At 47.4% G+C, this 212,236-nt stretch overlaps 1 protein-coding gene and 1 long non-coding RNA gene across 2 annotated transcripts; both read right to left on the bottom strand.

Annotated features, from left to right (window-relative positions):
- Positions 1–17,426: 17,426 nt before the first annotated feature.
- On the bottom strand, positions 17,427–153,757 carry DIP2C (disco interacting protein 2 homolog C). Its single transcript, XM_031652570.1, has 33 exons — positions 150,545–153,757; positions 146,713–146,847; positions 144,220–144,339; positions 142,554–142,751; positions 137,783–137,874; positions 131,640–131,750; positions 123,854–123,977; positions 123,377–123,486; positions 123,102–123,204; positions 121,168–121,232; positions 117,792–117,885; positions 117,285–117,404; positions 115,951–116,065; positions 103,357–103,496; positions 100,790–100,926; positions 99,080–99,288; positions 97,819–97,933; positions 97,205–97,427; positions 91,774–91,883; positions 90,320–90,400; positions 84,630–84,753; positions 83,943–84,064; positions 82,689–82,800; positions 82,498–82,607; positions 79,336–79,466; positions 68,783–68,951; positions 66,381–66,551; positions 51,062–51,123; positions 30,847–30,904; positions 28,758–28,832; positions 25,834–26,008; positions 23,892–24,015; positions 17,427–20,537 (listed from the first exon to the last, which is right to left on the bottom strand). Exons 1-33 carry the CDS (start codon positions 150,732–150,734, stop codon positions 20,285–20,287), a joined length of 4,278 nt encoding a protein of 1,425 aa, XP_031508430.1. The 5' UTR covers positions 150,735–153,757; the 3' UTR covers positions 17,427–20,284.
- A 13,425-nt stretch (positions 153,758–167,182) lies between these two features.
- LOC116269519 lies at positions 167,183–202,884 on the bottom strand. Its single transcript, XR_004177134.1, has 4 exons — positions 191,946–202,884; positions 190,309–190,476; positions 181,171–181,281; positions 167,183–167,255 (listed from the first exon to the last, which is right to left on the bottom strand). It is a non-coding gene; the product is annotated as an uncharacterized LOC116269519 (long non-coding RNA).
- Between the last annotated feature and the right edge of the window lie 9,352 nt (positions 202,885–212,236).

Below are 212,236 nucleotides of genomic sequence, written 5' to 3'. Positions count from 1 at the left end.
TGCCCTGTAGACGCATCACAACTGAGATCAGATGGTTTAGGTCTGAATATTAAAGTGCCAGTTACTGTAGGATTGTAAAGTTTCCAACAGTAGTAGTAGTAGCCTATTCATCCTCATTTTGTCTTTCTTCTTCTAGATACATTTTCCTAAGCAACAGGCTTACTGGTCCTCACTTAAAAATAAGGTGTCGGCCAGGCACAGTGGCTCATGCCTGTAATCCCAGCACTTTGGGAGGCCAAGGTGGGCAGATCACCTGAGGTCAGGAGTTTGAGACCAGCCTGGCCAACATGGTGAAACCCTCTCTACAAAAATACAAAAAAAAAAATTAGCCAGGCATGATGACAGGTGTCTGCAATCCCAGCTACTCGGGAGGCTGAGGTGGGAGAATCGCTTGAACCCGGGAGGCAGAGGTTGCAGTGAGCCGAGATCGCCCCACTGCACTCCAGCCTGGCGACACAGCGAGACTCCGTCTCAAAAAAAAAAAAAGGTATCACTTGTCACTTTATGAAATGCCAACTCTGATTCTAGACCTTAATTATTAGAATTGTGTTCTAAAATAGTCTTTTCAATTAAAAAAATGTCAGTCGACAAATATGAAACCCCGTATCTATAATACATGAGTATCACTAAAAATTTTAGTCATTGATGACAGCAAAATGAAAGAAGGCCTCTAGGAGGGCGTATGGAGTGAATGAAGTGACAAGGTTGCTTCTGTAATCGGGGGCAGATGAAATTGAAGTAGTGAAGCAAGTGACTGAGAGAATAAAAAGCAGTTTGCCACTTTCCAATATTAAAAGAAAATAAAACTAGAAATAGGATACTTGTGTGAAAGTGGTCTTTTCATAAACAAGAAGGAAAAATGTGCAATTGTAGCAAAGCAATAGCTTTGGTCGGGCTACTGAAGACAAGATAGGTGTAAACAGGTAAGTTTAAAAAGATTTAATAACTTGCTCAGACTTAACTAGTAGGTGAGCGGCAGAGCTAGGTCTCAAGCTCGGTTCGGTTTGATTGTAAAACCCATTTTCTTAACTCTTACGCTAGGCTGAATATACAGATAGAAAATTACTTGACCAACATTTGAAATTAAAGTCATCAAGTTCAATACATCTAGAATCAAACCCATCACCTTCCCCTGCTCCACTTCTCCAGTCTCACAGTCCTGGTCACCCAGACTAGACTGATGTAACAAGTGGCCTCGCCCTGTTCTTTGCCTTCAGTCTTTAATTCAGTAGTTCTCAAACTTGTGACATCAGGATCTCTGCAGGGCTTACCAAAGCACCACTAGGCTCCACCTCCAGCGTGTGCATTGCTTCCAAATTCCTAAGTGTTGCTGATGGGAACATCCTTTGAGAACACTGCTTTACTGACATGTGGAGGGGGAAAAAAAAAAAAAAAGAAATGGACCCTTTCCTGAAAAGTGCACATTTACATACATGCACAGATAATGCTGCGTAAAATTCTGTGGATTCCTAAGGCCCAGAATTATGTTGACCCTCACGTTAAGAATCCTTAATCCAGTAGGACTGGAGCAGCAAAATGGGAGGGATACAAGTGGAGGCCCGTTACTGTAATTTAAGTAAGTCAGGGCCTCGCAAACGTTCGTGAGCACACATATCACCTGAGGACCTGGTAAAGGGTCTGGGGTGGGGGAGCCGGTAATTTTGCCCCTTCTAATGAGCCTCCAGGCGTGGACAGGGACAGTACGTGAGAGGCCGGGTGCTCAGGAGTGTGTAAATTCATGAGATGAAGTACTACTGCACTAAATTATAAACTCCATAAAGCAGTACTGTTAAATAAAAATATATGAGGCATGCATGTCACTTCAAATTTTCTAATAGCCATATTTGAAAAGTCAGAAATAGGTAACATTAATAATACCTCTTAATATATCCAGAATACCACTTCAACATGTAATTAACATAAAAATGATTGAGATCGCTTACATTCATGTTTAGCACTAAGTCTTTAAAAGCTGGTGTCTCTTTTATAGCTTCCGCGTATCTCCATTCAGACTGGCCATGCTCATTTACACGTAGCCAGTGGCAACCTGTATTCAATTCAGTGTATTGGACAGAGCAACCTAAAAATAAGAGCTTTGTCTTAGACCAGTGCATGCCCTATCAGCGCCTTGCCTATAGTAGATATACATACAGCAAAAATGTATTAAAGCTTACTCGGAACAAAGGAGCTGAAAAAAAATCAGTTCTTGCCAGAATTTAAGCCTCCCTGAGGGTAGGCTCTTGATATGTTTCAAAGTCTCAGGTCTGAAAACTTACAAATATCTAGTCAAGCTCCAAAATGACATTTCAATTAGGCAGCCCTGGCGAGGGATCCTAAGTATCCTTCTGCTCTAAAGGGCAGTCGAAGAACCCTTGAGTCTAACTCCTGAACTCCAGACTGGAGAGAAAGCAGACCCAGAGCTTCCTGGTGTCACAGTGTTAGTAACACCACGCCGCCTCTTCGGTAGTGCTTTACAGACTGTAGGTGGCTTCATAAAGTCTTGCAAGGACAGGAAGTAGTCCCTACCCTCCTGGAACGAACTTTTTTTTTTTTGAGACAGTTTCACTCTTGTTGCCCAGGCTGGAGTGCAGTGGCACGATCTCGGCTCACTGCAACCTCCGCCTCCCAGGTTCAAGCGATTCTCCTGCCTCAGCCTCCCAAGTAGCTGGGACTACAGGCGGCCGCCACGACGCCCAGCTAATTTTTGCATTTTTAGTAGAGACAGGGTCTCGCCATTTTGACCAGTCTGGTCTTGAACTCCTGACCTCGGGTGATCTACCCGCCTCGGCCTCCCAAAGTGCTGGGGATTACAGGCGTGAGCCACTGCGCCCGGCCGAACGAGGAAGGATAGGAGAGCAGACGCTGAAGAATGCTGAGGAAATTCAGAAAACACTGTGGAAGCATCATCCACCGATTCATCAATGTGAGAACTGCTTGAGCTCCTACAGCATCTGTGTGGGATGTGGGGTAAACAGCAATGAGCACAGCAGAGCAGACCTCTCTGGTCTCCTGAAAGCTGATACTCTAGTGAGCAAGGTGCCATGAAGACAGATGCAGGACCGTAGGATACAGAGGAGGCATAAAATCTCAGGAGGGGAAAGAACTAGTGAGCTGAACCTTTTAGGGTGAGCAGGGGTTAGCTGGAGATGAAACAGGACAGAGGAACCATATCGATTTTGGATGATTTGTTTTCCACCTTCATATTTTTACAATGAACATTAATACTTTTGAAAGTGGGGGGAAGTTAGAAAAAGGCTTGCTAGAGAGGTGTGTAGTAAGAGTTATAGGAGAGTAATGGGAGATTTGGCGTGGTTACAGTCAGCGACAGGGGCAGAAGGAAGGAGGGTACTGGCTTTAGAGGAGGGCAACGGCATAGTGAGGGCAGCAGGCCAAGACGTGAAGATGAGAGAAGACGATCCAAGAAACATGGCAAAAGGGGGAACGAAACAGACGGAGGGAAATGATGTTTGGGACAACACGAGGAACCTACTTTTTTTTTTTGAGACGGAGTCTCGCTCTGTCTCCCAGGCTGATGTGCAGTGGCGCGATCTCGGCTCACTGCAAGCTCCGCCTCCCAGAAGAGAAACCTATTTTTATCTAACCAGGAGCCCCTAGAGAGAGAAGGTGCAAGTATTCTCCAACTTTGGAATTGTAAAAAATTATCTTAGTTTTAAAATTGATACAAAAGTCAAAGGTTGAAAAAGTTACAAAGTGAAAATGTCTCAGCCGATTTAGTTCTCTTGTTCAGAGGCAATCAGGGACTCCGCCAGTTTCCTATGCATCCTTCCAAAGACAGACACACACAAGCTAGTGCTATCCTAGCATTGAGAACAGTCAAATTCGGTTATCTGTAAACGTGAATTTAGACACATATGCATATACATACACATGTGTATATGTGTCTGTATGTATGTCAAAGTGCACTCAAAGTTTCATTAAAGTATAACCAGAAAGTAGAATACATTGTAAAGTATGAGCGTGGTGGCTCACACTTCTACTCACAGCACTTTGAGAGGCCAGGGCAGGAGGATCACTTGAGGTCAGGAGTTTGAGACCAGCTTTGGCAACACAGTGAGACCCCACCTCTACCAAAAAAAATTTTTTTTAAACATTATAAAAAGTGCCAATCCACTGTCTTCTATCTCACTTTAAAGAGGATCATAAACATTAGAAAAGACTAAGCTCTGAATTTTTAGAATCTTTTAATAATTCTAGCAACTGAACACCTGCGAATGGGAGGGTGAAGAGATGAGGCACTGAGGGCCACACATTTTTAGGTTTGTCTCCAGTGAAGATGTTATTTGTATTCAGTTTCTTACTGCTCTTGATCCTTAGGCCAAAGAGAGCTCAGAACAAAGGAGCTGAAAACAATCAGTTCTCGCCAGAATGTAAGCCTCCCCAAGGGTAGGCTCTTATCTGTAAATGCGAGTTTATACACAAAGGTACACATTTATACACATAGGTACTCTTTTCATAAATCATTTCCAAGCATTTTTACTCAGATTTCACTAGTGTTTCTGGGAAGCCTTCAGAGTCCCAGCAACGCACTTCCACATCCCCTCCCAAAGATGCCGGTGGGAAGGAGCCCAGCTCAGACTGCAGCCCCCGAGTCCCAGGCTCTGGCCTAGAGACACAGTTCCAGTTCCCAAGCCCAACCCTGTGGGCCGTGAGGGAGGGGCATCCTCCTTCACACCTGTCTTGTTGGGAGGTGTCCTCACCCCCAGCCTCTAGCAGAGACGGCATAAACCTGCCTGACCAGCATTCCCAGGCACAATGTCTAAATTAAATCCTGAAAATGTTTGTTTCACCAACAATTTAAAAACTCTCAAAGATGACTAAAATCACATGAACCTGGAAAGCACTGGGGCTTATTTGCTTAATTTACAAGTACTCATTTATTTATAAGCCAGTTTGGTACCATGAACAATATACAGACAGACATGTACACATGCATATACAAAAGCACAGACAGACATAAAGAAAGATCTTACAGCTTTAGTTTTAAAATGTGAGCCATGAGTCAGGTGAAAATCACTAGTATCAAAGAACAGTTGGTTTTAAACTGTGTCTCTGTGAATGGAACAGGCTGAGATGTATCTGTCCCACAGGGCCCTCATGGAGTTTGAGAGAAAACGGGGTAGCAAATTTAGTTCCCAAAGCACACACAGAGAATTTAAGCCTTGCTAAGGAGGAGCTGAAGTGTGGTAGTCAGAGGAAAATTAAAAAGGGATGCCAAGGTAACTTACCATAGGATTTTATGGGGAGGCCAATTTCATTTAGATAGGTAGCTTTCAGTTTAGTCTGTTTTCCAACTGGACCAATGGACTCAGGGCAGAGCCCATTAAGAAACAGGGCCAAGGCCAGCCACGGTGTCTCACACCTGTAATCCCAGCACTTTGGGAGGCCAGGGTGGGTGGATCACGAGGTCAGGAGTTTGAGACCATCCTGGCTAACGTGGCGAAACCCCATCTCTACTAAAAATACAGAAACAAAATTAGCCGGGCATGGTGGCAGGCGCTTGTAGTCCCAGCTACTTGGGAGGCTGAGGCGGGAGAATGGCGTGAACCCGGGAAGCGGAGCTTGCAGTGAGCCGAGATCTTGCCACTGCACTCCAGTCTGGGCAACAGAGTGAGACTCCGTCGCAAAAAAAAAAAAAAAGAAAAAAGAAAAGAAAGAAACTGCTAAAAAACTGTGAAAACCAGGCAGTTAGAAGGCAGAGCATTTAGGTGTTTAAAAATCAAGGATTTTACTTTTTTTTTTTTTTTGAGACAGAGTCTTGCTCTGTCACCCAGGCTGGAGTGCAGTGGTACCATCTCAGCTCACTGCAGCCTCCACCTCCTGGGTTCAAGCAGCTTCTCTGCCTCAGCCTCCCGAGTAGCTGGGACTACAGGCGCCTGCAACCATGCCTGGCTAGTTTTTGTATTTTTTGTAGAGACAGGGTTTCACCATGTTGGTCAGGCTGGTCTCAAACTCCTGACCTTGTGATCTGCCCACCTCGGCCTCCCAAAGTGCTGGAATGACAGGTGGGAGCCATCGCGCCCAGCCAGGATTTTACTTTTCTACTGAATCCCAGATCCCCTCAAAAAGGGGACTGTCATGGGACGGGGCCATACAACACCTCCACAGTACACTTCATTACAAAGACATTTCTCTACGTGTTTAAACTGCACCTTTTTAACCTAAACATGGAAAGAAATGAGTAGCTCCCTGTAGTAATAACCATTTACTATAAAGAACTGCCTTCAGACACCCCCAAAACTGCAGCTCTCACCAGTGACGCCAGGCATCACACACACCAAGGTTAAGTCCTGTCCCACAGTACAGCGTAATCTCCAGTGCCCCAAAGCCAAGAGATCAATCAGGTCATGCAGCACACAATGTGGTCTCAGACCTGAGAGGACCCTGCCCATGACTCTCGAGACTGCACAGGAAGACAGAAGACCCCGAAAAGCAGTGAGTGGTGCCTTTTCCTGCGTTCATTAAGGTGTCTGAGGCATGAGATGTCCCCTCCAGATCCTTTCACGTGGAACCAAAGACAGCAAAGAGTAAGGAGGAGCAGGAAGCACAGGGAGAGCCGTTCTTGAGAAACGAAGTGAACACAGAGGAACCAAAAACACATAACTTTTTTTAAAAAGGGTTTCAATTTACTGAAAAAAAATTTCCAAAACAAGACCCAAAGAGCAATAGCAGAAAGGCCTTAAACACACACACACATACACATATAGCTTGAATATCAGTTTTAATTAAGCTGACCATAGAGCTTAAAAAAAAAATTGCCCGGGCGCAGTGGATCACGCCTGTAATCCCAGCACTTTGGGAGGCTGAGGTGGGTGGATCATGAGGTCACGAGATCAAGACCATCCTAGTCAACATGGTGAAACCCCGTCTCTACTAAAAGTACAAAAATTAGCTGGGCGTGGTGGCACGCACCTGTAATCCCAGCTACTCGGGAGGCTGAAGCAGGAGATTCACTTGAACCCAGGAGGTGGAGGTTGCAGTGAGCTGAGATCGCACCATTGCACTGCACTCTAGCACTGGCAACAGAATGGGACTCTGTGTCGGGAAAAAAAAAAAAAGAAAACTCAAATCTCTTTATCAGATTTTAGCCAGGACAAACATGATATTTCTGTGTTTTGAATCATTTTTACCAAAGGTGCCTTCCTGAGTGGCAAAGCAGCATCCCACAAAGTCGGAAGTTACCGCAAATACCGAACCAAAAGGGACAAGGGAGGGAGCCGGCTGCAGCAGAGAAACACGAACCCTAGGCTTAGGCCACAGGGTGGACATGCGTTTGTTTTTTCCCTTTTTTCCTTTTTGTGTGTAAATCTTGCAGGGGATCCAAAGCAGGGAGTTTGAACATTTAAGGATTTAAAATTGTTTTTTGTCTGATTTCAGCTGGAATGCTGCTTAGCTAATTCCCTGGATGTCAGCATTTCATCAGAGTCAGTCACTAGAGTCCTAGTGTAGAAAACATTGGTTGGATCTGCATTTTAAAGATCTCAGTAATTTTATTTTTGTCCACTCTCCTCTTTTAGACTATTAGTCTTTTAGTTATTTGTTTTATTGCCCTAAGCAATTGTCAGCTAGGCAACAAAGGTGTGTTTTGGAGACCCATCTTGCCCGCTGGGTGGTCTGTTTAATTGAGCAAAGAATAGGTGAAGAATACTGAGCAGCCCCCGAACCAGAGGGTTCATACTGACCCTGGGGCTGCCACAATAGGAGTCTCAGGGAGGAGGTCAGAGACCTGGGAGTTTCCTCAGGTGGTCGTGACAGAGATCTCTTCGTTCACCTCCTGAATGGAGGTGATTTTCTCAGAATTTATTTTAGAAGTTTTTTAGGTGCCACTGGAAGTCTTCCATTTAATTTGTTTCTAAAACTGGCTTTTTCCAATTGTGTATACAAATAAATGATTTTAGGTATTTCAGAAGACCTCCATTTTTGGTCATTGCTGTCTATGATCACCCTGGGTTAGGCGGGTTCCCTTTCCCAGATATCTATAACGTATGTAAAACCTACTGGCATTTAATAGGAGTTTGCCACAGATGAACCATCAGGTCCAAATTTCAAAAATAGAAAAACAGCTGCAATTTTTAAAAGCATACTATGTACAAAGAGATCACAAATGCCTAACTGCAAATCTGTTGACCCGAACCTCTGCTGTGAGACAGGAGCAGAACAACTTGGACCCAAATCCCTTGTCCTGAGACAGAAGTGGAAATATTTCTCTACAGAGCTCTTTACCTGAATCTCCTACACAAAGACAGAGAGCAAAGCCCTTACTCTTAAAAGAAAAAAGAGTTTGAAAAACAGCCTAAATAAGTCAGGACTTTCAACCAAAGAGTGGTGTTACCAGAATGCTAGGGGTTTGATCTGGTCCTGCTGCCTTCTGCACAGAAAGCCAATCACTGAGACAAGTACGGCCAGGGAAGAAGGCTTTAATCGGGTGCTGCAGCTGAGGAGATGGGAGATCACTCTCAAATCCATCTCCCTGACCCACTACAATCAGGAGTCTATAGAGCAGGGAAGAAATGTAACTACGTGCAGGAAAACGGGAACTAGGGAGGGATAAGGAAGAGGAGTCAGTCGACAGGCAGCAGGTGAGCGGTTTGGCCTCTCACTGTCCAGATGTGGTGACTGGTGAGTTTGAGCTCCTCGATACCGTCTGGTAGGCCTGATAGTTGGTGTCCTGAGAAAGAAAATCAGGTAAGACAAATGTAAGGTTCTCAAGTTTTAAGACTGGGAAGGTCAATTTCTATGTTTATCCTAAAGCAACCACGAATGTCAATTTTATAGGACAACTGGGCTAGTTTGAGTGGCAGGCCCAGTTTCAGGAGAACTCACCCAAAACACCTGGTGGGACTTCTGAAGACAGAGTTTGTGCTGGCACCAAGTGCTGCTTTCAGAGAGAAACACCATGTGGTCAGGGGGTGACACTCTAAATCCTGCAGACTATACCAGATAGTCAAACTAAAAGGAAGAATCTGAGGCAAAGTTAATATAAGCAGGGAGTTGATTTGGGCCAAGCTTGAGGATTGCAGCTGGGAGCATAGATTCAAGTTGCCCTGAGTATATGCTCTGATAATATATGCTCTGAGAAGCACCAGTTACAGGTGGGTTTTTATTTTGTTGTTGTTGTTGTTGTTGTTTGAGATGGAGTCTCGCTCTGTCACCTGGGCTAGAATGCAGTGGTGCAATCTCAGCTCACAGAACCTCCACTTCCTGGGTTCAAGCAATTCTCCTGCCTCATCCTCCCAAGTAACTGGGATTACAGGCGCACGCCAGTATGCCCGGCTAACTTTCCGGGGTTTCACCATGTTGGCCAAGCTGGTCTTGAACTCCTGACCTCAGGTGATCTGCCCAATTCGGCCTCCCGAAATGCTGGGATTACAGGTGTGAGCCACTGCGCCCAGCCACAAGTGGGTTTTTAAAGGCAAAAGAGGAGGACAGGGAGTTGGCTGACAGCAAGTTGGCTGTCAGGAATTCTTGTCGGTTTATAGAAACAATAGTGCTGAGTGATTGGCTGTACATTGTTAAGCTATAGGATGCCAGTTACAGCATCTGGTGTGGCGTCACTAGGTTGAGTCATGACTGTAGGGTACAGGGCATGGGGTATGGCATCTGGTGCATGTCACTAGGTTGATTCATAACAGTAGGGTACAGGGCATGGGGTACAGTGTCTGATGTGGCGTCACTAGGTTGATTCACAGTTACTTGCAGCAGCAGCAAGTAGTTTCAAGAGATGCAGGCATAAGGTCAAGGGGTGTGTGTGATGTGACTGCTGCCTCGTTTTACTGTCTCTCTGGACTTGATAATTTAAAAGGACTCATACTCCTGAGATAAAAGTTCTTTTCTCACATTTCTATGGACAGGAATAATTTGTATTATCATAAGTTCTCTACAATGTATAGAGCTGTAAAGTAGCTCAAAGACAATAAAATGCAGAGATCACCTGGGTGGATAAGCTAGTCAGGATATCCAAAAAAATAAATATTTTGGCCCATGTAAAAATCTTTCACAGTATTTCCTGACAAGTTCAACAATTCAATAGTCCAAGGGATACAAACAAAACAGTCTATAGAAAGAGAAATAGAAACGGCTTTAAAGATATTTTTAAATACACTCACTTATGACAAGAGAAATGCAAATGAAAACTACCATTTCTGACATGGGACACTGGCAAACACATAAAGACACCACAATTTCTGTCAGTGAAGTGTTGCTGGTAAAAGTGAAAAATGAAAACGAAGCCACCATGGAACACTTTCTGGGAAAATCTGACCAGATTACAGGCGTGTTGACGCTTTGGTGCTGCAATCCCTCTTCGGGAAATCTGTCCATCAGACATGCTTGGCCAATCATGAAATAAACTGTTGTCATGACAAAAATCGATGACTCCTAATAGCAGAAGACGGGAAAAAGACTAAGTGCCCATGAATAGGGCCTGTGGTGCAACCACACAATGGAATATGAGGCTCCTTATAAAAAAAAGTAAGATGAACTGTACAGAAAGCAATGTACGGATTACATAGTACGTGTCCTTTCCGATTAGAAGGAGGGAGGTAGGAATATACACTCATGATTGGCCTGTATTCCCATAAACACTGAAAAGACAGCAGTAACTAGTAAAAACAGTTCTCTCTCAAGATGAGCTGCGGGGACCGGGACACAGGAACAAGATTGCAAGCACGACTTCACCATGAACACCTTCTCATGCAGTGTCCACATTTGGACCATGTGATCGGATTATCTACTTAAAACACTACATTTTGTGTATTAAAAAAAAAAAAAAGATTTTTCTTAACAGCCCAGGCAGTAAATGTTGAGATGTTGACACCAGGTAATAGTGACATTTTTCTTTTTCTTCCTAATTGTGCCATTACTAACCTCAGGGGCCATGGTCCCTCCACACGTGCTGTGGCGTCCACTTACAAAGGGATGCTTTGTTTCCATGTAGCTCCTCAAACCCTAGTCCCATCCCAAATTAAGTGCTTTAAACACAGTAGAAACTCCTTAAAATGCCAGTGGCCTGACTGCTGTCCTTATTCTCTGAACTTCAAGAAGCCTTCGAAGGCACGACTGAGTTGAGTGGGCTGCGTCCAGCACTGAACTTGGGTGGTGATGGGGAAGACGGGTCTTTCTGTAGAAACATAACCCCATAAGTCATCCTTTTACATAAGTTAACAAAATACTTCACATGGTAATACCTAAATACTCGATCTTTAAACCGATGGAGGGATTATTTACACCATAAAGGATCACAGGGTCTCTTAAAATTGCTCCTTCTCAAGTGTATCTTCACTTATCTCGAAACATGGTAGGTGTTAGAAACTTGTAGCAGACCTGTTCACTTCTGTTGATGGACTGTCAATCAGCATTAAGCTGGAGTAATTCTGAACTTCGGTGTTGAAAAGGAATTCTTATATTTTGGAGACCTCATTGTTGTTTCCAGGAAATTAAAGCCCTGGATACCCAGCACCCTTCCTCCTAAATTAAGGAAGGAGAGGTGTTGGCTGAGAAAGGGGGCAGACATGGGTGCTCCTGCCCCTGCCTCGACCTGCCACGATCCCATCAGGCTGGCAAGCGTGTTGCATCGCACCTGAGTCCAGAGGCTAATCAGGACCAGCGGATTGAAGGCAGGAAAAATATGTTTAGGCAGAGGAAGCATCAGTGTGGTCATATTTTGGTTAGATCCATTTAAAGAACGCCGTGTTAGGAAAAATAAGAACTTCACTGTCATCTACTCTTATCCCTCATCTTAGAGACAGAAAAGATAATACGTGATCTGCACTTTGTGGCTGAGCCAAGACACTGCTGTGACTGGAGAGCGTGGGCACCTCCCTCAGAGCTCACGCCTCAGAGCTGCCAGACTTGGGGAGCTGTGGGATCTTTAGCACCAGTGGTTGGAGTTCAAATATTTGCTGGCTGAAGAAATGAATGAGGCAGAAGTTGAAAAATTAAACTCCTTTGAGGGCTGCCTCCAGCTGTCATTTTTTTCTGTAGGACCCACGGGCTAAGAATAGCCTTTATACTTTTAAATGGCAGAAAAAAGATCAATAGGATACTTCATGATGGGAAAATCATTGGAAATTCAATTGGTGTCTCCCAAAAAAGCTCCATGGGACTAGAGCCACAGTACTTCTGCGAGGGCTATCTGTGGCTGCATTTGTGCTACAGCTCAGAATCGAGTAATTTAGGTAGAAACCATCTGCCCACAAAGCCTAAAATATTTTCTAGCTGGCCCTTTACAGAACAAGTTTGCTTTCCCCATCTTATAAGGTTAGCAGTGAGCTGGAGCCGACACCAAGCCTGGCCAGCATGCCTGTTACCTTCTGGGGCAACTGCCCACTAAAGGCTAATGGTCTAATCTTAACCCACAGAATCCCTAAAACCCATTAATATCACCCAAGCCCATCTTTGCAGCCCAATTCTGCCTCCGGGAAACAGCTGGTGGCTGATATAGGTGGCAGAGTGTCACCTGTCTTTGGTTTATGAGCCCCCAAAACGATCATCTAGCTGATGGCAACCTGATGCAGCCCAGGAAATGGCTGCGACACGCTCACTAGCAGCTGGGAACCCCTCCGTGAGGATGAGAACACTTTACATTAAGAATCCCCCATTTTGTTTTGCAGCAGAGACTGCTCAGGCCGCACATGTGAGGCCTCTCAATTCTCTGAGCCATTTGAAGTTCCCTATCCCTGCCGGGAGGCTGAGTTCTCCACAGAAACCGGGTCCGACAGTGCGAGGCCTGAGGAGCAGACCCTGTGGAAACACCTTTTTATACCTGACCAAAGCAGCCAGTCAAGGGCCAGTGATGCAAGAAGGTCAACCGGTGCATTCTGGCCCCTCAGAAAAGCAGTCGCCAGGAAGGTCAGGAGGAGGTTGCTGACTCCAGCTTCCCCTGCAGCTGCCCCAAGCACGCCCAGGAGCCCTGCAGGTTTGGGTTCACCAGGTCCCACAATGCTGCGTTTCTTACAAGCTCCTGGAGGATGCAGATGGTCCCGGTCAGAGGCCGAATTCTGAGTATCAGGAGCCGTGGGACAACGCTTCTGCGACTGAGGAAGGCATTTCTGGGGTGGGCGGAAGAAAGGTCTTTGGCTGAACTGGAGCATCTGCCTCCATCAGTGTTTTCCGGTAACTGTACTATCCACCGTCTTCCCTTCCCACAGCTGACCATGGCTTTGGAAAATGCTCTGAAACTTTCCTTTCAGAGGAGTTGACTCCCAACTGCACACTTAGGGGAAGTCAAGCCTTCTTCTCAGAATTCAGAGAAGGAATAAAAAGGAATTCGTTTCTAAAGGCCCTTTAGAAGTAACTCCAGGTCTGACAGCGGCCAGCTAATCTCTGGTCACCTTCCAGCAATCTTCCGGCTGCAATAAAAGCATTTACTACCTGACTATAAACCCAATTACAGATAGAAAAACAGTCATTTAAACTGAATATAAGCATCTGGCCTCTGCCCATCATAATGGAGTAACATAAAAATCTATTTTCAAAAGGAAACTAGATATTGACCAAAACATGAATGGGAGACCTCAGAGTAATACCAGCTCTTGCCTGGATGGAATCTGTAATCAGGAGGAGACAGGATTGTAACTCGTGCCGGTGTGAAAGGGTTTGCTCAGGCGTCACTGATTTTGCTTAAACGCAGGGGTAATTTCCAAAGCTCTTTGAAGCTGAATTTCACTATTTAATTTAGTGCAGGTCCTGGGGAGCCCACCTTGACTTATCTCACAGTACGATGCAGTGATGTGGCCACAACGCTGGGCAAGAGAAGCCAAGGTCAACAGCCCAGGAGTGGCTGGGTCCTTACTAGGCTCCCAGGCACACTTCATGGTGGCCCCTGGGCCAGGAGGAACCCCTTTGCCTGGTCCATGAGTGTCTGGGTCAAAGTGTCCTGTGGACACAGAAGGCCATGGCGACGGGCATTTGCGGGAAAAGGAAAGGGCAGCAGCTGAGATCGTCAGGTGGAGCAGGCACTCATACTGCACAGTCACCTCTAACCAGGCTCCCTGCCCCTCAGCTTCAGGGTGAAACTCTCCTAAGCTGTGTCTTTGGTATCTGGTGGGCATTGGGTGCCGGTGAAAAAGCTGGAGGGTCCTTTGGGATATTATAGAAGCCCAATCTAGCCTCATATTCAATATGTAGGCACTCTCACCCCTGAAATTCTGCGTTTCCAGATTTCTGAAAACATAGGAAAGCGTATGTGTGATGTCCGAGGTCCCCCTCAGCCTCTGGTGTAGGGTTAGGAGGGCTCTACAGGATGGCAGCTCCAGTGTCCCAGTGGGGCCTGAGGTTGGTCCCTTCCCTTCCCAGCTCCCACTGTGGTTTAGCCCAGTCCCTTCCGTCCCTAAGAGTACTGCACACGGACGTTTCATGCAGAGGCTCTGCTGCATTCCCAGGAAATGGGATCTGCAGTCGGGGCTGAATCGCTGTTAAAGACCAGACCGATGAAATGAGCATTCTGACATCATTTCCTGCAGAAGCACATTTTTAAATAGCTCAGATTCTTGTCCTGGTACTGGAGTCTCAGTGTTGCTGGGGTTCCTGGGATGAAAAGGTCCCTAAAGGCGGGGTTCTCCAACAGTTTAGCTCAGAGCAGAGAGACCAGGATGCACTGTCATGGGGGTTATCTGTCCTGTGAGGTCAGGCTTGTGGCTCAGGATATTCCACGCATTCTGGAAAAAATTAGGGCCCCTTTCCCTCCACTCTGTTCTATCCCAGACCTGCAGCAGCTGAAGAGTGGCCAGGCCCATCCGGATATCCACTTGCACCTGGCTACTTCTGCACCTCCTGGAAAAGGGATAGCTCCCTGGGGCCTCCTGGGAGAGGCACACACACCTCCAGGTGCTTCTCACACACTCTTCTCGAATAGGGCTGCAAAATATTTTCCACCCAACTATGCTGTGTCAACAAACTTCCTAAGGTTCTCAACCTTTTTGCCTCCTGCACCCTCCCTCCCCTGGCAGGGCTTCTAAGAAACACCTGGGATCCTCATGTGAGTGAGGCCAGCTGGTTTGCAGAAGTTATTTGCTAGAAGTCTTTGTAGTAGGTGTAGTTAAAAAACTCAGGCCGGGCGCAGTGGCTCACGCCTGTAATCCCAGCACTTTGGGAGGCTGAGGCAAGCGGATCACGAGGTTGAGAGATCGAGACCATCCTGGCCAACTTGGTGAAACTCCGTCTCGACTAAAAATACAACAATTAGCCACGCGTGGTGGCGGGCACCTGCAGTCCCAGCTACTCAGGAGGCTGAGGCAGAAAAATGGCTTGTATCTGGGAGGCGGAGGTTGCAGTGAGCCGAGATCGCGCCACTGCACTCCAGCCAGGCAACAGAGCAAGACTGTCTCAAAAAAAATAAAAAATAAACTCAAGTGTGAGAGACAGTCACAGAAGCCCTTTCTATTTCTATTTCTACCCTTTTGTGCCTTAAATGCAGTTTCTAAATGGGGCTGAACTGGCTACCGTGCCACAGAGCTCAGGCACAAACTCACTATGGCCACGAAAGCCCGAGTCCCATTTAGAGATGGGGTAAAGACAGGCGTGTGATCTGGGGAGTGCAGAGCAGAACCACCACTGGACCCCAAGAGCAAGCTGGGCCGGCCCGTGTTCCCAACACCCCACGATGCTCTCATCACAGAATGACAAGCCACGTTAGTACCGGGGCCAACCCAAATCCCTTGCTAAGGTATCAGCTTGGTCTTGCCCAGTTGTTTTGTTCATATAATTAACATTACAGATTAACCAAGAGCAAGAGCTACAACTGAGAGTATGCACTCGACTTGAGTCGCATGTGCCTGCAGTAAGTTTTGCCAGAGGGACATGACAACGACGCCGGCCGACGTTCTCGTTCTACAAAGAAAACCCAGGGATTACAGGAGAGGTCGTATGGGATCCCTGCACGACTTTCTGGAATCTCGTAGAAAGAAATGTTTAGTATGTCAGTAGGGATCATGAATGGCAAGTTCTACTGAGACAACACAGAGCTGAGCATCCCAGCAAACACAGCAGTTAGGAAATGACCCCTTTTGCTAAGCAATCTCTCCACAGAAGCAGTGTGACTGCTTCTGTCCAGGTGGACAGACCACTGTGAGTGCACCGAGATGTTTCGTGGAGGATTCACAAGACAAAACGGGGACTGACCAGCCAACAAAACTGCTCTTGGTTGCGTCCCAAGAACCCAGCCTTGCACGAGGGGCCATGGAGAACGCAGAGCACAGCTTCACAGTAGCAAATCCTACACTCACACACCAGTGCTGGAACGCATGCACAGTCCAAAGAAGGGCCCCACGGGAGCAGTTCTCCTGGTTACCTGGTTTGTACTTGACGGGCCATGGTGAGGGCTGCCATCTGAGAAGCGGGAGCCTGTGGAGAAGCATCTCTCCCTTGCTATCTTCTGCTTCTTCCAGTGCAGCCCTGCAGGTCTCACACCAGCTGTTCACTTTCACACACCCAAAGCCTCATTCTCAGTCAACGAGGGATTGTCCTGAATGAAAGTTAGGGGTCAGGGAAGGCAAGTGAAATTTGAACACAAAGGCACTCAGATTACACCTGGTGCTCTGTGTGAAAATTTTAGTTCCATTGATATTTTTTTTTCGAGACAGAGTCTCGCTCTGTCGCCCAGGCTGGAGTGCAGTGGTGCGATCTTGGCTCACTGCAACCTCCGCCTCCCGGGTTCACACCATTCTCCTGCCTCAACACCCCAAGTGGCCGAGACTACAGGCACCCACCACCATGCCCAGCTAATTTTTTGTATTTTTAGTAGAGAGGGGGTTTCACCGTGTTAGCCAGGATGGTCTCCATCTCCTGACCTCGTGATCCGCCTGCGTCGGCCTCCCAAAGTGTTGGGATTACAGATGTGAGCCACCGCGTCCAGCCCTAGTTCCACTGATTTTCTTGTGAACAAACATTTATCTTCATGGAACCACTAGTCTGAAGGGCAGTTGACCTGCTACTGCTTTCCCAAAGACAAAGCCATAAGAATTCTAAGATCTTGGGCAAAAGATGCAGTTTTTGGTTGTCAAATGGATAAAGACAATTTGGGGTGGAACAGTCAAGTACTCCTACTTCTTGACACACTTGTGACCCTGCGACACAGCTGACAGAAAGCATCTGCACACAGGACTCACGCTGTTTGTCCCCAAATTACCAATAATCTGTACACTTACAGCAAATATGAACAAATATATTTCGATATATTTGAAAGAATTAAAAAAAAACATTTCACAAAACATTTGTTGCCATAGGAATTATTTTTAGCAATAAATGCCCCCATCAAAATTTAAACATTGTTCAAAGTATGATTATCTGTACTAAGTAATGCAACAAATTTTGTAAACAGAGTCAGATACATGTCCCTGTAGGAGTCACTTCCTTCCTGGGATTAAAGCTGTCCCAGACATCTTTCCAGGGGACCAATTAAGAAACTGCTATTTTCAGAGCAACAAAAATAAAAGCTTTTATTTGTTCATTTGAATATAAAACAGGCGTTATCACAGATGTACAAAGCGTACTGGTGGTTTAACATACAAGAAGGTTGCTGTCCTTTGCACATAAAAATTTTGTTTGAAACTGTGATTGGTTGAGTACATGAATTTCTCTAACCAGTCACCACACTCTGGAATAACGCTGCTAACATTCAACTGATAGAAGGGACCATCTCCCTTGGGTAAAGTGTCAAGCAGGATTAAATATATATAATAAACAAGCACCATGAGGAATCTGCTCCTGTTTGATTAGGTCTGTGTTTATATGTTCATTGTGTACCCTCTTTTTGTGCAAGTTGATTACACGGTTTTGTCTGACTTCAAAAGCACAAGGTCACAAGACAAACAGTTTTTACATTCTCATGAATGATTTATCTACAGTACAATTTCGAATACAGAATGACCCTTCTTTATTGCTGAAACTGGTGGTACTGTCTCCTTTCCTTTTTCTTGCACAACCAAATTTTGATCTCAGTCCACCAACTCTTTTGAGCCTAAACTCTAACATCAGAGTTGACAGGATGCAGAAGAGACTGCTGCTAACTGCCCTCACAACTACACTGCAGCGTCCACACTCCTCGAACATAGAGTTGATTTGGTGACAGTTAAAATTATGTTTGAAGTGACATCTAAATTTGTTTTGCTTCCTGACTTCAGCTGGACCTCAAAGCTGTCCTGCACACTGCAGCTAATGTTTCATAATCAGTGTCTGACCTGAAGCCCCAAACCTACTTCCCTTTAAACAAGGTGGGTGGGTATAGGAAAATGTCTTTTTTTCCCCCTATGTGTGGTGGTTCCCCCCTTAGGAAGCAGAGACTAGGAATGTGTATCTAAAGCATGTGGAGAAATATTCACACACAGCAATGAGGCCAAATAATATCTCAAGAATCAAATGGTTTGTGGAGATGGAAGGATGCACCACATATGCAGACAAATTTTTTTAAATGTGCCTTTTTTTTTTTTTTTTTTTTTACAACAATCAGCCTTGGATCTCAGAAGTCAAACAAAACTCTTTTAGCAAAAGGCTTACTGCTGACTGCATATAGCAAAGGCAGACAAAGACACTGCCCACAACATAAAGAAAGTTAATCTAAATTTTGCCCAGCATCAATCTTAGTCATGCATATCTAGCACCGAGAGCCACTGCAGGGTCACATGGGGCAGGTACAGAACACATCTTTCTGGGAGTGCAGATGCTCCTTCTTGGTTGGACTCCGTGGGCCAATTCAATTTAGAAGTGCACAGGTGAGCTCTGAGAAGGTGTGGCCAGGAGCTGCCAGGGCAGAGACTGGGGCGCACTCATCCACAGGTGGCAAACGACGCAGCTGGAGGACTTCTTGCTTCAGCCAGAGCTCTGGCATGAACCCCCGGGGAACTGTGCTCACCGAGCGAGGGAGCCCCAGAGGCTCACACAGAGCTGGCTGGGTCTTAAGACGAGGGGACGATCACCGATGTGAGTTCCGGACACTTTGTCCACTCCACATTGGCCATCAGAGAGGGAATCAATGCAACCCAGTGCAAATGACCACAGAATCGCATTCCTTTCCGTAGCAAGGACCAACAAAAGATGACACTAACAAAAATGATGAAAAACATTGTGCAACGAATTCTTGCAGCTAAGAAAACAGTGCTATTTGCCAACCTAAAGCCCCTCAGTATCATCAGCACACGCTGGCATAAACACATTCACTGTTGTCCCACAGCAAAGAAAAAAGTAGTGCATATTGAGCTTTGAATTCTTTCACCATCCTTGAGATGGCAGTAATTTCACTTGCTGGTCTGTGGTTCTAGAAGAAACTTTTAGACAGGGCTCCTGTGGTCTGTGACTGCTGGCAACAGCAGAGTGGATGTGAGTACAGGGGGCACACCATGCAAGTGACAAGTTCTGCGTCTTAAACTTTAAAATCTCCTTTGTTCATTAGTGAATTTATATTTCATATATATATATTTGTTGTGATACTATCCACGCAAGATAATACAACACTTTTTTATATTAGCAAACATTACAAGACTTTAATATTCTTGAATGTTTTTCTCTTTTATAGTTCTAAAGAGATCAAAATAAATTAAACGTTTTGTACATAATTACATATTGAGGAAGTTAACTTATTTTATCTTTTTAGTTTAGTACAAAGATATTTGCAAGATAATTGCCGAAATACACCTTATTTATAATTTCTTCTCATTCTATACTAACTTCAAAGGCCATGTGTCAGCCTTTGTTTCTTCAGCACATTTCTGACAAAGAAAGCTGCTATAATCTAATTGGAAGGTGCTATTTGGAAGGTTTTCTCGTACCTCAAACTTCCCTAAAAGGATAAGATCTAGCAATGGCTTAAATTAGTAACAGATCCATGTCATTAAGATTTCATGACACATTAAAACAGAGAAAACAATTCTTTGTCACGCTACATAAATTGTTTAAAAGAACCCATCTGGAGGGCAGGATATTTTTTTAATTGCTATTTCGGCTTAACAAAATACCACATTTACGAAGAAAGCACTTATTATCCAATAATTAAAAAAGAAAGAAAAGAAAAGAAAGTTTTTGAAATGGGCTTTTCCAACGAACTGAAGGCAGTAACCCAAAGTCCTTCTGAGCGAAATTCAGTGGTAAATTCACACTTCACCCCCACACCGATCGTGGCTGCTGTGAGAAGTCCTCTTCCTCCTCCTCTTCCTCCTCCACTCTCACCACAAAAGGCTGCATTCTGGTGAGTGTTGCCCTGTGTCTGCACGCTTCAGTGGACACGGAGAACAATGTCTACATCTCTAGAAAAGTCCATGGAAGCCAAGAGACGAGACTACATGTTGTAGGCCACATAGATGGGGTCTAGCTGGTCTGCCAAAAACCCGTCTCGCAGGTGCATGCGCTGCTTCTCCCCGCGGGAGTTGATGGGGATGACGCCGATGTCCACCACGACCACCACTCCCACGATCAGGTAGTGTTCCTCCAGGACCACGTTGGTCACCAAGGGAACCAGGTCCAAGGCTTCTTGCTCTGACCCATCCAGCTCAACCACAACCACCAACAAGTTTGTCCAGGTAAACACAGCACTAAAAGACAGAAAAGAAAGCCAACATTACACGTTTATTAATGCTTTATTTAATAGCTGTGGTTTCTTTTTGAAGTTCCACTTGGCTGTCTCCAACCTGCCTGAGCACTCCCGACAGTCTCCTCTGGCCTCTCCACGTCCTCCGTCTGCCGCCCACTAATCGTTCCCCACACAGATTTCTGGCGACAGCACGGCTCGGTGTTTCCTGCCAGCCTTCTCCCTCGGTGGCTTCTGCGAGGGTTTCACCGTCCTCCCGAGTTCCCGTTTCTAGTACAGGCTCACTCCACCTGGCTAGCGGAGTCTGTGTTCCAGGGCTGCCTCTTTGCTGCTGCCTGGAGGACCAATGACCCACTGCCGAGTGCAGCGTGCCATCAGCCTCTGCCCTCAAGGCAGCCCTGTGCCTCCTGCTTCCAGACCCCAGCTCTGCGGCTGAGAGGCGCGCGTGCAGAGGCCTAGGGCATGGGTGCCTACTCCTCTCTGTCTGTGTGGTGCGCCTGAGTGGGAGGTGTGTTTCCCAGCCCTGGCGCTTGTGCTCAGCATGGAACCTAGTCAGCCTGTGTTAGGGAGGTGAATGACGGTGGAGGCTCCAGAAGGGCTGGATGTGGGGGCTTTTCCTGGCGTGCCCATGTCATTGCAAGGACGGGGACACACCTGGGCTGGCCCTTGGGTCCAGAGGATAAGAAACACATGGAGAAGAGCCACCAGTCCTGGGCCCAGCCGAGCTGCTCGCCCCAGCTGAGCCAGCCCCTGCAATGCAGATGTGGGGACATCGTAACAACTCTGTCTAAAGCACTGAGCATGGGCTGGCTGCCACACCGTGGCTAACCCATGCGCAGGGGTAAGTCTTCTGGAATGTGGAAGATTCACTCAGAAATGTTTTATCTGGAATCGAGTCATCTTTCGGCAGGACGGGTACCAGAGTACGTAGTCTATCCAACTGGCAGAAGCAAAAACCCGGTGCTTTACATTTTAAAGGATATAGGGCTGGCTTTTGGAACTAGCTGTTTAAGGGCCCCGATATTCACAGAGCCTGGTACTTGAGGTCTGCTTGGCTGAGGAGGCCAGAGGGTTCCCAGGCAGAGGGGGCTGGATGGAGACCAGGCTCCAGGGCTGCTGGTATCTGCTCTCATGCGCCTAACACGTTCTATCGCAGCTTGAGGCAGGAGGTATTTTGGGAAACTCACTATTGTTCTAAGTGTGAGAGTAAGTCAATTAGGAAAATAACACATATTTTATTCAGTATGGCCAATCTATGTTAAATTGACAGGGAAAATTGGAGAATTTTCCTGGAAATTCTCAATAGTTCTCCTGGATTTTGCTTTGTGACTGCCGCACGCCTATGGAGCATGCTAAGAACTGTTTCCCAGCAGACGTGCTGGTGCCGAATTCCTGTCATGCTGCTCCTGGTGATGTCAAAACGCTGCTCTACATGGCCCATGTGAGCCCACATTGTGAATCTGTGATATCACAGATACACACATCTCAGGAACATTGGGTATACTTTTATTATGGCATTTGGAATTTATGGAATAGTCCTGGAGTATCCGAATCAGCTTGGCTCTCCGGAGGTAACAGAGCTGGCCGAGGGTGTGCTTGATCTGCTATCCCCTCTGGGCTGCCAGGGACCTACGGAGCGGTGCCAGCGACTCTCAGAGCCTTTCCAGGAGCTGTGCACGCTACTCAATGCTGAGAACAATTGATGAGAAATGAGAAAGTTTGGCTTGAATTTGGCAACATGGAGAGTCAGTCCCATTCTGCAACGCTGGGGGACACAACCACGTTTCTCAGCATGGAGCAGCCGACGGTGGCCGGAAGGGCAGTGCAGGGAGGCTGGGAGAGGGAAGGTGGAGCAAAGCAGTTTGTATCTGGATCATCTCAAACATTCAAAAGTCCACTCAAAGGACACCGTGTGGGCAAGGGGCATGTGAGCCCCTGACCAGGTGAGGGACAGACCCAGTTCGGTGGCCACATGGCGGGTAACAGCAGCGACACTTTCAGAACAAGGCCCAGCACCACGGTCTAGAAGCCCAGAGGGCACCAGCGAGGCCCTCGATGCACACCTTTTAGCGGCAAACCAGATAGAAATGCTTGAGGTAGGTAATTTTTCTTAAAAATAAAAAAATGGAAAGGCTGTTAAGTGATATTCGTAGCTATTTAGACGGAAAATAAGGCAGGCCCTGGTCGAGTTTCAGTGCCAAAGTCTTCCTAGAGTTTCTGTCTTCTCTGTATCCTCAAGGAGAGAACTGTCAAGGAAATCAACAATTTAAGGAATTTTGTTTGAGAGTAGGGGCTTAGCCAATTTGAACCACAGGATCACTGACAGGTAAGCAAACTGGATCTTGCAAATTCTGCCAAGTCCTCCATGTTCAAATTCAGCGAATGGCAGTAAGTACTAGCTTTTACTGCACCTCAACTAGCTAAGAGGAGGAAGGAACAATCTCAGAACCCATCCTTTCAGCCCAGAAAAGCTGTTCATGAGAGAGGAGAATGCACCTCCCTCAGGGTCTCTGACCTGAGACGGAGACCAGTTTCACCAGGCACCCTCAGTTAGCACCCTGTCTGTTATCAAGGAAATGAACAAGTCTAAAGTCAATGGTGTTGAGTCACTTTTCGGCCTAAATGCAAATATAAGGGCACTGAACAAGCCTGTGACACTCCCCGGCCCTAGCTGACTTAACTCATGGCACTCCAGCATCCAATCCACTCCCACACATCAGAAGAAAATGCTGCTGTATCTCCGGCAGCACCATGGACACACTCAGCACGTCACGACAGATTAAACGGGCCAGAGAGACAAAGTCCCAGCCTCCAAGTCCTCACCTGGCCCAGAGCAGAGTCTGCCCCAGGCAGCAGGAGCGACGCACACACCTTCTCACTGTCAGCCTTGGTTTAACTCAAGCAATTCTTCCTTTGGAAGTCTCTTCTGGGGTCTGGACAAACACTGCCTCTCCTTCTCACCTAAAGTTTTCCCACGTCTCATGTTACTTACAGTTCCCAAGTCAACAGTCATAAAAGTATTTTCTGTGCCTATATATGTGTGAGGTTCGTTTTTTTCCTACATCATGCTTTGGTAAATTAAAAACCAAACAATTTGGCTTCCTGGAAAACGTTATCAAGTAGTTTTCATGACAATAGAAGTCTATCGTTTTCAGGTAATATATGGTACATTAACTCTATGTGTGGAGTGTTCTTTTGTTACTTTAACCCCAAAAGATAAAGGTTTATAGTCAAATGCTGAATTGCACTCCCTTCCCTACCTTAGCAAAACTCTCCTCTGGTGCCCTGCCCTCCACATCCTCAGTGCTTCACAAACTCGGCTCCTGATTTGGGTACAAGCTGCAAGCTCACGACTTACCATTCCGTAACGCTTTTATGGGCTCTGATGACCGAGGTCTCAATGTCGATCGGGTGGTACCGCATGCCCCGCAGCTCCATGGCTTCGTCCAGTGCCCCGACCACGTAGAGGGCATCATGGCGCTCTGTGGAGGAATGAAAGCCTGTGTGAGCTTCCCCATAATGTTGCTCAAGTCACTTTCCTTCTTTTCTGAAAAAAGATTAAAAACTACCCACAAGTGAGACAGGGACGCCAAGGAAGGGCCTCATGGATCCAGGGACAGTTTGCTTCTTCTGCCAGGGAGCTCCTTGGCAAGTGCCCGGCTTGTGTGTCGGTGCCCCACAGCTGGCTGCAAAGACGCCATGCTCCCTCTACACTTGTTCTTTGGGAGAAGACCTTTCTTGGCTCAGCTTCGATATCCAGTCAACTGCCTGATCACATGTTCACCGGGAGCAAATGAGGGGCGAAGTCAGCACCCAGTGGTCTGAGTCCCATGGACCCACCGGCTGAGGCGTCGTCTGCCCAAGGTCACACAGGATGCAGCAGTCACAGACTAGCTCCCTGACTCCAACCCACACATGCTTCTCTGCGCTATTAATTCTGTGTCTAAGTGGGAAAAGAATGCGTAGCTCCTGGTCATGTTCATGAAGATTTCCTTAGCTCACAGAGCCATGAAATTTATTTCTATCCTTCATGCAAAACTCGGAATAACGACAATGACAACCAGTGGTCAGGTCCTATCTTTCCTTAATAAGGAAATGTCCTATATTTTTATAAGGTAGTAAGCATATTAGGGAAAATCTGAAAGGCATGATTGACATACAAAATAATATCAGAGATAAGTATTTTCTAATTTAAATCAGACAAAGAAAGATGGGGACCCTGACTCGGCCTCTGCCCCCTACAGCAGCTTTGCCTCTTCTCCAGTGGCAGGGACACGTCCTTCAGGGTATCCCTGCTCCCAGGACACAGCGGGGAGTGGCTTTCCTGGCCTTTCTCTAGGATTATAAATTGCCACCAGCTTTTGCATCTTCCAGGAACCTCAGACAGCACCCTCAAACTAGTCTACAATTTCCCACAATGCAAATGTCATGCCAGGATATTTTTGTATGAGTCCTGAATGTAGCCCTTTGGGCCAGGCCATCGTAGGAATGTGAGAGGCATGTAAGGAAGCCTTGCTGATGTCTAGAAACTCATCTCCCCGGGGTTTTGGTCAGGCAAGATCTCACCAGGAACCTCAACTGCCATTGCTGTGAAACAGCCAAGTCCTGCCTCTACTTTTAGCAGAACTAAGGAGGTGAGAAAGGATTCTGGAACAAGCAAAGAATTAACTATGCGAGTGCACTTTTACTCCTCCGTGTCATGAAATACCCCTGGCCTCACCCCGCTCTCCTCTGATGGGGCAAAGGCAATGCTGTCCACACTAGGCACCAGCATCAGCAGCACCAGGCCCTGCACTCTGATGAACGCATGGGCAGAGACGGCCAGCCACCAGGGCCCGAGAGCTTCACGGCCTCCTCTTCCCAGACAGGGGCAGATCCAGTCCTAGAAGCAGCAGCGTGCACGTTCCTGCAGCCACTGGGCCAGCTTCTGTCTCGGATGGACCCCGTGGGAGCAGGCAGCCTTCAGGCTTGCTGAGGAGACTCTGGGCTGAGACGTCGGGCACTTTGCTGTGGGCGACACGGCAGCCCGTGCTCAGCAGCCGCGCCCCTCCCCGATTTTCAGTCAGCACTTGGTTCTCAGGACAGGACACGGTATGTGATGTGCAGCTCAGCTTGTTGGACACATTTGCATCTTGCCTTCCTCTCTTCTCTTAAACTCGGCTCTTTTTGCACTAGGTTGCAGCTAGCACATGTTTCCTCCTGGGTTTGGCTGCCATAAACCTTGGGAATAGCTTCTGTGTCTAGGGGAGCCTAACCTCTCTGCCCATCTGTGTGGGGGGCCAGCCAGCCTGGACTCTCACCTCCATTTGCATCTGTGAGCTCAGTTCTCCGCAGGAACCCCAAGTAGCCTGTGCGTGCCCAGATGGTCTGGGTGTCTCCAAAACTTAGTCTTGAGTTGAAGTGATCCGACTGGAGGGATTCATCTCCGTAAATAGTAAAATAACCGCTGGCATTGTGGGCACTGTGAACCCAAATCTGCAAATGGAGGGAAATTTCACTGTGGGTGACGTTATTTTATCTCCAGGGAAATGAGGCTACAACTACTTTGACAATTCAATAAATTATATTCAGTGATATTAAAAGTTTCCTTGGGCTGAATAACCAAGATGTTAATCTCATTCAGGTTTCTGGAGACACACACAGAGGTACTGAAACAAAGGCAGTCTACCAAGTTTGTGGCCAAGCAACCAATCAAGCCGTCCATCTACGGGGAACTTATTAAAGCAGATTAGATGAAGATTTAACAAATAGCTTTTAAAAATATACACATCAAATGAACAAAGTCACACTAGATCCCTTCGCTTTTCCAAACGATTGTTTCTAAAGAGCAAGAACACTGTTGAAAAGCTTTGAGATTCATTTTCTCACTTCTCCTGGTGAGCATTCTTCTGGACACACAATGCAAGAAAACCATACCCCAAAAAACCAAACCTAAGGGATGAAGGCACAAAACACCAAAAAACGGCAACAAAAATGCCTGATGTCTGACATTTGGGAAAATAGGTAAGCAAAGACTGATATGGTGAGTCAAAGCCATAGCCACGTGGATTACGTAGAACCATGGACAGGGCTGGATAAAAGCAAAACCAGGTAAGTTCCCCAGATGCCCACGCAGCTGCATGCAGCTGTGCCCACACAGCAAGGGTCAGGAGACGAGGCCTTTTAGGCTCTGGAGTGTTTGCTGTGGAGACATTCTGGGCTTGGCTGTTTCCATTATTTTACTGACAATGAAAAGCGGTCAAGTTCCGGGAAGTCAGAAACAGGTTCAGTATTGCACCCACGTCCCCAGAGCAGTGCCTCACCAATGAAAAAGTGAAACTGAGAAAAAGAGAGTGCACCATCGGATCAGGGAAATGACAGCTGTCCTCTGTTCCTTAACACAAAGAAAATTCTCATTAAGGCAACTGAGTATTACTCAGTCATAAAAAAGGAGGAAATCCTGCCATGTGCAACAGCATGGATGGACCTGGAAGACGTTATGCTGAGTGAGAAGCCAGAACAGAGGAGGACAAATACTGCACCACCTCACTCATGCGGAATCTAAAGAGCCGAGTTCACAGAAGCGGGGCGTAAACAGTGGTTACCAGGGGCTTCAGAGTGGCAAGGGGGAGATGACGGGCAAAGGTGCCAACCTTCAGCTAGAGGGCGAATAGGTTCTGGGGAGAAAATGTAGTGTGGTGGCTACAGTTAATAATACTGTATTATTTACTTGAAATTTGATAACAGAATAGATCCTAAACGTTCTCATCACACACACGCAAAATGTGAGGTGACGGATAATAGAACCAACTCGGTCGTGGTAACTGTTTCAAAATATGTATATACATCAAAGCATCACAGTGCATTCCTTAATTTATACAACTTTCTCAATTAATCTCATAAAGCGGAAAAAACACACATTCCCAATAAGAAAGTCTCCCTGGAAATTTCGCCAGTTCTGGCCACCCGCAGAGGGAAGAGAATTCTGACCTTGGCCTAGCACACGTCTCGGGCAGCACCTGTGAGGACCCCCCTCCAGGTGCTGGAGAAGCAGGCTCTGCTTCCAGCTTGTTTCTAGGAATGCATTTAAAGGAAACTCCTAAGTGAGAGCAGCACAGAATTTCATCTTCACAATTCTGATCTTTCATGTGACTGAGAGAGGTCAAGTGAGGGGCCAAAAAAAAAAAAAAAAAATGCCCAAGAAGCAAAGCAAGATGGGACCTGAGAACTGGTGAGGGCTTGCTCATTAGTCAGGCGTTCACCCACGTACGTGCAGAAACGTGTTCCTGCATGTGCCGGAGATGTGGCCGGGGATGTAGCCGGGGCTGGGGAGGAGGAGGGCAGGTGCTGTTTATAAGATGCCAGTTCTTAGCACGTCTCCCACATGTGATGCTGGGAGCCATTCAGGAATGGGGGCACTAATGAGACAGGACAGGTGACAAGGGGAGCGAGGGTGTCCTTGGCTGGACATGGGGCTTGGTCCAGGGCACGCGTGCTGCCACCGTGGGAGGAGGCTGGCTCCAGACACGCTCTTCTCCAGTGCCCTCTGCTTCCTTGTAGAAGCAGCAAGCTCATCGCCAGAGAGAAGAATGGGGCAGGAGGAGGACGCATGAGACACGTGGCCTCTCAGACTGGGGACGCCCAGCAGTGCCAGGCCCTGCTTGAGATGAGGTGTCAAGAATGGAGACCAAGGCCAGACAGCTACACGAGGCAGCCTTCTCCAGCTGCATCCTGCCAGCAGCGTGGAGGGGCGCGGAAGGGCACAGTGGCAGGGAGTTAAGAGCCAGCCAGGGTGGGTTTGTCCTGAACAAAATGAGGCAAAGGGGTCAAGTTCCACCGTTTGCCTTCTGATCTGAAATAAACACACGATTCTCTTGGCTACTGTGTCCTGATGGTGTCGTTTGCACATTACTCCCTGTGGAGGCCTCTGCCATTTTCCTGGTGAAGGACTTCTCAGTAATAAAAGCAGGAACATGGAAAGCAAACTCAAGAACTAAGAAATAAAGAAACTCCGTCCATACACATTATGTGTTTAAATCTTTTCTGAATTATTTGAGGAGAATCTATTATGGTTCCCTAAGGAAGTGCCATTTTGTAACTGTGAGCTCTCATGGACTCACTTGAGCCACAAAGCTCACCTCACGCTATTTCCCTGGCAATCATGTGAGCAGTTCTGACGGTGTCAAGGCAAACCGAGGATACATAACAGAAAAGTAACCTGGATCTCGGAGGACACTCAACTCACCTCTCCAAGGTGTGAGTCCCCCAGCGGTCCTTTAGTTTCTGGGTTGGCAATTATAATCCGAACCCCTGGAAGTATCTATTTGGGAGAGGAAAAGTCTCTTGTCAATGGAAGGAATACAGGGAGAGGCTACACACAAGCCAACCTCAATTTCGTCTTTATGTAATTTCCTTTCATATGCCATGTCTCTTGGTCTCCATTCTGTTTAGAAAGCAATTAAATCAAAATTATATGCCACAAAGTTATGACCCATTAGACAATCACAGCATGACAATCGCATTCTCACTGTAACTGTTACAATATTGTACGCTGTTATGGTGACCTTAAAATTAAACATTTTGATTGTCATACCTCAATAAAGCTAAAAGAAATCTATTGAAAATCATGAAAACAATTTTTGAAAAAAAAACATGGTAAATGATATAACGTTTAACAGAGCCTGACCCTTGCAAAATGGGAATTTTCAGTTGTTTCAATGAAGTTATTTAAGATATTTACATAGATTCAACATTACATCTCACATCATGGCACACGCATGGATGGAGGGTGATGCTTGCAGTAATCGCTGAAGGGAGTCACAGAGTGACATTTTCAGGGGTAAGCATGGACTCGAAGATAACCCAAAATGCTTTTGGCAAAACGACAGAGTAGGCAGCTGCTTTGGTGGTGCCAGAAGGGAAAGATTCTGTGTCAACTGCTAGTGAAGTCTGAGGGTTTTAATTAGGATGTCCATGTGGATCTCCAGCTCATCTCCACCGAATTTTCAACTCAAGATACTGGGGAACTTTTTCCTGCAGGTAAACATCTTTTACTGTGATGGATGTCAGTATTAAGCATTTTTCTTTTCTTTTTTTTTTTTTGAGACAGAGTCTAGCTCTGTCATCCAGGCTGGAGTGGCACGATCACAGCTTACTGTAGCCTTAAGCAACCCTCCAGTCTCAGCCCCACAAAGTGCTGAGATTACAGGCATGAGACACTGGGTCTGGCCAGAATTTCCTTCTTAAAGTTTAGCTTAGAAATATCTCACATTCCACTGATACCACTTATATAAGGAATCAAAAGTTTATTCTGGAAATCCTGAAGATAGCCTGTCTCAGATCAGCTCATCTAACATTTACGATTGAGATAAAGGCAAAACATTTTATGGTAAAAACACAGAACATCTTGGAATAGTCATACTGTTAAATCTCACTTAAGTTTGAAATGAGATTTCAGGGCTCTGGTCTCTGCTGCTGACTATGGTCTGCCAGACTGTTAAGATGGATGGTGAGCACATTCCTACTGTTGGAACCAACTCTGTAAACAATTCGAAGTTGCAGCCATGCAGGCAATTTTATAATAGGTCCAGAAGCAACGTGAGATGCTTTTAAGAATTATGTCAACGGAGAAGGAATCTGACAACTGGGGCCAAAAAGGAAAAAAAAAAAAGGTTTATATATGTTTTAGGTTTAAATATGTTTCTTGCCCTTTAGTGCTAGGAAAAACAAAACAAAACAAAAACAAAACAAAACAAACCAGCCACTGTGGCAGAAACTACTAGTTGTTCTTGATAACCATTCTTTTCTACTTCCATAGTAATAGATACCCTGATTTTTAGATAGGCCTATAGATATTCAGAATTGATATCTCAATAGTTCCCAACCTTTAGCTACGTGTGGCCATGTGATCACGTTCTGATCAACGGAATTTCAGTGTAGGACAGCTTGGGAACCTTCCCTATGGTCTGTATGCTTTGTTCTTTTCTTTTTCTCCTCCTGCTGGCTGGAACGTGGAAATGATGGCTGGAGCAGCAGCAGCCGCCTCAGCTCCTCAGGCGCCCCTGGGAATTGGGCTCCAACGTGCAGAAAGAGGCCAAAGGCACCAGGGCCTGTTCTGGCTTCACGGGGCAGGAGATGCCTATTTCCTAACTTTTACCTGAGGAAAAAAGTCTAACTTGTTTAAAACACTGTTATTTTGAGTTTCTATACTCATGGATATGTTACTTTCAAGTTAGGAAAAAACATTCTAAAAAATACATTTCTGAAAACTTCAAAGCTCCTACACTCAGAAGCAAACTGATACAGGAATGCAGGTTTCTTCCTATAATACTTACCTTTCCCGATTCCATCAGGGGCAGGCTATGAGGGGATCCTCTTTCCACTAAGCGAACTCTGCAAACAGAAAGAGAAAATGTTCCTAAAATATTCCTAGATGTGTTTTCTGTCCAGTTTTCCCCTTCACCAATTCACATGAGGTCACAAGCCCGGCAGCTGTCCGGGAAAGCTGATTCTGAGCATCATCCAATGGCAAAGACAGAAGTTGCAAAAAGAACAACCCAGCAGCAGAGGAAACCGTACCCAAAGTAAGGGCCACAGAGAACACAGATGAAGCCACATCTCTCAAACCTGCAAAATAACTGGAAAAATGACTCTGAACTTAAAGTTACCATGAGTCCACTTAGCATTTTCAGAAAAGGAAAAGAACACGGATTACAGAGCATCCTTGAAAGAGCTGTGGGTCACCCATGACCGTGTCGCCTGGTCCTGAAGCACCGACGGCTGTTCTGTGGGTGGAAGGCAGGGCTAGGTGTGCAGCAGGCGGGAGCCCTCCCAAGACAGCACGTGCATCACAGCCAAAGGAGCAGAGGGAACTGCCGGGCCCTGACGGCAAAGGTACTCAGAAATTAAACTCTTTTACTTCAAAGAATACGTAATGATAATTTAATCTTAAGAACTGCCAAGGAAATCGCAGCGGGTCACAACCAGAGCTTCGCTAACGGTCCTCCCAGGTGCATTATTTCTGTATTTTGAGGCCTTCACTATGGTTTTGCATTTTTACCAAGTGCCTAGTGGACCATGACACTCTTCGTTCACCTAAGGGGCAATTTTTATTTAAACAAAATAAAGCAAAGGAGAAAGTGCTTGAAGGCTTGAAGACGGCGTATCAGAGGACCTGCCTCCCACCTGGGGACAGGCTGCGCACAGGGGGCCTGTTGGCTCCTGAGACACCCTTCTTACCATCCCCCACTGATGTGTTTTTTGTTTTTTAAAGAGACAGGGTCTCACTCTGTCACATAAGCTGGAGCACAGTGGCACAATCGTGGCTCACCGCAGTCTTGACCTCCTGGCCTCAAGCAATACTTCTACCTCAGCCTCCTGAGTTGCTGGGGCTACAGGTGGGTACTACCACATCTGGCTAACTTTTACGTTTTTGTAGAGAGGAGATCTCACTATGTTGCTCAGGCTGGTCTCAAGCTCCTGGTCTCAGGTGATCCTCCTGTCTCAGCCTCCGAAAGTGCTGAGATTACAGGCGTGAGCCACCATGACCAGCCCTCACTGAGATTTGAAACACACCAGGGACCCACTCTCAGGCACTCGGCACCGCAGTCTTCCTCTGTAACTGACAGATGTGCCACAGAAGGAGGATGAAGGGTAGGGAAGGGGCAGGAGGTACCAAGAAAGAAGGCTGAGTGTCACGGGGCCCTGAGGGGCCAGTCCAGCGCAGCCCTCTACGTGGCATGAGGGTGGCTGCAGAGGGTACACACACCTCTGGGCATGGGGGTGTTCCTGCCCCCACAGGGATAGGCACCCAGCAGTGTGGAAGGTGGCACCGGCCTGACGTCCTGCATGTGCCAGACATGTGATGTCAATAAATCAGGGAGCAGCGCAAAGGGCTTGACAGGGCCTTGACCGGCTGCACTGCTCCTGCTGGACCTAGGGCTGTCTGCAGTCAGGGGCACCATCTCCTCTGGCTGTTCAGTGACTGAGGCCACATGACAATTTCCTCGCACCCAGCCGGGCGTGACTTCTCTGGTTGCTGCAGACAGGAGCAGCCTGTGCCAGGGAGGATCATCTGTGGCGGAACAGGGAAGGCTGGCAGCACTTTCTCTTCTGCAGGAGACAGGAGAAGAGACGCTGGGGAGGGCACCTGTGTGCGTCAGCAGAAGTCTGATGAGGGAGGAGGACTCACTAGAGCCATTTCAGATCAGATGAGAACCATTAACTCTGTGGTGTGTCTCAAAGGGAAACCTTGATGCCAGCAGCCGGTGAGGACGGCCAAAGAGCTCACACGATTCAAGCTCTTATGGACTATGCCGATAGGCTTGATGACGCTAACCTCCAAAAATGCCTTACTGGCTGTTTTCACACAGAACTGCAAGAAACTAAAGAACTTTTAGGAGCCAGGTAGCATTATGCTAATTCACGACTTGCCACGAGAGAATACCTAGAAATTCTGGTGCAACACAAACGTGCTGTCCTTTGGACACTGACCACGGAGCAGCTCACAGCCAGAGGCGGCGGCTCACACTTGGGATGTCGGCAGGACGTGGCCATGCCAGGACAATGCTGCTGACTCCTTCCTGCTGTGCCAGGAGGCCCGCACACGTGCCCTGATCTGAGCGGCCAAGTGGAGTCAAAGCCGGCAAACTGTGGGTTCCAGATAGGGGCTATCTGCTCCAGATGAAGCCAGCAGTAGAGAAGCCAGACCATTCAGGCTGGGGCAGCGGCGAGAAAGGGGCACCTGAAGATGGTGAGGAGAAAGAAAGAACGAGAGGGGGTCAGATGCCCCCACCTCAGCACTACAAAAGCCAGGTGACCAGCCAGGGAGTGAAACTCAGCCAAAACCAAGGGCTGTTTGGGACACACACCATCTCTGTTTCTGCGCCCAGTCCTCAGTCATCTCTACTTCAGGACGTTCGAGATCCTGTCGCTGGCCGGAGTCAGGTGCACAAGGCAGCTCTGGGAGCTGTTGCTATGGGGATGACTTCAGACAGGGTAAGGGGGTCACTCAGGAAACAAGGCTCTTGAGTTACAAAAGCGAAGGGCAAATGCCCCAGGGCTCCGCCAGACAGGGCCCAGGCTCTGCAGCATTCCCAGATCTTCCTTATCTCCATCCTGTGGGTTTTTACCTTGGCCTGTGCTCACCTACTTAGGGGGCGTGCAGGAAAACAAGACAGGTGAGGCTCCGGGCAGGTGTGTGCTGGCCAGCGCCTTGCCCTCCGGCCGCATGTCCTTCACTCTCTCCGGCCTCTGCCCCCATATTGACCCTCAGCCTCGCGAAAGGAAGCAAGACAGAATCTCAGCTGATAACCTTGTCTGAAGTGTTGAAAACACGGAAGATCATCAAGAATTCCCTCTCTGGTTCATGTGAAAAAGGTGTGCTTCATATGAAAACAGGCATAGGATGCTAAATCGCTCAGGACGGTCCTGGATGAAAAAGCTACATATCCTGCTAGCAAGTGCCACACAGGAATTCCTTCTTCTACACCAAGGGGAACAATATCCACGCAGCCAAGAGAGGAAAAAAGCTACCCCCTATCTAAGGGCAGAAGAGATGTCTTCCTAAAGAACCAGCAGATGTATTTGTAACAGACACATCCAAGGGCTGATTCCCTCCATGTGCAAAGAACTCATAGAAATAAAACCAGGTGATCTTGGTTGTTCTCAAAAGTAGTGTTCTCCACAGTTACAGAGTGGGCTGAGTTGAGACCCAGGTCAAGCTGTGCTGCTTGGTGTCGACTTTCTCAGACTGGGGATCACATGCAGGCATCACCGGGTTTGGGCAAATTCAATGAGCCTATGGATCTGAAGTGCTTGTTTTCTGTGAGTTATGAGTAGCGGTGATTATTAACACTTCTCGGTTAGAACCAGGTTGTAAGGTTAAAACCAAGGTGTTGCCTGGCACATGAGAGTGGGGCTGCTGGAGGGAGATACAGAGGTCTGTGGACTCCGGGAGCCACAGTGGAGCAGGAGGACTCCATGAGGGAGGGAGGAATACAGGCTCAGCCAGGCTGGCCCTCTCCCGCGGGAAGTGTGACTGAGCCACCAAAAGGACCAAGTGATGCTGTAAGAAGACTCTCATCTTCCAAGAGCCATCGTGCCGAGGCTGGCGTCCAGCAGAGCTCACCTTCTGTGAGGGCACCTTCCGCTCAGGTCACGCTGCAAAGTCAGCTTTAGACAACTCAGGGCTGAGGAAACCCGTCAGCTCCAGATCCGGAACTTTGTGCCACTTTTCTTGCTGCCTCCAACGTGCATTACTGCTGCCCAAATTGGCTCCACGAACCATTACTAGGTGAAAGTTGGTTTTAAACAGTGCACCTACTTTCACATCAAGGCTACAATTGAACCGAGTGTCTGAATAAACTTTTCCAGCCTGGCCTCTGTCTCACCCCTTATTTCTCTCAACTCCAGTATGAATCTTGGACTTGTGGGGAATAAACTGTCTTTTCATCCTATGCTGTCAAGTGGACTTGAAGTTAAACTTTTGCTAGAAAAGCAAAGAGAGAGTTGACATGAGGGGACTTGCTACTAGCCTCTAACTTGCTCTGTTCTTGAACTGCCCTCAAATGGACTCGAACTTAGCAACCTGTTTTGCTGGAAGCAACATCTCAGAAGGCCGAAGCCGCGATGGCGCCGTACAGCCCTGAGTGGGAAAGAACGCACGGCTATCACGAGAGGCCTGTGAGGTCTTCATTCTTCACTCGTGCCTCCCAGCATCACACGCCTGGCCTCCTGGGAACGGGCGGGAAGGTGCTGCTGAGATAATCAGGTTTTTCATCATTTGTCTAAGGAGAGCCATGGTTGAACTTCCCGCTAATCCTTCCCCACAAAGCTACTTTATCCAACTGAGATTCTCACCAAGGAGCAAGGAGCCTTGTCTGAACCATGCAAAGGGGGATGAGCACACCTGCCCTCTGCCCAGGACCACCACCCCCTGGCAGCACCCGCGGGCTGACAGAGCATCCGTCAGCACACCAGCTTCGGAGACGTGACGACAACCAAGAAACAAATAGCACTCTCTGCCCCAACAGAAGTGCGCCAGCAGACGGCAGCACTGTTCCCGCCAGAAAGACGACTGCTTCAGACCAGGGCAGCCGGAGCCCCTGACCAATGCCCCGAGGTGGGGCACCTGATGCAGATGCCAGCAGAGCACCCACCGGAAGCCCACCCTGCCCGCCCACGCCACTGCTCAGCACTGGCCTGATGGTCACTCATGACCCGAAGGGTCCAGCACCCTCTGCACCTTCAGTCTCAAAAACCGGCTTGACAGACCAGATGCAGACGGAGCTGGTGCTGTCCTCAGTGCCAACTCTGTGGCATTTCAAGGGGAGCAGACAGGACACAGGGTAACCCAGTCATGGAAAGCTGAGCTGTAGCACAGCCACACTTGCAGTTTGAGGATGGCATTTATGAATGTGCCACTGAAAAAACAACCAAAACTTTTACTTAAGATTTTAAACTACACCTTCTTCCAAAATTAATCTGAAGTATTTAAAATACCCAGTATTATAAGACCATCTGAACAATAAGCTTTTAAAAATCCCCAAAGATAGAGGGGAAATTAAATACTCAAAAACTTTAGATTAATTAACAGGCTGTGACTGAGTCTAGTATGCAGCTTCCTGGCAGCTAAGGCACACAGAGGATGAGGCAAGTGTTACTGTCAAAGTTGGGATTTTAATATCTTGCCATTTCCTTTGCAACCAGTGGAGCACGTAAGAGTATTAAAATCACAAGGAACAACAACAGTGCTTAAAAATAAATAGGCATGTTCACACATCCAAAACCACAAACAAAACCAAAAACAAATGCACTATTATTTCCACAGGAGGTCCTCCCAGGACTCAAGCCCTAACGAAACCTACAGATGACCGCAAGAGACGGCCCACGGTGGCCACCACAAAAGGCTAAGGGCAAGCAGATCTCGATCATGGAAGTCCAGAAACAGATACCAATCACCCTGAAAATGGGCAACGAAAGAAAACAGAGGAACGTTTTCATCTAATCTAACCGCATTGCACAAATGAAGTACCAAAGCATACTTTATGTACTTTTTTCATTTATAAAATTATAAACGTAACTCCCTCCAATCCAGACTCTTCTGTCCATCCTTTTCCCTTTTCTCTCCCTCGGGTGGGAGAGAGCCCTGTGTTTTCTTCCCTTAAAAGACACCATTTGGAGGCATGGACTGAGCTGATCTTGCAGCCCAAACTGCCCTCTTCCATCTTCTTCCAAGGCCAGATGGGTTTCAAGTTTCAGAAATGCTCAATTTCTGAATGCTAATCCCGAGCACAGACCCCTGCTACCTAAGATCCTAATCACATGCATCAATATGCTAGGTGCAGTGGCTCATGCATGTAATCTTAACACTTTGGGAGGCTGAGGCAGGAGGTTCACTTGAGCCCAAGAGTTTGAGACCAGCCTAGGCAATGTGGTGAGACCCTGTCTCTACAAAAAATGCAAATATCAGCAAGGTGTGGTGGTGTGCACCTGTAATCCCAACTACTGGGAAGGTTGAGGTGGGAGGATCGCTTGAGGCAGAGGTCACAGTCAACTGTGATCATGCCACTGCACTCTAGCCTGGATGACAGAGTGATACTCCGTCTAAAAAGAAAAAAAAAAGAAAAAGAAAAAAATGCATCAATATTTCTGTGGCAAAGAGTGGGATAAATTGTTTATCACTTTATGTCCATTCATAAGGTTTTCATGACATTCATTCGCATTGAATTAAAAAAAAAACTTTTCATTTTTGGGAACTCCTTGGTTTTTAAAAAAATACTTTCTGAATAAGACCTCAAAAGCACAGGCCACAAAAGCAAAAATAAGCAAATAGGGTTAATATAACTTAAAAGCTTCTGCACAGCAAAAGGAAACAAAGTGAAAAAACAACCTACAGAATAAAAGAATACATTTGCAAACTACTCACCAGACAGGGGATTAATATTCAGGATACATAAGGAACTCAAACATCTCAACAGCAAAAAAACAAACAAAAAACTCATTAAAAAATGGGCAAACGATCCAAACAGACATTTCTCAAAAGACATAAATGGCCAGAAAATACATGAAAATTGCTCAACATCACAAATCATCAGAGAAGTGGAAGTCTTTTTTTTTTTTTTTTTCCAAGTGAAAGCAAGTTTATTAGGAAAGTAAAGAAATAAAAAAATGGCTACTCCACAGGCAGAGCAGCAACAAAGACCGCTCAGCTGCTTTATACTTATTGTTACTTGGGAGGTGGAAGTCAAAACCACAGTGAGATATCACCTTACTCCACTTAAGATGACTATTATCAAAATGACAAAAAATATCAAATGCTGGTGAGGATACAGAGAAAGGGGGACTCTTACACACTGCTGGTAGGAATGTAAACTAATACAGCTACCATGGAGAGCAGTATGAAGGCTCCTTAAAACACACACACCCTTGGGAAGCCGAAGCGGGCTGATCACAAGGTGAGGAGATGGAGACCAGCCTGGCCTATATGGTGAAACCCCATCTCTACTAAAAAAACACAAAAAATAGCTGGGTGTAGTGACACACGCCTGTAGTCCCACCTACTCAGGAGGCTGAGGCAGGAGAATTGCTTGAACCGGGGAGGCGGAGGTTGCAGTGAGCTGAGATCGTGCCACTGTACTCCAGCCTGGGTGACAGAGTGAGACTGTCTCAAAAACAAAACAAAACAAAACAACCCTCCCCACTCCATACACACACACATACCAAACTACGAATAGAACTACCATATGATCCAACAATCCCACTACTGGGCGTTTATCCAAAGGAAAGTAAATCATCAGTGTACTGGAGAGACACCTGCACTCCTCTGTTTACTACGCCCGATTCACAATAGCCAAGATATGAATCCACCCAGGAGTACAACAGCAGATGAATGGATATGGAAGGTGTGGTATGTAACACTGAATAGGATTCAGCCACAACAGAGAATGAAATCCTATCATCTGCAACAATATGGATGGAAGCACAGGACATTAAGTAAAGTGAAATAAGCCAGGAATAGAAAATTAAATACTACACGTTCTCACTCATATGTGGAAGCTAAAGAAAGTTGATTTCATAGAAGTACAAAGTACAACAGGGCATAGTGGAGGCTGGGACGGGAGGGATGGGGAGAGATTTGTTAAAGGAAACAAAATCACAGCTGGATAGGAGGAAGAAGTTCCAATGTTCTGTACCACTGCAGGATGACTATAACAGTAATTTATTATTCAAATAGCTAGGAGGAAGACACCAAACATTTCCAAAGAAATGATGCACATTCCTGATCTAATATCCTGATCTGCTCACTACGTGTTATATGTATCGAAACATCACTGTGTACCCTATGAGTTGTACAATTATGTGTTAATTAAAATAAAGAAGTTAAAAATACACTTTTTAGGAGTTTCAGATTTAAGAAAAATTGAGCAGATGGTAGAGCTCCCACATTGCCCTACAATACAACCCAGTCTCAGAATGCGCGCACATCCAACATTAGTTAGAATTAGTGAGCCAACACTGAGATGATTTAAATCTATCCTTTACTCAGTCTTCCTTATTTCCCCCTAAAATCCCTTTCCTGTCCCAGGATCCTACCCAGGATTCCACATGACAATTGGCCATCACGTCTCTTTGGGCTCCTATGGGCTGTGACATTCTCTCAGAAATGTCCCTGTTTTGCTGACCTTGACGGTTTTGAGGGGACTGGTGAGGTGTTTTGTAGGCTACCCTTTGGTTGGGACTTGTCTAACATTGTTCATGGGTAGACATAGATCACAGGCATTTTGGAGAAAGGCCTCAGAGATGAGCGCCCTCCCCATGGCATAATATCAAAGCCCCTCTGCTCATCACCGCTGACGGTGACCTCACATTTAGCTGGGTCATGTGTGCAGGTTTTCCCCCATCCCTTCCACATGCCCTCTCTGGAGGCATTGCTCTGCACAGCCCATGCTGGAGAGGAGAGGGTGTGTGCTCTCTTCTTGGCTTTTGAGATGTGAGACTGCAGGCCTCATGGAGGGCACAGCCTCCCGCCTCTAGGTAACCAAGCCCATGCCCCAGGCCCAGTAGCTTGGGGATGGGCAGCCGTCTGACAGAGGAGGTCTAATGATCATGGGGCTGCAGCATTCTCCTAGGTGGAATGAGCACAGAGAGCTGATCCATTTGCACAGAAGTGTGCACAGAGCAGAGAAGCAAGGTGACAAGGGGACTCCTGAGGCTCTTCTGGGCTTTGCTTCCAGGCCCTCCCTGTCACTGGGCTGCACCTCCACTCCACCCTCCAGTTACTCAGGCACCTCTCTCCTACCTCAATCTTCACTTGCTGAAATGGTCCAACTTGGTTTCCGTCACTGAAGTCTTGACTAACGTAGAGCAACTTTCCCTTTTTGAATAAGACTAGAAAGACTTGAAAAATAATTCTAGATTTGATGTTTATGAGCATGTGTAAAAGTTTTTTCAAAATAATTTCAAAATTATAGTAAATTTGCAAGAATGAAAACAGTATAAAGAATACTTGTAACACACAGGTTCATTGCTTGTTAATATTATGTTCCATCTGCTTTATAATTTGCACTGCCCACCACCCCATCTTACCCAATATGCACACACAGTTTTTTCTGAACCATTTGAGGGTAAGTTAAATATATCAAGGCCCCTTTACTCCTAAGTATTTAAGGGTGGATTTCCTGAGAATAAGGATATTATCTTACTTATGCACAGAACAGTTATCAGTTTCAATTATTTTAATATTGATCCAATATTTAATCTATAGCCTCTTTCCAATTCTTCCCATTACTCCAGTAATATCCCTACAGTTCCCACCTTGAGTGCAGGGCTCACCCTAGCATCAGGTTTTGTATTTTGTTGTCATTTCTTTAGCTTGCCTTAAATGGGAAGATTTCCAAAGTCTTTTTTGTCTTTATGACATTGACATTTTTGCTAACGTCATGTCCCTGCCTTTAAAAAATATTAAAAATTCATTAACTCAAAGTGGATCAATGACATAAATGTAAGAGATAAAACTGTAGACTGTTAAGGGAAAAGCCTCATGACATTGGATGTGTCAATTATTTCTTGGCTACGACACCAAAAGTATATGCAGAAAACAGAGGATAAACTGGACATCAAAATTAAAAGTTTCTGTTCATCAAAGGACACAATCAACAGAATCAGCAGAGTGAAAACGCGACCCAGGAAATGGGAGCAAGATTTGCAAATCACATATCTATTAGGGGGCTAATACCGAGATTATGTAAGGGACTCTTACAACTCAATACCCAAAAAACCCAAAAAACAAACCAAACAAAAAAACCACTCCAGTTAAAAAGTGTGGAAAAACTTGAATAGTCATTTTTCTAAAGAAGGTATACAAATAGCAGTTGAGCATGAGATGCTTGACAAGACCATCACTAGGAAAACGCACACCAAAGCCACAACAAGATAGCATCTCACACCCATTAGGATGGCTACTCTCAAAAAAAAAAAAAAAGAAAGAAAACAGCTACTGTTGGTGAGCACATGGAGAAACCAGACCCATGTGCACTGCTGGCGGGAAAGTAAAACGATGCAGTGGCTGTGGAAAACAGTATGGCAGTTCCTCCAGAAATTAAAAATAGAACTATTGTATGGTTCAGCAATTCCACTTCTGGGTATATACCCAGAAGAACTGAGACCAGGTCTTCAGCAGTATCTGTAAACCATGTTCACAGCAGCATCAGTTACAACAGCCCAAAGGTGGAAGCAACCCAAGTGAACATCGGCAGACAACGGATGAGCCAAGTGTGGCGTATACCTACAAGGAAATACTATTCAATCTTAAAAAGGAAGGAGAATTTGACATATGCTACAACATCGATGAACCCTGAGGACATGCTAAGTAACATCAGCCAGTCACAAAAAGACAAATACCACAGGACTGGACTTATATGAGGTACCTACCTAGGTAGTCAAATTCATAGACAAAGTAGAATGGCGGGTGCCAGGGGCTGAGGGAAGAGGGATGGAGAGTAGAGGTTTAATCAAGACAATATTGAGTGTGTGGAGAAACCGGAACCAGGTGCGGCCCTGAGCGTGTGGAGAAACCGAAACCAGTCGCGGCCCTGAGCCTCTGGAGAAACCGGAACCAGGCGCGGCCCTGAGAGTGTGGAGAAACCAGAATCAGGGAGGCCCCTGAGCGTGCGGAGAAACTGGAATCAGGAGCGGCCCTGAGCGTGTAGAGAAAGCGGAATCAAAGGCGGCCCTGAGCGTGTGGAGAAACCGGAACCAATCGCGGACCTGAGCGTGTGGAGAAACAGGAATCAGAGGCAGTCCTGAGCGTGTGGAGAAACTGGAATTAGGAGCGGCCCTGCGCAGCCCTGAGCGTGTAGAGAAACTGGAATCAGAGGCAGCCCTGAGCGTGTGGAGAAACCGGAACCAGAGGCAGCCCTGAGCAGCCCTGAGCGTGTGGAGAAACCGGAACCCAGGCGCGGCCCTGAGCGTGTGGAGAAACCGGAACCAGGCGCGGCCCTGAGCGTGTGGAGAAACCGGAACCAGGAGCGGCCCTGAGCGTGTGGAGAAACCGGAACCCAGGCGCGGCCCTGAGCCTGTGGAGAAACCGGAATCAGAGGCGGCCCTGAGCGTGTGGAGAAACCGGAATCAGAGGCGGCCCTGAGCGTGTGGAGAAACAAATCAGAGGCGGCCCTTAGCATGTGGAGAAACCGGAACTCACCCTGAGCAGCCAGGCAACTCCTTCTCCACAGAAAGGACTTGAAAAGCATCTTTTTGTTTATTAAACAGAAAAATAAGCTTTTCTGTTTATGTCAACAAAAGAACTATCAGTGTGTAGTCCCTAAACCCAAAGAGCGAGTTTCCAGCAGGAGGGTAGGCTCAGCAGCATCCACTGGCATGGCACTCAGCGTGGAACATTAGGGTGGGGTCATAGGTGACCTTGCTGGGTGCCACCAGGGAACTGTGGGGACATAGGGCTTTGTCTCTCATGAGCCAGCAGATGAACCCAGACCCTCTGAGGTGTTCAGCTGTCTGGGGAGAGGGCCGTGTGGTGGCCACAGGTGAAAAGGGTCAAAGGAGGATTTTTGTTTTTGGACGGCATTTGTCATGTCATATTTACATTCAGATAGACGACTTCAAAGATAAGGAAACACTGGTGATGTCAGAGGGAGGGGATGCTGGTCAGCCCCAGGACCTTGAGCAGACAGTAGAGGGCTGGGGTCTGGGGAAGGTGGAGGGGGTCAGGAGAAAAGGCAGCTGCAGGGGGTCATAGTGGGTGGGAGCTGCTCGTTGCTGCTTAATTGCCTCATTTAGGAGATAAACTGAGGCCCTCAAAGGTTTAAAGTTACACTGATATGGCAAAGTGAAAGAATAGAGAATGGGATGTAAAGACTAAAAATATTAATGAGTTTAAACATGGACACAGCCTCTCTGGGATACGGATAGTAATTCTAAAACAGCAGAGACAAAAATATTTTGGCAATAAGCCTGCCTCTTCCATCTCCTGAAAACATGCCTTAGAGGGTCAGGACCTGGGATCCCGCCTCTGGGAATTGCGTCCTCACCCGCTTGTGGGGTGGCCACGGTGCTCCGTGACTGCTCTCCTTCCACACACACCTGGCCAGGGGATTTTTGGAGTGGGGAGCAAGAGAAGTGGGAGCTGCAAACCAGGCACCAGGAGAATGACAAAGCCTCGCAGGACATTGTGTCCAAATGCCACAAGTGACATAGTGTGAATGTGAATTCTTTATTTTTCATTCGGTTTTCCCCACTGGTTTGTCATCTGTTTTCAAGTAGACTGCAAGTTCTATTTAAGGAATCATGAAAGCCCTACTGTCCCTTACCCGATGATCATCTCAAGTTGGGCAAGACGATGGATTAGGAGGCTGTTTATGCCTGAAGACAGCCAGAGCAGAAAGAAAGGAAAAAAATATAAACTAATAAGAACAAGGCATTTGCATGAATACATACACACAATCGTATATCCATGTAAAGGTATAACTATATCAGATAATTGTACTGAGACAGCTGGCCAGCATTGTCCCAAGTACCTGACACATACCAAGAATCCTCCTAATGACTCTAGGAGTGACACTGCTTCTGCCATTTCACAGGCAGAGAAAGTAAAATACAGGAAGGCAACGTGTGCAGGATCACATGGCCAGAAAGTGATAGATCTGAGGCCAGACAATGGGTCCTGAGCCTAATCCAAGCACCTGTTAAATTCATTGCAGCCAGACAAACCACCCTGAGGCTCAGCTCTGGTACCCAAGGGACGGGGGAGTGAGGGTGAGGCTCCTGGGTACACTGCTGGGACAGTCACCTGAGGATCGTGTGACACGCTGAGAAGCCACAGGTAAAAAGTACAGTCATGTCACTCAACAACAGGGAAACATCCTGAAAAACGAGCTGTCCATTGTGTCATCATGCAAACACCACAGAGTGGACCTACATACGCAGGGACGGGGTAGCCTCCTACGCTCCTATGCTGTATGGTACGGCCAAGTGCTCCCAGGCTGCACACCTGGACAGCAGGTGACTATACACAATTACAATACAACAGTATTTGTATATCTAAACATAGAAAAGGCACAGTAAAACATGCTGTAAAAAGATAAAAAATGGTGCACCCATATAGGGAACTTACCCATAAACAGAGCTTTTAGAAGTGGAAGCTGCTCTGGGTGAGTGAGTGGTGAGTGCACACAAAGGGCTACGACATCACCATACATAGCTGTAGACTTCGTAAACACTGTACTTGTAAGCTAAGACATCACCTCACACATCTGTAGATTCGTAAACACCGTACCCGTGGGCTAAGACAACACCACACACAACTGTAGATTCTTAAAAACTGTACTCGTAAGCTAAGACATTACTGCATGTGGCTCTAGACTTCGTAAACACCGTACTTGTGAGCTAAGACAACACCACACGCAGCTGTAGATTTGTAAACACCGTACTTGTAAGCAGACATCACCGCACACAGCTGTAGACTTCGTAAACACTGTACTCGTGAGCTAAGACATCACTGCATGTGGCTGTAGATTCTTAAATACTGTACTCGTAAGCTAAGACATCACCCACATGCGGCTATAGACTTCGTAAAGACTACTTGCAAGCTCAGACATCACCGCACGCGGCTGTAGATTCATAAACACTGCACTTGTGAGCTAAGACATCACCGCACGTGGCTGTAGATTCATAAACACTGTACTCATAAGCTACACTAAATCTGTAAGAAAATTCCTTTGTTAAATAAATTAATCTCCATTTACTGTAACTCTATGTTGTAAATTCCTTAAAGCTTTTTGACTCACTTATAAAAACAGAGTAAAACATATTGTACAGCTGTACAAAAATAATTTATCCTTATATCAAGTTTTCTATTAAAAGTTTTTGACTTTTTAAACTGTTAAAAACGAATACACAGACACACATTAATCTGGGCCTTCACAGGGTCAGGATCACCAAAATCACTGCCTTCCACCTCCACATCTTGTCCCACTGGAAGGTCTTTAGGGCAGTGACATGCACAGAGCTGTCATCTGTGTGAACAATGCTTTCTGCTGGATTCCTCCTGAAGGACCGGCTGAGGCTATCTTACAGTTAACTTTTTTATTGTAAGCAGAGAGAATATACTCTAAGATAACGACATTAAAGGTAAGTACATAAAGCGGTTACACAGGTATCTTATCACAATCCAGTATTATGCATGTACTGTGTATGATCCTACATGTTATACATTTATACAACTGGCAGCACAGGTTTACGCTAGCATAGCCACAAACAGGTAATGTATTGCATTATGATGGCCACAACATCAATAGACTCCATTTTCACAGGAATTTTTCAGCTTCATTATAGTCTTATGGAACCACTATCATTTAGGGAACACCGTCTTGGAGACCACTGTGGTCTGTCATTGACAGAAATGGCACTATGCAGCACATGACTAATTCAGTAAAGGGGCAGGAGCTCCACTGAGAGCCCAGCTGTCAGTCTGCTAAGACCACAGGCCATGATGAGTGGACTAAAGACCACCTGGAGAACTGTGGCCCCCTCCCAGCGAATCCTTCTCATGTACACATGTATGCACACAAATGCACACACACTTCCACATGCATGCACATGTGTGCATACTTTTCACACAACTCCACATACAAAATACAAGGCAATACTAAGACTCAATGTGCATGTGCACATGCACACACATGCAACACACACAATACTCACATAGCCCACACATCAGCACAAACTCATCTGCATGCACACATGCAACGTATTTGCACACACATAAAACACTTGGTACACTACACTCACACATGCAAACTCACACTTGAACACACATGCACATGGGAGTGCACTTGTATTCTTGCAAACCCTCATACACTTGTACCACACACAGGCACCCACCCATGCAACACACACGTGCATACTCATACCTGCATGTACTCATGTTTGCACAAATATATGCTGCATATTTGTATGCACACACACAAGCAAAGTCATAAATGTGTACATATTTGAAACAGTCACACAATTGCAACATACTTGCAACACACTCATGACACACACATGCACGTCTACACTTGCAGCACACACTACACTTGTGCACATGCATGTGTTGAAACATGCAATATTGCACACACATGCACACTTGTAACACACAACAGCATATATACACAACACACTTGTACAAACTCATACTGTCATGCATATATGCACTTGTACTCACATCACTCACCCACACAACACATAACACAGGCAAGCTTGCATATGCACAAACTCATTCACATGTGCAGACACTATTCACATACTTGCAACACACACATGCATGTATTCACAGCACACTCACATGCACTGAAACACACACACACAAGGACCTGACTAGGTGAAAGGCTCTTGTTAAGCTATTTGTCTTTATCTCTGTCTTCACTCCCTCCATTCTGCTCCTAAGTCTGAAGTTGATTGATGCACTTTTATTCTGTGCCCCCTGCTCTCAGGATCTTGATACTTGGACTAACACTGAGCAGGAATTAATTTAATATCTATGCTTTTCTGGTAATACCCTTTAATTATGACTTCAGGTTACAAGCCCTGAGGAAGCTAGGAACGTTTTCATCCTAGGACTTTACACCAATGTAATGTTCTTAAGATATAAAAAATTGCTAAAACTATTTTTTTTTTTTTTTGAGACGGGGTCTCGCGCTGTGTCACCCAGGCTGGAGTGCAGTGGCGCGATCTCGGCTCACTGCAAGCTCCGCCTCCCAGGTTCATGCCATTCTCCTGCCTCAGCCTCCGAGTAGCTGGGACTACAGGCGCCCGCCACCACGCCCGGCTAGTTTTTTGTATTTTTAGTAGAGAGGGGGTTTCACCATGTTAGCCAGGATGGTCTCGATCTCCTGACCTCGTGATCCACCCGCCTCGGCCTCCCAAAGTGCTGGGATTACAGGCTTGAGCCACCGCGCCCGGCCAACTATTTCTTTTTCTTTTGAGACAAGGTCTTGCTCCATTGCCCAGGCTGGAGTGCAGCGGTGTGATCACGGCTCACTGTAGCCTCTAACTCTTAGGCTCAAGCAGTCATCCCACCTCGGCTTTTTGAGTAGCTAGGACTATAGGCACATGCCACCACACCTAGCTCATTTTTAAAAAATGTAGAGATGGAGTCTTGCTATGTTGCCCAGGCTGCTCTCAAAACTCTTGGGTTCCAGTGATTCTCCTGCCTTGGCCTCCCAAAGCACTGAGATTACAGGTGTGAGCCTGTTCCCAGCCTTAAAAACCCCATCTTCAAACGCAGACAAAAATATATATATATTTCCTATCTAAAGTCTGAAAAACTAAAGTGTTCATGGAAAGACCAAATTGGAAGTCATTGAGAGACTTACGAATTCATTTAAAATGAATTACATTGTAAAAATATTTTTAAAGTGAATAGTCACTTTCAAATAGTATTAACACAATTTCATCATTTCCTTCCTGCACATGTGGGACTGTAATCTGTTCCAGAAGCAGGGAGTGTGTGTCTCCTCACTCTGTGATGCAGAAATGCTCTCCATGGTGACCTGTCACAGATGCAGGCAGGTCCCACCCACCATGGCTCCAAGAATAAAAAGGGCATCAGAAACAGAGGCAGAAAACCAAGTAGAAATGGCTAATACACCTGTTTAACCACTGACTTCCTCTGTAGGCCGTCTTTCTTGTGTGTGTGCACATTCATATTCTCTTCTCAAGGAAATTGCATGTGCATACCAATAAGCTAACCTTCTCCACAGTAATTAGACGATACATGGCCAGGTGCCTTGGAGCTCCCAAGTGAGTGTGCCATTAAAGCAACAGGAACAGTAATTAATCCTGTGACAGACCCTAATGCAGATCAAGTGAGAAAACCACCATCCCATTTTTATAGGAAGAGTAACAAGAAAGAAAAGGGTCAGTGCTTTTAGTGGCTCTCATTTCACTGCCTCCCGACTGCTGGCCTTGGACTGTTGACTTTCTCACCCTCTGTGGTCAGCAGCCCTAGGCCAGTGGAACAGAAGAGGTGAGTCCTCTGTCATCATCCAGCTGCTGGAGCTCACAGTGACAGCATCGGCCCCCGTCCAGCTCTTCACAGCATTCTTTTACTTTGTCCTCACAGGTGCCCGAAGAAGACTGGTTTTACTACACCTGTTCTGAGCACCTCCCCCGCTACTCCCCAAGCTCCTGCTGAAATGTGATCCCCAGGGTTGGAGGTGGGGCCTAATGGGAGGAGCTGGAGTCATGGGGACAGATACCTCATAAAAGACGCAAGCCCTCCCTGCGGGGGAGCAGGTTCTTGCTCTACCAGCTCCCAGGAGAGCCGGTGGCTAAAGGCAGTCTGTCCCCTCCTCCTACCATGGATCTCTTCACTTGCGGCTCCTCTTTCCCTCCACCATGAGTGAAGCTCCCTGAAACCTGACCAGAGGCAGATGCAGGCACCACACTTCCTGTACAGCCTGCAGAACCCTGTGCCAAATACACTTCTTTTCTTTATAAATCACCCAGTCTCAGGTGTTCCTTTATAGAAACCGAAACTGACTAAAGCAAGAGGGAAGCAGGTTACAGAGCATAATACCTCGTTCCCAGAGCAGCTGAATTCTTACCTGTGTGACCCAGAGCCCCCTCTGCCAGTGGCTGCAGCATGAGGTGTGTTACATGCTAGTAAAGGTCGAAAGTGATGCTGCAGATTAAAGCTGGATGTATTTTTACTTGGGAATATTTAAGGGAGGTTTAAGGAAGGAGAGGGCTTTGGAGCTGAGCTTGAAGGACTGGAGGAAAGGCCCCTGGGGCCAGACTCCTTGGAGGTGGGCTGGGGGTTGCGGACTGTGAGTAGGTGGTGGGGGCATCAGAGAGCAAGGCTGGGACGCCACTGAGGTTCTCTGCACTGAGGGTAAGGGAGAAGGGACCCAGCCAGATGGAGGGGGCCACAGACAGACCCAGTCAGAAAGGTCAGAGAGAGAACATCACGGAGAAAAAACCTGAAAGGAATGAGAAGAGTGAGAGCAGCCCCAGAAGCCGGGAGGGAAGGGCAGCGTCTCCCACCCGAGGGCATGCGAGGAAGAGTGGCACATGGTCCATCTAGAGAGCAGCAGGGAGGGTTCAGGGGTGCCTGGGCAGGGCCCAGTGAAAGGAAGTTGCTCTGCAATGTAGAGCCAGACTTTGCTTTTCTTCTTTGTATGTAAAATGCTGAGGATGGGGGTCAGGTCTGAGTCTTGTGAAGATGTCTGGCATCCAAGGAGCTCCGCTCGGCACTGCTCAAAGGTGAAAGCCTAGGCCAGCGAGCAGCAAGAGTGAGTGGCGTGGGTGCCAACCAGACCCACGCAGTGGTGTGTGGGAAAGTGAACTGCACTGCAAGCTCCTGTTCCCTACGTGCTCTCACTTTCATTTCAGATGCTTTCCAAAGCACCTAGCAGCCTAGTCAGGGAAAAGGTTACTCTTTGAGGGCCAGGCCACAGATAGAACTGCATACATGTGTTATTTGATGAGATATTGCTCACTTCTCCAGGAAGTCATACAATTATGAGATATTTTCCAAAGAATTCTTACAGGGAGTTAAGTAGACATGCTTTAAAGCCCAGAAGTGATTATTTAGAAAATCGTATGCCCAGAAACAAGTTGTCTACTCTAAAACTACATTTCTGATTTTTCTAAGTGTTCCAGACTGAACTTTGTCCCTGGCAGCTGGTGGCCTTGGGGGCAGGCATTGCCTCTGGCCCTCAGCCTGCAGGGCCTCCCGAGGGCTCCTAGGGGGCCACCACTCTTCTGTGATTTCATAACTGTGCAGCCAGTGGTTCTGTCGACCGGAGGGCCTGATGGAAGAGCCACAGGGCCAGGCATGCATCTACAAGTGTGAACCGTCAGGGCGGTCGCGGCTCCTGGCCCTGGCACGTGAGCTCTCAGCCACTGGCTGTCCCATGCAGGCTGTTGGGACATCCCTGGCATCCCCCCACCAGATGCCAGCTGAGCCACTGCCCAACTTGTGCTGATCGAAAATGCCTCCAGGCACGCCAGACACCCGAGGCACAGGCACACACAGCAACATGTCTCGGAGCGGCTGCTGACGGCGGTAAGGGAAGACAGCACGTCCCACACACTTCACCTAAGCACAATGAATGGGCACCTCCACAGTCGCCAAGCAGAAAATGATCTGTTTCAACGGGTGAAGTCTGCAGTAAAAATGACGCCTTCTTTCCTTCCTCTTTGGCATCTTAGTGGGTCCTCCTTGGTGGGCAGAGATTCCTCTGAAGGGCTTCTCACCCTGCTCAACCCCATCCCTGCCTTCTGGAGTCCTCACACACTCACCAAGAACTCCACTTTTCTTCTCAGGGGGCGCTTAGGAGGCCACATAGAGAAGGTAACCTGAACCCTAACCCCTAATTTAAGCACCTTCACAAAACATCATGTAAATGAATGTGGGCAGGATGCTGACATTCTACGAGGGGGGCAAAATGGTGCCTAAAATAGGAAGGAAAAGAACCAAGTGCCTGCCTTCCGGTGAAACGGTCAGATAAAGCGGCTCTGGCCACACTCCTGCTATCACACCGGCCACTGCCATCCTGCAACAGAGTTTCTTTCTTTTTCTTTTCTTTTTTTTTTTTTTTGAGACAGAGTCTTGCTCTGTCTCCCAGGCTGGAATGCAGAGGTGTAATCTCAGCTCACTGTAACCTCTGCCTCCCGGTTTTAAGCAATTCTCCTGACTCAGCCTCCCAAGTAGCTGGGAGTACAAGTGCCTGCCACCAAACCTGGGTAATTTTTAGTGGAGACGGGGTTTTGCCACGTTGCCCAGGCTGGCCTCGAACTCCTGACCTCAGGTGATCCGCCTACCTCAGCCTCCCAAAGTCCTGGGATTACAGGCATGAGCCATCGTGCCTGGCCAGAGTCTTCAATTGCAAAGTTCAAGCCAATGCCTAACTCCACCACTTCACTCATGAGACAGTCACACTCTGAGCAGATAAACATCACGCGCACCCCTTCTTCTAGATGGACACCTGCATGCAAGGCCACAGAACAAAACATAAAAAGGAAAAGAAAAAACCCAGAAGCGTACAGTACCTGTCATGTCTCAGGGCTCTCATGTCCACATAGACAGTGGTTGGGTCAGGTCCTGAGGTTCCCTGCAAGCAACAACACAGAGTGGTTAACTCAAGTTTACATGGAAGGAGACTGGGGTCTGTGCTTCTACTAGCTAGGAAACATTTCTTTGGTAAAATGTTAAAGTGAAAAATAGAACTAAAAGCACTTAGACCAGCAATCTCTGCAAGGCACCTGCTAACTTTCAGTTTGATAACCTAAATTCCAGAAGGCATATCTTATTAGGATAATACTGGATTCACACAGCTTGACCGCCAATATATAAAAATAGGAAAGAAAGGAGACAAGCCACGCACTGTGCCAAAAAAAGGGAAGGCTGAAACTGCCAAGACGGCGGCTGCAAAAGCAGGTTGGAAGGATATGAAGCATCTGTGCAGAGAAATTTTTACTGCATGCATCCACCTTTAACAACAAAAGGTGTACTTTGAGGGCCCAGGACAGTGAAGCAGATGCATGATGTGGATGGACAGGCCAGGGAGGAAGAGGTGAGGGGAGCATCTTGCTCCTCCGGGCTCTGCTTGTGCTCTGGCTCTCTGGCCTGAGGAGGGCATTTTCGGCTGAGACATAGGTCAGAGAAGGGGTATTTGATCCTGGTAAGCTGGGCAGGACTTGGTGGTCTGAGCCACTGGGCTGTTGATTTTACACAGGAGTCCAGAAATCTTTTCTTGGCACCGTAAATTGCTTGAAAAATTATACCATGCTGACTTCTGACCAGTGGCCTCTGTCCACAGAACAGCAGTATCATGAAGGCTGTGTTACAAACCAAAACTGTACAACCATTTTTGGGGAAGGCAATACAATACCTTGGTTGGAAAAAGACAACCTACAATAAATTTGCCAAAAAATAAGGGAGCCCTTCAGAATTCATTTGAAGAATTACACTAAAATTCTTCAGGAGAGAATTCCAAATTTTGTACTAAAGGCACACAATTTTCTTATATTGCTTATATATAAGAAAAAAAAAAGACAATGTCATTAAAACATACCATAGTACTCAATAACCCTGGGCCCTGGTATCTCACCACCGAGATAGTGAAAAAGAACAGCACATGCGAGTCAGCCTCCCGGCAGACGCTCCCAGTGACAGCTCTACCCCTGCTGCTCAGCAAAGCCACGCCACAGACCAGTGCCGAGCGGAGAACCGGCCACAGTGAGTAACACGAAATACAGCCATGGAGGTCAATTAAAAATAAGTAAATGGAAAACAGGTGGAGAATTAAGTAAAACAGAGATGAACCAAACTGGCAAAGGAACCACTGACCGCGCACCCCGGGAAGACAGCGTCGGCTACGCGTGAGGCCTGAACGTGACACTGCCCGGCAGGCAGCACCCACGATCACAGGGTCCGCAGACCCCCGGCCAATCTCTGCACTCAACTGCTAGTCTGTCCCATGGCTGGATGCGGGCAAGGCAGCGGGGCTGGGCAGGGAGGCATGGGTGTGACGGACAGGAAAGTCCCCTACCTGCTCGGCCAGGGTCCACAGCCTGTGAGGCTACAGCAGCAGAAGGGTGAGGATGAGAAGAGAGGAGAGAATACCAGACAACAGAAACCAACACACACAACACACAGACACACATGACCCGACAGTGAAAAATGGGATGGAGAAGAGGGAGGGGTGGGGAGGAGAATGCGAAAAGCAGGAAACAAAATGAAAAGAAGATCAAAAACAACATCAAATATGGAAATCATTAAAATTAACCACTGTACAAGACTAAAAGAAATGTTTTAAAGATGTCAACATATCCACGGAGCAACAGAAGAGGGCGAAGCAGGTGACTAACCACGGCGCAGGGACCTGAGTCACTTCGAAACACAGAAGGTAAATGGTGGCACTGCACCATCTCACTCACAGCACTCTGAGGGACGTGGGAGTACAAGTTTCATTTGCTAAATCGGCTGAGGTAGTTCCGAGGTTCTGATTCCAGTAACAATGGAGAGCCTGTAAGCTTTTACACCTGAAATTAGGGCACTAGCCCTCTCCACCTAAACGATGAGGCAAAAGGAGAGGCCAGCGCGCATCTGAAAATCCAGCGCTGGGCTCTCACATGGTCTACTCAGCAGCCTCAGGAGCAGTTTTCACCCCAGCAAATGTGCTCTGTTGCTGTTCCCCAAACAGAGACACCAATTTCTGTTTTCTCCTCCTCATCATCCATGGCTGTGGTCCCTGCCTGCTACCCGTATTAAATCATCTACCCCAGCTGCTGGACAATTCCAGAAAGCAACTTGGGCAAGCTCTTTGGATGCAAGGTATTTTTCCCTATGTGACTTAGCCGTCTTTCCCAAACATTCCCCAGAAGTACAAAGAGTAGAAGATTTTTCACAGGTGCCTGGACTGATGCACACCTGTCCTTTGTGTGTACGGCCCAGCACCCACCCACACCCCCATGACGACAGGAGGCAGACACTAGAGACAGCAGCTGCAGCCGCAGCAGTGGAAAGGGAGTTAAGTGTTTTTCTTCTGGCAGAAATTTGGTCACAAAGCCAGACGGAAAAACTGCCACCACTCACAACAGAGCCAAGTCTATGAAAATAAGCAACAGTTCAAGATTTTAAAAGGAAATTATGATTCCACTCTTCTCTGTTACTTCACTAGGGTAATTATGGCTACTGCTATCTCTCAGCATCCTTATGTTTAAAAAAGAGAGGAAGGGCATGAAGAAAGCAAATAGCCAATAAAGGTGTGTACGCTACACATAGTGGACTTTTACTGAATATATTCGAGCTGAAGCAATGATTTAAATAATATCCTTCCTTCATGATTCCTTGAAACGTAAATATTAACTGGAACAAAAATAAGTCAGCATTCTCTCTAAATTATCCAAGTTCAGAAATTGTTACAATGTCTCAAGGTGGTATCTCAGGAAAAAATGTGCATGGCTAGTACCTCCTTTCCTATCTTGTACCACGTGGAGGAGGCAACACTGCGCCTGAAGCCAAATAGGCCTGAGCATTAATAGAGAAGAATACGTGAAGGAGATAAAGAGGTAAGACACAGCTGCTTCCAAATTATAAAAACCCCTGAGGTAAAAAGTCTGAAATTTCAAGATACATACTGAGGGAGTATTTATCATATTGCCAAGGAATGCTAGCCAGTGTTTCCTTAAATACAGAGATCCCTAATGCCCCTCAGTGTTTAAGGATCAAATACTTGCAAAAAGGACCCACAGAAAAACAGCATTATCCATTCCAACTAAAGCTCAATCAGAAACAAAGATAAAGCATTTTTGAAATTGCAAGTTACATTAACGAGAAAACAGGATTCACGTTAAAATCCAGTTATATAATAAAAATGTTAAGCAGTCAGCCTTCCATATCCGTGAATTTTGCATCTTTAGATTTAACCAATCTTGAATCACAAATATTTGAAAAAATTGCACCTGTACTGAACAGGCACAGACTTTTTCTTGTCATAATTCCCTGAACGATATAGTACAACTGTTTACACAGCATTTACATCGTATTCAGCATCACAAGTCATTAGAGATGATTTAAAGTACACAGAGGATGTACATGGGTTCTAGGCAAATGCTGAGCCATTTTCCAGCAGGGACCTGAGCGTCTGCGGACTTAGGTATCAATAGGGAGTCTGGAAACCTGTCCCCCACTTAGGGACAAATGTATATACCAAAAAGTAAGTTTCTTACTGACATAAAAGTATTATATCAATTAGGTATTAAGTGCTTATTGCACAAATGAGTCATATTTAAATCTCAGGTGAAGATATACAGACTCACATCCCAAATATCAGCACAGAAAACACAAAACAGGACTAATTTTAGCATTTAAGCTGACTGGTGATTTTACTATTTAGCAATTCACACACCATAATATTAGCACAACCTAGTACTTGCACATAGGGCTACAGTAAGTAGAAATGTGTGAAAGAATGAACAAACTCCAAAGACCTGATACTGGGCTTATGTACTACGCTGGGTAAAAAAGCTTAGGTTGTATGTCTCCAGGCAAACGACACTCTTCAAATTGAAAGGGAAAATGACACAAAAATTTGACTACCTCTTTGTACTCCTATTTCCAAAAGAATTTCTCTATTTGCATTAAAATGTGGGGGCTGTGGAAATGTCACCGGCTTAGAGAAGCCTTCATGATGTACTCCAAGTGATCGTTTCAAAACGATTAGCTAAATATGACAGGTCCCTGCCCTAAGCCCTCTAACAATTTCCCACTGATCTTGGGAAAAGGACCGGCGCTTGGTGCAGCCTTCTGTCGTCCTCCCTCTCTGGCCACCCTGGCCTCTTCCCATCTTTCCTGACCCCTCCAAAGTTGCAGGGGCTTCAGCTCAGCTTCCCTGGCCAGAGTGCTCTTCCCTCTGCACTCTCGTCACCGCTAACTCATCTTTCTTAACTCGGCACCAGCCAGCATTCCCTTAAAGAAGCCTGACAGGGAGGTTGGCCTCCCTGTGCTGCACCGGATCACCCAGCAGCTGGACGCCATCCTTCACAGGGTCTGTGGCCAATGTCCGCCTCTCCTGGGCACGGGAAGGCACCAGGACAAGGCTGGGTCTGTGCTCATCTGCTACCCCCTGCTGTGAAATACCCTAGATTAGGTAACAGGCTGTTCACAGCTCTGGAGTCTAGCAAATCCCAGATCGAGGCACCTGCAGAGTGGATGAAGATGCTCCTTTAGGGCGGAAGTCTCATTCATGAGGGCTCCATCCTCATAATCTAATCACCTTCTAAAGGCCTCATGTCTTATATTACTGCGTTAGGGATTATAGTTCGACATAGATGGTTTGGAGGGGGGACACAGACATTCCAACCTCAGCAATCACGTCATCCACAGTTCATTTACTTGTCACGTCCTTATTGGTGCGATTGCTGTTGGTTCTTTACTCGTCCCTTTTGTTCTTTGTTCCTCCCTTCCTGCCTCCTTTTCTCATGAATAGAAAGAATATTTGTGGTATTTCATTTTACCCTCTGTGTATTTTTTGCATGATTTATTGCATTCTATCCTCACATAGCGTTATGCATTATGAAAATGAAGATTCTTGCAATGGTGCATTTCCAGGGCCCGACTTCCTGTTGTCTCATCTGTTATTCCTACACACATTATGAACACCTCAGCAGTTCATATTTTTAAACGGTTAATACTTTTAAAACAAACTAAAAAATATTTACATGTCTACATATTGATAGATTCTAAAACATTTTCTTGTATTGACTCTTTTCAGTGTTCTTCATTTCTTCTTAAAAATTTGGGCTTCATTTTGCTATCATCTGTTTTCATCCCGAGACATTCTTACGATTTCTTGTGATGCGTATTTGCTGATGGATTCTCTAGGTTGGCTAAGTATCTGCTTTTCTCTTCCATTCTGAAGGATCTCCTGCTTCCAGCATTTCTGATGAGAACTCAGTGTTGTTTTTATTACTTCCCCCTACTTAGCTTTATTTCTGCAGGGGCTTTAAGATCGACTCTGCCATCGACTTTCAGTGTTTGGACAACAATGTGTCTGGGTGTGGTTCTTCTCATTTACTGTGCCTGGAGTTCACTGAGCTTCCTGAATCTTTGTGTTGATTCTTCCCTTCGCTCCTGGCCATAGTTCTTCAAATTGTTCTCTTGCCCCATTTTCTCTCACCCACTCCTGCGGGGGCTCCGATCACTACAGGTATGTTAGACCCACGGGCCTCAGACACACTGTTCCACTGTATTTTCATGCCTTTTCTCCTTGTTTTATGCTTAGGTCATTTCTATTGGTCAGACTTCAAGTTCATTCAATGTCTTTGCTGTATCTAGTCTCCTATTAAACCATGGGAATTTTATTTCCAATACTAATTTTCATTTCCAGCATTTCCATTTTGTTTTTTTCATAGTTTTTATCCTTCTGCAACACCCCTCACCTCTTCATAGATGTTGTAGACCTTTTCAACAAATTCCTGGCCTCACCTATCACAGCTATTCCAAAGTCTCTGATAATTCCAGCATGTCTCTTCCACTGACTGTTTTAGGGGCCGTCTCCTCTCATGAACATGAGTCCAATTCTCTTGCTTCTTTGCAGGTCTTTTAAATTTTGATTATATAACACAATGTTTTATGAACAACGAAGACTGTATTTAAAAGAACAGTAAATATTAAATAACATTTATCCCCAGAAAAGAATTTACAAGTCTACGGGCAGGACCCGGATGCTGGGCCTGACACTGACCCTGGAAGTCTTCTATGCTTCACGGCGAGGACCTGCTTTCCAAACGGCGGGAGACTCCGCCCACCACTTCGCTGTTGGCTCTTCAGGTAACTGGGTGATTCTCTCTTCAGTCTCACCCCCAGCTTCTTCTATTCCACTGCCACACCCCCAGCCTTTGGAAGGCAAATATATTACACATGGTGAAGGGCAAGGGCGCTGCAGAGGGATGTGCTATGCCCTCATCCCACCTCCGTTGTTGAAGCATGAGTGGAGTTCCCACAGTGATCTGGGCCACCCTGGAGGGGTAGCCAGCAGCTCTGCTGGGTGATCCGGGCCGCCCTGGAGGGTGTAGCCAGGGCTCTGCTGGGTAATCTGGGCCGCCCTGGAGGGGGTAGCCAGGGTTCTGCTGGGTGATCCGGGCCGCCCTGGAGGGGTAGCCAGGGCTCTGTTGCTCACCTCCCAGCCCTCAGGAGCCCCTGCCTTTTGCACACTAAAGGTCCAGAGTGCCTCAGAGAAAATGGATCCACTTTTAGGGCTCCCCTGGGATTCTCATCTACCTTGCTAACCAGATACTGCCATTTACGTTTTTTAAAAAGTTCAGAAACCTTTTGCTTTATCATTTTTTATGGTAAATTCTTTCTCCTGGTTCCTCTGCCATGGGAAAAGCCACACACAGGTCTCTTTTCTCCTCGGAAGAAATTTAATTCATTTACATTTGAGTCTTCAACTCTCTGATGGATCTTAAAAACGATGAATCTGTGTATTAACCAGATTGTTCCAATGGTTATGGTCGGAACAAGAGTCTCTTGTGACTTCTACATCTCAATAAAAAATGGAATTGAGAAACCTTCAAAAAATTTGCAAAAATCACATTGAGCTTGTTTCTATGTTTGGCATCCAATGGATGGATCTGGATGTTGTCATCAGGCGTTGATGCAGGTGACAGACTGTCAGGAAACGGGGGGCTCTGGAATGGATTACTGGTGGGGTGGGGGCCACAGACAGTGTGAACCCAGCTCAGGCCACCCACCAGCAAACTGGTCATCAGGAGCACCACACACTGGCTTTCATAAAGTTTGACTGAAGCACGGCAATGCCTGCTCATTTACATATTGCCTATTTCTGCTTTGAGTGGCACAGCAGAGCTGAGCAGCTGTGCAGGAAGCACCATGAGGCTGGCAGCCTGGACGCCGTGCTCTGACACTTGAGAGAGAGGGCCTGGGAAGGCTTTAGCTTTGGGGCTGCCGAGTCACAGAGCAGACGAAAGCACCCAGACGGACGCAGCACAACTGTTTTGTTGTACTGACTGAATGATGAACTCAGATTCTTGTTTTTTGGTTCAAGACACAGACTAAAAGCCAGGAATGTTCTGTGACTGTGACAGAGAATCCCTCGCTGAAAGCCAGGCGAACACTTGAGGCTGTGGAGTTAACCCCTCGGACCCTCTTCACGATCTCCTGGGTCCCTAAGACTCTTCTGGTGGTGATTCCAACATTCCTGGAGACAGATGGAAAGACTCACTTAGCAACCTGCAGATCCCACATGATTATCTGTTCAGTGCAGTGTCCACCAGCGCCTAGGGCACGTGAGACATCCAAAAACACTGGTAGAAGAATTTGAATGTTCCTCCTCTTTTCTCTCTCTTCATCCCTCAATTGTAAATTTTACAATTCCATCTGTAGGTCACAGAATGCCAGTGATGGAACTGGAGGAAGAGGAGGCATCACCTAGAAAGCCGTGGGTTTGACGCTGGTCATGGTAATTCCAGAGGCTTTGGCTTGTTTCCCCTTTGCATGAAGGGCAAGTGCCTGAGTAGATGTAAAAGCAGCAGCTGCATCACGGTGGTTTTCTAGGGCTGTGGAGAGCATGAGGGCAGGACGAGAATGCAGCGATGCTGGGCAGCGAAAGGGAGGGGCGGGAGCAGCCGCCAGCTGTCACAGTTTAGTCACCGTACATCTCTACCTTCCTCCTGTATCAGGAGAACTCCACTTTTTGAGTCCTGTTTGGATACAGAGCCCTTGTGGCTCTACAGGAAGTAAAAATACCAGAAGACCCCTTCCCAGCCTTCCTGGAAGCTAGGGTGTGGGGAGATGACTAACCAGTTGCATCCATTTACAGGACAAGGCAATTGGGCTCTTGCTGTCAGCAGTGAAGGTGTCCTGACATGATCCAGGTTTGGGGAATGCCATGCTGGTGGGGAAGTCTCGTGTTCACCAACAAGGTCAGCAGTGCAGACTTCATGTTCTCCTCACAAGAACATGCTACTGCACAAGCGGTTCCTAGACACAGGGTCCCAACGCTGGTCCTACTCCCTTGGTGGTTCTGAGAGCCACCTATTGGTGCCTCAAATTGCCAAAGGAGGTTTCCATTGCTTACAGGTCAGAAAGCTGACTGATGTGCAGGGTACCTGGAAGACGGTTTCCATGATCCCCAGCACTGGCTGGGACGCCGTGTAGCAGGAGAGGGCGTGAAGTTCCCGCTGACGGTGGCTCATTCCCTGAGGCTTTCAAAATCCCCAACAGCACCTTATTTATTTCCTTCACCTAAAAGCAGTGTAGGGGGACAAGGAAACTGGGAAACTGAGAGCTCAAGTTAATGCAAGTCTTATTATAACTTTATTTTGAGAATTACTTAAGATTTACATCATCTCCTGAGACTTCCACATTTCTTTTCCTTTTTTTTTTTTGATACAGTCTTGCTCCATCGCCCAGGCTGGAGTACAGTGGCACGATCTCAGCTCACTGCAACCTACACCTCCCAGGTTCAGGCGATTCCCCTGCCTCAGCCTCCCGAGTAGCTTGGATTACAGATGTGTGCCACTGAACCTGGCTAATTTTTGTATTTTTAGTAGAGACAGGGTCTTACCATGTTGAGCAAGCTGGTCTTGAACTCTTGACCTCAAATGATCCACCCGCCTCAGCCTCCCACAGTGCTGGGATTACAGTGTGAGCCACCATGCCCGGCTCACTTCTTTCAACAATCCATGACTCTTTCTATTACTAGGGTGGCTGTATTTCTCTTTCGTTGTGTGAGTTTCAAGAGTTAAGGGTCACTGCAATAGTTACTATTGATTTAATCCCACAAAGCTACTTATAATAAAGCTGCCCTCTTAGATAAATCAGGTATTTTTCTATATAATAAAAATCAAAGTTTCTGTTGATGTTTTTTTCCTAGTAAATAAACAACCGAGGTGTCTTTTGGAAAACAGAAGACCTCATGTTTTTCTTCCCTTCTACTAGAAGGAGGATGCTAATTTTTCTGTTACAGTGAACAATATCTCTAAATCTAATGCAACAAGAGACCTTCCAGTTTACATTTCTGAAGAGTAATTGTGGCTGTGAGAAATATATTTCCAAGTAATAAATGACACCTTCTAATAATACTAAAAGAAATTTATGTGAAAGCTAATTAAACACAGAAGTCATAATTTGATCTTTCTAATGTCCACTTTTATCATAAATTCAATAAATTCAAATTGTTTTAAAGTCATTTTTACAGCTAAAGATTCTGGGAAATGTTACTCCTAAGAGTAACAAATAGCTTTTACTTCTAAATTTTGTTCTGTTTTTACCTCCTAGCTTTGTCAATTAGGAAAGTTCACTTCTCAGGGCCTCCATCTCTCATCTTCAAATGACTGAAAGGGCCCTTACGGAGCATGGGAAGACCTAACTAGACGCTGTCTGAATCCAATGGTCAGACCTAACTAGACGCTGTCTGAATCCAACGGTCAGACCTAACTAGACGTTGTCTGAATCCAACAGTCAGACCTAACTAGACGCTGTCTGAATCCAATGGTCAGACCTAACTAGACGTTGTCTGAATCCAACAGTCAGACCTAACTAGACGCTGTCTGAATCCAACGGTCCAATGCAATGACTAAAGAATGTATTTTTCCGGTGTGAATGTCTCTTAAGGTGCAAGCCCCAGACTTCCTATTTGAGATGAAAATGCTGTTAGAAGGTTGAAGAATAGTAAACCCTGGGTTTTCACTTGCAAGGAACAGTTACAGATGTCGTATGAGCTTTTAGCTGGTGAAGATTCACACCAGGGGTTCATTTTAGAGAAAATTCATCATGCCAAGTCATTTTCCACGGGAGACTACACTCTAGTCAAGTAACTATATGTTTCATTTCTCTAATGTAAATTGTATTTATTACACAGATTGGCAGTTAAAAGAATCAACTTTGGGAGACCGAGGCAGGAGGATCATGAAGTCAGGAGTTTGAGACCAGCCTGGCCAACATGGCAAAATCCCGTCTCTACTAAAAATACAAAAATTAGCTGGGCGAGGTGGCAGGTGCCTGTAATCCCAGCTACTTGGGAGGCTGAGGCAGGAGAATTGCTTGAACCCAAGAAGCAGAGGTTGCAGTGAGCTGAGATCATGCCATTGCACTCCAGCCTGGGTGACAAGAGCAAGATTCCATCTCCCAAAACAAACAAACAAACAAAAAACCCCAGAATCAAATATCAGTGCTTTCACAAAATGTATACAACATCAAGAAGTGACTGTGATGATGTGAGATGGCACTGGACACTCAGGGAGGGAGATTCTTTTGTAAAACTGTGCTCTTGGTTGATTGTGGTGGCTCACATCTGTAATCCCAGTGCTTTGGGAGGCTGAGGTGGGAGGGTCACTTGAGGCCAGGAGTTCAAGATCAGCCTAGGCAACACGGTGAGACCCTGTCTCTACAAACAATAACTACAACAACAAAGAAAAAACTGTGTTCTGTAACACAGCTACTCACAGAGCAGAAGAGACATGCATATGTTGATAAATAACTATAAAGCAGGTGGAAAGTGCAAAGGAGGAAGAACAAAGTACGCTGGCAATTCAGAGGAAAGAGAGCATTGCATCTGACAGAGGTTGAGAAGGCCCCATGGAGGGGACCCATGCGGAGAAGCAGGACAAGGGCAGAGGAGAGTCCATCCAGGCCGAGCAGTGTCCGGGTTATGAAGCAGAAGGAGGAAAGACTGCATGAGAAAGTGGCTTAGGAAAAACTGCACGAAGGGGAGGCAGATGCTTGGGGCTGGATGGTGGGAGGACCAGAGCACCACTGATGGAGCCGATTTTTGCAAAGTAAAAACAAATGCCCAGTGTGTCTCTGTACACCTGTAACGTTTCGTGTATCAGGTATGTTTTAAAAAGTGCCTGTCCGGGTGCCAAGTCAGCACTGGTAAAACTGCACGCGGCTTCCCCCTTGAGGATGCAGCACTGCTCAGTAGCACCGGAAAGGCCTTTAAATCCTGCAGTAATAATACTCATGAACTGCGCAGCTCAGCCTTCCCTGAAGACCAGGACCCCCTCTGACAGTGATGACCCTGACACCTCCTAAGCCCTGTTGCACACAGGTGAGGCTCCCTCTCTCTTTTGGACAATGTTCCTTGCTGAGTTTGCTCCCTATCTCCTGCAGACAAAACTCTTTCCTCGCTCCATCAGGCTTCCTCCACCAGAGCACAGTCAGGGAAGGCCTGCGGGGGCTCCAGCGAAGCCAGGAGAAACCAGCGCTGCTAGAACGCAGTCAGTCAGGGGCGCCGGGGCTCCAGTCGGGAAACCAGCGCTGTTCGAATGCAGTCAGTCTGAGAGCAGACACCCCCCAGCTTCCATACTCATTCACAATGCTGTTGCTTCAAACTGAAAACTACATTTTTCAATATCTTTAAATATTTAGGTACAAGGTTTGGAATTTTGGGAGTATCTTAATTTTTTGTTTTTTATTTTTTACATCAAATGATTAATTGTGATCATCTCAGGGTAGATGGGTTTATGAGTGTTATTTATAAGCTAAAAGTATATTTTCTGATTTTGTTTTCTAAAATATTCTTGTATAAAGAAAAATAAATTCAAAGTACACAAAATTCAGAAACATTTCAGGCTTTCCTTACTACCACTCGTAAGCACTCAGTGTACATTTACTGTATCAGGCATGTCCTGTGTGCTGGGCTCTGTGGAGAGCCAGGCAGCGAGAGGTGGTATCTGCCTCTGGATCCTGGGCTTCTCCCGCTCTGCTTGTTTGCTATCACCAACATGTAAAATTTTGCAAAAATTCCAGAAAATGAGTGTTTCCAAAGACCAGCTCTGCCTGAAGCCTTTTCACTTACGGTTGCCTTCACTGGACTTTTGCATGGCTCCGCCCTTCCAGTGTGCTCTGCTGAAGTGTTCCTGACCGCCCTCCCCCAGAATGCCTCCCCATGCCCATGGCACTCTAGCCTCTCACTGCTCACTTACTAAGAATGAGTCGCTTCCTGAAAAAATTACCTACATGCCTACTGTCCATCTCACTATGAGAAATGTTTGATGATGGCACAAACTTTGTCTTAAGTTTCTTTGTAGTAAAATTTGACCTAGGCTGACATGAGCCCCTTTAAGTCTGGGTCTCCTGCCCTTCCCTGCTGCAGGAACACTGGCACATGTGATACTGAACTGTGGCATCATGCATGGCATCTGTGCCACGTCACCTCTCACAAAGCCAGAAACCTAATTCTGAAGCGCACCTGCCCTCAAAGCTTCAGGCAAAGGGAGGTGAGCCTGCATTGCTTTGTACATAAATTTAATTTCTCTCTGCTAGTAGACACTTGGATACCTCCAACTATTTTCCAATACTATTCTGATAAGGACATGCTGACCGAAAGGAGTTACGAATAGGTCAAGCAGAAAACTGAACATGGACAAAAATGCTTAAAGATGCTGCCAAGATTGCAAAATAGTGCCACGACCCATGATTAGCAATATTGAATTTTGACTCAGCGGTCATACTGATGAACTTGTCTTCTGTACAAGAACATATTGCTATTTCCCATTAAGAATACAGAACTGGGCTCAGCACTCTCACAGGGCACATTCATTCAACATCCAGCACATGTCCGGCCCCGCCCTGGTGCTGAGGTAAGGCTGGTGGCACACTTCAGAGCCTCGCGGAAACACCAGCACGCCAATTGTTCTTCAGGCCGTCACTTTCCTGCAATTTTCTTCTTTCACCTCCATGTTTTCGTTCGTTTTTAGTGTATTTTATCTCTCCCACTGAGCGTACTCCTTCCCTGTAAACCATCTTAAAACATTTTGGGGCCAGGCGCAGTGGCTCACGCCTGTAATCCCAGCACTTTGGGAGGCCGAGGCGGGCGGATCATGACGTCAGGAGATCGAGACCATCCTGGCTAACATGGCAAAACCCCATCTCTACTAAAAATACAAAAAATTAGCCAGTCCTGGTGGCGGACGCCTGTAGTCCCAGCTGCTGGGGAAGCTGAGGCAGGAGAATGGCGTGAACCTGGGAGGTGGAGCTTGCAGTGAGCCGAGATCGTACCACTGCACTCCAGCCTGGGCTACAGAGCGAGACTCCATCTCAAAACAAAAAAAAACAAAACAAAAACAAAACAAAAAAAAAACCCATTTTGGATCCAGGTGGATAGAAATAAATAATAAATGAAAAAGTAAAGAAGAAAATAAATGTACGTACTCTACAAGAGGCCAATTTTGCAACACAGGTTGAACTCTGCCACCTGTTGGAGGGCGCAGTGCTAAGTGTTACTCTCTGCTCTTCTCCCTTCAGCCCCACCCCGACATTTTAAGAGACAAAGCCAGAAGCAGCAGCCTTGCCGTGGCCAGTGCCCGTCTCTCACAAATCACTGATTTGCTCTTGCCCGGGGGTCCCTGTCACTGGTGGGCAGAGACAAGCGGGACGTCACACTATTGCTGAACTGATTTAAGAAGCAGACTTCTGCCTTTCCTGTTTCTCCTAATGGGATCGATGGTGATAAACGTTTATGAGGAACAGAAAAAGGTGAATAGGGAGAGAAAACTTCAATATTTTAAGAACTAGGTTGGTAAGATAAATCTAATTCTTCAGATGTCCTCTTAGAAAAGGGTATTAATTTTAATCATAGGACAAGGTTTACCTGACTCTTGAGATAAATTTGGTAATTTATAATTTCTTAAAAATGAAGCTATTGTAATAATTAAGAGAAGGAAGACAGAAGCAAGGAACATCCCATGTATGAAAAATTTTTTAAAAAGGCCAGGTACAGTGACTCATGTCTATAATCCCAGCACTTTGGGAGACCAAGCCAGACAGATCATTAAGTTGATGAGATCAAGACCAGCCTGGGCAACATGGTGAAACCCTGTCTCTACAAAAAATACAAAAATTAGCCAGGTGTGGTGGTGGGCACCTGCGGTCCCAGCTACTCGGGAGGCTGAGGTGGGAGGGTTGCTTGAGCCTGCCTGGGAGCGTGAGCGGGGGCAGGGGGGTCGAGGCTGCAGTGAGCCGCGATTATGCGTCATTATGCCACTGCACTCCGGCCTGGGTGACAGAGTGATACCCTGTCTCAAAAAGGAAAAAGAAAAAAGAAAATCAAGAAAATCTTTCTGCAGCCACTTTTTCTGAAATGATCCTGGGCAGAGAGGAGGTTCCCTCCTCTGACCTAGTGGCTAACTCCAAGCACCTGGACAGGCATGAAACGCGCAGACGGAGCCTTCAGAGGCTCACCCAGCAGCAACCTTAAGCAATCACTCTGGGACCACAAGTAGGGCAGCAGGTGAGCAGAGAGGGAGGTGGAGGTGACGCCCGCCAACCATGTGCCTCACCAGCACCTGCGGAGAGGGGAGCCCTTCCTCTTCCAGGAACCAGATCTGCAGCTCTGCCTGGGGCTCCTCAGCCACTGTTAATGCAAGGCTGTCTTGCCAGAGCCCCTTCACATACGCCCGCTTCGCACAAGTGCAGCTTTGCTGTTTCTACACGGCCACTGCAGCAGCAAATCCCAGAACCTGCTCAATGTAATTAAGTTCTTCCTACAGAGATCGTCTGCACACATGAGACCAAGTACTTCGAGGGACTGGTTTCTTGATCTGTCTAGTATCTAATCTTTAAAAAGTCCGACAGCAGAGGTCTGGACAAACTGTTCCTCCTGTCACAAAAGTTACAATGTTCCAGGACACAGTAAGTGCTATGAATGCTTGTTATGAATATGGATACGAACGCAGACTGTAGTGTAAAAACACAGAGATCTGCACCAACCGCATGCGTGTGACTGAAAGATCTCTTCTGAAGGTAGCTAAGCATCAGCCCAGGGAGACACCTGGAGCCAGTCGGCCACGCCCACCCCGGGAGCTTCCAGCTCGGCACCGTGATATCGGCGAATCTCACCTGCAAGCAAATCGCCAGGTTCACCCTGCAACCGAACGAGGTGCTGACGGCCCGCGGGTGAAGGCCCAGGTCCTTAAACAGCTTTGAGAACGACTGTGTGAGCGCGATCCGTGGCCGCTCTTCCGCCACGACCACGCAGGTCCTCACTCGGGACAAGTCCAGCCCTCGCGCCTGGAGATAACGACAGAGAAATCAAGTCAGCCCCCACGGGCCGGCCGAGCTTGGAGTGAGCCGCAGACGCCTTCCCTCGGATCCCCACATAAACACTGGAAAACTCAACACGGCGATGCCTTTCCAGGGCCGCCTGTGTCCACTTCGTTAATGTAACAAACCCACAGTGGTGAAAAAGCACTCACACAGCTATTCAAATGATGAAGAACAAACAGCCGCCTGGAGCCACAGCAAGAACTGTGATGAGGAGACAGGTTGAGGAAAAGCAACTTCCTGGATGAGACGATTAAAGGCAGTTCGGGAAAGGAGAAGCATTTGATATATTCTTCTGGGCATGGATGTACCAGAACACACACTGGAGAGGAATGGGGAAAATCTACATATTTTAAAGAGATGGGGTCTTGCTATGCTGCCCAGGGGAGCTGAACTCCAGGGCTCAAGTGACCATCCCACTTTGTGGTCTCCCAAGTAGCTGGGACTACAGGCATGTACCACCACACCCAGCCTGAAAACCTGCATTTTAATATGTAGGAACAGAAACCTAAATTTTTAGACTTCATAGACAGTGCTCCATTTATGCCCCATTACACCAAGAATTTATTCTCACTCTCAGCGTGTCTGTTTCTACAGTAAGCATAAGATTAAGAACATCTCAGTTTCCACACCAAATTCAGTCAGCTGAGCACAACAGCAAAAGTCATACAAGGATTTCAAGGAGTTAAGCACAGCTCACTCTGTGGCACTGCCCGGGCCAAGAGGGAAAACAAGGGAGTGATAGGAACGGCTTGTGAATGTGAAGGCGAACCGTGAATGACTGTCTTGGAGTGGAAGCCAGAGCTGCTAAGAGGGCGGCCACCAAAACCCCAGCCGTCAGGTCCTTCGAGTCCTTTCCAGGCAGCCTCAGCCCACGGACCACTGACAAGGGTCCTGAGCAAGGAGGACACACAGCTCTAGCTGACTTCAACACTCGTGCTGAGCATACAGACATGACTGCACACACAGAGGTAAACAGGAAAAACTCAAGTCTGGGGAATACGAATCACGTATTCACATGCGCGCATGTCTGAGAGGTAAAGCATATGCAGCTGCAATAGCAGGTCTGAAGCCAAAGATTATAAATTTGGCTCCAGGTTCGTTCAACCTAAGAACCTGGAGAAGTCGCTTAATTTCTCTGTGATGTAAGTTCCTCAGCTTTAAAATGGAGACAATAACGGCTCCTATTTTAAAGAGCTATTGTAATGATGAAATGAATACGTAGTGACCCTCAACTATGTCATTATTTATTCTGGTTATTTATGTATGTGCCAACAGGAAGGTCATGAAAATGTACTCACTTTTTAATACAATATAGATGAACATGAATAATGCTGTGTAACTTTTTCCTATATAAATATAGAACTCAAAATGACTGCACAATTACTTATATTACATAACATTATCTTGAGTTTTGTTTTCCTGTTCAAGCTTTATGCATTAGGAAAACAATGCAGGACGGATAAATGTACTGTTGCACTATTGATCTGTGTGTGGATGCCACAAACACAAACACAATCCATGTATATACGAAGACAGACACACAATCCAAACAGTACAAAGTCAGTTGAAATTTAGTCAAAACTGGTCATATGATTATTCCCTCCTAGTTACTTGGAGCTAAGTACTACTTAATTTACCAGGAAGATATACCTATCAAAACATCATTGGTTTAAATGGAGGGAAATACCATTATTCTTACATAATGGCAGTTACTTAAAAATAAAACACAACACTGTTAACTTAATTGTAAAATGAATTGAGCTTAGGGTCCAGACCCACCAATCAGGGTCTCCAGCAAAAACAGAAGTGAGTGGCTAAATTCAAACCTACCTTCGTAAATACCAGTGTCAGAACAAGTTAACATCACCTCAGAGCTTCTGAGCACCGAACACTTCAGAACACTGAATCCACCCAACAAAAACATCAAATTTAGGACCTTTCAAGTCAACCCAGAGGAATGATAGGCATTGAAAATATTTTACATTCTGGTTTGTTACTGTCTGTGGTCGTGGGGAAATAGTCACATTAAAAACGTTTTCATATAAAGGCAGTTTGCAAGCTTCAGGTGACGTTAGATTAAACCCAGGCTTTTTTTTTGGAGGACTGTTTTAACTTCACCCAATCACAGACGTGCCTTCTTAGAAACGAGTCCCTGTGGGCTCGCGGGGCGCTGAGCTGCCAAGGGAGCCGCTTACCTTAAGGGACTCTGTTTGCGAGCCCAGCCCCTTGGTGCACAGCTCCATCACGGAGTAGGAGCAAAACGTGTCTCGGACTTTGTACTGACTCACGACGAGAAGCCACAAGGCGGGGCTGGTTTCGAGCTCGGAGGGTGGGATCAGGAGGGACTGGTGCCCAGAATACACACTGCAGAGAAAGAGGAGGCTGTCAGGACGGGAGCTCAGCAAGGCTGGAGGGCTCAGGGCAGCGCTGACTCCAAGGAAGAGGAGGACTTAGAACAGCCTGTGCTGCCATCTGTAGAAGGGGACAGTAAAACCGACGCTGCAAACTGCAACCGTGTTCACACGAAAGCCTTCTGAAAAGCACATATGTACTACAGAATCATGAGGCAGTTACCACCACTTTGAACACACATTTAAGACTACTAAATGCTGTGATGCTCTGACGTCTCTCAGAACTGTGACGTCTCTCAGACCTGTGACGTCTCTCAGACCTGTGACATCAGCAAACTGGATCCTCTTAGTAGAAAACACAGGGTTCAAATTTTGGTCCAAAAAAGTCTAGCTTCAGAACAGGAGCTGGCAAACCACAGACACTTCCTGTTTTTGTAAAGTTTTATTGGAACAGGGCCAGCCACCACCACTCATTTGTTTAAATATTGTCTCTAGCAGCTTTGAGATGAGTGATAATAGAGACCACAGAACCTAAAATGTTTACCAAACAGCAATTTAAGAAAGAGTAGGCCTATACCTGGTTTAGAAAACTGACAGCCAGGGTGAAAAAAAGACAATTATGGTAAGTAAAGTTAGTCACTCAATCTTTTTAAGTTCAGATTTTTATTTAAAAATGATCCCAACAAATCACCAAACAGAAGAAAGAGAGAAAATATAAGCATTCTTTAATTTTACCTTCATATGAGAGAATAGATTTAGAGAAATGAAGCAGTGATAAGTTACATATTTTAATTTATCATCAATTGATGGGGTAAGTGTGGATTTAATAAACAACTTGTCAAAACTACATTTTTAATGGTTTTTTTTACTACTATGAATTCACATTAATAGATGCCATACATTAAAATAACATATCCCAGATAAATCACGTTCTAAGATTTAAAAATTAATAAGAACGTTCTGTTGCCCAGGCTAGAGTGCGGTGGTATAATCATAGCTCACTGTCACCTCAAACTCCTGGGCTCCAGCGATCCTCCTGCCTCTCCTGAGTCGGCAGGACCACAGGTGCACACCACCATGCTTTTTTTTTTTTTTTTTTTTTTCCAGTGGTAGGGTCTATGTTGTCCAAGCAATCCTCTCTTGTTCCTGCTGTGGCCATGTAAGACGTGCCTGGGCCTCCCAAAGTGTTGGGATTACAGGCATGAGCCACCATGTCTAACCTACACCTTTTTTTTTTTTTTTTTTTGGAGACAGGGTCTCACTCTGTCACCCAAACTGGAGTGCGGTGGTGTGATCTGGGCTCACTGTAACCTCCGCATTCCAAGCTGAGGCCATCGCCCCACCTCAGCCCCCCAGTAGCTGGGGCTACAGGTGCACAACACCACGCCTAATTTTTTTTTTTTGGGTAGAGACAGGGTTTCGTCATGTTGCCCAGGCTGGTCTCAAACTCCTGGATTCAAGTGCTCCTCCTGTCTTGGCCTCCCAAAGTGCTAGGATGACAGGCATGAGCCGCCACAAGAGGCCTACACAAAATTTTACCAGTGAAATAGCACTATGATTAACAAGTTAGGCCTTGTTAACTACTATGCTATAACACTAAAGCCAGTTCTCTAATGTGGCCAATCTCATTTAGAAATTTTCATAATTGTTTATAAGGAAATCCAGCTAAATAAATGTAAGGAAATTAAGTTGGCTAACAAAATTTATTTCAAACAGGACCCTTAGTATGAAAAACTACTCTTTGGCAAATGTGACAAAAGTGTTTTTGGGCAATTTTCCATTTCTTTCCTCATTCTCTTTTCCAAAGCTTGATTTATTCTTTTCAAAAGGACACAGAGCCCTCTGTGTCCGTGGGTTCCTCACCCCTGGCTTCAACCATGAATCAAAGATGTTTATGAAAAAATCTGCGTCTATACCTAACTCGTAGATTTTCTTGTCACTATTGAACAGCACAGTACAACTATTTACGTAGCATTTACATTGTCTTAGGTATTACAAGTAATCCAGAAATTATTTAAATCATGAGAGAGGAAGTGCACAGGTGATGTGCACATACAATGCCATTTTATGTCAGGGACTTCAGCATCCTCGCTTTTTGGTACCTACGGGGTCCCGGAACCCATCTCCTCCGTGGACACCGAGGGATGACTTTATAGCAAATAGTGACCTTTTCAAGGGTTGAATCCTTTGAGAACAGGGTTAGGCACATAAGGGGTGAATATGAGGCCTCGAATTATTACTCTGCTGTAAATTGGTCATTTAGTCTTAGTTTTAAAAATTTTATTGTGGTAGAACATATGTAACATAAAATTTACCATATTCACCACTTCTTTTCTTTTCTGAGACAGAGTCTTCCTTTGTCACCCAGGCTAGAGTGCAGTGGTGCGATCACAGCTCACTGCAGCCCTGACCTCATGGGCTTCAGTGAGCCTCCCACTTCCCAAGTACCTGGGGCTACAGGCACGTGCCACTATGATGGGCTAATTTATAAAACTTTTCTGTGGAGATGAGGTCTCACTATGTTGCCCAGGCTGGTCTTGAACTCCTAGGTTTAAGCAATCCTCCAGCCTCAGACGCCCAAAGTCATTTTAACCATTTCTAAGTGTCCCTGGAAGTGGATTCCTCAAAAATACACATCAGCATTAATGATTTGCTCTGTTGGAACTGCCAGCAGACAAACGGGCTTGGGTACCCAATGTGAATTCCTGGCTAGAGAATTTGAAATATACTTGTGAAAACGAAATATAGTTTCACCTCCCTCCTCATCCCCATAAATAAGACGTCAACATTAAGAAAAAACAAATCTTGACAGCAGAAACAAATAGAAAACCCAACTCATGATTTCCTACTTGCCCTTATCTCACTCAATACGACAAATGTTGGTTAATTGCTGTATTAGCCAAAATTGATTTTTGCCACTGGTAATAAATTCTGCCATGGACAAGACAAACCTACTTAAGAGCAGGTTGCTTATTCTGAAGACATTATTCTCTGAGAATGTTGGGAACCTGAGCTGTTCTTTAGACCTTAACTTCAAAAAGAATAAAAATGGACATTTGGTAAGTAACATACATTTGTACATTAGCAATTTGATGATTTCGGATTACTAACCTGACAAAACATACCAACAACTGAAAACTCTCCCAACTTGGGAATTCAACAAGACAGGTTCACCTCACCCGGGGGTCCTGGGTGGTGCCCCCTCTGCCAGCAGGCATGCCATCCAGCCCAGGGTCTCCCTACACACTTCAGTTACTGCAGTGAAGCACTTTATTATTTTTTGTTGTTGAGACAGTCTCACTCTGTCACCCAGGCTGGAGTGCCCTGGTGCATTCTCGGCTCAATGCAACCTCCGTCTCCCGGGTTCAAGTGATTCTCCTGCTTAATGCTCCTGAGTAGCTGGGATTACAGGCTCTTGCCACCATGCCCAGCTAATTTTTATATTTTTAGTAGAGACAAGGTTTCATCATGTTGGCCAGGCTGGTCTTGAACTCCTGACCTCAAGTGATCTACCCACCTCGGACTCCCAAAGTGCTGGGATTACAGGCATGAGCCACTGTGCCTGGCCTATTCTAAGAAACCCATCAGCTTTATTTAGGTAAACTTTGCATACCCTAAATTTCATTCATTTTAAGCACAAAATTAAATGGTTTTTAGTAAAATTGAAGAGTTGTAACATTGTCACCACTCTAGAACATTTCCACCTCCTGAAAGGGATCCCCTGTCCATCTGCAGTCAGTCCCATTTCCAGCCTCAGCCACTGTCATCACTGTTTTTATAAACTTGCCTTTTCTGGACACTGCCTACCACACAGCCACACTTCCTTCCCTCAGCAGGTGCTTTTGGGCTGATCCTGCACACAAGCACCCACCTTATGGATGTGGCAGGCGTCCCTTGTTCGTTCACCTGTTGGCGGCACCTGGATTGTTTCCTCGTGTTGACCGAGGTTCCAGGGAACTTACACCAAGTCTTTGAGTGGACGTTCGCTTTTCCTCCTCCTAGGAGGGCAGCTGCTGCGTCTTGCAGCAAGTCTGCTTAATTAAGATCATGCCAAACAGCAGCTCCCCATTTTACATTCCCGTTATCGATGTATGAGAATTCGTTTTTCCACCTTCTTGGCTACTGTTGCTTTGCAGTGTAAGCTTTGAAGTCAGAAAACACGAGCTCCCCAACTTTATTTTCCTATATTTTCGGTGACAGCGTTCTAGTGGGTGTGAAGTGGCATCTCACTGTGGTTTTAATTTACATTTCCCTAATTAATGCTGGGTATCTTTTCATGTCCTGATCGGTCCTTTGTATGTCTTCTTTTGATGAGATATCTATTCAGATCTCTTGCCCATGTTTAAATTATGTTGCTTGTTTGAGTTTTGAGAGTTTATTACATAGGCTGGGTGCAGTGGCTGACACCTGTAATCCCCAGCACTTTGGGAGTCTGAGGCGGGCAGATTACTTGAGGTCAGGAGTTCGAGACCAGCCTGGTGAACATGGCAAAACCCTTTCTCTACTAAAAATAAAAAAAAAATTAGCCAGGCGTGGTGGTGCATGCCTGTAGCTCCAGCTACTTGGGAGGCTGAGGCAGGAGAATCACTTGAACCTTGGAGGCAGAGGTTGCAGTGAGCTGAAATCATACCACTAATCTCCAGCCTGGGCAACAGAGCAAGGCTGTCTCAAAAAAAAAAAAAAAAAAAAAAAAGGGAAAAAGTTTATTACATAGGTGCTTTGAAGTACTTCATGAGATTTATAATTTGCAAATGTTTTTTCCCAGACTGTGGCTTGTCTTTCTAATCATGTCTTTTGATATACAAAAGTTTTAAATTTTATTCAAGTCCAATTTATCAGTATTTATGTAGCGTACCTTTAGTGAACTCTGTGCCTAACCCAAGATTATGAAAATTTACTCTTGTGTTTTCTAAAATTTTTATAATTTTTGCTCTTACATTCAGATCTATGATCCACTTGAACTAACTTATGATGTCAAGGTTTATCTTTTTTCATTTTCATGTGAATGTCCAAATTTCCCAGCATCTGTTGTTGAAAAACTCTTTTCTTCATTGAATTGCTCAGGTAACTTTGTTTAAAAAATTATTTGACCATAAATATAAGGGTTTATTTCTGGACTCTCAATTCTGTTTGTCATATATAATCAGTCTATCTCAGTCTGTCTCTATACCAGTACCATGTTGTTTTGGTTACTGTAGCTCTGCAGTATTTTTGAAATCAGGAATGAGATGTTCTGAATTCTCCAATTTAGTTATCTTATTTTAAAACTGCTTTGACTATTGTGGGTCCTTTATATTCACTTTAGGATATTATCAATTTCTGCTCCAAAAAACCCCCAAAAAATAGCCTGCCAAGATTTCGATAGGAATTACGTTAAACCTATAAAACAATGTGGAGAGAACTACCATTTTAATAATATTGAATTTTCCAATACATGAATATGGGCTGACACAATTTTTAAAAACAGGTGTAATCTTAAAAAGTATTTTGAAACAATCCCATTATATTCATAATTCTCAGATAAACAATCTTCTACTTTATGACAGAAGAAAGCTTTAGGATGAGGACACAAATTATTTGTGTTACTTAACTTTCGAATTATCACAAAGTCATAGAAAAGTTACAAGTACATTTAAAATAATTTTCTCTCCCTTGGATTATCTGATGGTGAGTCACTGACCTGATGCCTAATCCCAGACACCTCAGCGGGAATTTCCAACAAACAAGTCTATTTTCCTCCATAAACAACTAAGCCATCAAAATCAGAAACCAACACATTCCTTCTGTCCCAGCTCAGACCCTATTCAAGTCTCTCCAGCTGTCCCCGATTATATCCTCTGTAGCAAAAGGGTCATTTGTGCAGGCACACTGCGAGTAAGCGGTCGGCTCTCAGCCTCCCTCTGCCCAGAGTGAGTTTCTGGATGTTTCCATGATTCTCATGACACCAGGCTTTGGGAATATTCTAGGCAGGTGCATTGTCCAGTCAGTCCCCTAACTTGGGGGTGCCGATGCTTCCACATGGGGAGATACAGGGCAGGTGTCTTTGACAGGAGTATCGCGGATGCTGTTCTCCTCATCCCACCCGCCATGTGCTGCAGGCTTCACCACCACTGAGGTTTGCCCGGACCACCTGGTTCATGCTTTTCCACCGTGAAGCCTCTCTTTCCTCTAACTACTTCGTGGATGGCTACTATAGAAATCCTCACTTCTCATCAAGCTTTCCATTTGTTCATCTATGTATCTAAATAGTTGGAAAATTTCCTGTATTACTCAAAGTGTTATAATCTGTTGCAATCTTTATTTCTTGAGACAGGGTCTTGCTCTGTCACCCAGGCTAGAGTATAGTGGTGTGATCTCAACTCACTGCAATCTCAACCTTCTAGGCTCAAGTGAGCCTCCACCTCAGCCTCCCAAGTAGTCGGGGCCACAGGCACACATCACTACAGCCGGCTAATTAAAAAAAAAAAAGTTTTTGTAGGCTGGGTGTGGTGGTTCATGCCTATCATTCCAACACTTTGGGAGGCTGAGGTGGGAGGATGGCTTGAGCCCAGGAGTTCAAGACCAGCCTGGGCAACATGGCAAGACCCCATCTCTACAAAAAATTTAAAAATTAGCATGCCTGAGGTCCCAGGATAGCGATGTTTTGGTCGAGGATGGGTCCATGTACAACAGTGGTCTCATGATTCTATAACGAAGCTGAAAAATTTCTACTGCCTAGAGACGTGGCAGCACACATTACTTGCGTTGGTGGTGGTAACTGGTCTAAACCAACCTGTGCTGCCAGTCTTATAAAAGCACAGCAGGTACAATCACGTCTTCAGTTCTGCTTACATGATGCATCACATTTTTTGATTTGCGTATGACACAACCTTGCATCTTGGGGACGAAGTCTACTTGGGCACGGTGGATCAGCTTTCTGATGAGCCCATACAATTCTGTACACAACCTAGTACTTAACCATGATGATAAACAACTGTGCTACTGGTTTATGAAGTTACTGTCCTTTGTTATTTTACAGCATCCTCCTACTTATATAAAAAATAAATAAATAAATTGTAAAACAGCCTCGGCAGGTCCTTCAGGAGGGTCTTCCAGGAGAAGCTATTGTTATCCTAGGAGGTGGCGGCTCCGTACGCGTATTGTCCCTGAACACCCTCCAGTGGGACAAGAGGTGGAGGGGAAGACAGTGACATGGAACACTCTGGCCCTCTGGAGGCCTAGGAAGGTGTGTGTGTGTGTGTGTTGTGGAGGCCTAGGTAGCTGTGTATGCACGTATGTGTGTGTGGTGGAGGCCTGGGCTGATGTGTGTGTATGTGTGGACTGTGGAGTCCTAGGCAGCTGTGTGTGTGTGCATGTGTCTGCATGTGTATTGCAGAGGCCTACGCAGCTGTGTGCGTGTGTGTTGTGGAGGCCTAGGTAGCTGTGCGTGTGTGTGTGCGCGCATGTGTGTTGTAGAGGCCTAGGCTGCTGTGTGTGCCTATTAGTTTTTAACAAAAGCATAAAACATTTTAAAAAATTTAATAGAAAGCAGCTTATAGAGATAAATTATTTTTGTACAGTTGTATAATATGTTTGTGTTTTAAGCTAAGTGTTTTTATAGATGAGTCAAGAAGTTTAAAAAATTAAAATGTTAAGGTTAAAAAGTTACAGTAAGCTAAGGTTAAGTTATTATTGAAGAGCTAAAAACATATTTGATAAACTTGGTATAGCCGAAGTGTCTGGTATTTACAGAGGCCACAACAGTGCGCAGTCACGTCCGGGCCTCACGTCCAGGTGCCACTTACCAACTTGCCGACTCCCCTGGGCAACCTCCACTCCTGCCAGCTCCAGTCACGGGAAATGCCCTACACAGCTGTTTTTCTTTTTTTACCTTCTATACCATCTTTTTACTGTACCTTTTCTGTGTTTAAATATGTCTAGATACACGAATACTTACCACTGCGTTACCACTGCCCAGAGCATTCACTGCACTAACACGCCGCACAGGACTGCGGGCTCGGTATGTCAGGCTGTACCAGCCAGGTCTGTGTAAGCAAACTCGATGTTCACACAACGAAATCGCCCATTTGGAACGTATCTCCATCACTTATTTCTAATCCCCCACACGAAGCTGATCTCCCTGTGCTGCTGCTGATTCCCAGAACAAGCTGACTTCCCCACACTGCACCCTGCCTGGCTCCCACAGCCCATGCCAGGACACCCTCTGTGGACTCCCCTCCTCTGACCTGGGCTTGGGCGCCCTGTGCGGCTGCCCCCGACCAAGACGCCCTCCCCACCCTGCTGCGCTACCGTAGGAGCACAGCCCGAGGACGAGGCCTCGAATGTGACACCCCAGGGCCTCTTCTGCCCGATTCTCTTCCCAGACCTGCTGAACTGCATGGGAAAGGGAAGTCATTATTATGTTTAACTTCTGTATTAGTCATTGTGCATCTAGGACCCAAGTGATTTTTTTGTTTTTCAAAGCAAGTCCATTGGGATCTGTTTCTATAGAGAATTTTTTTTAAATGGACAGGTTTATGGCTATATTTACTGTTGCAAGGGCCATCGACAGAATACTGCAATATCGTGACTTCTGAGTTAATATTTTGCAGGAAAGATGCTTGTTAAAGTTCACTGCAACCTGGACAATCCCTTAACGAGTCTATTGTTATCGTGGGTTCACATCAAAAACTTACTTTCCCTGCCACAAACACCATCTCTCTGGTTTCCACGGGGAGCCAGGCATGGTGAGCTGCAGGCAGGCGGCTTCCATCGCCTGGCTTCAGTTTTACTGGTATACTTTGCCAAATGAAATACGGTCACCCTACAAGGGTAGTTGTTCGGAACAGGCCTCTGCCCTTCAGCTTGGCATGTGTAGCTAAGGCCATGTTCTGAGTGATTTCCCACGAAAAAAAAATTTACAATGTTATTGCATTTTGGACTGAGGCAGAAATCATTAAATATTTCATTTATTCACTTTTATCTGCTTTCTCAAAAAGCTGAATTATCCTAATTAGAACATCGGTATTTTTCAAAAATACAAGATTACATTTTAATCCAACTTAATACTATTAAATATTAGTAATACATTAAAAATATTTGTTCCAGAAGAGTGCTGACAGGAGAAAAAAATCTGACTGGGTGCAGTGGCTCACGAGGGCAAGGCAGGCAGATCACTTAAGGTCACGAGTTCGAGACCAGACTGGCCAACATGGTGAAACCCCATCTCTACCAAAAATACAAAAATTAGCTGGGTGTGGTGGCAGGTGCTTGTAATCGCAGCTACTCAGGAGGCTGAGACATGAGAACTGCTTGAACCCAGGAGGCAGAGGTTGCAGTGAGCTGAGATTGTGGCATTGCACTTCAGCCTGGGTGACAAAGCGAGACTATCTCAAAAAAAAAAAAAAAAAAGAAAAGAAAAAAGATCCACTATAAAGAAAATCATAACCAATTTCATACTGTAGCATCTGTTTTATAATTAATGTATATTCATAAAATATGTGTAAAGAAGATTTATGAGTGAAATTATTTTTATGTTTGTGTTAGCTTTTAAATACCCATTTTTAAAAAAGGGGGAAAGCAGGCGGATAATACAAAACCACTAAAATGCTGACATGTGAAGCCGGATGATGGTCACGGGTGTTTATTACGGAACACGCCCTATGCTTACATGTTTGAAAATGCTCCACTGGAAAATGAACTCTGAAAAACTATACGTCCAATGCTAAGAGTGGATTTTACTGGTAACACCCTTTATCAGGTGGTACGATTGTTGATGGCTTTATTTTATTCCTTATATTATTTTGTATTTTCTAAAATTTCTACAATGAACATGTATGCAAAATCAGACAAAAAAGCCAAGAAACATCCATTTGTTTTTCTGGTCCTTCATTTATCCCATAAATACTTGCCGAGTACCTGCTGTGGGCCAGGCTCCGAGCTGGCTGCTGGGTAGCGTGCCGCACCCCGGAGAATGCTCAGCCCTCCCAGACTCACCTCTGGGCCTGCCCAGCCTGAGCCCTGCAGTAACAGCTGGGGTGAAGCCGGTGGGAGGTAAGAGCCTGCAATGCCTGCTGGCCCAGCGAGAACCCAGGCCCAGCACCATCGCCAAGCTTTATATACATAAGAACCAAGCCTGGAGCCTGGGAGTCTGATGGTCAGAAATAAAGGTCCTCAACAGACAGTTCCCTGAAATGTTCCTCCACTGCTGCAGAAAGTCAAAATCACCCCAGGCACTGCTCTGTCCCGAGAGCCAAGTCCACCAGGAGAGGCAGAGGAGACAGGGGTCAGCCCAGGCATCCTCTGGCAGGGGTCGGGGTGCTGGGACAGTGCTTAGGCTGCCTGGCTGGGTCTAAGGTCTGGAGAGGAAGGTGCACGATTTTTTTTTTTTAATGTAAAGATACAGAGAGGAATCTTACCTGCAGAGGCACCAGAGGACAAATCCCAGTCCACAGTAAGGGTCCAGGCAGATGGCCACTTCTCTAGAGGGGTAAAGTTCACACTGCAGCTTAATGGAACGGCAGAAGGCACTGGTGGCTGCGTGAGACATCTGCAAAACACAAGCCTGCGTTAAACGCGTCAGACCTGACACCGTAAGACACCCGTGAGAAAACAGGGCTGTGTTAAATGCATCGGACCTGACACCGTAAGACACCTGTGGGAAAACAGGGCTGCGTTAAACGCGTTGGACCTGGCACCCTAAGACACCTGTGGGAAACCAAGGCTGCACTGAACGCAGGGGACTTCATACCAAGGGTACCTACAAGACAATAAAGCCACATTAAATGCATGGGGCCCGACACCCAAGACGTCTTTAAGACAGAAAGGCCACACGAAACGTGTGCTGGCCTCGCGCAGTGGCTCATACCTGTAATCAAAACACTTCAGGAGGCCAAGGTGGGATGCTCACTTGAGACCAGGAGTTCCAGGCTGCAGCAAGCTAGGATTACACTGCACTCCAGCCTGGACAGCAGGGCGAGACCCTGTCTCTTCAACAAATTTTAGAGAACAAAACCCAGAAAACAAATGATACCTGGTCCCAAATGCCCAAGGCTGTTTTTAGGACTGGGGACGACTGTCGCCAAGCTGGGGCTATGTCGTGTCTGGGGAATGTGAGTGGCTGATATTTTCACAGGACTTCTCATTTTCAATGAGTAAACCTCACTCAGAACCGCTGGCCCTCCAGGACCTGGCAACGCCAGCTATTCAAAGAGTGCATTTGAACAGCAAGTCACGCAGGAGGTGGTTCTCGTGTGATCCACTCTCCAACACACTGTTCCCCAGGTAGGGGAGGCACCACGGCGCGCTCCCACCTCTGCTGCTCGAGGCCCCGCCTTGTTCGTGGTTATCTCCAGGGCTGGACATAGCCTCTGCTGTGTGGCACGTGGCCAGCAAGACATGCTGGGTGCTCACCCATCTTAATGATCAGAAAGTGAAGGCTCACAGAAGTTAAAGATTTTGCTGCCTGTGACGTAAGTTAGAGCTGGGAGTTAGAGCTTAGGTCCTCCTACACTCCAACGCCCTTCACCATCTTCCACCATCCTGCAGGGAGATGGCAGCCAAAATCCAATCATCCCATCGTGACCAGACAGTGAGGAGCTTCTGCACCTTCCCTCTTCCCTAATCCCTGTAATAGTCCCCTACAGTCCGTGTATAATGTCAATTACTTTGAAATACGATAAAATATATTAACAAGATCAGTTTTCTCACAGAAGCTCTCTGGCCAAACCTCAGGAAAAAGGAAGTAAAAGCAGCAAAGAAAATGCTCTGATTTTTGCGGTTTTAAAACATGTCACGGCCGGGCGCGGTGGCTCACGCCTGTAATCCCAGCACTTTGGGAGGCCAAGGCGGGCAGATCACAAGGTCAGGAGATCGAGAACATTCTGGTCAACACAGTGAAACCTCGTCTCTACTAAACATACAAAAAATTAGCCGGGGGTGGTGGTATGTGTCTGTAGTCCCAGCTACTCAGGAGGCAGAGGCAGGAGAATCGCTTGAACCAGGAGGGTGGAGGTTGCAGTGAGCCAAGATCGCACCACTGCACTCCAGCCTGGGCGACAGAGCAAGATTCCAACTCAAAAAAAAAAAAAAAAGTCACAAGTTGATCTGAAGCAGAATGTCACCAGAGCTAAACTAGGGACCAGCACGGAGCCTTGTAATAACTGGGGAAATCCAAATGCGTGGCTCCCCATCATTCATTCATCACTCCAGCAAGAGGTGAGAGAACTTGGGGTGGGGGTCCTCCCACTGTAAAATGTTCCATCACTATTGGAAGTTCTGCCCAGGAGGTTTCATAACTGTCTTACTATATTCATACAGGGGAACATAGAATTATTATGGAACGTAAAATGTAAGTAATTCTTTTTAGCTTTGCTTTTAAGGCAAATTTTTGTTTAAAGGAGAAATGAGACTGAATTTATAGAACATCCATCCAGACTCCTGCCTCCCTGGATTAGGAGTTAGTAAAATCCTGCCTCTTAAAATTACCCACCCACTCAGATCAGCAACTAGAGCAAGCCTGCCGTGAACTGCTGCTCTGTGCAAAGCACTATTTCTAGGTGGAGAATTGAGTTCCTCAGCTCAGCAAATAGTAAAGTACCAAGAGCTTGTTATCAGGCACTGTGTTAAGCGCTGGAGATGAACAGAAGAGTAAGACACGACCCTGCCCTCAGGATCCAGGGGGAATTCAGAGACGAGTGCATGGACAACCGTGTATGGAGTGTAAGAGAAAGGGTACATGGTGCTCCCATCACCCTGGCTGTGGGTCACAGGGCCAGCAGGGCCTTTGCGGGACTTCAGCAGAGAAATAGGAATCGACACCGGCTAAAGAAAAGCAGCCAAGAGAGTTCTGATGATCTACTCTACGCCAGATGCTGAGATTGTAAGTGGGCCATGAAAATGCTAAGACTGGAAGCAGGTGCTTCTTTTGGCTATGACAGTAGGAGGGTCACAGCTAACTTCAGACTACAGTAACTAAATCATCTTGATCTGAAAACATTTCTTTTCAAAAGCTTTTGAAAAATTATTTTATTTCATATTGTAGCTATTTTGGTATTCCACCTCAGTTCCACTAAGAGGTGGATGGAGCGTGAGAACTGTGCGAGGCAAAGCCAGCTCAGCAGTCAGACCCACAGACGGGGGCAGAGGGCGTGCAAGGCTGCGAAGTCCCCAAGCGGGGGCGGTTTGCATGGCACCTTGACGAGGGTGGCGTCTGAGCTGAGAGGGTCATGATGATTTCTAATACAGCCCAGGTTAAAACACTAGAAAGTGCAGTGTACAGATTTATCACAGAGCATTCGGATTTGAGAACCAGTAAGAGAAAAACATTCGCAGTGTTCTTCTGTTGGCTACTGAGACCGTGTTCACATAAAAACATACTTGGGAGATTTGGACAGAATCAGCCTGGTTAAGGATGGAAATGGTCATATGTGTCATACTGTGATGAAACATGTATGTACACCTCTTTCCACATCTCAGAGTCTGACTACACGAGAGGCGCTGAGAGTCAGCACGCAGCCTGCCACCTCCAGCACGCTCTGTGGTCGCCTCCTGTGGTCACCTCCCGCAGCCGCCCCACTCACCTTTACGCCAGCTAGCATCCCAGTTGTGGACACGCTGAAGTCAAGATATGCGAGGGTGTCTGGGTTGCAAGGTTTGCAGATCTGGGCAGGCCGCTTCTTTGGCAAATCATCTGGAGAGGAACACAGCTTATCAGCAGATCCAGCCTGAGCAAGGCCATGAGCAAACCGCCTTCTGCAGCCAAAGCACTGACCTGTGTCCAGGATGAGGGGCCACGTCCTGACGTCTACAGCCGCCGCCGCCTCCCTGGACCGCAGCAACTTACAGATCAGCTGTGTCGTCATCAGACAGGCAGAGCGACTCACCTGGCATCAGAGAACGGAGCCATGAACGTGGACCCAGATGAAAGCGTGCTCACTTCACACGGGTCTCCTGCTCACTATGCACGCTAAAACCATGTAGCTTTAATGGGCAGATTAGGTTACCGAGCCCACTGTTTCCTGCTGCTGGCTGAGGAAGAACAGAGCTAGGGGTCTGGTTGTGGAGGCACGGGGGCTGGGGGTGGGGCCTGCAGCTGCTGCGTCTGCACTTCCTGGTCCCAGCGCACCCACAGCGTCAGCGTCATGACACGTGCAGAAAAGAGCTCACCACTCACAGCATTAGCTCTGTTCTCCTGGAAATGTCACACACAGCCAGACACGTCGCACATGGTTCTCCTGGAAGCGTCACACATACCCAGACACATCGCGCATAGTTCTCCTGGAAGCGTCACACACACCCAGACACATCGCGCATAGTTCTCCTGGAAGCGTCACACACACCCAGACACGTCGCGCATAGTTCTCCTGGAAGCGTCACACACACACCCAGACACATGCCATGGTTCTCCTGGAGCGTCACACACCCAGACACATCGCGCCGCCGTTCTCCTGGAGCGTCACACACCCAGACACGTTGCGCAGACTTTCTGGCGGGTGGCCATGCTCAGTACTTCGTTCAGTTACGTATTGCTTATTCTCTGCCCAAACTGTTTTCCCCTGTAGTTCCTCCTTCAACAGGGATAATACAGCTGAATCCTCTCAAACTCCTCCAGCTATATACGAAGAAAAACAGATCTATACTTTCAAAAAGGAGCAGGAAACTTCTACATCTTGAGGAGAGGGCTTCTGAAAAAGCCCTGCCTCTTCCCATGGTCGGTCTGCGAGGCTGGGTTTGTGGGGAAGCCCAAGGAATGGTGGTGATGCCCTCTCTTGGGAGCCATTTTCTCCAGGGTGGACACTGCAGAGGCTACCATCCAGCCTTTGCCTCCATGCACACCTTTAGATCTTGCTTCTAGACCCAGACTGTAGGCTCCCTGCAGGTGGAGACCCTGTCCTGACCATTTGACTCCAGACACACACCGGCTCCCACAGCCAGCAGCTGCCCTGGGAGATGTCAGAGTCTGCGCTCTGCGAGCTCCACACTCCGCTCCAGGCAGTGGAGGCCCCGACACTCCCAGGCATGTTACCTCTACAATCATCTTGACGGTAGGCAACGTCGTCGCAATGTTCTGTGGGTGCGGGGGACGGACGGTTATGGGCACACAGCCTGCGTACAGGCAACCATAAAATGCTGCTATCAGGTCTATTCCTACACAAGGAGAAAAACATCATTATTGAGGCAGACCACGCTACTGAGTGCCCACTGTCCCTGTCAGCATAAATGCTAGTTTGCGACAAGTTCAATGGGTGAACAAACAGCTGAACTTCTCGCAGCCTCTGTCATCCCAGCAGGTTTTGTCAGCTTTGGCGGTCACCGTCATCAACCCGTCCTTTCAGATGTGAGGTGACAAGGCAGCCCGGAGGTTTAATTTTACATCATTTTGCTAAAGAATTACCCACCTTTGTAACTGTGAATTAGTCAAGATTTAGGTACTATTAAGTAAATTACCTGAGGTATCTAATAACACAAATTTGGATATAAAAGTCTTTGAAAATATCACTTTACTGAAGCCTCTAACAGTAGCACATAAGGCTGGTGCCCATGAGTGGTTGTAGCCAGACACAAAGGTGCCGGTTAGCAACCAGCTGGATACAGCGCAGACTCCCGGCCATCACGCTGCCCTCGGCTCAGGCACCAGCGGGTGTAAGGGACCTCCTCGCACTGCGGTTGACTGGCGGCCATCTCTCAGGGGAAGCCTGCCCTGCGCCCGTACCTGGGGGGTAGACCAAGGCCACGTGGTCGCCGTCCTGAAGGTGGCCCCTCTCCATGAGCATCACGGCGATCTTCTCGGCTCTCTTGTGCAGCTGCACGCAGGTCAGCGAGTTCGCGATCGCACCCTGCGGGCCGATCACAGGGACAAGTGCGTAAGATTCCTTCAGCAGAGCAGCTTGCGGAGAGCGCGCACGCGTCATAGGACTCACTGACGAAAAGCGAACGTCAGTGGTTTTTAGAACAAGCACAGACCTGTGCAACCAACATGACAGTCAATTTTAGAATGTTTTCAGCTTCCCCAAAACTACATATACGTTAGATGTCAACCCCATTTTCTTCCAACTAGGTAAGGAGTGCAGACCAAAGCAGCATCTAGATATATTCAGGGTAACAAGAAATATTTTGAAAAATGATTATGTCAATTAAAAAACAGAACAAAAAACCCTAACAATTCTGGGACTTGTGTTACTGTCATGGGCAGTGGGAATTCTTAGTACACTGGAAGGGCCTGCACACTGGAAGTTAAGACTAATTAAAAATTTTAATTTAGAAAGACCACATCAAAAATCAAGGAAGTCAGAAAGCGAAAAACAAAAGCAAATAGTTAAAAACACCCTGAAGGAATGAAAAGAACTATGAAATGCATTTTCACATAGACTTTAATGTAGAAATAAATAGAAAACATATTTGTGCCGGAAAATAGCTTACAAAAGGGTTCTAAGGGAAGGTGAATTGCAAGATATATACTAAGCAACATCACAAGAGTGTGGGAACCACTATTTATTGAGACAGGGTCTCTGTCTCCCAAGCTGGGGTGCATGGCATGATCACTGCTCACTGCAGCCTGGGCCTCCTGGGCCCAAGTGATTCTGCTGCCTCAGCTCCCTGAGTAGCTGGGACTACAGGTGCCACCAGCATGCCTGGCCAATTTTTATAAAAATTTTTCTCATAGAGATGGGGTCTCCCTATGTTGTCCAGGCTGGTCTCAAACTCGTGGCCTCAAGTGATCTTCCCATCTTGGCCTATTTAAGCCAAAAAGAAAAATGTGAATAAATTGCAAATTATAAGCATGTAACTAACCAAAACAAGCTTCTCCTGCCGACACACTTCACAGTTCTAGCTCCTCTGCAGCATTCAGATGTGAAGACTGCTTCTACATCATTTAAAAACCTCTTGGGATCGGATTCTGTCTCACAGCTATTAACACGGTGAGGATCTTCCCTCAAGCAGTAGCAACTGGACCACAGTCCACAGGGCCAGGAAGACTCCAGAGCCGAAGAGTGACTGAACACCCGGGCTCAGGAATTTTTTTTTTTTGGAGACGGGGTCTTGCTCTGTCACCAGGCTGGAGTGCAGTGGCATAATCTCAGCTCACTGCAACCTCCGCCTCCTGGGTTCAGGCGGTTCTCCTGTTCCCCTGCCTCAGCCTCCTGAGCAGCTGGAACTACAGGCGCCCACCACCGCACCCAACTCATTCTTGTATTTTTAGTAGAGACGGGGTTTCACCATGTTGGCCAGGATGGTCTTGATGTCTTGCCCTCATGATCCGCCCATCTTGGCCTCCCAGAGTGCTGGGATTACAGGCGTGAGCCACCACGCCCGGCCCAGGAATTCTTAGTGAGTCACAGCTACAAAGATGAATGCATGAGTGTGGGGACGGGGGACGGAGCGCGCAGCCAGCCCGAGAAGGCTGTCAGGGAGCCGACTTCGTGCAACAAAGAGGACGCTGCATGGACGAACGGTGTCTGGGGCTCTTCAGCGGCCATGCTGGGAAAAGCACGTCAGCCTCCCAGCTGGAAGGGCCCGGGTCAGAAACACGTGGGCGGGACAGGGTGGGAGTGAAGAGAATGTCTCAGGAAGCATCAAGATGTGAACGCCAGACCCTGACCTCTACCAAAACGTCCACCAGACAACCGATGAGCCAGCTAGGTCTGTGGGGAAAGCGCCTCCTCCCTGAGGACCTCTGCACAGGCCAGGGCTGCGGGCAGGCTGCCCACGTGACGGCCCGGTGGGTCTTCAGACCCTTCCTGCTGACTGGCTGGTCTCCTCCATGGAGGAGAGAGTTAGCTTACACTTCTCTGAACTCAACCTTCTCATCCCACACATTTCCCTAATTGTTTCCCCACTCAGAGGACACCTAAAAAGTAAGAAAACAGAAACTGATGTAAAGTCGAAGAGCCCAAGAGCAGAAGGCGGCAGAGATGGGCAAAGACAACAAGGCAGGCAGGGCTGGAGTCCAGGAAATCCCGCTGAGAACTCAGATCTGGGGGCCTTTGAAACTGGACTGTTCCTCCGAGCATTCATTCTCGGGCGGCTCCTTGCCACCTGCTCACAGCAACCAGCCCACCGGGACAGACACACTCCGCACGGCCAGGCTGGGTGCCGATGGGATCCATTCAGATCCACCCCGACTCCAGGGGCAGGTCTCCCCACAAGGAAAACCAGCACACCACCCATCGCCGTGAGCATGGCCGGGCCTGCGGCTGGCGGGGCCGCAGGTCTGAGAAGAGCCCGGGCAGAATCGGCTCAGCCCCCGCCCCGCTGGGGAGCCCCCGCCCCGCTGGGGAGGCCCCGCCCCGCTGAGGGAGGCCTCGCCACCCCACAGCCCATTCTCATGCCACGCCTGCCTGCAGCAGCAGCGCCCAGTCTGGTTTGTTCGGCTTGTGGAACAGCTTCTTCTCCATCTCTGGAGAGCTGAAGCCGATCCCCTATCAAACAGCCGCTTTGCTGTCAGATGACAAAGCCTGTGGTTTGCCCACTTCCTGGGTCCTGAGATTTGAGAGGCTCAGATGAGACACAGCCAGCAGCCAAGAGTGTCTTTGAAAACGTTTTGATTCCGGTGCACAGAAATCCCCACCTATGGGTACTCGGAAAACGTGAAGTGTAACGTGCATGCTGTGCGCTGTCCTTTATCTTTGATGACCTTGCGAAACGCCATTTTCTCAATGCTGGTTGACCCCTTTCAGGGCTGACATAAAAACAAACAGCAAAGCTTCCAGTCACGCTCCACGAGGACGGCATCCCTTCTCGGGTGTTAGGTCCTGAAGCCAGCTTGCAGGGTGATTTAAAATAAGTTCCTCAAAAGCCCCTTGAGATGGTGCTGTGCTGGAGACAGGCACACAATTTCACAGCCGGTCAGACGTGAGCAGGCACCTCTTGCTCCATGGCCGGGCGGGGCCGTGCCATGGGTGACACCAGGTGGGTGCCTTTCTTGCCCGGAAAGGATGAGGTGAGCAAACACTGGACTCCCCATTAGTGGGGAGGGACAGTCGCTCCTGGCTCACACTGCAGGCTGGCAGCCCCAGGCGTCTACAGCAGCTGAGCAGTTTCCCTTCTTCCTTGCCACCTTTCCCCTACCCCGTGTGGCTGAATGGGACACAGCTACACCACACAGCAACTCCACACACGCGACACTGTTCTTAGCCTCACTCCCCAGGAATCCTAATGCAGCGTCTACCTCAGGAGAAATGCCACTGGCTTTGGCTTGCACTTTCCATTCCCACATACTCGATGTTAACGTGATGCATTCTCGGCGAGTGTCCCATAAAGCAACAGCCATTCACCGCAGGTAAGTCGTCATTCTCTGGCATCCTCATCAACATTCACTGGGGTTTCCCGTCCTGAAACCCACCAGGGCCAGACCAGATGCTGAGCCCGGGACCGTGGTACCACCCAGCAAACATTCTGAGGGATCGTCCCCAAATCAGGCACAGCTGGAACAGCTCTATTTTCCTCCTCCTGATGGCACATATTGCCCACGAACGTACCCAAATCATTTCTGAATCTTTGTGTATATGGGGGTCTCTGCTACTTCTTGAGCTGCCCATCAATACCTCTAGATTACTGGACACAGACATGCGTGCAACCCACACATACGGGAGCAACGTATCAGGCAACATTGGGGCAAGGATTCAGAGAAACTCAGAGCTGACTCTGCCCCTGACTGCTTGCAGCTTGCAGAGGGGTAGCCGCCTCTGTGAGGAAATCAGGGGAGGGAAGAAGCACTTTCAGCAGAAGGGATCTGAGGTGTCGAAGGAGGCTGGAGTTAGTGCTGCAGATTTAGGTCACCACGTTGGAGGTGACATTGGAAGTCTCTAGAGAACCATGAAGACCACAGGGAAAGCGGAACGAGAAGTCACAAGCAGTCTACCGGAGAAACACTACTTGGAGAGGACAAAGAATCAGACAAGCAGAGATGGGCAGGAAATCAAGACAGCACCCAAGGCCGGCGAACCTGACGATCGGGTTAGCAAAGGGGTATCATCCATATTCACAGGCTGAGGAAGGGTGCAGTGGAGAAAGATGAAAAGCGGAAGGTGGCATTTCAGATACAGGGACCCACAGCAACTCTGGTCCTCAAGGTCTCTAGCCCCCATGCCTGAGCTGTAGGCACCGGGCAGTGGCTCCATCACGGTGCCAGTGAACGAGGGCCCGAAGGAGGTGGCAGAAATGGGCCTTCTTGGTTTTAAAGGCTCTTCCTGGGAAACGGTCTTGAGCAGATACGGTGAACGACCGACTGCTGGGATCAACTCAGCATCCACGACAATGTCAAGACGATGAGTACTTCTCTGGCAGAGGAGGAGGAGGAGAGGTTGTTCCTATCAACTAAAGCACGTGCAGAGAATGGTCTGATAACTGAAACTCAAACCAGAGAGTCGGGGAGTAATTTTTTGATGCTGCTGGCATTTCCTTTTGTCTTCAATCCGCGGCTTCACATGCTAAGATTTTGAATTGAGCAATTCTAAGCAGCCATGACTTTTGAAGAGTTGCAAAAGTGCCTATACTTGTCAAGAGGACTTACATTTTTCATCCGTTTTCAAGTTTTACGTCCGGGGCAAAAAGAAGTTACAAGCATATTAAGATTTCTGCATTTAATTTTTATTGTTAATAGTATTAGCTTGTTTAATGCCTTACTCTTAAGTACTACTGTGGAACAGTATTTGATGAGTGTGGTTTTCTTATGTAAAGTGTCAACAGGAACTTAAATTACAAAGTGGAAATGATTTTCATTCCTGAGTCTGCAATAAACATAACTTCCGATGTATAAAAAAGTGGTTTAGGGCTGGGTGTAGTGACTCATGTCTGTAATCTCAGCACTTTGGGAGGCCAAGGCAGGTGAAACACTCAAGGCCAGGAGTTCTAGACCAGCCTGGCCAACATGGCAAAACGCCATCTCTCCTAAAAATACAAAAATTAGCCAGATGTGGTGGTGGGCGCCTGTAGTCCCAGCTACTCGGAAGCTGAGGCATGAGAATCGCTTAAACCAGGGAGGTGGAGCTTGCAGTGAGTGGAGATCGTGCCACTCAACTCCAGCCTGGGCAACAGAGCAGGACTGTCTCAAAAAACAAAACAAAAACTAGTTGAGTAATCAAAATAAAAACGCAAATATCTCATAGACTTGCAATTTCTCTCCGGTAGATACCATTAATTACTCATTTTGGGGGAGAAATATTGTAAACAGGGTGCTAAAATATCTGATACACAAGTAGGTGTGAGTAACTGCACAAATGGTTACGCTTAAAAGCAATCCCTAGGTACCAAAGTCTCATTAGTCAGAAGAGCAAAACATAAAAAGAATTCGCGTAAGACTGAAGCAAAAGGACTGAGTCAGAAAGCAAGCAGGAGCGCTCCCAGGAGCCAGGCTGGGCCCCTTGAGGCCAGCAGCCAGGGAACGCCAGCCCCGCGCCTCACCCGACAGTTCAGCAGCGTGTAGAGGACGTGGTCCGGGGTGGTCTGTGCTCTCCACTGCAAGACCTCTGAGAGGAACAGGAACTGGAACAGAGCACGGGGGTGAGGGTCAGGCTGTGCGGTCGGGTCAGGCTGTGCGGTCGGATCAGGCTGTGTGGTCTGAGGTGGGGCAACCTGGATACTCAAACCCATAGAGGCCGAGTGCTTTGGGTCTTAAAACCACATGCTTCTCCGCGGAGTCGAAGACATGCATGCTGGGAAATCCCCGTCACACACGACCACAGGGCAAGCAAGTGCCCACAGCTTTGTTCCTGCAGGGCTTAGATTCACAGCGCCCGAGTCAGTCACAGGCAAAGGGCTGGTGCTGTACCCTGGTGTGAAGTTTTCTGAAAGTCTGCCCAAGGATGGGAACCATTTCCCTCACAGGCAGGAGCAGCCTGCACAGAAACCCCTTCTCCTGGGGCTTCCAGAAGATGCAACATGGATTTCGGTGGCTACAATGAGAGAATCAGATCTGGTTTGAAAAGCGGGCTCTGATAAATTTAGGTTTCTAGAATGGCAATACCCCGATGGCATGAAGCCACAAATTACACAAACCACACGTGTGCCACTGACCTGCTCCACAGTACAAGGGGCAGCCTTATTTCACGTCAGGGACAGAAACCACAGATACGGCTTCATCCCTTTCATCAACATTTCACGGGGCTGATTTTGTCCCATTTCCTAATGGGCCACACAGAAGGGGACACCTGTTGGCTGCGGGAAACAGGACCTCTGGGTGAGCCCTGAGCATTCTCAAGGCTGAACAGTTCTAATGGGGACTGTGGACACACACGGCGCACGGTCAAGGCCAAACGGTTCTGACGGGGACCGTGGATACACATGGTGCACTGTGCAAAGTCTGGGCCTTGGGAGTTTCTCCTGTGGCTTTTAACGCCACTGTCAGGAGGCCTGGCCCCTAAACCTGGGTTTCGAACTGCTTCTTAGGGTCCAGAGAGCACAGGACAGAAGCCTTTTGCTGCAAGCTGCTGTGGGCAGGGCGGGCTTTGGATCTGGGCTGGTGGGGAAACTGGAAAGGAAGGAGTTCGGGGAACCGTGGGCCGGACAAGGACTGCCAGACATTTGCCTCGGTCCTGCCAGTTGTGGGATCGGACACCCGTCACCCACTTCTGCGTTGCTGTGACATTCTTTGAAACTTTGTATCTCCCATAAACACATTTTTCTTATGAAATTATGTGGTCTCTTGCAGGAGAAGACAGGTAGAATAAAGGAAGATTGGCAGTGGTGAACCACCACCAGTGCAGGAAGTCGGGGAAAGCCGGGAACGGTCAGGGACGGTGGGGGATGGCCGAGGAAGGTCGGGGAAGACCGGGGACTGTGGGGAATGGCAGGGGAGGCTCAGGGAGGGTCGAGGAGGGTCGAGGAGGGTCGGGGAGGGTCGGGGACCCAGTTCCTACCTTCCGGGCCTGGTCGTTATCTTCGATCTGACCCAGATCTCTGCCGCTGGCCTGCGCAATTCTCTTCCCAGAGACCAGGTTCCCCACCATCACAGAGGCGGGGCCGATTTCTGGAAGGAAACAGAGACACGGCCTTGAGGAAACAAAAGAGAAATTCCTTAAGACTTGACCTCCCTCCTTGGTAAAGACCTTACTCTCGGAAAACTTCTGGAAAGACTGGGCTTCGAATAAACCTTCTAAGAACAGGGATTCAACGAAATCAAAGGATTGTGAAGGGGAGTGTGACAAGCCTTGGTTGGGTTCCTCAGAAACGATGTTGTTATCATTCCGGAAGCTCCCTGGAGGCCCTCCAAGCCCACGCCTGACTTTCCAGTTAGTGTGAGAGCCCCGGGTGCCGGCACTCGCAGCCTTGATTGTAAAAAATAAGACGGAAGACAAACACAGAATTAAAAGCCAGGATTTGTTTCACTGTAGAGACCTGTGGCTCCCGTCTGTTCGAGTTCTCTGGGGTCCACACACCTGAGATCTGATTGTGGACAGACAGTGGACAACAAGCATAATGGACAAAGAAGGAAGGACCGTGGACAGATGGATAGAGTCAGCCAGTGAAGGAATGGACTTAATGAAGAAATGGAATGAGTGGATCATCTGGGGTGGAGGAAGGAGGAAAAGGAAGGAAGGGGTGGAGGGAAGGGAGGAACAGTGGATGGAGGGGAGGGGTGGAATGGAGGGGAGGGGGGGAATGGAGGGGGGGAGGGGGGACGGGGGACGGAGGGGACGGAGGGGGGGGGAGGGAGGGGAATGGAGGGGGGAGTGGAGGGGAGGGGAGGGGAGGGACGGAGGGGACGGAGGGGGGACGGAGGGGAGGGACGGGGGGACGGAATGGAGGGGGGGATGGAGGGGGGGATGGAGGGGATGGAAGAGGGAGGAAGAATGGAATGACTGGGCAGGCTACACACAAGCCAAAGTCTTAAATTCCCACAGCGTCGCGACAGGTCTATAAACCAGGGCCATATGCGCATTGCTACTAATGCCGCAGAGCTGTAGCTAAGCAGATTGTCTATATTGCCCTGTCAAAACACACATCGCACGCATGCAGTTGACTGGGCGTGGCAACTGCACGCGCTTAGGATGAGCTCACATCGCGACCACTCACCACGGAGTCCCCGCTTCCCAGAAAGCTCTCTCACGGAAACGGTGGCACCAGAGCAAGGCGGTCAGGGCCGGACGTCCTGTGGCCGGCCCCCAGGGAGAGGAGAGCCACCGGGTCTCTACAGATGCGCAGCCATCCTTTTCAAATGTGGGCTGCCAGAAACGCTTCCACTCTTCACAGCTACGCAGAAGGCACCTCAGCCAGGACTGAAATCTGGAGAACGGCCTACAGGCAGATGTCTGGGCTTCTGCCTGCCGGTGCCTTGGGTTCTAGGTGACGTGTAGGAGCCTCGAGTCTGGACTCCGTGTAACAGTAAAATGCCTTCTACACCCAGCAAATCATTTTTGAATGTTCACGTCGCAGTTGTGAACAGACTGAATTTCTTTTCTTAGTTCTTAATGAAGTATGGAAGAGGAATAGCCTTTTCACATTTAGCTAAAGAATTTGGTCAGGCGCCGGAAGGAAGGGAGCTGCCCCGTGGTGGGAACAATTGCTCCTGTGTGATCTCCGAACACCCAGGAGCCCCTCATTCACCCGCCGCGCATCCTCTATCTCTATCAGATAGAAGCCTCTTCTGAATGAAGCATCTTTAACAGATTTTTTTTTGAGACAGAGTTTCACTATGTTTTCAAGGCTGGTCTCGAAGTCCTGGGCTCCAGCGATTCTCCCACCCCGGCCTCCCGCATCGCTGGGACCACAGGCATGAGCCACCACGCCTGGCTGATGAAGTTCTTAGCCTTCTCCTTGGTGACCGATGCTGGGCAAGACGACACGGCTCTTCTAAGAAGCCAACTTGGAAACTGGCCTAAATGGGTTCCAAGGTTTCCCATAATGTTTTTAAGAATTCATACTAGGGAAAGCGAGCTTTTGAGAAGAGATCAGGCTTTTGTGGAGCCTTATTTTGTGCCCCTCCGCTACGTCTTCCCTCATCTCCACGTGCATCCTCTGAATGGAAGTCTGGGGCCTTGAATGCCTCCCACGCAGACTCAGGGACACAGTTTTCCCCACAGCTCCTGGGAGGCAGAGGCCTTCTAGCCGCGCCTCACTCTCAAAGTCCGTTCTTGGCAGCCGCTGACGGTCTTCCCCGCTGAAGAGAGGTGGGCGTGTCCCAAATGCTCCCAGGGTATATCACAGCCTTGCCATTTGAGCTAGAGAGTTGAGAGGAATCCCAAAACGTGTGTATTTGAGGCTCAAGTCTCTTCTCTCCGCTCCCATTAATGGACTCACCCATCTGCAAGTCAGCAGCTGCCTCGCTGGTATTATCAAATATCCTGCCATGCAATGCTTGGCGAATTCGCTCAGGGCACAGGGCGGCAGTTTTATCTCAAAGACAGCAGCAAGACACACGGAATCCCAAGCGAGAGACAAGCCCTTCCTGGGTGCCGGGCTCTGGCCATTCCTCAGCAGATTCCTCCTGCGATTCTGGGGCAATATTCCCAGGAACCTTTAAAGCTGAGGAATTGGACCTTGTTTTGTAACTAATAGTTGTACCAGCTCAGCCGGTAAGTTAAAGGTCTTTTAATACTTTTGTGCTCAAGTAAGATAATCTGAGGGTACACAGTGCCATTCCCTGAGTAAATATGAATGCATCCAGTAAGAAAGGCAATTTGGTTGTCAACAGGCTGTCTCCGTTTCCAGCATCTCAGAACACTGTCACCCATAAAACGGCTCAAGGAATGTTTGCTTTGGCTTCCAATAGGCTACTCACTTGTCAGGGTCATTTTAAATGTTCATCCAAAGGGGCCTCAGAAATCATCCAGCCCAATTCCGTCTCTGTGGTTTGAAGCTGAGGCCCAAGCTGCGTTTCAGGCCCTCAGCAGAGACAGATGAGTCTGTGAGCAACTCATGGGGCCTCAGCTCTGCCAGTTAATATTTGTTAAAAAGCTTTTTAAAGACACAAAATTAGGTAACCTCTCAGTTTAGCAAAAACAGATGAGACACTAAATATATATATTATTTTCTTTCTTTAAAGTTATCACATGAAGCTTCATTTAATGAAGTTCTGTATTAGAATAAAAAGATTTCCAATCTCCTGCGCCACCATTCCCCAGCTAAACCCCTGACGAAGAGGGCTTTCTGCAGGCCTCCTGACCGCACCGCATGGCTGCTGGCTCTGTCTCCCCACTGGGTTTTCCTGACCTTGGCGTGAGGCTGCCGGCTGCTCTCTCTCCCTGGGTTTTCCCAGTCGCGTCTCAACATTTGGCTCAGGTGAGCCAAGCCCTGTAGCTATGGAGTCATTACAACTTTGTATTTGCAAAGGATCCTCCCTTCCATAAACACCTGTCTGAACCCTTTCTCCACACCAACTACTGAGCTGCTTCCCAGCTGGGACCACGGGTCTCTGAGTCGAGTGTCTGACAATGAACCAACCAGTGGGGAGAGAGGATCAGGTCGCTTCAGAGTTCACAATGAGGATACCCTGGAGAGCGCCGACACCTGTTATAAATCTTCATACTGCAGAAGCAGCCTGGGGAGAGCAACGGCCTGTGTCCTTCACAAGGCTGTTTACTTCCCGAGGCGGCAGACAGGCGGCTTTCCCACCCTTTCAGGGCACTCCCTGAGGGAGGATGCCTATGGTTTGAGTGGCTCCCAACAGAAGGCCATGCACCCACAGAATGTAGTGAAATGGATACTGCTCCCTGCAACTCCACATTCCCCGTGCCAATCAGGAAAACCAGAGACCATGAGAACAACGGTTTGGAAAAAAACTGTCAATCATAAAAACCAGAGACCGCGAGAACAATGAAACGGTGCGGGCGGGGGGAGAAGTAATGGAGAAAGAATATTTAAGGAAATCTACAAGATAAGAAAAAAATAAGAAGTAGGTCAGAAGTGAAAGAGCAACAAGACACGTGAACCCGATGTGCTTAGAAAGTGAGCAGCACGGCCGTGTCCTTCAGGAGAATGAGCTTTTGCTACAAGAGAACAGAGCCAGCCAGTTATGTGCTGACGACCACACTAACACCCCTGAGCCTACAGAGAATAAAAGCAAGGCATTTACAGACAGAAGACCGGGAATCCAGTTGCCCTCGCCCGTCATTCTTGGGTAACCACTTCTTTCCCACAAGCATCAGCTTCCTGCAAGCAGCCCTGTGTGAACTCCCTATTCTTCTGTGCCACGCTGCCCCAGGTGACTCCTCACACCTCCGTGCCATGGCCCTGTGGAACTCCCCGCACTCTCCGCCACAAGGCCCTGTGTGGTCCCACCTCTCCGTACACGTGCGGGCTCCCTGTGTGAACTACCTCACCTCTCCATGCCATAATCTGCAACTCCCACACCCTCTCCTGTGCCACGGGCCCTGAGGGAACTCCCCACACCTCCTCCGTACACGCAATTCCCAGTGAACTCCCACCTCCATGCCATGAGATCCTGTGTGAACTCCCACACCTCTCCGTGCCACGCCCTGTAACTCCTCTGCACCTCTCCGTGCCACGCTGCCCTGTGTGAACTCCCCCGCGACCCTCTGCCACGCGGCCCCAGGTGAACTCCAAGACCCTCCGTGCCACGAGATCCTGTGGTGGAACTCCCCGGCACTCCTGCCACGCTGCCCCTGAGGGAACTCCCCACCCTCTCTGTGCCACGCTGCCCTGTGTGTGAATCCCCCCCCGCACTCCCTCCGTACACGCAGCCCCAGAGAGAACTCCCCGCGACTCTCTGTACCACGCCCTGTGTGAACTCCCGCACCTCTCCATGCCATGAGATCCTGTGTGAACTCCTCAAGATCAGCACGCAGGCCCTGTGTGAACTCCCTGCACCCTCTCCATGCCACGCGTGGCCCTGTGTGAACTCCCCAAGACTCCTCCGTGCCAATGCAGGCCCCAGGTGGAACTCCCCGCACCTCCGCGCTGCAGGCCCTGTGTGTGAACTCCCACACCTCTCCGTGCCACGCGGCCCTGTGTGAACTCTCAAGACCTCTCTCCAGGCTAATGCAGGCCCTGAGGGAACTCCCAGACCTCTCCTGCGGCCACGCTGCCCTGTGTGTGAACTCCCCGCACTCCTCTCCCACATGCCACGCAGCCCTGAGGGAACTCCCGCACCTCTCTGTGCCATGAGATCCTGTGTGAACTCCCACACCTCTCCGTGCCACGAGGCCCTGAGGGAACTCCCCACCTTCCCAGCCACGCTGCCCTGTGTGGGACCTCTGCACCTCCTCGCGCTGTGGGTCTGTGTGAACTCCCCAGACCTCTCCGCCATGAGATCCTGTGAATCAAGACCTCCGCAAGCACGCAGTCTGAGGGAACTCCCCGCACCTCAAGCTGCCCAGGTGGTGCACATACCTGGCTGCTTCTGTCGAGTCTTAGGCAAGTTTGTGACGCAGGTGTGGGGGCACATTAGGACGTTGCAGGCGTGCAGAGAGCCCTCCAGAAAAAGCTGTTTTGTTTCTGACAAATGGATCCCACCAAGCGGGGTTTTGGGGAGGGTGTTTGCTGGCACCAAGGCCAGGCAATAAACTCCAACTTGACAGAATAACAAAAATAGGGATCCACAATACACAGAAGCCTGTGCAGTATAAGCACTATTCCCAGTGCAAAAACGCCAAGGTAAGAGAAAGGGTTTACTAAACTCACTAAAGCTGAATAATGTTACCCAGGGCTTGCGGAAGACCAAACACAGTAAAAAAGGAACTTTGGAGAAAAGACATGTTCTCACGATCAAACAAAAAGCTTCCTTTGACCTCCCCAAGGTGACCAGTAGGAACCAGCTGTGCCAATTCCTGGTCCCTACACCCCCGAGTTTCTGGACACTTGATGTAATTTCTGATCAAACGAAGGGAAGGGAAAAAGGGCCACCCCATGGGCAAAGCCACAGCTGGTCACGCCATGATGTGAAGGAAGGAAGGAGGCCAGAAACAAGGCAGAGAGGACCAGTGCCCAGGGCGAGGGAGGGCAACCTGCAGCACGCGGCTCATCCACTGGAAGCTGTCCTCCTCCGTGGAGTCGGGCCTCTGCTCTGCCACGATCACAATCCTCTCGTCGTGCAGCACAGTCACTGAGAACACGGCTATCCTGCGGGGACACAGGAGCACGGTGAGCCTGCACCGGACGCTCATGCAGCCCTCCCTCCGCGATCAGGGCTCCATCACCATCACGAGCGGGTGACACAGCTCCAACTACGACTTCAACACGGCAGCCGTGCTTCCAAATCTCCCCCCACTCATCATTACGGGAAGAGCTGCGGGAGGCGCCCAGGGATGCTGCCGAGGCAAGGTCACCCTCATCCCCAGGAGGCCACGCACAGCACCCGTGGGCTCTGGTGACCAGGTTACGCCTTTCGGTACGGAGGGGCAAATGTGCAGTGATCAGACCTGCTGAAATTGAGAGAGCCACACCCTTCACAGCTGAGTTTGTACCTGTGAAGTTAATGGTCTCCAAATCAGTAGAAATTTCCTGTTTCAGAACTAGTGATTTTCTGCTAGGTATATGTGCCTTATACCATCAGTACAGCACAGTCACCTCTAGTAAACTCTTTTTCACAAAGAGGTTGTAGCTTTAAAAATAATTCAACTGTACTCCAGCCGGGCAACAGAGCGAGACTCCGTCTCAAAAAAAAAATAAAAATAAAAATAAAAATAAATAATAATTCAAAGGAGGCAACATCATCTCCAGGTATCTACTTCCTGCTCCTGTCAGCTTCCAAACTGAAAAAAGGCTCTAAAACACTTTATGACTTCCTCCCGACTGGCAAAAACTCAGGAACCCCAGCAACTCATTTCATCACAGAGCCTCCGCTGTGTGCCAGGCAAGGCAGGGAAGAAAACGGCGGTAGAGCAGGGAAGTGGCGAGCGTCTGCGCGCATGCAAGTCTGTGACTCAACCGGCACCCTTGGGTCTCTCCAACCCGCTCTGTGATGAATATCTGGATCTTTAATTTGTGCCGTTATTTATCAGAAGTTTTCTACGGTATATTCCTTTATACTTAGAGGGGAAGTTCAATGGAAATATATTTATGGGGTTCAGGGAATTTCTATAAAATCTTGGACGTTCAGAACTAGGTTAAATCTCAGAGGTCAGAGTCCAGTTGCTTCAATTATACAGAAGAGGAAACCGAGACACAATACATTTAAGGAATCTGTGCAACTTTCAACCCTTCAAAACCACATAAAAACTGTGGCCGACCGGAAACTATATGCTCAATTTGCAGAACGCCACTGACCTTCCCCTGTAGACAAACTTCATGGGTTCAACGGCCAGCGCGGTGGCCACAATGTCGTCGGCGTTGTGCCTGCGCCCGCTGACCACCATGAGGCCATCCATCTTGCCCACCACGAAGACGAGACCCCCAGGACCCACAAACCCCAGCAGGCCTGTCCTTATGAACGGGTATTCGCTGATTGGAGCCCCGGAGCTGGTCATGGGAAACACCTGCGGAAACAGCATCCATCAGGCCACCGTTCACGTGGCCAGCTGGTTTTAGTCCTCACCGCTTCTCCTGCCGGCACGGCACCTGCTTTGCTTAAGCTCTGCCTTTCATCCCAGCAACCCTGCCCGAGGGCCGAGGTCGCAGTTACCGCTGGTGGCCAACAGGCAGAAACGCACTTCCCGCCCACCTCAGCAGGACCCCATCCGTTCCTGCACCTCCACTCACCTGCGGGAGCTCCTCCTGCCTCTGAACCCTGAACAGGTGACACCCAGAAGACTCGCAGGAGGCCACTCAGCAAGAACTGATTACTTCGTTTACAAAACCACAATGTAAAAGATGAGTGAAGAGTCAAGGTACATTTTAAACAACGTATGTTAGTTTTAAAGTAATCTCTATTCATTCATAAAATGTTATTTGCCCCTGTTGGAAGTATGCTGAAAAGAAAAATATTAAGGAAGCAAATCCAATCAGTTCAAATTGTAAACCTCTTTTCCTCCACCCTTGCAGATAAATCACATAGAAATGGAGATGGGGTTTTTATTTAGCTTTGCATCTAGCTCAGTTTCGAGGGATATTTTAGAGAGTTCAATTCACATTCAAGAAAGCTATCATGGACAGGTATTGTAACATCTGTTCAGACACATCCAAAGTTCTCAACATTTAGACCAGGAACAGTGGCTCATGCCTGAATCCTGGCACTTTAGGAGGCTAAGACGGGAGGATTGTTTGAGACCAGGAGTTTGAGATCAGCCTGGATAACAGCACAAGACCCCATATGTACAAAAGAATTTCTTTTTAATTATTTAGGTGTGGTGGCACACGCCTGCAGTCCCAGCTACTCGGCAGCTGAGGCAGGAAGATGGCTTAAGCCAAGGAGTTTAAAGCTGCAGTGGGCTGTGATCGTGCCACTGCCCTCCAACCTGAGTGACAGAGCAAGACCCTGTCTCAACAACAACCAAAAGTTCTAAACATTTAGGAAATGTATCCCCAAACAATTTATATTTTCTTACGTATAGCTTAAATATTGTGCTACTTGTAAGGCCAGGACCTACTTGGTAAAAAGATGAGTTCTGAGTTGTAGCACTGAACGTGTGTCTGACCCCTTCATGTCTCTGCTCATTACACAGCACATCTGTGCGCGCGCACATTACACACGCGTCTGTGTATACCATAGACATACTTGGGTGAAGTCCTTCTCGCACACGAGTGCACGTTCCCTCATGATCCACTTTTCACAGTAAAAGTGAGAAAAGTAACAAAAAGGATCCTTTCTTAGGAAATCGTGCTTGTTGTTTTAAACCCTGGTTATAAGGTCAGAACAATGCTGATACAACAAATGTATCAAAAGTGATACAAAGTGGTAAAGTGCCATCATTTTCATGAATATAAACACGTCTTGCTGAAAATGGATCTTACATTCCATGTCTGTCACTATGCACCTGCCAAGGCTGTTTGGAGACGGAGCCATAGGCAGTGCTCGTGGCAGGACTGTCCTCCACCTACCTCAAAGGTGTTCTTGGTCATGCCGGAGAGGCCATAGTAGGACGTGCCCGTCGCAACTGCACACACACACAGCTCCCCGATCTCATCCGTTCTACACAGCTGAGGAACCCCGTCTGGCTTCACTGAACACATGATGGCTAAAAGCAAACAGGAAAAAGCACACGCAGCGTGAGAGGGGGTAGGTGGGGAGAATAAAGGAAACAGGGAAGACGCGAATATGAACGAGGACACCAGTGAACAGGAATGGGGTCTGGAGAAAAACTGCATGGATGGTCATCAGCCAGACATTCCTTTTCCCTGAAAAGCCGTGATTTTTCCTGTTGCAGCAATATGGCCAATTTCATAGCTGAAACATCAATAAATATTGCAACTGCTTTAATGTTAATGTGCAAGTTGTATTTAGGGGCGTAACATCATCTGCCATTTAGATTTGGGGAGGACCCTCAGAACCAACCTCAGGGCCACCTGCCACACGTACATCAGCAACGTGGTGCAACCTGAACTCTGCAAATCAAGCCTCTAATGTCTTAGGGAAATCTGAACCTTCAATTTCATGCTCCATGCAAGGTGAGTCCTTCCGAGAACACCACTGGAGCGCTTCGTGCACGGTTCAGTGTGATCAGTTCTCACTGGTCTGTACCACCAACACTTTGATGCTTTGAACAACAACGTCCTACGTAGCCCCCAACTGCAAGCCACAAATCTGATTAGGGAGCCAAGAGCCTCATGCTTCAGAGGGGTGGGGTGTGCATTAGTGACAGCTGAACTGTTTAGAAAGAGCCTGAAACAGCCGGCACCCGCTGGGCTGGAGTACAGGTGTGTAAGAAGTGGAACAGCAGAAACATAAGTTAAACTCACAGGAAGAAAAATTCACATTAAAATTACACTGAAAGATTCTTCACCCATCATATTGGTAAAAATAAAAGTCAGGTAATAGGGCGGATAAGGGAGTGGAGAAAGAAGTGCTGCTGTTTACCGCTCGGCAGGGTGTAAAGCCTCACAAGCTTCGAAAAGACAATCATCATAAAAGCTACATCGGTAGTTCTCTTTGAAACAGAACTCCCACTTCGAGAACTGTTTCCATTAGACACGAGGGGGTCACTCACTGCAGCAGCAAAAGAGGGAAAATCCCCAAACAGGGGAGGCTCAAATAACCTTAGTGCTCTCACAACGTAGCACTGTGCCACCTCGAGAACAGCACGGAGCTCGTTACGTGCTGACAAAGGACCCCAAGATATAAAATATGCGTGTGTAGGCAGTGGTCTATCATGATGTGAGAAAACCCCAAAACCCAGGGCAGAGAACACACACGGGGTGCGGGGCACACGCGTCTGTCCCACAGCCCCAGGTGCCTCTGACAGGGAGCCTGGGAAGCTCGCGGCTGCTCTCACAGTCACAAAGGAGCGTTTCCATTGTGTCCTTCAGAACCTTTTGAAGACTTCACCATGAAGCTCCATTTATTTGAAAACTAGGTATTAAAGAAAGAAATGGAGCCAGGGGGCCTGGCCACAGCTGGGGGGCAGGGAGTGGGCTGGACACAGGGGCTGGAGGCTGGAAGCAGAGGCAGAGCCGCGGGGATGCTGGAGGGCGTCCACAGGGAACTGCGGTAGTGAGGAGTAGGGAAGCCAAGGGCTGCCTTCATTTCTTTTATGCCAAACCGGGCGAACAGAAAGGCAAGAGCTTCTGGAGTGCCTGGCCCCAGCGCAGGTCACCATGAAGGGGCATGAGGGGTCTACCTCTGTGAGACTCCACGGGGCGGGGGTCCCTGCTGAGGCCCACCTGACCTGGCGTCTTGAACCTGCTGCTGATGGTGGCAGCACTGCTCGCACGGGCATGGCTACCCTGCTGGGCTTGAGCCCACACCCCATGCCTGGAGGGCTCAGCAGGAGACACAGGCTCTGGGGTTCCCAGCTGAGAAAAGAGCCAGGTTCCCTTTCAGGGGCCAGAGAGCCAGGGGCTGATGCTGCCAGTGACCCCATGAGTTGAGCGCCAGGTGTGTGCACCCTGAGAATGGTAGAGCAGCTTCTGGGAGGTGCCTGGGCGCTCCTGGTGGGGCTGGTGGGCCCTGCAGCTGGGTGCTTCCTCACACATCTGTGGAAAAGGCTTCTGAGACTTGGAAAAAGGGCTCTACTGCTGAAAACAGGCTTCATGGTCACACAGACTCACATTCCTTGGTTTTCACACGTATCTGCCTTGGGGGAAGCCAAGCTTGGCTGTTCCCACTCTGGCTGGTGTCTTAGGGTGATGGACGGGCACGTCCTCTGGGGCAGAGAAGGGAAGCTGCCCAAGCACCAGTGTGGACCCTGCACTGGCCCCGAAGCCTTCCAGGGAAGAGGAGCCTGAGGCCCCACTGTGCAAAGCTGCCCTTCCCCATCTTCTCAATCGTCTACCAGGAGAGGGAACGCTGCCTCAAATGTCTGAAGCCTAACAAGGACTTCAGAAGACTGGGAGTGAGGCCCTCAGCCCGAGGACACACCACAGGAACGTGGGAATGTGGGCTTTGGTGATGTGTGTTAGAAAAGCATTTAATAACTGGTTAATCTGCGTGGCTTGCGACGCACACTCACCTCCAGGCATCACGAGGCCGACATCCTGCACAGTGAGCACGGAGAGCTTCTCTTCTGAGTCCACACGAATGACTCCGTAGGTCAGCCCATGCATGGAGAGGACGCCCCGGCCCGGGGGCTGGTTACTGTCATCCGTGGGCCTGTAACGACAGTTTTTAACTTGAATATGCAGGGGCAGATAAGCCATCACAACCACAGCTGTGCAGTCAGCACACACGCGGCAGGCTGGGGCCCTGGGAACAGGGCCGGCCACCCACGTGGCCGCATTAGGGGGTGCTCGTTCTGTTTATGAACGGCTGCTGGCGAGTCTATTGCTTCCGCCTCTGCGTTCCCAGGGAATCTCAAGAACACCCGAAAACTACGAAGGCAGCTCCTTCTCCTGCCCTTTCTATGCAGGCCCTGCACAGACCGGCTCTCTCTCTCCTCCCAGCTTCTGCTCACTCCACAGTCTGCTCTTCAGTTTTGCAAATGTCTGGAAGCGGGTGCATCCACTCCAAGAATGCAGGCAGAACCACTGAACAGAAATGATGGAAATCCCGACTGTCCAGCCTCAATTCAGAGGCAGGCTGTCTGGGCGTATGCCCAATTTTATATATAAGAATCTAAAAATAAGATTGACGCTGTGCCATTCTGGCTGCCAAGTTCTAAGGAAAATTATTTGGGTGGCAGGCAAGCTGTAGAATGCACTGTAGGTCAGGAGAAGGGGGTCCATGCAAGGCAGTTTTCAGAAGACCACTGCGCACACGTGCACCACTCTGGGCCCCACCTCTCTGCCGGACACCCCAGCTTGCTCCCGCCGTGGGGCTTCTGCGCTGGTTCTCGCTGCTACCCAGGACGTTCCTCCGGCAGACCCCCGCACAGCCCTCTCCCTCCGTGTCTCCAGAGTTTGGCTCAAATTTGGGACTTCTCATCCCCTCAGAAAACACTCCCCACCCAGGTGCCCGCCCCACAGCACACACCTCTGACTACCTGTGTGACCTCCTCCCTCAGACCCAACTCTCCTGAGTTTGTTTTGCTCACTGCTGCATCCCAGCCCTGGAAAATGTCTAGCAACAAACATCTGCTGACTGAATTTGTGAACAAATAAGTTAAAATCTCTCTAAGATCATTGATTATATTCCTGAAAACTAACAATTCCTCAATGGTTATCTAAGTGAGTCACCACAATTTTAGGTACACATCACATTTGTTTCTGTAATTTTCCATATATAAATCTTTAATGCACTTCAGACTTAAAAGCTGGACCTAAGCTTACTGTTTAACTTTAAAATATTACGGTTTATAATGAAAGTGAAGACATAAATGAGGCAACATAAAAGTTAAAATTTGCAAGAGGAGATCTCATTTGAATGAATTAACTGGTGTACTGAAAAAAGCATGAAAGACTCCTGAAACAGAAGTATTCTAGATGTAAGAATCAAAAAGGATAGAGCTAACCAGATAGAAAAGAAAAGTCTGCCCAAATAAGAAAACCCACACGGAACCACCTAGATAGCGTGAGCTCAAATCACTGGGCTTTACATTATTCTCCTGGCCTTTACTTCCCAGAGACCTCAAAAAAACCAAAACTTCAGAATGAAAACACAGTGTTGTCAGTGGTCCTACCACCATTCCCTCACCCTAACAGTCCTCTACAAAGATCGATGTGGGAGTCAGGAACTGTGAGCTTCAGTATCTGCCGTGGGTTGAATCGTGTCCCTGCAAAAGATCACCCCTCATATCTGTGACCTTATTTGGAAGCAGGGCCTGTGCAGAGACAGATGCCCCTGGACTTACAATGGGGTTACAACCTGATAAACCCATTGTAAAGGTGAAAATCGCAGGTTGAACCACCTTAAGCCAGGGCCATCTTATGACCAGGTTAAGATGAGGTCATACTGGGTTAGAATGGACCCTAAATCCAATTACTCGATCCTTGTAAAAGGAGAGAGAGGCCCGGACACAGGGAGCAGCTCACATGATGATGGAGGCAGGGACTGCAGTGACAGGTACCCCATCCAGGATCGCTGAGCACCCGAGGCCGGGGTGAGGCCTGAGGCGGGTTCCCTCAGCACCTCCAGAGGCCCAGCCCTGTGGCAGCTCGGGGTCTCCGGCTCCGGCCTCCGGAACCGAGACAAGTGTCTGTTGTTTAAACCACCCACTGTGTGGTACTTTGTTACAAGAGCCCGAATACACTAACTTAGTGATAAAAATTTAAGGTACACTTATTTTTGTTTTAAAAAGTCACATGAAATCAAAATGCTGGGCTAGCCGAGATTCAGAACACTGACCTGCCAGGCCAGAGGCTGCGAGGAAAAGTTATCTTAGGGCCCAATCATGTGTGTTTTGTTGTCTCAATTACAAAATCCCCCTTCTCTCCCTTTTTCTTTTCTGAGACACAGTTTCACTCTGTCGCCCAGGCTGGAGTGCAATGGTGCGATCTTGGCTCACTGCAACCTCTGCCTCCCGGGTTCAAGCCATTCTCCTGCCTCAGCCTCCTGAATAGCTGGGACTACAGGTACCCACCACCACAGCCAGTTAATTTTTTTGCTATCATTAGTAGAGACAGGGTTTCACCATGTGGGCCAGGCTGGCCTCAAACTTCTGACCTCGAGTGATCTGCCCACCTCAGCTTCCCAACGTGTTGGGATTACAGGTGTGAGCTACTGTGCCTGGCCAAGATCCTCTTTTCTATGTTTAAACACAGTTAATGAGAAATAAGATTTGCACATTTAATAATACCTTAAGATTACAAATTGCATTTGCTATAGGAACTTTTCAATTATGCTTACACAATGATAGTTACAGGAGGCTGAATATATTCATATTAGCAACATTAACCTTGTTTTAACCTGCCACTGTACATTTATTCATATTTGATAGATTCTCTTGCTAGTCGGAGAAAATGCATGGCCCTGGGTTTCCTTCCTTGCAGATGTGCAAGACACTGGCACACAGGCACAGAAGCGCAGTGCTCCCCCCACACACACAGGCGGGCACAGAAGTGTGGTGCTCCCCCCCCCCACACACACACAGGCAGGCACAGATGCGCGGTGCTCCCGGCACACACATAGGTGGGCACAGATGTGCGGTGCTCCCGGCACACACACAGGCAGGCACAGAAGCGTGGTGCTCCTGGCACACACACAGGTGGGCACAGAAACATGTTGCTCCTGGCACACACACAGGCAGGCACAGAAGCATGGTGCTCCCAGCACACACAGAGGCAGGCACAGAAGTGCGGTGCTCCTGGCGCACACACAGCCAGGCACAGAAGCACAGTGCTCCCCATACACACACAGCCGGGCACAGAAGCCCGGTGCTCCCAGGACACACAGAGCCAGGCACAGAAGCACGGTGCTCCCAGCACACACACAGGCAGCCTCACAGCCCCACCTCCCCACAGACGTGGTGTCTGGGGCCACCCCTTAACACCTGACCTGGTGGTGCTGATGCCTCCCCCTCCAGATGGCAAACCAATGCCCCAGTGGTAACCTCCATGTGCCAAATGATTCTGAGTCTTTCATGCATAAGGACTCAAAACTCACCACAAGCCTATGGCTATTATTCCCCAATTTCAGATGAGAAGACTCAGGCACGGAAAGGTTGACTTCACCACCCAAGTGAGTGGTGGGGCTTGGCAGGACTCAGACCCAAAGCACAGCCTCTATTCCCAGGACACTGAGGGCATCAGTCTACTGCTTTTTATAAAAACTTAGAAGCAAACAGTACAACCAACGTGAGCACATTCTTAGTACGAACAAGGCAAACAACACAGTCCAAAGGGAAAGTGCCTGTTTCTGCTCCAAACCTGTGCCCCACAGATAACCACTATGGAGATTTTTATATGTCAAAGTTTAGACTCCTAGATATAAGGTTAAGTATAAAATATGTATGTATACCACTACATTGATTTTTTAAAGAAAAGCAGAATCAAGATGCTGCTTCTTCTATGTTGGCAGAGAAGCTGAGTGTCGGGAAAAGCTGAGTGTTGGGAGAAGCTGAGGCAGGGCTTGCATGTCTGACATAATGTAAAAGAGTCTTGGAACATGTCCAGGGTCCAGGGTCTAAAACTCCTCATGGCCTTTGGAACACCAAGCTCTGTGCTAAAGGGTGGAAGGCTACCCTGATGCACTGTTATCTAAGCCTAGGGCATAAAACCCCTCATGGCTTGGACAGAATCCAGGGCTCGTGGCCTCTGGAACGTGTCTAGATTCGCTGGCTCCTTGCTCTCCCAGGATCGAATGTATCTTGAGTTAAAAGAACCTGCTCTCCAGTATCTCAAGTAGCAGAGTATGTTCCACATGCTTCAAAGGAAATGCTAAACCATCACAGCTGCAGACCACATGCTTTCCCTTTCGACTGCCACATTCTCGACACCTGTGTTTCTTTGATCACCAATAAATAGTCTGGACGTCCAGAGCTCAGGCCATTCACAGCCTCCATATTCGCAATGGCCCCCTGGTCCCACTTTCTCTCTCAAACTCTTTTCTCATTCCTTTGACTCTGCCGGACTTCATCACCCCCATGACCTGGTGTTGGGTCCAATCACCCAACATTCTAAAACTCAGTCTCCTCACTAAACATACCTGCAGATCTTTCCCTGTCTCTGTGTGTGGGCGTACATCTGTGTAGGTGTGTGCACCACTGCATTCAGCTGGTTTGTCACATGGTGTTCAGTAACATCAATATATGATCATATATTTTCTTTCATTCAATTTTTATACAGCCAGAAATATACCTATAACACGTGTATCTAGAAAGAAAATGGAGGATCAAAAAGCACATATACTTAAAATTTTAAGACCACCTAAATACCTTCCCCAAAGAACATATTTTGCACTCCACTAACAGAACAGGAGTATTATTTCCTCATCTACTAGAAAAGCACCTCACACTGGCTGTCTGGGGTCGTGGTTATAGATTTAATGACCTACTCCGCACAGTAACCCTGTGGAGATGGGAGCAGCATCATGACCCTACTGTTTAGCAGACAGGCAGGGTGAGGAGGGCTGAGTGCTGCCAAGGCCGCTGCTGCAGAGCCAAGCCAGCACCAGTCTCAGGCTGGCTTCAGGATCTGTGCATCTGGCCACAGTGCCAAGCTGCCTCGGCAGTGCCCGTCTCTGCACACTCTTGCCAACACTTAAAATGCTTCCCAATTTGTTGAGTAAAACACCACTTGTTCCAATTTGTGTTCCCTATATTATTAAGCAAGTTGCATGCTATTTACCTCCATCAACACCTTGTTAGGAAGTAAAAATCCCAAGAAGGTAGACAAGGTGAGGAAGGGAAGAAACGGTCCCCACAGGCAGAATTCAAGGGGATCTAAAAACATCCACCTGAAGAATCAATGTCAGTACACTAAATAATGGCTGATAAAGGTATCCGCCCGTTTGTCAACTTCCACACTCAGTTCCAAGGTGAAATGATGTTCAAGACCAAGCGGCTTCGTGTGCCTCACGAAGAATACGAATTCCAGGAGGGACCGTCTCGGTGATCTCTGGGAATGTAAGGAGGCAGCATCCACTCTTAGAGAGATGGAAGGAGCAAAACACAGAGCTACCTACACAACACCACGATGACGTGCAAAAGGAAAAGGAAAAGAAACTAAAGGACAACAGAGTCTGGATGTTTTGTTGCCTCCGAATCTCCCATTGAAATGTGATGTCCAGCGCTGGAGGCGCGCCTGTTCTGGCGGTAACACCAGAGTTCTCTACGGTGATGTCCAGCGCTGGAGGCGGCCTGTTCTCGGGGTAACGCGAGAGCTCTCTATGGTGATGTCCAGCGCTGGAGGCGGGCCTGTTCTCGCAGTAACGCGAGAGTTCTCCATGAGTTCACGTGGGATCTAGTTGTTTAGAATGGAGCTGGGCATCTCCTCTCTCCCTCCCTCTCGCTCAGTCTCTCACCATGTGACACACGGGCTCCCGCTTTGCCTTCTGCCCTGATCGTAAGCTTCCCGAGACCTCCCCAGGAGCTGAGCAGATGCTGGAGCCATGCTTCTCTTACAGCCTGTAGAACTGTGAGCCAGAATCAACCTCTTCTCCTTATAGATTACCCAGTCTCACACATTCCTTTATAACCATGCAAACAGACCAACAAAAAGGAGAGAAGCAGGCCAGACCTCGCAATGTGGCCTCACAAGGAATGTACACTATGGCTTCCACCAAACCGTTTGCACTGTTGACTTGTCACAGCGTTTCCAGCCTCTAGAAAACATTCCATAAGCCTTGCCTGCATAACACCTTGAAGCAGCAGCTCCTCTAAATTTCATGAACACATCCAGTTTGCTACTCCTGACCACAAGCAGAGCTCGGCCAGGCTCAGGACATTAACACAAAACAAACAGATCAAGCACTAAACAGGCCTTACCAGCCTCCAGCTCTAGGGCTTACCAGAGGAGTGGCACTGCACCTGCACCACTTCAGTGCCGCCTGTTATTTGCTGAATCCCTGAGGCAAGTGAGTTAACGAGGGTCTTTTTCTTCATCTTACACGGGCTCTCTCCAATCTAGTAATTCTCAGCTTAGCAACAGCAGCACATTTGGAGAACAAAGAGTTAAGCTGCAGACCCCTCCTCCCCCCAGCAATCTTTACACAGCCTGTCTTTGCAACAGATCACACAAAACACGCCTGTAGTCATGTAACTGTGGTAACGGCAGCAACACCTGCTGAATTCTTACTACGAACCAGGCGTGTTTTTAAGTGCTGTGTGTGTATGAACCCACTCAGTGCTCACACAGGCCTCTGAGGGGGCTACTGCTGTGATTCTCATCTACAGATGAGGAATCTGAAGGGGCTGAAGTTTCGTGAAGCCCCACCCACGTCACAAAGCTGGAGCGAGATGAGCACAGAGGAGGCCCCAGGCCGACCTCACAGAGGAGGACCCAGGCCGACCTCACAGAGGACCCAGACCGACCTCGGCCCCCGACAGAGCAGCACAGAGAAGGAAGGAGGTGGCGCTCATCCCACGCCTGCCGTTCCCCACGCTGGCCTCAAAGCACCTGCACAACGTTGCTTCTTTGGGAAGACGCATTCGGGTTCCAGACAAAATGAGAAGTTACCGGGAAGCCTGTTTGAGAGTGGAGGGTGTTCCTTTCCGAACTAGCAGCCAGAGCCCCGAGGAAGTGTCTTTCTTGAAAAAACAGGGTAGCTGCTCTGGTCTTGAATCACCATTCACCAGCAAAGGTTTTTCTTTTAGACAAATGTAAATCAGCCCTGATGAAGGTGCCTGGGCACACAGAACACAGAGCATGTCCTCTGCTTTCTTTCCTTCCCCGGCCACGCTTCAACAGCAGCAGAATGCCCTTACACACTCATAGTACCCAGAAAAAGTACCCTTTAAAGGACAGGGAGCAGGTTAGCTTGTGAACTCATTTTAGCGGAAACAATATTTTCGGGAAACACTTCTGCACCACAAGGAGAAATTCAGTGAAAAACGTGCACGTACAACGTTCAGTGTGACAGACTTTCAAAACCACAACAGATAACGGAGGCTCTGATTTTTAACAGGAAAAGATACGACGTAAAAGCAGCCAGTGTATTAAGTTATGAGTTGATTTAATGTAACATTCTTCCTTTTCCCTAATAGCAGCAATGCATGCCCACGAAAAACAGCCCATTTTAAGAGCCGCGCAGCCCAGCACAGTGAGCCGCCCATCTCCACCGCCTCGCCCGCCCTGCGTAGCGCAGCTTTTTTTGGCACGAATATACTATTTACAGATACTTAATGTTTTGTTACCAAAAATGGGATCACACTATATAAACTTTTTTGCAAACTCTTTCTCATAAGCCTTGGACACCTTTCTGTTTCCAGGGGAGGTTACGGGCTGAAACTGGGGGGACCCTGTGGGGAGGCCCCTCCTCTGCTATTTTCTCACTGCACTGCGAACCTTTGCCAAAACAAACTTCTCATGTAATTCACCACAAAAACAGAACACACTGTCAAACGCAGGTGGTCGGGTGAAATTAAACAGGAAAACCCGGCTTGCTCTTCAATGCTCTGCCTAATTGTCACGCTCTGGTTCAGGTGATTTTCATCTCAAGACTATTCTATAGAGAATTTCAAAATTTTATCCCGCTTTTTAGATAAAATTACAGTTTATCTTGCTTTCCCTTACATGCTGGATTATGGAACTTGGGTCTGACTTTTCTGAGCAGTCAGAAGTGCTCACTTTGGAACCACTTTGTCTCAGAGCTATGCTGTTTTCTCCTGTCTCATCCAGGCACCACCCGCACCCAGTGGGCACCAGACAGCACCCTTCTCCCTGTGGACACCTCTTCTTCGATTTTCTCCCAGCTAACTTCTAGCTTGGACACTTTCAAAAAATGGAAGATGGCTGTTGTGACAAGGGAGCAGAAGACAAGATTTTATCTTTTCTGGAATTACTGTTTCATTGTTTTACATGAATTTTTGCCTTTTGTTACTAAATTATTGGGATATCCGAATAATACTTTGTAGTTAACAAAGCTAAAAATTATGCTTTTCAGTTCAATAAACATTTTCACAATGTAGCTTTGAGGAAATCAATTCTGTCACATCTACATTCTAGAGATGGTAACAGACTCAAATGGCAGGAGGTTTAGGGAGAGATGGTAACAGACTCAGACAGCAGGAGGTTAAGGGGATACTTGTAGCCAGGAAACAGTTTCCTGGTTTTTGCCTTGCAATTTGTCCTTTAAAAAATTTCTGATGAGTTTAGGCACCACAAACCCCTATTTCCCCAATATTTCCTACTCTAAAACTAATATCAGTAGAAGAGAAAACACAAAATATAACAGGACAATGACAGTTTTAAAGAGAAGAAAATACTTTAAATGCCTGGGTGAAAATACAGCTCACATAGGAAGACTGAGCAGACTTCACTAGAGCAGGTGATTTCCTGCCACCACTTGGCTGACACACGTGAACACAAGGGTGAAAACAGACACACATGAAGGCAGACACATTAATACAAACACGAAGACAGGCATACACAGGTGAAGACAGCCATGAAGAAAGGCAAGCATGCATGAACATGCATAGACACGCATGAACAGACATGCATAAAGACACGTGAACACAGACACGTGAACACAGACATGCCTAGACACATGTGAACAGACATGCATAGACATGTGAACAGACATGCCTAGACACACGTCTTTATACATGCATAAAGACACATGTGAACACAGACACGTGAACAGACATGCCTAGACACACGTGAACAGACATGCATAAAGACATGTGAACAGACATGCCTAGACACACATCTTTATACATGCAAAGACACACCTGAACAGACACGTGAACACAGGCGTGCCTAGACACACGTGAACACAGACATGCCTGAGGACAGGCACGTCTCCAGCCCTTGCCCCTTCAAGGTCTCCGACTCATGTTTTCAAAGAATCTCAACCACCCTACAATGAGTGCTGGTCATTTTTTGGCAACTAGCCTTTCTCTGAGGGGAGAACCGACTGTGTAAGTTCCAGCAGTGACCTGCCTCCAGTGCTGGGCAACCTGAGGGAGGGCACAGTACCTGGAGCCCAGGTGCCAGGCTGCTCCCACATACCCTCCCATCGCCAGGGCTGCTGCTGGCTCCCGTGCGCCGCACCCCCCCCACAACCCCTGACAGCCGCTGCTGGCTTCTGTACGCCGTGACCCCCTATCCCACCCCAACCCCTTCCCCATCACCAGGCCTGCTACTGCTCCCGGCAGCGCCCGTGCATCCTGCCTATTTATCAAGCGGGACACTGGAGGTTCCACCGATCCTGTGAGCCCTGAAACCTTCCAATGTGCTCTGTTTTGCATGACAGACATTCTATGTTGCTTGCAAGAGTGACATTAAGATACTCCACAGCTAGTAGGCTGCGGGCACCCCTGTCAGACCTGGGGCTCTTGAAGGCCCTGGCCCTTGACAGCCTGGAAGATCGACTCATAGCCCTGATGTCCACGCCCGGCCCTGCTGGCACCTGCAGCCCTGGGTGGCTTTCTTGTGAGTGCCTCAGCTTCTGATTTATCTACTCTTTTATGTTTTTTGTTTTTTGTTTTTTTTTTGCAGAAGAGAATCACTAAGTGACACATATTCCAGAGAGGGCCAAAATTCTACAAATAGTAAGCAAATGCATCTGCAATTTTATCTGCATTCTACTGCAGATAATCGTTATCCTTTTTTAATTAAACAGACCGAAAGCCAAACAAGCAACCAGCTGCAACTCAGCATTGGAAGTTCAGTCTCTGCTTCGCTACCAAGAGCAGGGGCTGTCCCTGGAAGATGGTTCACACACAGAAGAGGCTGTCCCTGGAAGATGCTTAACTCGCAGGACACAAATGCTTAGATCCCAACACAGAGGAAACGCCCATCCTAGAACCCCTTCAAACAGGCATAATCCATCCTCTACAGACCCTTCTCTGCAACAAAACAGGGGAATGTAGCACTTGTTTTTGTTCTTTAAAAAACATAAGGAGTAAGTAAAACAAGAGCACTGTACTGCCTCCCATTCTGGACATGACGACATTTAAGAAGGCATTCATTTTGTTCTCACGCCAGAACCTGCAGGGAAGCCTTGCCAGACCTCACTTAAAGCAGCTTTATAGAACGTACGAAAGCCATTTTTCAGTTAATAACCTGGCCTCTGGCCTCTACTACGTGGAAAGTTCACCTCAAATCTTAAGACAGAGTACACTGAGTTCACAGTCGCCGGCTCATTTTCCAAAAACACGCATCTGTCCCAACCCTTCTACAGCACACAACGGAAACCCCAGCACAGAGGGAAGTTTTCCTTCTGTTCACACATGCAGACAACAATGCAGAGAGGGGTGTGTTGGTGGAAATGCAAGTACAAGTGCTGCTTTCATCAAATTTATTCAAAAGTGACTTAAACATCAGGGTAACGAAAGATACAGGTTCTAAGGACCAGCACTGGTTTCTCTCCTAAAGATTTTCACCACTGAGATAGAGTTGCTGCCTAATTCATCTCAGGCAATTAGGGAGTTGAAGTGCAATGGCCAGTTATACAGATTATTCTTTCGTAAAGCATCAGCATTTAACAGTTTCTGCATCATATGCACGATAACTACATAAAAAGACAGTCTTGATGAGACTGAGAATGACGGGCGGCAGGGAGAACCGGCATGGGAACACTTGGGGGGCTGCTGTTTGTTTTCAGGACACTGTCGTTCCTAATTCAACTTGGAATGCTAAAATCGTATCTTTTAATTCCTCTCGATCCTTCAATTTGTTGAGCCCAATCACGCCAATCAGAAAAGTGGCACACCCGAGAAGAGCACTGAAGCCAGCACCAGGGAGGTAGCTCTGGAGACGGGCTGCTGTAACCCACGGTGGGCCGTGTCCAGAGACCACTCCTCCAGACACTGCACAGGGTACAGGCCGCACCCGACCTGATGTATGTGCCCACGTGCACCACTGGGCGAGACAGTGGGAGGGACACACATCCTGCTCTTGTTATTTCTGTTTGTGTCCTGGTCAATGCCTGCCCTTCCACAGTTTTGCCTATAATAATTTAAAAACCACACACTGCTATGGGAAGCCTGTTGCAAGCAGGCCTCCTGCACTCATCTACACTCCAGAGCTCACCTCACAAGAATGGAATGACCCTCCTCTTCCCCCCCACTGGGAGTATTGCTGTGGACACGCTGCCCCAGACCCCCGCACCACACCTCCTTCTCTCTCGCCACACCTTCCTCTGGACCAGCCTTGGGTGGGCCGGTGACAGCCGACACAGGAACGCAGCTTCTCTGCAGGAGCCTGTTCTCGGCAGATGCTACAACAGCCTATTTAGGCCGTCAGTGGCACCTACGTCAACCAAGTAAAATGAAAACAAAAACCCAAACGCACACATGGCTCCATTTATGTAAAATGCCAAGCGTGTGCATATCACATGCATAAACACACGTCAGGTTTGGGCTTCACTTCTGGTGAATGACATGGGATTGTCAGAGCAAACTGTACAAGAGGCAACTTTCTGAATTTACCTACTTTAAATTTTACTTTCATTCACTCAAAAAATATGCATCAGGCATCAACTATACACCAGAGACAGACAATGAAAAAAATAAATATACCAGTAAATCCCACAGCACATGGAAGTCAGTAGCACTGCAAGAAAAGCAGGCTGATGAAAACGGACTCTATCCCACTCCAGATGAAACCAGAGGAAGGTGTGGTGAGAGAGAAGGAGGTGTGGTGCGGGGGTCTGGGGCAGCGTGTCCACAGCAGTACTCCCAGTGGGGGGGAAGAGGAGGGTCATTCCATTCTTGTTTCCACGTACACGCACGTGGAAATCAGAGTAAATTCCTATCCCACCCCAGATGAAACCAGAGACTGACACACACGAGGAAATCGGAGTAAATTTCTGCCAACTGCAAGGACAGGATATTATGATTCCATGAGCCTCTAGACAGTTCCACTTATTAAGGAATTACGGTGAAACTGCAGAGAGTGATACATGTTTTTTAATGAATGAATCTACATAAAAACAGAAATAAACTCGTCTTGAAAGGTTAGGTCCCGCTTTCACCCTCAGCGTTCACCGTTAGGATTTCCTGATCTCCCTTCGCTGCTGAATCAGGACTGTCTCTAGGTTAGCTACGTAAATCGACAGGACCCAGTACCTCCGGATGGCCACAGTGAGGGCCTCTGGCGAGCTGGCACAAGGACAGATGACCTCCTGTCGAAGGCCTTTACTTTGGAAGACATTGAGAAATGCATCGCAAGATGAAATAGACCCTAGAGTGAAAGAGGGACAATGGTCAGACAGCTGAAGCACTGTGATTGATTACAAAATCCCACCACAGAAAACCGTTCTGAAGGTGGGATTTAGGCACAAGTGGATCTAGGCAGTATGGAAAAATATTTAATACAATTTATTATTTATGTTACACTGAAAGTGGTCATTCTCAAACAGAACTCAAGAATTTAAAGGACTCAACCTCCACATTTATGACCCCTTTTCTGACAGATGAACTTACTTTAGTAACTTTTCTGAGACTTGTTCCACTGTTTTCAGTATGGAAGTTCCAAGACAGGGGTAAATCTAAACCAAATGAAGAAAACTTTCCTCTCTATTAAATGATGAGGTCGAGGCACAATTATCAAGAACATACCTGCTAAACTATGTCCAAATATAGACATACTTTCCTTTATGGAAGATGTATTGTTTTGTAGAGTTATGGGTTAAAACAATTGTTTATTAAATTAGCTCAGGATTTTTGAAATTTTATATTTGAAAACTGTTTATAAAACCTGTTTATGAGTCTGCTTTTGTATATCTGGTATTAAAGGAGTTTATGCTGCTTTAACTTACAAACATAAATGTTGCATATTTCATAAATGTGGTCAGAAACCTCTCATTAATTTCACTCTGCTTCTAAGTTTTATATACTTTTCTCACAAAAGCATGCTAGCTAGGTTCTCATTTCAGTTGGCTGAAATATTTCTCAAGGTGTATTTATAGTATTCTGTGGAGCCACTAATTTACTTTATCTGAGTATTTTTGTTAGAGAATATGATAATGAAATTACATGTAAAATGACAAATTAATTTACTGATCAAGAAAACTACTACAGACCATAAAGTACGAGCAGTCAAATATTTCCTGAATATTTCCTTATTACCTGCTTAGGGCTTACTTCATTTCATCCTCATGAAAGTTTATGACTTAAGCACCGTTTTACAGGCAGGGAAACAGGGTCACCAAAGGAACTTTCTCTACAGAATCAAGACATCCTCTGAATCCCAGGGCTGTGGAGTCTACAAATGCCTGTCCTTATTAAGCCATCGTACCTCTCGGCCAGAGTGAGAGATACGGTTTGGTGATTTTAAGACAACTTCTTTACTAAGATAAGGATTAGAAAAAGAAAAATCAAAGTATAAAGAATGAAACCTGGGGGAAAAAAAATAAAAAAAGACTCCATAGCCTGCCTAGTTCCCACGGCTCCTCACTTACAGGGGTTCGCGCCGTCCGCCACAATCAGCATTCGCAGAGAGGAGAGGTTGATGTCTCTCTGATCTCTGTGTGCTACTAATGCCCAATGCATATCCCTTGATTTCACACACGCCACTTTTGCTAAAAGAAAAATAGAAATAGGTTAGTATGTGCCACCGTCAGATCGCCCCCTATTGAAAGAGAGAGATCATCGTGAGTGGTGGGGAAGGGTGAAGAATCACTGTCACCCAGCCCCTGTGAGCCTTGTTTTTTAATACCAATCTCGGCTCACGGCAACCTCCTCCTTTTCCTGGGTTCAAGTGATTCTCCTGCTTCAACCTTCCAAGTAGCAAGGATTACAGGCATGCGCCCCCAGGCCCAGCTAATTTTTGTATTATTAGTAGAAACGGGGTTTACTCTATATTGGCCAGGGTGGTCTGGAACTCCTGACCTCAGGTGATCCACCCCCTTTGGCCTCCTAAAGTGCTGGGATTACAGGCGTGAGTCACTGCACCCCGCCAGACCCACCTTTGTACTGGCAGACCTTCTGGATCCAGGAGAGAGGGTTCACCTTCATCAGCGAGTACGGGATGCTGATCACATGCATCATGTTCATGACGCTCTGCAATCAACACAGGAACACGCAGGGTGAGCACGGAGGGGCACGCAGAGGAGCAGCTCTCAGCCAGTGGCAGGGATGCTAGGCCGCACGGGGGCAGGGGGAGCCCTCAGAGTGCTGCAGACACCAGGCCGCACAGCCCCTGGAGGCTCCTTAGGGTGGGGCTGGCAGGGACGGCAACTACAGAGGGGCATGGCAGAGGAGCAGCTCTCAGTGAGTGCCATGGACACCAGGCCACATGGGGCCCCAGAAGAAGAGGGGGAGAGGAGCAGGAGCCGCTCGCAGGAAGCACCACAGACGCCAGGCTGCATGGGCCCCCAGGGAAGGAGGAGCAGCAGCTCTCAGGGAGCACCACAGACACCAGGCTGCACAGGCCCGGAAGAGGAGCAGTCGCACAGGACCCTGGAGGCTCTTTAGGGTGGGGAGGGCGGGGACGGCTGGTCTGCATGAGCGTGGCATGGTCGGGTCTGGGTGTAATCCTTTAAAGTATGTCCATGGGAAAGCGACTCCCAAGGTCTCCCTTGAACTCCACTGCTTTCCCTAAACTACTGCTGACAGAATTAAATAATTTAAGTCCAAATCCTTTTTAAGATGAAACCTTTGGTGAAGTATCGCCATTTGCAACAGCCTTTCATATCCTCAAAGCCTAATTCTTCCTAATGTGTTACGCTAACTTTTATTTTGCAGAACCCGTCTTGAGAACTGTACGCTGCTCTGAAACGCGGGGCCGAGGGAAGCTCACATTCTGGCTCTGGCCAGGCCTTGCTGCAGCAGATTGAGACTCCTGACAAAAATAAATTAGGACACACTGGCTAGTACCTGTACGCTGCTGCACGCTGAGGCTGGGACTCACACATGCCTCACGCCACAGCACTCAGACCAGGCACCACCTGGCGGGCTGTGCAGTGGGCTAGGATCCTTGCAGTCTTGTAGGCTACGGGTTGGGGGCAGACAAGAGGGCACAGACCCCTCCACAGAGCCACTGGCTCGATTCAGGAAGCTCCAGATGAAAGCGGAAAGACGACGTGTGCCTTCCCTCCTCAGAGCTCCACCGACTCCCTCCCCACTCTGTGCTGGGGTCTGTGAGGGCATCTTAAAAGCTGCTGCTGTCTGCTCAGAGACCTCGCCTTAGATGCGACAGTGGAGAGACTCACACCCGCCAGGGCTGCCGGCTGTACCCCAGAGCACAGAGCAGGCAGGCTGGTACCACCAGCGGGAGACCCTCAGAGAGGCGGCCCCACAACGAGGCCTCGAAAGCAGGGCTGTGCGGACAACGCCACAGCCAGAAACTCGGGGGTTCTAATGACGAGAGTGACTAACAGCAACAGTGACATAGCTATCTGTTCTTTAGGACCTGATCATTGAATCATGTGTCAAACGTGTAGGTGGAGTGGGTGCTTAAACTTTAGGCCACATAATTCTCACACCAGCCACGTCAAATAGGATTGTCGTTCTCATTCACAGATAGGAAAACTGAGGTTCAGATTTGAGAAGGGACTTAGATGCACGTGTGATATGCCTGAGTCACAAAGCTAAGAAAGGAAGGGCTGAGACACAAGCCCAGGTCCTCCAACCCCAAAGCCGGGCTTCCCCACTGCACCAGCACACGACGGTTCTGGGACCACACTGCTCCACCTTATCCCAGGTCCTCCAGTCCCAAAGCCGGGCTCCCCACTGCACCAGCACAGGATGGTTCTGGGACCACGCTGCTCCATCTCATCCCAGGTCCTCCAGTCCCAAAGCCAGGCTCCCCACTGCACCAGCACATGACCATTCTGGGACCACGCTGCTCCACCTTATCCCAGGTCCTCCAGTCCCAAAGCCGGGCTCCCCACTGCACCAGCACACAACGGTGCTGGGACCACACTGCTCCATCTCACCCCCTAACAGCATCAGACTTGAGAGATGACCCACATGTATCACAGAAGGCAGCCACGTGGGCTGCTCTGGAGCCACAGATATTTGGTCTAGGAAATGCTTGCCGGCCCCTTTTCACATGAATTCTGGTCCACTGAGAAACGGCAAATCCTGTATTCATATACCCATCACTCATGTGACAACTACTAGAATTTTCTACCACCAAAAGGTAAGAAGCTTCAGCATAAGAAATTATTCAAAAGAAAAATTAGTGAAAATTACCACATTCGAAACAGATGGGGGGAGCATCTAAGCAGTCATGCTCCACGTAGCTTTTAAGTGCCAAGCCTGCCTTAAACAAATAAGGTTTCTTCCCCATAAGAAGTGCCCAAGCCCGGCACTGTCATCCAGGGCACTCGTGATTGTGAGACAATCATTTCCCTATAACACACACTGATTGCCATCCTCAAAGGCAAATCTGTAAACTACTTTTCCCCACAGAGTAACACAACAGCAGGCCCCACTGACTCAAGAAATAACAGGAACATGCAGCTAACCAGATGTACAGGACAGTAATCCACACACCAACCAACCTTTGATGTTACGCTAAGATACTGAATGCCAAAAGTGTGGGAAGGAAGACAATGATCTCCACGTGAGCCCTGGAAGGCTGTTTTCAGCAGCTGTAACCTCAATCCATGTGTCCAAGACCCTCAAACCAGTGGCTGCTGAAACAACTGGCTTTGTGGTGCAGTCATGAACCACGTTAGTGGACAACATCGGTCTTCTAAACAGTAATGATTTTCTCTTCACAGTGTGGGAGGAAGCAGCTTGCCCAAGTGAAACATATGCACACCTAGGCATTTGTATTCCGACACCCAGCACACTCCTGTGTGGACAGGCTAGGCGAGGGGACTCCTGTGTGGACAGGCTGGTGAGGGGGACTCCTGCGTGGACAGGCTGGTGGGACTCCTGTGTGGACAGGCCTGGTGGGAGGCCGGGGGACTCCTGTGTGTGGACAGACTGGGCGGGGGAACTCCTGCGTGGACAGGCGCTGGGGCGGGGGACTCCCTCGTGGACAGGCGCTGGGGCCGGAGAGGGACCTCGTGAACAGAGCTGGAAGCAGAAGTTTCACGTGGACAAACTCGTGAGACTCCTGTATGAACAAACTGAAGCCCGAAGCTGAGAGACCTGTAATGGACAAAACTGGAGCAGAGACTCCTAAATTAAGACAAGTGAAGCGAGAGAGAGAGACGTGGACAGGCTTCGTGAGAGAGGGGACTCCTGCGTGGACAGGCTGGGCGGGGGCGGGGGCGGGGGACTCCTGCGTGGACAGGCTGGGCGGGGGCGGGGGACTCCTGCGTGGACAGGCTGGGTTGAGGGGGGGGACTCCTGTGTGGACAGACGCGGCCAGGGGACCTCACTTACTGTCAGGATGCCATGCCAGAGCCCGACGTCTTTCTTGAAGTCCAGCACATTCACAATGGTTTCAGCTGCACAAAAGAGGGAGTCAGGAGATTCTTTCTTAGGACAGGACAGCAACAGACCAAAATGCAAAGAAAATCCAACACTGCATCGCAGGAAATAACAGATCTTGGAAAAATCCCATTTTGCTGCATCTTGGTGGAAATTCTGTAGACCCGTTTGAGTGCTGGTCACCCTGGAGTTTCTAGACAGATATCCTGACACACAAGTGAGCAGCGTTAGCTCTCCAAGCTGCGCCTTAAAACACAGTGTTCCTTCTCTTTTTATGTATTTCCCCCTCCCTGCCTTGTTTTTTAAAAGATTTCTTTTCACTTCCTCACGAGTCTCCCAGGAAAGGAAGCTTTGCAGCTGGAGAGCCCTGTGTGCACAGAGGAGGTGGATTTTTGGCAACATGGGGACCTACGCAGCTCTACTGGAAGTCTCCAAGGTTGGAGTTGCAATAAAACAAGGAGGCACTGGAATTTGGAAGACAAGGAGGGAAATCTATTCAATGACTATGGGGGAGGGCTCTAAAAAGGTGCTAAAAGCTCGTGCTTGATGAGGATTACTATCACAGAGCACCCTGGCCGTGAACAGGCCCAGCTTTCTCTGGAAGTCACCTGGCTCCCCGAGGTCAGTAGCTGCCTGCACATGACTCAGTCTCCCCGTCTAAAAGTTGAAGTGTGGAGGGTAACAGACAGAGGGGCTTTCACAACACACGGCCCAAGGAGACAACCCAAGTTCCTTTTGAAAAAAGTGAAGCAAGGAGGGAATGTATCTATTCCCTCTCCAAGAGTGACCGCCCTGGACCTTGGAGGTGTTATCAGGGCGAGGAGCAGGGGGCAATGCACCCCCAGGTGTGGAAAGTCCACGGCTAAACATCAGAACACCCGCGAGACACGTGCGTTGTTTTTAAAAGGGAGATGATGAGGATGGGGAGAGAATAAGAATAGTAGAAAGAGAAAAGTGTTTCATTCCACAGCGGAGTGGCAGATGCCACTGCGGCTTCATCAGGTTCCAGAAAGAGATGCCAGGCGGGGTGCACACTGCAGCTGTCCTGTCAGGGGGTCTCAGGGCATCCCAAGGGCTCTCGAGGTCATGGGGGTTCTCTGGGGGTTCTGAAGGGGTCTCAAAGGGCCTCAGGGCATATCACAGTGTCTCAGAACATCTCAGGAGGCTTCAGGGGATCTCAATAGGACTCAGGGCACCCATGCGGGAGTCTGTGGGGGTCCCCGGGATCTGCTTGCACCCTCCCCTCTCTGTGCCATTTCAGCGCGGTTGCCATGGTTCCCTCCACTCACTTCCCCTCTTTGCCCCCTATACCGGCCCACCCGCGGGAAGGAAAACACATAACCACCACCAATTCTTCACCGCAGCAGCAGAGACCTGCAGAGACTGACTCAACTGGGAGGGCGGGCGGACACGGGTGTTTTCCTTACAACTAAAGATATGCTCATGTGCACCCGGGATGAAGCTCCATGGCGTTCACGGCGTCTCCCGGTGAGAAGCCTGGGCCCCAGCGTGGCTGCGTGTGGAGAGCGTGCCTTTCAGGAGGTCATTCGCGTTCAGTGGGGTCGTAGGGATGGGCGCCTAACCGCACATCTTACACCTCCTATGAGAAGCTGGGAAGAGACCCCCACTGGGAACTGCCCAAGGGCACGCTGACCTCAGACCTCCGCGCTGTGCAGACATAAATGTCTGTGTTGAAGCCGCCCTGTCTGTGGTATTTTGCTATGGCAGGCTGAGCTGATATCCTAATTCAGTAATAAGTGAACGTCAGCGGAGCTGGGCACAAATGTCACACTATTTCTACAGCTACTCATGGGAAGGACGTGGTCTTCGTGTCAGGTGTCCCGGTTAGAACCAGGGTCCCAAGGAGTCGGGGTCTGGCACCCCACCTTCCGTGTAGCCGCACGCCTGCGTCAGGGCTTGGCAGTGTGTCAGCAGCGCGGTCCTCGTCACCGTCACACCCAGCACGCTGCCGTCCTTACACGTCTTGTACTGAAACGAGACAGAAAGCATGAGGGAGGTGGGGCTGGGAGGTCACGGCAGGTTTTCTGGTTACTTGAGGTCTCCGAGTTCCTGAATTTGGGCGCTCGAGTAACCGTCGGAAAGACACATTAATTCCCAAGGCCACACTCAGGGCCAGTGGAGGAGGCCGAGGCTGACTCACCTCAATATACGCAGTGTCGTTATTGGCATCTTTAATGTGTGGGAACCAGTCTCGGGGCGGTTTGGAGAGATGTTTCGACTCTGTGACAAACCACAGCAGCTTTGGCCAACCTTGGACATAAACGACAAGTTCCTTTTAAATGTTACTCAGAAAGTAGGCCTGCAGAATTTCTCTCCATTCGTGTGCTACCCTTTCAAACACATCAACTAGATTGAATCTCTGGTGTTTCCAGATTTCATGAGATCTAAGACATGAACAGAAGAGCACCCAAGCCTCCACCATGCATTACCTTCATGTCACCCCACGGGCCGGCACCCCGGCTGTGTCATCGGGGACGCGAACGCGTGAAAAGTTGTGGGTCCACAACTGACGTTTCATTCCACAGAGGATTGAAACCGAGGCAGGGTGACGTATTCCCGCACCCGTCTTCTGACAAAGGATGTGGGCATGCGAGCTCTCGGAGCCTCAGTGGCATACCTTTAAACTGTGGGATCTCTCCTGTTGGGCTTTTTGGAAGTCCTTTATGGCAGGCGTCACTAGTCAAGGCTACGGTAACACCACAGCTTCCAAGCAAAAAACCTATTTGCTGGCTCCCTGCGTCCTGAGAGGGCAACAGAGAGAGAGGGGTTGAGAATCCACGACCCGCCCTGCTCCGCCCGGCCTTCGGCCCTCCCTCCAGGGTTCGCACAGACCCTAGAGTCTGCAGAACGGGGATCCAACCCCAGCCCTGCTGCTTGGCATCTGTGGGACCCCAAACAGGTGAGCTGGCATGGCCTCAGTGTCCTCACGGGTAAAACAGGGACAGAAAGAACGGCGTCTCCCAGGTTTGTTGAGGATAAATTGGAAGAGCGTATGGAAAGTGCTCAGTGCAGGGCTGGTGCTCAGCGGGTCACATTAAGAGGCAGCTGTTACAGTTCCCCCCAATTCCATAAGACTCTGATCATAGGACACAATTACTGTAGAGAACAGACAGGGTCTAAAAAAACACTTCCACTAACACACTAACACCAAGTGCCTGATCTTTGAAACATTCAAAGACCAAAGGCACGGAAGGCACACCTGGCATGGGTGCCAGGCAGGAAACCTCAGCCAGAGGAAGGAAGACCTGGGTCACCTTCTCCTCACCCTGAACAGCTCGGTCTCAGCGAAATACCTGAAGCTTGCTGAAACGGGCCACTGCTGTGCAGCCTCACCGGAGACACCAGGTACAGGTGGCTCCAGGCTGCCAGCTCCAGTTTGGAAGGTCAGACCTGAGCAGACCACGCCAGTCCTCACTCCTGTCCATCTGCCCAAAGGCAGCCAAGGCACTCACGTCACTCTCTCTACGCCTGCCAGCTGTGCCAGCTGTGTGGGTTTTCCATTATTTCATTCATAAAATAAACCGAAAGCTCCAAAACAGCCAGGGTTCCAGGAACTAAAAATACCATATTGTAGTGAGCAAGTCACCGTCTTCACTCCCCAGATGGCTCAGCGTGGACGCCCCCCTCCCCCGCATGGACCCTACACGGCCCGGTTGCTGTCGGTGATCAGAGGCCTGGCTGTGGATCTTCCCACCTGTTTCCTGGCTTGGAGGTGTGAGCTGAACAGTGATGCTTTCACCTGGGTGATGGGCGTAAAATTTCAAAGCTGTAGTCTCTTGAGTGTGTCTAGGCACTTTTCTTGCTGTAGATTTGAAGATACCGCAGTGAAAAGCACAACCCTCTGTATGGAATTTTCCGCAGTACTTAACAGCCGAACAGACGCTAGCCGCAGCACCCAGCAACCCCGAGCAGACAACTAGCACAACGCGCTCCCAAAGGAATTTTCACGGAGCAACAGCCAAGCGAACCCAGCTGGCACTTGCCCAGCTCCCCAAGGTCTGGTCGTCGGGAGCTTGGCGGACGGAACCCGCCTCGGGGACGTCTTGGGGTGCTTTTCCCACACGCGGTGCTTGCTCAAGGAAAGCCCTAATCAATTACTTTAATGTGAATGTGAACATGACATTAGCAAACGTCCCAACTCTGCAGCGGTAAGGGGCAGAGGTGGGGCGACATTAGCTTCCACAGCAGGAAGGCAGCTCCGCAGAGCCAGAAAGTGGCGGGCCGAGGCAGGAGCACATGCGTGACGGTCACAAGACGGAGGAACGGCTGAGGCCAGTCGCTCATGGCTGTGGGTGGAATGCTGAACTCAGGCCAGGAGCCAACCTTTTCCTAAACCCTGCCCTGGTAATGTCTGCCCATGATTTAATATCCCAAATGATAAAATCATACACATAACAAGACTCCCTAAGAAATAAGAGACTGAAAACCACAGGAGCAGCAGGCCTGGGAGGATGCGGCTACGGTTCAGCTGAGGTGAGGCTGGGCCTGCTGCTCCTCAGCACGTGTAGAGCGCCCTGCCGCCCCATCAGACGCCAGCCCTCAGCACAGCTCTGCTCAGCCCCGGCCAGTGCACTCAGAACAGCACTTACCATGTCTCACCCTACACACCTGTGTGGGAGGAAACCCGTGCAGCCTTCAACACACAGACGCGCCCACATACACATGCACACTCACATACATGTGCCCACACTCAACAGTCACACTCACATACATGTGCCCATGCATACACACGTGCCCAGTGTCCCCACACTCACATGTGCCCAATGCATACACACTTGCCCACACTCAACACTCACACGCATACACACTCAACAAAGAAAGGGATCGGACAGGTGGACCCCGCACACAGCACCAGAAGCAAAGGGCTGCAGGTCCTCGGTGGGCCTCACGGCCTCCGCAGGTGACCCACGGATGGGACCTGGCTGTGCCTGGACTAGTGGCTTTCTTGACTCACAGGCCTTAGTTCTCTGTCCTTGGAAAGGTGATGTCGGCCTCATCTGGCTGGATCTGAGGCCAACTCCGGGAAACAGGTGCTATATCTCAGGAAAGTGTGAATACAAAGAATCCTCCCGGGGCAGAGCTTGCAGTGAGCAGAGATTATGCCACTGCACTCCAGCCTGGGTGACAGGGCAATACTCCGTCTCAGGGAAAAAAAAAAAAAAAAATCCTCTCAAGATGTGTTCAGAAAACTGGGTTCTCATTAGGGCCTTTATTAGAAGATACTTCTAATGGCTGTAGGACTGGCAGATGGAAGAAATATTAGGGTTCACATACTTATCACTACACAAATATGCTCACCTGACCCCACTTTGACTTGCACCATAGCCAACAGATTCTTTCAGTTAAAAATAAAAAAAGTTCTCTAACACCAACAAACTGCTACATTCTAAAGGCACACTTTTCAAAGGATGGCACCCAAATGGCCAACAGGTCCATGAAAAGGTGCTCAACATCACTAATCATCAGGAAAATGCAAATTAACCACAGGGAAGCCAGGCAAGATGGCTCAACGCTTGTAATCCCAGCACTTTGGTTGGCCATGGCGGGCAGATCACTTGAGGTCAGGAGTTCAAGACCAGCCTGGCCAGCATGGCTAAACCCCATCTCTAGTAAAAATACAAAAATTAGCCGGGTGTCATGGTGCGCACCTATAATCCCAGCTACTCAGGAGGCTGAGGCAGGAGAATAGCTTGAACCCAGGAGGTGGAGGTTGCAGTGAGCAGAGATCATATCACTGCACTCCAGCCTGGGTGACAGAGCAAGACTGTTTTAAAAAAAAAAGAAAAAACAAAACAAAAAAAGCCACAAGAAGACATCACCTCACATTGCTTGCATTGGTTACAATGGCATTTATTAAAAAGAGAAAAATACCTGTTGATGAGGATGCAGAGAAAAGAAAACCCTTGCATGCTATTGGTGGTAATGCAAATTAGCCCAGCCATTATGGAAAACAGTATGGAGATTTCTCAAAAACCTAAAAATAGAGCTACCATATGATCCAGTAATCTTGCTACTGGGTATTTGGCCAAAGGAACTGAAACTGATCAGGAATCCAGGAGATTATCTGCATGCCTACCTTCACTGGAGTGTTATCCACAAGCACCAAGACAACGAATCGACCTCAGTGCCCAAAGACCCAAGAATGGATGCAGAGCAGGCCGACCCGGCACATTGGGCACTATTCAGCCTTCAGAGAGGAGGCAAGCCGGCCGTGTGCTGAACCGGAAGGACATTACACCACATAGTGGGCGCTATTCAGCCTTCGGTGAGGAGGGAAGCCTGCCACCTGCTGAACCGGAAGGACATTACACCACATAGTGGGCACTATTCAGCCTTCGGTGAGGAGGGAAGCCTGCCACCTGCTGAACCGGAAGGACATTACGCTGCTGGAAATAAGCCAGGCACAGAAAGGCCAAGGCCACATGAGCTCATTTACATGTGGCATTTAGTAGTGAACGGAATGGTGACCACGAGGGCCAGAGAGGGAGGAGATTGGGGGGGAGGGAGGAGATACAGGGGTTGGGAGGAGATGGGGAGATGTTAGTCAGAAGAGACAAAGCCTCAGATTGGAGGAAGATGTTTTGAGATCTATTGCAGAGCAGGGTAACTAGTCAATAAAAATGTTACCTACATTTCAAAATAACCAAGAGTAAATTCCAAATGTCTCCATAAAAAATGAGAGGTAAGCAAGGTGACAGATATGTTAATCAGTTTGATAAACATTCCATGTTGTATGCATATATCAAAACACCACACTCTACCCCATAAATGTATATAACTTGTCAGTTAAAATAGCGTTTAAAGTCAAGTCATGGTGTCTTTAGAACTCAAAGGCTTGGCCTCAGGGGAAGGCCTCTGTCCTTCACCTGTGAAATCACTTGTGGTTTCCCTAGTCTATCCCATGACCACTGGTTTGCACAGTAAAGGTTTCTAATGCCCTGTTAAGGTCTGTGCATTCTCCACAGCTTTGGCCTCAGGGGAGGGTCTCTGTCCTTCACCTGTGAAACCACTCGTGGTTTCCCTAGAATTCTATCCCATGACCACTGGATTGCACAGTAAAGATTTCTAAATGCCTTGTTAAGGTCTATGCATTCTCCACAGCTTTCTGCATAGCCTGAGGCATCTGTAGGCAAAGTCACCTCAGGGTTATATTGGCATAGAGTGGGCAAGGCGGGAATGTCAGCCCTTTCTTCTGAGAGGGGTTTTCGTGCTCATGGTGCTTGGTGACAAAACCGCAGCCACAGAGGACCCCTCCCCTATGTCCTGGAGGTGAGTGAGGGACAGGCAGGGGCTCTTTCCTGTGCCTGCGACCTCATCACCTGCACAGGTTACAGTCACTGATACCTAAGTTCCCAGGGACCTCCAAGCGTGAAAAGTCCTGGCCTCCTGAGACGTCCCCACACTGTTCTCCTGCTGTGCTCCATGCCCTCTGACCACAGAGAGTCCCCCCGAGATGCCCCTCGTCCCCATGCGGACCTGCCCTATCTACAGTGAACCTGCAGCCTCTACTCGGGTGCAAGGGGCTCTCAGCCGAGGGGGACTGTTGGTCCTCCTGTGGGAGAGGAAAGCTCCTCTTTCTCCATCATCACTGCCACACCTTCCCAGCCACGTAGCCTTGGAAAGATTTCTGGTCTGTTCAAAACGGACGGTTTATGTCTTTACCACCATTCAAAGGTACTTAACTTCATTATTTCAAAGCATCTTAAACATGTGTTACACTGAAACGTTTCACGGCTGAAATGAACGCCACCTTGGTATTTGGAGCTATGCCTAGGATTTCAGATAACAGGATGGCATTTCTGCCAACCTGAGGGCAGCACTGGAACCTGCTCAGGAAAACCAACCCCTCACAAACACAAATCATTTTTCTCTGCAAACCAGCCTGGATTGGAGGACACCAGGCTATAACACTTAACATGGACAAATACAAATTGTTCAAGTGAAGAAAATAAATTGTTACTAATAACAATGATAAATGTTTTGTGTCTGGTTATTGAACCATCACCATATGCTGATGCCTACTGGTTCCCGCAAATCATCATTTCACTGTTGCTTAGAGACCTCAGAACATGTCCAGAGAGCCCCTAACCACTGACATGAACATCAGCTGAAGGGGAGCCTCGTCAACTCCTCACTGGATCCCAGGACTGGGTTAACTACAGTACTGAGGCTGTCATGTAAGCATGACTGGAGTCCTCCAGTCCTTCCACTTTTCTCACGTGTCGTGAAGACCACGGGAACCAGGGGGACGAGAAAGCACCTCACGGGAAGTCTGACCTGTCTGATGCACATGTGGAGTGCTGGCTGCAAATCTAGGGGCAGTGGAACTGGCATTCTCCCATGGCAGCTACCACAGACTCCCCTGCCTCTGCCAGACACGCGCATACTCGGGAGGCCAAGCATGAACTTCCTGGCTTTATACATAGGAAATGAAAATAGCAATCATCTTTCCTGTTTCCAAAAGGAACCCCATTCCCATTCCAAGGGGCAGTTTGAAATGCAACCCTATAACTGGAATAGACTCTGAAGAGATACCCATGTGTGTTCTAAGAGGTGGCAGACGGTTTTCTTAAATATTGAGTCAACAAACTTTAATGTTGGAATAGCCACAAAGACAGCTGGAAGTTTCTTTGGGAACTCTTAGCCTGGGCTACCTATGATTGTTGCCTTTTAGAGTTAGAAGAGTCACCCACACAGTGCACGCATTAAAGATGTGCTAAAGGGGCCAGGTGCAGTGGCTCACGCCTGTAATTCCCACCCTGTGGGAAGCCGAGGCAGGCAGATCACCTGAGGTCAGGAGTTTGAGAGCAGCCTGACCAACACAACAAAATCTCGTCTCTACTAAAAATAAGAAAATTAGCTGGGTGTGGTGGCACACGCCTGTAATCCCAGCTACTCAGGAGGCTGAGGTAGGAGAATCGCTTGAAGCCGGGAGGCAGAGGTTGCAGTGAACTGAAATCACACCACTGCATTCCAGCCTGGGAGACAGAGCAACTCCATCTCCAAAAAAAAAAAAAAGTGCTAAAAGGAGCTCATGGTTTAAGGGCAGTGTGCATGGGCACATCACAGGTTTACGCAGCATAAGCCAAAACTAAAATTCTAAGCCCCTCAGCCAACTGAAGAGACCCCTTCCCTCAGCCAAGGACATTCCAAAGTTAACCTGAAAAACCAGTTCAGCTGTGATGGGAAGGAGGGTCAGAAGCGCCTCCTTACACCCTCATCCTCTGGTTAAATTCAGGCACAGCTGACCAGCAATGGCATTAAAAGACAGAACTACAGACCGACAAAGCTGACGCTCTGTAGCAATAAGATACCAACATGACAAACAGCAGGCCCTGAAAGAAATCAAAGTATTTTACCTCAAAATATATTTGACATAGTTGGGAATAGCCTATAAAGCTCTTTCTTGTGGGGAAAATCTACATTCTGTAGAGAATCTCCTTCCCTTTCCAGGGCCTTTTCCTGATCCAGGGAGAATTAACTAAGACTCTGGCACCTTTTTAAGTCTGATAAGAACCATTTACATCTATTCTCTCTGAAGCCTGCTGCCTGGAGGCTTCCTCCACATAATAAAAACCTTGGTCTCTACAACCCCGAACCCTAAGACACTGGCTTCTATTGATTCCAGAGCTTTAGATAAACTCTTTCAACCAACTGCCAATCAGAAAATCTTAGAATCCACCTGCGACCTGGGAGGCCCCCAACTGCTGCCTCAAGCTGTCGGGCCTTCCTAGACCAAATGAACATACGTCTTATGTGTACTGCTTAATGTCTCATGTCTCCCGAAAATGGGTGAACCCAAAAGCTGCAGCCAGACCACCCTGGGCACACGGTCTCAGGACCTCCTGAGGCTGGGTCTTGGCCATGTCCTTAACCTTGGCAAAATAAAATTCTAAATTGAAACCTGTTTCAAATACTTTTTGATTGACAATGCACAATAATTTCTTTACATCAGACTAAACAGTAATTACAATAGCAAGTTTAGTGGTTTATTTTCCTTATAGAATAAGACCTGACAAATCACAGGTCAACCTTGGACTGGATATCAAAACACCTGAACAAAAGCAGCATCTACCACCCTTCAAAAAATAATAAATTTCAAAAAACTATCATTTACCCCAATTCTAGTGCACATGACACCAAGGAACAAGATTCTCAAACACCCTTGCTTTACTGACCAAGAGGCTGCTGCTCCGTGTTTGACCCCGAAGCAAGCTGTGCTCCACCCTCCGGGACACCCATCCCAGGCTGCAGGGCCCACCAGCGACCACGCCCCCTATTGAGGTAACTGAAGGAAATCCAAGGTCCCAGAAACAGCAAGGAGACCGTCACCCAGCTGGGAGACAGCCACCATGAAAGCCATCTCACTCAGCAAGAGACCGAGCAAAGGGCGCGTTCCTTACCTTCCTCGTGAGCGGCACCTCGATGGGCACGGGGACCACCTCGGCCAGCAGGCAACCGTAGAAAGCTGCCATGAAGGCGGCCGGATCGTTGTTGGGGAACACCAGTGCCACCTGTGGGACAGGCCAGAGCAGGTCAGCGTTAACATGGGGTCCTGGCTTCCTAAAACGCCACGGAAGAGCTTGGTTCTAGGTGAGGGCATGCTTCAGCGAGAACCAGGTCCTATGTAAAATGCATTTCAGTAAGCCGTGTTTTAATAAGCATCACGCACCTGGCCTTGAATTCATGTAGAAGACAAATGTGTGAACAGTCGTCTGTCATACCATCACCAGAGTACGACTGCCTTTAATTTTTGCATATTACCTTCCATACCCACACATTTCACATAGATGAAGTCATATCCTACTGTTTCTCACTAAGCTTTGTAAGTACTTCCTTGTATTTCTACACAGTCTTCATGACTGTCATGGGACAGTTGTACAGTTTGTTAGGCCGTGCGCAGGACTCGGCTCAGATCCCATGTCAGTGTTTAGGCTCTGGGATCTCAGGCACAATTGTGGCCTCTCCAAGCCTTAGTGTTCTCTGAAAAGTGAGAACGATAGAGCCTATGTCTTAATGTGGTAGTGAAGGTCTAATGAGAGAATGTACATGGAGAGCTCAGTGGGATGCCTGACCCACGGCGTGAGCTCGTGGACGCTGACTATGAGTAAAGGCCAAGTTACTGGCACTAGGGCCGGTAGCAGCATCAGTCCCGATGCCACACGCGTGCACTTGTTGTGGGCCCTGCCCCTCCCTGCAGCAGTCTTCCCTGTGTAGCTGCCTGGATGTGGCACTGATCCGTCCTGCCAGATCAACCTCTTAGGAACTAAGTTCCTAAGAGAATTGTCAGAGTTCTAAAACTGTGGTTAATGTAAATTATCAAGTAATATTGGTACCTACTAATAGATTTTTTTTTTTTTAAAGAAACAAGTTCACTCTATTACAAAGGCTGGAGTGCAGTGGCACAACCATAGCTCACTGCAGCCTTGAACTCGTGGGCTCCAGTGATCCTCCTGCCTTACGGGTGGGCACTACTATACCCAGTTAATTTTTAAAGAATATTTTAGATGGGGTCTCACTATGTTGTCCAGGCTGGCCTTACACTCAACTAAGTTTTAAAAAATATGTTTAAGATGGGGTCTCGTTATGTTGCTCAGGCTGGCCTCAAACTCCTGGCCTCAAGCGATTCTACTGCCTTGGATCCCCCAAAGTGTTTGGGTTACAGATGTGAGCCACTGTGCCTGGCCAATATGTTTTCCGATGGTCCTTTCTTGACGAGGAACAATTTTCCTTCGATGATAGAGTTTTAATAGACAGCCCTATTTCTGGATTCCCAGTATGCCCTGCGAACTCTGCTTCTATTTTAACACAGGTTACTCATGTGTGGGGTAGCATTAGTGTTCCTCTTCCTTATGGACAAGTGTTTTCATCAGCACATGAATCCTATGATTTTCCTATGATTTAGCACACGTGTATCATTTTTGCATTACCTCATTCTGGTTTTTTTTTTTTTTTTTTGAGACAGTCTTGCTGTATTGCCCAGGCTGGAGTACAGTAGTGCAATCTCGGCTCACTGCAACCTCTACTTCCCAAGTCCAAGCGATTCTCCTGCCTCAGCCTTGCGAGTAGCTAGGACTATAGGCGTGCACCACCACACTCAGCCATTTTTTTTTTTTTGTAGATACAGGGTTTCACCATGCTGGCCAGGCTGGTCTCGATCTCTTGACCTAGTGATCCACCCACCTCAGCCTCCCAAAGTGCTGGGATTACAGGCATGAGCCTCCACACCAGGCCTCATTCTTGAAGTTAAACAATTTATTAAAAATGTCCTAGCTGGAACTAACTTCATCACGAACAGTTTTGGACAAACATCCTAATCATCTGTGTATGTAAGTAAGCGGGCTGACATGAAAGCATCCCGATGGTCACTGAGAGGGGAGCAGGCCATGCTGGAAAGGTCGGAATGCAGGATCATTGGCCGACACAAAATTAAGTTGTAGATTCTATGAATATATGAATATTTCCTTTCTGTATGGCATTTCTACAGTCCACTACAATCTGCTAAGAGAGATTAGAAAGGGAATAAAATGATTTGTACGTCTATGCAGATAAGCCACAACCAATTATTCCTTCAAACTATTTGAGGTTTACACAGTCCTGAGTGTCACGTGATGGACTGAGCTGATGGCATGTTTTTCAGATCTTGATATGGTAAACAAACAGTATTCAGTTAAATGTTTGTCAGATTTCCACATTACCACTGCTATACAACTGCTTCCCCTAAGGTGGACCAAAAAACACCAGGAAACCTTAGAAAATTCAGCAGATGTTAAAGTTCCATCCAAAACTGATGATTGCACCTATCCATAAAGAACATGTTCAATTCTGACTTGTTAATCTTCCCAGAATGCCAGCTCTGGAGGCAGAGTCTGCACCAAGGGCAGACAGCTGAGACGGAGAGGATACGTGTCATCCCCACGGCCAGACTGCAATCAGCCCTCTCCCAAGAAGCACCTCGTGTCTGGCTCCTCTCCCAGCTCCTGGTGTCTCTGCTCAAAGGAAGTTCTTCTTTATCAGGGGTTTAAAATTCTCACTAGAGTTAATGCTGAAAATTCCGTATTATAGACCACGGCAGAGTTGTACTGAAATGTGATGAAATGTGGTATAACAAAGTTAATAAAAGCAGAATATAAAATTGTACATTATTGTACGCATGACAATACAAGTAATGGATAGAAAAGGGGAAAATAAAGGATCTTTTAGCATCAAAACTGAAAATTTTTTTTGCAATTTAAGGAAGAGAACACTCTGTACTTACATCATTCCTTCAATATTTGAATCAGTCACAAATCCTGTTTTATTGCTATCTCTATAGTGATTCCAATGCAATACTTTACAAATACAAAGATGCTCGATTTTTGTAAACCCACATGGCTTCCCTCCATTCAATCCTCTGTGTACTTCTTTGATACCTCACTGTACCTAATTATTCACAGAGCAGGCGTCAGCCAGTCAGGAGGCGCATGCACAGGCTCTTCAGGGGAGCGAAGGCCTTTCTGGCCGAAGGATTCCCAGCTCCCCTCCAGGGATCCTCGCACAGCCGGCCCTGCTGTCCAGACCAACGGCTTCAGTACCTTCCACGCTACCTCTGGGTACCCAACCAAGAGCTACAGGCTCATCTTTTCTCCTCGAGAGCCCTCCTCAGATAATATTTTGTAAGAATAATTTTAGAAAAGTAGCACCTTCACCCCTGACCCAGCCAAGCTAAACCAATCCCTGCCTAAAATGAGCCTCTTTACATATTTCATCAAAACCGTGCTTCCTGTATCCCTACTGACATCTCAGAGGAACCCAGGAGTTTATTTTGTAATTATCATATGGAAACTTCAAGTATCTGGAGGCCATACTATGAAAGAATTGTTAAAACTATTAAGACTATGAACCACATTACAGATAAAGGAGATATTCCATTACAATTACCATTTCATTATGTGGTAACACACAATTTACAATTCTAACAATTTTTACATGTAGAATTCAGTAGCATGAAGCACAATCACACTGTTGTACAAGCACCACCACCAGCCATCTCTAGAACTTTCTCATCTTCCCAAACAGAAACTCTGTTGCTATTAAACACGAACTTTGCATTCCTCTCCCCCAGTCCCTGGCACCTCACCTTTCTACTTTTGGTTCTCTAGAGTTGGACTACTCTACGGATGTCATGAAACCACTCTTGTGAAAATGGTAACTGAGGAAATTATGACAGTGAAAGGGATCAGACCTAACCAACTCCATCTTGCTTCCAATCTTTAAGCTGTCCTTGTTCATTCCTGGTGTAGGCCAAACCAACCTTGGGAAGGAATTCAGCTCACAGTTCGACTCTGAAACAAAACTGATAATAGCCCTTTCCCAAAATGACTCCCTTCTTGCTTGGGGACCAGCCTGCCTTTGCAGGACTAACAAATTAGCTGCAAGATTAGAAATTACCGGTGAGGGGTCATACAGCCTCTGGTTCCAACTGTCTGAACCTCCCCAAATTGCCCCTGGGGATAACATCACTATCATAAAACCTAAGATCGGTGCTGGAGGTATTCTGCAGACCTTGCACTGGATGGAACCGCTGACACCACCCAGACAGGTCATCTGGCTCAGCCAGTTCTGGGAACCCACCCAGGAACAGAAGACAGCAGGAAAAACTCACTTCGACCCCCGTTTGAGTCCACCTCCAACCAGACCAATCAGCACTCCCCAATTCCCAAACCCCCACCCGCCAAGTTATCCTTAAAACCTCTGAACGATCCTGGAACACTTGGGGAGATTTGAGTAATAACAGAACTCCAGTCTCCCGCACAGCCAGCTCTGCGTGAATCACTCTCTCCATCGCAATTCCCGTCGAGATAAATCGGCTCTGGCTAGGCAGCGGGCAAGGTGAACCTGTTGGGCAGTTACGCTCACAGGAGTGGAATCACATAGTACCTGTTTTATGTCTGGCTTATTTGACTAGGCATAGTATCTTCAAGGTTCATCCATGTGTTATGTGCCAGAACTTCCTCCCTTCTGACGGGAAATCCACACCTAGTCCTTAGATTTGGGGCTGCTTCCACAGTTTGGTTTTGTGAATCAGCTGCTATGAGCCTGAGTGTACTCAACTCTCTCCTAGACTGTTTTCAATCCTTCTGGGTACACACCCCGAAGCAGAATTGCTGGATTTCACGGTAATTCCATGTTTAATTTTTTGAGGGCTGCCATGTTTTTCGGAGAGGCTGCACCATTTTACATCCTCACCAGCAGTGCGCGAGGGTTCTGATTTCCCCACGTCCTTGCCAACACACGTGCCCTTTTCGGTGGTTTGGTCATTGCCATGCTTCTCGGTGTAAAGCAGCATTTCACTGAGCTTTTGGTTTGCTTTTCCCTATCAGATGCTGAGCATCTCTTCATGTGTGTATCGGCCACTGCCAAATCTTTGGAGAAATGTATACTCAAGTCTGGCCCATTTAAACATTTTTGTTGTTGTTGCTTCTTTTGGTGGTGGTGGGTTGTAGGAATTCTTTAAATATTCTAGATATTAATCTGTTGGCAAATAATTTGCAAACATTTTCTCCCATTCTGTAGGTGGCCTTTTCACTTCTCTCGATAGTTCTTCTTGATGTACAAAAATTTTTAATGTCAAATCCAGCATCGTGAGGTATCTTCCCTATATTTTCTTCTAAGGCATTTTCTTTACGTTTTCTTCTAGGTTGTGGTTTTAGCTCTTACATTTAGGCATTTGGTCCATTTTGAATGAATTTTTTGCATATGAATTTTTGCACGTTAGGTAAACATCCAACTTCATTCTCTTGCAGGTGGATATCCAGTTTTCCCAGCGCTGTGTGTTGGAAAGACTGTCCTTTCCCCATTGAATATCTTGGCACCCTGCTGGAAATCACTTGTCCATATACATGAGGGTTTATCTCCGGGCTCTTTATTCTGTTCCATTGCTGTATACGTCTGTCTCTAAGCCAGTACACTATTGTGATTATAAGCTTTGTAGTAAATTTCATAATCAGGAAATATGACATCTACAGTTTACTTTTAAAAGAGGCCAAATGTGTTCAATAAAAAAATGGGAAAGAATCCCAGTCCATGGTCTCCTGGACCTGCTGCAATCTGTTGAACACGCCCCACAGCAGACTCATGCCTTTATAGTATTGCTTAAGTAATCAAAGCTCATGCTTCTGTTGGTTTATGGAGCTCTAAATGATGTCTTTATGTAATTCACTTGGAGTCCTTTAGGTAGGATAACCTAACCTTTGGGGCACGTAAAGCACATAGGTAAAAGGCTGTACATATAAATGCAAGAAAACCAGGTTCTATACCCAGCTCCACATCTAAACTGGGGCATAAGGCATGGACAAGACCATTACCTGCTCAGGATGTAACATTAGAATGGAGATACCATTAATAGTATCTGTCCTGTGTAACTTACCAGGTAGCAGTTAAGAAGGAAAACTTGCTTTCCAGTGGAAAGCAGAGGTGGCGCTGAACTCTGTAATGTTTAAACGGTGGGCATCTTTTCCACACAGGACTGTGGTTTTGTAGATTCAACAATTTAAGGTGCACTTACCCTATCTCCAGGCCGCACCATGGGTTCCTGCTTTGTGCCTAATTTGTGCAGAATGCTGTAAGCGACCTTCATACTTCTCGTCCACAGCTTGCCTATGAATACAAATCACAGAGAAATGTGCATGTTAAGCCACACAGAGAGCACTGCTTCCGCAAACCGAAGTCCAGGGCATGAGTCCACTCTGCTTCCTGTATCTTGAACTGGGGGCAGCTGAGCAAAGGGGGAACTGGTAGGCGAGAATGGAAAATGAGTGAAAGAACAGGGATTCTAAAAACAAAGCTTCAGGAGAGAGAATGAAAATAAAAAGTGAAAACCAAGTGTTGGCCTGTCTTCTGATCTGTGATGTGGGGGCCAGCGGCGGGGGGGGCTGACAGTGCACACACCGTCACAGGTCGGGATCTGCCCAGCTGAAATGACTCTGCCAGGGAGCAGGAGGGCCCCAAGAACCTTCTCCCTGCAGATCAAAGCTCCAACTCATCCTGAGTCCCTGGAGTCAAGAGGAGTAAAAGCAAAGACTCCAACTGCAACAGTCAGAGCTGCCCGCACGCTGGAACAAGGCCGGCACAAAACAAATCCCCTCTGAGTGCACGAGGTGCCTGTAGCAAAGCCCCTGAAAACACCGACGGTCAGCACAGAAACCGTGGGGAAGGTTCTAGGGAGGAAAGTCCTGTGGGGCCAGCGCAACAGCATCACTGCCACAAAGTCACGCCCGGTGACACGTCCCGCATCCACAGTCGGTCCCACGGGACTGAGGAACACAGCAGAAAACCACCTCGGGAGGCTCCAAACTCAAGTCCTGTGTTTCTCCCCTTCAAACTTTCCTAACCTCAGGGTTTTGGGGTTTTTAATGATGAATCCTTGGATTCAGATAAAGATAATGGTAAATATAACAGTCTGAGATCAAATAACAATGACTTTAAAGCCTAAAATGAGTTCTTAAATTACACAATGGCCTTTTACAACCTAGTCTCAGAGGCTTCAGCTGGGAGAGCTTCTCGGTAGTCAACGTGTTAGAAGACACGATAATGCTTTAATAGTGTAATAAAGGTAACAGCAATCAACTATTTTGTTTCAATGTAATCACTGTTTTAATCTTTTCCCTATTTTAAATGTAAACGCTAAATCAGATTTCGTTGTTTACAACACAGTGCAAATTTAAAAACCCTGAATTTGTTTATTTCCTATGGGAAGGAGGGCTCCTCGGGTATTATTGTTTGTTTACCACAGTATTTATCCCTTGCTAATGAGAACATGAAGAGAATGATTTTTTTTTTTTGTTCTAGTTCCTAGGACATGTCCTGGTCATAGTATGGGTTCAGCAAATGTTTCTTCATTTTACTAATGTCACAGGCAGGCTGTAATGAAATACAAAGTTACAGTGTGCATTCTAGCATATTCTTGAGCACTTTTGCTAGACACACTTTTATTCATGTACCCTCCCTCCCGTCTTCCTTAGCTCCTCATCCTCAACACCGTAGGTAGTCTTCAAGACTGGCAGCTTTACAGTCATCTGGAATTCTATTTGGGGATTTTATTTTCCTGAAAACGATCACTGGCTCATTAGATGTAACTTGGAGTATTTCTTCCCTAACAAAAACTATTATTCTGTGGCTTCGGATTTCTTTAATGTGAATAAGATTAGGGAACTATTATAGTTGGGTAAACAATAACAATCAATTCATTGCAATTGAGAGAAAAACAATGTGTTGCAACTGAATAAATCAATTACACTCGATTAGCACCATTCTAGTTTGTGAAAATTTCAACTTCATTCTCAGCTAAGAGTCTTGACATCCTAAGTTCACACAGAAGCTAGTTAATAATAGAGAGTTTGATAAAACACATGCAAACTTTTGGCAAAATTCTTGAAATATATTTGGTATACTTCTCAAACAGAAAAGGCAAGAAGTTAAGCTGCTGATATAAAGATACAGCAGTTCTTAACTGATTCATAAAGGAGATGTGTGTGAGGTCAGCACTGTTGTATTAGATATTAATTGTAATTTCACTTGGTTTGGACTGAGGAACACGCAACTGTACACAGTGTAACTGGTGAGGGGAGAGGTAGTGGGTGGCAACGGGCTAAACCGGAGCAAGCCCGGGAAGGAGGCGGGAACTTGAGACACCATCAACTAAGCAAAAAAGCAGCAAGGCCACAGAAAGGTGGCCCAGAAAGGTGGCCCAATGCGCTGCTAGCTCAAGCGTGTAGATTGCTCGAAACACCTGGAGTAATAGGAAAACCATAAATAAAACATAAAAAGGGAGCTGAACATGAGCATCTGCTTGGTAGGAACGCAAAATGAATGGGTAGGTCTCTCCCGAAAACCACAGAGGCGGCAGAGTGTAGCGCAGAGCTGCTGGACGCAGGACGTGAAGGGCAATTAACAGCACAGCGTGACTTATTTTTACAAGATTATGAAATGCCACGGGTAGTCTAAGGTGGAAAACAGAATTATAAGATGTTCCACAAGTTTATTGACTTGTGGCTTTCATTAGCCACCTACACTTTCTATTAATGATCCTAAGTTTATCAGCTGGGAATTCTGCTACCCCAGCGCTTCGTAGGAAGCTAAATTTGGGGGTTGAGGGGAAACAGCAGGAGCTTAGAGAATACAGCCCTTCAGTTACACCAGGTTAACTCAGTATTAGAACAATTCTCATTCGACGAGCTTGTTTCTGAGTCATCTCAGCAACAGCCAATCATTCATTCATCTACGTTAGCGTTTCTGTGCAGAGGGAGCTTTCCACAGTGTGTTCACTGCGTTTTCATCTGATAAGCTGTAATCTTACATTTGGAAATGTGTCGCTTTCTTATATTCCTTTAACAAGTAAAAACCAAGATCAACCCACGGCCTGCAATTAACGTGGGTAATTAAAATACAACAACATATAGATGATTTAAAAACAGGAGTTAAAATGCATTGGTTGGGGGCATGAGTTCTGATGACTCCAACTTTTCATATGAATATTCAGTCTGTGTCTTACGTCTCCCATTCATCTTAACCTTGCAGGAAGGGGAAAGACGCCAGCACTGTTCAATGTTCCAGCAGCAGAGAGGGGCGATCCTTCTGATTGAGATCATAAGCCCCGTGAGAACTGTGTCTTATTCATCTTTGATTTCCTAAAACTTAGTCCCATGCCAACGCATACAGCATGCTTAAAATGTCCAAGTGAACGTGTGTTAGTGCTCAGAGTGAACGCACGCACCCGGAAGAGCACGGCTGCTCCTGGAATTCCCGGCATGTAGGCGGGGAGGCCTCGGAGGCCATCAGCTGTCATGCAGCAGTGACTCCAAGTACACAATTAGCTCCAGGGCTGAATTTTGCCGGAGATGAGGGTCACATAGAAAAGTCTTTCATCCTTTTGACTGAATAAAACCTATTTCTGAGGGCATAATTTTAAAAGTAAAGCTTATGCTTCATCATGGATGACACACACTATCCATTTAAAACCACTGAATGAAGCCATAAAAGCAAAGGAGCTACAAAACACACGCTCCCAAACCCAGTATGCTCCTAGGCCCAAATCCCCCATCTGTCGGTGAAATGCACAGGTCGACAGCTGCCGCCTCCCGGAGCCCCACCCCGAAAGGCTGGGCTCTACTTAGATTCCATGATTCAACAGAGCATCTGGCTTTGGGCCTCCATGGCTAATGGAGAAATCAATTCCTTTCCTACCTGCAATCAGAAAAGTGTTGTGTTATAACAACAAAACCTAAAGTTAAAAACAAAACCTGCGAACAGACAACAGGTGGAATGACGTACTGTACCATGCCCAAGAGCCTAGAATTGAAACAGCTATGTTTAAAATTTCAACTGTCAACATAAATCTCAGACATGCAGACATAATGAACCATTTTGGTACTTTAGTTATTTTCTTATCTTTTGAAAATTCGAATTAATTTTTTAGAGATGGGGTCTTGCTCTGTCACTGAGGCTGGAGTGCAGTGACACAATCATAGCTCAATGCAGCCTCGAACTCCTGGTCACAAGTGATCCTCCTGCCTCAGCTCCCAAGTAGCTGGGACTATAGGCACGAGCCATCATGCCAGCCTTTTAGTTACTATTTTCTTTGTAAAGCTGAAGCAAAGAGAAAATAGCCTGACAATCTGCTCCTCCATGGTCTCTTATCCACAGAAAAAAAGAGAACACATTTCTCTGCTATCGCTAACCATGTGCAAAAGTTTTCAGACTGTATTAATTGTACTGAAGACTTAAGGGAAAGGTGGTTTCTCTGGCCTTCTGAGAAAGTCCCTTGGAAACCGATTTTGTTTCTTCTGAGTGATACATATCTGAAAGCTTAGACAGATTTTTCTAACTACCAATCTTTGCTGAAAGCATGCATTTCAATAAATCACGTATGTATTTAAGAAAATCTAACATCTTATTAAGAGTTATGGTCACTGCTTCAAGCAGCCATTTCTGGTTTTAACTCAAAATATATTTAACAAAATAACTTTCGAGATTCCATTTATTTCTGTGCCAGAAACATAAGGCAGCTTAAAATCCATCAGTCACCAGAAGTAACGGACACTGAGCTCTGTGCGTTCAGGAGTGGCTGTGCGTGGCCACGGGCAAAGGGCAGAGGGTGAGCCTCGGGATTACTGTGAGGATGTGAACGGACACTGAGCTTTGTGCGTGCCCATGGGCAAAGGGCAGAGGGTGAGCCTCGGGATTACCGTGAGGATGTGAATGGACACTGAGCTTTGTGCGTTCGGGAGTGGCTGCAAGAGGGGGTGGGCAAAGGGCAGAGGGTGAGCCTCGGGGATTACCGTAAGTGAGGATGTAGAGGGGCTTCCCGTTGGTGTCCATGGTGGTCAGGCAGGGCGCCTTGGGCGAGATGGTGCCCCACCTCTGCAGCGCGGCCTCCAGCGACGGCGGCCAGTTCGTGACCACGCCCAGCTGCTCTCCACGCATGGCCAGCATCTGGGCCCCCTCCGGCTTTGGTTGGTTCGGATCTGGTTGTTGAACTAAATCATTTGAATACAAGAGGTTATGAGAGAAATGCATCCACATTAGCGTGGCTACTTTTTGTTCTTTATAAAGAAGCCAGGAGATTTATACTTAAGGTGCACATTTATTGGCTGATAGAAAAGCATGCTTTTCTACAATTGGGGTCTATACACAAGCATCACGAATGCTGGTAAAAAATCAGTTCTTGTAATTTCCAAGGCAGCATGTAGGTGGAGTGCTTAGGTGGACCTGGACACACCTGCAAACTGACAACAGGTGGAACTGTGCAGCATACAGGCAGAGAGCCTGGAATTCAAACAGCCATGCTGAAAATTTCCATTATCAACATAAACTAGTGATTTTGGACCCCAAATTGCTTAAATCTTGCTAAATTATATTTTGTCCTTAAAGATTAATGGTACATTTATTTTCCGAGGCAGGGTCTCTCTCTTCTGCCTTGGCTGCAGTGCAATGGCATGATCACAGTTCCCTGCAGCCTCAACCTCCCAAGCTCAGGTTATCCTCCCACCTTAGCCTCTGCTACAGTCCTAGCCTGTAGCTAGGACTACAGGCATGCACCACCATGTCCAGCTAATTTTAGTGTGTGTGTGTGTGTATACATATATATATATTTTTGTAAAGCCAGGGTTTTGCCATATTGCCCAGGCTGGTCTTGAACTCCCGGGCTCAAGTGATCTGCCCACCTTGACCTCCGACAGTGCCGGAATCACAGGCATAAGCCACCGCACCTGGTCTGAGCTGTACATTTAAATCTGCTACAAGTACTCTGAATAACAGCAACACGGAGCGAGTATTTTCCTGAGTAAAACTAAAATCAGTGCATCATAAATGCCACCTGCCCAATCCTTGAGAGAGGTGAAGAATGGAAATTATCTCTTTCATTTCTGGAACAGACTTGTCTCTCACTTGACGACTGACAAGAAAACCGGCCGCTTTTACTTGTGGTTTAACGCATAAGATAATAAGGAGCTCAAGTTTGCTACAATGAGCAGTTCTTGTGCTTTGTTTCAACTTTAAGTTGTTTGTCTAAAAAGACCCAGGAGCATTTGGGGGCAAAGGCAGCAGCTCCAGCATCTATAAGGAGCAGCAGGAGGAGGAGGGAGGAGGTGGCACCTCACACGCCTGTTTTGCTGTGAGCGAAGGATTTCCCCAGTTTACTTGTTTTTCTGTATGTTTATACTTTACTTGTATTTCTATACTCTTAGAGTTCTTAGAGAGAGACCTGACCTGGGTAACGGAACAAAATCACCTCCTGCAGAGGACGACTAACAACCAGGTTTAGAAACCTGCCAACACCGAGGCCGCCTGGGAACATCACCTGCTCCCTATACCTGGGTTCCCATTATCCAATGAATGCCAAGATTACTGCTCTTAAAAAGTAAAATAGCCCTGCAGAAAAAAACGTCATTGCTTATGGGACCATAGGAGCATCTGGAAGAAACATGTGGGAAAGAGTTCTCTCACCTTCTAATAATTCTTCAAAGTCATCGACAAAGAATTCTCGTAAAGGTGGTCGTTTCGGTCGTTTGAGGGTATTGACAAGCTGCTGGATTTTTGCTGACACCCGGCTACTTACTGGTACTCCTGAAAAACAGGAACCAGTGGGTGGGGGAAGCGATCATCACAGCTTCAACGAGCACCCACAGTCCCACAGCCCACAGTCCCACAGCCCCCCTGCCCAGCACGGCTGCAACAGGCTGGCGTCCTTCTAGACGCCATCCCGGGACGGGCCTGAGGTGGTCATGCTGTACAGTAGCCCTGTGGCTACGCAGGAGACAGGACAGAGATGCATCGGACCCGAATGTCTCCCACGTTCCAGCATGCGCTGTTCTGCCAGTCATGCTGGGAAGAGCCTCAGGACCACATGCTTGACCCCGGCTCTGATTCTCAGGACAGAACTGTCATCTGCAGAGGGCAGACTCCTCATTCTCACTGCCCCAGGTCCCCCTTCTCAACAGGGCGAGACCATCAGTGGAGCAGTAAGGCCTTCCCTGAGTCTGTCTCTCCAGGGACCGTCAGCATTCGGCCTCACGGAGGCACGAGAACATCGGGCTGGTGAGTCACGTCTGGAACCCCCAGCATCCCACAGCCCCGGGCTTGGGTTCCAGCACCACCACGTCCAAGCCCTGTCCACTCTTAATAAGGCTGAGCTCCTCACACATGATCCAAACCCACACAGCTCAGCCCACACACAGGCAGTGCATCCTCAAGCACAGAAGTTAGTCTCTAAACTCAAATTTCTGTGTAACAGAATACTAGCACATACCTATGCAAGTGGACTGAGAAAAACCCCATTTTATAATACTGTGCTAATTATAGCAAACGCTGCATCACTCTGAAAATCAACTGATTTGATAAATGAAAAAGTCAGTTTTCAAATGTCAAGATAAATCAATCAAATAAATGAACAAGACAGAGGATCAAGACACTGATGCTCCAACTAGATCGAAAGCGTCCTCCTCAGGCACACGCTGCAGGCCAGCAGGACCTGGGAAACCATCAGCCAGAGTTGTGGGCCTGGACGGTGCAGGGGTCTCTGCAGGTGCAGCTGGCAGGCCATTCCCTCACCTGAGGCAGAGCCCTTGTTCGCCCCTGCACTGGACCATAAAAAACAGACCTCAACATTTGGGGGGAATAGAACAGAATTCAAGGAAATTTTTTCTATCAAGAATTTTTAATCAGTGTCTCAAAATGCTCTGTGGGCACTTTCAGAATTGAGACATTAAATATTTCATATCTCTGAAAATACAGAAAAACACACAATCCAGAACTCTCAACATCTAAGCATAGTATTTTCCCATTAAATAGCCCAACTAATTTGGTTTGGACCAATCAGACCATCCCCGCCAGGCCACGATTCTCAAGCTTAATTTGGCAGATGTCAGAATCACCTCAGGGCCCCCAGAACTTCTAGCTCATGACGTCTGGAGTGTGGCCCAGAATCACCCTCCCAGCGAGGGCCCCTGTGGGTTCTGGTGTGGGAGGCTGTGACATATCAAGACAACACAATACACCACGCGGGATTTACCTGGGGAACAAAGGCGAAGATGACAGACTTGAAAGATGACATAGTTACTAAAATGACCGTGACAAGAGTAACAAAAACGGCCAATTTACTATAGACTGAACTTATCAGAGAACTAAAGCAAATAATGACACAGAAAGGCATTCCAGCAAAAGTCATCGCACCGGCAACCAGGGCGATTTCAAGTGCACTAACCGGACACTTGCAAAGGCCCGGCCGGGCTCTGCCTCACCTGAGGATGCAGCGGTGTGCCTGTTGGATCTCGGATAGCCCTCCCTGTCCACTGTGCCTGTTGGGGCTCGGATAGGCCTCCCTGTCCACTGTGCCTTTCGGGGCTCCCACAGGCCTCCCTGTCCACTGCCTGTCGGGGCTCAGATAGGCCTGTCCCCTGTGAGTTCCGTGCACCACAAGATGAGGGCATGCCAAGGCTGCTCCATGAGGCTTCACACGGGGGCATTGTATTTCATTCACTGCTAGGTTCTACACTGACTTTTATGACCCCAGGGAAGGACTAAGACTTAAATAGAACAGGGGCTAGGTGATACAAACCGCTGCTGTACTCAGAACATACCAAGACCAGGCCACAGGAAGGAAGAAGAAGCCCTCGGCCGCAGCCTGTTACCAAGTCACTGACATCTCTGTCCAACATGGATAAAAAGACCCTCTTTCCTCCGAAGTCTAAAGCAACAGATCGGCCCATCTGACAGTAATTCTGTTGTACATTTAACTTCATCTTGCTCTTCTAAGTGACTATTCACGGTCTTAACACCTGAACAAGAATTTCTCAGTTGCTGAACCACTGTTAGTTATTCAGCAGATAAAATGGCAGCAGATTGTACCCCAGGAAGAAACACACCCAGTCACAGGCACGGAACGGGACATCAGCACAAACCGTTTCCCAGAAAAAAACGCATCTCTGCTTTGGGACTTACCATCCCCGGTCTCCATGAGCTCGGCGTTGCCGTACTTGTGCGCTGTCCGGGACCCCGTGGAACCCTGTGGTCGCTCCATCTGTATCGAGTGCTCTGAGGTGTACGTGGTTACGTCAGGAGGTGCAGAATGATGTTCTGTAAAGAAACACATCATGAGTGTTTCTGGTGGTTGTGGCGTTTGCTCGCAGGTTGAGCCATAGCTCAGGAAGAGACCGGAGCACAGGTGCTCACCCTGGGGGTGCGGTGAGAAGCCAAAGCCCATCTCAGCCATGTCTGCCACACACATCCGGCACAAAGGGGGACCCCAGCATAACTCATGTTGCCGAAAATGGAGCAGAGTTCGGTGAAACCTCAATTTCCTAATAGGAGCCACGTCAGCGGCATTTTAACTAGAATAACGCTAGACCGGCGATGGCAGGATGTCGGGAACCCTGTGTGTGTTCACGGAAGGGTCCCGTTTCCTGTCGGCCACCGTCCACACAGCCCAGGGCTTTACTCGTGCTTTGGAGCCCAGGGCCTGGAATTGGAAACCCAGCTCTGGAAACTTCTGGGGATTTGGGGATGTCCCTTAAGATCTCCGTGCCTCAGTTACTTCATCAAATGGGAACAGTAATGGCCATGACCATGTAGGGTAGTTGGGTGGATTGTATGAGTTAACACATATACAGTTCATAGGATTTTCTTTACTAAAGGGGGAAAACATCAAGAACTATTATTATTTGTCTTAGTACAAACAATACTAGTCATTCAAAAAACCACGTTTACACCCTAATGTGTACTAAGGACTGCGTGAGGCCCATGAGCGCATGGAGCTTTCTTACAGCACGCAGTGGAGAGAAAGCCAAGCCGGACGTGGCTAAATTGGGAAAAGCCTGCTTTGCTAGTTAATGAATGAAACGTTGAGGAAGATGCGCCAAGCAGCCCACTGACCACTGACCACGCCCGTCACACCTAGAACCCTGATGGGCGCCACAGTGCAGATCCAGATTCTGAATCCTCCTTTGACAGAAGCTTTTCAGGATCACCCACCACTGTCCCATGTGACAGAAGCCACAGAAGCGTGACATTCTGTGTTGCTGAAAGTGGTGCTCACCCCCAAAGCCTTTCTTCCCCGGACGCTGCCCGCCTCAGCACCGCGCCCGAGGCCGTCTAGACGGCAAAATCAACCAAACACACAAAAACAGCAACAGAAAATCGAGGCACGAGAGAGGCCGTGAAACGACGCTCCTTTAGGATCCGAGAACCGGGCGGGGTGGGGGTGCTGAGCCGCCCGGGCACCGCGTCAGGCCCTCCTGAGGGTGTCAGTCTGGCGTCACAAGTCGATCTGGCCACGCCACTGACTTCGAATCCCTGACTGAGAAGAGGAGAATGATCGGCTGTCACTAAGGGGAGGGTCCGCCACACCGTCCGTCCCTGCCACGACTTTCCACCTGGAGGCCCAACTTCCTGCAGAACCAACCCTCAGTCCTCCGCGGACTTGGATGGTAGCGTCTGGGAGGCCTCCTCTCAGCTCCGAGGTGTGAAAGCGCCGCAGACAGCTTCTAGATGGACAGCGGGTACGGCAGTGGACACAGAAAACTAGAATGCGATTTCCTATCTTATGCCAAACTGGCTTCACTGTGAAGATACATGTGAGATGTCCCTACTTAACTGCTGGCATCAATTGGTGGGAAAAATCCACAAAGGACTTGAGATTTCACTTCAACAAGTAGAAGCGCGGCCAGCTCTGTGACACTGCGTGACCTGGAGTCTGCAGCCCCGGGCTTTTCTCCCCTGGGACCAAGGCAGCCTCCGCGGCCGCCCCTTCCGTCCCTTGCTGGAGGGCTTGGCCAGTGTGACTCTGTGGTGCCCAGACTCCTTAGAACTGTCACGCGCACACACGATCACACACGCCACATTCTCGTTCACAGGCTTCTGATGATCTCAGAAGGTCACGTGCACATCTGACTTTTTACTTCTCTTGTTTTGCCACAGAAAATATTTTTCCTCTTCTAAGTTTCATTATTTTGCCACGGCTTTTCCAAAAAAATTCCAAACTTATAGAAAATTTTCAGATAGTCTAGGAGGATTATCTTTGTGCCCAATTAGAAATTACCGGAACGTGATCACCCGAGAGTTACATTTGGGTCACACTGAGCCCTGATGTACATGAGTTAGGAGCCCCTCATAGTTTGGATAAATTAATTCTTTGTACTAAAACTTCCTCCAGTATTGAAAGGGTAAACCCACAAAGGGAGGCCCAAGTGCAGTGATTCATTTATTCAAAAATATGTGTTTTCCTTGGTAAGATTCTGTGCATTTTCTTAAAATTGAATAAAATCCGAGGATACAAATGCTTCCACCAAGTGACAGAGGTGGTGTCTGGCCACCAAGTGACAGAGGTGGTGTCTGGCCTCCCCGTTCACGTCTGGCAGAGCCTCGGCCACTATCCTGCGATCCAATATACACATGGAATTTTATTATGGAAAAATATGTAACAGTCACACATTTCTGTTCAATGTTTAGCCTACTGTGATTTCAAGTAGGGTTATTAATTCACATAAACGAGTGTACATGTTCCTGAAACTGTGTCAAACTGAAGTTTAATACTGCTTTGCATTTGAGTACTACTTTGCAAACTTTTAAAGAGTATTTCTGTTTTCTCCTTTATACTCACAACAGTTGAGAGAGAAAAATTATTTTTTTTCAATTTTTTTTCCCTCACTCAAAGCCTGAAGCAGGAGAAGGGACTTCAAGATCCCAGCAGCAGTTATTGGGAAAAGTGAGACAGACCCAGCTCTCCTGACAGCAAACTCCTGTTCCAGATAGAAAACAGCTGACGCTTTCAGTGTCAGTGAGCACCGAAGGGGCTGGGACCCAAGTCAATCTGAAACGCCTCTGGGTGTCAAGGAGTCAGTGATCTAGAAGTGAACATTCTGGGGTTCTGGGGTGTCTGTGGGCTATCTGATCACACATGACGTCCACCTGCTTCCCACTGAGGGTTTTGCAGAGATCAGGCTTTCCTGTGGTAGCTGGTGCCGGGAGGGTCTGAGCCCGTGGCTCGTGCTCCGTTATCGGCGACGTGGTACACAGTCATCTCCGGCTACTGCTTTAATAGAGACACACACCAAATCCTATTCAACCCAAGTCCCATACTTGATGGAAAACATTTACTCCTGAACCATTCAAAGGCAGAGCGACGCGAGGCTCATCATGGCTCCCCCACGCGTGGGCTCTACCTCTAGTAATTCTCACTTCACTCCTTCTCCACGGCATCTTCAAACGTTGTGGGCCAGTGATCCTAACTTCGTTCTTTTCTAACACAGAGGATCTCCCTTGACACAGAACCTACACAAAACAGTGCGCCACGCCCAAGAAATCTGAACACCTGTGGCAGACAGCAGCGTAAAGTGGCCGTGCTTAAAGCCCTTGTTTCCTTAAATGACTCCCGTGGTCGGGAGGAGCACACTTTAAAACCCTGTCCTGTTGACTGGGACTGTTAAGGTTTTACGCAGAAGCATAAGTGAGAAGAAAAGATGGAAGCGGATATGGCTGCAGGATTCCCCAGGAACACGAAAGGACTTATAAGCAGAAAGCCCCTGGAATTCGGATATGGCTGCGGGATTCCCCAGTAACAAGGCCCCTGGAATTCCAGCTGTGGGAGGGACCTGGGCATGAGAAAAGCAGTAAAGCATCTTCCAGAAACAATCCAACCAAAGCACCCCAGGGGCCAGAGGGGCTCTGCGCTCTTTCCACTAAGGGATTCCACAGCCACGATGCAAACAGAGGAAAACGTGCACACACAAAGGGGTTTAGACAACAGGCACAGAAAGACACTGTGAAGCGTGCTCACCCATGTGGGTCTGGGCCATGACATCCGCCAGCCTGTGGGCAGCTCTACTGCCCCCGCTCTGCGAGGAAGGACGAGGAGGTGGTGGACGTGGTGGAGCCGTGGAAGGCCTGACTGATCCAGTGCTCCACGTTGATGCTGCCCTGGCTGGAGGTCGGGGTGCCCTGGGAGTCCCCCTGCACTGAGCCTTCATCTTCTGAGCCAGAAGAGGTATCTGTGTAAGAAGAAAGGCAGTTTGCTATATATTGCAGCAAAAACAGGCACCACAATCTCAGTCCCTCACACACAGATTTACTTCACGCAAGTCTGAACAGTTGTTTAATGACTTTTTGCCGTAGACACTCTTGAGAATTTAAACCACTTTTCAGATAATGAACCATTTATTTTAGCATAATGAATTTTGCTTCCAAAGCACCTTATACAAACATGCTGTAAGATGTTTGATACTGTCATCTCAAAGATGCACTGACACATTTCCTCTACACAGCAGTTTGGGAAGAAACCAAGTGTTTTCTTGTGTCAGTCAGAAAGTGAGAGGGCAAGGGGAGGCGGAGGGCCTGTGCGGCTCTCAGGAGTCTCAGTGTGACTATGTTTACCCCTTGTTAGTCCTGAGATGCTCTTCTGGGCTCTGATTTATTTCTACGTTGGTGTGTGTGTTAGATACCCATGCAGATGATTTCTGCGTCTGTGTGTTAGTTACCCATACAACTGAATTATTTCTATGTCAGTGTGTTAGATACCCATACAGCTATTTCTACATTGGTGTGTTAGATACCCATGCAGCTGATTTATTTCTACATCAGTGTGTTAGATACCCATGCAGGTGATTTCTGCGTCGGTGTGTTCGATACCCATGAGGGTGATGGATTTCTACATCGGTGTGTTCGATACCCATGCAGTTCTCTAAGGATCAAGACGCTGATGATGGTAACAGGAGAGAAAGCAGAATGTGCCTCACATGGAGCGGCCCTTCCACCTCCCCGTTTTCCTCCGGGGCACACGACAAACCCTCCTGTTACATTTTGCACTCAAATCTAATCACCTTTACAGTATTCCTTTCTTATACATTGTCATTATTGATTTTTCTATCTGTACAAATTGGATATCTTGGATTATGATAAAATACATCCCTTTTTTCACTATAATTCACGAGAACATTTTTCATTTAATAACTTTTCATGCAGTACCAAGGTTTTTGGGAATAAATTGCTGGTGTATTTGTTAAACTTCAATGTAAGAATGACACTCAGAATCCTACCTACAGGTGAGTGATGGGAGGCGCCGGCTCAGGTGAGCAGCTCCAGATCATTGGGTGAGAGGAGGAGTCACAGCAAATAACCTTAAGACATGGGTTTGCTTTTTAAAAGACAATAATAGCAAACAATATTGACACTTATTACCCCTGTCACATGACTTATGCTGTCTAGGAATTTTTTTTTTAAAGTTTACTTGTTAGAGAAGCAATATTAGGAGCCTGAAAATTCTCTATCACCTTTTTTTTTTTCTTTTCAAGACAGAGTCTTGCTCTGTTGCCCAGGGTGGGGTGCAGTGGCGTGATCTCTGCTCACAGTAACCTGTCACTCCCAGGCACAAGCGATTCTCTTGCCTCAGCCTCCCAAGTACCTGAGATTATAGGCACATGCCACCATGCCTGGCTCATTTTTGTATTTTTAGCAGAAACGGGGTTTCACCATGTTGGCCAGGCTGGTCTCGATCTCCTGACCTCGTGACCTCATGATCCGCCTGCCTTGGCCTCCCAAAGTGCTGGGATTACAGGGGTGAGCCACTGTGCCTGGCCGACCCTGCCTTTTAAGAAAACTTACACAATTTACATAAAAGTAAAACTGACACAGCCTTGAGACTTTTGAGAAACGTACACAACCAGGTGTCCATATGGAGCACAACCATCTCCCCAGAACGTCTTCTCACAACCCTTTCCAATCTTTCATTCCTCACTCCCACCTACCTTTTCCAAGAAACCTGCAGAATAATGTGATATAGACACTCGACAGAATAGCAGCAAATCAAGCAAGCAGCATATGAAATGGATGATACAGCATGACCAGTGGTGACTAGAATTACACACCATGGGGACAGGAAGTCAGGTTGATTTAACATTCAAAACTGAATTAATGTCATACACGGTATAGAATTACGGAGTAGAACCGCACGTTAACCTTAGGAGACATAGAAAAGTACTGACAAATTCAAGAGAACGAAACTCAACAAACCAGGAATAGAAGGCAATTTCCTCAACCTGTTAAAGTACATTCGTGAAAAGCCACAGCTAACATTGTATTTAATGGTAAACAATAGAATGCGTTTTCCCTAAGATGGAGAACAAGACAAAGATGTCCCCTCTTGCCACTTTTGTTCAGCGTTACCTGGCAGGTTCTAGCTGGTAAAATAAATTAACAAGTTTAGTAATAAAGACATCCAGATTAGAAAGGAATAAAAGTGTCTTAATTCATAGATGACATTACCTTGGGATGTAGAAAATGGCAAGAAGTATATCAAAAATGTTTTGCATTACTAAAAAAAAAGTTTCATGAGGTCACAGGACACAAGACAAAGATATACATATACTAGCAATAAACAACCTGAAAATAAAATTAAGAAAATCGTTCCATTCACAATAGCATCAAAAGCAGAAGACACTCAGCTGAACTTCTAACAAAAAGGTGCAAAATGTGTACAATGGCAACTATAAAACATTACTGAGAGACATTAAGGATCCCAATAAAAGGAAGCTAAATAAATGGAGATAGATTCATGATCGAGAATTGGAAAACTCAGTATTATCAAGACAATTCTTCCAAAACCGTTCCATTAATTCAAGGCACTGCCTAATAAAATCCCAGAAGGCTGTGTGTGAAATGGAAAGCTTATTCTCAATTTTATCTGGAAATACAAAGGACCTACAATAGCCAAAATAAATTTGAAAAAGGGAAACAATGTTGGAAGACTTCACTATCTGATTTCAAAACTTTACATAAAGTCATAGTTTTTAAGGCAGTGGTATTAGCACAAAAATAGACACATACATCAAAGGAACAGAATTAAATTGAGAAATAAAGCCTTGTATTTATGGTTAATTTATTTTTGACAAAGGTCTCAAGACAATTCAGTAAGAGAAAGGTAGTTTGTTTTTTCAACAAATGTTGCTGCGGCAACTGGGTACCCACACACCAAAAAGAAAAACCGTGGGGGAAAAAGTCCCCCAAACCAAACCAAAACAAACAAAAATCCCACTTAGATCCCTACTGCACACACAAAAATTAACTCCAAATGAATCACAGACCTAAATGAAAGAACAGTAAGACCATGAGACTTCTAAAACTCCCAAAAACACAATCCATAAAAATTAGTGAAATGGACTTCATTAAAATAGAAAACTATTAAGTTTTAAAAGATGATTATCTCCCTACAGCTAATGTAACAAATTACCTTGATCTTAGTGGCTTATAATAAGACATGAGTCTATTATCCTACTGATGGAGAAGTCAGAAGTGTAAAATCTAAGTGTCAGCAGAGCTACGTTCCTTCTGGAGGCTTCAAAGGAGAATCCACTTCTTTGCCTTTCCCAACTTCTAGAGGCCACTTGTGTCCCTGACTCATGGCCCCTCTTCATCTTTAAAGTGCATCACTCCAGTCTCCAGTTCTTTTCTCTTGTAAGGACCTTCTTGATTACAGCGGGTCTACCCACTTAACCCAGGATAATGGTCCCATCTCAAGATCTTAAATTAATCGAATTAATCAGCTGCAAAATCCCTTTTTCCACTTAAGGCAACAGGTTCATAAGTTCTGGGGAATAGGACCTGGGTATCCTGGGGGAAGGGCATTATTCTGTCTGCTACATAATAATTTGTTCTTTCACTGAGAAACTTTACATCTGTAAAAGTCTTATATTCAGATTGTATAAGGCACCTATAACCCATAAGACGACAACCAACCCATTTAAAACATAAGCAAAACATCTGAACATTTTACCAATATATACAAACGGCTATGAATAGGAATTAGCACATTAAAAGATGCTTAGCATCATTCATTGTTGCAAAGTAAACACACAATGATATACCATTTCACATCAATTAGAATGGCAAAAATAAAAATATCAACAATAATGAATGCTGGTGATGTGGAGAAACTGGGATGCGCATATGCTGCTGGTGGAAGTGTGAAATGGTGCAGCTATTTTCCAAACAAGTTGGCAGTTTTTAAAAAGCTAAACCTAAACTTACAATAAGAATCAATCATGCTACTTGGCATCCACTTAAGATAAAGGAAATTATATGTATACACAAAGATATGTACATAAATGTTGACAGCAGCTGAATACTGGAAACAACGAATAATCAACTGGTAAATGAATAAACAGAATGTGTCATAGCCATCAAATAGAATATAAATAAATAAGAAGGAATAAACTACTGGTACATGGTACAGCAAGGACTTCAAAACAGGTAAAGGAGGCATAGAGAATTGTGTACATTGTATGATTTTATATCATAAAATTATAAGATCATAAAAAAACCAAAAACCATAAAATCATAGAGTAAAATATTCTATGATTTTATATTCTAGAAAATTTAGAGCGCAGTTATGATTTCCAGGGTTCTTTTTCGTAGAGCTAACCTTTCATCTGATATCCTTTGCAATCAGCCAAGTACATTCTTTAGCACGTTTATAGTGTGGTTCTGCTGATAACACATTCTCTCAGCTTTCGTGTTTGGGAATGTGTTGTTTCACCCCTGTTTATAAAGGAGATTTTCCCTGGATATGAGTTGACAGGCCTTTCTCCTGCTTTTAGTGCTTTAAAAAATGTCTTTCCATGGTCTTCTGGTCTCCACTGTATCTTCACAGAAGTCACGCGTTGTTCAAATGCTTCTCTGGTGTGTAACGTGTCTTTTTCTTCTGAGTCCTTTCAGGATCTCCTCTTCATCTTGGGATTTCAGTACTTTGGCTATCATGAACTTGGACGTGATTCTTGTCATACTTGTTCTGCTTGGAGTTCACTGAACTTCTCAGGGCCGGACACAGGTGTTTGACATCAATCTGAGAAAATTTTGACTCATTTTTTCAAAAGCTCCTGCTCTTCTCTTTTCCTTCTTGTATTACAAGTATATTAACATATCACAGGAGCTTCAGGTTCTGTTGGCTTTTCTTTAATTTTGGTTTCTCTGGGCTTCACTTTGGTTAATTCCTTTTCATCTCTCTTCGAGCTCACAGACTTCATCTTCCTTCTCCAACCTGTTAAGCCCATCAGCGAAATTTCATCTCAGTGTCATATTTCCAGCTTTATAGTGATATCTCATGTATACCCTATACATGCACAGCGTCTCCTATCATCGACATTGCCTACCAGACTGGTACATTTGTCACAACTGATACTTCTACAGTGAAACATCATTACCACTCCAACTCCATCATTCACATCAGGGTTCATTCTTGGTGTTGTACAATAGATGGCTCTGGACAAATGCATAACATGTATCCACCATTACAGTATCATACAGAGATCACATGGTACTAAAAATTCTCCTGCTCTGCCTATTCATCCCTGCCTCCCCCTGGCAACCACTGATCATCTTACAGTCTCCATAGTCTTGCCTTTTCTAGGATGTTGTAAAGCTGGAATCATACAACAACCTTTTCAGATTGCTTCTTTCACTTAGCAATATGCCCTTCAAGTGTCCTCCGTGTCTTTTTATGGATAGCTCATTTATTTTCAGCCTCAAATAATATCCCATTGTCTGGATGTACCACAGCTCACTTATACATTCACCTACTGAGGAGCATTTTGGTTGCTTCCAAGTTTTGGCAACTATGAATAAGGCTGCTCTAAATATCTACTTGCAGGCTTTGTGTGTAGACATAAGTTTTCAACTCCTTTGCGCAAATGCCAAGGAGTGTAATTGCTTTATCATATGGTAAGAGTATATTTAGTTTTGTAAGAAACCACCAATCTGTCTTCCTAAAGGCTGTTCTATTTTGCATTAAGACCCACAATGAATGAGAGCGAATTCCCACAGCTCCACATCTTCACAGGCTTTGGTGTTGATAGTGTTCTGGATTCTGGTGTAGTGATATCTTACTGTTGCTTTAATCTGCATTTCTCTATGACACATAATGTGAAGCATCATTTCATACGTCGATTTGCCATCTCTATATCTTCTTAGATGAGGCATCTGTTAGTCTTTGACCCATGTTTTACTTAATCATTTTTTAAAGACAGCGTCTCACAATGTTGCCTAGTCGGGAGTGGAATTCACAGGCGCAATCCCACTACTGATCAGCATAGGAATTCTGACCTGCTCCATTTCTAACTTAAGCTGGTACCCCTCCCAGGTGGTCACTGGGTTGACACTGAACTTAGTGTGGACACCTGGGAGGCATAACTCAACAATCAGAGCTCCTGAACTCAAGTGATGCTCCCGCCTCAGCCTCCTGAGTAGCTGAGCCTGCAGACACATGCAATCACACCTGGCTGGCCCCTATATTTTAATCAGGTTGTTGTTATTGTTGACTTTTAAGAGCTCCTTATATATATATATATATTTTTTTTTTTTTTGAGACGGAGTCTCGCTCTGTCGCCCAGGCTGGAGTGCAGTGGCCGGATCTCAGCTCACTGCAAGCTCCGCCTCCCAGGGTTTACGCCATTCTCCTGCCTCAGCCTCCCGAGTAGCTGAGACTACAGGCGCCCGCCACCTCGCCCGGCTAGTTTTTTTTTTTTGTATTTTTAGTAGAGATGAGGTTTCACCGTATTAGCCAGGATGGTCTCGATCTCCTGACCTCGTGATCCACCCATCTCCGCCTCCCAATCCTTGTATATTTCAAATAAAAGTTATCATTTATGTCTTTTGCAAACATCCTCTCCCTGTGTGTGGCTTGTATTTTAATTACTTTAAGAGTCTTTGACATAGCAGAAAATGTTAATTTTATTAGAGTCCAGCTTATCAATTATTTCACACATTGCACCTTTGGTGTCATATCTAAAAAGTTATTACCAAACCCAAGTCACTTAGATTTTACCTTATCTTCTATGAATTCTATAGTTTTGCACTTTACGTTTAGATCTGTCATCTATTTTGGCAGGCAGGAATACTTCACCACTATACTAATGAGGACAGCGGTTGTGTGATCTGTTTTAATTTTTTTGAAAGATGTAAGGTCTGTGTCTAGGTTTATGTTTTTCTTTGCATGTGGATGTCCAGTTGTTCCAGTACCATTTGTTAAAAATACTGTATTTGCTTCACTATATTGCCTTTGTTCCTCTGTCAAAGTTTAGTTGACTACATTTTGTTACTGGGCTCTCTATTCTGTCCCACTAATCCTTTTGTTTGTTCTTTCACCAATACCACAGTCTTGATTACTGTCGATTTATACTAAGTCTTGAAGTTGGATATTGCCAGTCTTCAACTTTGTTCTTCTAATACTGAAGTGGCTGTTCTGGGCCTTTGTCTCTCCAAATAAACTTTTGAATCAGTTTGATGATATTAAAAACAAAAAACAAAAACAAAAAAAAACTTGTTGGGATTTTGGTTGGGATTGCATTGTAAGGAAAACATCTTGACAATATTCAGTGTACCTATCCATGAACATGAACTACCTGTCCATTTAGTTTTCCTGTGAATGAGTTTTGTAGTTTTCCTCATAAAGTCTTGAACATATTTTGTTAGATTTTATGCCTAAGTATTTCATTTTGGGAAGTGCTACTGGAAATGGTTTTTATTGTTATTTTTAGTAGAGATGGGGTTTTGCCATGTTGGCCAGGCTAGTCTCGAACTCTTGACCTCAAGTGATCCACCTGCCTTGGCCTCCCAAAGTGCTGGAATTACGAACATGAGCCAGTTTTTAATTTCAAATTCTACTTGTTCTTTGCTGGTAAACAGGACATTCAGTGAACTTTTGTATATTAAACTCAATTCTTTTGGATCTTCTACATAGGCAAACATGCCATTTATGAACTAAGTTTATCTTTCCAATGAATATATATTTTGTTTTTGTCATAATTGCATTAGCTAGGACTTCTAGTACAATGTTGTAAAGAAGTGGTAAGAGCAGACATCCTTGTTTTTCCTGATCCCCTTTCTGGATCTTAGTGGGAAAGATTCTAGTTTCTCACAATTGGGTATGATGTTAACAATAGGTTTTTTTGGTCCATATTCTTGATCAGGTTGAGGAAGGTCACCTCTGTTCCTAGTGTGCTGGGAGCTTTTATTATGAGTGTTAGATTTTGTCAAATGCTTTTTTCTTTTTCTTAGCCTGTTAATGTGATGAATTACGTTAATTGGCTTTTCAATGTTAAACCAGCTTTGGATATGTGAAATTCCATGTGGTTTTGGTGCACAATTTTGTTAGATTTAATTTGCTAATATTTTATTGAAGATTACTGCATCTATGTTCATGAGAGATGTTCTGTAGTTTTCTTGTAATATTTTGTTATTAAAATGGTATTTGGTATTAAAATGATGCTGGCGCTACAGAATGAGTTAAGAAGTATTCCTCAGCCTCTATGTTCTGAAAGAGATTGTAGATAATTGGTATAATTTCTTCTTAGATATTTGGTAGAATTCAACAGTGAACCCATCTGGGCCTGGCACTTCCTGTTTTGAAAGGTTATTAACCACTGATTCAATTTAACAGATATAGGCCTATACAGATCGTTTCTTCCTGTTCAAATTTTGGCAGATTCTGTCTTTAAAGAAATTGGTTCATTTCATCCACGTTATCAAATTTGTGGCCATAGAGTTGTTCATAATATTTATTATCCTTTTAATGTCCATGGGATCTGTAGTTTTGTCTCTTATTTCATTTCTGATATTGATAATTTATCAGCTGTATTTCTTTTTCTTGTTAGAGGCTTACAGATTTTCTCTCAAAGAACCAGCTTTTGGTTTCATTGATTTCCTCTGATTTTCTGTTTTCAACGTATTGACTTCTGCTATTTGTCTCCTGCTTAGAATTTAATTTGATGTTTTCTAGTTCTCAAAGGTGGAAGCTTATTGATTTTAGATCTTTTTTTAACATATGCATTTAAATCTATAAATTTCCCTATAAACATTACTCTCATTGCATCTCACAAATTTTAACAAGTTTTCATTTTCATTTACTTCAAAATTTCAAAGAAATCTTCAGATTTCTTCCTTAAACAATGTATTATGTAGAAGTGTACTGTTTAATATCCTAATGTATTTTCCAGTCGTCCATTATTGATTTCTACTTTACTGTGGTTGAGAACATACTTGTTTGATTCCTATTCTTTTAAATTTGTTAAGGTGTGTTTTATGGACTAAAACGTGGTATATTTTGGTGAATGTTCTGTATTCTACTGTTGTTGGAGGAAATAGTCTATAAACGTCAGTTATATACAGTTGACTGAGGATGCTGATTTCAATTTTGTCCCTACTGATTTTCTGGCTACTGAATTGGTCCATTTCTGATAAACGGGTGTTAACGTCTCCAACTATAATAGTGGGTTAATTATTTCTCCTTGAAGTTTATCAGTTTTTGCTTTGGAATTCTGATGCTTTGTTAGCAAAAGTACATTTCAGGATTGTTACATCTTCTTGGAGAATTGACCCCTTTATTATGTAATAGTCATCTCTGGTAACTTTCCTTGATGTAAAGCCTACTCTGTCTGAAATTAATATCACCACTTCCACTTTTCAAAATGAGTGTTGGCCGGGTATGGTGGCTCATGCCTGTAATCCCAGCACTTTAGAAGGCCAAGGCAGAATGATCACCTGAGGTCAGGAGTTCAAGACCAGCCTGGCCAACATGGTGAAATCCCATCTGTACAAAAATAGAAAAAAATAAATTACCTGGGCATGATGACATATGCCTGTAATCCCAGCTACTCGGGAGGCTGAGGCGGGAGAATCGCTTGAACCTGGGAGGTGGAGGTGGAGGTTGCAGTGAGATGAGATCAGGCCATTGCGCACAAAAAAAAATTAGTGTTAACATTTCTATCTTTTTCCATCCCTTTACTGTTGATTGATCCATATATGTCTTTATATCTAAAGTGGATTTCTTATAGACAATATATAGTTGGGTACATTTGGACTGACATTGAAAGTAATGATATACAGTTGAATTAACATCAACCATATTGTTACTATTTTCTATTTGTTGCCCTTATTCTTTGTTTTCGTCTTTCACTTTTTTTTCTTGTGGTCTTAATTGAGCATTTTCTATGATTTATTTTCTTTCCTTTCTTAGCATATCGGTTACTTTTTTTTTTTTTAAGTGGCTGCCTTGGAATTTGCAATATAAATTTACAAGTAACCCAAGTCCACTTTCAAACGACACTACACTGGTTTCTTGATATTGCAAGCACACTATAATAACAAAATAATCCTAATTCCTAATTGCTCTCTCCCATCCCTTGTGTATCACTGCTGTCATTCATTTCACTTATATTTAAGTGTGTGTATATGATATATACATAAGCATATAATCAAATATACTGTCGCTATTATGAATGGTTATGTTAGATCTATTAATAAAAATAAAAGTTTTTCTTCTACCTTCACTGTTTCTTCTTTGATGCCTTCTGTTTTTCTATTTTTTAAACAGACAAGGTCTTGCTCTGTTGCCCAGGCTGGAGTGGAGTAGCATCATTATAGCTCACTGCAGCCTTGAACGGGATCCTGGGCTCAAGAAGTGACCCATCTCAGCCTCTCAAAGTAGCTGGCACTATAGGTGTCGGCCACCAGGTTTGGCTTTTTTTTTTTTTTTTTTTTAAATGAGACAGAGTCACACTACATTGCCCAAGCTGGTCTCAACTAACGGCCTCCAGCAGTTCTCCCATCTTGGCCTCCCAGAGTGTTAGGATGACAGGTGTGAGACCCTGTAAACAGACTGTGCTCTTCCTTTCTTTATGCACAGCTGAGTTACTGACCTCTACTATTTTCTCTAAAGAACTTTGAACATTTTTTGCAAGGCAGGTCTACTGGCAACAAATTTTGCAATTTTTGTCTAAGAAGGTCTTTACTTTTCCTTCACTTTTAAAAGATAATTTCACAGAGTATAGACTTCTAGGTTAATGGAATTTTTTTCCTCTCAACAGTTTAAATATTTCACTCCACTTCTTGCTTTCATGGTTGAGGGGAAGTTGAATATAATTCTTATCTTTGATCCTCCATAGGGAAGGAGAGTACTCTGGTTTCTTTGCTGTGTTTTAATCTTTGATTCACCATAGTTTGAAAATTATATGCCCAAGATAGTTTATTTTTGTTTTGTTTTTGTCATTGTTGTTTTCACATTTATCCTTCTTGGTGTTTCTTGAGCTTCCTGGATCTATGGTTTGGTGTCTGAGATTAATCTGAGGAAATTCAGCTACTACTGTTACAAATACTTCTTTTGTTCCTCTTTCTTCCCCCTTGTATTACCGTTATGCATATTTTATGCCTCTGTGGACGTCCCATAGTGCTTGGATACTCTGTTCTTTTTTGCTTTTCAGTTCTGGAGGTTGGAGTTGGGTATTTCCCTTTCCCGCAGGTCAGAAGGCTCTGATAAAATCCCACCAGGTTAGTCTCTAGTTAACTAGCTTCTCTGGAAGGTAGACCTAGTAAAGAGTGCACCTACATGTTGAAAAATGATTCCTATTCTCTTTCCCCTGTAGTAAGTATGAGGGGATTTTTCTCTGATGTGTACTTCGAGAACCTGGTTGAGCTTCTGATGATACAACTCACAAAAGCATGAGACCCATATGCACAGGCCTCCTGGAGGTTTTAACTCTCAGACGTGGCCACACCTCACTGCAGCAATTTGTCAATTCCAGTTCAGGTTTTCCAATCCCAGCGTGGGTTCCTTGGAGCATTGTGCTCCAGTGTATGGTGATTCATCTGCTTTACCTGTCCAGCCAATCTGGGGAGAGTGGCTTGCCTGTGACCTCAGGTTTCTTGCAGGTTTAAGAAGAGCTGCTGATTTTTCAGTTTGCTCAGCTTTTTACCTGTGAGGAGGGAGTGACAATTCTCAAGATTATTGTGTACGGAACCTGAAGTTTCCCAACTCCATTATAGTAAAAAGTGTCTTCCCTTCCTCTGGCTCAAGAATTAAAATATTTTCATTCTTTGACACGTTGTACTTTGATTCCCTAAATATTTATAATTGTAGATTTAAAAACTCCGTCTTCTGCTGTATCAGACATCTAGACGGGCACTTTCCAACAGAATTATGAGAGTCCTGTTAGAACTTGAAACCTTCCTTGTAGCCTCATATAAATAACAGGTACAATTAATTTTACTAGTATATTTTTAACTCAAAATGCTCATACTATACTTTCAATAAGAAACACAAATAAGCCGGGTGTGGTGGCTCACATCTGTAATCCCAGCACTTTGGGAGGCCGAGGCGGGTGGATCACGAGGTCAGGAGATCAAGACCATCCTGGCTAACATGGTGAAACCCCATTTCTACTAAAAATACAAAAGTGTGAAGTGAGGTGGCTGGAGCACCTGTAGTCCCAGCTACTTGGGAGGCTGAGGCAGGAGGAATGAAGTGAGAACCCAGGGGCCGGGCACTGCAGTGAGCCAAGGGTCCAGCACCACTGCACTCCAGCCTGGGGACACAGCAGAGACTCCATCTCCAAATTTTCTATTTTTTTTATATATTAACTGTATCTTTCCATGCAGCAAACCCCTTGTCGAGTAGCATACAGCGTGCTCCAGCTGCGCATGTAGTGGTGACAGAGACCATCTGCATGTGTGTGCACTTTCACTGCCTTTCTTGATCACAGATTCTACCTCCTGTTTCTGTGTATGCAGTGATTATTTGCTAGATATTACACATTGTTGTAGGTAACATGTGAGCAGCTCAGGATCCTAACCTTCCTCTGAAGCTTTCCAGCTCTTGTTTTGTAGGTAGCACAAGCACTGCTGGAGTCATTGTGACCATGGGTAGGCTTGGATTGATTAGCTGCTAAGGTGTGGATCTGTGGAGGCTCAATCCTGCCTCCCTCCGATCTCTTCCTGGGCGTGGTAGGGTGGCCATGCTCCACCTGGATCTCTCAATCTCTCCCTCTCTCTCCCCGAGGGCCCATTGGCAGGAGTGAGTATGCTCCCAGCCCATGCCACAGGCTCTCTCCACGTCCTCCACCTCCTGGGCCGTGGCAGGGTGTGCTCGCTCACACCTGGGCTCTGTAAAAATTAGCCTTCTGGGCATTAGTCAGGATGATATGCTCGGCCCACCTGAGCCCTCTCCAAGCTCCTGCCTCCTGGGCCAGCGGTAGGGTGGCCATGCTCCTCCCACACCTGAGAATGCCCGTCTCTGGGGCAGGGTGATGCTGGTCCACCCGGTATCCGGGCTCTGGCAATCTCCTCCTGGACGTGGTAGGGTGATATGCTCCGCCCTGGGAGAACATCCTGCGGTGCCCACGGTCTGCGGGAAGTGTGCTGTGGTCGTCTGAACATTCTCCGGCCCTCAGGTTTGACATTTGGCTGCCCTTCTGGACTAAAACAGCCATCTCTGACCATTTTATGCAGTTTGCGGACATTTTCACGGCAGATCGTGATTTAGGTCCCTATTCTCTCATCATGGCTAGAAGAAGTTTTGGCCAGAAATTTGTTCGCTATATCTTTACATTTGAAAACCCAAAGGCTTCACCCGTGGGCCAAATGCGGTCGACAACAATCCTAATGAGTTTCTCCAGAAGCTTCGAGGATCCAGATGTAGCCAGTCCTTGTAAGAATAAAAACTTCAGAACATTCTCTGAAGGGCAATGAAACAATGAATCTAACCACTGTTACCAACAACCAAAAAAATAGGTAAAGAAAATCACAGCTAAGACTTTGTTTAAAATAAGTCTGATGGTAAACCATGAAACTACCACTAAGCACAAAATAGGCTGGGAGTAAAATTTTTATGATATTGACATTTATGGTTGTACAAGAGCTGCCCCATGTGGTATCAGAGGACTCCTGATGAAATTTGAGGATTGCTATGGTTTGTCTCGAAATGCTAGATCAAATCCAAATGCTTCACAAAAAATAACGAACTTCCAAATAAATTTTTCTTTTCTATTTTGCAGACGGCGTCTGTACGGTAGGGTTATTCATCACACGCGGTAGTAACATTCCTCAGTTGGATTCAATGGAAATAAGCAAATAACCCGCTTTTCTTCTTCATTCAAGTCATCATTTCTCTTACAAAGTGGTCAAAATGCCTGTTGCCTTAAATACTGGTTAGTGCCAAAGTATGGTTTAAAATCTTTCCAATTAGGTTATCCTTTTGAAATTACATATTTGTTAGTTACTTTTGAAAGAACTTACATACAATTTTTACCAAATTATAAGTTTTGGCAGGTATAACACCAAAACTAAACAAACAGGGATTAAGCCTTATTTGCAGGGATAGGTGCTGCTCTATTGCCCAGGCCAGGTGCAGTGGCACGATCATGGCTCAACTGCAGCCTCAGCCTCCCTGGGCCCAAGTAGTCCTCCCACTGGCCTCCTGAGCCAGCTGGGGACACACAGGCTTACCACACCCTGCATGCCTGGCTGGTTTCTGTATTTTTCTGTAGGGGTTGGGGACTTTGGAAGTTGCCCAGGGCAGTCGAGCATGGGACTCCAAAGCAGCCTTGGCTTCCCAAAGTGCTCCGGAGTTAGAGGCATGAGCCACCATGCCTCAGCCCTAAATGTTTTAAAGAGTCTCTATTTGTTATCATTATTTTTTCCCTATGGGTAGGATGGGGGTCTTGCTCACTTATTTGCCCAGGCTGGAGTGCAGTGAGGCATGTCAGCTGAAACCTCTGCCTCCTGGAGCCAGTGATTCCTCCTCAGCCTCAGTGGCACCACTGGGACTGCAGGTGTACACCACCAGGCCCAGCCAGGGGTACACTTATTACTTTTTGGTGGGAGACAAAATGTACTCCAAAGGCATTCTGTACATTTGCCATATTTTCCAGGCTGGCCTTGAACCCTTGGGCTCAAGCCATGCACCCTGGACTCCCAAAGTGCTGGAGTTATAGGCATGAGCTACGTGCCGAGCCTTGAGGTTATATGTGCTGTGGCTTAATATTAAAATAAAGGGGAGGCCAAAGGGGCACATGGAGGCAGAAAGGGCTCCCCTTGCCCAACAACCTTGCTGGCAGTTCACTCCCTTGCCTGGCTGGCACTTTCGTTCTTTAAGATGAAGGCAGATTATGTATAAAATGGAAAACAAAACAACATGGAACACCCTGTCTCTACAAACACTTAAAACTTAGCTGGGTGTGGTGAGAGGCACCTGTGGTCCCAGCTGCTTGAGGCTGAAGGGTAGTGCAGCTGCAGTGAGCCAAAGGCTGTGATCATGATGAATTCCAGCCTGGTGAAAATAGAGCCAAGACCGCATCTTAAAATAAAAGCAACGAGCCAAAATGATGCCTCTTTAAGTTCTATCCTATAAATTTCAGTACCTTCATTTGTAAAAGGTACATAAAAGTGAAACTTAGGAGCTGCTTGGGAATAATGTAGGCGCTCGCTTGACCCCTCGGCTCTGATCTGAAGCCGCGTCCTTCTGTCTCACTGCTTGCCAAGACTAAAGCTAAACTTCAAAAGTAAAATACTCCCAAAATGTTGTGAACAGCTATTCATATTGTACATGAAGTTTCTCTTGTAGTACAGGAGGAAAAGAGCAATTGTCATTTAAAAGTGATATGTAGCTTCAACGTGGGATGTAGGTGATTTTAGGTCCTTTGAGAGACAAAGGCACCTTAGCGACATGAATAATGTTGGAATCAAAATGCACAGCAACTAAACACCAAACAAAAGCGTAGAGTTCAATCATTATCTCTAACAAGTATCGAATAAACTAAACTTTTCTGGCTTTCCTTGAATTGTAGAAGATCATGAAATATAGTTTATAATTATTAGGCAGAGAATAGAGAATTTGGGTAGTTAGCAAATTCAATTAAATCAAAACCAGTATTATATAACAGAAATATAAACCCGGCTAATAGCCTGTGATGAATTTTAGATCCGAAGTTGGCAGATCTGTGCACCAAATCCTGGTCTGCTGTTCTTGTAAATAAAGTTTTATTGAGTTACACAGCCATCACATGTATCACTATGGCTGAGGCAGAGTTGAGTGGTTGTGAGACCTTATAGCCTGCAGGAACTAAAATGCTATCTGGCACCTCATGAGCCAAGAGTTTATGACCTAGTTAGGGTGGCTGCTTTCGGCTATCCAATTGGCTGGATTCTAAAACAATCCAACAATACTGGCACACTTGTCTGAAGATTTGAGAACAGACCTTGCACACCAGCCCTAATAAGAAAAGTCAATTCCAACCCAGAGGACTACAAGCTCTTCCCTTTTCCTACAAAAGAATTAAATGAATAAAATTGTGAGATTTTGTATATACATCATATGTATGAGTCTTGATGTAAAGTTAAAAATGTATATTTATACAGATACATGTTACTTTTCCTTCCATGTTTAACTCATACACTGTTTTTAGATTCTAGTTCACGGAAATCTGCATTTCTGCACCACCACTTGATTTTGAAGGCAAGAACCGACTGGGGCTAGTGGTCAGTTCTAGGGCGCAAGGCGTGTTCAGGAGGCAGTGTCGGGGAGGCGTGTCCCCTTACCTGGAGGGTGTAGGCGTCCATGGGAGTCTGCGTTGACCAAGGGACCTTACCTAGATTTAGAGAGAGGCACTAGGCACGCCATCGCTTCGCTCTTTGTGTTTGTGGGCCGCCCTGGACCCCAGCTTCCGTGTGGGCGTCTGAAGCGGAAGGCTCAGTCACTCAGTGCTCAGCTGGGGAGTCCAGAGCCAGATGCACCCTCCTCTCTGTCCCGCAGCACGTTTGTCCTGTGTCCTGAAACTCACCCAGCAGATTGGGTGGCGAGGAAAATCAGTGTTTACAATTCCGAGTAAAGACATTAACGTATTCACGAACTTTTAATTATTCATTTTATTACTGCAGAATCCATATCCACAAGCAAACACTGACTGTAAACTGTGCTGAGATTTTTCTTTTTAGGGTGAATGGACCTTGATCTTTGGAGATTCTTCGTGATCTGCGTTTGAGCCTCCAAATCCTTTCACTGTACTGCTGAGGGCGTGGCCTGCAGCCCTCGCACTATGCAGTCACAGTGTAGCTCAATGAACTGGCAGCCATGGGCCAGGACTGTGTTGGCTAATCTGACATGGTTTGGCTGTGTCCCCACCCAAATGATATCGGCTTGAATTTTACGTCCCAGAGTCCCATGTATTTGTGGGAGGGACTTAGGAGAGTGGTGGAATCACTGGGGCCCGACTTTTCCTGTGCTATTCTGCATTGATGAGTGAGTAAGTCTCACTTGAGATCTGATGGTTTATCAGGGGGTTTCTGCTTTTTGCTTCTACCTCGTTTTCTCTTGCTGCTGACATGTAAGAAGTGCCTTTTCGCCTCCGCCATGATTCACCAAGGCCTCCCAGCCATGCTGGAACTGCAAGGCCAGCTAAATCTTTTCCTTCTCAGTCTAGGGTATGTCTTTATCAGCAGCATGGAACTGGTTAACACAACCATTAACATTTTGGCTGGCTATTAACCCATTACATTAATTCCACACATTCCACCCGAGATACTTTCTTCTGTAAGTCCCTATGGGCTGGGGGCCACTTGAAGTGGTGATAAAGGCAGACAGTCATCTCATGCAGGCCACTTGATAAAGGATGAGACAGGTGACAGAGCCAGATGAAAATTAAAAGCCCCGAGGAGACAGGCAGCAGCAACTCCAAACTGTGAAGCCAGGGAAGAGCCCTCTTAACTGCACAAAATCAGAACAACAGGAATGGAGCCATACCGGCTGTCAAGGCAGGAATCTTGAGACACAGGGCAAAACCCACTCAAGGCCCTGCTGTGAGTGAGAGCGGTGTGCTTAGAATTAAAACCACCACCACCAAAATGGCCCAGTGTGAGTGAGAGCGGGTGGGAGAGAAGTCAGGGCGGGCGAGATTTTCTCTGAAGCTCGAGAATGATCCTGGAAAGGGAATGGGGCCCAGTGGCTTTCGGCAAACCCCGGCGCTGCCACCTGAGACAGGACCCGGACCTGCATCCGCCCACAAGCAGCTCATTGCACTGCTTGGTCTTGAGTCAGCTTGTGCACGCTCTAACTAAAGAGCCTGGTCATCTGGCCACTATTTCTAATTCCCAGGTCAAAACCACTGGGTGACTGAAGCTTGGCTCATATTAAAACTGAAGGGATCAATGGGGTGACAGTCCACTCCACTTCCACAAATCAGCTTTTTGTTTTGCATATTCTCCGTTTAAAATTTTTGGATGTAATTTCCAAATACACAGAAAATCTACCAAGACCAAGTAGCGAAATTCCCACATAACTTACCAGCAGGCTCAACTTGGGCCCAGCTTCTCCTATCTTGCATCACTGCCTTCCCCCCCTCCCCCATGAATTTTTCTAAGTCAAATGAAATAAATTTCAGATACTATACCTTCCATGCCCTAAAATGTTTTTCAATGTATTTCCTCAACCTGGGGATATGTGCTCTCCACATTCATTTTTCCACTCAAGATGGAGATTTAACTATCATATACAAAGGATTCACTTTCAATGGTATCAACTGTCTCCATAATTTTTTGCTTTGTCCTCCTATTTGAAGGTCAATCCAGGATCATGAATTGATTTATCATATGATTTTTACCCGTCCAGCATCCAAGTTTCTCCAGGTTTGTGTTTCCTCAGAGCTGGAAATGTTAAAGAATACAGGTCAGTTATTTTACGAAACATCCTTCCCATTTTGGTATCTTCCAGACAAGACTCAAGAGTATGCATTTAGCAGGACACATGAGAATTGTCCTGTGACTAATGTTAACATCGGCAACTCAGTGAAGGTGGGTGCTTACGTGCCTCAAAGCAAAGATGCTACTTCTCCGCGTTGAAATTAAGATTTGGGAGGAGACACCCTGACACTATATACGTATTCTGTTTTTTTTCCATCAATTCGGTACACTACTAGTTTGCATCCACAGTTTCCTGTCATTCCTTCTAAATTATTAAGATCTTCCATATTCACTCAAGAAAATAATTATTCTATCTTTTTCAGCATTCATTTACCTATGTCCATATGTACTCATAGGTCTGGCTTGGTGGGCTATAATTAAGTAGTTACTCGCGGTTTGTTTGTTGCTTAACTGGTTCCAGATGTGACACGGATTCCCAGCCTTGGACTGAGGGCTCCTTCTAGTGAAGCGGTGTTGGGAAGCTAAGACTGGGCACCGGTGCTGCTGGGCATTGCCCGGCAAACCAGAACTACACAACCGCGCATGTGCGCGTACCCGCCACATCGCAGGCGCTGTCCTGTCTGCATCTGGCCGGGAGACACCAGCTCATGCCGTTTACTCCTGCCACAACCCAATCCCATGATCCATTCCAGGCTTTGGCCTTTTCTTATTTCTACCTCTCTTACCAGAAACCCACCAGCTCCTGTAACACTCAATATATTCCCTGCTTTGTGGCTTATTTGCTTAAGCCTGGAGATACAAGAAATGCTGAAGGTTACTAATACCACTGTAGAAAACTATCCATTAGAGTTCAGTATTCATTTTGTAATTATTTTTTCATTTTTTTTTTTGAGGAAGGGAGAAATTACAAAGTATACACAGCGAAATCTTCAAGACCCTTAAAAATTTTTACTTGGTGCATTTTGATAAGCGGAAATCCTATTCACCCTCTCAAACCTTTTGCCTCAAAGTTCCACCACGTCCCTCCCAGTGTCCGGCCCTCAGAGACGGCCACTGTTCATTCTGGAGGTATTTAGAAGCGCAGCTTCCATCGCTGAAGTTCGCATAAGATTGTCCATCGTCCGCATGGACTCCCGCGAGCGTGTAGTGTTCCTCTACTCAATTCAAGGCTCCTGGAACTCATCCCTGTTGTGTTTTGGTTTCAGTATTTTGTCACGTTTTTGTTGATGGGAACTAGGACAATGTAGATATATCAGGAATTTGCTCATGTTTCTCCAGATGGATTTATGTTGTTCCCAGTTCTTGGCTATGACAATTTTACTCTGGAGATAATGTGCATTCTTCTAAGGACACACATTTTTTCATCTTTTGTAGTGAGGCGTCTACAGCATACCTGCTGGGCCATATGGTAAGTGCACGTTAAAAAAAACTGCCACACTGTTTACCGCTTGGCTGTGCCGTTTAAGTCCTCCATCAGTCTGACATCCAGCCTGTCATGCTCTTCACCAGCACCTGCTTTCTGTCCTCCTCTCCCTCTTGTAGAGGGAACCTGCGTGGAGTTTAAAGTTGTACTCACTTGGCTCCTGGTGAAGGCACCTTTCACGAGACCCTGGGCATCTGTATACATCTATTCTTGGAAAGATCCATCTTGCATGCTTGCCAAAATTCACATTTCTGGTTACTTTTGTACATTTCCTAAAATCATTTCCTGGGCCAGGCCCTGTGTCTTCTGTACATCCAAGCATCTCCCTGCTTCAAAAGTCTTTACATGCCTTTTAGTTCTCCTGACTCACTTCACGGACTGAGGGGCCCAGTCATGCATGAGACCTGAACCCATGAATGGCCATGCTCTGACACTAACTATGGGCCAGAGCTCCCCGGCTGCCACCACGAGGAGGGAGTCAGCTCACTTTTCAGGAGTGGCCTTTATCAAGTGGAGAAGTTCCTTCTATTTCCTGATGTGGTAGGAAATTAGGTATAAGCACTATTAAATTTCAACCCAGATGTTTTCCAGTGTCACAGAGGATAAAATAAATGGGTTTTCTGCTTTATTTTTTTTTACGGTAATGCTTCAGTGAATTACAGTGATTTTCAATGATGACAATGTATAAAACTACAGATCGAACAAACTCTAGAGTATTCCTTGGTATTCTTATCCCTTTTACATATTTCTAGGTTTGATTTAGTAGAGGAATTTATTTAAAAGCTTCCCAGCATCTAATATGTCAACAAAGGTAGGCGCCAAGTTTTGCCTGCATGCAAACTAACAGGAGCCAGCACCAATGACACTTTGTGGGCGGCGCATTTCTGGGCCAGAGAGCAAAGGGGCTTGTCACACACACAGTGATTTGCTTAGGACCCCTCACCCGTCGTGCTCAGGATCCTGCACAGTGGGGCAGCAGGATCCACTCACCCCGTCGATACTCAGGATCACACACAGTGGGGCAGCAGGATCCACTCACCCCGTCGATACTCAGGATCACACACAGTGGGGCAGCAGGATCCACTCACCCCGTCGATACTCAGGATCACACACAGTGAGGCGGCAGGACCCACTCACCCCGTCGATACTCAGGATCACACACAGTGGGGCAGCAGGATCCACTCACCCTGACAATACTCAGGATCACACAGTGGGGCAGCAGGACCCACTCACCCCGTCGATACTCAGGATCACACACAGTGGGGCAGCAGGATCCACTCACCCTGACAATACTCAGGATCACACACACAGTGAGGCGGCAGCACCCACTCACCCCGTCAATACTCAGGATCACACCGTGGTCAGGGTGAAGAACTGCTTACGTTTTTCTCTTCTGAGAAAATTTGTTTTTAGCAACCATGGCTCTCAAGGCACTCACTTGCACATTATACATAATACTGCTTGTGGCCAAAGTCATGGTACCTTCCTACTCTTAAATAATTTATCAAGAGTCCTGAAAGGTGAGTATTTTACAGAGAAAAGTGGTATGTGGGTTACCCCAGGCTAAGGAGTGAGTGAGCCGGACAATTCCTGTGAAAAATCGGAGAACAAGGTATCAGTGTGAGTTATCTCCAGGGAGGAGTGAAATGGGTGCTGGGAAATTGAGGGAGCCTCGGAACGGGAATCTCACAACCTCAAATGGGGAGACCGGCAAATGGGAAAGCAGTCGCTCTGATGCACGGACGTTTCGGAGATTCATGTCCACTCCGTGCTGCGTTTGAGCGACTTTTCTTCTTGTGACGTGGACCCGACAGGAGAGAGGTCCCACGTACACACTCGGCATTTGTGAGGGTCTGGCACCGTGACTCACTGCTACAGATTTAACATGTTTATGCATAAATTACAATGGCTCAACTGTATAAAAACTGATAGCAGTTACAGATCAATTCCCTCAGTTCTCACTTGGGCCACACTTCCTGTTTCTGCAAGAACATATGGCTTGGCTGGAAGACACGATGTTGACATTGAAAAGAAAAAGGACCTTGTATAAAAACGATGCAGAGGGTTCTTCTCAAAGGCCACTGGGACACACACTTTGTTGGTAACCAGCTGTCTACCAGCGCCGCAGCGAGAGACAGAGCTCCACGCGTGAGCAGCCACAGCTCCCGTGACCCACACCAAGACCCCCAGGGTGACGACAGGCCAACCAGCAGCCTTGGAACAGACACTTCCTCCCCGAGAGACAACAAACAGTGATAACTGCAGGTTTCTCTTTTTTTTTTCTTTTTTTTTTTGAGACTCAGTCTCGCTCTGTCGCCCAGGCTGGAGTGCTGTGGCCGGATCTCAGCTCACTGCAAGCTCCGCCTCCCGGGTTCCCGCCATTCTCCTGCCTCAGCCTCCCGAGTAGCTGGGACCACAGGCGCCACCACCTCGCCCGGCTAGTTTTTTGTATTTTTTAGTAGAGACGGAATTTCACCGTGTTAGCCAGGATGGTCTCGATCTCCTGACCTCGTGATCCGCCCGTCTCGGCCTCCCAAAGTGCTGGGATTACAGGCTTGAGCCACTGCGCCCGGCCAACTGCAGGCATTTCTATGACTGGTCTGGAAGAAAGAAACCATTCACCTCCAACAAGGAACACGTCTTGTTTCAACTGAGGCGAATGAAAAGATTAAGGAAACAGCACAAAAGCCAGGCGGTTCTGTCACCTATGCACACACAGGTATGTACACGTATGTTATACACACACGGATATGTACACATATGTATGTGCACACATCTATGTATGTGTCTGCATGTGTGGGTATAAAATATACCATCTGTGTCTCAATAACGGCATCGTCTAAATTCAGCCGGCAACCTCCTCAGGGCCAGGGCGGGAGCCTGGAAGCCCATCTCTGCAGCACCCTGGGCTCCCCAGCCCCTGCCTGTGGGCGGTGACTGGTGAAGCAAAAAACCCTCCCAGTCCTGTTCCTTCTACACCACATCCAGAACAGGCGTACACCCAGTGTAGAAAGCTCCTGTGGCCTGAACGGATCATTCAATTCTAATTCAGACTGACCTAATCTCCGCAATGCAGTCCTACAAACAGACTTTCCAAAAGTTACCAAACCACTACCTCAAACCTCATGCTTTCTCTGCTTCGAAAGAGGACATGGGACTGGCCACCATACGGCCACCAGAACACACATAGGATATTATCCTATTGCCCTTCAGTGCCCAGAAGAATCACATGGTCTCTCGTGCTAAAAACAAAACGACAACCACCGCAACCCAGCTTTTCAAGTTGCAGGGAGTTTTACAGCCTTTCTATGTCGTCTTCCTTTTTGCCCCAAACTGGATATTCTTTTTACTTTCTCCTTATTTCCTGAACATAATTTGATCAATACAATTAAAGTGCTTGTGTTAGAAGCAACTTTACTTAAAAAGAATTGAAAGAACTACATCAAAATATTAAGAGTAGTCATTTCAGAACGACAAGAAAACAATACATCGTTTTTTGTTCATTCTTTTCAACATTTGCAAAGTTTTTTGCCTTCAGCATAGTCACTTTTGCAATCAGAGGTTACAGTGCTTGATGGAATGAGGCCATGAAGCACACACACCGCCCAGTTTCTAACACTGAGCAATCTTTGGGGAAGGATGGAGACACAGGAAAGGTTCATCTTAAAGTAACACAGGTGCTTTTTTCATAAAAGCAAAAGACATTTTTAAAAGTGTTTGCACCATACACAAGTCTGCTAAATTTGGTCAAAAAACAGTAACCAAAGAACACTTTAGCCCACAAGGAGACCAGCACACCCAGCTCGAGGCCACTCCAGACAAGGACGGAGAGTGGTTTCCTCACAGCTGACCCACAGGATGGGGTAACACGAGCAGGAGGGAAACACGGGGACCACAAAGACGTCAGACTGTGGACGGCACGGCAAGACACAGCAACACAAACTAGCCGAGTAATTAAAAACTATCGTAAAAAGATGTCCACATTCTATTTTAACCTGAAATCAGTGGCACGGTGACACTTCAACACATCTATAAACAGCACCCCTGCAGATTCCATCAGACTCTACACTGAACAATGTTAAGACGAGGAACAAGAACAGAATAGCCTCCCCATTGTGTGATGGGGTCTTCTCAGCGCAGACCGTTAGAGCATGCTAATCCCATCATCAAAACACAGCGAACACGTGGAGAAAGGACAACCTGTCCAGGCGTGAAGATCAGCTTCTGAAGCATGCAGTGTAATTATGGCTGAAAGCATTTCCTGCGACACTGAGTGAAGTGTTCGAGTCAGAATCCACCTCCATGTGCTAAGTTGTTGCTGTGTTTAATAATTCCCGTCCAACTCAAAATATCCAAGGCAGAAAGCAGCATCCAACCACGAGCACCTAAAATAGCGATTAAATGGACAGCACTTTGTGGAAAGACTTTTCCCAACATGACACCTAGAGGGGACAAGGAGGCAACCCATGCCACGATGGCCCCCCGGTTCCTCTCGCTGCTCCTCCTGCATCCTCAGCACAGCCAGGTGCTTTGCTAGTGCCCTGCTGCAGAGAAAACACCCCACACAGCTACTGGGGAGGTCGGGTCTTCTCTTACGACATCCAGCTTAAAAGGCAGCATGTCCACTGGCCAGTGGCCCAAATCCCACACGTGAGGGGAGAGATCTGAACACCGGACACAGGGGCCAGGATGGACCCATCTCCCATGAGAGCCAATGCCAGCGGGTCACAGGGAGTCCTGGCCAGTCTGAGGCCTGGGTGCGAGGAAGGGGGCAGTGTTGGATGAGCACACAGTGCTGGAAAGGGTATGAGCTGAGAACAAAGACGTTTACAAAGCTCTGCATAAAATCCAGATCATTCTGAGAAGAGCTCAGAAGATGAAGAACTTTTAGGAAAATATAACATGGGTAAACAGGTTGCTACAAAACAAATATTCCCTTGAAAACACAACATCCTTTTCACAAAATGAGCCGATAGATGAAATCCAGCACCTGTGCAGCATCAGAAATCCATGAAAGCATCTGACCAAGTGCCCTCCAAAGCCTTAATTACAAATGCCCTGAATACAGTTTTACCCAGCCACGTCAATGAGACATCAGATGAGAGGCCATGGACTGGAAACCATGAGAAACAAACAGCCCGGGTAAAGGTACCAAGCAGGATTACAGAGGAGTCAACAGATATGTGCGCGGCCGTCACGAGAGTAACAAGATTCGCTGGTCATGCTGGACACACAGTGTCACGGACTCCAGCAAATGCCTGAAATGCAAATGCTTAAAAAGATAGGAGAAAATCATCTGGAAACTCAGCAGTGAGGACAGAGGGCAGTGACTTTTTAGTATTTCTAAATATCTTTGAGGATGAGCACCAAAAGTGGTCAAGGATATTTCCCCCTATGGAGAGTCCGGGAAGTAACTGGTATACATGTGCCATGGTGGTTTGCTGCACTCATCAACCTGTCATCTACATTAGGCATTTCTCCTAATGCTATCCCTCCTCTAGCCCCCCAGTCCCCAACAGGCCCCAGTGCGTCATGTTCCCCTGTGTCCAGATGTTCTCATTGTTCAACTCCCATTTATGAGTGCAAACATGTGGTGTTTAGTTTTCCGTTCTTGTATTAGTTGGCTGAAAATGACGGCTTCCTGCTTCATCCATGTCCCTGAAAAGGACATGAACTCACCCTTTTTTATGGCTGCATAGTATTCCATGGTGTATATGTGCCATATTTTCTTTATCCAGTCTATCACTGATGGGCATTTGGGTTGCTTCCAAGTCTTTGCTATTGTGAACAGTGCCTTGATAAATATACATGTGCATGTGTCTTTATAGTAGCATGATTTATAATCCTTTGGGTATATACCCAGTAATGGGATTGCTGGGTCAAATGGTATTTCTGGTTCTAGATCCTTGAGGAATTGCCACACTGTCTTCCACAATGGTGAACTAGTTTATAGTCCCACCAATGGTGTTTCTCCACATCCTCTCCAGCATCTGTTGTTTCCTGACTTTTTAGTGATCACCACTCTAACTGGCATGAGACGGTATCTCATTGGGGTTTTAATTTGCATTTCTCTAACAACTAGTGATAAGCTTTTTTTCATGTTTATTGGCCGCATGTTTTTTGAGAAGTGGCTGTTCATATCCTTCATCAACTTCTTGATGGGGTTGTTTTCTTTTTGTAAATGTGTTTAAGTTCTTTGTAGATTCTGGATATTAACCCTTTGTCAGACAGATGGATTGCAAAAACTTTTTCCCATTTTGTAGGTTGCCTATTAACTCTGATGGTAGTTTCCTTTGCCGTGCAGAAGCGCTTTAGTTTAGATCCCATTTGTAAATTTTGGCTTTTGTTCTCGTTGCTTTTGGTGTTTCAGTCATGAAGTCTTTGGCCACGCCTTTGTCCTGAATGGTATTGCCTAGGTTTTCTTCTAGGCTTCTAGGGTTTTTATGGTTTTAGGTCTTATGTTTAAGTCTTTAATCCAACTTGAGTTTATTTTTGTTTAAGGTGTCCGGAAGGTGTCAAGTTTCAGTTTCTGCATATGGCTAGCCTGTTTTCCCAACAGCATTTATTAAATAGGGAATCCTTTCCCCATTGCTTTTGTCAGCTTTGTCAAAGATCAGATAGTTATAGATGTGTGGTGTTATTTCTGAGGCATCTCTTCTCTTTCATTGGTCTAAGTATCTGTTTTGGTACCAGTACCAAAGCATTTTGCATTTCAGTACCATGCTGTTTTGGTTACTGTAGCCTTGTCAGTATACTTTGAAGTCAGGTAGCATGAGGCCTCCAGCTTTGTTCTTTTTGCTTAGGATTGTCTTGGCTATGCGGGCTTTTTTTGGTTCCATATGAAATTTAAAGTAGTTTTTCCCAATTCTGTGAAGAAAATCAACGGTAGCTCGATGGGGATGGCATTGAATCTATAAATTACTTTGGGCATCATTGCCATTTTCATATTGATTCTTCCTATCCATGAGCACGGAATGTTTTTTCATTTGTTTATGTCCTCTCATGTCCTTGAGCAGTGGTTTGTAGTTCTCCTTAAAGAAGTCCTTCACATCCCTTTTAAGTTGGATTCCTAGGTATTTTATTCTTTGAAGCAATTCTGAATGGGAGTTCACTCATGTTTTGGCTCTCTCTGTTGTTGGTGTATAGGAATGCTTGTGATTTTTGCACATTGATTTTTGTATCCTGAGACTTTGCTGAAGTTGCTTATCACCTTAAGGAGATTTTAGGCTGAGATGATGGGGTTTTCTAAATATAAAATCATGTCATCTCTAAACAAACAGTTTGACTTCCTCTCTTCCTATTTGAACACCCTTTCTTTCTCTTGCCTGACTACCATGGCCAGAATTTCCAATTTTTGCCCATTCAGTATGATACGGACATCAAGGTCACCCTGATTTCCTCTCATGTTCCTCCTTGTTAACCCAACATTCAGGTCTTACTGCTATTATCTTGTGACCATTTCTCAAATCTTACTGATACTGAATTTTTTTTTTGTTTTTGTTTTTTTGGAGACACAGTCTCACACTCTGTCGCCCAGGCTAGAGTACAGTGGTGTGATCTCGAGTCACTGCAACCTCCGCCTCCTGGGTTCAAAGAGATTCTCCTGCCTCAGCCTCTGGAGTAGCTGGAATTACAGGCATGAGCCACCACACGCCCGGCTAATTTTGTACTTTCCGTAGACATGAGGTTTCGCCATATTGGCCAGACTGGTCTCAAACTCCTGACCTCAGGTGATCAACCTGCCTCGGTCTCCAAAAGTGCTGGAATTACAGGCATGAGCCACAGCGCCCAGCCCTGACAGGTATCTCTTAAGTACACATCAGTTTCAGGCATTCAGGGATGTTCGGACTCCCCCACTTTCAAGCCCAGGCTCCATGCTGCTGCTAACGTGATCTTCAAGCCCTGACTGGCCCTTTGCCTAAAATCTTCAAGTGATTCCCCCATCATCTTCAGGACGAAGTCCAAATTCCCAAGCATGATGCTCAAGATGCTATAACCGGCCCCTCCTACCTGACTTCTTGCCCTTCCCCAAACGTGTCATGCTCCCTCATCTTCCTTCAATATACAGAAGCCAGGCAATATTTCAGGTGCTTGGCCTACACAAATGAACAAAACAGAGATCCTGGCCTGTATGGACCTCGTATTCTTATGGGAGAAGGTGAGAGGTAGGGAGGTGGATGGTGGAAGAATGGCTGAGTAATTGGGTAAATGGATGAGATGTCTGATGATGGATGGATGGTGGACATAAATGGGTGATTGATAGGTAAGTAGATGATTGGTGAATGCGTAGACAGAGAGGTTGATAAATGGATGACTGACAGGTAGATAAATAACGAATACACAGATATGCAGACAGATGGACAGAATGTCGTGTGGTTATAACGGCAGTGGAGACATGAGTCAGGATGGGGAATGGGAGGGATTGTGTATGAAAAGGTGCCGTATTTCACAATTTTACAGAAACAGCAGAAATGAACCATACTTCTCATGTTGGGTCTGGCTTCCCCTCCAGGGCAGAGCCTGCAGTCTCTGAGCTGAAGCGTCGGTCTCCTCTACCCACCGTCCCACTCTCAGCCACCCCCTCTGCCGTGTGCCTCTCTCACCAACACTTTCCTGCCTTTGAAGGGGTGAGGTAAGGTGCACAGGTGAACAGAAAACACGCCCAAAGCCAAGAGATCACCATCTCCTGCTACACCCACCTCTCTCAGGCTTTTATCGAGAGAGAAGAGTGTGAGACAACCACAACCCGCCACACTTATCTCGTGGAGTAGCTGGGATTGTGAAGATGGCACGATCTGAAGGTAAACACAGGGTTTATCAACCCTGCTGCAGCATCGTGGAGAGAGAATGTAGGAAACAGATGCAATGGTGACTGATGTGGATCTTCCTCTCCTGTGTGGTAAGATGTCAGGCCAAAGCTGGGCTTGCATCCTCCTGCGAGGAGCGGCCCCGTGTGATCGTCAGCCATCGGGCAGCCTCCCTGAATTTGTTTCCTCATCTATAAAATGGAAGACAGACCCCCACTGGCTTCCATGAGAACTGAAGCGATGTGAACTCACGCCTGCGAGCACGTCTGGGTGTGTTGTGTGTTCACAGACAGGGCGCCCGCACAGCAGCATTGACACACGGTGAGGGAAGCGTTCACCGCAGGCTGACAGCACGCGGGCACCTCCACACTCCCGAACTCGACAGGGGCCTCCGAAACACCCACGTGAGTAAGAGAAGGTCTCAATGTGTCAGGGCTTAAGACCGCTGTGAAATAACAGAGGTTGGATTTGGGAGCAAAACCTCCTTCATTCCACACCCCCCCCCGTTTTCCTGGGGTCAAAGCCTCCTTGGAGAAGGCAGCAGGGGCACCATGGAGGCAGCACCGGCTTTTCATTCAGGCTCTCAGCTGTGTCCTTCTCGTTTGCATGGGTGACACTCCCCGAGGCCATAAAATCTCTCTAGAAAGAAGAGCAGAGCCAGGAGGCCAGACGGCGACTGAGGAGGATGCAGAAGTGGCTCATCACATGAGCCTGTGTGGACAGAGAGATTCGTTACAGCACAGCTGAGACTCACAGCCTTTCCTCCACCACCGGGTGAGTTCCGTCATCCCTTAGACTCCGTTTTTTCTTCTGACACAGGAGACAACAGCCACAACTTCACCTGCTTATCATGGAAGCTCCATGTGAGAACGACGTGAGAACGACGGTGAAGGGCATTTGAGAAACAAAGGGATTCACGCATTGGGTCCATCACCAGCGACCCACCGCTGCCCTCACCGCGCGGCCCTGGGAACTACACAAGAATTCACAGGTAATTTTCTTTTAAAGAAGCAACTTTAACCTACATGTTGGAAAAAACTCTTTCAGAGTAATTCAGACACCAATCACAGCCAGAGTTTTTGTTTCTGTGATGGAGTTTTGCCCTGTCTCCCAGATTGGGGTACAGTAGCGTGATCTCGGCTCACTGCAACCTCCACCTCCCAAGTTCAAGCACTTCTCCTGCCTCAGCCTGCTGAGTAGCTGGAACTACAGGTGCCCACCACCATGCCCGACAGCCTGAGTTTTCTGTTACTAAATTAATGAAATTTCAGCTGGCCAAGCCCAAGTGGCAGTGGCAACTCAGTCTCCAGACAGCCCTGTGCAGATGACATCATAAAACACGGAGGAAAAACAAACAGGAAACACATGACAATGTGTGGTTTTCATTTCTGGTTAGAAAAATAGACCTGGAAAACAAATCACTGAGGGTAAGGAGAAGAAAAAACTTGCTAGCAACCACAATTAAAAAGTTATTTAACAGTGATGCCTAAAAATGAGAAAAATTTGGCACGAGATTATAATCTTTTTAATTAGTGTGAAATTCTGAATAGTAGACAATGTGGGCTTGTAAACCACGTGAACAGCTGTGTACCAGACACTGGGGTCTCCCAGCACGGTGTGTCTGCACAGAAAGCTGGAGGCCCACACCCACCACGCTTCTGCCTCGCCCAGTGGCTGGGCACAGGCAGCAGATGGACGTATTGTCACACCCCACCCCGCGCTTACCTGACCGATAGCGCTCATCTCGTGACCCTGAAGACCTTCGGCGGTGGTAGCGAGAGGCAGAGGAAGGAGTGACAGGAGCCCGGCGTTCTTGCGGCAAAGCTTGGTCCACCCCTGGATTTCAGGGAAGAGGAAAGAGGGAATAGAGAAGAGTGAGGCATGGATGTGCTCAGCAGACTCCAGCAAATCATTCCCTCCATCCCCGCAGCAAAGCCAGAGTTACCCACGGGACTGGGCATGGCGGCACCTCAGAGCCCACAGGCAGGAGGGCCAGGACTGCGGGGGAAGCTCTCCCACAGCCGGGGAGACCCCTCCTGCCTGGACGCCACCACGGCCCCTCTCACAGCACAAGGGTCCACTGACAGGCAGACAGAGACACAAACTCAGCCACAGGTAGCAACTGAATTCCTGGGAGTTAGAGAAACAGGGCCCAAGACACAGACTCAAGTTACGACCTTTCATGTTGTAAATATACAGAATGGGCTGTATCAGTTCTTAAGAAAATTTAAAACTTATTTGTTAAAGCAATTTTTAAAATAAATCTTACAGGATAATTTAACAGTACAATTCAGGTAACCAGGACATACCATGAACGTCCAGCTTTGCTCATTCCAGATTACTCTCTGGAAACTCACTCCATTTGATGCCAAGTGTTAACAGATTATATTCGACTATGAATTACAATTATTTGATGAATTACCAAAAAACATTAATGTGGTCGGATAAAACGATTTAATAGCATTGGTCAAAACACTGATGTGAATCCACCTGTCACAGTACTGGTTATACTCAGGTAATAACAGGGTGGCAAGGAACACAACTAGATGAAACTAAGCCCCCAAAGGAAGGACATCATCATCACGGTTCCACGAAGAACTGCTCTGATACCACGCGAAAAACGGCATCCCCACAGTTCCGTGAACGGCTCTGATACCACAGAAAGGACATCATCCTCACAGCTCCACGAAGAACTGCTCTGAGACCACGGGGAGGACGTCATCGTCACAGTTCCGTGAAGAACTGCTCTGAGACCACGGGGAGGACGTCATCCTCACAGTCCGTGAAGAACTGCTCTGAGACCACGGGGAGGACGTCATCGTCACAGTCCCGTGAAGAACTGCTCTGAGACTGAGCACCAATCACTAACAGATGCTTCTTCAGAAATGGATCAGTAATATTTGATTGAAAATAAACTAGAAATAAAGCTTTAAGTTAACAAAAGAAACATTTAGTCCCTGGTTTTCCACTATGGGCTCTTATGACAGCTGTCGAGTCTGAATCTGTGGGCTTCATGTTCCTCTCACTCCGGTGGTCTCTGCACGCCAGCTTTTCATGGTGTGTGTGCAGACCCCATGTATCAGGCTGGCGAGTTCAGAACTAAATGAAGCACAGCTCCACACCCCGCCACCGCCCCCCCACCCTGTCATTTGGTTACGTCTCATGTGCTCTTCTTCCAGCAGCATCCAAATGCTGCTACCAATCTCTTGCAATCATCATCTACAAATGATCCTTTAAAAATGATCTTCAATTACCTTTTTATCAAACAAATGCATTTTAGGATTTAGGAAATCAGAGTGTTATCAAGTCTCACATGAAAAATAGTAGTTACCTGGCACTTACGTTCATAAACACGGACTTACCACACGACTTCCTGAATTGTCCTTTAGACACCACCCCTTACACCACTGTGGTCATCACGTCAGGGTCTGCAGTGTGCTACAAATACCGTCCTATCTTATGCTTTTCAATGATCCTGGAGTTAATACTTTTTATCTATTTTCCATTATCCTGGCTTTCGATGTACCTATTGCCAACCCTTTCACAGTTCTTCCGCAGAACTGAAAAACTCTCTCCCACACTTTCTTGCCCACGATCAAACACTGACAACCTGGTGAGAATCTGATTTTCCTGGAAATTCTCTTGGAGCCCCGCCCTGATCCCCAACGTGCTACCGTCACTGGGCCGTGCCTTTCTTCCCGCTGGCCGTGCTGCTCACTATGTTGGTCACTCGTTCTCAGCCCCTCGACGCCCCCTCCTCTCCCATCCTAAAGGAGCACTTCAATTGCTTCAGAAAGGGCGGATGAGAAGGAACACTTGGGGGCCCCGCGTGTCCGAAAGTGCTTTTCTCTCTACCCCAGTGAGACTGGGTCTTTCTCCTAGATATGGGCTTCAAGGTGAAAGTTAATTCTATTCATTGTCTTTCATTTCCATTATTGGCGAGAAGTTAAACGTCATTCTGACACTACAATCTTCACGTAATATCCATTCCTTTCTCTTCTTTGATAATCTTTTTTTCATTCCCACTGGAGGAGCTGCAAGCCAGGTTGTAATACCCATTCCTTTCTTTCCTCCCTCGATAATCTTTTTGCTGCATGCCAGGTTTTTCTTCTCATGGGGGCACACGACCAAATCTCTCCCCCAGAAGGGCTTCATCGGGGCTGTTTCATTTGCCTGAAGAGTCCTCTCCTCTCCTGTTTCATAACCAAACACAGGCGCATTCATCCTTCTGGGCTGGGCTGTTTCCTCCACGTGTGCTCTGACCTGGGGCCTGTTTTCAGTACCACCCCCAAATCTGGAGCCTCCCCGGTTTAATTTCTCCAGATAACACACATGGCGGGCGGGGGAAGGGGGGGGAGAGGTGGCCGCCTGCTTCCTGGACACCGTTCTCTGGGTTCCACATGTACAGCACCCATGGCTGTCCCCCTTGTCTGCATCTTGGCTTTCTCCATTTTGCTAAATGATGAACCACAAATTCCTCTACTTGACTTCTCTTGTGCTGTGGACTTACAGTCACTGACATCTAAGCACAGTTTGGAGAAACAGAGATAAATGCACACTTCCAAGTTGCCAAGTGTAACCAGTGGCCGGACGTTTTTAATGCTTCACCTTCAATCTCAATACTGCACCTATCCAGTCCATGCAAACACGCTTCTTGGGATTACTTCCAACCCTAATCTCTTGGTGCCCTCGGATGACGGTGTACAGAGTTCTAGGCTGCTGCTCAGCTTCTCACAGGCCTTATGTGTCTGATCTCAGAAAGCTACTTTTGCATACCAACCTTGTGAATATCTCCTCTCATAGGTGGAAATGCAGTTTGCAACAAAAGTTTGAAAACAAATGAATAAAACGGAAGACTAGCTTCTACAGGTTGCAATAAGACAGCAAAAGAAACAAGTATGAACAAGCACGTTTCCTTCATTCATTTTCCTCTGACGTCATCCCAAACGAGGCTGCAGGTGGCTTAATGGTGTGCTCTGGGAAGAAGAAAGCCACAATTGAATAGGCGTCGCTCAACTGGATTCCAGCCTGTGACAGCACAGGACCCAGGGGCAGCAGAGGGGGCGTCCCCACTGCCCCCATCACAGGGAAACCAAGCACGGCTGCTGGAACAGACGCCTCTTGGTAGCACGAACACAAATGAACACTAAGATGCACGACCACAGCATAGTGCTCTGCGCTGCCGAGAGCTCACGTTCATAGTCACCTTCGGTTTGGGGAACTGTGGTTGAAAACCAGCTCTCAGGCGCGTCACGAAGACTGGAAGCCTCTTGACAGAAGGCGCGGTCAGGGGAGAGAGGCCGGCGTGGTCCCTGGGAAGGGGGCGGCCAACACCACAGCGGCCTCCACAGGCTGGGGGCCCGGCAACATGGGCACGATGCAGTTACTCAGGATGTTAAATGCACTAGAAAAACGTCTACTGCATTTCTAAACTTCTCAATTTCCACCGACTTCTAAATTCAGATAAATACACTGAAAATCTTGATTTTCAACATATTTTTAAAAGAAATCATCACGAATGTGTGGAGAAAAACTTAAATTTTAAAAGTATGTAGGATTTAAGATGAGAAGGCCTTGCTCCAAATTCCCATCTTATTCTCAACTAATCCCCTGTCCCAGCATGCTGGGGGTGTAGATATATCCAAATTCCCATCTTATTCTCACTCATCCCATGTCCGGGAGTGCTGAAGCTGCAGACACATCTGAATTCCCATCTTATACTCACTCATCCCATGTCCGGGAGTGCTGGGGCTGCAGACGCATCCGTCTCTATGGCTGACCTCAGCTCTGGGAGAGAGAGGGAGAGAGGGAGAGAGAGAAGGGGGGGGAGGAGGAGGGCCAACAGGCTTCTCCTGGCCTCTTTCCCGGGCACCCAAGGGCAAGCGCACCAGCCTCCACAGGAGCGTCCTGCACGAGAAGCCTGCCCTGGGCCCTTCATGGAACTGCAGGGGACTTTTCTGTATTTCAGGTCTGTCCCAAAGCAGTTTCTGAATTCTCTCCAGGCCTCCATTACATGCTCTTGTTCATATCACAGAACTTGTTTTTTAAAATAAGTGCAATCAAGGACTTTGCCAGAAAGCAAACAAGACAACTGTTGTAAACACACGGGTAAGAAATTTAATAATTTTCTTTGTATTTACTCAGATGGGAACACCATACAATGGAAAGACTGAAATTCCATCCTAAGCACCTGACACCTGCCCGCCCCAACCCTGTGAATTCTCACACTGTCCTTTGTTCTTGTTTTTTTAGATGGAGTCTTGCTCTGTCACCAGGCTGGAGGGCAATGGCGCAATCTCAGCTCACTGCAACCTCCGCCTCCCAGGTTCAAGAGATTCTCCTCCCTCAGCCTCCCGAGGAGCTGGGATTACAGGCACCCATCACCATGCCGGGCTAATTTTTGTGTTTTTTAGTAGAGATGGGGTTTTACCATGTTGGCCAGGCTGAGCTTAAACTCCTGACCTCGTGGTTTGCCCGCCTCAGCCTCCCAAAGTGCTGGAATTACAGGCAAGAGCCACTGCGCCCAGCCCCACGCTGTCCTCCTTTCTATCCATCTTTCATGAACCCAAATCTTTGCCGCAAATCACTATACATTTCCTTAACAACCCTTTTCCTGTTATACTAGTTTAACTCGGTTAGGGACTCAAGCATTGGAAATTGCCAGTGATCCGGGGTCAGGAGAGTCTGACATCTGTATCTCATCCGCCAGCCTGAGCCCCGGTCCACACTCGCTGGATAAGATTCATCCGCCAGCCTGAGCGCCGGTCCACACTCGCTGGATGAGATGCCAATCTCAATCAGGGCCGCGGTTTACACGTTTCCGCACTTTGCTTACACCTCGGATTTTTCACAAAACCCACATGCGCAGCTCCAAAGTGGGTGCTACCCTCCCCACTGGAGACACACCGCACGGCGTGGGCTCAGCTGCACTCCCTCCCTAGTGTCTGACATCTGGGAGGAGGAACGCGATTCACTAAATATTGCTAAAAAGACCAGGAAACAAATGCACGGATCAAACCGACAGCTGCGTGTGACAGAACACGTCTCCAGCAGCTGAGCGTGGTACCGTCGGAACACGGCTGACCTGGAACACAGGTGGCTCCACCTCTCACTGCAGCAAGTCGGTCTAGAAGGATTCATGCTGTGTCACAGGCAGTGCAATCTGGACACCCACGTTTCCCCTCCTCTGGGATTGAAGTTTAAAGATCCTCACCTTGTGAGCTGCCGCATGGCCTCACCACTAAGTGGAGGCCACCAGCCAGGAACAGGCCCCCGGGACCTTCAGCCCAGGTGAGGAGGCGGTCCCTGCCCCAGTACTTTCCGTGGGGGAAGGGCTACCCTGGGGTCACCGGACTGTAACTCTCATAGCAGAACCCGCTGTGCACCTGCCCTGGGAAAGCACAGCTCTGCTGACACCAAGAATCAGAACCACCAACGGCCGTCCCAGGCAAACAGGCTGGGGTCAGCCAGCCACGTCTTCTAAAGACGACAAGACAAAACAAAACAGCATTTACGTACTTAAATATAGGAAAGTTTCTCATTCCATATGTAACCGAAGTGCCAGATTCACAAACGCCGACTCTGGGGCACCTCCTCTCTCAGGACTGTCAAAGCCCAGTGGGACAATCTGCAACAGGACCTCAAACGAGGCCCTCTCCATGGGGACAGGGCAAGGCAGCCGCTGCAAGCAACAGCACTCAGGCCAGAGCAGCTGTTCTCATGAGAACAGGTGATCCCGTTACAGGATCAAACACTGGGATGAGAGCCAAGTCCCAAAAAGATAATTCCATGGACTGGACGGTGCTGAGGTATATGTTACCCACTGTCATTCTGATCATTAGGTAGCACTTACATGTTACCATCTGCCATTTAAATTTATCCAAATCAAGAATAAAAGAAACTGTGGCCCAGATAGACGCCTGAGGCAGTGGAAGTTCTGTGGTGCCTGTTTAGGGCGTCACGTGGGTCTGAGCGTCGTGTGGGCATGGTGGCGTCTGCCCTCAGGGACACTGCACATCCATCCTCATACCACGATGGGGACCGTGTTGGGGAGAAGCAACCACCGCCCGGCCCCGGCCCGCCCCCATGGGCAGACTCAGCCCCTCTGTGCCGCACCCCGGAATCCATTCAGCAAATACCTGCCCAATGTCCACTTTCCGTGAGCAGGTGGCCGGGGCCTCAGGTGACTTAGGTCCTGCTGCTGGGGGTTGGGGTGGAGACTGAGCATTTAGTAACCACTGCCCAACTATGACTGTGGTATTTCAGGGACAGGACAACACGGAGATGGGAATCTGGATGGTCTAGACTGAGGGATCAGGGGAGAAATCCAAACTGAGCTTTAAACACTGCCTGGACATGGCTAAGGGCACGGCCTGAGCAGAGTTCCTCATGTGGACAGCCGCATGGCCATCGGGAGCCCTGGCAGCAAACTGAGATAAATCCGGGTTTGTGATCAGAGTCAACAGCTAAACAGCACAGCGCGAGCCTGCAGGCCAGGGCAGCCATCAAGGCCTCCGGTGGAAACTGTGTGGGGCTTCACGCACTGATCCAGGAGGCCTCTTCCCTGGGGAGGCTGCTCACGCGACCCCACAGTGGAAACTGTGCGGCACAGACTGACCCCCTCAGAGTCCTTGTAACTTGCACCTGGGCATCAAGCTGTCCGGCTGTTGAAGGAAAAGCAAGCTGGGCTTGGAGAGGAATACTGGATCTTCGTAAATCACTCAGTACCAAGAAACATTTCATGGACAATCAGGTAAGAAGTTGAGAAAGAGGAGTTGTATCTGAACAAGGAAGGCTCCACTATTTATAGCCACACCGAAGTTTTACTCTCAATCTCCAGGGCCAGCATCATAAAAGCAGTGAGGCCTTGTTATCCCAGTCGATGATGTTATTAAGATATCCCTGAAAGAGGGTGCCAGGCAGTGGATTCCATTTCCTCTGTTTGCAAGTTTGACTGGGCTTAGAGACTGATGAGGGCTGGGTTTGAACCACAGAAGGGTGAGTGCCAAGTGGGCAGCTTCCCTAAGCCACGTCTTCTCCCTGAAGATGATCTTCCGGGCACTCTCTCTGACCTGCCCTTCACTGCACATACAAGTCACGTATCTTCCTGGCTCCTGGCACTCTCTTCCTCAGCTAGATCCAGGCAGCTGCTCAGCACCACACTTGCTTCTGAATCTCGACCGGAGGCCCCGAGAGATGCTGCCCTCCTGAGCAGCTGGGATGTGCCTGGCTGGCCCAGGGAACGGAACTCCCATTGGAACTCTTAATTCTGCATCCCAAACAACATCCTAGAAACACTTTTAGAATAGTTTCTGGACACAGGAATGTAAATGTTAAGAAAAAAGGGTAGAAGTTAATCAGAACACAAACCCCTTACAGGCAAAAGTGTGCAGCAGCACAGGGGAACAAAAAGACGATCCTGCAACAAAGGAAGTCACGTCCCATGGGGCCAACCAAGAAAGCAGCCTCAGCTTTGGAAACATCTGCGTTCCTCGCTGCTTCCCAGGACAGGAGCACACGGTGCACGCTCACGCAACACCAGCAGCGTCTCCAAATGAAGGTTGGCAGGGAAACGCAGCCTCGCTGGGGCCCCAGCACCCCTGTCCTAACTGCCCCCATCCCGAGTGCCCCCGTGTCCTGAGTACCCCCCCGCCTGAGTCCAGTGTCTGGGCCTGAATCAGGCGGCCCAGGCGGTCCCTCCTGTTTTCCTCACATTTCCGGCAGATGAATTCAGAAACGGACCTTGTGGCTAACACCCAACGCTGTCATCATCAGCTCTGCCACTTTCTCCTGAGGGCACGAGGGCATCAAGCCAGGGGCCTGGAGAGGAGGAATGCGGTGGAGGCCAGGAGATGACGCGGGGTGTCCTCTTCTGAGACCCCGATGGCCAATTGTAATAATAAAGTTTACCTCTATGACTTGATTTTACCAATTTTTTAACAGGGTCTCACTGTGTCCCCCAGGCTGGAATATGGTGGCACAATCACAGCTCACTGCAGCCTTGACTTCTTGGATTCAAGCAATCCTCCCGCTTCAGCCTCCCAAATAGCTGGGATCACAGGCACGCACCATCATGCCTAATTTTTTCTTTTGTAGAGATCGGGACTCCCTTTGTTGCCCAGGCTGGTCTCAAGCAATCCCCTGCCTCGCCTCCCAAAGTGCTGGGATCACAGACATGAGCCACCACACCCGGCCTTGTGATTTTAAAACACATTTTGAAGCGTAACCCTGAACATGAACCTGAAACTTCAACCTACATGATTTTTTTCATCCTGTTGGAAAACGCATTGAACTCCCCCTTTTGCCTCATGAAATTCCTATATTCACAATACCATCCACCAAAGTAATTTAGACCTTTGAACAGAATCTTTACCTCTAAGAATATACTCTATGATTAACTGGTTTTTCTATTTCAAAAACCCTTACTTTGCTCTTCAGAGATGGAAATCTCAAAATCACTCCCTCTAGCTGATCTCAGAGGCCAAGACTCATCAGCTCATCCTGTAATCGGGTCTCTGGCTGTAAGACCAACGTCTGTAGAAGACCGGTGGCTTTCAGAAAAGTTGTATCATCTGTCATGCATTCTTCTTACGTGCTCTCTAAGCGGTGCCCCGCTGAGAAAGTGGAATTGTAAAAGCAACATTCTACTTCAACAGGCGACGCAGAACAGGGCCCTGACTCACAGGGACAGAGCCGGTCTCTGGCGAGCTCTGGACCCGCAGAGCGACCTGGCTCACTGGAGAACGGGCACCTCAGGCCCCCGGGCCACGCCCTACACATCTGTACAGGATGGCACTTGGCAGGTGGCCCCTTTTCTAACGTGTACCCTGCTGTGGGGCTGGCTCTCAGCAAAGCAGCGCTCACCGAAACGAAAGTAAAACAGAGGCCGGTTCCCTGCGGTGCTGGCCACCCGCTCCCGGGCCGCGGCTTCTCGGACGTCGCACACCCCGATGTGGGCAGAGCGGAATGTTCTCCTCGGCGCTCCTTCACTGTGCTGCAGTCTACACCGAACCACGGCAGCTCCATTCGCTGCTGTAACAAGTTGAAAAAAAACTAATTAATTCAAACTTTAGTTTTTTTTAAATTTGTTACAGCGCTGAGCAGAGCTGCCGACCCCATGCAGGACAGCACACAGACCACCAAGGGGACCACAGGGCGCGGCCACCCTCCGCGCCCGGCCAAGGTCACTGCCGGAGGCACAGTGCGCTGGAGAACCGTCCTGGGAAGCGAGGAACCGCTTCTGTTTCACTTTTGTTTGGCAAGGCACAAAAGTTAAAACCAACAGCGTCCACGGCCTACAGTCAGCCCCCCACCTTCCTGTAGGACGTGAGGGCACCTGCTATCGCCATGTGGCTCCGTGAGAAGAGAATGAGGGAGGGGGCGCAGGCCATCGGAGGATCTGCCCAGCACCGCCCTGAAGCCTCTGGCCCCAGCGTTCCAGCCCAGCCCTCTGCTTCCCTTCTCTTGGGTTCCTCGGCATCTCTCCCTGACTTAAGCCTCTGCTAAGCAAGGTCCACACAAACACGTTCACTGTTACATCACTGTCTCAAAAATCAAGGTAAGGAAAACACGAAATCAAAACAAAACTACCAATAGCAGAAGCTCCACACTGAGTTTCCTGGAGCCTGAGCCCCAGGAAGTTTTCCTTGCTGAGTCAACAGGACCCTGGATGGGCATCAGGGCCTCGGGAAGAACAGAATTGGGGTTTGTGCAGGTGTGGCCACGTGCATCCTTAAACCTTTTAAAATCTTGTTGCAATGATAAGAACTATGGAAGCTCAGTTTCCACCTTTAAAATTTATGTTGCTAGCCTTATGTTTCAGAAAGAAACTGCTTGTGTTAGCTTTAAGCCATTCCTCAAAACTAGCTAATTTTCAAGGTCACTCTCGGGCTGAACTGAGCTTGCCAGATGGGAACTGAGGTGCTAGAATCCCAGTCTAATATGAGGTTCTTTTTTCCTGACATTTATGGAACCCAGCTCAAGTGCAGGAAAGCTGCCAATCTGCACATGTAGAAACGCTGGCGGGAAATCGACTGTCCTTCTGAAGAATCATGTATGTTTGCAACCATATCTCAACACACAACCAGCTTTCACAATTGCAGAGTCCTGGGCGGCATATCACAGCACTGTCTAGATTTGGCCTGTGCCACCAATAGATGCCTTGGATTAAACCAGAATCAATAGTAATAAATAGCCCTCTAAACCAAATACGTTGAAATCACTAATGTGCTCATATTTTTACAATCATAGCATTTTAAAGTAATCAACACAATATTGATCTCTGCTTATAGAGAAAACACCTGTTAAATTAGGCACACGTATAGAAAAATCCTCTGTGCCTTCTATGTAATCACGCAAAGGAACCGGATGCCTGGAGCATGAACGCCAGACGCCGCCTCCTGCCGACGCGGAGTCAGGGAACGTCTGCCTCCAGGTGTTTCTCTGGCACGCAGCGAACACGTGAAATGAGAGGACTCATGCTACTCATCGGGGCTACGTACTCGGAGGCTGTGGAAGGTAGGCTCCAATTAACTTTGACCTCTTCTTTTCATATCCTTTTTGTGTGATGTCACCTGCAAGAGAAGGAAAACGAAGTTCAGCATGGTCTCAGTGGACAGAGTTTATCATTCGGTGGCACCCAAGAAAACAGTTACCACTGTATCTTCTGTGTGCCTCATCGTTAGAATTTTAAAAGCACGCACTGCACATCATACAACTTCAGTTCCTCCCCTGCTCTCGAACAAAAGCCCACAGCGTTTAAGTCACTGAAACTCATTTGCTAAACACACGCCTGTTTCTGGCCCCTTCTTGATTTATCTGGATAAAGTCCAGAGTTAGATCCCTGCCATCTCATCCCCACCCGCTGGCACAGGAAGCCAAGCCCGGTGGCGAGGGCGCTCGTTAACTCAGTCAACGACAGATCCTACAGCTGGCGGGGCTGGGATAGCCAACACCAGCACCAATCAGCATCTTCTTCATTAAGGAGACGTTTCCTAATCAAGCGTGTCGGTCACAAGGACTTGAGCCGCCACAGTGTTTTTGAAAAAGGAGTGACGAAGGCCAAGGGAAGAAATGAAAGGCATGAAACCTGCAGAAATCCAGAAGAGAAGGATGCTTGTGGTGAGGCGAGAATCCACACGTTAAAGCCACCAGCTCACAGACGGCAAGGGGGCCATGCAGCAGCCGCACCTTTCCTGGAGCCGGCGTGAGCACAGACAAAGCCACCTCATCAACCCGCAGAGGCCCTTCCCGATCACAACTCCAGCGCACAGCATCCTCACTCGCCCTTCATTTTCTTGGACCTACTGTATTGTTTTCTAAGAGTGATCAAACCATAATTCCTAGAAGAGCTAAAAATTCAAGCTTTAATAAAAACACAGCAAATGAGTGACAAGTTATCATGATGTACACACAAGGTAGTCACAGTTCGCTTTTCCTAGTGAAGGGCGGGCACTCTCGGGTGCCACCTCTGCCTCCACCAACTCACAGCTCACGACACGGGTTCTCGTCTCCGCCATGGAACACAAGGCCGACGTCTGAACACAGAGCCGGGAACCAAATGACACGGACTCCGCATCTGCCCATCCACGAGCGTCCTTGATGCTAACTAGCCAGCCGGCCACCGCCGACAAAGGGACAGTTTCTGCAGAAGTGTTGAAGCTTGCCAGGCACTCCACACCCGCAGCCATCGGCTGCCCGCTACGAGACTGCTCGGCCGCTTCTGGAAATGCCTTGTTAACCCATTTTACAAAGATGTCCAAAATCTGAACCAAACAGCCACATCTGCATGTGCACTGGAGCTCAGGGACGAGTGACCTCCAACGCTGGCTGTGAAGTCAGGTTCACTCCTTTCCCTACACACTGCGGCGCCTGTCCACCATCAAAGAAAAATATCTGGTTTTGAGGAAACAAGATGCCAGAAGCCTGGAAGTTCTGTCCAGGCCCATCAATCACAGGAGACCTGGTTCACTGGCAGGCACCCCCCCCCTCCCCAGCCCTTTCACTTCAGCCCACTTGAGAGCAGAATTACAGAGCAAGAGGCTGACCGGAGCTCCGCTCTCCTGCTACAAAGAAGGTGGGAGTTCCACCTACAAGGGCAGAGCAGAAAGCCCCGGGATCCACACACGCCCGGCCTTGGGATCCCCTGAAAAGGCAGCAGCAGCCGATCGCTGTTCTCCCCGTGGTTCCCAGTCCTGCCTTGAAGGTGGCTGCCTGAGGAGGAAGCTGCTCCACCCCCTCCGCCCCCTGCTCAGCACCTAGAGGCACCCCCAGAGCCTGCTCCCTGCAACTGAGGAAACACCCCAGCGAACAGGAAAGAAAGGACCAGAGCGGATGGAACACAGCTGCACCCGGGACCACGGATGAGCAACTGCCCTGCCGCACAGCGGGACGCGCCCTCAGCACCAGCGACGCACCCAAGGTCGCTCTCACAGCCGCTCCAGCAACGCGCCCAGTGGCTCTCCCGGCCCCTCCAGCAACATGCCCAGCGGCTCTCCCGGCCCCTCCAGCAACATGCCCAGCGGCTCTCCCGGCCGACGGCCCCACTGCTCTGGCATCCTGGTTTCCAGCTGCCTTGCACAATTCTATGATCAGGTCCCATCCCGAAAGCCCTGTCTACACCCAACATTCAGCTCCCAAGTCACTAATTTCTCAATTGAACACTTAAGCATGGGGAGCTGCTCCTCCATTTTCAGTTGATGCCAGCATTAAAGAAAACTGACGTTGCACTCTGTCTTCACATTCGGAAAGCTCCGATTGCCAAGGACCCCAGCTGGAGGAAACCCAGCGCGTTCCTCCCGGCCGTGGCTCCTTCCTCTCCTCCCCCGGAGTCACCCCAGCAGGCCTCACCGGACGTGTCTTCTCACGTTCCTCACCATACAGGCTCCGCAGCGAATCTCAGGATGGGGAAGGGCCACACACGAGGAGAAGCCTCTACTTAAGAGCAGGCATTTGGCTGGATTTAAATCGAGCCCCCAATCAATCAGCAAAGAAAATTTCCAGACAAGACTTCAAGAAATCCTAGGTTACTGTCATCTCTCAAAACCTAGGAGGTGGGAAGGGCGGCACCACTGAGTAACTTCCATGGCCCGCACTTCCCCCAAACCAGGGTCTGCAAACTAAGTCTCCAGGCTGAGCCCAGCTTGCAGACCACTTCTGGAGACATGCTCTGTGCTCACGGGCTGCTCCCTCCCGAGCTGCAAGGCAAGAGTTCTGTCCAGCTCTTCACAGGAGGGTTTGCCGGCCCATCCCCAAAGACAACACTGTTTAATCCTTTTAACAACTTATTTTACGGATGAGAATTTGAGGCACAAATGGTACTTATGTTCCTCACTCAGGACCACAGATCTAAGACAAAAGTCTGTCCAGCTCCAAAACCGTGTCCCATGAAAACCACATCCAGAGTCTTACAGTCTAAAGCTGGTGCAGTGTCCAGAGGCCACAGCCCTGGCTTCCTGGGCCTTCCTCACATATTCACGCCCCTGTATGTCCTCCTGACTCTGTAACCTGCCTGGGAAGTGCCTTTCTCCAAAGGAAATGCAAGTCTACTTCCCCGCTTTGCCCTCTCCCAGCCCCTGCCCTGCCTGGATGCCGCCTCTGGGTGCCCACAGCACAAATCACACACTGTAGCTTGCATGATGTCGTGGATGACTGTTTATGGTTTATTTGTAACACACAAACACAGTTATCCTTAAAACCAGACAACGTCCCATAGAACTGTGCCCCAACCCAGTCGTCTTACGAACTGAAGCCAGGGTGCTCCTGCGTGTACCACACACACAGATGCCTGTGCCTGACGCAGAGACCTGCAGATAAGCGACTGGCTGGGAGTGCGCTGAAGACCTGGGCAGACGCGGGGCGATCATTTACCTGTTCAGTGACTGGGGGGCGGGCAGAGGGGAAACTTACGCCGATTCTATCACCAAAATGCAGAAGACGATGGCTTGATGTGCCTAAGTGCTGGATGCTGCGGCCCTCAGACCAGGCTCACAAGCACCTGCTACGTTTTCATGTGAAAAGTCCAGTTATTTTCAACTCTGGAACTGCCTCAGCATCTGATAGACAGAGATCCACCAGATTCCCATAATAGATTTGCTACAGGTTTACAGGTGCAAACCTAGCAGCAGCTTTTATGTGCCATCCTTTATTTTGAAGCAACCAATGTTTCCTGTGTGAATACAATCATAGGCGACAGGTGACAGGTAGGTAACAGATGATGCATATAGACAGACGACAGAGATGATGGACAGAGGGCAGGTGGCAGGAGGTGAGAGACTGACAGGCGGAAGCCAACTGGCTGACTACACAGTATCCTCCCAGAACACCTCCTTGGGTTGGGCCCAAGGCCTGACCTTCAATCAATGCCACGCTGTCACTAGGGAGACGGTGGCTCTGATGGTGCCTGGTGCTCCTCCATTTCACATTGGTTCAGGCTGAATGATCAATTCCTGCCTTTCTCTCCCCCTCATCTTGTGTCCATCAGGGCACGTGGTTGTCAGTGTGCAGCTACATAAACTAAAGGCGCAAATGCTCCGAGAAAGGGCACGTCCTTCCCCATGTTTCTAAGCAGGGGCCATCACGGGTCTGTTATCCCGCTAGGCATATCCACTGCTCACAGCAGGCTTGTTCATATTCCCCAAACCTGGAAGCAACGGGAACGTCATCCAGGGCTATTTCAAAAGTCAACTCTCGTCTCCAGGGACAGCCTCTGGGAGGCTGCCGTCAGAGAACGCGAAACGCTTTCCACGTAAAATTCCAAACAGCACATTTTCCCGCTTCCACATCAAGATACCCATTTATTTAATTTCCTTTTCACTTTAGGAATAAGTATGACAGAAGAGTAAATGCAGAAATTGTAACCTTAGTGAGAAAAAATAAAAGTGATCTCTTCTGAAACATTTACTTCATTAAAAAAATGCTACTTATATAATTCTGAGACTTTCCGTAAGAATTAAAATTTCAGAAGCAGAAATTAAAATCACAAAGAGAGATTTACAGAAAATCATACTTTGGAAGCAAAAACCCCAGTGAGGCCAAGTCACCAGCAGAAGGTCGAATGAGACAGACGGATGATGCTTCCTTCCCTCCCCGAAGGGAAGAATTCTTTTTCTCACTTACGTTGCAGCCCAGAGTTTCAGGCCAAAACCCTATCTTAGAAAAGCAAGGAAAGGCCAACCTGGCAAATGCAGGGTTAAGACGACAGAACAGACGCCCGGCACCTGTGGCTTCCTCTTGGCCTCAGGCCCGCACCAGCCAATGTGGCCCCAACTGGAACCCGTGCAGAGCCCGAGCTGCGGAGGTCGGGCTCGACAGACAGACACCCGAGAGCCGGGGAGCCCCTCAGGGATGAAGGAAATGGGCCACGGAGCTGCTTCCACGACGTGGCTCAGCTCCGAGCGCACAGACCCACTTGGCAGTGATGGTTTCCACGTGCGGTGTCGGGAGATTATTTAATGCTGGAATGAATACTTTATATTAGAAAGCAATCGTTTCCATGTTCGGAATTCTACGGCTGTCAGGAGCCTGGTGCTACTGCTCTGAGCCTATTGCTTTATAAGGAGCTGGGAGGCCCCAGAAGGCAAGGCTGCAGCCTCATTTTAAAATCTCCGATAGGCTTCTTCGTTCTCCAGCAGGCGCAGTAGGCTGGTGACAGCTCCTATGTGTAGCCCCTCGCCTGCACTCGGGGACAGGGGCAGGAGGACCTGGGATGTCCTCTCACTTCAGCAGCTGAGCACAGCAGGGCCCCAAGGGCCAGCTAACTAGTGTGGGTCTCATTTTTCTCATAGATAAAATATAGGTAATAGCACCCATCTACCTGCTACTGCGGATGGAGAGATCAAACACACAGGATGTGAAGGTCTCAAAGCACGAAGGACATAAAATCTTTAAAAATTTCAACAAGCACTCATTCAATATCTGCTTCACATTCAACTCGTGAGACGTCCGAGTCGATGGGAGGACTCATGAACACAGACCTGCTGTGCAGCCTGCAGGGCCACAGGCATCGCCCCTTCGGGGGAGGGAGGCAAAGAAGATGGACCACGGAAAACCAAGGACTAGGAAGAAACTCAAAATCTCAGCCTGAGAACCCAGTTGTTGTTCTGCTCCAATATCAACTACCATCTCGGGACCCCAGACACCGCAGGCCCCCACGTAACTGAGACGCTCCAGCTCTGGGGCTGAGGCTCCTGGCCCCATGCACGCCCCAGACAGCGGCCAGAAGGGTCACTGCAAGAATGCAAACATGGTGAGCCTCTGCCCCCAAACCGTGTCAGAGGCTTCTCCCTGCTGTTTGGGTTGAGGCCAAACTCCCCACAGGGTCTCCAAGTCCTTCCCGACCCAGCCCTGCCGCCTTGGCTGTCCGTGCTCTGCCATGGCTCCATGTGCACCTGCTGTGCCCATCACCCCCTCATTCTCGCAAGCCCCCGCCACGTTTCCAGCGCGAGTATCGGCAGCTTAAATTCCATAAAGATCTTTTAAATAAGGTGCCAGGGTAAACAAAGCCTACACTAGGATTCATTCACCTGAGCTTTTTGTTTAATAAAAACATGATTTATTGTTATTTAGGTGCCTAGTGCCCCACTCTCTGGGCGACAGAGCAAGACCCTGTCGCAAACCACACACACACACACACACATTTAATTAATGGTAGGAGCAGGAGAGAAACACATTTGAGACACGCTGTTGCAGGAAGATCTTACTCAGGCGGGCTGGGTGGACCAGGTCATTTAGAGTTTTACCTTTTCGGGTTTTTAAAAATTTGTATCGTCCCCCGTAGCTCTTCTCTTTGTTACATTAAGAACTCCAGTTAGAAGGGGGATTAAAGGAAAGAGTTTGTTTGGAGTCCATTCTATTTTTAACACATGGATCAAAAGAACACGAGAAGGAGCAACAGAAGTTCACAATACTGCAGCGGTCTTGAAAATAAGCTTCTGATGTTAAAAAAAATGATGTAGTACTAACAGTCCCCGAAGGGCTTAGAAATATGAATGCCGATGGAATTTTTAAAAATTCGAAGCGCATGTGCAGTGCACCCTGTGGAGCAGTGAGGAGATTCCTGTCCTACTGCAGCCTCGAAACACCCCCTCCCTTCCAGTCCCTGGCAAGACCAGGAGCTCTGCACGAGGTCCCTGAGATGCCCCAGCAGCCATCCTGGCCAGTGGGAAGATTTTGGCCAGTGGGAAGATTTAAACACACCCGTTTCACACAAAACTGCTGTTGTAACTTGCTAAGAACTCTTTGGGCAAGCATAATTTCTCCAGCATGTCCTGGGAGTTAGAAATCCCTCCTTCTTAAACACAGCTATGTCCCTTTCCCATGACATTCATTCTCAATTTTGCAGATCTCAGGCCTTAGCAGTAAGTTGGTTTTGCGGGATGTTGTATTTACATTTTTTGGTGCTGTGGGGAGGGAGAAGGGGAAAGGGGCAAGGTAGGGACAATGAAGCCCAGGGAACATGAGCATGAGGACAGGCGGACAGGGGACAGGGGAAAGGATGGAGGACGACCATCCACCTACAAACTCGGGGTCTTACTGCGAACTTTACAGACAACTATGTCATTTAAACATTCCACAAGCACTATCGTCCTCATTTCACAGATGAGTCTCAGCAAGTCTGAGATGCCCGCCAAAGGGCCAGACTGGTGGCTAAAGTCAGCACATAGAACCGCCTGGCCCAGCGGTGCCAGCCCACCCCTGACTACAGGAGACGCTTCAGGCTCCCGAGCAGGGAGAATGTCACAGCCCTGCTGAAAGGGAAGGATGACAACTAGAAGAAACAAACGTCCACGTCACTTCCAGGATCTGAACAGTCACACTGGACCACCTCCAGGTGAGAAGTGGATGGTCTATCTCGGATGCCAGGCCACAGAGAGTGGTTACAACCACATACCACCAGCCACATGCCCTTCGGCATCAGAAAGTGCTTTTGAGGAAACAAAACTGCTAAGGCATTGAAGATGGAATCGCTTTGACAGCAGAAAGAAGTGGGCTAATCTCAGTCCACACAAAAGCGCATGCAGTCCAGAGTCCTAAACCCCAGGAGGAGCCCATCTCTGTAATCAGAGCTTCACGGTCACTGCGTGTTCATGCCAGAGCCAGAGGCGTGCAGTGAACGGGGGCCAAGAGAGCCTCGACTTTCCACAACACATCAAGCATTGTCTTCCTGTTTTAGAAGCACACACTCCCTCACCCAGAGTCTAAGTCTTTACAGAATCATTTAAGCAGCTGCGTAGTAACTACAGCTTTCTGCTCAGTTGCCTTTTTAAGTCAAAACTCCCAAGAGCCAAAGCAATCCAAGAGGCTCCTCAGCCAGTCTGTCTGCAGTGTGAGAAAGCAAAACTCAGAGGTGACAGTGAGCGATCAGGCCACCTGTGCCCACGCCAGGGAACCCAAGGGATCTAGGAATGTAAATTCTGCAGTGTTGGCAGATGTGGAGCAAAGGAAACCCTTGCACGCTGTTGGTGGGAATGCAAAGCAGCACAGCTGTGAAATAGTATGGAGCATCTTCCAAAACTAGAAACAGGACTCTGTGATCCAGCAATCCCACGTCTGGGTAAATATCCAAAGGAATATTGAACCATTAATGGAGAGATGCCTGCATGCTCACGTCCACGACAGCGCTATTGACAGTCACTTAGACGTGAAATTGACCTACACACGTCAGTGGATGAACAGATAGAGACATCGTGGTGTATGGACACAAGGCATACAATTCACCTTAAAGAATGAAATTCTGTCATTTGCAAAAACATGGATCAACCTGGAAGGTATTTTGCTAAGTGAAATAAACCAGGCACAGAAATACAAATACTGCATGATCCACTTATATGCGGCATCTTAAAGAATTTGTAGAAACAGAGTGCAATGGGGGTTACCAGGGACTGGGAATGGGGGAATGGGGAAACGGCGACACGCTGGTCAAGGGTCATGACACTTCATGAAAAGGTGAGTCAGTTCTGGACACCGAATGTATAGCGTGGTAACTACAGTTAATAACGTATGGTCTGCCTGAAATTCAGTTAACAATGTATCATCTGCCTGAAACTGGGTAAGAGAATGGATCTTCCGTATTCTCACACACACGAATTAACTACAAGGTGAAGGAATGTGTTCTCAATAGCTTGAACTGGGGGAGGAAAAAACCCTGAAATCCTTCCCCCCTCCTCCTAAAAACTATTTATAGATTTTGAACGTTGGTCTGTGTGGAAAAAATTGTGTTTCTTCCAGCGAGTCTCTTGAAAAAATAAAGCGTGTTAAAGTACAGTCACCCTCGGTGTCTGTGGGAGCAGGTTCCAGGGTCAGGATCCCAAAGTCTGCGATGCTCAAGTCCGTGATAGAAAATGGCGCAGTATTTGCATAGAACCCACGCGTGCCCTGTGTACTTAAAATCTCTACATTACTCATAATACCCCAAACAACATGAGTGCTGTGTAAATGGTGGTTGTACTGTATCGTTTAGCAAATAATGAAAACGACAAAGTCTACACATGTTCAGAACAGGTTAGGCCGTTCTTTTCCTTCTGAATATTTTCACTTTCAGTTTGGCTGAATCCAGGGCTACAGAACCCGTGAACATGGAAGGCCAATTCTGCGTCTGAGAAATTTTTAACATTCAGCAGGCGGGGGAAGGAATACAGGTTCTCACCTCCCACACCCCTCAGTGCTTCCTGGTCATTCTGCTGTGTCAGCTGCTTCTCTTTTGACCAACTTCATAATCTTCATCAGCAACGGGGCAGCTCTGGACAGGGAGAAGCAGCCGTCCTTCATCTGCAAACCGTGTTCGCCGCGGCAATGAGCTCAAGACCGTGTCTTCTTCCAGATGAGGAATCCGAACCATATGTCGTGAGGATCAGTCCTGCCACACACAGCCATCTCTTCGATGCAGAGAAGCTGAACAAGCGGCCAGGGCTCCTCTGATGCACACGAGGCCATGCGGAGAAGCGTCCCGTAACGTTATGGCACCTGGCTGGTTCCACCATATAGATGGGACGCAGAGGAAGAATTTCTTGAAGCAACATTCGTACATTTGGAGTTGAAATGCAAAATGCAATCGCCAAAAACATTAGCTATTTTGGAATAGGTTGGGACAGGGAAAACGTCTGTCATGAGATTAAAAACCAAATTTTTTCTTCAGACAGGTCTGCCTCTGTCACCTGTGCTGGAGTGCAGTGGTGCGATCACGGCTCACCGCAGCCTTGACCTCCCCGGGGTCAAGTGATCCTCCCACCTCAGCCTTCTGGGTAGCCAGGAACACAGGTAGGCACTACCACACCCGACTATGTAGTTTTTGTAGAGATGGGGTCTCGCTGTCTTGCCCAGGCTGGCCTCAAACTCCTGGACCCAAGTGATCCTCCCTCCCGGGCTTCCCAAAGTGCTGGGATTACAGGCATGAGCCACCAAATCCAGCCTCTGTCATGAGTGTTATAAACACAGTACTTGAATTTTTTCCAACCTCTTGCTATCCAGCCAGCTTCCCCGGCTGTGGCGAGGGTGATGCTACTGCTGTTGTCTCTTCACGAAGGGCGGGGCAGCAGATGACAGGCACACGCCGTACCCAGGGAACGACTCGGCTCTAACAGCAGATGCCTCAGCTGAAGGAAGTCCTCAGAGCCCCTCGAATCTGCACACCTTAGAGAACCGATCCCACTCACAGTCAGCAGTTCGTGCCACAGAAGCAGGCGCCAGATGCCTGCCTCTCCTCGGAGGTCCCGGCCAAGAGACCTCACACCAGGACGTGTAGAACAGCGGAGAGTCACGCTTTCTTCTTTCTCCCTGCTGCCCGAGGGTCTCTCTCAGGGGGCTCGTCAGAGATGCACCTCTGTCAAGGGATGACTTTCATTTATCTGAAACGAAGTTTCTGCCCGTTCCTTCTCAGCAAATAGAAGTTTTCAATGAAGAAAACTTCACCTCAAGACGCTGGGCTCAAGCGTGTCCCGACCTCCATCTCCGAGTACAAAATCTCCTCTCAGCTCCAGGGCACCTTGGGGCGAGCCAGGACCCCACTCACTGCTCCCCAGTAACACCCCAGGCCTGAAAAAAGTGTCTGCTGTGTGGGCGAATTAAGGAGGCAACGTGCGTTTGTTGAGTCCTGCCAGCTAACTATAGATAAAACATGCTTTTTGAGAGCTGCAAGTGTTACTTATCTGCATGCCGGCATTCTCACCATCATCAGACATTATACGGTACGACTTCAGTAGGTCCTGTGACCCCACAAATCCAGGATGCACGAAGAGAAAGTGACTGCTGCTTAGCAATTAATCACATAAGTACTGTAGCTTTCACTTGGGCCTTGTTTGGTAACACTGCACAAGCCTAGGCTGTATGTGAGAATCTCCAAATGCTGCAGAAATTATCCTGAACTTCATTTCCCCATTCATTCATTCATTCATTCATCTCCCAAATATTTAATACCTACTGTGTGCCATGCAACAGAGTACATAAAAGAAATCCTACACACAACAGAGAAAGCGCACACAGAACACAGACATAATATCGCCAAATGTTTGTTGCATAAAAGATTTTAAAAGTTATATTTTAACTTAAAACCTTTTAAAAGCTGGAAATAAAGGGATGCTTAATTCAATGACTCCAGTGATTTTCTTAAATTGCCGCATCTGGGTAAGCAATGGAAAACAAAACGGGACAGGCCAGGTACCTTCAGGACAGGAATGATTGCGCTGTCTCCTGCCACAGGTTTCAGGCTTCAGAAGATGCTAAGATCTTTCTATCATCCTTAAAGCTGTATTTTTTTCCCTGACAATCTTGCTTTCTGAAATAATGGCTCAGTCCCGAAAAGACTTGCCGTTAATTTAAGACGTCTGAGGTTTTCTTTTTGAGACTGGGGGGGCAAATGACCTACCAGAAGATGTATGTAATAAGCTTAAGTTATTCCAGAGAAGTTCGTGCACACGTTACGACTTTCTCTGAGGCCAGTGAGCTGCGGGCATTACTCCAGGAAACACTGAGGCTTCCTGTGCACTAACTCAGATCGCGTCAAAAATACCGAGTTGCAGGGAGGAAAGCAGAGATGATTCCTGGTGCAACATGTAAATGTGATAAGATTTTGATGGTTTCACTGGCTATTTAAATAACAATGTTGATAGTACAAACTTTGATTTGTGGAAACATCCTTTCTGAAAGATCTTGCCCAACGTTTATTAAGTGGCAATGATTAAGAATATTCTTTATTTAGAAGGCAAATAAAGTAGAATGTATGCAATCCTATACTCACTGATATATTACGAGAAGTAGAACTTGTCAAGATCTCTGCTTTGCAACACCAACTCTTAAAAGAATCAAACCTGTTTATGTAAGCACGTGTGTAATTCAAGGATTTTTATTATAACATGTTTATAAAGAGACATGCATTGGTACCATATATCCCAATTACAGAGGGAAGATGAGAATATCTTAGAGAGAATGGGTGGGGGGGGGGGGTACTTGTTTCATTTAAAATGAAAAAAGGTCAATAATCAAAGTGCAAAACCGCTTGAAGAACGTGATCGTATTACAGGGTAACTTGCAGAACAAAGCAGTCCAGACAGGCAAAACGACTGGCACAGAGTGAGTGAAATTACATTTAATTCAATATCGCAGTATCCATTCACTCAGGAACGCATATTCACTCAGGAATATGCATTACGCATCGACCGCAGGCCAGGCACTGTCAGGTATGTGACAATATCAGAACACAAAACCTAAAACCTCTGCACCCTCGTGGCACTTCAATTCCCAGCCACGTACACTGGCTCACGCCTGTAATCCCAGCGCTTTGGGAGGCTGAGGTGGGACATAGTGAAACTCCATTTCTACAAAAAACAAAATTAATTAACTGGGTGTGACAGCATGAACCTGTAGTCTCAGCTACTCAGGAGACTGAGGTGGGAGGACTGCTTGAGCCTGGGAAGTCAAGGTTGCACTGAGCTCTGATTGCACCACTATACTCCAGCCTGGGCGATAGAGACCCTGTCTCAAAAACATTCAAATTCCCACATAATAATTTTTACAACACTAATATACCATGCAGCCATCTCCCTGATAAGCTCACTTACTTACTGGTCAAGGCACAGAACGTGAAGATATTATGAGGCACACACAGGAACTAAACCTGCATGAATTTTTATCTTTTGCTAAAATGAGATTTGAGTGAACTAAATAAAACCACCATGAGTGTTCCAAGGAAAATAATTTTCAACTGAAGTGAAACAAAAATTATGATCTATGAAATGGAGCCAAAATAATGACGGGAACTAAGCTTATAGCACGAAAGGCTCATATTTGAAAAAAGTAAGGTCTCGGGTCCATAATCTAAGCTTCTATCTTCAACTCAAAGCCAGCAAAAATACATCATAATGAGCACAAATCAAAGAAACTGAAAACAGAAAGGAGAAAACTCAAGTCACACCAAAAGCCCCTTGGGAATATAAAAATTCCCAAGGAATCTACAACTGTCAGTCCTAGATCCAATAGCTGAGTTTAGCCAAGTCACAGCACACAGTCAAATCTTACTCTACATACGGGCAATTCGTATTTGGGACCTACATTTTAAAAACCACACACTCACAGTAGCTGTATAAAGAGCACGTAGGTATAAATCTAACAAAGCATGCAGAGGATGGGTATGAAGAAAACCACAAAATGCTGAAGAAAGAAAAGAGCTATGTCAACTGAGCTACAAGTCCAAGGAGAAGCGGCAACATGGTCAAGACGCCAACTCTCTCCACATTGACCAATAGACTTACCACAATTCCAGCATAAATCCCGGCAGGACACTGACCTGCAGACTTACAATTTCAACATAAATCCCGCCAGGACTTTCTGTAGATAAGACAAGCTAAAAGTTACATGAAAGGGAAAGAAACAGAGGACAATAAACGTTCCAATTTTAAAAATTGGCAAAGACCGGACAGACACTTCAATGAAGGGGATGGACATAAGCACTAGGAAACTAACAGAACTGTCCACAAAAGAGAGTGGCAGTGCTACTATACCTAAATTTAAAAAACAAAACTACAAGGGAGAAACAAATGGAACCAAGGGCTACAAAGATTATCTTAAAGCTGGCAGAAAACCATGGAGGCGTTCCTTGCGTCTTTCTCTGAGAGCGCCACCTGACCACCCAGGAGACATCGCTGGCAGACCCAGAACCAGTGGACACTAACTACAGCTTCCACACTGAGAGGAAGGAGTCATTTGAAGAACATCCAGAAACATTCCTTTGGCTCTTACCCTTCTGCTGTGCGAAGCACCGAGTTAAGTTTGACGGCCTCTATATGCGCCCTGAAGTCCGCATTTGTAATCCACTTTTTAAATCTTTCAGGACAGGACAATCCTTCTTTGCCCCCTACCGTTTTCACCACAGTTCTATACATACTTGAAAAACTCTGCCACCTACATCAGATGTTTTGTCTAAACATGTTACTGTGACTTACCCTAAATTTACAACCATTCATTTCAATTCCAAGTCCAAAGACTGGCCACACGTCCAGTCATGTTCGGAGGAGCAATTTCAATCGCTGATGTTTTAAGGCAACAGACTAATAACTGGCACCTCATCAATACAGAGTTACTAACTTTCCAGCAGTGTCTCTAGTCCCTCTACAAGGATATACAGATATATATGCAGGAGCTATCTTAGGAGTTAAAAAGACTCTGTTCAGGGAAACAAGAGAAAGCAAAACGTTTGACGAATGGTCGGGGGAATGTCCACCTTCTACTGCCACAATTTGTGTCTCGGTGATCAAGCCAAGGTTCTCAACCTTTCCAATTAACCCCCTGCCTGAGGCTCTGGGCTGAACCCCAGCTGTACTTCCTGGCAACAAACAACCTGCCCAACTGTGATTCCTGTGTGCACCTGGCACTAGTGGAGATGGAGCCACCTGCCCAGCTGTGCTTCCTGTGGGTGCCCCTGATGACATAGGAGATGAGGACCACCTGCCCAGCTATGTTCCCTCTGGGTGCACCTGAGACTAGTAGGATCCTGCTGCATGTGCCTATACTGTTAGCTGCTGCCTCACCTCCTGCTGTAAAAGCCCCTTACAGAGGTAACAGCACAATGGGGCAGGTTTTTTTCCTGGAGAAGTAAAGAACCTGAGAAATCCAGAGATTTGAGAAATCCAGGGAATTAGGAACACAGGTGACAAAGAAAAGGAGGCTGTGACATCCACACGACATGACATTTGGCAGCACGAGAGTGTACTGGTATTCCCAGAGCTGCCTCGCACTGCATGGCACTGACACGTTTCCCACGCTTGTTACCTTCAGACGACACATTTAAGTAACTTTGACTTGCTAGGTTGCAGGTGGAGAGAGACTCCTGGAGACCAGTTGGAGCCAAGCCTCCATTATTTCCTGCTTGCAGGACTTCCGCATGAAGCTAACGCATCCAAATGTGCGTAAGATTTATGAACAGCAGACAAGCTCCATGACATCTTCTGAGAGGGAAGCTGTGTGGTGTCAGGAGTTGGGACAGCAGCAGCAAGGGAGGTCAGCACAAGGCCTCAGGAGACGCAGCTGGGAAATCTCGGTGTGTGTAGCCCTGGGGTCTGAGGCCTCCAACTGTCCATGTGGCTCCCACAGCTCAAGTCCAGCATGTGGTCATGACCCGGGGCAGGGCCACTCACAGAGCACAGTTCATCTCAAATGTGATGGGGGCGCTGAATGATATGCCAACATGCCGGAAGAGAATCGCCAGAACTCATGTGCAGAAGGCATGGATCAGGCCACTCCCAGCAACATGCATGCCCTCACCACCCTGCAGTTGCCTCCCTCCCCCACACACAGTGGCCTCCTGGGACAACATCCTACTTCCACCCTGCAGCTGCCTCCTGTCTCCCCCACCCCTCCCCACAGTGGCCTCCTGGGACAACATCCTACTTTCCCGGTCACAGCCTGGAGCCCCCAAAGCATGGAGGGGCTGAGCGAGCCACACAGCATTCCCTTCACACCTGGGAGGTCAGCCCCTCACTGAAGTGCGCCCGCCAGCTGTGCACAATCAGAGGCGTGTGAGGTTACAGACCTGGTCACCAGCTGCACACAATCAGAAGCTTTTGAGGTTACAGGCCTGGTCACCCGCTGTGCAGAATCAGAGCCAGGCAAGGTTACAGACCTGGTCACCCGCTGTGCGCGATCAGAGGTGTGTGAGGTTACGGACCTGGTCACCCACTGTGTCCAATCGGAGTCATGCGAGGTTACAGACCTGGTCACCAGTTGCACCCAATCAAAAGCTTTTGAGGTTACGGGCCTGGTCGCCGGCTGTGCATGATCAGAGGTGTGCAAGGTTACGGACCTGGTCACTTGCTCTGTGCAATCAGAGGTGTGCGAGGTTAGGGACCATGTGTGTGGTGATGGACCTGGTCACCAGCCAAAACTCCTGACGTTTCCAGTGTCATCCCACCTTCCTTCAAAACTTGAAAAGTCTTTAGATATTGCCCAAAAGCTCGTCCATCTTTGAAAATGATATGCGTGCACACAGGTGAGTTTGTTCCTGCACATTCCTTTCAGTACCGACGACTGAAGATCGAAGGTTAGAGCATTCCAGCCCAGTGCCCATGTCCCATCCCACCTGCGAAAACTTGAGCACAAGCATCCCCCCCTCTGAAGCTCCCTGAACCCCATGGCAGGCCTGGGACTCAGGCCCAGTGTCCCATCAGTTACACCGAATAAAATGTAATTCAACACTGGCCATGTGCCCTATGCTTTAACGTCTGTATTTTAAGACTGACCAGTCTTGACCTAAATCAAAGCCGACACTGTCCAAATTGACTCTGACCCCAGCTTCGTGCAAAGGCAGCCATCGCCTGGCCGTCGGGGTGACCAGCAGCCTAGGCACAGACAGGACCAGCTCCGGTCCCTCCCTGCACCTTAAGCAGGCTTCTGAGCTGCTGTCCATGACCAGTGATGGTGACACCCAAAGCAGCTTTCCAGGAAAGCAGTAAAACTTTCAGGTCGTCTCCTCAGGAGGATGGCCACGTATAAATCAACCGCCTTTGTTACTGCCCTGCCATTCTCAAAGAGGGGATGGGTTAAACTTCTTCCTCCTCCACATGCCCAACACAAGGCACACCTGCCCCAGCATGAGGCTCATCTACTTCATCCCAGGAAACTCACACAACCCACAATCAGAGGCCGTGCACAATCAGAGGCCGCACAGAGACCACAATCACAGGCTGAGCACAACCAGAGACCGCACACAACCAGAGTCCCCAGAGACCGAGCTCTGAGGCCACAGAGGCTGCACAATCAGAGGCCGCACAATCAGACCACACAGAGACCGTGCACAATCAGAGGCCACACACAATCTCTGCAACCTCATCAGAAACTGTTTCTGACCATTCACCTGAGGCCACCAAGTTTAAATGAGTGGCCCAAGGTTTTAAGACAGGAGTTCTCTGAAGGCAGAGTCCGTGCATTCCACCATCAGCACCATTTGTGCCTGTCACCGTCAGGAACTGCAACCATGTCTCGGTGCCCTTGCAGCGCAGGGCGCTGCGTTTCTCCCCCTTTCCAAGCCCGGGGCGGCTCCTGGCGACCCAGCGCCTCTGCTCAGCCACGAGCCCCCAAAGGCCTTCCTCCCTCACCCCACAGGGGAGCTCCTGCAGCCGGGCTTTCTGGCTCATCACTCTGATTCAGTCACTTACACCCTCATTCCAGGCTGAAAATATCCAAATCTTACCCACGTCAGGCTCCATCTTTTCCCCAGAGCTCCTCACCCCCTCCAAAGCAGCAGCTCTGGTGCCCGTGCAGCCGGGGCCAGTGGGCAGATCCGTGGGCTCAGAGTGCCCAGCCCCTCAGCCCCTCTGTGTGTCCCCTTACTCCCTGCTCCCTGGCGTTAATGCCCACCGTCTTCGATTTCCTGATAGGCAAAAGGGGGTTAATTCTAAGAGTGCTAACCGAACTGAATCACTTAACACCATGTCGGGCCCAGAATACCCCTTGATCAATGACAGGTATTGCTGCGCTGTTACCATTGTGCTGGTTCCGGGTTTCCTGTGAGCCCTTTAGGCTCTTTGCGGCAAAGGCCACTCAATGGTCCCGTCCAGGCCTGTCTGTGGCAGATGGACAGGCGAGTGGCTGATGCACAGGTGTGATGCTGAATGGGATGGTGCAAAGCTGGCCCCGCGTATTTTGGTCAAGGGAAGGAAAAAGCCGCCCATGCTTGCTTGCTGCTGCCCTGCCCTGTCCAGAAGGAGCCGCTTAAAGGCAACTGCCCCACAAGTACCTTCTCGGAAGGAGAGAGCAAGAGCAGATTGGCTGGAGCTGAGAAGTTGTGCGCTACAGATCAGGGCTGCGGGACCCAGGGAAGGCCTCGCTCCAAACACGCGCTGGAGGGCGGCCACTCCGACCCGACCGTCCACCTCCAGGGTCAGCCACCTGGCTCCTCTTGATGTGTCATCCTGATCACCCCTCAGAGTACATGAGCCCTTTGACTTCAGCTTGTCCCAGGTACAACACCGACTCCCACCTCCTGAACCGGCCTGTTCTGGGGATTGCTGTGGACATAGTTAGACAAGCAGGCCCAAGACCTCTAGTGGCATTTCCTGGCAAGGACACTCAAGATGCTTGACCATAAAACTCAGGGTCAACTGGATTTTCGGAGCTCTAATTTACTTGTGGCACGCATGGATACTGATTGACCCAGGGAGGGGCATGGAGGAGGCTGAAGGAAAACCCATGGTGACTGCGCCAGGCATTCCCGCACACACCGACATCTTCAGACTGGGGCGGGGTCCTAGTCTTACAATCAAACCGAAGCCCAGAGAAACTAGGGAGCTTGTCCAAGACCCACAACAAGTATGTGGGCAGCCGGGATTCAACTAAGTCCTTCCCTGGATCCATCCGCGCTGCTCCTCCCACCCACACCCCGCCATGGCCTCGGATGGACACAGCAGGTCTGAACATCCAGCACCCCAAACGCAGAGTAGGGAGCAGAGCCGGCTACTGCGGTGGACACTCACACGCAGCGCACTCCCCTTCTTGCCGAATGCCTCAGGACTCTGTGCGGTAAGGGCTGCAGATGTGGCCTCACTCTGCGCCAGGAGATCCGGGTGGCAGGCAGCGTTTTGGAGAGTGCTCGTCCAGACAGGAGAGGGGCATCTGATGGGGCTCTTAGGCTGATCCAGGAGACACAGGACACCTGAGAGGAGGACTGACAAACCCCACAAAGTCGCTCCCAGCCTGGAGAGCAGCTTGGAGAGGACGCCGCGGCCGCGGGCTCCTCCCACCCCAGGCTTCGGCCTGGGAAGCAGCTTGGAGAGGACAGGGCCGCCCCAGGCTCCTCCCAACCCACACTTCGGACGGGTCTTGCTACAGCCTGTGGTGCTAGTAGTTCAGGCTAAACAGCGCGAGGAAGTTTCCCAGGGCAGGAGCTCTCCTTACACAGCAAAAGCGGCACAGGCGATGCAGCAGGGCGTACTTCAGCCCAAGGCTCAGGAACCAGGGGGTGCAGCACGGCCTGCAGCAAACCAGACACATCAGAAGCCAAGGTCCCACTTTTACATTCAGTGACATCGAACGGAGAGTTATCTGTAGCAATCGCCTTCCTGGGGGACCCGTACAACCCGCAAGACCACCGACACTGACCGAGCCCTTCCCAGGTCCTGGGGGCTACCCCACTTTACACGCATTGGTTCCATTCACAAATCTATGCGGGGCAGTTGTTAGCCCCAGCTTAGAGATGAGGAAAACGCTGCTGGAAAAGCTAAGTGAGAAAATCAGACTTCAACACACCTGCCGTCTGCAAGACCCCTACTACTCTATGTGCTAGGGTCTCAAGGGTTGGGTGCGTGGCATTTTAAGTGACTAATCATAGGCGGTTTTCTTCTCTCCTACACCTGTTCAGCCTGAACGTGCACGCACATGCTCTGCTGCAAGTGCACTGCTGCATGTGGACCAGCAACGCTCTTTTCTGCCTCGGGTTCTTATCACCTTCTTCCAGAAAGCTCTCCCTGCTTTAAAAGCAGTGCCAGGCAGGCCTGGTCAGCCGCACAGTGAAACTCCTGCAGTGTCAGAGCTAAGTGCTGGCTGAGACTTTAGCAGCGAAGACAGCGGAGGAATGGGGATAAACTGAACAAAAGTGTATTGTAACGCAGACGAAAAGTCTAGAAGCAAAAGAAGTTGACACCCCTGAGAGCGCAGGCGACTGCGTCTGTGATGTTAATGGCAGCTTGCTGTTTCCAGTGCCTCCGTGTGCCAGGGTTTCCAGTCAGCGTTTGTGTTTATCTGCTCCTGGGCTACCCGATCAAAGCTCCGCAGAGATCAGGGATATCTAAATTGACCCAGTATCTGCAGGCTGGCTGCTCAGAGGCCCTGGTGTGGAAAGGCCAGGACATCGCTTAGTCATACGGGGCACAAGCACCTCACTTGCCACTCCTGACTTTCTATTTCATCAAACCCTCTTTTCTCCTGAATATTGACCATAGCAAAGTCATTAGCCTTCGAGATGCATTTGAAACATCAACTTGCTTTGTCCAAGAGGTTTAAGACGCACGTAAGTCTTTCTTGCCATGCTCAACACACACAGCCGGCCGTTTCTGAAGTCAGTGTTTCTGGAACAAAAGCCTTGGCCTGCCCCAGTGAACATTCACACTGAGCACACTGTCGCGAAGCTGCTTGGCCAGCCAGCAGGGGGCAGGAGAGAGCCGCAGGGGCCGCGTGGGGTCCCTGCAAACCCGCCTCACTCCCTCAATCAAGGGCGGTGCCTCCTGCCAATCCAGCCGCTTCCTCCAAGGGGAAGAGGCCTCTTCAGCTGCCACCGCACTGATTTCAGGCGGCTCAGCCAATGGGGCAACAGATT

This window comes from Papio anubis, chromosome 11, assembly GCF_008728515.1.
Source record: "Papio anubis isolate 15944 chromosome 11, Panubis1.0, whole genome shotgun sequence".
Lineage (NCBI taxonomy): Eukaryota > Metazoa > Chordata > Mammalia > Primates > Cercopithecidae > Papio > Papio anubis.
This window is presented reverse-complemented; position numbering and strand designations above follow the sequence as displayed.

Bases quoted from the DNA above. Each gene is read 5' to 3' on its own strand.
- DIP2C (XM_031652570.1), bottom strand. From the start codon at position 150,734: ATGAAGGCTCAGTGCAGGGGGACTCCCAGGGCACCCCGACCTCCAGCC. The intron at 146,848-150,544 runs GTGAGCACGCTT...GTTTCTTTACAG, and splicing joins CATGGCCCAGACCCACATGG to AACATCATTCTGCACCTCCT. The intron at 142,752-144,219 runs GTGAGAGAACTC...CAAATGATTTAG, and splicing joins CTTTGAAGAATTATTAGAAG to TTCAACAACCAGATCCGAAC.